Raw genomic sequence first — 268,750 nt, forward strand, 5'->3', positions numbered from 1 at the left:
TAAACTAAATAAGAGGTCTAGCAACCAAATTCGACTGCGTGTAGGAAGGTGATAACATCATGTTTATAATCCCTATTTTTAATCCCTATGTCTTGACAAACATTGACAGCTGTGGACTGTTACCTGTTACTGGAAGGTCTGGTGATGCAACTCCCTTGAATTTTCTCACCGCGGTATGTTGGTGATAGATAAACAGCTGGCTGCTTTGATAAAGTTGCTGCAGTAATCTGACACAGCCAACAGAGCAGAGCCACGTTTCACGAAGAGCAGCCAAGCTGAGATCTTATGCTGGAATATCGCTCCAGCAAAGACCCAAACACATCCCAATGGATCATTTGACCAATGTCACTATCCTGGACCAAAATTGATGTCAAACTGCAATGCAATCATCTACTGGTACATCGATGTATCTGAAAATTAAACTGTTCCATTTCTTACATGTGAAGCAGGCGCTTGTTGGTATATCTTAAATATTAAACTCCCTTGGACAGTTATCCAAGAGCAAATTACTGCAGAGGGTGGAAATCTAAAATAGAAGTAGAAAGTGCTGGAGATGTTCAGCAGGTCAAGTGGCATCTTAGGAGATAGAAACTAACACTGTTTTTCTCCACAGAGATGCTGCTTGACTTGCTGGGTATTTCTAGTAAAGTTTATATTTTCCTTAGATATTGAATTTGTTTCAATAGTCATAACTGGGGCGGATGTTTTCATGTTCTCCTATACCAAGAAATTGATCACCCTTTCTTCCATGTGTCTGCACCAGCTCTCAAACTCTGAAGCATTGCACAACGAGTGACTTCTTCCCTCGTACAGTATGCCACTGACCTCTATCTTGTGTGCATTCTTGTGATATTCCTCAGGACCACTCTGCGTCCTTTCTAGATGGTATTGTTTTATTATTGTCATATGTACTAAGATATAGTGAAAAACTTTGTTTTGCATGCTATCCATTCAAATCGTACTATACATAAGAACAGTAAGCCATGCAGAAGTACAACAGGCAGTGCAAAGAGAATAGCCATAGTGCAGTATATAGTTTTACAGTATTTCACATCTGGAGACAGTGATTAAAAAGTTCAAGGGCCACTGTGTTCTTTGGGAGCTCAAAGTCTCTTATAAGACGTTAGTGAGGTCGCATTTAGAGCATTGTGTTCAGTTCTGGGCACCATGTTATAGGTTTTTGTTTCGTTCGCTTAAAATAACTGATAGTTTATCATGTATTTATTTTATTTGTTGTTGTTGGGTCTAATGTGTCTGTAAAGTTGCACCGTAAAAATGTCATTGTTCCGGTTCTTAGCTGGCGCGATGACAAATAAACACTTGATATCTGTCAATACAGGTATCAATCTGATGAACATTTGCAGCATTTCCACGTGTATCCTTCTTTAGCAGGAAGGCCAGATCTGCACACAATACTCCAGTTGTTTATTGGTATTGGCTGAACCTGTTGGATATTCTTTTGGTGATGTACAAGGATTCCCAAGTCCCTCTGAATACCAACACTGACAACCACTCAACATTAAAACATATTCTGCCCTTCTACTTTTTCACTGCATGTTTCACTGCATACTTTTTTCCATGTATGAAAAGGGGGTCCCAAGAGTGTGTCATAAACTGTAGGTAAGAGAATGTCCCAAACTTGTGTCATTAACTGTAGGAGTCCCACAAGTGGTCAATAATTTGAAAGTATGTGTAGTATTTGTATAATTATTACTGGACCCCAGGAATATCAATATTTGCAAGGGAGAAGGCTTTAAGAAGGTCAACAATCGTAATGGGCTGGAACAAGCCTTCAATAATTAAAGAAAGCCATGTTTTACTACATTATGTACGCTATCTGTTCCCAGCTGGGAGCCAATCTGTCATATTTTATGGATACTTCCTGGAAAGCTCTTGTTCCCTGTGCAGTGAAATTTTGCCTCACTATTGTTCAATGTACACTTTGTGACCTCAGTATTGGCCATTGTGTCTTCTAGTTCATGGGAGAAACAACTGGAGGGTATAAAATTATGGAGGACATTGATAGAAATAGTCAATTTCCCTTAGCAGCGTGGTAAAAAAGCGGGTAGATTTAAAGAAATTAATAGGATTCATGTGGAGAGGCTGAGAAAATATTTCAGCCAGAGGATGTGATCTGGAATTCACTGCCTGAAGTGGTGGAAGAGGCAGACCTATTGCCTACATTTAAACAGTACTTGGATGTGTACTTGAAGAGTGGTGACCTGCAAAGCTATGGGTCTAATGCAGGAAGATGGGATGAGGGTGGGGAGGTCTTCTTTAACGAGAATAGGCATAGTGGGCCAAATGGCCTCCTTTTTCATTCATTTCCCGTGAAGCCTCATCCACTTAGAACCTCTGGCTGAACATGGTTGGCTACTTCAGCTTTGTCGTTAGATGGCCTCTGCTGTCCATGAGGGTGGGGACATTCTTGGAAGTATCCTCCTCCTCAGCTGATTCGCATTCCAAGAACATTCACAACATTTGTGAGCTTTGATACAATCCATTAAACTTATTTTAAAGGTACCGTGTGGAAACCGCCGTTTGGCCCACGCCAACTATTGATCACCCGTTTACACTAGTTCCATGTTATCCCACTTTCTCATCCACTCCTTACCACCCACAGGGCAATTTTCAGAGGCCAATTAACCTACAAACCCGCACATCTTGGAAATGGAAGCATCCAGAGGAAACCCCGCCTTTCATACATATACAGACGGTGCCCACGGTCAGGATCAAACTCAGGTCTTGGCACTGTGAAACTGCTGCTTTGCCAGATGCACCTCTGTACCTCCTGTTCTTACTTCTGCTCAGCAATTATCAACCACTAAACTTCAAATGTTTCTTAAACATCCCTCAGTATCTGTCACACTCCAATGTTGTTGAACTCCAGCAACTTTTCTCATAGAAAATGCAATGGATCATCCCCTAAAACTATGTAGACATGGGAGACAAGGACCCACACCATCCTGGCCACACACTCATCTCCCCGCTACCTTCAGGTAGAAGGTACAGGAGCCTGAAGACTGCAACGTCCAGGTTCAGGAATAGCTGCTTCCCCACAGCCATCAGGCTATTAAACTCAAGTCAAACAAAACTCTGAACATTAATAGCCCATTATCTGTTTATTTATTCATGTGTGTATATATTTATATAATGGTATATGGACACACTGATCTGTTCTGGATTCATGCCTACTATATTGTGTTGTGCTGAAGCAAAGCAAGAATTTCATTGTCCTGTCTGGGACATGACAATAAACTCTCTTGAATCTTGAGATTGACACAAAATGCTGGAGTAACTCAGCAGGCCAGGCAGCATCCCTGGAGTTGAGATCCTTCTTCAGACTGAGAGTCAGGGGAGAGGGGACCTAGAGGTATGAAAAGATACAGAACCTGGGACATGGCTCTTTCTATTGCTAACAGCTGGGTTCACCGTGTATACTTTAGTTTTGGCAAGACCACCAAGGACCTATTAACCAGCATTGTGGTCAAGTCACATTGTACATGGTGTGACATCACAATTTGACTCCTCCATACACTACTGGGGGTGGTGAAAGGGCAGGGAAATGCGGACAAGTTAAGGCGAATTTGAGGAATTGCAAAACAGGATTGAGAAGCACGATGGCCAAACTCCGCACCTGTCAAAGGGATGGGTGCACCACTGCCCTCTGAATTTAGTGGACAACCAGAGGTGGACCTTTTCCCGACGAGAAATGCACCCGCTGCGCTCAGTTTGGCCTTCACGGTCCCCACCGATGTAGCTACTAGTGGAAATAAAGGCGAGCGCGTCAAGCTCAATATCCCTGTGGTCGGCTTTGCGTTGACTGTTACTTTCGGATATGAAACATTGGCTGGAATCCGACCTTGACCAAACCTAGAAGGGAGTCAAGGAAGTTAGAGGAGAATGAGTCATATCCGTGGAAAAGATGCATGCGGGCAAAAAGTAATTAACGCCCTTTTTGGGGGAAAAAAGACGCTGAGAAAGGCAGTGAAAATGTGAGGTGAAGGGTAGTGTATTGGGGAAACGTGAGCAATTTAGGGGAATACCCGGGCATTTTTTCTTATGGGGGAAGATCAAAAGCAAGTTATAGTATCAGTGAAGCCGAATCTCGCTGTTCCATCGCCAGATCACACAACCAGAGCGGAGATACAGTGAAGCAAAGGCGCCCTCACCCCTATATGTCTCGGCCGTCTCCGCTGGAGGAAGGAGAGTTGTGTCCGTAGCGTGAGGGCGGCGCGACTAACGCCGAGCGAACAGCCGCCGAACTTGGTCTTCGCCGCCTCCAGCGAACTTTCTAGGCGGGGGAGAGGGGGGGTCGGGTTTCCATGGCGACCCCCGCGCCCCACGCCGCATCCCCCGGCGCCGCTGATTGGAGCGTCTCCACGGCAGCAGCATGGAAGGAGCGCGCCGATTGGCCGGCGGCGCCCAGCCGGTCGCCAGAAGTCGGGTGGGTGCGTGCGTGCGGCGGACCAATGGCAGAGGCGTTCTCATCCGGCGTCGTGGTGGCGCTGGCAGGAAGCGGAAAAAAAAGTCACGAATGTGCGCGCGGCCGCGTGACGGGGAGCCGGGTGGAGTCGCGCGGCGGCGGCGGCGGCAGCAGAGGAGCGAGCGGACGGCAGGGCATCTCCGGGACAACGCTCCAGCCTTCACTCCAGGTACGCAGCCCACACAGCCTCGCCTCGCAGGGCAAGCGGGTTACCTTGCCGGCCGCCCCTCTACCCCCCATCCCTCCAATGGCCAAGTGACTAATGCAAACTGTTTAGTGTTAGGAAACAGTTTCCATACAAATTAACACGGGCGGAGAATGACTGGAAAAAAACCAACTTTAATTTTGATCCAAATTTGCATTTCATTTTGTATAAATGAAACTGTTTCACAAAGCGGGTAGATGATCGGGTGCTGGATTTTAAGTTTTTTCTTCGGAAAAATCATAATTACAGATTGAGGCGTTATTTGTATTTAAATGTAGTTTGTAAGGTCACAAGGTTCGGGGAGCCCACGGTTGGTCCTGAGATCCAGTCTGGAAGCAAAGAGGTGTGGGGTCCCTAGGGGGAGTTGTTCACCATACGGATTGTTGCTGTCAACTTTGAGTGAAAATTTAGATGTTTTAAAACACACACATTTGCGCACACAGAAGGGAACCCAGTTGGCTACAATGCAGCTAAAAAAACCCCACAAAACGCTTCTTGGTTCATCATAATGTTTTGTGCATTAAAGCCCACATTTCAGATACGGAGTTCCAAAGCCCAACGTATTATTGAAAGGTCGATCTTCAGGAATTGGTTTTTAACCTGAGTTTTTGACTCTTTCAATGTCAGTTGTAGATTGCTCCTTTTTGGAAATGTAGAGGCATGTGGTGTATTTCCAGTGTTTACTATTGGGGTCTCTGATTGCTATTGTTATGCATGGATTATGTACTTGAATTTTGCTTCATGTCATTTGGAAATCCTGTGCTTGGATACAAAGTCAAAATGGTGGGCTTGGAGCAAGGCTTCTGACGATGAACATGCACAAATGAAGTGCTTTGGAACGTTGTTCCAGCTCAGATTTTTTTTTTAAGTCCTTCAGTTATGTTTTATCCCCATTGCTAAAGTACTGTGGAGAAAGAAAGTTGGCAAGTAGTGACACTTTTTTGCATGTTGTATATTTTTGGGATCCCCACCTATTTGTATTCTGTGTAATGAGTAATCTTGGTCATTGTGACATAGGATCATGTGGATAACCATCCCGGAGCAACTGTTGTTCACTAAAGTAATATATTGCAGTGACCTTGACTCCTGTTTCCCACTTCCCTTCATCTCCCAGTGTTGGTTATTGATGGTGAAACCTGACCATTCAAAGATTCACAAGATCACCGCTATTCCAGTTGGAAACTGGAACGTGCTAACATTTTGCAGATGTTTTGACTCCTTGGGCATTTGTAAACTGATAAATCAACGAATTGAAAGTAGTCATGATAAACAAACAGTAAAAGTGGCCAATTGATTTCCCATCCCCTTTCACAGATCCCCTTTGTTGTAAAAGCCATAGTCAATTTAGATCATCTGCTATTCCGGCAGGAACATGTTGCAATATAATACAAATGGAGTCGTAGAGTCAGAACCCTGCCAACCAGTGTACCTCTATGTCTTTCTTATCCAAGTACCTTTCCAAATGCATTTTAAATTTTGTAATTCTATCTGCCACCTTCTGGCAGTACATTCTATATATTCACTACTGTCAGTTTGGAAAAACTCCCCTCAGATCTCCGTCAGCCCTATATGACTATCGTATGCCCCTCATAATATTATAAACCATTATAAATTCACCTCTGAGCCTCTTGCATTCCAGTGCACATTTACAGCCTATCCTATCTCTACTTGTAACAACTGTCCCCCATTCCAAGTACTAAGCGGGTGAATCTCTTCTGCACAATACTGCTACAACATCGTGTAGTGTAGCAACCAGAAATGTACACGATACTCTTAAGTCCAAACTAATCAATGTTTTGTACAAGTGCAACATGACCTCCCAACTCTTATAACCAGTGCCTTGATCTATGACGACATGCATACCAATACCTTTTTTACCATCTCACCTACATGTATCACCACATTCAGGGCGCCATAGACTGCAGCCAAAATTCTGTCCATCAATTTTCTTAAGAACCCTGCCATTTACTCTTGATGTCCTACCAGAATTTGACCTCCCCCAAGAGCTTGCATTGCACCCGTCTGGATTAAATTCTCTCTGCCACTGCTCTGCCCAGTTTAACAACTATTCTATGACCATCTGTATTGTTAGATAGTCGCCTTTGTTATCAATACCTCCATTATTTTTTTGTGTCACCAGCAAACTTGCTAAGATCACCTTCTTTCTCATGGAAGTCATATTTGTACAAAGGTCCTAGCACTGACCCCTGTGGTACATCACTTGTTGCAGACTTCCAGTCAGATGGACAACCATCTACCACAAACCCTTGACCTCCTATTACACAACCAAGTTTGGGTCCAGGCACAAGAGACTGCAGATGTGCTGCAATCTGTAGTTTAAAAGAAAAAAGGTGAGGTGCTGGAGAAACCCAGCAGGTCAGGTGGCATCTGTTCAGGGAAACGAATTGTCGATGTTTTGAATGGAGACCCTTCTTAAGGAAGGATCTTGACCTGAAAAGTCAACTATCCATTTCACTCCTTTCTCTCCCTATCTGACACCCTTTGGTCTCTTTATCACCTCAAACCTTTGCAACTCCACCCATCTGCCAATCACCCCCCCCCCCCCCCCCATCTCCCTGTAACCACCTATCATTTGCGGGGCATTGTCCTGCCCCAACCTCTCATCCAACCCTTCACCTCCCCCATCAATTTGAAGAAGGCCCCCAACCCGAAATATCAACTATTCATTCCCTCCTGTTCATTCCCTTCAGATGCAGCTTGACATGCTCAGTTCCTCCAGTACTTTGTGCCGTTTAAATTCATTGTGTCCATGTTTCAGTAATGACCCAGTGGTGGGTGTCTTTGGAAGCCACATTGAACACCGTTGTCCAAATTATCCCAATGTAATGCAATGATTTATTGGCACTGCTTCCCAACTGCTGCATTTGGGAACTCGTGGTCTTTGCAGTGGAGGAAGCCAATACAGCTTTGAAGAATCTCCATCAAGTCTGCATGGGTGATCCTGAAATTCCAGGACTTATTCCTGTCACTTTCCATCCCACATTAACTCCCCTATTGGGTTCCCTCAGGGTGGGTGAAGAGCGGGAGGGAGAGGAATAAACCCAAAGCAAGCTTGAAGCAGCATCTTATCGTCAGGCTTTGCACATTCCGGCTCTCGTGATTATCAGAATTTGTTAATTTTAATGTTAATCAACCCTGCCTGGCTGTTTGTAACAGCTGACCAGCTCGGAGAAGTCGTTAGCATGAAATTCTAACTCTGTTTGTTTCTCCACAGATATTGTCTGACCTGCTGAGTGTTTCCAGCGTTCTGATTTCCTTTCAGATTTCCAGCATCTGCATAGTTTTTGCTTCTACAATGCGCATCCTACAGTTCCAATGTCATTTTTAACTCTTCTTTCTTCTTTTTTTCCCTCTCTCCTGTTTTCCATCTTCAATGATAATTACAAGTCTTCATGCTCCCTCAGCTGCCAGCTCTTGTGTCAAGTCATTCAATCTCTCTTGTACCCCATCTTTGTGCAGTGCGCAATGACCTGTCCCCATTCTGCTGAAGGATCGTTGATGTGTAATATTAGCTGTTGTGGGTTTGTGCGTTATATGGGTTTTCTCAGGGTGCTCCGGTTTCCTCCCACACTCGTAAGACGTACACGTTCGCTGGTTTATTGGCTTTGGTAAAATTGTAAATTGGCCCTATTGTGAAGTGTACGGGTTGATTGTTGGTTGGCGTGGACTCAATGGGCCGAAGAGCCTGTTTCCACACTATCTCTAAAGTCTAAAGCACTGGACCACGTTAACCAGCAAGGGAGCATTCAAGAACGCTGCTCCCCTTCTCATGGGCTGTTAGGAATGCTGGCCTTGCTTTCCTCTTACTGAAAGAAAACCTCTTGGTCTCAACTCCACTGATGATTTCCAGCACTCTTGATCCCCTGTTGTTCCAAGACCTGTCATATCTTAACTTAAACAATGAAAAATGTTGTCAATGTATAACGTTTCAACATATCATTACAACATCAGTCTGAGTTGGAGGAGAGTCCTCTCTTCGAGGCTGCTGCTTTATCACTGATCCTTTCTCTCAATGTCACGTTCTTGCCCTCTCCTTGTACACCTGATGCCTTTTATGTTGAGAGATCATGAGTCCTCTTTAAATATATTTTACAATTGAGGCTGCACTATCTATTGTGATGGACACTTCCTCAAGAGGGTTCTGGACAGTATAGGGTGAAGTTACTGGTGGCATTGGTTTGCTGTGAACCTGGTACAAAATGCTTGCTCCCACCTGGTGAAGTATCAGCTGTCGGCTCAGCATGCCTGTGTGTGGAGTGGGACCTGGGGCGAGCACTGCGTCACTGAGCTGCCGGGTTCAGGGCTGTACACCGACCGGCACAGTGAGTGCTGTCATTGCTGGGGTTTGGCAGCACCTGCTCCAGGTGAGGCTTGACCACCAGAGTCCTACATTCCCCCTCATCACCGCCTGCTGGATGTGACAGAAGCCACTGTCCGCCTCTCTTTGGCTGCCCAGCCCACAGATTTCTCTGTAGAAATGTGCTCAGGCCATCAGCAGCTTCTCTCAAGTCCAGCAGGAGGCGATGAGAGTGACCACACTGGCTTCCATCAGTAAGGGCAATGAGTATTGAGTTGAGATGTTATGCTGCAGTTGTACAAGACATTGGTGAGCCACACTTTAATAATGTGTTCGATTTTGGTCATCCTGCTGTGGGAAAGATGCCGTTGAACCGGAAAGAGTGCAGAAAAAACATAGATGTTGCCTGGAGTCCAGGGACTGAGTTACAGGGAGAGGTTGGGCAGGCTGGTACTTTATTCCTTGGAGTATATGCGATGGAAGAGTGATCTTATAAGTGTATAAAATGATGAGTGGAATATATAGGGTGTGTGCACGAAGTCTCTAACCCAGATTTATGGGTCAAGAAACAGATGAGAGGTGAGAGGGGGAAAGATTCATTAGCAACTTGAGGACAACTTTTCCCGAGGGTGATGAGTATATGAAGCGAGCTGTCAGAGAAAGTGTGCGTGGGAGGCAAAACAACAACATATTAAGAAGACATTCAGTTAGTGCATGGATATGAATTTTTAAAAATAATATGGGCCAAATGCATGCAAGTGGGACTAGCTTTGATGGGCTTGATGGGCTTGGGCGAGTTAGGCTGAAGGGCTGTTTCCCTGCTATGAATGATTCTATGACCGAAGGGTATGAGAGATCTGTCAACACTTAATGATGTGAGAAGGTACAGTTTCACATCCGGTTCCTGTAGAGCAGTGAGGAGACTGGATCGGGGTTCATGTCAAGTTCCCAGTACTTCCAAGTGCACAGATCTGAAAAACGCCTTTTTAAAAAGGAGGTAGACAAAACTGCTGGAAAAACTCAGCGGGTGAGGCAGCATCTTTGGAGCGAAGGAAATAGGCGAGGTTTTGGGTCGAGACCCTTCTTCAGAAAAGGAGTGTGGGTTATGTTCCTGTGTGTGTTCAGATTGGGGGCATCAAGCGTGCTGTATGGAATCGGCACTCTAGGGTTATCACCAAGTGAAGTGCTAGTGTGTGTGTGGCCATTACCCCTGTGTTCAAGTCTGCTGGCCAGCACAAGACCCAACTGCATTTATTTCCCTTTGCAATCTTGTAGAAGGATCAAAATTGGTGGTGTCATTTTGACAACTCTTTAGAGATACAGCGCGGAAACAGGCCCTTCGGCCACCGAGACCGCCGATAACCGTGTACACTAGCACCAGGGACAATTTACAATTTTACCAAAGCCAATTAACCTACGAACCTGTGTGTTTTGGGGGTGGGAGGAAACTGGAGCATGCGGTCACGTACAAATTTTGTACAGACAGCACCCGTGGTCAGGATCAAACGTGGGTATTGCGCACTGTAAGGCAGCAACTCTACCACTGCACCACCGTGTGTCCTGCACTCTTTCGCTTTCACCTGCCCTGGACAGTTTATTTTTGTGGGAAATTAAATCTCCCATGAACTGTTTGCTGCTTGCCTTGTTATTTGCCTACATGATTTATTCATATAACTTCATTTGAGATGTTTACCATCAACAAGGATAAGGGCAACAGGCTCATGGGAACACACAAGTTCCCCTCCCAAGCTGCACATAAACCTGACCTGGAAATATATATTTGCCTGTCCTTCGCTGTTACTGGGTGTAAATCCTGGTACTCCCTCCCTGCCAGCAATGTGAGCCCCTTCCCCAGAGGGACTGCTGCAGTTCAAGGTGCCTCATTGCTACCTTCTCTTGGGCTGTTAAGTGTGAGCCTTTTTGCCGTGTGCAGGACCTGAAAATTAAATGAGAAATTAACTTCATTCAGTCTTTGTCTTTAAACGCTAGCCTTGTTCATAATTTTGGTTTGGTGCTGCCTGCCTTCTACATGTGAAAGATCCCATAAATCAGAGCTCCTCCTTCCGCAAATTCAGCCCATTGACTCTACCAAAGTTCTTGTTCCAGTGCCAGCTTGCCCACGGTTTGGGTAATGGTCCCAAGAACCTGTTCTTTAATTCTGCTTCCAACATCTCCTAGAAAAGATTACTGACATGGAGCATTACAGCTGGAGCTAGTTGCTCCTTTTCCCGACTTTAAAATTTTCCATACCAACACCTGATAGCAGAGAAAATTATCTGTGCACCTAATTATAGAGGTCATCCAACACCCATCTTCCTGGCTGTACTTCCTCCTTTGGGAAGGTCCCTACTTCACTATGCCGTCCGATTTTCCTTCACTCTGTTTTTCTGCTTGTATTCAAGTATTGAGCATGATGACCCAGTTTTCACTGCCAGGCTTCCCGCTAACTCCTGATTACCCTGCCATGGTTACCACCCGACATACTGCTTTCTGTGTCTAAGCTTTGCATTGATAATGGACCCAAGAATTCCTCCCTCCTTGTGTCAGAGTATTTCCAGCAAAGACCAGGTTAAGGCATAAATACCGCTTGCACACGTGACAATCTGTGGTATTCTTCTTGTCCACCTTTTTTTTGCAATCCCAAAATACTGCCAGCACTTTTATGCCTTAATTAAATGTTTAAGAAATTAATGCATAATAAAATAAGTGGGATTAATCCATTTGGCCCATAACATGTGTCCAACCCGTTGGTGATGGACACATGTTACCTCACTATCTCTTCCTCAACTTTACCTCACTGTCGCTTCTTAAACTAACCTCATTTTGTTTAATTTTCTTGTTCTGCAAGAAAATTGAAAGTAAATGATTAACTTGGCTATCTCGGCAACTTATTTTGGATTTTAATCGGGTAGTAGCTTTTTTTTTTTGTCATTCTAATATTTTCTCTACTAACTTAACTATTCTGTCTTCTAACTCAAGGTTTATGCTAGCCATAATGGCATTAAGGATACCCAGCTGCCTTTTATTGTTGAATTTTCTAATTTCCTTGCTCCTAGGGCAATGACTCGGCTGATGTTGACTGTGGCGAGCTTTGCGGTTTCAGTCATGGCGCGGCTGGGCCTGACTGCTTTGCTTGGATCTCCCTGGACCAGAGATGTAACATTGGCCAGCATGTTCACAGTGTGCTTTGAGTGTGACTAAGAGTCTATTTCTGTCGCACTCGGTGAGGACTTTGTTGTAGAGTAATGACTTCATCCACATCGAGGATAGAGTAATCCAGAGAAACTGAGTCTTTGGACTCTGCCCCGGCACTATGCAGTTATGCCTTCCTTGAGCCTAAGGTGTGTTGGGTCATCTGATAATAGTGTTCTGGAGGAGAAAGAAGCTTTGCATTAGAGAGGCATACTGCAAAATGTGATCGTCATTTCATTCCTGTTTTCTAATTTTGGGATTGCAATGCTAGGTGGTGTCAGCGAGGTTTTTGAGCAGCCTAAGATAGACACAAAATGCTGGAATAACTCAGCAGGACAGGCAACATCTCTGGAGGGAAGGAATGGGTGATGTTTCGGGTTGTGACTCTTCTTCAGACTACTCCAGCGTTTTGTGACTATCTTCGGTTTAAACCAGCATCTGCAGTTCCTTCCTACACATTTTTGGGCAGCCTATTAAAATTTTCAGTGCAATAGTTTGCTCAGCGTCAGTGGAACGTTCCCAGGTGGAGCAGCCATTTTTGTAGTCGTGAAGAAACGAAAGATTAAGGCAGCAGTGCACTGGGTGGATGGGTGTTATCTCCTTTCAGAATTTGCAAGCTGTGGCAGAGCGATCTTCCCTATGTTAATCTTGGCCAGGCCAGTCAACACTGAAGTCATCCTCAATAACAGCTGAGGTTGTGCCAAAATCGGGAGAACTGTCACGTGGGTTGGTTGAGCAACAGACTTTATTGTTCTATATTGTAACATCATCCAACCTCCCAGACTCCTCCATTGGGCCCAGAGGTGTTGGTACTTTGGGCTATGTTCACGGGCAGTGGGCCGTGGACATTGATCCAGACCCTATAATATCTCAGGCATGGGATATGAAATCTGGAGCCCTGCCTCATCTAGTGAGTAAGGGTTTTTGCATGTTGAGCAATACCAGGAGAAAGCTGTAAGAGTAGCAAGGGAACAATGTCCTCTGTTTGAGGGATTTCAGTTCCCACCATTGAGCAACTTGGTAGCACTAGTCCTAGCCAAAACCTTTATGATATCGATTGCAGTCTGTGAGCCAACACAGAAAAATCGTAATTAAAATCTCCTCGCTAATCATGGCACGCTTATTGGGAACAATTATCATTTTCGTTGTGCTCCTCCACACACCAAAGATTCAGAATTAATACTAGTTTCCAGGTCTTGGGGGTCCATGAAGTGTCATAAGCAATATTTCACTAAGAGTTGTAAACCCGCTAAACTGTCAACTGTCAAATGTAAACTGTCATATCCATCGCTCTGCCACCGATCCTAATCTGTGCCGCTGGTGGGGAACCTGAACCCCGATTACAGGTATAAGAGTCAGCAGATGTTCAGTGGCCACAATCAACTGAGCTGTTCACACCTTTTGTGGGACCACAATGGAATGAACAGGTGGAATTCGCTTTATGAACATTCTGATCCTGGGTGGCAAAGCTCGGTATTTTTATTATTCACCTGCGAGATGTGATCACCTCTGACCAAGTTGGTGTTTCTTGCCAATCTTCAATTGCCCTGGCAGCAAGCGACCATGAGCCATAGTCCTCCGTAAAAGGACACACACCAGGCCTTGACTTGAGTTTTTGTACTTGGATCCTGATCTTTGCGTTTTTGGGATGGGATTTTGGGCGATTTGGAGGTTGTGAGATGTCTGTCTGCCTGCTGTCCAGTCCTCTGTGGTGTTACAGATCGTGGCTTGGGAGATGTTGCAGGGGAGTCTGTAGGAGCATGTTGTGAACTCGAGGGCATGAGTCTAACATTAGAGGGCAAAGATAGGAACCTAAGGGGCCTTTTTTTCCCCACTCAGAGGATGGTACGTACATGGAACGAGCTTCTAGGGGAAGTGGTTGATGCAGGTACAATAACATTGAAAATATATCTGGGAAGGTAAATGGTTGGAGGGTTATGGGTCAATAATGGGCAAATGGGACCTGCTTGGATGGGACCTTGGTGGCATGGATTAGATGGGCTGAAGGGCGTGTTTCCTTGTGTGATTATGACTCGATGACCTGGGAGGTTCCGTTGAAGAAGCCTTTTATTCCGGTAGTGCACTTTATAGATGAACACCACAGGCACAAAGCGTTGATTCGGGGAGGAGAATGTGTAATGGATAGTCTCAACTAACCTTGCTGCTAGATCCTGGATATTCCCATTTTTCTTTTGTGGGTGAGGAGGGGTGAAATCAGGCTGACCTGCTGCGTATGTCTTCCTGCTCTGCTTATGGCAACTACTATGTTCTTTTGTATGTGTTCCCGCTCTCTAGCCGTGACCATCCACCCATTGACCGGTTGACCTTGCTTGCTGCACATTCTTCTCCCCTCTCCATCCCCTGTCCAAGAGCCCCACCGTCCTCACAGCTCTGAGGTCCTGTTGTCCCATTCCCACATCTGACCAGGGCTCTTTGACTTGAAATGTGGGTTCTATTTCTCTTCCAACACATGCGGCTGGATCTGCTGCTTGATTCTCTGCCTCCGAGGGCGGTGGAGGCAGGTTCTCTGGATGCTTTCAAGAGAGAGCTAGATAGGGCTCTTAAAAATAGCGGAGTCAGGGGATATGGGGAGAAGGCAGGAACGGGGTACTGATAGGGGATGATCAGCCATGATCACATTGAATGGCGGTGCTGGCTCGAAGGGCCAAATGGCCTACTCCTGCACCTATTGTCTATTGCTGTGTTTTCTCCAGTGTTTTCTGTTTTTATTTCCGTTCGCCATGGAATTATATTGATCTTTACCTTTAAAGATGGAAGAGTCTGACATTCTGATGGCTGCTTTTGATCGGGATTTGCCTGAATCAACCACATACGATAACATATAAATCCGGCATGATCAGACCTTAGTCCAACTGGTAGATTTTCTGAGCCATTTAAAATTCTGGATTTTTGGAGTTTTACTGAATTCTTCAACAGGTCAGAGACCTCCCTGATATCCCCAGAGCCCTTTTTTTTTTGCAGCAGCAGCAGCAAAAGGCCTGGATGGGTTGCAGATGGATTCATCAAGATACGTGGAAAGGTTCCACCATTGGAGGGAAACATCAAAGAAACATTGTCACGTATCTTGATGACTCTGACTGCAACCCATCCAGGCCAGGCAGCCATATCTCCTTGTCTACCATCTTAAACTCCTGCTTCCTCCACTCTGTACAGCCTGCAGAATATAATACAGCAACAGCAGCCCCCAAATCTGTGCTGCTTCATGTGTGGAAGCAGAGGGGATGTGAAAATTCCCCGACCACTTCATCTGTGTTGAAAATGTAACACCACAGTAAAACTTTTTATTGGACTATTTGGAAACCTGATCCAGGTGATGTTTTTTCAGGCTCTTTTAACTAGCTGGGTTCAGAGGCAAATTTTATTGTAAAGCTGCATGCCTTTTTTTTTAGATTGAATTAAAAATATGTTGAATGTTAATCCCCTTTCCTCAATAATCCCCAGGAAAAACTGCCTGTCTGGTGGCATCCAGTAGGCTGAATTATCAACTCGTACTCAGTGCCCCAACCAAAGAAGGCAAGCATATCGCAATGCCTTCTTCACATTCTATCTACTTGTGTTGCCACCTTTGGGGATTTGTGAACTTGGACCCCAAGATCTCACTGTACATCAATGCTGATAAGGATCTTGCCACTAATTACATATTTTCCACTTTCATTTGACCTCCCAAAGTGCAACACCTCGCACTTGCTCGGACTATACTTCATCTGCCATTTCTGTAGCTGATCTATATCCCACATATACTGTGACAGCATTCCTCGCAGTCTGTGACCCCAGCAATCTGGGGGTTACTCCAAACTTGCGAACCAACCCATCTACTTTTACATTCAAGTAATTTAATTACATGACATATACAGACCCCTGGTCACAGAACTGCAGCCTGAACATTATCCCTTCATCTATCTCTTCTATCAGTAAACCAGTTCTGAATCCATGCAGCCATGTCACTGTTAATTCCGTGCATCTTATTCTAGATCATCCAACCATTGGAGACTTTATCAAATGTGTTGCTAAAATCCTCGGAGACAACATCCAATGCTGCATCCTCATCAATCACCTTCATTACCTCCTTTTAAAAATAACTTGATCAAGTTAATAGAACACTAATTAATTTGGATTTGAACATGTTAATTTGGCTCTCTGGAGGCTTTTGTACTATTTGGAGTTAGAAAGCGATGGTGTTTAAAAAAGTGTACATGAAACTAGTTTTTAGGTGTAGCTTGTTTTCCACGTTTCATAAGATCATAAGAGTAGAATTAGGCCATTCGGCCCATCAGGTCTACTCTGCCATTCAAGCATGGCTGATCTATCTCTCCCTCCTAACCCCATTCTCCTGCCTTCTTCCCATAACTTCTGACACCCGTACTAATCAAGAATCTATCTCTTAAATATATCCACTGAATTTGCCTCCACAGCCTCTATGCAATGAATTCCAGATTCACCACTAAAGAAATTCTTCCTCATCTCCTTCCTAAAAGAACGTCCTTTAATTCTGAGAGAATCGGAATTTATCTTTAAGGGTTATCGTTTCATCAGTGCCTGCCTGCGTCTGGTGAAAAGCTCGTTGATCTTAAATGTGAATGAAATTCAAAAAAGGTGCAGATGCTGAAAATCTGATTTTTAAAAACTGAGTGTTGGTAATGTGCAGCAGCATCTGTAGAAAGGGAAATGGTTGACACAAAGTTTTAACCCTGGGTCTCTCCCGCAAATGCTGCCTGACCTGAGTGTTTACAGTATTTTCTATTTTTGGTTTAGACCTGAACTCTCCGCAATTGTTGGCTGACCTGTTGAGTATTTTCTTATAAGGATTCAATTTGTCTGCTTGCAATTGATGCTGAACAGGTTGTCTAAATGTTGTATGCCTACACCTTGCACATTACTGAATTGGAGTAGAGGGGTCGTCCCTGGTCTTGCTGTTGCATGTTGCAAAAGCAAACCTTGAGGACGAGCTCAATACAGATCTGAGTGGCTTTCTCCAAACTGATCATCTTCTTCCCACCTCCATTCCCCAGTTCTGGTCCTTGCCTGATATCTATTGGAGGATTGTATTTGAAGAACCGTCCATTCTACTGCAAGATGGCACTGAAGCACCAGGCTTGGCTCAGTGGGTAGCAGGTATTTGGAACTCGGCCTTGGAAATCTGTGGGTTCAGGTCGCAGTATCTCAAGCAGTGCGGTAATTATCTAGAGATCTGGTAAATTAATTGTTGCTGTTCTGTTAATTGTGTAAATTTACTTCTCAAGATTGGCTGAAACTGGCCAACAGTGGTCGTCATTGACTACTTTGATCCAATGTTTCTCATTGCTAGTTACATTCAAAGTATTGCTGATTGTTGTTATTTCCTAATGACAAAGGGAGCCATTGGCGAAATTTATAGCGGCCAGTTATCCTAGCAACCCACGTGTCTATGGCATGTGGGGAAACCTACGCAATCGCGGGGAGAACATGCAAACTCCATGCAGATGCACCAGGAGTCGGGATCAAACCCAGTCCTCGTAGCTGTGAGGCAGCCCCACCACCTGCAGAACCACTGTGCCGCCCCCTACTCCCCACTCTGTCCTGATGCAGGGTTTTGACCTGAACGTCAAAATTTCCCCACTTTCTCCCACACACCCGCCACAAATGCTGCTCGACCTGCTGACTTCCTCCAGCAGTTTGTTCTTGGTAGAAACTAGGAACTGCAGCTGCTGGTTTACAAAACAAAACAGTGATGCAGGAGCTCAGCGGGTCAGGCAGCATCCCTGGAGAACATGGATAGGTGACGTTTTCAATCCTTTTGTCTCGCACCTGTTTTTTTTTCATCTCTAGCCATTGTTCGGCCACCTGCCTATCATAAATCCCCCTCGCCTGTGCTGACCTATGACTTGCCATGCTTTGTCCTGCCCCTCATCCCAACGGATGACCCCTACACCCAGCCCCATCCTTGCATTCTATCTGAATAAGAGTCTCGACCCGAAATGTCCTCTATCCATGTACTACAGGGATGCTGACTGACATGCTGAGTTGCTCCAACATTTTGTGCCTTAAGTCCTTTTAGTTCTTTTGGAAATTCTAGCCATGTCTGGGTGGGTATACGTGTTTTTTTTGTAAAAGAATGCTTAGCAGAGAATGAGGAAGCATTTTAAGTTATTCTACAGTTTATTTTTATTTTTTATAGGTGTTGCTGTTTTAAATGAGTGCCTAAAACATCTACGAGTTGTAAACCTCAGCCCCCTCTGTTCTGCCTCCCCACATCCTCAAAGTCTGCGCCCAGCTACTGGAGTCATGCTTTCAGCTATTGTAGGCGGAGGTGTGAGCAGAGGGCAGCAGCTGCCCACGTCCGACGCTGCCTCGTTTCTCCTGGCACAAGAACTGTACATAAGACTTCGGAGCAGGAGAGTGACCAGAATGCCTGTCCATAACAGGCCATTGCAGCCACAAGGTATCTCACCGCTCCATGGGCATGTTGAGCGGGATCGGCAGGCATCCCTGTCGGAGGCTGCTTTCCGTCTCCTTCCCCAGGACCTTCAGTGTAAGAGGGTGACCCGGACCTCGGTCCAGTGCAAGCCCCTTGACCCAGCACCCGCACCCCGAACCCACAGCCTCAAGTCCAGCGGGCGGGCGGTCCGCAAACTGAACTACCGCAGGGTAACGAATGTCGGGCTAGTCGGATCACCAGTCAGCGGGAACAGCAGACACAATCTCAAACCCAGGAAGAGCGAGCTGCTGGCCGAGGGCGAAGGAAGACCGGAGTCTCGTGTTAACCGCAGGAAGCAAGCGAGTGCAAAGTTATCCAGGGAATTTGGATTGGAGCAGAGGAAGAGAGCAAGGGCAGTGGGGAAGAACCACTCTCTAGTTCGGCAGAGCAGGCCACAATCAGTTGGGAATCCAGGCAGTAACCAGGTGAGAACCCAATCCGACTGCAGTGAGCAGGAGTAGTTGGAGCTTGGCTGTGTTGGTCTTGTCTTTTGTCTTCTGGGAGGTCTAACTGATCAGTGACTATTGGGCGAACCAGCATGTACACATGATTCTCGAAAATTCCTTTGCACCAAAGATTATCCTGTTGTAACTGGAGGCTTTGGCACCTGCAAAAAGCATGATCTGATCAGGTTGGATGTAGGACGAGACCTGGGCGTTCTTGTACACCGGTCACTGAAAGTTGGCGTGCAGGTACAGCAGGCAGTGAAGAAAGCTAATGGAATGTTGGCCTTCATAACAAGAGGATTTCAGTATAGGAGTAAAAAGGTTCTTCTGCAGTTGTATAGGGCTCTGGTGAGACCACATCTGGAGTATTGTGTACAGTTTTGGTCTCCTAATTTGAGGAAGGACATCCTTGTGATTGAGGCAGTGCAGCGTAGGTTCACGAGATTGATCCCTGGGATGGCGGGACTGTCATATGAGGAAAGATTAAAAAGACTAGGCTTGTATTCACTGGAGTTTAGAAGGATGAGAAAGGATCTTAGAGAAACATATAAAATTATAAAAGGACTGGACAAGATAGATGCAGGAAAAATGTTCCCAATGTTGGGCGAGTCCAGAACCAGGGGCCACAGTCTTAGAAGAAAGGGGAGGTCATTTAAGACTGAGGTGAGAAAAAACTTTTTCACCCAGAGAGCTGTGAATTTATGGAATTCCCTGCCACAGAGGGCAGAGGAGGCCAAATCACTGGATGGATTTAAGAGAGAGTTAGATAGAGCTCTAGGGGCTAGTGGAGTCGAGGGATGTGGGGAGAAGGCAGGCACGGGTTATTGATAGGGGACCATCAGCCATGATCACAATGAATGCTGGCTCGAAGGGCCGAATGGCCTCCTCCTGCGCCTATTTTCTATGTTTACACTTACAGTGGTCTTGTTTCCAACCGCTTCACAGGGCAGTGTGGTGTTAAGTTGCTTGTAGCTTGTTGCAGCCAATTTATCCCATCTGCCCATTCTTATCCCCCGCCCTATATCCATCCGTGCCGATATAAATTTGTATGGGTGGGAATGAAGTTGAATGTAAACAGATGGAAGCCGTGTGGTTGGGCACTTAACCTGCTCTGTATCTGCATGCCCACACCCTATCAATTCTGGGACGACCTGACCAGCATGTGTTGCAAGTCACAAAGAGGAACATGATTCAGTTGATAAATCTGAAAAGCAAGGGTTTGGCTGCATACATATTTGTAAAAGGATATTGTTAGCTGATGTGGAACTATCATAAGCTAATCTTCATTTTCGCCGTTTCAATGAATAAGGAAAATAGAAACTTGTTAAGGGGCATGACGCAACATGGGATGGACAGGACATTCAGGAAATAGACAAGACAATTCAAAATTAACTCACAAAACGCACCAGGTTGGTGATGGAGATCAACATTATTGGGGGTAGGTGCAAAGCCGTGGTCAAAAAAACCTGCCCAAAAGGCAATCCCTCAATTGTGGTTTATAAAGTACAAATCTTTTCATTCTTGGTTGTGTCAAATGAAGTCAAATAATGTGTCCTCGCTATTGAACAAATAAAGATAGGGCCCATACAGATAATCCAGTCCAATAAACTTCAGAAGTGCTCTACCGTTCAAAATAACATTTGGAAAATGCTCCATGATAGCATAAATAACATCTGCTAACATAAATTCATCTTGAGAATGCTCTGTGCAAAGTATATCGAGCAGTTATAAGCTTATTGTCGGAGGAGCATTTATTATTCTTAACTTTAACGTAGAGTAAAATAATTCAATCACCAATCACTTGATTAGTACGGGTGTCAGGGGTTATTCGGAGAAGGCAGGAGAATTGGGGTTGAGAGGGAATGATTGAATGGCGGAGTAGACTTGATGGGCCGAATGGCCTAATTCTCCTCCTATAACGTTAATTCATGGTTTGACCTGCGTCTGCAACCTTTTGGAAGAACAGAGGATCAAATTTGTACAGTCTCTATCTGAAACGTTCATCCTAGTTTTGTTCTTGGCTCTAGTTTGAGAATTATTCCACTTTGCTGCAGATTTCTTCCACCTCAGTTTTTCTATTAATTTGCCATCTAAACCCGAGGGAATGGGTTGTAATCTGTCTAATCTCGTGCATTTGTATCATTCTAGGAATCTGTAGCGCAGACCATTTCTGGCCATTGTAGCTTTGCTGAGGTGCGATGCCTAGAACTGGGTGTACTGCAGAGAATCTGACTGCACAACTTCCACCATTGCACTCCATCTGAGATAAAGCCACCATTCCTCTGTCCTTTCTGAACACTCGTGCTCAGCCTCAGCTTTGCAAAACAAAAACAAAATATGACGAATGGTGGAAGAGTGAAGGAAATTTTTTAAAAAGCTGCAAAAACATGACTGATCAATTAGCATTTTTGAGATAAAAAAAGTTTACATTTCAGAGCAGGGAACTTCCATCAGAACAAGGATTTTCGGCAGTTTTTATGCACATGGGCACACATCCGATAGTTTTGTTTAGAGATACAGCGCAGAAACAGGCCCTTTGGCCCATTGAGTCCACGTCGACTAGTGATCCCTGCACAGGAACAGTATCCTACACCCACTAGGGACAATTTACAATTTTTTATCAAGCCAATTTGCCTACAAACCTCTACGTCTTTGGAGTGTGGGAGGAAATCTGAGCTCCCATGGAAAATCCACGCGGTCACAAGCAGAATGTACAAACTCCGTACAATCAGCACCTGTAGTCAGGATCAAACCTGGACCTCTGGCACTGTATGGCAGCAACTCTACAGCTGTGCCCCCATACCTCCCAGTTAATAATCTCATTATTAATTAGTTAACTACTAAGAAAAAAATAACTAAATGTTTCTTTTATCCTAAGTAGGTGATGGCGTTCTACCCCAACCCCTTCAGTAACCTACTTCTGGCACAGTTTTGTCCAAAGATCCTATGGTTTTATCTGCTTGCTTATACTTCTTACTCTCCTTTACACATACCTTCTGATCTTTTTTGCTCCTGAACTCATTCATATCTGAGTGTGACCTTTCATTTTCACGCATGGATCTTTTGGGATTTATGTTTAATGGTTTAGAAGGAATGTCTTTTCATTGTTAAGCTGATCCTTGCCAGCCCTCTGTTTAGTTACTTGTTTCACGTACTGGGATGTGTTGACTGTCCCTGAGTTTATGTCATAAATCTCCAGAGTTTTGTTTCCCAACGGCTAATTTATTTAACTTGGATTTCGTAACTTGCCCCTGCAGCCACACTAATCCATTTAAAATCTGGTGTACTGGAATCAAAGCAAGAATGTAATATAATTTGATCCCACTTATGTACCCAGAGTGAAAACTTGAAGCCTACAGGCACCTATCTCTTGCCTGTTGTTTTTAACTGATCTGTTTGCATTTTCCTCGCCCCTAAGATTTAGATAAGATAGCTGAGTCAACTGAGAACGCTAGTGTCCCTTTCTTCCCCCTCTTGATTATCTTTCTCCACAGCAAGTTGCTTTAATGGGCAATTTTTTTTTACCCACCTTCCAACCACCTCCCTTCTCCCCACCACCATCTCACCCCCTCCCTTCCACGAGAGGGGAAGACTGAGTGTCTCTGGACATTTTGATGAGTGGGGAGTTTCTGGAGCTTTGCTTCAGTTGTGGACAATCCAGTCTTGCTAAGGGAAATAGATGCTTCCTATTTACTCTCTCCTGGCACCTTCATATAATTTATGTCTACTCTGCCTCTGCTAATCTAAAGAAAGAGATTCCGGCCTAACCGATCTTATCTCATAGCTAAAATCTTCCAGTCCTGGCTCTACCCGTGCAAATCTCCTCCACACCCTCTTCAGCCCAGTCATACCTTTCCTATAATATGGTGACCAGAACTACATGCGGTGCTCAAGCCCTTGTCCAACCCTTGTCCGTTGCGTCTACTTCTAGATTCACAGAGTCACTTGCCCAGAGTAGGGGAGTCGAGGACCAGAGGACATAGATTTAAGGTGAAGGGGAAAAGATTTAATAGAAATCTGAGGGGTAACTTTTTCACACAAAGGGTGGTGAGTGCATGGAACAAGCTGCCAGAGGAGATAGTTGAGGCTGGGACTGTCCCAACGTTTATGAAACAGTTAGACAGGTACATGGATAGAACAGGTTTGGGGGGATATGGACCAAACGTGGGCAGCTTGTGTAGCTGGGACATGTGGGCAAGTTGGGCCGAATGGCCTGTTTCCACACTGTGTCACTTTGACTCTGTGACTATGCCTGGTATAACCTTCCTTCTCTTGGATCCTGTGTCTTAGCTAGTGAAGGGAAATGCCCAGCATTTGGCTTGACCAGTTTATGTGCCTGTTCTTTACGTCCAGGGATCTGTAGACATGCATTCCAAGGTCAATGCTTAAAAAAATAAGCGGGTGCCCATTTAAAACAGATGAAGGGCATTTTTCTTTGCTGAACCATTTAAATGTTATTCTTCAAATGCAGGGGTGTAGAGTCTCTAAGCATTTGTGGCAGATTCTTGATGAGCGAGTGGGTTGGGGTGGACGTTTACCAGTAGATGGGAGTGTAGAGTTGTATTTATAATCTGATATGCCATGGTTTTATTAAAGGGCAAAGCAGGTGAGCGACTGACCAGCTACTTCTTTGAGGTGGAATGTTAATGGACAAACAAATCAAAAATGTCTTGGTCTGGGAAACATTTAGTAACTTTCTTCTTATAATCACTGTTAGTTTTTAAGTTAACTTCATTCCTTCACTGGACTTTGAGATGAATGAAAGTGCAACTTGTAGACTAGCTCCAAGTGCAGCAACTACTGGGTGACAATTTGTTTCTTTGGAGGAGGCCTAGGACTGAATGGTCGGTATGGGTGTGGTTGGGTTGGGCTGACATTGTCCATTTTAGATCCCAACAATAGAAAGGATTAGATGGCCCTGGGAAGGTTGCAGAGGATACCAGATTGAGATGTTGGAATTAATTGATATAGAGCCAACTTCCTGCCCAGATCATAATCATAAATAGAGGAGTAGGTCCCGTGACCTCAAGCTAGCTCTGCCATTCTTTAAGATCGTATCTGGTGTTTCTATTTGTCTTGTTTTCAGTTTCTTATTTTTGCCCTGTGCCTAATACCTCTGGAATTTGCTACCTCAGAGGGGTGTGTCCTTCAGAGCTACACCCCTGAGAAAAAATCCTCATCACTCTGTCTGATTGCTTTACATTTCATCCTGAGTCTCTGCCCCATTTCTGGAGCACCTCCCAAAATGAGGAGTAATAATGTGCTCATGGTATTACCCTATCAAGCCCCATCAGGGCCTCGTGTTTTAAAGAGATCACTTACTGCTGTGTGTAATCCAACCGTCTCGACCCGAAACGTCGCCCATTCCTTCTCTCCAGAGATGCTGCCTCACCCGCTGAGTTACTCCAGCATTTTGTGTCTACCTCCGATTTAAACCAGCATCTGCAGTTTCTTACACAATTACCTGCTGTCCTTGGTCTTGCCCAGTCCCTCTGATACTGGCTATCTTCACTCTCTACTCCCTCTCCAGTGCAGGATCCTGACCCGAAACGTCGACCATTCCTTTCTCCTTCTGATGCTGCTCAACCTGCTAGGTTCGTCCAGCAGTATTTATTTTGTTCTCTTATAACTGGTGTTGGGTGGTGGAACAGTGTTTATTTAACCCCTTGTCGTCCTGCCTGGATCGCAATCCAATTGGAACAATCTGCACATCTGCATTTATTTTCCACATCATCCATATGCCCACTGAACTGTGCGCTAGTTGCAGGGAAAATGTCCTTCAGAATGTCCTGTCGCAAGTCGATAAACATTGGAAGAGAGTACTTCTGAAATTTTATCTACTGTTCCGATGTGGGAAGCTTTGGCAATCCAAACTGCATGTAGGTTGATGCCAGAAGTAGCATTAAGATGACATCCAGAAGTGAATGCGAGCCAATTGCGCCATTTCCACTCCTTTCATGAGTACTTTCTAACATGAACCAGCCCTTGCATGTCTGTAGAAAGACCTGGACAAACATTCAGGCATTGGTGGTTAAATGAAGCATGACATTTGCACCACAATGCCCGCCAATAACCATCTTCAACAAATATCAAGCCACCTCATCTCGCTCAAAGCCTCTGTTTTGTGGAGATAATCACAAACCAGGATTTTGACTGGATTGGGTGCAATAATACTGTATATAAAGACTCCTCACACCCTTGTAATGGACTGTTCGAACTACTTCCCTCCGGCAGACGTTACAAGACCTTCTACGCCCGAACCTCCAGACTCTGAACCGGCCCTGCTGAGTGCCTCCCATCCCCACTGGACTGTCTCCCTCGGATGGTCACGTCGCACAGACACATATGCACTTTAGTCTGTTGAACTGTTTTGACTGTTTCACTCTTCTATTACAATCCATGTTCTCGGGATATCAATATCTAAATCCAAATGTTATTAGTTATTTATGTTATGACATCAGTTGGAAACTCCATACCAAATCTCGTTGTGCTTATGTGCAATGACAATAAAAGATGTTATTATTATTATTATTATTAAAATGTGAGCCAGTAGTAGAAATGGCTCAATTCTTCAGCATTCCAGGTATCATAATTCCTGGGAAAGATGTATTATCTTTGATGGGGAGCTCTCTACACGTGGGGTGGATGCAGTTGTGTGAAGCTGGAGCAGTGTTACGGTTCTCTGACCTTTATTCTATGTCCACAGGCTGAAGGTGAAGTGGGACCTGAGACCTGGTTGTCAGCCATCAGTGAGTGAGTATCAACTTGTTGTGTGCACGTTTCAAACTAATCGCTCAAATTGCCAAGGATTGAGCCTTCCTGTTTAACTGTATGTGACCCTAATTGCCAGATTGACGTATTTAACTATTGTAACTTTACTGGTTTTGACTATAGTTTTGACTATAGTCCACCTAAGCTGGATAAGGCTGTTTAAGCCCTCGAGTTTGTTTAAAATGAATAATAACTTTATTTGTGTAGCACTTTCATACAATTGAATGCAACCAAAAGTGCTTTTCACAAAAACACAGGTCTAAACAAAAATACAATTTAAAACAGTAATGACATAGACAGTTAATAACATAAGAAGCACAGATTTATATAGAAAATATATAAAATAAAATAAACAAATGCGTGTAAAAGTACAAAAAAAAAAAAAACACTGTCCCATATACTATATGAGCACACTAGCCACTGATGGGTGTGCTGAGATAAATACAAGAGAATAAAGGTAATTTTTACAATGTCATCAGAAGAAGTAAAGTCAGTTAAAAGCTTGATTGAAAAGATAAGTTTTTAACTGGCGTTTAAAAATGTCAACTGAGTGAGCGTCTGTCATAGCCCTGGCTAGGGTATTCCACCGCTTGGGTGCGTAATTGAAAAGGCTGCTTCACCAATTGTTTTTAATTGCGGCGGCATTGAGAGGCTAACAGGCCAACATCAGAAGACCTGAACGCTCGAGTAGGGGCATAGGGAAGGAGGGACTCTGTAAAATATGCTGCTCCAAAGCCATTTAGGGCTTTATAGACAAGAAGGTGGACTTTATAGTCTATCCTGGATCTCACCGGGAGCCAATGAAGGGGTGATATGTCACCCTTCCAGCACACCTGGTGTTTAGACCATATTGTTTCTGTCCTTTTTCCAATAGGTCACCTTGCCCTTGTTGATGTGTTGCATGCCATTCTGTCAGCCCAGACCTCTTGAAGTCCATTTCTATGTTTATCACTGTTTGCGTCACCTGAAAACATTGAGTATTTTAATTATCCATACCGACTCCTACCATGTCGGTCAATTATGTTTCTTTTTAACAACAAAGCATTGGTCCTTTCACTGGCTCTGGGAACAACACCATCAATCTCCTTCATGTGTAAAATGCTGCCACTCGTCACAATTCTACCTTTGTCCATTGGCCAATTCCACGTCTGTCGACTGATGACCCTTTTTATTCCATGAATTTTAATTTTCTTGTCTTGCCTTTTTTTGTGGGGCTTAAACAAATATCTTCCGAAAATCCACTTGAGAACTTTGGCACCATTCCCTTCATCAATCTTCTGTTACTTCATCAGAAAGTTAGACACCCATTCTATCTTCTCTCTGTGCCACCTCTCCTCAATAAGGTAGCATTTCTGCTTCTGGGCCCCTCAGCAATACAGATACAAATTGGGTCGGTTTAGATCTAATTTCAGAATTGTGCATCTTGCAGATCCCCCGACTCGAAGCGAGTGTAGTCTGCCATTGTTTAAAAAGCTGAATGAAAAAGCTACCTGTTTCTAAGTGGATATTAACTTGGTGACTATTGCATTACAATTGAGAATTAGTTTATCACAAAAATAAATAATTGTAGCTGTGGTCAAACCATCACCCGCAATTAAAAATTAAATTGAAATAAACTCTGAACAATCTGGTGCACGTGGGAATGTATTGTGGAGAGGGTTTGAGGTGGTCAAAGAATCCTTATTTCTTTACCAAATATTTATTTTTATTTAACTTTTCCTCCCCTGAAGTGTCACGCTGAAGGTGGAGTTTCCGGAAGACCACATCCAGCCCCATGTGCATCCTGCTGGCTTAAGTGGTGAGTATGATTATCTTGTCATGACATTGTTATAATATTCCATTGGTGGACTCTAGCTTGTCCCCAAGTAGACATCGTGCATTAAACTTCTACAATTTTCGGGCAGATAACTGGGATGTTGCCATCATCAGGGATACAACAGAAACTATAAAGGACATGAATATCATGCCCAGCTTGCATATGGTGTGGTCATCTATCATCTCAGATTTATCAATATCAAAGATAAATTCTGCCCTTTTTTTTGTGGACAATTTATGAAGGAGATTTTGCGGGTGTAATCGAACAAATAGGTTTTCATTGAAGCAGCTCTGTTATTAATTGCCATGTGTGATATCCCACTCACCCCTAGAACTACGACAAGATATCGAGTTACCTCACTCCTTTATATTCCACAGCTACGGTACCATAAAAGGTGTCGGCGTTAGATGGCTGAGTCAAAACTTGGTTGTTTAGATTAAGGCTAAAGATCCTAGCGCATCATTTGAAAAGTAGCTCCTCGGTGCCTAGCCTCAGGAAGATGAATTGGCTGTTCAAATCCATATTCTTCATTACGTTGTGTGAATTTGCTTAAGGAACCAAGGCCTGTTTGTGTAAATAAGATCCTGTGGCACCAGTTAAAATGGTGTGCTAGCCAAGAATTTGTTGTCGGCATCTTTAAAATGATTGTTGCCTCCTTCACTTTATCGTGGAACCTTGCACAGATACACTCTGACACTACTCTCTGCGCAAACGTCTGTGAAACACAGTCACAAAATGGCAGATGGTGCTGTGAGGAATAGTCTGGAGCTGCTGCACACATGCAGGTTTTCTCCGTGATTGTGACCAGAACCATGTACAGTGTTTCAAGGGTTGGTTGCAACTGCCTTTATTGACAGTGGTAAAAGATTGCAGTTGGAAATATATATTGCAATCTGCCAGTTTGCCTGAAAATGAGAGCCAAGTAGACTAAATATGTTTTGTCTTTGTCAAAGATCAATACAAAAACTATAAGGTACAGCAAGTGTGCTTGCCCGTCATTGATCAAGAAGTTGTTAACAACCCTCTTTAAATGTTCTGAGAAGCCAAGGCATTGTATTGTCAAACCAATACCAGAATATTTTTCATAGATTTTCTCGGCATGCGTGTGGGGCCCATCGAGGTTTGCGTTTTTTTTTCAAGAACACTCCATCAAGAATCATTCTGTCTTCCCCATTTTCTTATTCTTTTTTGTTGATGCAAGGCCAGTTTTTACTGCAGCCTTGCATCTGCAGTCATGTTTTCTTTATCATTTTTTAATTCTGTCTGCAGTTGTGTTTTTGGGGAAACAAGAGTTATTCTAGCCCTTGAAACTCGTCACTGGAATCTAAATGGTGGCTCCCATTTCAAACTTGAGTCAGGATTCCAAGATGCTGCTGCGTTGAACCGATCTACTTTAGGTCTTCAGGGAACAATCGGAACTGTCCCTTCCCATTCTGACTTTGGTTTATTTTGTACTTCCAGAGGGATAGAAGGCCATTTGGCCCATGGGGTCGATGCTAGTTCTCTCAACAATTCCCTTCCACAAATAAATCCCAGTTCTCCTGTTATCTTGCGCCTATCCTTTTTTCCCCCTCCAGTCACCCACACTAGGGGCAATTCGCAGCCAACTAACCTACCAGCAAGAACGTCTCTGAGATGGGGATGGAAACTAAAGCACTTGGGGCAATCCATGCAGTCACAGGACAAATGTGCAAACTCCACACAGACATCAGTCTGAAGAGATCAGTCTGAACAAGAGTTTTGGCCCGAAACGTTGCCTATTTCCTTCGCTCCATAGATGCTGCTGCACCCGCTCAGTTTCTCCAGCACTTTTGTCTACCTTCCACACAGACAGCACTGGAGCTCAGGATCACACCCATGCTGAAGGAGCTGTGCGGCAGCAGCACTAACTATGCCACCCTGCATATGTTCCTATGTTCTAGGAGCAGATTTAGGCCATTCGGCCCATCAAGTCTATTCTGCCATTCATTCATGGCTTTCCCTCTTAAACCCAATCTCCTGCTTTCTCCCCATCACCCTTGATACCCTTACTAATCAAGAGTCTGTCAATCTCTGCCTTAAAAATATCCACTAACTTGACCTCCACAGCGGTCTGTGGCAATGCATTCCACAGATTCACCACCCTTGAACCATAAAGTACTCTAGAATAAAAGTAGATAGAACTGGATTGTGGAAAAAAATGTCTCCAATTGTTATGTTTCTTTGTGCTTGGTGAACTGGTTTTAATTATACGTCTTGTGGCAGGTGAAGATGACTCGAACTGCAGAACTACCCCATGGATCAGTGAGAGAGCAGAAGATCACAGTGTGATGGATGACTGTGGGGGAGGATTCCCTGTTGCTAACGTTTGTTGTGAAACAAGATACAACTCTCTGCTGTGCAGCCGTGTGCCACAGTCGGCCAGCAGTCAGTATTTGTTCACAGCGTTGGCCACTGAAATGTGCACAGAAAATGGAGCCAATAGCGCTACGTCGGAAGAAAATACCCGACCCAAGGTTCTGCAGTGTGAAGCTCCAGCAATGCATGTCAGGGCAGAGAAGGCCCAAAGGGTAGCTACAGAAGGCAAGAGTACAGGGGAGGCACTTGGCGGGAGTGAACTGATTGTGGTACCTCTCCACAAAGCAGCCTCTGAGATTGATTCCGTTCACCAAGTGCCTTTAAAAGGTATAGTGACCAGTGATGTGCCCGACTGGATTCCTTCAGCTGCCATAGCAACCAACCAGTCGATTATAGGGAATGACGTGCCTGATGAAGTGCTTGCTGGTAGTGGAACTGCCATTCGGACTCTGGAGCAGAATGGTTTGATTCCAAGTAAGTCGACTACTGAAATACCTATGGAGGGCAAGGTGACCAGCGATGTTCATGCTGGTTGGTTGCCCAGCGAGGAGACAGTGGAAGGCAAAGTGATTAATCCGTGTGGGACTTGTGCTGTACAGGGAAAAGACCAGCTGGCTGATCAATCAATAAGTGCCTCAACCAGTGCGGTGGCTGCAGACGATGTGGTGCCCAAAGTAGAGCTGTTGAGAGTCACAATGACCAATGCTACTGCCAATGGTGCGTTGATTGAGGCATCTTCAGATAATACAGAAACCAGGGCGAATGAAGTAATCACAGCCTTTCTTGCTGAAGACGTGATATCCAGGGAGAGACTTGATGGGAATCACTTGGCCTCTGTGGTGCACACAAGAGAAGAAACTACTACAGAATTTCCATCCTTTGAACTCCCAACACAAGATAAGCTGATTAATGTAACCATACGTACTGTGTCCACTTGCTTGACTACTAAAGATATTATCAAACCCATCCACTTGGGACTTGTAACAAGCACATGTGCTGTCCTAGAGAGTGCAATGCCAGAGGTCTCCCCTTATGTATCTGTGGATATGACTGGAGAGAGTGAGCTACCCAGTGAAAAGGCATTGACTAAGATGCTGTTTGAAAAGACTGTGTTGGTTGATATCACTGAAGGTGCCAGTAGAGAACTTTCTGCAGGAGTTAAGCTAACCACGGGAGTGTTGTATGATTTGGCAACCGAGGGGGCACTAATGGAGGATGAGTTGGCTGATATACCTACAGATGTCACTACTGTTGCCATGGACCTTTATACTGGAGGCAATCCAGCTGTGGAAAGATGTGGGGGAGAGGATGAAGCACCTGCGGGCAGTCCGCTGTCTGGGAATGAACTTGATCCTGCATGTGAAAGTGTACTGCCCGACATGCTGTTGGATGGCGAGTTAGTCGATATACCTACAGATGTGGTAAGCAATTATTTGCCTGGCGAGGAGGGAGTGGCCTACAACATGAAGCCTTCAGAAGGTGCAACACCCAACGGGGAGATGGCAGAGAATGGATTGCTTGCACTATATCCAGATACCATCAACAGAATCTGTGGATCAACAAAAGCAGTGCATTCCTCTGCAATGTCAACCAGTTGTGTTGTGTTTTCACCAGGATCTTTGACACGTCCTGCAGACAATAAGGTCTGCATGGTTCCTGCGGAGGGTGTGATGTGTGATAATAGCTTCACTGTGGAGAAGAGGTTGGTGAGGCCACCACATGAGACAAAGGGACTGGTCACAGCAGGGCTGACCGATGATACTGAAAGTGAGCTTACAGCAGCAACAAATCTACCCGGAAATAGGGCTAAAAACGTAGTGGAATGCAAGATGGAATCCTGTAATATTAAGATCTTCCAAATTAAGGAATGTGGAACATTAACCGTCAACAGACCAAATGTGTGTGCCAGCAATGAAAGTGATGCAATGTGTTGTGAAGTTAATGGCCATCGAGCTGTCGAGCCTTGTCACTGTGAGTCCGAGCCTGGTGTGTTGACAGTTACCGAGTACAGTTGGGAGCAGGAGGCAAGCTGTGTGGCAGATGCACGGGATGGCAGGGCTGAGCTTGGATCCGTGTTGGCCAGTGAAGCTGAAGCTGGCTGCTCTGCCAAGAGGAAGGTATCCAGCTGTAAAAACAAGAGGAAGGGTATTGCCAGGTTAAAAAGGAGGAAATTAAACCGCCCAGTGCTCTTCTCAAATTGTACTCCGAATGTGCCCAGACTGGAGCAGTCCTGTCTGAACAGGACTTCAGCATGTGTGGAGTTCTGCAAGAGAGGGAGTAACAGCATCAGTTCAGAGTTGGGCCACACAGTGCAACATGTGGAAGAAATAAAACCAAAGAATCTGTCTCTCCTACCACTTAATGATTTAGCACATCACAAACTCTGCAAAAAGCCCCTGCTATTGGAACAGTTATCGGCCATTGCCAATGGCCTGCGTGTGTTCTCCAACGGTGCAGTAATGCAACAAGAACTCCGTGCGGCACCCAAACACGTGTCAGTGGGCCTGTGTAGAAGGTTTCATCAAACAAAAATAATTAAGGGTCTACGGATTTGCCTCAGTAGTGAACTAGCAAGCTCCTGTGGTGTGTTTTGTCACTTACTGCCCCAGAGGAAAGATCAGACCATCGGTGCTCATGCTTGTAGCAAACTGCAGCCTTTACTTCCCTCCAGAAGCAGGAAGCAGCCGGACCATTTTGGCTCTCCTGTTTTGCCCAATCTCGACCTGATTTTGCTGCTTTCTTTCATCAGTGACGGTGGGAGAGTTGATCAGCACTGTGGGCCTGAAAGGACAAACGTCTCGATTATTCCTCGCCGCTCGCGGTGGCTCTCCCGATGCCAGGCCAACCGTGGCCAGGCCCTTTGCTCGCCTGCTTCGCTGCACACTGTTCTTGCACTTTCATCTCCAGCCTGCTACAGGCTGTGGACACGGCAGCACAATGGTGGGAGGGTGTCAAAGGCCCAGTGGCCACTCTTGACTCTATTTGGAGAGGATTTGAAGAGACTTATTCCCCCTGTCCCATCGGACAGACCTATTTGGCCACCGTCCTGTAAATTGGCCAGAGTGGTGTCACGGTGCAGCCAGCACATCCCATCTTCCTGCACATCAACATCCATTAGCCTTTCGAACAACTGGCGGTGCAATCTATTGGCAGATACTCCCAGGTTAGTGTGACATGTTTTGTATTCAAACGGGTTCCAGAGAGGAAGTGTGATGCAGAGATGGAGGCCTTTCAGAGCATCGTTGTCTTGCCAGATCTTCATATGTTGTAGACAGAACAATATCATTCTTACTTGCTGCAAGCCTCAGTCCTGCAGATCAGATGACTTAATTTCCATTCAGCTGTTATCAAGCCCTTCGGCCCGCTGTGTCCATGCTGACTATTTTTACAGATTTAGAGTATAATTAAAAGTGACTTTCCCAAGTGGGTATTTTGGGGTATTTTATTTCCATTATATTTGTGACCCAAGTACATGTCACCAAACGAAAGACCAAGTTTACACCCCGGACAGGACCAAATGAATCTGAGGAATATTTCCTATTGGATCCCAGCAATAGATTGGGGTATTTTCCCAAAGATGATCTGATGATGAAAGAGGAGGTAGATTAAATAGTCCATGTATTGCTGTTCATCACGCATTCTCACGTAAAGCCATGATATCTAATCTAGTGTCACAATGTGTATGGAGACTACTCTTTCGGCCAATCTAGGCTCGATAGTTCCATCGACGCATTTGGCAGGCATGTAGCGATGCTGTAGCATCAGTAATTCTTGATCTTGTAAGATTTTCTTTCCCTCTTGGCTCGGAGGAAGGAGTCAAATGATAGTTGTGGTTGTTTTTTTCCCCCTGATTGGACGCTTGTGACCAGTGATGTGCTGTAGGGGGATATATATATATATATCTCTCAATGTCAATAATTTGGATGACAATGTAATTAACATTGAGTAAATTTGCAGATGATACAAAAGGACAGTGACCTAGTGGACAGTGAGGAAGAATATCTGTTTCCAACAGGATCTAGATTAGTTGGGAAGGTGGGCCAAGGAATGGCAAATAAGATTGAACTCTGGCAAGTGTGAGGTGTTGCACTTTGGTGTGTCAAACCAGGGCAATACTTGCATAGTAAATGATAAAACCCTGAAGATTGTTGCAGAACACGGATATGGGAGAATAGAGACATGGTTCCCTAATGGTGGCAAATCAGGGGAACAGAGTGGTAAATGTTAAGCACTCTTGCCTTCGTTGGGATGGGTATTGAGTACAAAGGTAGGGGGCATCATGATGCAGCTGTACAAGTCACTGGTGAGACCACACATGGAGTATTGTGTGCAGTTCTGGTCGCCCAGCTACAGTAGGGATGTCATCAAGTTGGAAAGGGTACAGAGGAGATTCATCAGGCTATATCCTGGACATTGGACTTGAGTTTTCGGGAGAGGTTCGAAAGGCCGGGAGCATTTATTTCTGGAATGTAGGAGGCTGAGGAGTGAACCTATTAAGGTGTGCAAGATCATGAAACGCATGGAGAAAGTGAATGCTCAGTCTTTTTCCCACGGTGGGGGCCATGGGCTTAAGGTGAAATGGGAGAGATTTTGGTTTGGGGGAAACTTTCGCACTCTGTATTTATTATGAGACCATGCATAGGAAGCTATAGAAACTCATACAATTATGACTGTTAAAATACATTTGGACAGATAGATGGATCGGAAAGGTTTAGAGAGCTAAAGGCCAAATGCTGGCAAATGGGACTAAACCCACTCGACCAACTTGGTCAGCATGGGCAAGGTGGACTGAAAGACATATTTCTATGCTGTATTCTAGACTGACATTTTGCTTCCTCAGGAGAATGAGTGCTGCTTTTATTACAGCAAACAGCACAATCCAATGCATGTTGCCAGTAGTGTGCCAGTGTTAACACTCTTCACGGCTCTTTGAATCTCTTTTTCTGTACACTGAGCGTTTGTCCTCTCAGCTTTCCCTAAAGTAGCTGCTTTGGTATTGTCATCAGACATTCATCTGATATGTCCTGCCTACCCAATCAGTGATTTTTATTTTTCATTCTTTTGTCCATATAAAGAAATCTCTTGAATCAGTACAAAATATGACTTTAAAGTTTGTCGTTCTTGAGGTGTGAAATACAATAGGGTGGAAGTTTGCTGGTTTCAATTTCTGGATAAACTACATAAGGAATATGGGTCCAGGGTTGGAAGCAGTGCCTCAGGAATTATGTATTCATAGAATCATAGAATGATACAGTGTGGAAACAGGCCCTTCGGCTCAACTTGCCCACACTGGCCAACAATGTCCCAGCTACACTAGTCCCACTTGCCTGTGCTTTGTCCATATCCCTCTAAACCTGTCCTATCCATGTATCTGTCTAACTTTTTTTAAATGACGGGATGGTCCCATCCTCAACTACCTCCTCTGGCAGATTGTTCCATACAACCACCACCCTTTGTGCGAAAAAGTTACCTCTCAGATTCCTATTAAAGCTTTTCCCTTTCACCTTGAACCTATGTCCACTGGTCCTCGATTCCCCTACTCTGGGCAAGAGACTCTGTGCATCTACCCGATCTATTCCTCTCATGATTTGACCATCTTGGATGGTTGGAGTGCAGACCTGCAAGAAAAGGGGTGGCACAATAGCGCAGATTGTGGAGCTGCTGCTTCGCAGTGCCAAGACCCAGGTTCGATCCTGATCTCGGGTGCTGCTTGTGTGGAGATTGCACGTTCTCACTGTGATAGCATAGGTTTCGTCTGGGCGCTTCAGTTTCCTCCCACATCCCAAAGACATGCAAGTTTGTACGTTAATTGGCTGCTGTAAATTGTTCCAAATGTGTAGGGAGTGGATGTGAAAGTGGGTTAATGTAGAACTAGTATGAATGGGTGATTGGTGTGGACGCGGGCCGAAGGGCCTGTTTGCACGCTGTATCACTAAACAAAACAATATTGTAGAAGATAAAAGCATGTTATAAGAGCAGGTTCAGTAGTCAGAATAGAATTCCTTTGAGTATTAATTAATGATGGAAGGATTTGCTTGGGAAGATAAGAGAAAAACTATTTCTGCCTGTACACCCTTGATCACAGGGTCATTCTCTTCAGGTTAGACCTGGGATAGTTTGAGGCGAGGCGTCCATTAAAAAATTTCAGAATGGAAGTTTTGAGTTGGATTGTAAATCAACTGTGACGTAGCTGAATGGTAGAACATGCTTGATTAGACCTTTTCATCCTTGTGTCAGAGGTTCCCAATGCCCCATGAAGAAAATCCACGAACCAGAGGGCACAGCCTCGGAATAAAAGGACATACCTTTAAAATGGAGCCGAGGAGGAATTTCTTTAACCAGAGGGTGGTGAATCTGTGGAATTCACTGCCAAATATAATTGTGGAGGCCAATACACTGGGTATTTTTAAGGCAGTATTGATAGGTTCTTGATTATGGAAAATAGGTGCAGGAGTAGGCCATTTGGCCCTTCGAGCCAGCACCGCCATTCAATGTGATCATGACTGATCATCCCCAATCAGTACCCTGTTCCTGCCTTCTCCCCATATCCCCTGACTCTGCTATTTTTAAGAGCCCTATCTAGCTCTCTCTTGAAAGCATCCAGAGAACCTGCCTCCACCTGAGGCAAAGAATTCCACAGACATTAGTAAGGGCATCATAGGTGGCGGGGAGGGCAGGAGAATGGGGTTGAGAGGGGAAATAGATCAACCGTGATTGAATAGTGGAATAGGCTCGATGGGCTGAATGACATTTCTTCTGTTTTGTGGTCTAAAAGTTAAATCCTTTGTGATTCTGGTGATCCATTTGGAAAAAGCCTTGCCTCTTTGGGATCAATCTGTTTGCCCTCCCTTCAGCATGCATTTATGTTCAATAACCTGTGTTTATTTATTCAGTTACCTTCCGCCCTGTTTTCTCACTGGGAATGGAGCCAGTTTGAATGAAGCCAAGTCACTGCTACTCCAACAGACCAAGAAGAGAAGGCAAGTGTCAGAGCCACCCACGTGGACAATTAAAGAATGATGGCCTTGACTAGAGAAAGCTGACTATAAACGTGGGTGTTGCTGTTTCAGGCTGGGAGCTGTTGTAGATTCCTCCACTTCTCTTCCCACTGGTTAACTATTTACCAGCCAGGCACTGCTTGCTGCAGCAGCTCTACACTGGACAGATAATTCTTTCCACTCAAAAATTGTGCCAATTTTTAACTCTGGCTCATTGAATGTGAAAATGGGCTTCCTTCCCAAGTAACAGATAGGATTCTTACCCTGAATAGCTGTTGGAGAGTAGCTGATCTAGAATTCCCCCAAATCCCCTGGTTCCTGAAATATACGTAGATTGTTTAACGCTGGGATAGCTTCATCGAGTGCCACATCATTCCAGGGAATTGTGGTGTATAAGGAGGACTGTTGTTCGTATCTAGGGCAGTGTGTGTCTGTGACACTGTACAGGAGCTCAGCACGAGGGGAGAGCGGTCGCTGGGAGCTGCAACTCCAGGTGATCGTGACAGAGGCCCCTGGGAGTGCTGATTGTGGCCACATCGTATGAGCTGCACTCTGGACCTGGTTGTCAGGTGGGCTGAACTGTGCCAGGTTGGCCACTGGACAAGAACCAGATGGCCGGTGTTGCCAAATCCTGGCAACCTTCAGGCAGTGCGGATGGAGCAGTGGTTTTGCTGGTATCTGTTACATAAGATATAATGTGTAAGGAGGAACTGCAGATGCTGGTTTAAACCGAAGATAGACACAAAAAGCTGGAGTAACTCAGCGGGGCAGGCAGGCAGTATCTCCGGAGAGAAGGAATGGGTGATGTTTCGGGTCGAGGTCACGTCTGAAAAAGGGTCTCGACCCGAAATGTCACCCATTCCTCCTCTACAGAGATGCTGCCTGTCCCGCTGAGTTACTCCAGCTTTTTGTGTCTATATAAGACATGACCTTTGGGGCATGTTGTTTTTGTGTGTTTGGGTGTTGTGACTGGGCTTGTTCTGAAGGAGTTTAAGCGTTTGGGTGTTGTGACTGGGCTTGTTCTGAAGGAGGGCGGGAAGTAATCATTGTCCTTTTCCCTCAGTAATCTACAGCACCTGAGCTTTGCCTGCATCGTCGAGCCCTTTCTTACTTTGGCGGACCCACCTACCTCAACTGCAGAATGCACTGTTGCTGAGAGCTCGTACCCCTCCGCCTCATCACCCATCCCCAGCATCACCTACGTGAAAACTCAACTACACACCCAGAAAAAAGAGGCAAGTGAGACTCGTCTTGCACCTTCACCGAGCCCGCTGCAGGAGAAGCATCGGGGGGGGGGGGGGGCTAAGAATCCAATTTGGAACGATCTTTTCACGTAAATTATAGCAAAATTCAGGAGCTCTTCCAGCAAAAACCTGAAACATCTGAAGCTTGACCTGAAATAAGCCAATAGGGTTTTAAGCAAAAAGGGAATGCATTCATCCCCGAGGCAGGGCCTGCCATTGAGTTAAGTCTCAAGCGGTCTGTACTCCATTCCGTTTACCAGACCTTTCATCCTTTCCCATGGAGTGGGTGAAAGCAGAGAAGGACAGATGGTTAAAGGGCGTGTTGCCAAGATGGGATAACATTGCTCGAGTTGGAAGGGCAAAACGATGTCCTGATGTATTGAATGTCATTTTCTGTGGTGTCATTTCTTTATTGCGGGTAGTTGTTGAGTTTTTGTAGGGTTTTAATCCACACATGGAACCAGTCTGTACGTGAGTGGACTGACCAGCATCGAGCTCTGGCCAGACTCCAACTGGAATGGAGTTGGGTACATTCTGTGCTGGGAGCCACACCTCAGGATATTGGCAGTGATTCACCAGAGCATACGACTGAGGTTAAGAGTTTAGGTGTTGAGGGGAAAGGGTGATCTATTGGGATAGAGTGAGTAGGTTGAACAACCTCCATGGTGTCGTCACCTGATAATGACCCGTCTTGACTGCTCTCTTCAGGACACTGCGTCCGCTAACAAGCTGGTCGGCAAATCGAATGGATCGTTGAGAAAGGTGTCCCAGATCCGAATCCGAAAAACCATTCCCAAGCAGGACACCAACCTCACGCCCATGGGCCTGCCCAAAGCCAAGCGGTCAGTATAATGCACCTGGCTCCAGCTCATGCTGTTCCACAAAACTCACTGGATGGTTTGATAATTAATCTCTGCCTTTTCTTATTTTTAGATTAAAGAAAAAAGAATTCAGTTTGGAGGAGATATACACTAACCAGAATTACAAGTCACCATCTGCACACAGGTATGTCGTGGCGAAACATGCTTCCCTCTGGGTTTTACTGGGAACTAACATTGTACGTTGGCTGTGAAAGGATCTGAAGAAGGGTCTCGACCCGAAACGTCTCCTATTCCTTCTCTCCAGAGATGCTGTCTGATCCGCTGAGTTACTCCAGCTTTTTGTGTACCTTCATTGTAAGTTGTCTACGCAATATTGATGTGTGCTGTTGCATACATTGCTTGACCCCACTGGTTCAACTTCCTCACAGTCACGCAGCACAGAAGCGGGCCATTCGGCCCACCAGATCCATGCCCACCACCATTATCCTGCACTAATCCTATTTTTTCAATTCTCCTGACAATCTCACAAACCCCCCCCCCCCAGACGCTAGGGACAATTTTAGCTGCACATTAACCAACCAACAACCTGGAGTTTGGGATGTGGAGGGAAACCTCAACGTCTGTGGGGAAACTCATGTGGTTAAAACTCCACACAGATGGTCTGAAGAAGGGTCTCGACCTATTCCTTTTCTCCAGAGATGCTGCTGATCCACTGAGTTACTCCAGCATTTTGTCTACCTTCCTTTGATGCCTATCCACGCAGACAGGATGAACCCCTGGCACTATGCGGCCATATTTTGTATGTGGAGACGGGGGGTGGGGGGAGCCAGTCATCAGTCCTTGCCTTGTGTTTGGCTCCATTCACTTCTCCCAGCTGCTCGCTGCCAAAACCTAACCCATCCTGAAATAAGCCATCTCACTGTCCCTACCAGTAATGTGGCCTTCAGTACTTCTCTTCCACCGCTCCTAACCCGGGTTGCTCCTGGATTGGCACGTAAGGGAGCAATCACGTTCTTTGATAGAAACAAAAAGCTGGAGTAACTCAGCAGGGCAAGCAGCACCTCTGGAGAGAAGGAATGGGTGATGTTTCGGGTCGAGACCCTTCTTCAGACTCTTCAGACTGTTCTTTGGGCAGAGACGGAGACAATCTTTTTCAACCAACTTTTATACCCAGCAGCTGACGTTTCTTGAACAGCCAGGCTTTCATTGAATTTAGTGGCTCTTTGCCAGAAGCCAGTCATTTGCTTCCAGATGGTTCATGTTGTGGTGTAGATGGAGCGTGTGGGGAGTTTTCGCTGAGAGTGGGAGGGTAGAGCATGCTGCCCCCCCCCCCCCCCCCCCCCCCATCTGACGCACTGTTGCATCTGGATTGTCATCGGGTGGGAAGGGCAGGGGAGCAAGATGTGACGGCAACTCCTTCAGAGTGAGAGTACGTGAATATATATTACATTTTATACCCAAGCCAATTAACCTACAGACCTCTACGTCTCTGTGCGAGAAAACTTGAGCTTCCCGGGGAAAACCCACGCAAGTCAACGTATAAACTCCGTATAGACATCACCGTAGTCTGGATGGAACCCGGGTCGCTGGCACTGTAAGGCAGCAACTCTAGGATGGTGAGCAGGACTGCCAGGGTTGAGCAGTGTCTAAATCACGCTACGTCACTTCAAGAATAGCCAGGCTCTGAGGGAGCTCGACCTGCCTCCTTGCGCTCAGGCTGAGAATCATCTCTTCCTTGAGTGGGTAGAGTAAGCGGTGTTTTGTGCTCCCACTCTCCCTGGAGTTGAGATGGGAGCTGCAGTACATCGGTGACCTAGTTGGGCTGACTGTTATTATCTTTAGGGAAGTGATAATCTGGAAGCCGTGCTTGGTCTGGTCTGAGGCTTCCCAAACTCTGAGGGAGGAGCTCTGGATTGGGAAAGTTTGAGGTTGTCATGGGCCTGCAAGCTGCACTTTAGAAAGGTGAATGGTTAGTATGCGTAGGAAGGGACTGTAGGTGCTGGTTTATACCGAAGATAGACACAAAATGCTGGAGTAACTAAGCAGGTCCATCCTGCAACCAACATGCAAACTCCCCACAGACATTGCCCAAAGTCAGGATTGAATCTGGGTCACTGCAGCCATGAGGCAAGGCAGCAGCACCGACCACTATGCTACCTTAAAAAGAATGTGAGCCTGACATTCTGAGATTTACTATTGCTTTCCTATTACTATTGCATGGTGGTGTAGCAGTAGTGTTACTGCCTTACAGTGCTAGAGAACCGGGTTCGATCCAGACTGTGGGTGCTGTCTGTACGGAGTTTGTACGTTCTCCTCGTGACTGTGTGGGGTTTCTCCGAGATCTTCGGTTTCCTCCCATACAGGTTTGTAGGTTAATTGGCTTGTAATAAATGTGCAATTGTCCCTAGTGTGTGTAGGATAGTGTAAGTGTGCGGGGATCGCTGGTCTGTGTGGACTCGGTGGGCCGAAGGGACTGTTTCTGCGATCTATCTCTAAACTAAACTATAGACGAATTGTTTAAGAAGGAACTGCAGATGCTGGAAAATCGAAGGTACACAAAAATGCTGGAGAAACTCAGCGGGTGCAGCAGCATCTATGGAGCGAAGGAAATAGGTAATGTTTCGGGCCGAAACGTTGCCCATCTCCTTCGCTCCATAGATGCTGCTGCACCCGCTGAGTTTCTCCAGCATTTTTGTGTACCTATAGATGAGTTGGCACGTGCTTCTTCGTGCTTCGTGCAAGACACGTGCTTCTTCTAACACACTCGATGCGCTGTTGCCGACTGCCTGAGAGGAATGTCAAGGTGTTTTATAACTAGCGTGACTCCTCGTACTCAGTGTGATTGATTATTCTTTTCTCTCTCTGCAGCAAGTACCTGGAGACTATCTTCGAAGAGCCTGTCCTGAAGAAGGGGTCCTTCGTCTGCACCAGCCTCCAGAAACGCAAGCGCCTGTTGGAGTTCCAGGACTACACGCTTCCACGCAAGAGGCGAGCGCATGCCCACGTGAAGGTTCAGAGCCGGACACGAGGCAGGAAGGCCAGTACACGGGAGGAGAACATAGACTCGCTACTTGTCCAAAAACTGACTGAGTTGGAAGCCTTCCTGGCTGGAGAGGATACAGGCCACTGATATACGTGACTAGGGCTGCGTTGCCAGTCTCTGCACGTCTGGCCCACCTCACGGGGAATTACGCTGTGGGTCCACCCTGCTATCTGTTGTTTGTCTGGGGAAAGGATAGTGTGGAGTTCGTAGGCTGCTGCATGGTTTTTTTTTTGGTTTTTTTAAAGAGACGACACCCAGTGGAGGCGACAAATCCTAAGCAGCCTCTTGTGCAAATGGCACTGACCCACTCTCGTTGGGAGTGAGCAGTGAAGGAAGAATATATAGAATATGTAGAAGGCATTTGTGGAGAATTATTCAGAACTAAGTGGAAGGGGGTGGATGAAATGAAGTTCATCTTGTGCTTGCAATCAAATGAAGCTGCTGCATCCTTCTCCCAACGTTTGATTTGCTGCAAACTAATTTCTTAGGAGGCAACGGCTGAAGCATAACCCAGAGAGCATATTATAATGTTTACAGGACAATGGATCTGAATGTGTCCGATTGAGGCTGGATCTGCTGATTCTCAGAGGGCCCAAACCTTCTAAACGTTTTCTAGTTGAGTTCAGTTTGATCAGGAGGGATGCTGATATTTTTGTAGCTGAATATCTAACCAACTTGAGCCTGAAGTTCTAAAAGTAAATTTTCCAAATTAAGTACTGTGCTTCTGTGTGCCTGCCTGCTTCATCTCCCAGCATCGAGAGTTCAGGGGCTGCTGACGTGCAAAGTGACCAGCAGAGGGCAGAGTTGCTTGAACCTGACAACTAATGGGCTTCCCCGTGTAACAGTGACCCAGGGCTCGGCTTCAGCGAGAGCCCTGACGGTGGGTTGCATACATGGTTTATTTTTGATACTGGCACAATGTTAGTCGGTCCACATCAAATTTTACAATTACTGCAGATTTAATTAGCCTAATGCTGTACTTTGGTAATGTATGCCATACTCGGGTTTTGAACGGAAAGACTGGCCTAACTCCACTCTAACCGCAGTTAGGTGGACGTCCCTGATGCTGTAGATTTGAGTTGGCTTTGTGATCTGAGTGCTGTGATTTGAGTTGACCACAATAAGGCTTTAGTGTGCATGGGGAAATTGAGGAAGTACTGTATAAATATTGCACCTTAACTCCTAATGAATGCCTAAATGCTCACTAAAATATTCATAAAATTGCAGCGTTGTCAGCGGTACTACCTTGTGGTCGGAAAGAGTGAATTAGCAATTTAATACACGGACAAGGAAGGAGACTCGTCGCATTCTAACTCATTCATTCTGGAGCATTTGGCCCGAGCACAGCTGAGTTGTTCAACCGTTGAAGTTGCAGTCATCCGAATAGTGGCCCTTGGGTGGATGTGTAAGATTTCACAGTTGAAGAAAACTGTGCGCCCTAGCCAGTGTTAATACTTCAGCCAACAGGAGATCCAGCTGCTGAATTTGCTGAGTATTTGTGTGCTGTGTATATGCTGAAACTGTGAGAGTTACTGTTCTGGCCAAGTCCTCCCTGTAACTGCACTCACTGGAGATTTAATTTCGCAAAAAATGGTACCTGGTATCCAGGTTCTCTTAGAAACATCTTTATTTTTTAAATACAGGGTACTTGGTTCTTTAAATAGAGTACAATCAGCCATTTACTGCCCTCTCACATAAAAGGTCTAAAATCTTGTGTCTGAATGCAAGACTGTTTCATGGATAGACGTCTACCCGAGATGTAGACAGAGGCTCAATAGTTAATACACATCATCTGCACATCCTGTTCAATGCCAAGTTATTCTTCACAGGGTAGTCATGAGATCATCATCATAATGCCACAATGAAATCAGATAGTCTTGAGAGAGGAGAAACTCTAACCCCCAACTCTTGGACTCGGGGTCATTTAAAAAAATATATGCCCCAACACTGAGGCATTTGGACGCAAGACTCAAATTCAGCGTCCCTCAAACAACGTTTACTCAATGTCTGACCAGTCCAGGGTGTACACGTGAGGGCTTGGCCTGGGTGATACTTGAATTATGCCAGGAAATTGACTAGAGAATGACGATATCCAATTGATTGAAAAGTCTTCCAGCTCGGATATTGACAACTATGCCGTGATAAGACTGGAGGATCCTGAATAAATGAGCTGGAAAAGGAGAAGTTTCCTTTCTCGGCCTCATCCACCCATTGGGGTTTCATGAGACTCTTCCTGCAGTGAGATTATAGTGGAGAGCAGCAGTCACTGTATCACCAGAATGTACGTCTCAACTCTGGATTTTTCTCCCAACTTAAGAATGTGCATTTATTCTTCTGCTTGTGTACCCTCTGGGACTGTCCCAGTTCCTTATAGCTTATTGATGTGTGGTTACTGTCATGTGGATTGTGTAGGCACAGCGTGGTTCCACAAACTGTAAATGAGAGATGACCGATAGTCTGGATCAGTAACGTTGAGACAGTAACTCCACATCAAGTACAATGGGCTGTAACAGGATGAGTGGCTGTAGAAGGTTACAAGTAGGTTAAATCATAAATGTTTAGCCAGAACATCAGGAGAAATCTTTTTTTTTTTTAAATGCCTTTGTCTTTTAATGATACTTGAACTGCAGCTGTGAGTACATCCTTGTTTGGACAGTACCTGAGAGTGTGGCACTCCCTTCCAGACTGCACAGAATGCCTGCTTGACGTGTGTGTTCCAGCCTTTGTTGCCCCCGTTCATGCTGACGGTGTACTTATGCTGTGGGTGCTTCATTCCTCAGACTGGCAGATCTTCCCTTCTCCCATCCCCATGTTCACAGATCAGGAAGTCTCTTCTCCCCCCCCCCCTTCACCTGCTTCAGCTATAAACTCCATCAGCTGCTATCTTTCCCTTGGGGTTGGCTCACTTGGTTTTATGAATTGGGTAGGAGTTGGCATTGACTAAGATGGTGCTGCATCCTGCTGACCATCCTCCTGGATGGCATCTTGGTTTTTTTAGACGTGAGAATGCATGTGGGATGAGAGGGAGTCTTTGTGATGAACCAGTAGGTAGCTGCTCAGATGCGGAACAGATCCCCAGAGAATCCTTTTTACAGACATTGCCATTTGAGTTTAACTAGAAACTTCCCTCTACCACGTTGCATCTGATGCTTAATGGCAGGCAGGGGGTGATCACCAGAGAGGCAAGACTTCCTCTTTTTTTCCATTGGATCTCGAGAGGTCATTGAACTGAAATGTTATTTCCCCCCCCCCCCCCCCCCCCCCCACACAGATGCTGCCTCACTTGCTGAGTGTTACCTGCGCTCTGTTTTATTTATTTCTTCCATGCAGCCCCAGACCCCGAGTTCTCAGCCGTCCAGTTAAAGCAGTGGTCTAGTTCACATCTCTTCTGAACGTTTTCAAATTGTCCGATTAATTTTCAGCGCACCAACGGGAACCTTTTTGCCTTTGTAATAATTTTCATAGAATACACACAAAGTACAGCGTGAACCTAACTTGTGTTTCAGTAGCAAACATTTCCTATTTAATGTGCATGGAATGAAGGTGAAGGCAGCCTTAGCGTTTAACCATGTATAAAGTGCTTCTGTTTACCCCTTAACACTTCTCTGCCTCTTGATGTGCCCGTGCAGGGAATCGGGTGTAATGTCTGCAGTGGGCACTGGGTTTTGACATAACACTCTGGGCCCCCAGACACAACACCTCTGGGAATAGCACTGCATGTAAGTAACACCTTTGTTGTGCTGTTCATCAGGAACAGCTCATCTCTGCCTTCTGACCTTGTGTGCCGTCACCAGTGGTGGAATGCCATGCAATTAATTGTTCAAGCGTTTGATTGCCGACTGTTTTGTCCGTGAGGTTGTGTGTGTGAGCTGGCTGACTTTTGCTCTGCTTGGTCAGCTGGAGGAGATGTGGATCACCTGCTGTGCAGTACCAATCTCTACTCCCAGCCCAGGGAGCATTGGGGCGAGTGTGAAATCTCCAGAGCAGCTTTGGTGAAGACCAGCTAACACCGCAGAGGGTGGGACCAAGGCTTAATTCTAGTCAATGTCGGCCTTTCCCCACTTGTACACATGTATATCTCTGCTAATGGGAGAGGCCAGATTTTTGTGACTCCATCTCCTCTGCCTTTTATTGCTGATATTGGAGGTTCCAAGCTTTGGTTTCACACCAGGGATATTATACCTCGCGGATAGTGCTGGTTACTTAGTTGGATTAGTCTTGTTGATCAGAATGTCGTGCATTTGACCAGCTTCTAATCCATTACACAATGCTTTATTGTAAATGTAATTAACTGGTACCTTTTGAGTACCCGTGTGATTTGTGTGCCCTCTGTGTAGATTTATTAATTGTGTTCTGTTCAAGAGTTGTCCTGTATATTTTCAATGACACTAATAAAAATGTTTTTTTTTAATTTTGTCTTGTTCTGCGGGCAGTCAGGTTGGCGCTCGGTTCTGCACAGTGCATGGATGAACCTTTTGGGGAGAACACGTGAGGCTATTTGGCCCATTGAACCCGCTGCTGATGTGACCTCCACCCCAGTCATGGATCTGCTCAGTGCTTTCACCAGTTTGTGGGGAGCTCTGGATGTTCACTGTCCTCTGTATGGGGATTGTTCTCATTCATATCCTGCCCCTTAGTTTAGTGATATTGCATAGAAATGGGGCACATCAAGCCCATACCAACCGGTTGATCACCCGTTCACACTAGGTTCTATGTTATCCAACTTTCTTATTCCCGACAAACTAGGGGCAATTTAGAGGCCAATTAGCCTGCACGTCTTTGGGATGCAAGAAGAATCCAAAGTTGCTGGAGGAAACCCACACCGTCACAGGAAGCATGTGCAAATTCCACACACACATCACCCGAGGTCAGGATTAGACAATAGGTGCAGGAGTAGGCCATTTGGCCCTTCGAGCCAGCACCGCCATTCAATGTGATCATGGCAATTAAACCAGGTTTCTGGCTGTGCAGCAGCATCTCCACCAACTGCAGCCTTAAAGTAAGGCTCTTAAGTTGTGTTCCCATGGGAAGCAAACGGTGAGAAAGGAGGAAAAAGGATCAGCAGCATTTTAATCTGGTCACAAAACTACCCTGACATTAGAGTAAAATTTGAACTTGGGCAAAAAAAATGTTTTCTTGCATCGAGGCATAATTTGCTTCTGCTTTGGAAGGGAGGGTGCCAGTGCTTTCTTGCACTATTGGCCTTTACCTGAAAACCTGGGTTTTTAAGAGTTAGATTGAGCTCTTTGTGTTAATGGAATTAAGGGATGTGGGGGGAAAAAGCAGGAACGGGGTACTAATTTGGGATGATCATATTGAAGGGCTCGAAGGACCGAATGGCCTACTCCTGCACCTATTTTCTATGTTTCGATGAAATGTTGGGACTGAGTCTGGCGGTGGTGTATTGTTACGCTGCTAAGACGGTATTGTGAATAAAGATACCTGAGGCTGTGAAATACATTCCATTAATGTTAATTATGATGTGTGCATTCACACTCTACGACTTAATGAATGTGTAGGGAAGAACTACAGATGCTGATTTAAATCGAAGACGGATACAAAATGCTGGAGTAACTGAGCGGGGCAGGCACCATCTCTGGAGAGAAGGAATGGGTGACGTTGCTCTGTGAGTGGGTGCAATGTCAAACCCATTCATGTACGGGCCAATTAAACTCGCAACTAGCATGTAGGCAAGTCGTCCTCGATCCAGACTGGCAAAGCTGGACGTTTTAAACTGGTAGTTTGATAAATCAATAAATTGGGTTATTGATCTTTCAATTAGTCATGGTAATGTTCCTAGAGTGTGGTATGAGCCTTACTGCAGACCGATCTGGCCCTTTATGGTTCTATCAGACGGAGAGATACTGCTGCATTCAAATGTTAATTGGAGCCTTCTCTACTCCCTTATGCATGTAATGCAGTCCCTTCCATGGTACTGACTGTATGGGAAATCTCAGGAATCATCCTTGGAGCCACGATCCAAGGCAAATGGGATTATCCCATTAAAACTTTCCTATCCAAACACTCGTTCAAATTCCTTTTATAATTTGTAATGCATTGAATGTACTGGGTCCGTTTTTTTTATTTTTTAATGGATTTAACAAATATTTATGCTGGTTCTCCAAGGAAACTTCGAAGCATTTCATAACGTGCTTTGACCTTTAACACATCAGCCATGACTCAAGTCAAGTCACTTTTATTTATATAGCACATTTAAAAAACAACTCTCGTTGGCCAAAGTGCTTTACATTGGTGGAGGTACTAACGTTATACAACATTGGTTCATAGATGACTGCACTAAATAATGCAGTAGACAGCATCACATTGAGGCTGTCACAAGCGGTGGGATTTGACATCAGAGGATAGATTGGTTACTTTTGCCATAAACTTACTCTATACATGTGCAGCAATGATAGTGACAAAAGATCAAAAAACAAACTGCTGTAGGAATTTAGTAGATTGGGCAACATCTGTGGAGACAAAGGGATGGTCGACGGTTTGGAACAGGAACAGGTGTCAGGACGATATGGTAGAGAGAAAATGGCTGGAAAAGAGATGAGGGGTGAGGCAGAGACTGGCTGGTGGAAACAATGGTCTATTCAGTACAGCACAGGCAGATGTGGGAAGAGAGAGAGTACAGAGGAGCTTCACAAGGATGTTGACTGGATTAAAGGACTACCTATGAGGAAGGAGTGGATAGCTGTGTTCTCACTCTAATGTAGTTGACCAAGCAGTAACCTTATAGAGATTAATAAGATTATGAGGGATTATGAAAAGCAAGATTTTTGTTCCCCAGGACAGGGGAGTCTAGAACTAGAGGGAACAGGTTTAAGGTGAAGGGAAAACGGTGATCTGAAGAGTAAGTCACTCACACCGTGGGGAGTGTTTATTTGGAACTCGGTGCCAAAGGAAGTCATACAGTTCCTAAACACGCCCTTCGGCCCAACTCATCCTAGCCTAACTGAGCTAGTCCCACATTCTTGCACCCAGTCCACATCCACATCCGTGCAAAACTTTGCTATCCATGTATCCATCCAATTACGTTATAGCGAAAGGGGAAACTAAAACAGGGCTGCGTATAAAGAGTTGAATTTATGAGCTCTAAAGATCCCCAGAAAATCATGAGAGGAATAAATGGGGTTGGTGCACAGGGTCTCTTGCCCAGAGTTGGTGAATCGTGGACCAGAGGACATAGGTTTCAGGTGAAGGGGAAAAGATTTAATAGGAATCTAAGGGGTGACTTTTTCACACAAAGGGTGGTGGGTGTATGGAACAAGCTGCTCAGAGGAGGTAGTTGAGGCTGGGACTATCCCAACATTTACGAAACAGACAGGTCGAGACCCTTCTGAAACGTCACCCATTCCTTCTCTCCAGAGATGCTGCCTGTGGCGCTGAGTTACTCCAGCTTTTTGTGTGTATCCTCGATGTAAACCAGCATCTGCAGTTCCTTCTTGCGCGGTAGAACAGCTGGAGTCTTCGTCCACTTTTTCACGAAGACTGCCTCCCTTCGGCCACAGCTGAGAGTCGGTGCTTGGCCTTTGACACGCGTGGGGTTGAGTTCCTGGACGATTTCACGCGGGGTTCACCCAGACTCGGGGCACCAGCGGCGAGGGAGCAGAGAAACGGATGTAAACGCAGACAGCGGGTGGTTACATCGATTCACGCAGACGGCCGATCCGAGTCCCGGGCGGGAGTACTTTAAACAATTATTCTCTACATTCAAGGCACTTTGTCAAAAGCCTTTGCCCGAGTGGGAGGGTGCGCTGGCTCTGGGCGGGGAGCGGAGACCTCAGGGGTCGCTGCAGACGTCCCGGCTGCACAAGCCCAGGATTTCTGTGGAGCAACAGGATGGGAATAAGTTTATTGACCAAGTATTCACATACAAGGGATTTACCTTGGTGTTCCGCGCACAAGTAACAACATGACACAGTGACAATTGCGAATACACTAAACATTAATAATAATAAAACATTAATGATAAAACACCATTGATCAAGCATGTGAACCAACAAAATACCAGAAGAGTGTTTGAAATCTTTCCGAGGGAGGCGAGTACGTAGATGTGAGCCGCGTTTCCTTGTTGTAAAGTGTCGGGAAGCGCTACCTGAATGAGTGCAGCTGAAGACGGAGCGGGCCAGGCTGCTGTAGCGGTGGCCGAGGATGTCCGTGTATTGCTGGTGAACCGCTCGCCTCAAACACCTGGCGGCGTCTTTGAAAAGCAGGTCACTTTCCCCGTACCTGTGGGACTGGAACAGCTGGAATTCGGAGTCGGAGCTGGGCCCGAAATGTTCCTGTTAAAACGAGGAGGAAAGCAGTCAACGATAGAGCGGTGAAGTTGCTGCCTTACAGCGAAAATACAGCGCCAGAGACCCGGGTTCGATCCTGACCGCGGGTGCTGTCTGGACGGAGTTTGTGTACGTTCCCCCCGTGATCTGTGGAGGGGTTTTTTTCCGGGTTGTCCGGGTTCTCCCCCACACTTTAAAGACCTACGGGTTTGTAGGCTAATTGGTTTGGTGACATTGTAAATTGTCCCTAGTGTGTACAGGATAATGTTAATGTGAAGGTACACAAAAATGCTGGAGGAACTCAGCGGGTGCAGCAGCATCTATGGAGTTTCTCCAGCATGTTTGTGTAAACTCCATAGAGGCTGCTGCACCCGCTGAGTTTCTCCAGCATTTTTGTGTACCTTCGATTTTCCCGCATCTGCAGTTTCTTCTTAAGCATAATGTTAATGTGAGTTGATCGGTATAATTTTTTTGTCCTCTTCTTTCCTGCAGCCCAGAGGATGAAATATATGTCAGTAGTGGATGGATACAAACCTGGGATTCCATCAGGAAGTCTTTAATTTTGGTGGCAATGACGGACCTGGTCATGACAATGTTTGGCGGGACGGGTCCCATGTTGCATCTCTGCCACTCTGTGACTGGGGCTCGGGTTCCGTCCACACACAACAACTCAAAGTCATCAGACGTCCAGCCGGTGGCCCAGCCACTTCTGCCCAGTCCTGCACGGGAAGAGAGACTTCCGTTAATGAGCCGCCTGCCAGAATCATTCCTGTCAAAGCCCGAGCGGACTTTCAATAATCCTGCGCAGGACGGAACTGCAGTTATTATTGCACTATTATTGTTTTTTTTGTGTGTACATATGTGTGCGTGTGTGTATATATATGTGTGTGTATATATATGTGTGTGTATATATGTGTGTGTGTGTGTGTATATATATATGTGTGTATGTATATGTGTGTGTGTGTGTGTGTGTGTGTGTGTATATATGTGTGTATGTATATATGTGTGTGTGTGTGTATTTGTGATTATGTGTATATATACACACACACACTGACCATTTTTTCCTCTCTCGTTTATTATATTGTTTACAGTGTACTATGTTTACATATTCTCTTGTGCTGCAGCAAGTAAGAATTTTGAACTGCAGATGCTGGTTATACGCCAAAGACAGACACAAAATGCTGGAGTAACTCAGCGGGACAGGTAGCATCTCTGGACAGGAGGAATGGGTGACGTTTCGTGTCGAGACCCTTATTCAGACTGAGAGTCAGGGGGGAGGGAGACTAGAGATGTGGAAGGGTTAGGTGTGAAAATGACAGATCAAAACAGACAATGATATGTAGAATGGTCCATAGTTGAGAGGGGAAGGTGACAACGAGGCATACGAACAGTAAAATTAAACAGGAGGACAGTGAAACTAGTCGGAATACTAGGGTGGGAGAGGGACCGAGAGGGAGGGAAAACAAGGGTTACTTGAAGTTATCACAAAAAAATGGGCTCTGACTTACCCTCAATGTTTTCCATCAAGTTATGATGCTCCAGGAAAGCGACATCTCCAAAGTTTTTCCTGTTGGAATTCCCAACCAAACACCTGGAGAAACATCACTAATTATACCCACTGTGTTTATTGTAGTCATAGGGTGATACAGTGTGGAAACAGGCCCTTCGGCCCAACTTGCCCACACCGGCCAACATGTGCCAGCTGCACTAGTCCCACCTGCCTGCGTTTGGTCTATATCCCTTCAAACGTGACCTATCCATGTACCTGTCTAACTGTTTCATAAACGTTGGGACAGTCCCAGCCTCAACTACCTCCTCTGGCAGCTTGTTCCATACACCCACCACCCTTTGTGTGAAAAAGGTACCCCTCAGATTCCTATTAAATCTTTTCCCCTTCACCTTGAACCTATGTCCTCTGGTCCTCGACTCCCCTACTCTGGACAAGAGGTTCTGTCCTCTCATGACCTTATACACCTCTATAAGATCGCCCCTTATACACCTCTATAAGATCACCCCAAAAGGCTCCTCCACAAACACTTCATTAACGTGCCCTTCCCAATTTCCCAATACTAGATCCAGTGTTGCCCTCTTACATGTGGAGGCCTCTAGATACTGCTTGAGAAAACTGTCCTGAACACTTTTGAGGAATTGCACCCATTTATGCTTTTCCCAGTCAATATTGGGAAAGTTAAAATCCCCTACTACAACAACCTTATTTGACTTGCAGCTGTCTGCAATCTCCTGGCATATTTATTCTTCTAATTCCCATTGACTATTCATGGGTCTGTATTCCTGGGACCTTCAGGCATCTGAGATATTGCATGTGGGGGTTGGGTTAAAAGGCCCATGGAAATTGAAAAGGACAAATAAAGTAGGACTAAGTTACCTGTGACATTTGAGTCAGCTCCCAGGCACCTAAGACTGCATTTGAACATCCCATTCTAACCTGTTCCAATTGTGATCTTAAAGCTCCAAAGTTCCTCACATAACCACAGTTTTTTCTCAGTCAAAACTGCTTACAGCTTCTCTGTTTCTCCTCGTCACCCTGTGCTGATTGGGAGTGGAATCCAGTTGAGAGGAGATGATCTTTCACATGTGTAAAGTCTTGCTCTTCTCCCCTCTGTGGTACAGAGATCAGGACTAGGGCCTATTGACCATGAAGAATTTATTGACCACTATGAGGTTGCAGCACTTGCTGCCTGTCTCAGTACGTATCCCTGGGAGCAGCCCATGGTTCTGAGTGTCTCGCAGCTGCCCAGGATGGACCTTGACAAGGACCATGGCAGCATTTTCCACAACGATTGATCAACTCGTCCTCATCACAGTCGTCCCAAGGACAGTGCGCATTAGGAGTGAAACTCCAGCCTTGCATGTTTGATCAACAGCCTTTCAGTTGTGAGCCTACACTGAGGCTCAGCAGGCCTTGGGTAGCGGAGGGTGGAACAGCACTCCGCCCATGGCCAACTTACACTAAGGATGGGTTGCAGATGGACAACTCTGTTCACATCTTCACCCTACCTTAGCCTGAGGGACCTCAGAGTACAAGGTGGACCCCAGGAGGTTAGGTTCCTGCCCTTTGTATCTTAGTACTTATCCTGACTACATGGAAAATAAACCAAGCAGAAGATCTGTGTTTTTGCAATTGCCTTGCGAGCTTAGATACCCTGAGCATCCCCCAGCAGATGGATAAAGGGCAGCAGACGCTGTTGACATGGTGTTTACAGGTGTGTTACTTACCGCAGGGCACCCATGTTCCCGTAGTAGAGTTCATCGTGGTTGGCGGCACATCTCAGGTTGGATGGCTTCGAGCCAGCTTGCTCCCATCCAATGCAGACTTTACAAAGCTTGCCCTTAACGCTCGCCCCTGGCATACAGGCCTTACGGAAGTAATCTGCATAGGCTGGAGATCAGTGGGAGAGAGAGGCACTGACAGAACATGCAAGGTTCACGAGTGAGAGCGTTAACTCTAGGAGTGGGGCTGCCTTGCTTTGTGGTGGAAGTCTGTGGTGACCACCAGATTCTCACTGTCCTTAGCACTTGCAGAACGGACTTGGGGAGCTAAAGGGGCAAAACCCGGCCAACTCCTGGTGTTGTCTACCGACTCTCCCTCTCCTGAACATGTCTGCTGCCGCGGTCAGTGTGATGACTTCCACAGTTCAATAGTCTGCCATCATCCATTATATGTACCGGGAGGGACTGGGGCGGGAGCAATACGGGGGGGGGAGGGGGGGCAGCCATGTGAAGATGGCGCCCAACCCAACCCAACCCAACCCAGGCGACTGTTTGTGTGCCAGTCACAGGAGTGGATCTGCAATCATGCAGTACAACGCTCCACTCTGTTAAATCTCACGTCCTTCCCTTCATCATGTATCTGTACACTGCGAATGGCTCAAATGTAATCATGTATTGTCTTTCCGCTGACTGGTAGCACGCAACAAAAGCTTTTGGCTGTACCTAAACTAAACTGAACCAGTGGAGGGTTGGCATTCTCCTGGGGATCCCATGACTGAACCTCCCATCTCCAAAAGCTATGACCGAGTCCAATTCTCTTTCTCCCATCTCCAATAATTTTATGATCAAAAGCTTTCAATGGAATAAAAATAATATGATTGTTCCAGTGATTGTACTCCCTGGGTGTTTGCACTAGGGCAGTGGAGTCCCTCAGATGCCTGGACGATCCAGAGGTTCAGGCGATCACAATGTATCATGAGCAGAGGAGGGGAGGTGGAGTTGGGGACAGACATAGATTGTTTCTGAAGTAACTAAAACCTCATGTCACCTACCAACCGCCATTGCCTGTCTCCAGGGGTGAGGTTTGATTTAGTCCCAGCTCTCCTGAGAAACTAATGCAGTGAGTTCCTTGAACTTGGACACTCACACACACCTGCACACACACAAACCTGCACACGCACACACCTGCACACAGAGAGACACACACACTTGCACGCACACACACACCTGCATGCAGAGACATACACACCTGCGCACACACACACACCTGCATGCAGAAACACACATGCACACAGAGAGCCGCACACACACACTTGCACGGAGGGAGACACAGACACACACACCTACACAGAGACATACACACCTGCAAGCACATACCTGTACGGAGACATACACACACACACACACACCTGCGGGCAGCAGAGGAGTACAATCACAGAGTCTTACAGACATCTGCACACAGAGACACACACTCTCACACGCACCTGTATGCAGAGGCACATGCTGCTCTATTCTGACACACTTTACACACAGAGGCACACAGTCACCTAATCTCACACACAGGCACACACTCACCCTGAGGCAAAGCTGTGAGACGAATGCAGAAACAACAGGATTGAAGCATTTCAGCAGGTCAGAAATCAACGGGGAAAGAAACACAATCAAAATTAAGAGTCACCGAACTTCAGAACTACAAGCAGCTTGCAGCATCTGCAGGTTTTGGGTTACACAAAGTTTGCACACATTCACTCTCCCTCTCACCTGGAAAATACACACATGCACGCACGCTCTCACACACAGACAGACACTCTCCCTTGCTTACTCATTCATACATACAGACACACACACACATACAGGTTCCCAGCATACGTACCTTTATTGATGTTGCAGCTGCCAGTGGCGTTGTTGCTGGTATTGACAGTGTATTCTGTTAACAGGAGCCACCCGGCGGGGCTGTAGATGTGGCCGTGACAGCTTCTCCTGCCGCCAAGGTTAAATATGTTCTCGCTTCGGGAAGTCTTCTTCACCACAGAGAGCGCATAGATGGGAGACGCCGCTGCAACGGGACACAGGGTAGGTGAGAGGCACTGACGTACATGAGAGACCCACACGGAGCCTCTGGTCACTCACTAACCCAGTCATCACCGGCCAGTGACTCAATTGATGCCACGTGAATGGCAGCAAGCAGTGCTGCAGATGGCCCACTAACCACCCATCCCCCCCACTGACCCTCCCCCACTCAGACCCCTACCCTCTGACCCCTCTCACTGACCCCTACCCACTGACCCTCCCCCACTGATCCCCCCACTGACCGCCCACACCCAGACCTCCAACCCTCACACCCCTCACTGACCCTCCCACCTCTCACTGATTTCCCACTGACACCCACCCTCTACTGCCTGACCCACTCACCCCCAACCCCCCATCGATCCTACCCGCCCATGTCTATTTCACCCATTGAACCTCCTATTTCCCCCATTGACAACCCCCCCCCCCCCCAGCTCACTCCTCTACTCACTCTTCTCCCCATCACTTGACCTCCAAGTCCCAACCCAGTCAATGATCCCTCCCCCTTCACACTGACTAACTATACCCCTACACACCACACTGCCTCCTGCCAACACAGGTCTCTCTTTACCCTGGCTCAGTGTGAACAATAACAGGAGATACCAGGAGTCGTGTGACCTCCTGCTGTCACTCCACCCAGCTCCTCAACAACATGAGCGTCAACCTCAGTCATCGCATAATATTGCAAGGAAACAGGCCCTTCGGCCCACAGAGCCCATGCTGGCCATCAAATACATTTATGCCAATCCCATTTTATTTTCCTCACATTCTCATCAATCAACAGTGAGGAAGTGTAGGATGAGGAACGTTGGGAGTTACAATGGCGGAGCAAAGTACTGACATGCGAGAGGCCAGGAACACTGCGTGGCATTGGAAATCATACTTCTGATCACAGCACCTTCATGCACGGGCAGTGTCTATGGCACTCAGCACTACTGGCACCTTCTATTAAGTAAGTAAGTAAGTTTATTGGCCAAGTATTCACATACAAGGAATTTGCCTTGGTGCTCCGCCCATGTAACAACATGACATACGGTGACAGTCACGAATGACTCAGAAAACAATAAACATTAATAATAATAAAACATTAATGATAAAACACCATTGATCATTAAAGTTTAATTATTATTAATGTTTAGTGTTTTCTGAGTCATTGAATATTAATATTCAATATTTCAGGACCTAGGTGAGATTCTGATTCTATTTTCATTGCGAAACCTCAGGAGAAAAGTGCTGAAGAAAGTGATGAAGCTCGAGAGGAAACGGAAGTCACCAAGCAACCACAGGCCAAAAGCCAGCCGGAGAAACTCCACATGAAGCTGGGGAATTCTCAGTGTGGATAGAGGCATGCAGCATACAGACAGCCCTTCAGCCCCCTGGGTGTATGCTGCCCATTTTTGACCCCAAATAGGACATTGTAAATTATCAACAGTCGGAGAGAGAGGCTGTGTCAATGTTATTCAAAGGTTAAAATTCTAGCAGTGGTTTTTATTCTCCGAGTGCTTTACCTTCTGGCCCTCCGTGAGCATCTCTGTCAGTGTCGCTGGCCATTCCACAGCCGCCCCCTGGAAGACACAAACAGCCCTAGTGGTAGCATTGAGGTCACAGAGCTAACGCGTGGGTCAGACGTGTTGGGCTAAGGACACGCTTTGTAAAGTCAGCACTGGAAGAGAGAAACCTGGCTCAAAGCCATCCAAGGATAGACACATAGTGCTGGAGTAAGTCAACGCGTCAAGCAGCATCTCTGGGGCATATTTTGGGTCTGGACCCTTCTTCTGACTTCTTGAGTCTGAAGAAGGGTTTCGACCCAAAACATCACCTATTCTTTTTTTCCCAAAGATGCTGCCTGACCCGCCGAGTTACTCCAGCACTTTGTCTATCTTTGGTATAAACCAGCATCTGCAGATCTCTGTTTCTACATCAAAACCATCCAACCTAAGGTCAGAAGGGTCTCTATGTTATTTACCACATTGCGACACTCTCTGATATCATACAGTGCTCTGTGTGAGAATGTAGCTGTGACACTGCTTTGGTTTTAGTTTATTACTGTCATGTGTACCAGGATACAGTGAAAAAGTGACGTTTTGCGTACGATCCGGACAAATCATTCCATGCACGAGTACAAGTAGGTAGATATCATCCGAAGTTCATCCATCACACAGCCTTTGACAGATAGATGGCAAATCTTAGAAATACTCAGCATGTCAGGCAGCATCTATGCAGATGTGTTCAGTGAATGAACCCGGTAAAAACAAGGAGATTAGTATGCTTTAAGTTATGGTAAAGCTGGGAGAGGAGGAGACAACATTGGGAATGCCTGGGTAGTGCGTGTCAGGAGGAACTGAATGGTGCAAATTATTCTGAACTTAAAAACAGTTACAGCTGGGAATATTCCGATGTTTGATAATGAATCTGACAGCCATTGTCATCTATTGTCATCCCTGTTTCAATGATTCTATAGTTCACAGCTCTATCAATGCGAGAGCTTGTCAAATGGACCACTCACTCACCGTAGTGTTCTGTTACCACGGGAACAAGGCCACACTTCCCAGCAATGTAGGCATGAGTTGCATCCAGAGAGGCAGCATCCGCCTCATCCCTCTGGAAAAGAAAAGGTAATTCTGTCGTGAGTCCTTACTGAGGACTGGACACCCAGTCTGTGCATTCATGAGTGGCACAGGACTTCTTGGTGAATATATAGCTAGAACATAGAACAGTACAGCACAGGAATAGGCCCATCAGCCCACATTATCTGTGCCAAGCATGGTGCCCCCTTAAACACATTCCTTCTGCCTGCATGTGCTCCACACCCCTTCATTCCCTGCCTATCCCTGTGCCTATCCAAAAGCTTCTGAAACACCACTATCGCATCTGCTTCCACCAGCACCCCAGAGAGCGAGTTCCAGCACCCACCACTTCCTCTGTGAAAGACTTGCCCCATGCATCACCTTTAAACTTTCCTTCCCACGTCTTCAAAGCTTTGCCCTTTTCTATCCTGGGATAATGTTCTGATTATCTACCCTTACCTATGCTTCCCATCATTTTATAAACTTCTATCAGGTCTCCCTTTAACTTCCTGAGGCTCCAGGGAAAACAATCCAAGGCTGTCCAACCTCTCTCGATAGTTAATACCCTCTAATCCAGGCAGCATCGCTGGAAAATCTCTTCCTACACCTGCAGCGGCACGCAGTAGATAGGATTGTTCGGTGAACGTTTGTAACTTTGTTGGTGTCAAAACATGGCAACACTTGTGTACTGTCTCGGCAAGGTCCGCTGTATGATTTTACTGGGGTGTATGCAAAACTAAACATTTCACTGCTACATGAGACGATAAGGTATCACTGATCACTGAATCATTAAATGTTTAATATTACATTTTGACTGAAATCGGTACCTTCATCATTTCGATGCAGTGGCTCACCGACGTCGCTCTAATGCAGACCAGTGGCGTGGACTTTGTATTCAATGCCCATTCTTCACATTTGTTTTGTTCTGCTGCACTTATGCAGCACCAGCGCACAATGCTGTTCTCCAGAGAGCTCCCTGACGGAAACCACAGCACAAAATCACCCTCAGAACATGCGCCGCGCAGTCTTCTCTTCAATGATGTGCCATGCAGCCCCGTCCCCACACACATAAACACCCTCCCCTCAATTGTCACTCTCGCTACTTCTGCTTGTGAGAATCTTTTGACCGCTCCCAATAAGTCTCTCCCATGCTCAATAACTGGTAAGGCCATAGGAACAGAGGGATATTGATGTGTAGATCCAAATTCCCCCAAAGGCAACAACATAGGCGGATACAATAAATGAGAAGGCAAAAAATATACTTGCCCTACTGAGTATAAGAGCATTTGGATGAGATTGTAGGTGGCATGATTAGTAAATTTGTCAATTACATCAAAATTGGTGTGGTGGACAATAGAGAAAGTGGTCTAAGATTACAACAGGATCAAGGTCTATTGGGAAATAGGACCAAGGATTGTCAAATGGAATTTAAATTTGATACCATATAACCATATAACCATATAACAATTACAGCACGGAAACAGGTCATCTCGACCCTTCTAGTCCGTGCTGAACACGTATTCTCCCCTAGTCCCATATACCTGTGCTCAGACCATAACCCTCCATTCCTTTCCCGTCCATATAACTATCCAATTTATTTTTAAATGATAAAAACGAACCTACCTCCACCACCTTCCCTGGAAGCTCATTCCACACAGCCACCACTCTCTGAGTAAAGAAGTTCCCCCTCATGTTACCCCTAAACTTCTGTCCCTTAATTCTCAAGTCATGTCCCCTTGTTTGAATCTTCCCTACTCTCAGTGGGAAAAGCTTATCCACGTCAACTCTGTCTATCCCTCTCATCATTTTAAAGACCTCTATCAAGTCCCCTCTTAACCTTCTGCATTCCAAAGAATAAAGCCCTAACTTGTTCAACCTTTCTCTGTAACTTAGTTGCTGAAACCCAGGCAACATTCTAGTAAATCTCCTCTGTACTCTCTCTACGTGTAATGTGAATCATTTTGGGAAGTTAAATTAAGGCAGGACATACACAGTAAATGACAGGGTCCCGAGGAGTGACCGAGGGGTACAAATATAAAGGTCCCTGACATAGACAAAATGTAAAGGTCCCTGACGTAGACAAAATGGTGAAGAATATGTATGGCTCATCTACCTTCATCAGATGGAGCATTGAGTAGAATTGTGACGTCATGTTACATCTGTATAGGACATTGGTGAGACTGCATCTGGAATAGTGTGTGCAGATCTGGTTACTCTACTGTAGGAAGGATTGGTTAAACTAGAGAGGGTGCAGGAAAGATTCAGAAGGATGTCACCTGGACTGGTGGGCTTAAGATATAAGGAGAGACTGGAATTGTTTCCCCTGGAGTGTAGGAGGTTGAGGGATGATCTGGCAGAGGCAAATCAAATCACGGGGTTCATCGATGAAGTGGATGACCCAGATTAGTGATGTCTAAAACTAGAGGGCATAGTTTTATGGTGAGAGGGGAAAGATTTAAAGGGGATCCGAATGCATTTGGAAGTTGTTTTTCACTTAGAAGGTGGTGAGTATACGGAATGAGCCTTCAGAGGAAGTTGTAAACACATTTGAATAGGTTCATTGTGTAAGAAAGGTTTTGAGGGATATGAGCCAAACTCAAGCAAATGGGACCATCTCAGAAGGTACCCTGATCAATATAGATGAGTGGGGCTGGATGGTCTATTTAAGCTGTTTAAATCTGAGGACTATTCAGCAAGAGTTAGAATCCCTGCACCAGACCACAGGATAACATTCCCTTTGAGGAATCGTGTCTCCGAGATGAACCATTCCAGAGGTTAGAACTCTTTCCCAAGGTTTCAATTCCCAGCTGAAGAAGGGGGCTGAAGGATTTTATTAAATAGGGGAGGGAACTATTTGATGAAGGTGAGCGTATCAACCTCCCACTCTCTCTTGGAGCTGGAAAATATCCAGTTTCACTGCGGTGCTCTCCAAATTGGCAACTGGCGTGTCGTCTCCCCTGCTGTACAGTGTTTTTGGGGACTTTGGTACTTAAATGTGTGGAGTTATAAGACAGGGAATTGCAATCTTTGTTGATGAAATGGGAAACATCGAATGGCCATTGTTGATGGAATTACCGTGGTGGCCCAATCCCTTCAGGAGGGCCATGTGGTCCAACCCCAGCACATGGCTGAGGTCGCTGTTATCAGTCAGGATCTGCAGCCTCACAGTGGCATCCCCAAACATCAGGTTCTTCCTGTTGAAAGCAGCCGAGCTGAACAACTGGAAACGGTGCCGATACGATCCGTTCCGTCCAAAGAGGTTCTACAACAGATAGTGCGGGGGGTGAAACAGCAAGCCATCGTCCTGCACTACCCACGATAGGACTAGTGTGTAGGAAGGAACTGCATATGCTGGTTTACACCGAAGTTGGACACAAAATGCTGGAGTAACTCAGCGGGACAGGCAGCATCTCTGGAGAGAAGGAATGGGTGTTGTTTCGGGTCGAGACCCTTCTAGTGTGGTTTCCTGAGTAACCCCTCGCTGACTGAAGATGGTGTGTTTGCCTGCTTTGTAGCAGGGAAGGTTAACGGTAGTAGATTAATGGATTTGTTCGAAGTGATAAGGGTGCATTGCCAGAGTAAGCATGAGAAACTGTTTCCACATTAGAGGGTTTGTAATCAGAGGCAGCAAGTTTAGGACAATTGGCAACAAGGCTGGGGATGATGTGAGGAAACGTTTATTATCAGCTGAAAGGACATCACAGATTCAAGGCAAAAGACTTTGTGGTCGGTGCTGCTTCCTCAGAGCCCCAGCAACCCCGTTCACTCCGGTGCTGGCAGTGTGGAGTTTACACGTTCTCCCTATGGCTGAGTGGGTTTCGGTTCCCTACCTCATCCCAAAGACATGCGTGTTGGTAGGTTAATCGATCACGGTCAATTGGCCCAAGTCCGTAGATGGGGAGAGAAAGTGGGGGAGCTGATGAGTATGTGGGGAGAATAAAGTGGGATAAGTGTTTGGATTTGTGTAAACGAGTGGTTGCTGGCTGGCACGGACGCAGTGGGCCGAAGGGTCTGTTTCCCTGCTCTGTGACTCTATGGCTCTGTGGCCATATGAACCCCCAACATCTCCTCTCCCATTCCGCATTCCTTCCCAGCCCAGAGGAAAGGTCCTTCACCTTGGCACCATTAGGCAACACACTTGCAGCAGAGCAGTAAATGCCAGGGAAAATGTGGTGTAAGGTATTTTTGGAGGGAGGGGGTTCACCTGACTCTGGCCTCAATGGGACCACTATGGTGTAAGTTCAGCTGATGGGGACCAGCCAGCCCTCTCTGATGCATCCCATCCCAATATTATGCCACTTTAACTGACAAAAATGGACCTGGTATCTATTGTTTTTGGAAGCCAGCTCCTTTAGCCACTGCCAGATCGCTGGACAAGGAAAGGAAGTCCAGTCACGTATGAACGGATTAGTGAGGCTGTGAGCAGCCTGTGTCATGTTGCCTAGCAACAGGTTTAAGGGCCTGTCCCACTTTCAGGACCTTTTTTACTCGTGGACATTTTTCATCAGGCTAGAAAAACGCCGCGACCTACTTGATGCCACGAGTACCCACGACTAGCATCACGACCTGCTACGACCTACCTACGACCTCGTGACGACCATGCTGCGAGTATGAGTCAAGGGCAAACTCGGCAGAGGTCTGGAATTAGGTCGTGAAAGTGGGACAGGCCCTTTAGATGGCTGATTAAGCCATCCATTATACAACCCTTCTCAGCAGATTCATGTACCTTATCTAAACAGTCACATAACACCAAGCCAACAGAAATTGTAAAAAATGATGCTGGAAATCTAAAATAGAAACAGAAAATGCTGAAACACTCAACAGGTCAGGCTGCATCTGTGGGAAGAGAAATGGAGCAATCAGTTCAGGTCGTAGATTCAAGCTGACTTTGTTTCGCTTCCCACATATGCAGCCTGACCAGCTGAGTGTTTCCTCTACCTCCTGTTTTATTTTAGGTAGCAGCAAGTTATCAGACCTGAACCATGCCAAGGAATTTCCGGGTGAACTTCCTGTAGTTGTATCTGGCCACAACGGCGTTCCCAGGGCCCCGGCCCAGGTGGCATCTTTCAAAGTCCGCAATATTGGCCTGGGTCCCATCGGCACACAGCAGTTTGTACTGGGCTGCTTCGGATACTGATGGGACAACAATGAGACAACGTCTAGTCAGGGTCTGGAAGGAACTGAACCATGCCCTAGACAAGGCTGTAGCTGCTGGGCCTTATCTCCTGCATAGTAAATATACACTGAGTCTCTGCATTCACCTCAGAGTCAGATGTCTGTGGGTTGACATCCTACTCTCGAGAATTGAGCATGTCATCCAGAACAGAACCGGGATAACGCTGGACCTTCATCTGATCTGCTCCCAGACAAAAAAACATGGGACAATTCAAGGGAGAGTTGAGGAACTCCAGAACGTGACAGGGTGGGTGTTTATCCTGCACCCAAAACTACCGAACCACTTGGTGATTATCACACACAGGGCCTCCCTGCGTGCAAGCTGACCGTGTAACCAGAGGGAGAGCACTTCTCCAGGGGTCAAAGGCCCAGAGTTGGGGAACGGTGCTCAGTAAATGCAAGTTACTTTGGGCGTTGCAGCATCCCCTTATAGTGCTGCTCCAAGAATTCTGAGGAAAAACATATTTCTCCAAGTCAAACTCATCCAGTGACAGTACAGGCAAAAGGCATGTGATTACCAGGCGGGTCTATGCTCCTGTGTCGTCAACTTCTGCTGCCGGTGTCTGGGCTGCTGAATGGGGAACAGCGGAAGAAACAAACTCACCACTCATGTTGGCAAGAGCTGAGTTGTCCAGAAAAGCCACATCGCCAACTCCTTGCTCCAAACACCTGCAACGAAATGTTAGCCTGTTTTAGACTGAAGCTCAATCCCAACCTCTGCTCGTATTCGGAGCCAACATCTTGGTGCTTGGTTGGCAAGGTAACTCTTGGGGATCACTCGCTCCTGGTCTGCGGCTGTGGGGCTTCTGGCGTGATGAACCATCCTCTGAGCCTTTCCAATGCTGTAGACTGAGAAGGGCCTGAGAGGTAGTTTAAGGTACAGCCACATTGCAGACTGCTCAGCGGAGGTGTACCAGCCTGAACTTATTACTGGGTCATCAGAAGGCCACAGAAGGCTGTGGAGGCCAAATCAATGGATATTTGTAAGGCAGAGGTAGATAGATTCTTGATTAGTAAGGGTGTAAGGAGTTATGGGGAGAAGGCAGGAGAATGGGGTTAGGATGGAAAGATAGATCAGCCATAATTGGATGGTAGACTTGATGGGCCGAATGGCCTAAATCTGCTCCTATCAATTATGAACATGAACTATCTGAGAGTTTGTGCCACAGTCAGGGGGCCAGAGCTCCATCCTGACAACTCGGCACTGCTCCCTGATGATCCATCAAAATGGGTTGATTCCGTTCCACTGCTGAGTGTCTGCCTCCTCAGGTGGAAGAGACTGTACTCAATCACATCCCAGTGGAGTTAAACTGAAGTGGTGGTAAGGCCGTCAAAGGTTACTTGGAAAAGGCAGGAAAATGAGGTTGAGATGGAAAACTAGATTAGCCATGTTGGAAGAGAGGAGATAACTCGATGGGCTGAACGACCTAATTGTGCTCCTATGACCTATGGACTGATGTTCCTACATCTGGGATAAGGCGTTCACTAATACTTCACTGAGCGTATGAAACTACTTCACCTGAACATGAGGGACCAAGTGCCCGATTTACATGGGCCTCACCCATTGAGTTACTCCAGCACTTTGTGTCTATCTCTAGGATAAACCAGCATCTGCAGTTCCTTTCCACACAAGGATGTTCCTGCTGTCCTATCCATTCCCCCTGCCACCTTCTGTGCAACAAAATTCCTCTTTCTGGACTACATTGCCCCCTTCTGCCGGAGGGTCATCAACTTCAGATATTCGCCGCTCCTCCCTCCACAGATGCTGCCTGACCTGCTGAGTGTTTCTGGTGTTTCCTGGTGTTAAGGAGCACAGAGCGTTTTGTAACTCCGATGTCTGGCACGTTACGTGAGAGCACCCGCCGGGAGTGACGGGAACAATGTAGCGAGCGTCGGCATACAGTTGCTAATCCACACGGATGGGGCGACCGTGGAGCTGCCGGGGATTGGGGAACGTACCTCAGGGCTCCTCCAGAGCCGTAGAAGGGCTCGTTGTGGCTGGTCTCGCAAAAGTAGTTCCTGTCCTTGTTGTAGGACCTCTGGCCCTGGCAGAGTGCACACAGGGTGGGGAACATAGCACTGGAACCAGGGGCACAGGAGGCACCAAAGAACCGACTGGCAGCTGTGGGAGCAAAGCAAACACCCTTAGTGGATTCACTGGAGGGACAGTGATCGATAGTGTAGCGGTGTATGTACACGTGAACAGGACTGAACTACCTGCTTCACTTTATTAGCAGTGACGTGTGCTTGGGCTGCACTTGAATCTAAATAGGCTCTGAATTAATGCTGGTCGACAAAAAATGCTGGAGAAACTCAGCAGGTGAGACAGCATCTACGGAGAGAAGGAATTGCCTCTGAATTAATGCTGATTTTTCAAAAATAGTGATTAATGATTAATCATCCATGATAAATCATGATTAATCGATTAACATGATTACATTTATGAACTCTCTCTTCTCTAAAGCTAGTACTAGACTAGGATGGTACGATAAATTCCTTGTGTTGTAATTAAATGTTTGGTAATATTTCGGCCAGTTTATCCAGTAAAGCTAAGCAAAAATGTGAACATAAGCAATCGGTTAAATGCGTTCAGAAAATTTCAAACAGCAGAATGTCGAATAACTGGGTTAATTTTCAAGGCAAGAGGTCAGTCGTTTGTCAACTTTCTATTGAACGAAAACTGTAGAAATTTAGTGAAGTGCAAGCATTGAGAAACAATTTTGAAATATCAGCCATCCCCATCCCCATTCAAATATCATCTAGAACACAAATATGCCTTCAAATTTGACTCAGTGTCTTCAAACAAGTCAGGTGGCCGACTATCCTGTACAAGTCTGGGAACAATTCCTTCATCCTTGGACCACACGATTGCAACTTGGTTAAAGCTGACAAAATATTTGATTTCATGCCGACCAATCTTGAGCAGCGTGACATCGGCAGATAACTGTACGAGGCTCTTCGCCGGGCATTTCAGGACTCCTCAGGTACTTGGATGATCCAATGGATTGTGACTCTGCCTGCAACCCCCGCAATTGTGTTCCCACCAACAAGCGATCTTGCCAAAGTTGCGAGAGACATTTACATGCGGTCGTCCTCAAACAAGGACGGCGAATTATTTGAGGGTTGAGCAAGATAATGATCAAGCGGAGCCCACTGTGAAGCAAATTCAATCAGAAGACCTCAAAGCCATTCTCTCCAGAAAGAATGTCAAGAAGCCGAATCCAATCGAGTCAGATTCAAACCCGCAAGTCAGTGGATATTTTTTAAAGTAGAGATAAATAGATTCTTGATTAGTACGGGTGTCAGAGGTTATGGGGAGAAGGCAGGAGACTGGGGATAGGAGGGAGAGATAGATCAGCCATGATTGAATGGCAGAGTAAACTTGATGGGCTGCATTGTCTAATTCTACTATTTCTTATGACCTTAAGACATTTTGAAGATATTGAAGCGAGAAATGGCTGTCCTGAAAAGCGCGTGGAAATGCCCAAGCACACTTGGAAAAGTGTACAGGAGGACTCATGACAATCCATCCTAACCCAGTTGAATCAGAAACATGTTTTAATGCTGCTGGCCTCTTTGTCACGACATTGCGACTGATCATTGAGTGATGAGACCGTTGATACCTTATGTTTTTTGAGATCTCACCGAATGACAGTCTAAAGTAGGTTTACGTTTGTGAAATAAAGGTAAGTTTTACTTTGATAATCACAAACATTTGATTTTTGAAAATTAATCATTTAAATCGGGGCAAAGTGATTAATTAATGATTAATGATTAATCACGTTTTCAAAATTAATCAATCAGTGTAATCAGTAAGCAGCCCTAGTCTGAATGGCCACAGAGTAGGGTGAGACCATTCAGTCCTACAACCTCGACTACTATCCCTTGATACTCTGACCTGATAAGACTCTTTGAAATGAAATGAAGCTTTGAAACGGTTGATTGAGTCCATCACCTTAGTGAAACTTAGTTTTGCAAGAATGACCAAATGATTCACTGTAATTATTTCTCCTGGAGTAGGGAAGTGGAAGAGGGAATTTTAAATCACATCTGTTAAATGGGAAGAACAACGACTATTTCTTCTGCTTGGGGAGTAAATAGTCAATTAGAAATTTTATCTTCTGGGTCGAGGAGAAAGATTTGGTAAAATCTCCAATGCAGACAGTTGTTAAGAAGAGCAATACTTTCTTAAAGGAACATATCTTTGTGTGTTTAAGGGAAACAAAGATTAATATCTTTGTGCGGTGTGGAAGTGTGTGTGATTGTTTGCTATAAAGTGCTGGCACAGGCGCATGCCATGTGGAGTTGGAAAGTAGTTTTGGAACTTAATAGAATAAATTATTGTGTCAGGCCACCACTACTGGATGTTATCCACAAATTAAATCAATAACACATCACCACTGGCTATTGGAAGTCAACAAACAGCAGATGTGAGAAATCTGAAATAAAATGCTGGAAACCATCAGCGGGTCAGGCAGTCACTGTGGAAAAAGAAACAGGGCCTACACTTCCAGTCGATGAATAGTTCTGACGAGAGGTCAGCAGTACATGGGCACAGCTTGCGGTACATTGGCCATCATCAGCCATGGTACTGAGCATAGGGGTCAAGATGTTATGTTACAGTTGTGCAAGATGTTGGTGAGGTCGCATGATGTTCAGTTTTGGTCACCCTGCTAAAGGAAGGATGCTGTTATGCTGGAAAGATTGCAGAGAAGATTTACGAGGATGTTGTCGGGAATTGGGGCCTGAGAAAGAGACTGAAGACCCAGAGCTGTATTGGAGAAGAGGTGAAAATGTCACCAGGTCTTAGACTCCCAGGCTTACAGAATAACAGGGTCAGAGTGCCAAAGAGAGGGTGATAGGTCACAGAATCACAGGGTTATCGTGCATGAAGAGCCTGATTCCTCGCTGTATCTCTAAAGTCTAAAGTCTGGTGCCAGGTTCAGTTGCCTTTTGCCACGGGACACTGCCCACACCTCCCCAGACAGGAATGCAGGGAACGGCTGGGGCAGGGAGGGGCTTGTGTCTGACCTGTACCGGAGGGGGGGGGGGGGGGGGGGGGGATCAGAATGTAGGCGACACACTGCTGCAGTGAGCCAGGATCTCCAGCCAATTCCTCCTCTCGCTGGCTCTGGCACTCGTGCTGGCCCAGGCTCCACGCCATACTCTCATTAAGGCCCCACGTTCATCCAACATACTTTACTGATGAATGTTTGCAATTTCCTAGTGACTGCATTGCCTGTTGTGGTGGGGACCAAGCGAGAACTGTTAAAGAGGAATTGGTTTTCAGGTGAGGGGCCGGTGGAGTCAGCCCTGACCTCCCTTGCTGCCACTTCACTCTTTAATCAGGTTACAAAACTCACCTCAGATGCTGGGAGAATATTTACACTGGTCAAGGTATCTCAAACCACAGACATCATTTCATAATAAAGGTAGAAACAAGGAACTGCAGTGGTTGGTTTACAAAAACAAGACACAAAATGATGGAGTAACTCAACGGGCATTTCGGGTAAGACCCCACTTCAGACTAATTGTGGGGAAGGGGAGGGGGAAGAAGGCGGAGAGAGGAGGGCAGGTCACTTACCAGGTTTTGTCCTGCCCCTCCTCTCTTCCATTTTCTCCAGCCCCCCCCCCCCCCACGATCAGTCTGAAGGAAGGTCCTGACCCAAAACATCACCCATCCACGTTCTCCAGAGATGTGGGCCTGACCTGCAAAGTTACTCCAGCATCTTGTGTCTCGTTTCAGAATAGGTGCGTGTCCATTTAAGAATGAAATGAAGAGGGTTTTCTTCTGCATGGGAGTTGTGAATTATTATTTCGTGCTTGTTATATGTCCTCAGAGCCTCCCTTTTTTACCACCCCATAGAATGAATCAAGCTGCAATTAGATGGTTTTCACAGCTTTACACTGTCCCAGATCTTATTGAATGGCCATGAGACTCCAGTAGCATCATCAAGTCATAGAGCACGGAAACAGACCCTTCGGCCCACCCAGTCTGTGCCAACCATTAACCTCCCATTTACACCAACTGAAACACATCCTATTTTGTTGCAGAACCTGATACGGCCACTGCCGCTCCCTTGAATGTTGTTACGTGCATTTTAACAACTTGATTCTCATTGGCTGGTTGAAGTGGACTCTCAATTCCAATTGTAAGCAACAGGCTGAACGTCTGATGTACGGAGATTGGAAATTGCGTTCTTTGCTTTCAATATTCTCAGGGGTTGAGGGAATCAAAACTAGCAGATGCTGGTAATCTGAAATAAAGATAGGAAATGCTGGAAACACTCAGCAGGTCAGGCAGCATATGTGGAGAGGGAAACAGAGCTAATGACCCAGCAAAAATGGCACCTGGTGTGGCACCATCTAGTGGTTACTTACTGGGCGAAACCTCGGCACTTGGGCTGCCAGGGTCACGTGACTGTGTTTGGCATGAATGAGTGGTTACATGGTTAAGGGGTGTGCCCTGGTATATATTGAAAACCCTCCCCAGTCGCATGTGTGTTGTTCTCTGTATTACCTCAACAAAGATCACTTTGATTTACAACGCATGGCTCGCTATACTGGTGTGTTCGGAAGAAGGGTCTTCAACTTGAACCATTAATTCTGTTTCTTTATTCACGGTAGTTTGTGGCCTGCGAGTGTTTCCCGCAGTTTGTGATTTTATTTCAGATGTTCAGCATCTGCAATTCTCGTTTGATTTTGATTTTGCTACAACAACGAAGGTTGGCATGTTTTTAGGACTGGAGGGGGAGGCAGAAATGGGAAGGGGCGAAACTACAGAGGGATTATGAAACAATGGTGATCACTATAAAGCAGCTCACTGAACAAGGAGAGATGTGGATACAGGCAGCAGAGTTTTGAGTGGGTCTATTTTTCCTCAGGTTGGGTTTATTTCAGATTTCCAGCATCTACTCCATCAGGCCCTGGTCCGGTGAAACAAGCTCACCACGGGAAGGTGGGCACTGGAAACATTGGAATGGCAAGAGTCAGGAGCCAATGTCACCAATGTCAGGGAACCACTCTCCTCCTCTACCCACTTAAAACACCCCACTGCTGAACTAGCAGCTGCTTGCAGAAGCAAACTGTCTCGTATCTCTAAAGATAGATACAAAATGCTGGAGTAACTGTTGGACACATACAGCATCTCTGGAGTGAAGGAATGGGTGACGTTTCAGGTCGAGACCCTTTGACTATAGGAGCAGGGAGGTTCTACTGCAGTTGTACAGGGTCTTGGTGAGACCACACCTGGAGTATTGCGTACAGTTTTGGTCTCCTAATCTGAGGAAGAACATTCTTGCCATAGTCCAGAGAAGGTTCACCAGACTGATTCCTGGGGTGTCAGGACTTTCATATGAAGAAAGACTGGATAGACTCAGTTTGTACTCGCTAGAATTTAGAAGATTGAGGGGGGATCTTATAGAAATTCTTAAGGGGTTGGACAGGCTAGATGCAGGAAGATTGTTCCCGATGTTGGGGAAGTCCAGAACAAGTGATCACAGTTTAAGGATAAAGGGGAAATCTTTTAGGACTGAGATGAGAAAAACATTTTTTACACAGAAAGTGGTGAATCTCTGGAATTCTCTGCCACAGAATGTAGTTGAGGCCAATTCATTGGCTATATTTAAGAGGGAGTTAGATGTGGCCCTTGTGGCTAAAGGGATCAGGGGGTATGGAGAGAAGGCAGGTACAGGATACTGAGTTGGATGATCAGCCATGATCATATTGAATGGCGGTGCAGGCTCGAAGGGCCGAATGGCCTACTTCTGCACCTATTTTCTATGTTTCTATGTTTCAGGCAGAGAGTCAGGGGAGAGGGAAGCTGGAGATATGCAAGTGTACAAAGAGAATATAAGGTGTGAAATGACAGATCAAAGCAGACGAAGATCAAGGAAATGTGGAATGGTTCATTGTTGGCTTAGGGGAAGGTGACAACGAGGCATACAAAGTAAAATTAATCAGGAGCAGAGTAAAACTAGTCGGAAAACCAGGGTGGGAGAGGGATGGAGAGAGAGAGAGAAAGCAAGGGTTATTTGAAATTAGAGAAATCAATATTCATACTGTGGGTTATAAACTGCCCAAGCAAAATATGAGGTGTTATTCCTCCAATAGCTCTCTTTCAATATCCTTATATCTTTCTTTCTTCTAAACTCAGCAGTGACTTATAACTGAGAAATATCAGCCAAGTCTATGGATGCCAATGCTGGCATTATCTAGATGGAGAAATTATTGGAAGATTTATTATACTGTAGTGTAAAATCTAAAAGCCCCAACTCCATGTTAGGCAGCCCAACTGGATTGAGCGTTCCTCATATAAGAAACCCTTAACCCCAGGAATTAACCATCTCCGCACCAAAGATCCTATAGCTCCTCTAGTATCTTTGCTCCGCACTGTCTACAAAGCAACAGCATCATTCCTAAATATCTGCAGGTGTGGTCTCACCAACATCCCGTAAGGTTGCAAGAAAACCTCCCTACTTACACAGGCCGCACCCCTTACTCTCCACCCCGTCCCAATAGGATTGAGGATTCCGCCTGGGGAGGAGGCAGGGGGTATCCAAACGTAGGAGACATCATTTCAGAAAAAGCATTTGTCCATTTCTGAGAAAAATGAAGAGTGTTCTGTTTTCTTTCAGAGAGACACGGATTTTTGGAATCCACTACCTCTGGGAGCGGGATTGTTGAGCGTTATTGTAACTGAGGTTGGATTAGCCATGATCTCACTGAGTGGTGGAGCAGGATCAAGTTGCCTAGCCCTGCTTCCATAGTAAACACAGGGAACGCTGGAAGCTCTGAGCAGGTCAGGCAACATCTGTGGGAAGAGAAACAGAGACCCTTCCTTACATACAGTACTTTGACTGTAAGACATATGGCTGGATGCAGTTGAAAGTATCTTAGCACGAAACATGGCCTGGATGGCATCCATAACTAATGGAACAGATGTTGAAAAGTGAAGCGTTTAAGAGCTTTGTCCCAGGTTATTATACAGCACGCAACGGTGAGCTGAGTCTGAACCAGCATAGTCATTCCACCCTTCTTAATACGTTAACTTTGGATAAGAAAATCACTAAAAGGACAGAATTACAAATAGGAAAAAAATAATTAGGCTTGGAAATGGAGTAAAATTTGAGATCAAAAGGAATTGCAACAGGGCATGATTTCCCAGCTTGAGACTGTCCTTTTCCAATGTGACATCCATTTGCTGCCCTCCTTTCTGGGCCTTTACAGAAAAGAGTCTGCATAGCGTCTTTCATACAAGCAGGTCACAGCTGATTAAGTCTCATCTAACAAAGTCCCATAATCAACGCTGCGATAGTAACTGATTATGGCTGTTTAAATGTTGGTCAGAACATAGACACAGAAAGCTGGAGTAATTCAGCGGGTCAGGCAGCATCTCTGGAGAAAAGAAAAGGAACAGGTGGCATTTTGGGTCGAGACCCTTCTTCAGACCCTGCAGAACTCTCAATGGAGAGAGGAGGAGAAGGGACAGAAGTTTAGGGGTAACATGAGCGGGAATTTCTTTACTCAGAGAGTGGTAGCTGTGTGGAATGAGCTTCCAGTGGAAGTGGTGGAGGCAGGTTCGATTTTATCATTTAAAAATAAATTGGATAGGTATATGAACGGGAAAGGAATGGAGGGTTATGGTCTTGAGTGTAGGTAGATGGGACTAGGGGAGAATAAGTGTTCGGCACGGACTAGAAGGGCCAAGATGGCCTGTTTCCGTGCTGTAATTGTTATATGGTTATATGGAAAACTTCCTCAAAGTTGGCATACATTGAGGAGATTTCACAGTGGAGCAGATAAATGTGTAGGGAGGAACTGCAGATGCTGTTTTACACTGAATATAGACACAAAAAGCTGGAGTAACTCAGCGGGTCAGGCAGCACCTCAAGAGAGAAGGAATGGGTGATGTTTCAGGTCCAGACGTTTTGTCAGACAGGCCAGAACACAGGGAGAACTTCAGAATGTGAGCAATAGGAGCAAGAGCAGGCAATAGGGACAATCTCTTCCCGGCTGTTATCAGGCAACTGAACCATCCTCTCAACAACTGGAGGGCAGCCCTGAGCTACTATCTACCTCATTGGAGACCGTTGGACTATCTTTAATCGGACTTTACTGGACTTTATCTTGCACTAAACGTTATTCCCTTATCATGTATCTGTACATTACGGATGCCTCGATTGTAATCACGTATAGTCTTTCCACTGACTGGTTAGAATGCAACAAAAGTGTGCCTCAGTCCACGTGACAATAAACTAAACTAAACTAAAGAATAGAATTCCACGCCTCTCCACTATTGACTGATCTACTAATTTCCTGCACTAGCCCCATATCCTTTGATTCTGATAATAAACAAAACCTATCAGTTGCTTTCTTGAATATTCTCCGCCACTGAGCCCCCACGTTCCCCTGAGTGAAGCACTTCCCCCCCAGTCTCTGTCCGTGAATGGTTGATGGTGTATTGTAGACTGTGAGCCCTGGATCGAGCCAGGGAAAACATCACCTGTTTCTACTCTTTCAAAGTCTCATAAGAACTTTGTACATTCCACCTCTTGTTCTTCTAAACTGCGGCGAGTGTGGGCCAAGTCACCTTAATCTCGCCTAATGGAACAAAGCTGTGTTCGCAGGGATCAGTCTGATGAACCTTTGCTGCACTCCCTCCAAAGGCATCACACCCTTTCAAGCCCTCTCCACTCATTCAAAACAGCACCTTGCCCACTTTCCACGGAAACTCAGATTATTTCTGGAGGGAGTCATAAAGAAGGTGAGGCTGAATATGTACAGCACCTGTGGCTTCCTCACAACGTGCTTCACTATTGGCTGATTTTGGAGTATTTGCAGTCAAGGATGTTTACCTTAATAAAATATCAGCATAGTGGATGGATAGTCATCAATGCTGGCATTATCTAGATGTTGAAATCATCCTTGTAAACCTGGTTTATGTAATATTTATTACACTGCTGTGTAAAATCTAAAAAATATGAATTGAAAGTGTGTTGGTGTATTAGCAGGAGAAATATCTAATAGTCTGGAAATTCTGCCAGTCCAGTACGTCCAAAGTCCAATCGTGCCAGACTATTGGAGTTTTACTACGAATAAAGTCAAGGTGAATTAAATGTTGCAACTGTATTCATTGAATCATAGAGAATACAGCGCGGTAACAGGCCCTTCAGCCCACCGAGTCCGAGTATACTATCAACCACTCATTCACACACTTTTCCCATTTGACTCTCACCATAATCCCATCAACTTCTCCCAGATTCTACATTCACCTACACACTGGGAGCAATTTACAGCAGCCAATTTACTAGCAATCCTTTGGGATGTGGGAGGAAACGGGATCATGTGGGAGAAACCAACGTGGTCACAGGGAAAACAAACTCCACACGGACTGCACCTGAGGTCAGGATCGAACCCAGGTCACTGGTGCTCCGAATGCAGTGGCTCTAGCAGCTGTGTGACTTGTGCCGTATTGCTGGTGGCTTTACAGGTGACATTCCAGTACAGAACATGCACTCTGATTCCTCTGTCATTGAGTGTAAGTGATTAATTGTCTCTCCACCCTGCAACGAAAGTTCCAGCTCTGTGGATAAGAATCTAATGATAACAACAAAACGCTAAACTTAGAATCATAGCAATCGAGAGAAAAAATGGAAGGCCAATCCACAGCCCTTGAACAAAGATATACAAAAGATAGACACAGAAGGCTGGAGTAACTCAGCGGGATAGGCAGCATCTCTGGAGAAGAGGAATGTGTGATGTTTCAGGTAGCGACCTTTCTTCACAGCCGTCTTGACCCAAAACGCCATCCATTCCTTCTCTCCAGTAATGCTGCCTGTCCCGCTGAGTTACTCCAGCTTTTTGTGTCTCTCTTCAGTTTATACGAGCATCTGCAGTTCCTTCTTAAATATTAAGTCGACTCCGCCATTCAATTATGGCTGATCTGTCTCTCCCACCTAACCCCATTCCCCTGTCTTCTCTAAGGGGAATGGGGTTAGGTGGGAGTTCCTTTAGTTCCTTCCTAAACAAAGATACACAACCCTGACTAACGTCTCTCCGGAATGCATTTGGGAGTATTTCACAAAGGTTTCATCGTTGGTTTGAAAGAGCCCAGGAATAAAGCCCAAGAATATTAACCACATGTGACAGAAACTGACAAGCCTGGAACCGCAAGCAAAAGATAAACCACTGGAAGAACTCAGTGGGTCAGGGAAGGTCGACAGATAATGTTTCATAGGGACACGTCTTCAGACTGCTGGTCTTGTCCAAGTGTGGAGTCACTCTGCTTGTCCCTGGGTGAAGACATTTCTCCTCACCTCAGTCCTGAATGGCCAACCCGTCATTGTGAGGTCGTTACCCTTGTTTCTGGCGCCAGTGTCACCCTTACATCTACCCCAGCAAGTCTCTGGGACTTTGACCCAGTGAGATCGTCTTCAAAGACTGGACAATGGGTTACCTTCAGCCACCGTTTGATTCTTCTGCCACTCGAGGTGTCCATGGGACAGCAGGAATCCCAGTGGGACGTTCCACCCTGCCATACGCCGACCCCCGTCGTGACAGCTCCTCTTCCCCTTCAGCCGCCGAATGTCGAGGCTCTCGTCTCGAGTGACAGCCACGGAGTACAGACACCCACCTGGTGGACAGGAGCCGAGGTCAACTATCTGAGGTCACCCACGTCGGCAGAAAGAGTGGAAAGACAGTGTGTCCAAACTGGTGAGAGGTGAAAGGGGCTGATTCTCAAATGAACCAGGGTGTCCTTTTACATAAACCCCTGAGAGGCAACAGCAAGCTATCAACAAGACAGGTGGTCTGTTGGCCTTTACTGCAATGGGATTTGTGAATGAGAATAAAGATGTCTTACTCAGTTGGACAGGGCCCACACTTGAATATTGCACTCAATATTTCATAGTGCACATGGAATATTGTGCCCACGTTTGTTCTCCGTATCCTGTGCTGGAGAGATTCCAACAAGGTTCATCAGATGAATGACAATTTGAAAAAGCTGCATTCAGTCACTGGAGATCTGAGCTGAAACTGAAAATGCTGGGATCTAGCCATTGGGTGGGATGATAAATTGTGAGGAGGATTCAAAGGGGCTTCAAGACTAAGACAGATTGAGCAAGTGGGCAAACTTTCAGCAAAATTAAAATCCAAAAACTTTCCAGAGAACTTGTTTCAAAGGTAAGAGCAAGAGGAGGAGGTTCCCGTAACAGTGAGCCTTGGTGTGTGGAGAATGGGAAGCTCGGCACATTATGTATTCAGTGAAAGACAACTCACCATCCTGATATATCTCCTTTGCCACGATGGTGAGGCCATAAAATGTTGCAGCTGTGTAGATATCGGCAGCATCCAAAGACATTGCATCCGCCATATTCCCCTGCAGAGGGAACATTTGTTTAGTCATGTGTGTATACCTGGTCGAAAGAACGCAAAGAAATAGCAGCAGCAGTAGGCCATTCTGTCTTTAGAGTTTTAGACTTCAGAGATACAGCACCAAAACAGGTCCTTCAGCCCATCGACCAGCGATCATCCGACATACTAACATTACCCTACACACTAGGGACAATTTACAATTTTACCAAAGCCAATTAACCTACAATCCTGTACGTCTTTGGAGTGTGGGAGGAAACCGAAGCACTCGGAGAAAACCCACCTGGTCACAGGGAGATTGTACAAACTTCATCCAGGCAGCACCCATAGTCAGGATTGAACCCATGTCTCTGGCACAGTAAGGCAGCAGCTCTACCTCTGCACCACTGTGCCACCCTCAAACTGTCCCTCAAACAAAACCCACCATCAGTATGATCGTGGCTGATCTACACTGGTTTCAACTCCTCCGTTCTGCCATTCCCCATAGTCTTCAATTCCTCAATAATTTAAAAATGCATCAACCCCTATTTTAAATATCTCTAAGTACCTCTAAATACCCAGGAAGACGTTGCCAGGACTTGCCTGGGCTATAAGGAGAGGTTGGCAGGCCAGGTCTTTATTCCTTGTCGTGCGTGAGTCTGAGGGGTGATTTTATAGAGGTGTATAAAATCATGAGGGGAATAGACAGGGTGAATGCACCCCGTCTTTTTCCCGGGGTCGGGGAATCAAGAACCAGAGATGTTTAAGGTGTGAAGGGAAAGATTAAATAGGAACACAAGAAGTAACGTTTTCACACAGAGGGCGGTGTGCGTATGGAACGAGATGTCAGAATAAGTAGTTGAGGAAGGTGCACTATCCAGGTACACGGATAGGATAGGTTTAGAGGTATATGGTCCAAATGTGGGCGATTGGGACTAGCTTAGATGGGGCATCTTGGTTGGCATCGACGGGTTGGGCTAAAAGTCCTGTTTCTGTGCTGCATAACTCTATGACTCTAAAGATCAAGCCTCAACAATTCGCTGGGAGTCTCACTAGAGATCTCCAATGATTGACCACCCTCTGAGAGGAGAGAGTCCTCGTTTGAAATAAATGACCTCCTCATTTGAGACTCTCCCACTGTTCATGCATTATTTATTAGCAACAAACTTTGTCAGTCGATGGGACTCTCAGTGTTGTGACAAGATGTTGTGGGATCGAGGAGAGGGCCAGACTGCCTGATCCACCGTCCCCATCCAACTATGGGCACCTCATTTGTTGCCACGAAAACAGCAGCCTGACTTCCTAACCTTGGCCCAATGACCCCAGGCATCAGGGATTGATCTTTGGCAGATCAAATTCTATTCGGACACATAGAGTAAAATAGCAGGGACCTTACGAACATTAGTATACAGAGGGACCTTGGGGTGTAAGACTGTAGCTCCCTGAAAATGGCAACATCAGTAGACAGGGTAGTGAAGAAGCCATATCATATGCCTGCATCACAGGTCAAGGCATTGAGTATAATAGTCAGGACATCATGTTGCTGGCTAGTAGGTAGTATCCTACTAACAGCTACTTGGATGGGAAAGGCATAAAGGGACATGGGACTAATGCAGGTAAATGGGATTTGCATAAATAGGCATCATTGTAGCATGGTTGAGTTGGGTCAAACATCACATTTCTATGCTGTACAACATGATAATTCTATGACATGACTCCGGACAATCTCTGTAACTCTCTCCACTCTCTCCCTCTCTACAACCTCCCCTCCCAATTCCCTAATTGTGCTAAGATCATTCTCGCTAAGATCAATCGTGCTAAATCTGAGCATCTGGTTCAGGGAAGGAAATGCTGGACCATGCGTAACTCCCATCCCACTAATGTGGCTGACTCCTCAATGGACGATTAGGGATGGACAATAAATCCTGGCATTGTCATCGACACCAACATCCTGTGATGAAAAATGACACTTCCCGCTGAGTGCACCTGGATTCAGGGACAGTTTCTTCCCAACTGTTATCAGGCAACTGAACCATCCTATCGCAAACTAGAGAGCAGTCTTGAGCTACTATCTACCTCATTGGAGATCTTTGAACTATATTGGACTTTACTGGATTTTAATTTGCACTAAACATTATTCGCTTTATCCTGTAATCTGTACACGCTAGACGGCTTGATTGTGATCATGTGCAGTATTTCCGCTGAGGTAGATATCCCACAACATAAAGCTTTACCTCAGTACACGTAACAATAAACTAAACTTAACCTAGCTAAACTAAACTAAACTAAACTAAACTAAACTTAATCTAGCTAAACTAAACTCAACTAAACTAAACGAATGAACGAATGAATAAGTTTATTGGCCAAGTATTCACATACAAGGAATTTGCCTTGGTGCTCCACCCACAAGTGATAACATGACATACAGTGACAGTTAGGAATGACACATAAAACATTAAACATTAATAATAAAACATTATTGATTAAACATGTCGATTAAATCAAATACCAGATCAAAGGGAGGCTACAGATTTTTGGCTGTTGAGTAGAGCAACTACTCGTGGAAAGAAAGCTGTTTTTATGTCTGGCTGTGGCAGCTTTGACAGTCCGGAGTCGTCTTCCAGAGGGAAGTGATTCAAAGAGTTTGTGGCCAGGGTCAGAGATGATCTTACCCGTTCACTTCCTGGTCCTTGCAGTGTACTACTCGTGGAAACTAAACTAAACTAAAGTCTCTTTGTTGGGACTCCACCAGTGGCTGATGCATTCACCCTGATACCGTGACTGAGGAATCCGCTTCCCTTGGATAGGGATGGGGTGCGATGTGGTGTCAGATGTAAACGTGTTCCTTTCTCTTAAAGAATGCCTCTGACGTTGCCCTTCGCTTCCTTACCCGTATCTTCTTGATGCAGTCCTCGACATTGTGCCCTCTAATGCAGGACAACTTGATGAACTGCACCTGTGCTCTGGGTGACAGCACAGACTGCAGAGTTTTGGAGAGTTCAGCACACTTCCTCTGCTCCATGTCAGACACGTTGCACCATCTGAGCTTCTTTGCTGCAATTTCAGAAAGAGGATCGTAACAAGAAGAGCTTTGCTTCTGATTTGATTCAAAGTGGACATTTTTTCATATTTTCGTCGGTATAACCAGGCCACTCCACCCATTGAGTCATTGCTGACTCCAAATAATACTGTGACTTCCATTCCGCATATATCCTCTGAACAACCATCATTCTGATGTCTTTATTTAACCAAGACATTGAGCTAGCTATGTATTTGAAACATATTACAACCTGTGCATCATGTCCCCATTACCCAGTAATGAGTATGAGGTAGCTCCCACTGAAAGCTTGTGTGGGAGCCTATGGGCCAAACCCTCCAGATCCCCACCATTCCCTTATGGAGAGCATACACCATGTGTAAAAATATGTCCTCATAGGTATATGTTTTGTTTATCATTATCACGTGCACTGAGATAGCATGAAAAACATTGTTTTGCATGCTATTGAAACATGTACATAAATACATCAAGCCAAACTCAAGTAAAATAGGTGGAGCAAAGGGGAAGATACAGAGTGTAGAATATAGTTCTCGGCATTAGACAATAGACGATAGATAATAGACAATAGGTGCAGGAGTAGGCCATTCAGCCCTTTGAGCCAGCACCGCCATTCAATGTGATCATGGCTGATCATCCACAATCAGTAAGTACCCCGTTCCTGCCTTCTCCCCATCCCGCCACCCCAGCAGCCTTTCAAGGTGAGACAGAGGTTCACATTCACCTCTTCCAACCAAGTCTACTGCATTCGGTCCCTATGCATAGACCTGGCGACTGTTTTGCCAAACACTTGCTGACCATTTTAACCCCCTCCCACTGTCTGTGTCAGGATGTGACTTGGAGGGGAACCCGCGGGTGGTGGTGGTCTCCAGCACCTGTAGCACCTCGTCCTCCTAAATGTCTCCAGGGGCTCAAGCATTTGCGAACATCGCCACTGTTATAACTCTCGACGTAAATGATAAATCACGCTCACCATCCCAGAGCATTGCAGACACACGGGCTCTGACTTACCCAAAGCTGCAGCCAGGATATAGATGAAAACTATTCCTCCCCTCATGGTGGAAGTCATCAGCGTTTTCCTCCACCTCTCAACCCCTCTGTTCCCCTGTATGTAGCAGTTCTCAACAGACTCAGTGAGGGCAGAGAGTGAGAGCTCCGTATGTGGCCACCAGCATCCCAGTGAGCCTCGACCAACGCCTGGGTCCAAGCGAGGAGACACTGTGCCCAACCCCTTCCCGGGGAACGGCGCTTGGTGAAGCTGTTTGTGACTGCATTTGAAATTAACCATCTTCACATGGAAATAATTATCCATCATCTTTTATTGCAACCAGACGGTGTTGAGAGGTTAAAAGGGGTGGAATTTGGCAATTTGTATTCACTTGTCAAAACTTCACAAGTGGTCTGGTTTACAGCCTTTAACTCTCTCAAGCCCATGGATCCAGCCGGATGCAAGGAGAAGGAACCTGTACAAAAAAATTCAAAAGAAGGCCATGTCCTTGGGACTTTTCAACCAATTATAACTAATTCAAACCATAATCACTGCTATAAATGTCATTATATATGTAATTATAGATCATCCAGTGAAGTACACTACTACACACGGACCAAAGGTCCTCAATCCTCAAAGGAATGGGTGACGTTTCGGGTCGAGACCCTTCTTCAGTCTCGACCCGAAACACCATCCATTCCTTCGCTCCTTAGATGCTGCCTCACCCATTGAGTTTCTCCAGCTTTTTATCTACCTTTGATTTTTCCAGCATCTGCAGTTCTTTCTTAAACATTAAGTCGACTCCGCCATTCAATTCCGGCTGATCTATCTCTCCCACCTAACCCCATTCTCCTGTCTTCTCCCCATAACCTCTGACACCTGTACTAATCAAGAATCTATTTATCTCTGCCTTAAATATATCCACTGGCTTTGCCTCCACAGCCTTCTGTGGCAAGGAATTCCACAGATTCACCACCCTGAGTACAGTACTATCAAATCTGGCTGATATATGACAGGAACAAACTTCCCCAAAGCAACTGCAATGAAATACATTAATACAATTCCTCCGCTTCTGAGACCCCACTCCTCCAAAGAGGCAAGATGTAGTCTGAGGGACCAGGTGGTATAAAGCCCATTGGCACATTGGCCTTCATTAGTCAGGGAATTGAGTATAGAAGTTGGGACATTATGTCACAGTTGTACAAGATGTTAGTGAGGCCACACTTGGAGTGTTGCATGCAGTTTAGGTTTTACAGCTGTAAGAAAGATGCCATTAAACTGTAAAGGCTGCACGGAAGATGTTTTTTCGAGATGTTGTGCCAGGGCTGTAGGGCATGAGCTATGTTGGACACACTAGATCTTCACTCCATACAATCAAGGAGCTGAGGGGTGATCTTAGTGGCAGCTGCGGCTCGCCTGCAGTCCGTCTGTTCTTTCATTTTTTGTTGTTTTCTTGTCCTGTTTTAGTTTGTTAATTTGAGTTATTAGGTTGTGTATGTGTGGGGGGGGAGAAACTTGTTTTCGTCTCTTCCTTCAGGGGGGTGCGAGTTTTCTTGTCGCATCCCCCGTCTCCGTCTCCGTCTGCGCTGAGGCCTAATGGCGGAGCTGGCGGCCTCCAACTGGGACCGACCTCGAGGCTCCGGAGGCAGAGCCAGCCAGGACTTACCAACGCGAGGCTGGCCGACTTCGGGGCTGAGGCGGCGTTCCGGCGGCAGCGGCCCGACTTCGGAGGCTCGGCCGCGGGCCCAGTGGACGACATCGTCGAGAGCTCGCAGGTCACAGGTTGGTGACCTGTATTTCCGGAGCTCCCGCGGAAACAGCTTCGTCCGCTGGACTGGAGGGCGGCTGCTTCGGCAGCTTCGACCGCCCCGGGCGGCGGAGTTTGAGCCGGCCCGTTCGCGGAGCACGGTTGAGCCGCGGGACTGACTTACCTACCATCACCCGGTGGGGTCACAACATCGGAGGCCTGGATCGCCTCAGCGCAGTGGGAGAACAAGGAGGGAAGAGACAAAGACTAAGACTTTTGCCTTCCATCACAGTGAGGAGGTGCCTGGTGGACTCACGGTGGTGGATGTTAAATTTGTGTTTATTGTGTGTTTTGTTATTTTATTATATGTATGACTGCAAGGCAACGACATTTCATTCAGGCCGAAAGGTCTGAATGACAATAAAGGATACTTTGACTTGACATTTGAGATCCGGATAAATTCATCAACGGAATAGATTGGGCGAAAGCGCACAGTCTTTTTCCCAGAGTAGGGGCATCAGGAAGTTAAGGGCATAAGTTTATGGTGAGAGAGGAAAGATTTAAAAGAAACTGGAGGGGCAACTTTTTCACATAGAGGATGGTGGGTATATGGAATACGCTGCCAGAGAGTTAAAAAACAACATTTTAAATATATTTAGGCAGGTAGATTGATAGAAACGTTTTAGAGGGATGTGGGCAAACATGGATAAATAAGATTATCTTAGATGGGACATCTTGAACCCTTGGACTACCATTGCCTCTTTGGAGGAGTGGGGTCTAAGAAGGGGAGGAATTATTTTAATGTATTTCATCACAATAAAATGATGTTGTCTATCCGGATTTTAGAAGGCCTTCGATAAGGTGCCGCACATGAGGCTGCTAAAGAAGAGGAGAGCCCATGGTATTAGAAGGAAGATACTAGCATGGATAGAAGGTTGGAAGAATGGCAGATGGCATCTTGCTTGGCATAGATGAGTGGGCTGAAGGAACTGTTTCCATGCTGTAAGGCTCTATGACTCTCAATGTCCTCCTGAAGTGGTCATTCTGACTCTTGTTTTTGTACCTGGAGGATGGACTCTTCAGCACAGCAGTGGTGCTGTCTGGGGAACTTACCCAAGCCTCTGGTGGATTGTGAACACACCATGTTCTCACTGTGAAATGATTAGACATGTTTCCGTTGAGAGAGAGAGAGAGAGAGATAATGGATACAATGAGCCTGACAAAATGAGTAGAATTGATCTACTCTAGAATGAGCAGAAGGTAGTTGAGGCCAGTTCATTGGCTATATTTAAGAGGGAGTTAGATGTGGCCCTTGTGGCTAAAGGGATCAGGGGGTATGGAGAGAAGGCAGGTACAGGATACTGAGTTGGATGATCAGCCATGATCATATTGAATGGCGGTGCAGGCTCGAAGGGCCGAATGGCCTACTCCTGCACCTATTTTCTATGTTTCTATGTTTCTATGATCAGCTGCAGTGAGTTGATGGGGTTGGAACACACATGAACGTGAGAACACAGTAGCGGGAGGAGGCCACTCGGCCCATCAAGCCTGCCCCGCCATACAAACTGATCATGGCTGATTTGTACCCGGTCCCAACTCTTCCCTTGTGCCAGTTCCACAGGGTTCTCACTCCCCCGATCTTTCGAAATGTTGACATCCTCAGGGGCACTGATGTGATGGAAGGGCCAGCCTGCAGTTTATGGGATAGGATTGTCAGTGGAAATCTTAGATCCTTTACTTTACCCACCACACCTTCGGAAGATATAATGACAACACCGCTCACAACTCCTCACATGGAGGAGTCCAACACAAAATCCAATGCGGAATTCAGGAATTCTTTCCCTGGAACGTAATTAGAAATTTGTTCTGTTTATCAAATCGATGCACGATACCAATAGCGTGGCTGTCATTAATCAGAAGCTAAATCAGAAGGACAGGGAGAGATAGTAAAAGGGGAGAGGTGGCGTAGAGTATAAATACAGGAGCAAAAGGCCAGAATCTGTTCTGCGTAGTGTATGGATCCGTCTTGTGCTGAAACTAAATCTGCGGGCTTTACTCAATGATGTCAGATCGTTGCTGAAGGTTTGTTTACCATCGACAAGCCTTCTCCCGGGAACATTGACATCACTTTGGTAGCAGCTGAGACTGAATCATAGAGTTGGCTGAGGTGGTGTGGAATGTCTTTCAGATGTTGGTCGCCAATACAGCCACCTTATCCAGGCCTCACATATGATCTCCTCTGCAGAAACGTCTTCACAAGCCAAGGTGTCTGTACAGCACAGGGAGAGGCCACTCAGTCATTGATCTCATACCCGATCCTAGAACTAGAGGGCTGGGGTAAACAAGTCAGTCCCTCACCCCGTTCCACCACGCAAACCATCCCAACATGTCCCCTTAAGAGACATCCCATGGATCTGATTTGTATTTAATTTTATTGCTGGCTTTAACAGAGGTACAGGTAGGTAAGATTATTCTGTTGCCACCTTCTCTTAGTTCCAGATCATTACCTCCCAAAGTTATTCCTCACACCAGCACCCCCCCCCCCCCCTCGCATAAGTCTTACCGTAAACCTCATTCCTGTACTTCCAACTGGGGGCAACTATTCTGTCTATGCTATCTAAACCTCGCAATCTTCTCCAAACTAACAATTCAGCTAAAGTCTGTCATCACTGGGACCATTCAGGTAACTGCTCTCTCTAGAATCTTCATCTCCTTTCCCTCAACTCGAGTATGGTGATCAGATCTGGACACAACACAATCCACCTATGGACTAACTAGGGTTTAAAAAAAAGACTCCTCAGTATAACTTTTCTGCTTCTGTAACACCTCAGGTGTAAGATCCCACATTCTGCCATCTTCTGTGGTCCATGAACATGAACCCACACTCAACAACTTTGGCATTATAGTCATTCTGCCTCTTCCCATCTCTTCTGCCTAAATGCATAACATATCTATGTACCAAATTCCATCCACCTTGCCTGTCCTTTCCGCCAGCAAGTCACAGTTAATAGCCATCATGCGCGCCATTTACCTTTCCACTGAGGTTGGTACCACTGGCTAATTCTGAATTATTCCAGAACCCAAGTCATTCACCAGAGAAAGCACTGATCCTGCCACTAACCTTGGGAGAACAGCACAGTCTAACACCCCCAGTCTTAAAAAAAACAACTGATTACCACAAATGGCTGTTTTCTGCCTCCCAGTCAATGCTTTATCCATGTCGACACCGACCCTCCTAATGCATGAGACTTGATTTTGTCAACCAACATTTTATATGGTATTCTGTCAAATGCTTCCTTAATGTCCAACAGGCAGATAATGTGTTTCTTTTAATCTTCCCAGTTACTTCAGCAATACATTTAACTAGTTTACCTAAACACGATCTGCCTTTTATAAATCTACCCTGTCTCTCCCTAGTTAACCGAAACAACATTTTCTTAAGATTTGTATGGAATGGATCAACTCAGTAATTTCCATTAGGCGATTGTTGTGTTCGATAGACCGCCCGATTCAGACAACAGAGTTTGAATAACAAGGTATTTTATTCCCTTACCAAATAGAGCGCATAGACTCACGTATCCCAAGTACACGGCAGAGCGAGCTGCCGGATCATATCTTGTTATTGATCACCCGGCACCATTCACGACACGGTCCAAGGCTGGGGCTCTCCCTCCTTTTGGAAGGACGCAGGACACCATCCTTTGTGGCATTTCTTATCTGAGCAGACCGTGCCATACCCCCTCTCGGAGCTAATCATAAGCCCCTTTGTGTGCAGCGTTTCTGCACTGCTAGCTACAGGTGGTCCGCTAACGTATTGTGCTCAGCAAGCCCAGACGTTCCCAGGCATTGTGTGGGCACACTTGCAAAAACATCTCCCGCTAATCTTGGAAACATCTTGTGTTCGAAGGGTTTGGAATATTGAGCTGCTAATTCCATTTTAGCTGAAATTGTTTGTTCAACCCTTACAATACAGCGATTAGTTACTTCTGAAATTATGGTCACAGTAGGTAATATACACGAGATAGACTTTCAGCCAATATTCTAATTCAGAAGATCAGACAGTGCTGGCCCATTACTTACTAATCTAAATTCCCAGGATTGGAGATCAATTCTAATATCGTAAATGTGTTCAAAACAATTTAAAGTTCCAGAGAGCATCTTCCTGTTCACACTACCATGACTGGTGTCTGTGATACTGGAGGATGAATAGTCAAGGTTTGGCTGTGATATCCTCCACGGTTAAGTATACACTCACGTACTTAATAGACACACAAAGAGTGGCCCAAGTTGGTTGGCCTGTGATCGTATTTTGAGTAAATATCATAAGCTAAAGAACACAAAGAAGGAGAGGAAGGAAGTGGGTAGATTTCGAAACCCTTGCTAGAAGCCTGGACATTTGAGAATGTTGCCAGCTTAGTTTAGTTTGGTGTCATATTTTGTTACGTACTTCTGGGGAGAGGGCAGGGACTGGTAACTTGGATAAAAGCCAATGAAGGAAAGGAAGTGGGTTAGATGTCCTTTCCTCTGGAGAAATGTGGGGTTATGTGTTGAGCTTCCATTTTTTAATAAATGTAGAATCCATCATAGATCACAATCTTTATAAAACTTATTTTAAAATATATTAATTTCTACAATTTTGGCATTGCAGGCATTTATTGCCCATCCCTAACTGCCCTTGGACTGAGAGACATGCTGGGCCTCTCACAATGATGGGTCCAGATTGGGTGAGGACAGCAGATTTCTTTCCTTGAAGGACATCTGTGAACCAACTGGCTTTTTAAGACGATCCCATCATTTTGTAGTTATTATTGCTCATTATTTATTTTTTTTAATGCCAAAATATTAACTGAATTTAAATTCCACAGCTGCTATTGCTGGGTTTGAACTCACTTTGCCTGGAATACTAGCCTGGCCACGTAACTCTTGCATCATCAGTATTAAGGCTCATCTTGTCAACAAAGGCAACTGTACCTCATTGTTAGACACAAAAAGCTGAAGTAACTCGACCTGAAACATCATCCATTCCATCTCTCCGGAGTTGCTGTGTGACCCACTGAGCTACTCCAGCTTTTTGTGTCTACCTTCGGTTTAAACCAGCAGCTGCAGTTCCTTCCTACACATGTTACCACTCTTGCCTCTGACATGCAAAACTGTGGGTCATATCTGACTACAGAGACCAGGCCATGATTGGGACCATTACCCGAGGCAAAGTCACACAGAGTGTGAGGAGGAATATGAAATTGGCAGACGGACACATAACACATGTGAAGAACAGAGATAATCCGGTCACTTATTTGATTTGTGTTTATGGAAGTTTGTTGAATGCACTGCATTCCATTCCCCACATCATGCCTCATATGGTGCACAGAGGATAATCATTATGAACAATAGAGAACATCGTAAACAACATCACTGATCATTAACCTGCAGTCACTCCGCAATAACCGGCGTATAACTAGAGGGTGGCACATTCTGCCGGTCTGCCACGACACCCCGGGCAGTGTGCAATGGTCGCCCAGTCTACCCTTTGTCCTTCCAATGTAAAGGAGGCCGCATCAGGAGCACCACATGCATCAGATGAGGTTGGAGGAGGTGCATGAGAACCTTTGTCTTACTTGGAAGGACTGCTGTAGTCGTGGATGCATGTGAGGAAGGAGGAATAGGGGCAGGTGTTACTGAGTTGGATGATCAGCCATGATCATATTGAATGGCGGTGCAGGCTCGTAGGGCCGAATGGCCTACTCCTGCACCTATTTTCTATGTTTCTATCTCCTGAGGAAAGCGCGAGGGGAGGGGGTGGTTTATTGGGAATGGACGAGCAAACCATAAAGTTGTGGCGGGAGCCGCATAACCCCCCCCCCATCTCCTCTGTGTCCCCTAGTTTCGGTTTTAGGTTCAGGTTTATTATTGCCATGTGCATCGAGGTACAGTTGTTTTGCATGTGATACAGACAGTTTAGATATACCATACAATCAAGACAAACTCATGTAAGATAGAGCAAAGGGGAAGACAGAGTGTAGAATATACTCAGCGCATCGGTTCCATAGAATCGCATTGCCCTAGCTTATGGAAGGGCCATTCAGAAGCCTGATAACACAGGGGAAGAAGATGTTCCTGAGTCTAGTAGCGTGAGCTTTCAAGCATCAGCCTGACCAGAGCAAGGAGAATGAATGAACGAATGAGTGAATGAATGAATGAATAAGTGTATTGGCCGAGTATGTACACATACAAGGGATTTGCCTTGGTGCTCCGCTCACAAGTAACAACACGACATACAGTAAACCATTAAGAATAAAACATTAAGAATAAAACATTATAGTTTAATGACTGGGGTGGGACAAGTCTTTGATTATGATGGCTGCTTTACCAAGGCAGTGTGAAGTGTAGATGAAGTCAATAATGGGATGTCTGGTCTGTATGATGGGCTGGGCTACATCTATTACTCTCTGCAATTTCTTGTGGTCTTGGACAGAGATCTTCCCAATACAAGTTGTGATGCAACCTGACAGAATGTGTTTCATGGTGCATCTGTAAAGGTTTGTAGGAGTCGCTGGAGGCATGCTGCCTTTCCTCAGTCTCCTCCGGAAGTAGAGGCGGCGTTGGGTTCCCTTCTTGGCTGTCGCATCGATGTGATTGATCCACAGCAGATCATCAGTGGTATTAACGCAACAACCTGAACTTCTCAACCATTTCCACTTCTGCTCCATTGATGCTGATTGTGGCTTCTCCACCATGCTTCCTGAAGTCGAGAACTAGCTCCTTTGTCTTGCACTCCCTGCTCTTACTCCCCCTCCCTCCGAGGGAACAAGGAGAGAGTACCCTCTGATCCTTACCTTTCACCCCACCTATCTCCGCACCCCTCTTACTGGGACTGTTAGTTCAGTATTCTATTTCCGTATTGCTGTCCGTATTATAAAATCTCAGATAAGGTACTGCTTCCACGTTTAAAATGTGATTGTTTGCTTCCATGTATTCTTTTGTACTTATCATAGCGTTATCCCTTCCTTCGCCCTTCTGCCAGGGCCCTGCTCTTCCTCTCTCCAATGACCAGCACTGGAAACCATGCAGATATCTGATAGTGGGATTTGAACCCATGACCTCTCGGGGAGACACTGCTGCCAGGCCGACCTTCCACAGCAGCAGGAAGCTGGTAATGACTGTGGACTGTCTGGGAGAGATACACACATGACAAACGTGGCCAGATAGACTTCAAACGTACAATTATTTGAGACTATCTGATATTTTGTAAAGAGCCTTGTTGTTATCCAAAACAGTAAAGGTTAGAAAATCTGATGTCATGACTTAGACCACTTCCCGTTGCACATAATTTACTGGGTTGGAGACTTGCCTAGTGTTCATCTAAGAATAAGTCTGATTTATTGCTTGCATGCACCAGACACCAGATGGTGTGTGCGAGTGCGAGGGTAATGGGAGCAGGGGATGAGGCAAGCCTACAGCTCGGTGAGGATGGCATCTTATGGACCCCGGGTTATTCAGTGGGAAATGTGCTGAGTGGAACTAAGTCACGCAAAGCAGAACGTTTTGCAGTGACTTCATCTCAGCAGGCAAGGTTACACTAGTGTGCTACGGCCAGCCAGCCAAGGAGCCATGGACCAGCGAGGGGGAAAATTAACTCTTTTTGTACTGCACTGCTCTGTGGAGATATCACAACCGAATATACACGGCACAACTGTTCTCTACAGGTGTTTAAGAAGCAACTACAGATGCTGGAAAATCGAAGGTACACAAAAATGCTGGAGAAACTCAGCGGGTGCAGCAGCATCTATGGAGCGAAGGAAATAGGCAACGTTTCAGGCCGAAACCCAAGGGTTTCGGCCCGAGACGTTGCCTATTTCCTTGGGTTTCGGCCCGAAACGTTGCCTATTTCCTTCGCTCCATAGATGCTGCTGCACCCGCTGAGTTTCTCCAGCATTTTTGTGTTCTCCACAGGTATTAGCTGAATGTTTACTTCCATCCACCCACTTACTGCCTGTTCACTTTCATTGGCACTATTTCCATCTCTCTGATGCCGCCTGACAGGTTTAGGATCTCCACCGTTTTCTGTTTCCATTTCCATTCCTTTTTCTCTCATCCACTCAGCCAGCCATGAGATCGGTCGGGGTGGCAGAAACTCCCACACCTCGCCGGCAGGCCTGTCTTACCTTACCGTGACAATTTGTCGATTCAGAGAATAAGCTTTTATGTCAGAATTTGATCGAGAACGCCTGTGAAAAAGGCATCGTCACAAGAAGACAATGGGAGCGGGTGTAGACCATTCGGCCACTCAAGACTGCCCCTCCTATTCGATATGATTGTGGCTGATGGATACAAACCGCTGTCAGACAGGAGTAAAGTGAGGGGACCACTCTGCAGTGATGTTCTCCTCACATGGTCACTTTAGGACCATTGTGCCTTCACCTTTTGTGACATAACAGGCCAACGTTCCTTTTGGAGGGTTCACAACTGTGGTTGCCAGTCCCAGGGCAGTGCCTTGTTAAAGTTACTGTGTGAAAAAAAAAAAACGACCCGTGGGAAGGCTAAAGGGGAACACACAAGGTGTATGTGCTGGGTGGAAGTGCCTCCTCTGGACGCGAGTCTCCATGGCATTGCTCAGCGGGTCGGAAAAGAGAGTCGACACATATTGATGACAGGGCACCATGGATGATGGGGTGGTCTTGAAGAAACGGGGCTATACACTGGGCGTCAACCTGGGAGAGGGCTCGTACGCCAAGGTCAAGTCTGCCTACTCGGAACGCCTCAAGGCCAACGTGGCGGTCAAAATCATCGACAGGAAGAAGGCGCCCGCCGACTTTCTGGAGAAGTTCCTGCCCAGGGAGTTGGAGATTCTGGCCATGCTCAACCACCGCTACATCGTCAAGACCTTCGAGATCTTCGAGACGTCCGACGGGAAGGTCTACATCATCATGGAGCTGGGCGTGCAGGGTGACCTGTTGGAGTTCATCAAGACCAGGGGAGCGCTGCCGGAGGAGGTGTCGCGCAAGATGTTCCGGCAGCTGGCACTCGCCGTCAAGCACTGCCACGAACTCGAGGTGGTCCACCGGGATCTCAAGTGCGAGAACCTCCTCCTGGACAAGGACTTCAACGTCAAGCTCTCCGACTTCGGCTTCGCCAAGAGGTGCAGCACGGACGACCAGGGGAGACCCTTGCTCAGCAAAACCTTCTGCGGCTCAGCCGCGTACGCTGCCCCCGAGGTGCTGCAGGGGATCCCGTACCAACCCAAAGTCTACGACATTTGGAGCCTCGGGGTGATCCTCTTCATCATGGTGTGCGGGTCCATGCCGTACGACGACTCCAACATCAAGAGGATGCTGAGGATACAGAAGGAGCACAGGGTGGACTTCCCTCGGTCGAAGGTCGTGCCCGCAGATTGCAAAGAGCTGATCTACCGCATGCTCCACCCGGACACCAGCAAGCGTCTCACCATCGACGAGGTCTTGGAGCACCCCTGGCTCTTCTCCCCCAAGTCGAAAGAGGGCTCCAAAAAAGCCGACACGTCCTCGGAGAAGCACCACAAGAAGGACGACAAGCACGAGGCCAAGATCGAGCAGAAGAAGGAGCAGAAGTACGGCTGGGAGGTCGAGCAGGGGGGACACGAGTGGGTGGACATGAAACACGAGGCCAAGCACGAGTGGATGAACATGAAGCGGGACAGGGCGGACGGCAAACAGGAAGTCCAGGATGACCAGGCCCAGCCCGAGAACAAGGACGGGGAGAAGACGGAAGAGCCGACGTACAAGCCCAAGGGAGGGGCGGCGAAACCCGACAAGGAAGGGAGCAAGCAGCCGCTGCAGCAGAACAAGTCCAAGACGGAGCCCGAAATGAGCGGCAAATTGGGGGAGCCCAGAATGGAGAAGAAAGCCAGCCGGAGGAGGTCGAGAAGCCTGAGGCTGAACAACGACGACCACCCCGACGACAGCGAGGTCTACCCGGACCAGGAGAACTTCTTGGATGCGCAGAGCAAAGCCGAGCTGAAGAAAGTTAGTTCGAAAAGGTCAAAGTCTAATGAAAAGAAGGGCAAACATTCCAGCAAATCCCGTGGCTAGATGCAAGGGCTCGACAATGTCAATGTGTACGGCAACGAAGGACAAATGACAAGGCCACCCGAATCACTGCAATCTGTTTTTTCTGCTTACATAAAAATCTAATAAAGAAACAGGAAGAAAGTGATACGGATGTCAGGGGTTATAGAGTCGTCATAGTGTGGAAACAGGCCCTTCGGCCCAACGTGCCCACACCGGCCAACATGTCCCAGCTACACTAGTCCCACCTGCCTGCGCTTGGTCCATACCCCTCCAAACCTGTCCTATCCATGTACCTGTCTAAATGTTTCTTAAACATTGGGATAGTCCCAGCCTCAACTACCTCCTCTGGCAGCCTGTTCCATACACCCACCACCTTAGGTGGGAGAGATAGATCAGCCAGGATTGAATGGGCAGGATGGGCCAAATGGCCTAATTCTGCCCCTACAACTTATTAATTGAATGATATTTTGAAAAATGGGATTGGGTACAGCAATGTGAGAGTCAGAATGATCTTGTGGGATCTCAAACACTGCACTGTCCTTCGCTCCATAGATGCTGCTGCACCCGCTGAGTTTTTCCAGCATTTTTGTGTACCTTCGATTTTTCAGCATCTGCAGTTCCTTCTTAAACACCGAACTGTCGCTCCAACTCCCACTACACATTGGACTCGGCTTCCCACATAGCTTACATTTTCAAAGGTAGACGTGCTATTCTCTTGCTTTTTAAACCATCTCCTTCTCCTGAGCAGAACTGTCCAAGGCAACACTTGTTCACATTTACCCTGCTTCGCTCCATTCCATTTCTCCCACTTCACTTCCGCTTGCCTATGATCCTCACGGAATAATCTATGGCCTAGTTTTTCTTTTCCTGGACTTGAATCCCAGAGGCAACCAGACCACAAGATGAGGTCACAGCAGGAGGCCATACAGCCTTATTAAGAGCCCTCTCTCCCATTTAATAGGAGCACAGTTGATTTAACATTCCTCAAGTCCACTTTCCTTCCCTTTCTGTCTCCCTCACGATTAAAATCTCTCTATCTCACCCTTAAATGAACACAAGGATTCTGCCTCCAGACAGCTCCCTGTGGCAAGTAGTTACAAAGATTCAATAGCCCTTAGAATTCATCCTGATTTTAGTCTTAAATGTGACTAAGACTAGTTGTTCTAACCCTGTCTAGCCCATAAGAATCTAATATGTTTCAATATGATTTTGTGTCATTATTCTAAATTCCACTGAGTATTGTCATTCCTGTTTAATATTTCTTCTTGGGTCAATTCCTCCCTCAGTTCATAAGTACTAGGAGCAGAATTTGGCCATTCCGCACATCAAGTCTACTCCGCCATTCAATCATGACATTTCCAGTCAACCCCATTCTCCTGCCTTCTCCCCATAACCCCTGACACCCTTACTAATCAAGAATGTTTCGATCTGCACCTTAAAAATACCCATTGACTTGGCCTCCACAGTTGTCTGTGGCAATGAATTCCACTGTGTGGCAGGATCCTCCTACTGAACTTCTGAAACTTGCCTCTAAAGAAATATCTTTCCTTAAATAGGGGGAACCAAAATTGCTCAGTCATCTGGACGTGGTCTCGCTAGTACTTAGTACATTTGCAGTAGACTCCTCTTGAAAAAAAGGCCAACATTCCCTAAACCTTCAAGGTTACCTGCTGCACATATGTTAGCCTCTGTGCCTCACACACAAGAGCCTCCAATCCCTTTGTGCAGCAGCTTTCTAGTTTCCCCCCCCCATTTAAACTTTAGAGATACAGTGCAGAAACAGGCCCATCGGTCCACCAATGTGCCAACCAGCGATCACCCTGTACATTAACAATACCCTACACATTAGGGATAATTTCCAATTTTTTTTACCAAAGCCAATTAACCGATAAACCCAAGATTGACACAAAAGGCTGGGGTAATGCAGCGGGACAGGCAGCATATCTGGAAAGAAGGAATGGGTCAGAGATGATGCCTGTCCCGCTGAGTTACTTCAGTATTTTGTGACTATCTTCGGCATAAACCAGCATCTGCAGTTCCTTCCTACACATAAGCTACCAACCTATACTACTTTCGAATATGGGAGGAAACCAGCGCACCCAGAGAAAACCCACGCAGTCACAGGGAAAACGTACAAACTCCGTACAGACAGCACCGGTAGTCAGGATGAAACTCAGGTCACAGGCACTGTAAGACAGCAACTCTACCGCTGTGCCACTGAACCACACCTATTTAAATAATAGTTCTCTTGTTCTTCCTTCCAAAATAAGCAACTTCATATTTTCTCACATTATATTCCATTTGCCAGCTTTTTGTCTGCTCAAAACCTATAGTCCTCTGTAAACTGTTTGCATCTTCCATACAACTTGTCTTCCTATCGCTCGCTAGATGGTCCATAAATTTGACTACCATATATTAATTTTCTCAAAGTCATTAATGTATCAACATTTGTGGCCCAATGATTAAAGATTGCCACCTGAAAATGGCCTTCTTACCTGAACTCGATGTCTCTTGCCCCTCAGCCAATCCTCTATCCATGTTAAGATGTTAGCTGCAACACTTCACTGCAAGCTCTTAACTTGCCACTGAACAATCTGTGAGGCACTGTGCCAAATGCCTATGGAAGTCTATTTGCAATACATCTACAGTTGCCCACTATTCACTCTGGTCAAATCCGTCAGAAAAAATCCTCAAATTAATTTGTCACACACGATATCCCCTTCGTAAAGCTACATCGACTCTGCCTGAATAGATCGCGATTTTTTTTCAAATGTGTCACTGTCACTTTTTTGATAGTTGATTCTAACATTTTCATAACAGTAGATGTTAGACTAATTATCCTATAGGGTTTACTCCCTTTTGTAATAAAATTATCGCAAGACACTTCGCGTAGCATCCTAGAATGTGTGCCGTCTGGGCCAGGGGATTTGTGAGCCTTTAGTTCACTTATTCTGCCTAATACTATATTTCCTGCGAGGGTAATGCTATTTAATTCCTCCCTGACATTGTTCAGTATTGATAGGAGATTTTGTATTTTCTTCTACTGTATAGAGTGTTACAATATTTTTTATAGATAAAAATATCTATATAACTCCTCTGCCACATCTTCAAAACTTGCTAGGGCAAGGCTGTGTAAATTGATTCAGTACCAGTTGAAGAAATAGTAATGTCCCCCAGAGAAATCTTTATTCAGTCTGGTCTATGCTTGGGTGAACTCTGCACCCCCAGAATATTTAACAATGTACAACATACAAATATAAAAAAATAATACACACCCACTTGGTTTATATTAAAAAGAGGAATGCAAACAAGGGCTTGGGCTCCTGGCCTTTGAGCCTGTGTTCTGCCAATTGTTAGATCATTGACATAATTCCTCATAACGGCATCTTGCCCCACATGCATTATGCATTTGCTTAACAACATTTCTTAATCTGAGTTTAAACAAATGACAGGCCTAGCACGAATTGCAGTTTACAGAATAATCAAGATTTCAGTCCTGCTTTTTGACTGTAGACCTACTTCCGAACTTCACTCTTGCGAGACCCGGCTCCAATACTGAAACTGTGTCCCGCAGATCCTGGCCCCACAATGAGGAGAAACAATTTCTCACAACCGGCCTAGAGATTTCTTTAATACAAATTTGTCCAAACACCTCTTCACCTTAATTCCAGAGAATACATTGTGTAACTTTCCTTGTAATTTTCCGTCATTGAGAAAGAATAAGCAGTGTGATGTGACTTTTAAACCTAAACATTTCTTTACCATTTAGGTCCTATCATACGATTTGTCTGCTGTGACCATTTGTCATGACTGACCTAGAACAACTCGCCACATTGTGTCCCTATCTGTGTGGACCTTTACTTCTTACTTGCTTTCGACATCTTGTCCGGTACTCTCATTTTTTTTCTTTGACTGATGACAGGGCATGAACTGAATACCCCAAATTCCTCTGTGTAGAAAAGAACTGCAGGTGCTGGTTTAAATCGAAGGTAGACACAAAATGCTGGAGTAACTCAGCGGGCCGGGCAGCATCTCTGGAGAGAAGGAATGGGTGACATTTCGGGTCGAGTCTGAAGAAGGGTCTCGACCCGAAACATCACCCATTCCTTCTCTCCAGAGATGCTGCCTGTCCCACGGAGTTACTCCAGCATTTTGTGTCTACCCCAAATCCCTCTTTTAGTAGAAGTACAAATGAAATCATTGTGTGGCAGATGATCAGGACAAGAGAATGCTTACTCAAACAAAGATATCCATATTCATTTTGACCAGTGTGGGGTGCTGGATTGAGGAAGGAACAAGCAGAAGCCATAAATGGCACCTTATGTTGGGACCTTGAACGCAATTTCACAGATAGTGGATGGGAAGACAGGTAAACTTTGGCATTTGGCTGACTCATTAGTAACTACGTCATTACATGTGGGCCTGTGGGTCTATGTACTCAAGGTCACCCATGTACTACTGTTCGAGTGGAGCTGAGAACACCAGGGATCAGGGGTTGGTGGAGATAGGGGATTAATAATAATAAGTAATAATACATTTTATTTATGGGCGCCTTTTAGGATCAGGAGTATCTAGAACTTGGGCTGGCTTTGCAGCCAGTGCCAGGCTGCTTGAACATTTCCATTTGTTTGACAAGCTGCAAGTTACCAAGAAAAAGACACCAAGTGCTGGAGTAATTCAGTGGGTCAGGCAGCATTTTTGGAGAACATGATGTTTCGGGTTGGGACATTTCCTGAGCTCCCTTTAAACTCACCGGGCTGAGCTTCCAAAGCTTCCTTTAAACCTATCAGGGCTCAGCTTCCCGTTCTCTTAAACTCTGAATTTATTGAAAAATGTATTATACAACTTGTAACATATAAAAAGTAATATCCACCAACAAAGTTCCAAAGGTAACAGATTATCGTAGTTCTGCTGCATGTAGATTGTGATGTGAAGCAAAAGGGGAACAGGCAGATTCATGCTTTAAATCTGCTAGTTTAAAGAACTGCTCTATGGCAGCTAAAGAACTAGACGGCTCTGACCTTACACAGATACATGATAGGAAAACCGAGGTGAAGGTGCCTGGACGGAAGAGCTTTAGTTGTGAAGAATGATCGATTCAAATGGTATTACTTCCTTTCGAAGAGAGGAGGTGAAGGTATAATTTAACTGCAATGCATCAAATTAAAGGACAGAGAGGAGAGAGCAACATTTCCCAGGCAAAAAGAAAAGTAAGTGGGGGCATAACGGGAAGTTGAGTCCAATGGGTGGTGAAGGCTATGAACTGCAGCCCATTGTGCTGGGAAAGAGGAATTCGCTGATCTTCCACCCAGCATAACTATGGCACATAACTATGGCACATATGAACTTTCAGCGACATAACATGCCACTATGATTACTCTGACAGGTGTCAGAGGTTAAGGGGGGAAGGCAGGAGAATGGGGTTAGGAGGGAGAGATAGATCAGCCATGATTGAATGGCGAAGTAGACTTGATGGGCCGAATGGCCTAATTCCTATTCCTTCTGACCTTATGATTTAGAGCAGTGGTTTGAGTGGGGACATGATGTCTCTAGGTTACAGATACAACAGTAAATCAGCAGATGCAGGAGCAGGGATAGTGCAGCTAGTTTCAATTTGGAAATATTGCAATGCTCAAAGTCAACACAAAAAACTGGCACATGGTTCTTTTTAACCAGAGGTCATTGCCACAATAAATTTCAGGCAGAAAACCCAACTACAACTATTTGGATTAGCGGAATGTCCACAACTCAAAGGGGGCTTGTGAGAGAATGCACTATTTGAGAAAGGGGTGATGGAGGGAGAGTGAGTGAGAGAGTGAATGTGTTTACGTATCAATAAGAGGGTAGGACATGGTGGAAGGGGCAGCCCAGTGAGGGGATGAGAGAAAAGATACACTGCATGGAGCTACAAAGGGCACCAGTGCACAACAAGGGGGCACTGATGGTATGATGGATGAGGGAGAGTTTAGACAAGCGAGTGAATGAGAACAAGCAGTAGCCACTGAACACTGGGACTAACTGCAGATGGTTGCTTGAGGAACATGAGGAGGAGTGGGTGAAGAGCCCATATTACTGTTCAGTGAGGCCAGGGGTGGACTGTGGGTGGGGGAGAAACTAACTCACATGCTGCTGAAGATCACTAACAGGGGTAAACGTTCCTTTGACATGGGGGCCAGGCCAAACCCCTGAACCAACCACATCTTCACAATAAAACCACCAAACCATGTTGCCGTCTCTGCCACGTTAACAGAGGCGTATCAGGCATATCAGGGGCATATGATACACGAGCACTGAAAAGGTTCATAAATAAAAATAATGTTTCCCAGAGTGCTGGAGGAATGCTGCTGCGGGCTAAACGGAATCAGGCAGCGAGACGTTGAGATGGTCAACCATTGCCCGGTTACTTCACGGGGCTAACGCAGGTAGATCGCAAGGATCAAGAGGTTTAACAGGTAGCTTGTGCCTGAATCTATAACTCCCGTGTCGATTGTGCCATGTCGGATCTGGGAAAGTTGCAAACAAAGAGTACGGTTAAAGTTTCACTCGGCAGTCGACGAATGAGAAATCGTCCTTCATTGTTAAATACTGCTGTATGTTTCCCGTGTCCACACTTTTGGGCAGAAGAGCAAGGAGATGCACAAGTCCAGCACTAGAAGAAGTCTGATGCCTTCTTTCTCTTGGGCAGCTGCAGCAGGTCGTCGGTGATGGAGGTGGGGTCCTGGCTGCCAGGTGACCGAGTAGCAGTGAGCTCGATAGGGGTAACGCCAGCGCTCGGTGTTTTGCACTGCGGGGTCCCCTTGTGTGTCGGGGAGGGCGTGTAACTGGCACGCAGAGCTTTGTCCGTGTATTTGCTGGAGGTCCTGTTGACGAGACGCTGCAGGGCTGGGGACATCACAGGGCTGATACTGTGTGGAGAGAGACTGTGAAGGAGAAACAAATGGGTTCATGGAACAGCGAAAGGATGACCTAACTTCTAAACTCTGGGAGAGGTGTCATGTCAGAGTGCCAGTGATTCCTCCTAACTATTCCACGCCATACATTAATCTCCAGCACAATAGCATCCCCAGACCACCTGCCCTCGCACCAATGGGATAGGCACTGACTCCCCAGACCACATGCACTCCCTGCCACCAGAAGGCTTGCACCTTCCCTTCCTTGAGTAGCTGTCAGCCTCACTTTACCACCCCACATCAGGGACCAGGCTAGTGAAGGGAAGGGATAAAACATCACCAATATTAGTTCCTCATCCAACACTCTTTCCCCATTGAAAGCAAAATAGGACCCTCATTGCAGCTTCTAGCTGACATCGTAATTCCTGGCTACAAGGCCTGGGTTGCAGCCCCAGCCCCAGCCCCGTCTCCAGGGAGGGACAATCCCAAGTGGCTGCACTCACCTGACCAGACTCTCGGTTGCTTTCCTCAAAGCTTCCTGTTTCTTGGTTCTGTTTTTGGCCGCAACCTCAGTGACCATTTTCAGTCCCAATCTTTCCCTCCTGCCCGGTTCCAGAATCTGTTGCAAGATGAAATAAATCAGGTGTGTGGGAAAGTAAGTTTCACAAGCAAGTTTCTTAACTACACAACGGGGTGGGAGATTGCAACCTTCACGTGGTCCACCCTGTTTCGACTAATGCAATCAACCCGACGTGCACAAACAAATAGATCAAACAGAACAAGTTGACCTACAACTTTAGGCTGTGCACGCCATACGCAAGAAGAAGACTACACAACAAAGCACGAGAGCTGCTGGAGGAACTCAGCGGGTCAGGTAGCATCTGCGGAGAAATGGTCAGTCATGGTTTTGGGTCGAGACTCGAAAGAATACAAGGGAAGTAGACGGTATATACTTTGACTGAAAGACTACAAGAAAAGTAGTCAGTATACAGGTGAAATGTTTATTTCCCTTCCTGACCAGCGAGTTCCACCAAATCCACCTTTTATTTTTGCTCCAGACTCCAGCCTTTGCAGTCTCTTGTGCCTCTTTCATAACAACACCGTTGGCCAATCTTAGCACCCCATCAAATGAGGGGGTGCACTTCTGCGGGCAGATCTGTTCTCTGCCATAACCCATTTCAATTGTTATTGTGCATCTAGACTTCCACTGTCCGTCGCAATATGGGGCAAGGAGAGACACGCAGCCTAGGTTATGCTAAACAACATTGGCACATCCTAACAGTTCCCTTGTCACTCACATTATCCAAGATACCACTACAACCGAGCCCCTTCCTGCACTCCCCTTCCTGCAGCATTCCGACACACCTTTGCACTTTTCTCCTCAAACTTCCTGCCATGATTTTAAATGTTACTTCCAGCAGGACTCAAGGTGAAGGGAGCATTTAAAGGCTCACCGCCACCATTGGAGATGGCAGTAAATTGCTGGCCTTCCCAGTGTTTCCACATCCCAGTTTATAAAAAGTCTTGCCTTTCCTTTCCATACAGACCACTCATAAGGTCTCTTGGTGGCGGGAGGGCATTATAAAGATTGGAAGGATGTGGCAGGTTGGCAGTCCTGTTCCCGAAATCGCATCTCTCTACCTTTAAGCTCCTCTCTCTACTCAACTCCTGGTCCTTGCACCTTGTCATGTTAATATGTCAATGACCTCGTGTTTCCTGCGCTACTTGACTTTGCTAATATCCTGGCAGTTTTTCAGGAATAGTCACGATCTCCTTCAAATCTCTTTCGAAGAGCACCCACTCCATCCTTGCAAATTACTACTCTATCTCTAACAACCATTTTCTTCAACGGCCTTGAATGCACAGTGGCTTCCCAAAACCATTGTAATCCTTCAGTGCCCCGACTCCTGTTAATGTTTCAAAACGGTTTTGGTGAAAGCCAAAGGAAATACCCTTTAGGATTACGTTGCAAGTGATCCTTTTGAAATGCAATCTTCATTATAATCCACCTGGGCCAGCACTTAAACAAAACACTTCTTATCCATTCAATGGATAGGGCAGATGCACTGAGGTTTTTACCCAGAGGAGAGGAATCAAGAACCAAAGATCATCTGTTTAAAGTTAGAGGGAAAAGATTTAATAGGAACCTGAGGGGCAACTTTTTTTTTACACAGAGGGTGGCGGGCATAAGGAACGAGCTGCCAGAGGAGGTACAATACAATACAATACAATTTTATTTGTCATTTGAACCTCGTTGAGGTCCAAATGAAATGTTGTTTCTGCAGTCATACATACAAAAAGAAAAAGACCCGAGACACAACACAATTTACACAGACATCCATCACAGCGCATCTCCTCCTCGCTGTGATGGAAGGCAAAAAATGTATCTCTCCCCTGCACTCCCCCCCGATGTCAGAGTCAAAGCCCCCGGCGGGCGATGGTAATTGTCCCGCGGCCATTAAAGCCACGCCGGGTGATGCAAGGCCACGCTCCGGGTCTTGTTGTTAGAGCCCCCGGCGGGCGCTAGAAAAGTCCCGCAGCCATTCTAAGCCGCGCGGGGCGGTGATGTAAGGTCCCGCTCCAGGTAATCTTCAACCCCGAAACTCGGGCGGGAGAAGTCGCCGTTGCGGAAGCCCCGAAAAGCGGTCTCCCAGTAGGGACCCGCGGGCTCCCGGTGTTCCTGTCTGCCAGACCTGCGGTTGGAGCCTCCAAATCTCCGGGGGTCGGGTCACAGCAGCGCGCCACCACCGCTCCACCCGCTCCTGACTCGGCCAGCTTCGTGATGGTACGTAAGTCCGCAGCTCCGCGACTGGAGCCGCAGGTCGTTCCTGCTGGAGGCCGCTCCACGTTGCAGCCCCAACGACAACGGAGACGCGACAAAGAAAAGGTCGGGTCTCCCATGCAGGGGAAAGATTTTAAAGTCCCCCCCCCCCACCCCCACACACATACCCCGTCAAAACAAATAAAATAAAAACTACATTGAAACGAGACAGAAAATAATAAAAAAGATAGACGGACTGCAGAGGCCGCTGCGACGTGAGGCAGGTAGTTGAGGCAAGTGCTATAACAACATTTTAAAATGACATTTGGACAGGCACATGGATAGGAAAGGTTTAGAAGGGCATGGGGCAAATGGAACTAGTGTAGATGGGGCATTCATTTTTCTGAGGAATTGTGAACAGAACATTGTGCAATCATCAGCAAAAATCCCCTTTTCAGACGTTATGATGGAAGAAAGATTATTGAAGCAGTTAAAATGGTCGGGCAAAGAACACTCCCCTGAGAAACACCTCCAATGGTAACCAGGGTGGCAATGATTCATCTCCAATCTTACCACTTTGCATGAGATATGATTCCAACTAGTAGACGGTTTCTTATGATTCCCATTGCACATGCTGTCTTACAGTTGTTAGTGTAAGAACCAGGCGGGTTGAAATCTGAACTTAGTCACTAATGCGATACACATGACTTAAGTCTCTCCCAAATTTCAAAACCAACTGCAATTTGCAGCCATTTTTACTTTGCATTGTCAGCACCAGGTGACCAAGGATAATGCTCTAAGTTACATATTGCCTCCAATTTTTGAATTCTAATTCCAGTTTTCAACTCTCCCCATGGCTTCTCAGTCCCCATTAGTCTCCGTAATTTCTTCTAATTCCACAAATGTGCGAAGCTCATACTCTGGATCCCTGATCATTTCTAAATGTAATCCATCCACTGTTAACATGCATGCCTTTGGTTTCCAATGTCTCAAACTCTGGAGATTCCTCTCTTAAAACTTGTTCCATTCACACTTACCAGTTTGTTCTAAAATCTCCATGTATGTCTTGCAGTTAGTTTTTGCGAAGCACCTTTGGACAGGTAAGGCTACATAAATAGTTGTTCTTGTCACTGGCATTTTAGAGATCCTATAATTCACTCTGCACCCCACAACTCAACATGGAGCAGGATGTACAGGCAACAAGGGGGAGCAGGATCTGAACATGTTGAAATATTGATTGACCACAGAAATGTAAAGAAAGGTTTGCATATGCAAGGACTCCCTTTTTTGCATGCATCATTACTGTACCTTAAATGAAGGTCCCCCTGGCGTCCTATCCACTTGGGGGCTTTCTGTGCCGCTCAAATGTAATGGAGTCCCATCAATCTCACCCCACGTCATCATCGGCGAGTCAGTCACACCTGGGGAGAGGGGGCACAAGCTCCAATCAATGACAGGTTCTGAAACAAGTGCACTACCCTCCCTTCCAGCCCACGCCGACCAGCGATCACCCCGTACACTAACACCATCCTACATACTAGGGACATTTTACAGCAGCCAATTAACCTATAAACACGCACGTCTTTGCGATGAGGGAGGAAACCGGAACAGCCGGAGTATTCCTATGCGGTCACAAGAAGGTACAAACACCATGCAGACAGCGCCTGTAAGCAGGATCGAACCCAGGTCTCTGGCGTTGTAAGGCAGCAAGGCTACTGCTTCCGACAGCACAAACCCAGCCAGCCTAAGTTCCACACGTATTAGAATCGAAGCAGTGGAGATAATCCTCAGTCTAAAGTGCTGAATGCACAACATGACAGCAATTGCATGTTTGTTCTGCTTCCAAAATAGGGCTCAGATTTCAGAAGCTGAGTGGGACACATAATCAGTTTTATTTACATGTTTAGTGCAGCCAACCGAGATGCATCTCCAGCTTAGAGAAGCATGGAAATCTACAGGACATAACAAGCCTATTGAAGCCACTGCTTCTGCACAGGCTGAAATCCAGCAAACCCAATCTCATCCCACATTCCAGTTCTTGATCCATAGATTACAGCGGTTCAGTTTCTTTTGAAACAGAATTTCGTGCCTCGCCCTTCTTTTCAGAATGGGTTCCCTGACCCTTACAGGGAAAGTAATTCTTTAATTTCTCTCTATTCTACTGCAAATCTATGGCAGCTGCCCATTGCAATGAAACCAATTCCCATTTAAATCTCGTGATTATCTACATTCAAAGGTGCCAAATCCCTTAATATTTCCTCTCTAAAATTGACCAAATCCCATATTTCACACTCAGCTACGATGTTAGAAGTACCCGTCCTGCCTTCAATGAGAGGAAAAAAAAGGAACACATTCAAACACATTTGGTCTCTCCAAAAGATCGCTTTGGTCTCCAAAAGGAAAAATATTTATTTCCCCTTATTCTTCATGACTTAAAGCCATTTTTTAACTTTTCTACGATTTTACCCGCAGGGTGTACTGTACTCAGGGGTCGAAGGGCCAGTTTCTGCACTGTATCGCTAAACTAAATGACTGGAAACCTGCTAGAGTATACTTCTGAGTGAGTATACTTCTGAACCTTGGGGATGTATATCCTTAGGATGTTGACACCTACTGCAAAGTTAGAAGGGTGCTGTTTTCCATTACTGATTACAATGGCCCTTTCACGTGAGTAAATCAAAGGACTCAATCACATAGGACATTACCGCGGGTGCATCGACTCTCCAAAAGATTGCTGAGAAACCGAATGTTCTGTAGCGCTGTAGGAGAACCAGGACATTTTCCAGTGTATTGTGTTAATAATAATTTCTCAAATCACACTATAAAACGAGTTAAGTGGTCAATTATTTACTTGCTTTTTGAGTTGTTCGGGCCTGCAATACAATCGGAATCTCTTCCAATCATGCTCTCCTACCTTTCCAGTCATTGTTTCTGAACAGTGACACAAGAATATCTGCACAAGATGATTTAAAACAAACGGAGTCTCTTGCCTGGAGCAGGAGAAGGTGTCTTCACAAAGCCATAGCCATTCACTTTGGGCGTGTCCTGCGGGATCAGCTCCTTCCCATCAGGCCCTACTTTGCCCTGTTTGAACTGAAAAAACACAAAAGACAACATGAGTGCATACAATCATTCTGGATGCAGAATTAGCTTCATGGATGGTGGAGGGTTGTATTTCAGACCGGAGGCCTGTGACTGGTGGTGTGCCTGAGGGATTAGTGCTGGGGCCTTTTAGTGGTTTATATCAACGTTTTGGATGAGAATGCAAAAGGCACGATAAAAAAGTTTGTGGATGACACTAAAGTGGGTGGTATCGTAGATAGCGAAGATGGCTATCAACAATTACTGCAGGCTCTTAATCTGTTGGGCAAAGTGGGCTGGGGAATGGCCAATGGGGTTTAATGCAGATAAATGTGGTGTTGCATTTTGATAACTCAAACCAGAGCAGGACCTTCACGGTGAATTATAGGGCCCTGGAATGTGTTGTAGAGCAGAGGGATCTAAGAACACACGTACATAGTCCCTGAAAGTGGCATCGCAGGTAGATAGGATGGTAAAGGAGGCTTTCAGTACACTGGCCTTCATCAGTCAGAGTACCGAGCATAGAAGTTGGGACGTTATGTTACAATTGTACAAGATGTCAATGAGGTCACACTTGGAGTACAGTGTCCAGTTCTGATCACCCTGCCATAGGATTAAGCTGGAAAAAGTTATGAGGATGTTGCCAGGACTTGAAGGGCTGAGCAATAGGGAGCAAGTGGGTAGGCTAGCACTTTATTCCGTGGAGCGCAGGAGGCAGAGGGGTGATCTTATGTAGATGTACAAAATCATGAAGGAAATAATTAGGGTGAATGAGTCTTTTACCACAGACTGGGGGAATCAAGAACCAAAGGACATAAGTTTAAGATGAGAGGGGAAAGATTTAATAAAGAGTGCCCAGTGATATAACGACCTGTAAGAAATCACTATCTTACCCCTCCTGTGATGAAGCTTGACTAGTTTGTGCGATTGCTCCTCACAAATGTAGACTGTTGTCTGTTTTTGTTGACTTTGCATGATCAATTGGAAAAAGACCAACTTTGCCATGCTTAGGTCAATTTAAGGTGATGCAACCGGTTTTAAACTTTTCCCAGTTATAATACGAGCAAATGGCATGTTGAGTAATTTCAGAATACAGTTGGGAGTCCACCACATTGGTGGTCTGAAGTTGTAAATGGACAAGACCGAGGAAAGACTATGAAAGCCTTTAGAAAACCAACTTATTCAATATTCAAATTAGTTGTTTTATGTAAAAAAAACATAATATTAGTCACAATTCCACAGCTATCATCTAACTCATCTCTGAACTATTAGTGAATTGGGGAAAATTCAGCAAGTCATGAAGTATCTTAAAAGAGAAACAGTAAACAATTCAGGTCAAAAACCCTTTGTGTGGCTCAGGGGTCTGATAACTTGACCACTGTGCCATGAGGTTGTTTGGGAATAGAGAATGCAGGGGTTCTGAGAGATGACAGCAAGGAGGAGCAAGCCTAGACACTGAATGCATGTAACGTGATGGCAAGAAGAACAGAGGGAGCCAAGGGTCTGCCTGAGCCAGCTGTGTAACCCCAGAGAGGAGGTGTGAAGGAGACCCAGATTCACGTACCTGTGCATTGAGAGCTGCCGCTTGCTGCAGTTGTGATTTGCTCAGGGTTCGACTGAAAGGGTCACACTGGAAGCGGGTATTTTTGTGAATCACTTCACGGGGTTTCTTGAAGAGTTCATCATCTTTCACTCCTACAAAAAAAGTTAGAGAACCAGTTGACTGGAGCGAATATAGAAACAGTTCTAGGGGAACCAAAGACTGGAATGATGACTATGGAGTGACTTTTTAAGCAAAGCAGATAGGCAACCGATTGGCAATTGTACACATTTGTTTCTTTGCCCCTTCAGATAGAGATTAAGCCAAGAGGTGTCAAATATTACTTAACACATACCTTTAATAAAGTAATCAGATAAAATATAGAAAGAACAAAACCATTAGAAATGGTGAACAAAAGGAGAGGGGTGGGAGACTGCAAGCTTCACATGGTCCACCCTGTTTCGACGAATGCAATCAACTTGGCGTGCACAAACAGAATAAGTTGTCTTACAACTTTAGGCTGTGCACTCCATACGCAAGAAGACGATCAAAAGGAGGCTGGAGGCAAAAGCAGGTGAAGCACACTGGTGCAGTTGGAAGCCATGCAACTCCACAGCCCGAGCAACTCGGGTGCTCCAGTTTCCAAATCCCAAAGATGCGTTGGTTGGTAGATTAATTACTTACTGTCAATTTTGTCCAGTGTAGGTGGATTGTAGGAAAATCAGGGCAGGGTTGGTGGACATGTTCAGGAATAAAATTGATGGGAATGTTAAGACAGTTTGGAAAAGAATGAATGGAAGTGATGTGACACTAATTAAGGAAAACATTGCAATGGTTGAGAGAAAACTAAGACAAATAGTACTTGGGCTTTATGCCTACGGTACAAAACCAACAAAACGTTTTTTTAAATCTCCATTAAACTGGGATCTGACTAGTAATTTGTCTGTGCTTTCAGGAAAGCACTGTAGAAAACATGTGAATGCATGGGAAAGTGAAGAGTCACTGGACTGGTTCCAGTAACAATGAGCATCAGTCCGTGACAGTATGTGGAGGTGGAGTTAGCTTGGTAAACCTGAGAGGAGATTAGATAAGTGTTCAAAGTAAAAAATTGTTCCAGTTGACAGGAAGTTGGAGAAGGCGAGGGCCAGGGTTAAGTGAATGGTGATAGATCTGAGGGCAAGGAAAAATTTTTTTTTGAAATGTGCCGGTTTTTTTTCCTTTTATTAATATTCATTTATAAAATGTAAAAACATTGGCACAGACAAAATTTACAGCCTATTCCAAATAACCTTTGAATCGAGTGATTCAAAGAGCAGTTAATATTAACTTTATTGTTTTGGGCCTGCAGGGGCATGGAATTAGTACAGATAAGGATGGCAGATTTACTGCACTGAACAATTAGAAGACCGGATTGGTTTTTACTATAACCCAATGATGTCAGTCATTTTTACTAATTAATTCTTATAACACCCGTCTCCACACTTATTCCAGATATTTCAAGGCTTCAAGTTAAATTCCCCAGCATTCATACAGGTGCACAACCTTTAATCCGAAATTCCAAATAACGAAAAGCTCCGAATAGCGGACATTTTTTCAGTCCTTGAAGACGTTCACCGAGGGCGGCCCGCAGAGGTGACAGCGGAACCTCCGGTCGGTCCTCAAAGAAAGGGGAACTAAATTCCCATTCATAAAAGAGAAGGTGAGAGTATATTGCGCGGGAGGGTTAATAATTGACAATCTGCTGCTGCCTGCCCGCTGAGTTAAAAAGTTCCCACGGTAGACTCACGATACACAGTGTATCGTGAGTCTTGCGTGGGAACTTTTTAACTCAGCGGGCAGGCAGCAGCAGATTGTCACTCCCTTCAGTTTCACCCCACCTACATCCCTCTGCTTCCCGGCCATGTGTGTGACCCCTTCCCTCCCCTCTCCAGCTCCCCGCCCATTGAACCGGCGCGGGGGCTGTAGATGACATGTGCATGTACCTTTCATATAGTGACCTCACCACTACTAACCACTCCCCATATCAGAAGTATAATTGCAACCTCCCCACCCATGATCTCTCTCTCTAGTTCCCGTGACAGACCACGTACAGCTAGGGCAGCAACGTTTGTGTATTACCAATAAATAGTAGTAAAGACACAGTGTGTTTATACCACTCTTTACATGGTGTCACAATCGTACCTCAGCGCCTCCTGTTTGTCGGGTTTTATTTACTTTTGACCCAGTTCCCTATCCCTTGTTCCATCTCCCGTGCCATGGCTACCTCTTGCCGCAAGCCCGATGTGCTTGTCTTCGACTCGGACATTGCCCATCGGTGGGGTGTCTTTAGACGCGATTTCCAGCACTACGTGACGATCGCCCATCCTGCTGCCACCGCTGAAATGCGGGCTTCTCTGCTCCTCAACCTGGCTGGCCCCGATGCCCTGGAACGATCTGAGTCGTTTGTCTATGGTGAAGATGAAGATGCTCGAGACCCGGTATGTCTTATGGCTAAGTTTATCTTAGTGCGACATCCCCACTAACTGCATCTTAGAGCGTTTTAAAATGTTCAGCCGGCGTCAGATCCCTGGAGAGTCAATCGACAACTATATCGCCGCGTTGCGACACATGGCCAGGCGTTGTCGCCTGGACGCACTGACCCCCGATCAAGTGACCCGGGACATTCTAGTATATGGCCTTCTAGATGTAAAGCTAAGGGCTGAACTTCTGCGGAAGCCCGACCTGTCTCTGGATGAGGCTCTGCACGCCTCCCGCATGGCTGAGGCTGTCACTTCGGCACTGTCGCCTGCTGATCATGATATTAACTTCGCCAGTGCTGCTGGCCGCCGGCGGTACGCTGGCCCGCCACGGCAACGGGGTTCCCCTGCACCCGGGGGTGACAGCCCACGACGTTGTCCCAACTGCAATTTTGCCTCCCATCAGTTTAATGCGTGCCCTGCCTTGGGCAAAACATGTAATTTTTGCAGGAAGTTAAACCATTTCTCTGCAGTTTGCCGCTCCCGTGGGAAACCAGTTCCCGCTCCACGGAGAATGTTAAACAACCTTGCTCCATCTGATAGCGAGCTTGGTTCCCAGTACCAGCCTGACAAACTCCCTTTGTCTGATACCAGTTCATCCCAGGGGGAGACCAGCATTTTTTCACTCTTGGATGCACATGCACTGATAACGGACCCTTCGGTTCGGGTTACTGTCAATGGTTCGACCTTCTCCGCGAAAATCGACACGGGGGCCGTAACAAATGTAATGTCAACAAGCCTTTTCAAAAAGATAAGAACAAATGAAATAGTGACTGCTGACTACTCCCGTCTGCATGCCTACGGGGGAGGCGTGCTCGTTCCTGTGGGAAAGGCAACCCTGCACTGCAAGGTCCTGAAGGCCTCTCGGCCCCTCACTTTTTACCTACTAGACTCTGACAACGTTACCTTGCTGGGTGCCCAGGCGTGCCAAGACCTCGGCTTGGTCTCCTTTCACCGTGATATCCACCAGGTGCGGACCCTCATGGACCCCCTGCACGAATACCCTGACCGTTTCGACGATAAGCTGGGCAAGCTGCCCAGCTGCTACAGAATTGCTGTCGACCCCAGTGTTGAACCTGTGATCCGCCCGCCGCACCGCGTCTCCTTCGCCATGAAGGACAAGGTGGAATCGACGCTGCGTGACATGGTCACCTTGGGCATCCTCAAAGAGGTGAGCGATCCCACCCGGTGGGTCTCCACCATGGTTGTTGCCGCGAAAAAGGACAAAAGTGAAATTCGCATTTGCATCAACCCCAAGGACCTGAACCTGGCCATCAAACGCCCGCACTACCCCATGCGAACAGTGGAGGACGTCGTTGCACAGGTTGGTCCGGCCACTGTCTTTTCGGTCCTTGATGCCAAGAGCTCTTTCTGGCAGCTACCGCTGGACGAGCGGTCCTCCTACCTGACTACCTTCAGCACGCCTTTCGGAAGGTTCCGATTCCTCCGCATGCCATTCGAGATCAACTCTGCCAGCGAGGTGTTCCAGCGAACGATGGAACAGCTGTTTGCTGGTCTGCCGTGTGCTATCATCGTTGACGACATTCTGGTCTACGGTAAGGACGTAGCTGAGCACGACCTCCACCTCCGTCAAGTCCTGGACCGGGCCCGTGAAATCAACCTCAAGCTCAACCCAAAGAAGTGCCGGTTCCGTGTCCCGGAGGTCACTTACGTGGGCCACGTTTTTACTGCCTCGGGGCTGAAGCCCGACCCGCAAAAAACGGCTGCTGTCTCCGAGATGTCCTCACCCACCGACGTGCCCAGCCTGCAGCGTTTCTTGGGCATGGTCAATTACCTGGGGAAGTTCATCCCCGACCTCAGCGAGCTGAGTGCGCCCCTGAGCGAGCTAATCAAGAAGGACACTGCCTGGGCCTGGTTCCCACATCACCAAAAAGCTTTCGACATCCTGAAGTCTAGACTGGTCAGTACCCCCACTCTTAAGTTCTTCGATCTAAAGCGTCCCACCGTTCTCACCTGCGACGCTTCCAAATTCGGTCTTGGTGCCGCCTGCCTGCAGCTCCACGATGGCCTGCAGCTGCCCGTTTCCTATGCGTCCCGCACCATGACCCCTGCCGAGCAGCGCTACGCTCAGATTGAGAAGGAACTGCTTGCCGTGGTATTTGCTTGCTCCAAGTTCAAGGACTACATTCTGGGCAACAACTTCGAGACCGACCACCAGCCGTTGGTCACCATCCTAAACAAGCCAATCCACGTTGCCTCTTCCCGGTTGCAGCGCATGATGATGCAGCTCCAGCGCTTCACTTTTAAAATTGTGTATCGCAAGGGCAAGGACATGTACGTGGCCGACACGTTGTCCCGCGCGCCACTATCGTCCACTGATCGCCACCCATACGAATCGTCTGACCTGATGGTGCTTAACGTTAACATTGTGCCTTCACAGCAGATGCAGTCCCTGGTCAAGCACACTGCCAAGGACCCTGCCCTGCAGCAGCTTGCAGACGTCATCCGGCAGGGCTGGCCAGACCGTCTTTCATCCTTGCCGGCCGGTGCCGTGCCCTACTTCCTGGTCCGTGACGAGCTCGTACTGCACGACGGCGTGGTGGTGAAGGGACACAAGGTTGTGGTGCCTGCTGCGCTGTGTGACCACTACTTTCAGTCCGCCAACCGCGGTCATCCTGGGGCCGAGGCCACTCTGTCCCATGCCCAGAGTCAGTTCTACTGGCCCGGCATGGCCCTAGACATCCGGGAGAGGGTCTCCGCCTGCTCTACCTGCAACAGCCTCGCTCCCCATCAGCAACGCCAGCCGCTTCTGCAACAGCCTGCCCCTGAACTGCCCTGGATGGCTGTCGCCACTGACCTTTACGAGTGGCGTGGCAAACACTTCCTGGTCCTCGTTGACTCTTATTCCAGCTGGTTCGAGGTCGACCAGCTGCACTCCCTCACCTCTTTGGCCGTCATCGGGAAGCTGCGCCGCCACTTCGCCATTTTCGGCTCCCCGGCGAGCCTCCAATCTGACAACGGCAGCCAGTTCACCAGTGCCGAGTTTCGGGGTTTCGCTGCCAGCTGGAACTTCCGACACTACACCAGCAGTCCAGAGTACCCGCAGAGCAACGGCCTGGCGGAGCGCGCTGTCTGCAGTGCTAAAGACTTGCTGGAGCATTGCAGACTGTCCAACTCCGACTTTTACCTGGCCCTCCTCAATCTTCGAAACATCTCCCGCGACCCTGCCTTGGGCTCGCCAGCTCAGCGACTGATGTCTCGCACCACGAGACCTCCACTCCCTGTGACCCAGCGGTCCCTCGTGCCCTCTGTTCTCCGGCCCGCTGCTGTCCAGGAACACATTGCCCTCAAGCACGATGTGCAAAAGCGCTCCCACGACAGGTCCTGCCGTCCCCTCCCTCGTCTATTCCCCGGTCAAGTCGTGCGGATGCAGTCCCTCTCCGGTCACTCCAAGCTTGCCACCATCGTCGGTAATGCTGGTTCGCCGCGGTCCTACCTGGTCGACCACGACGGTACCATCTACCGCCGGTCCCGCCAACATCTGCGACTTGTCAACGAGCCACCACCACCACCTGCCGACCCTTTCTCCCCCCCCCGTTGTCCGCCACGCTGCCTGCCGCCCCACGCATGCCTCGGACCCTGCCATCTCAGCTCTTCCAGCCCCGCTCTCCACCTGCCAGCCCTCGTTCGCCTGCCCGTCCACCCGCAGCTGCGCCTGCATCCCCTCCTCGGCCTCCGCCTCCTCTTTCTCCTCCAGGGTCCCCGGTTCGGTCGCCCGCTCCCGCTCCGGCCCCTGCTCTTCCTGCAGAGGGGGGAGATGGCGAGCTGCGTACCCGGTCCGGCCGGCTGGTTAAGCCGCCTGTCCGCTATGGTGAATTTGCTTAGCTGCTAGAAAACTGTTAGTTTAACTGTTTGCTTACCTGCTCGTAGCGTACGAGACGTGGTCGCCCCGTCACTACTGTATTGCTCCTTGTCTCCAAGGGGAAGGATGTAGATGACATGTGCATGTACCTTTAATATAGTGACCTCACCACTACTAACCACTCCCCATATCAGAAGTATAATTGCAACCTCCCCACCCATGATCTCTCTCTCTAGTTCCCGTGACAGACCACGTACAGCTAGGGCAGCAACGTTTGTGTATTACCAATAAATAGTAGTAAAGACACAGTGTGTTTATACGCCTCTTTACAGGGGCTTTGCACTGTCTTCACGTCGGCGATGCCAGCAGGTCAATGCCAGTCACCGGAGACGTTAAGACCAACAGGACACCGACCCCCAGGCCCACTGCAAGCACGGAGATCCCAGAGACCCACAGCCAGCAGCAGCCCAGCCCCGTTCCAACTCCAGAGGAACACGCTCCCCGTAGGGACAGAAGCTGATGGTGTGCAAGGTACGTCTTGTTCTTGGGGTTGCGGATGAGGGGGCGCAGCTCGGGCTGTGACGTCTCCGGCCACCCCCCTGTACAGGAGCTGAGACTGGGAACTGTACCGCCCTTGCAGGTGAGCAGGAGAGTGGGGTTGTTTGCAGTTGCAGAGGGAGGGGGCAAGGGCGGTACAGTTCCCAGTCTCAGCTCCTGTCCAGGGGGGTGGCCGGTGACGTCAGGACCAACGGGACACCGACTGCAAGCACGGAGATCCCAGAGACTCACAGCCAGCAGCAACTCTAGCCCAGCCTCGCTCCAACTCCAGAGGAACCCGGGTTGCTGATGAGGTGGCGCAGCTCGGGCTGTGGGCGAACTGCCACTTGTCGCTGTAGCGGACCATCGGGGAGCGGGTTCCTGTTGGTCCTGACGTCTCCGGCCACCCCCCTGGACAGGAGCTAAGAGACGTCAGGATCACCAGAAGCCGCTCCCCGATGGGCCGCTACGGCGACAAGTGGCAGTTCGCCCACAGCCCGAGCTGCGCCCCCTCATCGGGACACCGACCCCCAGGCCCACTGCAAGCACGGAGATCCCAGATCAGCAACTCCAGCCCAGCCCCACTCCAACTCCAGAGGAACACGCTCCCCGTAGGGGCAGAAGCTGATGGTGTGCAAGGTACGTCTTGTTCTTGGGATGGCGCAGCTCGGGCTGTGGGCGAACTGCCACTTGTCGCCATAGCGGCCCATCGGGGAGCGGATTCCTCTGGAGTTGGAGGGACAGGGAGACACAGCGGCTTTTGAGAATGGTGGGCAATCACTTCCAAAGTTCTGCCCACACAGTCAGTACACCTCTCCTACACTTGTCTCCCGCACTAAGATCATCTCGCAGAGGATGATCCCAGCCTAACCCTCCCTATTCTCTCCTATTCTGCAAGAAAAAACTACATTGAAGACTCAAACTCGCGATCGAGTAACTGCCGGGATCGAGGCGCAAACTCGCGACCTTGCGGATATGAGCCGAGCACTCTACCACTGAGCCAGCCGTTAAAATCTACGCTAAAAATCTTCCATTCCGAAAGCCGAAAAATTCCAAATTACGAAAAGTGTCTGGTCCCAAGGCTTTCGGATAAAAGGTTGTGCACCTGTAATGGAATTCTGGCCTGTTTTTAGATCAACGCACACAAGGTGAGGACTTAAACTCCAGGACAGAAGTCCTACTACACACATAACCTACCCAAAACTAGTGGTGTGCCCCAAGACTCGGTGCTGGGACCCTAGTTATTTATAATATATATTAACGATTTAGACGAGGGAAATTAAATGTGACATCTCTAAGTTTGCGGATGACACAAAGCTGGGTGGCAGTGTGAGTTGCGATGAGGATGCTGCAGGGTGACTTGGGTAGGTTGGGTGAGTGGGCAGATGCATGGCAGATGCAGCAAAATGTGGATAAATGTGAGGTTATCCACTTTAGTGGCGAGAACAGGAAGGCAGATTATTATCTGAATGGTGTCAGATTAGGAAAAGGCGAGGTGCAACGAGACCTGGGTGTGCTTGTATATTAGTCACTGAAAGTAAGCATGCAGGTACAGCAGGCAGTGAAGAAAGCTAATGGCATGTTGGCCTTCATTGTGAGAGGATTTGGGTTTAGGAGTAAGGAGGTCCAGTTGCAGTTGTACAGGGCCCTGGTGAGACCGCACCTGGAGTATTGTGTGCAATTTTGGTCTCCTAATTTGAGGAAGGACCTTATTGCTATTGAGGACAGCGTAGGTTCACCAGGTTAATTCCCGAGATGGCGGGACTGACATATGATAAAAGAATGGGTCGACTGGGCTTGTATTCTCTGGAATTTAGAAGGATGAGAGGGTATCTTATAGAAACATAAAATTCTTAAAGGATTGGACAGGCAAGATGCAGGAAAAATGGTCCTGATATTGGGGGAGTCCAGAACCAGGGGTCACTGTTTAAGAATAAGGGGTGGGCCATTTAGGACAGGTGAGGGAAAATGTCTTCACCCAGAGAGTTGTGAATCTGTGGAATTCTCTGCCACAGAAGGCAGTGGAGGCCAATTCACTGGATGTTTTCAAGGGAGTTGGATTTAGCTCTTAGGGCTAAAGGTATCAAGGGATATGGGGAAAAAGCAGGAATGGGGTACTGATTTTAGATGATCAGTCATGATCATATTGAATGGCAGCGCTGGTTCGAACGGTCGAATGGCCTACTCTTGCACCTATTTTTCTATGTTATGTTTCTAAAACTTTGATAGCAGGAGCTGGAACCCACGCCCAGATTTACGCAATTCATTTATGGATAATACCTCGGGTGCTGCAGTGAAATAATTGGAAGCCTGTGAGCTGGAAAACTCAGATTTCTCTCACTTAACAACCCTTTATTGTTTGTAGCACGAGATATATTCCAACTAATTTTGGCCTCCATGTAAAAATGGAAATCTCCCTATTGAGCGACAATCCATTTCCAGAAACAAATTTACTAAAATCATCGGACATAAACTTTCCTTCCATTATTCTGGACTATTTTCAAAATCAGGCAGCATGGTTAAGAAAACCTATTGCCAATACTCCTCATCAATAAATTCTACTCGAAGGCTAAATGCCTAGCTTTCAGTATTGCCATTGTATTTTATAGACATCTAATATTCACATGAAAATATTAGACATCTAATATTCACATGGATAACGAGGTACTGACACGATTCTAGCAGCTGGAAAATTCTTAACCTGGCAATATTAAAAGATCGCGATCATACCAGCAGGAGCAGGTGGTCACCAATCTGGGCGGAACGGTGGCGCAGTGGTAGAGTTGCTGCCTTACAGCATCAGAGACCCGGGGTTTGATCCTGACCATGGGTGCTTGTCTGTACGTTCTCCCTGTGACCTGTGTGGGTTTTCTCTGGTATCTCCAGTTTCTTCACACACTCCAAAGACGTAGAGGTTTGTAGGTTAATTGGCTTGGTATAATTGTAAGTTGTCCCTAGTGTGTGTAGGATAGATTTAGTGTGCGGGGTTTGGTGGTTGGCGCGGACTAAGTGGGCCGAAGGGCCTGTTTCCACGCTGTAACTATCGCCCCATCTCCAACCTCCCATTCATCACTAAACTTCTGGAAAGGACAGTAGCGACACAACTTCAAGTCCACCTTCAAAACAATAACCTCTATGAACCAATTCAGTCCGGTTTTCGCCACAATCACAGCACTGAAACAGCCTTGGTAAAAATTACAAATGATCTCCTTCTCGCAGCTGACACCAGTCACTTATCCATTCTGATCCTCCTCGACCTCACAGCAGCCTTTGACACCATCTCCCACCCAATTCTTCTGGAACGTCTATCTGCCACCGGCATCAACAACAATGCACTACTTTGGTTCAGGTCCTGTCTACATGACAGAAAACAGTTCATCCAGGGAAATAAAGTCACATCCACAACTGCCACAGTCACCCATGGTGTTCCTCAGGGATCGGTGCTGGGGCCACTGCTTTTTATCATCTATATTCAACCTCTTGGCAATATTCTCCGTCATTTTGGAATCAATTTTCACTGCCGATGATACACAACTTTACCTCTCCACAAAACCAAACACCTCCCTTCCCCCAACTGCCCTCACCACCTGTCTTCAAGCTATCAGCAACTGGATGTCACTCAACCTTCTAAAACTCAATGGAAATAAAACAGAAATCATGCTAATTGGCTCAAAGTCCATACTCTCCAAAACCCACCCGTTCACCATTTCAGTTGATGGCTCACCCATACCCACCTCCTCCCATGTCAAAAGTCTCGGCGTCATTCTGGACAGTACACTTTCCTTTGGCCCCCACATCAGCAATATCACACGCTCTGCATACTTTCATCTCCGCAACATCTCCAGACTCCGCCCCTCCCCTCCCTCTCCAAAGACAATACAAAAGTCCTCATCCACGCTCTGGTCACATCCCGCATCGATTACTGCAACGCCCTCCTCACTTGCACCTCCAATAAACTTCTTCATCGCCTCCAATGCATTCAGAACTCTGCAGCCCGGATCATCACCCGCACCACATCACACCCATCCTCACTCAGCTCCACTGGCTCCCTGTGCACCACCGGATTAACTACAAGATTTTACTGCTGACCTTCAAAGCCCTACACCGCCTTGCTCCCCAATACCTCTCTGACCTGCTGCTACCATACACTCCTTCCCGGTCACTTCGTTCCTCCTCAGCTGCAATTTTAACTGTCCCCACATTTAGACTCAGCACCATGGGTGCCAGAGCCTTCAGCTGCTCTGCCCCACGTCTCTGGAACACTCTCCAACCTCCCATCCGTCACCTGGACACTATCGATCAATTCAAATCACAACTCAAAACACACCTGTTTAGATTAGCATACCCGACATAACTTCCACCATGTTCACCCTGATTTTAATGGCTTAAAATGTTTTGTGTATTTTTTGTTTTTTTTGTTTTTAATCAACTTGATTTTAATATTGATAAATGCATTGTGATTTTATGTCCTGTAAGGTGTCCTTGGGTGTCCAGAAAGGCGCCAGCAAATAAAATGCATTATTATTATTATTGTATCTCTCAACTAGACTAAATCTAGGCCCTTCTTTCTGTTTCATTGTAAGCAAGATTAACAGAGACTTTGTAGCCATTTCCAGGCAAACTACAGAAGGACTGACGACATACAAATATTTGGATCAGTGGAGAATGATCGTGTCATTCCATGGCACTCACTCCAAATATGTTCACATTTTTAACAATTCTTCGAAAATCACTTTGAAGACCTATGTGTGACATAACCTCTCCCCTCTTTCTTACCCCAGTGTTGGCAGGAACAGGGCACAGGCTATAGGTGACAGTGAGCATATGATCCAGCTGGTATCAATACCCAAATTATAAAGAGACTGGGCTCAGCTCAGAGAATTTAAATAGGATTATTCATCCACTGCTTACCTTCTGGGTAATACATCAGACTGTTCTTGGCTTTATACCTCCAGGTTTTTACTCCTGCTCTTCTATCCTCAATGGCCAGGTCGTCAGGTGATGGTAGCGCCAACATTTCTTCATGGCCCTGCAATGAGATCCACCATCATCTATGGTTTTGGTGAGAGAGCATCTATGGCATTCCTCAAAGGGCTTCATATCTTCCACATACATTAACGAGAAACAACCTCCCTCACAGGGGAGATTACTGCAATATTTCAGATCTGTTATTACCTTGTATCAAAGGGATTTATTCTCCACAAACCCATCCTGTTCCCATTGAAACAAAGAACTGCAGATGCTGGTTAATACACAAAGTGCTGGAGTAACTCAACAGGTCAGGCAGCATCCCTGGAGAACATAGATAGGTGATGTTTCAGGTCAAGACCCTTCTTCAGACATTGTGGGGGAGACGGGGTTGGGCATGTGAAAGAAGAAAGTTAGAAAAGAGGAGAGGCATGATCTGCATGATTGGTAATCGGTCAACAAAGGCGATCAAGGCAACTTGCCCTCAACTGCCCCTGGCTACTTATTTTGTAACTGAATACAAGGTATCAGTTCATAGAGAGGCAGCGTCCCTGAATATCTCACCTCATTCCCAACCCAATTCTTCAAAGTTATCCAATGATTTAACTCCAAAAGAGGATAAAATATCAAAGTTCACATAACTTTGTTTTGGCCTCATTCTTGGCTGGACTCCTGGAGTCCCCGCTACGAAAGACACTTGTAAATAAACACACTAATTAAACACTATTTGGATGGTGAGGGTCAGGGAGGAGACTGCACCTGGTTTGATAGCTCCTCTGCCTCATAAAGCCAAGCATGTTTAATCCTATTCTTCTCATCAGCAAGATCCATAATTTGATTGAAGGAGGCATTATCTTCGCTGGTACTTTTCCCCAAGTAGGTGTCCAGTGTTGGCAACTCCTCTTCTTTCTTCTCCCCTGCAAAATGAGAAATTCAATAAAGTGAAGCAAGATACGGAGGCAACATCAGAAGACATCGAACAGTTTATACTTATTAAAAATTAAACATATTTCACGTCAAATTTACCTTCATTGCCTGTGGACTTTGCACCTGTTCTGGTTTTATTCTGTGAAGGAGAACACGAGAGACCTTCTGGCGTTTCAAAAGAACCTGGTGTGTGATCTGCAGGACATTGAAATAAGGGCAAGATTCAGAACATTGCACGATTAATGCACAGAACCCCTCACAATCCTCCTGAAAATACACTCTTCACTTCCCTCTGATATATGCCTACCGTCGGCCCCTTTCACAACCACTCAATTCCACAACTACCCAGCACCTTAACTCCCACCCTCAATAAACATACTCCAGACCGCCATCTTTCCTGGATCTCTGAACTTCCAACACTGAAACCCATCCAACCCCTCCCTCCACAAAATGACACCCGCCCTCCTTCCTACCGTAACACCCTGACCCTCCCACACTTTCCCCAACACTCCCCAGCATCATTACTTCCTCCCTCCCAGACCGACATCCTCCTTCTCTAAGTGCCAGACAGATGATCACACAGCTACTTGATTCAGCCCCTCCCAAAGAGTCAGGTGCCACCCCACACTCTCTCGGAGTGAAAATCATCCTGTATGCCTGTTCCAGGGCAGATAGAGCACAACTTCAATCTTAATATAGTCATTCTAATTCCGAGTGAGAAGGAAGATGCTTTTCAGTCTGTGTGGGAGAGCAGGATATGCTCACACACATGACTGTTATACTCCTGCCCTCTCTCTCGGACTGATGCATTCCATCTTCCACTCCTGCGCCGCGCTCAATGAAACGTGTCCACTCACCAACCAAAACCAGACCTACCCCCTCAAATTGACACCTTCCCATCTAATACCCCAAAGTCACACACACTCTCCCTCCGTGAATTAGATGCTGCTCTTCCATCTCTACTACCTGCGTCACTGTATTTTACAAACCTCCGATCATGCCTCCCAGTTTCACATTGGACCCCTGCCTTCCCTCCTTGTGTGGCATACACGTTGAGAAACTAACACCCAACCTCTCGATCATTCAGACTGATATCATTCTCCCAATCCAAGATTATACTTTGTTGCGATCTGAATGGTCAACTTGCTCCTTCGTAAATGAAGATCTCCTACCTTCCTACCCAGACTAGTATTAAAGTCTGACCTCCTCACAATATTGGAATCATGCAGCAATGAAAAGACTGTAGTCTTTCACTACATTTATAGAACAAATAATTTTTGTACATTTTGCATCTTTTCAGCTTTACCTACGTTTTGCCACTCACACCCATGTCCTGGTCTGACTATTGTAAGTAAACATTCAGAGCAAGGTCCATAAAGCCTTTAATCATAAGGACGATCAGCAGAACCCATTCTATTTTCATCCAAGCTGCACTTTGCAAAGCCATGGTTGCCATCCAATATTTCCAACTCAATTTACTAACAGCATCTCCTACCTGCCCTGACCAGTGTCCATACTGAATACTCCTGCTGCCCAAGCCTCTCTTACACTCTGCCTTGCCTTCAGTTGTTAGAAGGGGATGCCTGGACAAGAGCAGATGGGCACAACTTCAATCTTAAAATAGTTATTCCAATTCCAAGGCCACTGACTAAGACTAGCTTTGGTGCAAGTGCAGTAGAGACAGTCTTGAGGCATAGAAAGAGCTTGCACCACCAGAATCAGAGCAGAAGCAGAAGTCAGTCACTTATATAAAGATTTTTTTCATGCAATGAGCAAGAATTAAGAGAAGTACTTACATGGGGCAGGAGTCACCAGACTTGGTTTTCCAAGTGAAGAGCCAAATTTTATGGTTATTTCCCGCATCTTTTCCATGTCGCCACTCTCTTCAGCCTCCAAAAACTCCCTCTGAGCATTTAATTTTATGACATCAGGGAAAAAATCACGCTGGATAATTTTCCCCAAATTCTGTTGAAAGTGTGATAATCAGAGGTGTATAACACAATTACTTTTACATTTATAACCCAGCAAAAAGAGTTCCATTGTACTTTACAGAAGTTTTAACAAGCACAAGGATTGACATTGTACTGTATAAAGGAGATATTTGGACAGCTAACAAAACCCCGTCAAAGGTAATGGATACAAACAGCTACGAAGGAGAGAGAGAAGGTTTCAATAGGGTTTTGAGAGAGAATACCAAAGCATCGGATGTCATAGGTTAAATGACTGAAGTCAGGAATGTGAAATGTTCAGTGATGGAAGAACACGAGTCTGCCATTACCAGTTAATCTGCAGGGGAAGTTTACAGATCGGGGCAATTCTGTGGAGGGATTTTAAATGAAAGCTGAAGATTTGAAAATTGAGGCACTACCCTCTGTATAGATAAGTGAGCACAGGTGAGCAAAGCCTGGCCCAGGTTAGCAAAGAGGCAATAGGGTTTTAAATGACTTCAACTCTACTGAGAGTAGATCAAGCGAAGCCAGCCAGGAAAGAGGTAGATAGTCCAGCAAGGATAAGGATAAGGATTTCAGGAGCAGATGAGCTTATGCAAGGTTGTGTTTGGACGCCATTATGACTATGGAATTTCCCAATGGTATTGTTGAATGTCAGATTATCTTGCAGTGCTATCTTTGAAACAGTATAATTTTTGCAGTGCCATTTTTGAAACAGTATAATTTTAGTAACCAAGGAAATTGTCTGACACCATTTGGGGTTAGCAAAGGTGTTAGACAAGGATTTTGTCCCGTCCTTTTTAATCTTTATATTGATGATCTGTCCAAACAATTCAAAGCTTGTAATACTGTGTGCATGATTGGTAATATTTTAGTGAACCATATTATGTATGCAGATTATCTTGTGGTCTTTAGTGCATCTAGCGCTGGTCTCCAGCAGCTCCTTACTATATGTTCTGTGTATGGTGTGGAACATATACACAGGTTGAGCGAGTGAGCAGATGCGTGGCAGATGCAGTATAATATAGATAAATGTGAGGTTATCCACTTTGGTGGCAAAAACAAGGGGGCAGATTATTATCTCAATTGGGTTAGGTTAGGTAAGGGGGAGGTGCAGCGAGACCTGGGCGTCCATGTACACCGGTCACTGAAAGTTGGCTTACAGGTACAGCAGGCAGTGAAGAAAGCTAATTGAATGTTGGCCTTCATAACAAGAGGATTTCAGTATAGGAGTAAAGAGGTTCTTCTGCAGTTGTATAGGGCTCTGGTGAGACCACATCTGGAGTATTGTGTCCAGTTTTGGTCTCCTAATTTGAGGAAGAACATCCTTGTGATTGAGGCAGTGCAGCATAGGTTCACGAGATTGATCCTTGGGATGGTGGGACTGTCATATGAGGAAAGATTGAAAAGACTAGGCTTTTATTCACTGGAGTTTAGAAGGATGAGGGGGAATCTTATAGAAACATATAAAATTATAAAAGGACTGGACAAGCTAGATGCAGGAAAAATTTTCCCAATGTTGGGCAAGTCCAGAACCAGGGGCCACAGTCTTAGAATAAACGGGAGGTCATTTAAGACTGAGGTGAGAAAAAACTTTTTCACCCAGAAAGTTGTGAATTTATGGAATTTCCTGCCACAGAGGGCAGTGGTGGCCAAATCACTGGATGGATTTAAGAGAGATTTAGATAGAGCTCTAGGGGCTAGTGGAGTTAAGGGATATGGGGAGAAGGCAGGCACGGGTTATTGATAGGGGACGATCAGCCATGATCACAATGAATGGCGGTGCTGGCTCGAAGGGCCGAATGGCCTCCTCCTGCACCTATTTTCTATGTTTCTATGAGACCGACGTTGGGAACTCCAACCCACAGAGCTTCGACCGCCCCGACACGGGTGCTTCGACCGCCAGCTGCGGGATATTCGATCGCCCCCCGAAGGATGGTTTGACTGCCCCGACCGTGGGAGAATAAAGAGGAAGAATTTGGACTTTTTTGCCTTCCATCAGTGAGGAATATGGGGAATCAGCTGTGGTGGATGTTTATGTTAACTTTTATGTAGTTGTGTGTCTTGTTGCTTTTTTTAAATATATGGCTATATGGTAATTTGCATATCACAGCGCCTTAATTGGTGCATGTGACAATAAAAGACATTTGAAACCTTTTGAAAATGCTGAAGTGTTCAGAACTGTTCAGTCAGAAGTGAATGGATCGCCCATCTAAGCTTCTTCCTCAGATCCAACCATCACATAAGCCAGTATTCAGACAGTAAGATTTGATTCCAGAAACACTCAAGGGTTCTGGATATACCAAAACATTACAGGACTAGATAACACCACAATTGGGAGGAGAGGGCAGGGCAGTCAGACGGATGGATAAAGGAGACGGGCGAGGGGGAAAGTGGTGGGAGGCTATTGGTGTTGGGGACAAGGGCGTGAAGGGAGAGAAGGAAGGAAGGAGTAAAGGTGGGGTCCGATGTGGAGGAGTGGCAGCGGGTTATGGTAGAGAATCCCGACCCCAGGGGCGAGGGGTTGGTTCGGCCTGTGACTTTTGTCACCTACCTCGATGTACGATTCCTCGTCCAGGATCCGTTTCTTGCCCCGTCCACAACCCTGCCCCGGGCTGTCTGAGCTGACACTGGCCAGCGCTCGGCTCTCGTTATCGCTGTTGCTGATGTTGCCGCTCTGCGGCGGCGGCTGCTTCTTCTTCTCCTCCGTCCCCATCGCAGCGTCAACGCTCCCCCCCCACGGTCTCCCTCCGCCACACACCGCCAGGAGCCGCTCGCACTGCGGCTGCGCAGCCTCCCGGGAGGAGTCCTCCAGTATCCCAGCGCCCCCCTCGGCCGGGTCAGAGGTCGAAATGACCCCGAGACCAAAGATCCCAGAGGAGCTAATATATTTGGTTGCTAGGGAACGGGCGGAGATTATAATCACAGGGAAGGAGTGGGATTAGCATCATGCACCGGTTACACAGGCAAACCCCGCAGCAAGTAACTCGCCATCCCTGTCTGGAACAAGTTCGGTCTTTATTCTTTGGAGCGCAGAAGGTTAAGGGGGGACTTGATAGAGGTCTTTAAAATGATGAGAGGGATAGACAGAGTTGACGTGGATTAACTTTTCCCACTGAGAGTAGGGAAGATTCAAACAAGAGGACATGACTTGAGAATTAAGGGACAGAAGTTTAGGGGGAACTTCTTTACTCAGAGAGTGGTAGCTGTGTGGAATGAGCTTCCAGTGGAGGCAGGTTCGATTTTATCATTTAAAAATAAATTGGATAGTTATATGGACGGGAAAGGAATGGAGGGTTATGGTCTGAGTGCAGGTAGATGGGACTAGGGGAGAATAAGTGTTCGGCACGGACTAGAAGGCCCGAGATGGCCTGTTTCCGTGCTGTAATTGTTATATGGTTATATAGTGGGGGCTGAAGCTTTGCCCTGCATTGAGAATGCATGAAAATAGGTACTGCTAGTTTAGTGGTAAATAATCGCTGTGAGTTGGAAACGTGATCCTTCCTCGTGTAAAATCTTCATTCTTAAGAAAATATGTGACCCGATTTCGTGACCTGAACTCAAGAAAGGGCTTGTAAGTTAATTAATGTCAGTAAAATCGTACAGTAACGTGTAAAGGGAGGTTGCGAAACTGGGATAAAATGGAGCCAGTGTAACGGGTGATCGATGGCGCAGATCCTGTGGGCTAGCTAAAGGACCCGTTTCAATGTCGTCAAAAATAAAATAAAATGGAGAAGGCCATTTAGGTCCTTTTATCTGGTTTGCCTCAGTTTGTGGACTGTTCTCATTGTCGTTGATTCCTACATAACCAGAAATGTAACAACATACTCATCACAACACAGGGTGGTTATTTGGCCCATCGATTCCATACTATCTCCCAAAAAAACTCCATACCATCTCCCCTCTTTCCCCCCCCCCGATAACTTATTCTCTCTAACATGCTCATCAATTCCATTTGCTTCTTTTTGTCACGTAACAATGCTAAGGAATAGTCTGTATTGCTAATTAGCTTATAGGGTGATTTCACGAAAGGTCACTGGAGCGTAAATCCCCACTCACGTGACCGAAAATTTTAACTGGGGGACAACCGTCACTTCCGGTACATGTTAGTGAATGGGAAAACACGCACTTTCACACCCGTTAAAAACATCGAAAACGGCCAGGTTTTGAGCTGCAATTAACGGAGCCAGTCGGGGTGATCGTGAGGAACAGCTACCTAAATTTACAGTCCAAAAAAAAGGTAGAAACTAAGGTAAATACAAGAGCGAGCTGAAGGTGTAAAAAAGGCGGAAGTGCTAGCGGACTTTTTTCTTGGAGATTTAAAGATCCAAAATATCGGGAATTATCGCGTTTGCTCGCTGCATTTCATCAAAAGTGGCATTATTGACTTTTTATCTTTATTCATTTGTTAGATGAAAAGTATTAAAAGTTAGAAACCCGTTTAACACGCTTCTGAAGCTCCATTTACCATTTAAATAATCGTAAACTCTCAATGCGTTTGGAAATCAATTTTACTGAGATGCAAGCTTACGATTATTTAAATGGTAAATGTAGCTTCAGAAGCGTTTTCATTTTGCATGTTAAAACCCACCCGAGAACCATGGGCGATTTTGCAATTTTACTGACGGGTTTCTAACTTTTAATACTTTTCATCTAACAAATGAATAAAGATAAAAAGTCAATAATGCCACTTTTGATGAAATGCAGCGAGCAAACGCGATAATTCCCGATATTTTGGATCTTTAAAGCTCCAAAAAAAAAGTCCGCTAGCACTTCCGCTGTATTTACACCTTCAGCTCCCTCTTGTATGTACCTTAGTTTCTATCTTTTTTTTGGACTGTAAATTTAGGTAGCTGTTCCTCACGGTCACCCCGACTGGCTCCGTTAATTGCAGCTCAAAATCTGGCCGTTTTCGATGTTTTTAACGGGTGTGAAAGTGCGTGTTTTCCCATTCACTAACATGTACCGGAAGTGACGCTTGTCCCCCAGTTAAAATTTTCGGTCACGTGAGTGGGGATTTACGCTCCAGTGACCTTTCGTGAAATCACCCTATTAGTATGTCTTGCGGGTGCAAGAGCAAATCCATTTGGTCACTGTTGGAACATGCAAACTCCACAAGGACAACACCCAAGATTGGTATTAGTCTGTATCACTGAAGCTATGTTTTGAAACCATTAAATGAATAAACATTCACGGCCCACTTGTGCAAGGAATTGCAAAGATCTGTCACATTCGTCTTTTTTTGTTCCAAAACGGCCTACTCCTCATTTGGGACTATCCCGATGTCTGAACTCTACAGCCAGGAGAAGCATCCACATGGTGAGTATTTTGTGTGTCTCAGTGAGGCCACCTCATTCTGCTAAAATTCAGAGAATAGAAATTTAATCTAACTAATCTCTCCTCGTCTGGCAGGCAAGCCTATCTGCAATGTTCAAAAAATGGTCTAGCATAATTTCAGCTCTTGGTCCACATCCCTGGAGTTCATGGCCCTTGAATTCAAATGCTTTTTAAATGCCATCCTTTCGGGCAGTGTGTCCCTAATTGGCAGTCATTTTTTTTCTTCTTTTCTCACTTAATGTTACCCCACTGCCCCTCCTCAAACTAGGTCTCCTGCAAGAACTCCACCCCCTTTCCTCAGTTTCTCTGACTCATGCCCTTAACATGAAGCTTCCCACTATGATTTCTGTAGTGCCTTCCTCCTTCATGAAATATGAAATCTGCCCTGCCATAGTTGATTGAGCTCACATATCCATTTCCTCCATTTCCCACATGTTTGCTCTCAACCCCCTCCCCAGGCAGAATTGCGATAATTAACCTGGTCCTCACCTTTCACCCCACTACTTTCCTTTGTGTTTCTGCCATCCATATTGGGATCCCACCACCATCCTATCTTCCCCTACCTACATACCTATCCACCAGGGTTTCTTCTCCCTGGGTTCTTTACCTTTTCTACACCTCTGCTAAATGTAACTGAATTATGACTATAAACAACAGAAGGCATGAACTCAGTGAGTCAAGCAGTATCTGCAGAGGTAAAAGCGATAAATCAACATTTTGGGTTGTGGCCTTGCATCAAGACTGAGGCATGAAGAAATATTTCCATATATAGCAGCAATAGGAGTGGGATAGAGACGTAGGTGTTAAGTGGAAGTAGGTCAGGAAGAGATGGGAGAAGTGAGGTGAACAAAGGAACAAACAAACTAGGTGTTAAGAAGGAACTGCAGATGCTGGAAAATCAAAGGTAGACAAAGATGCTGGAGAAACTCAGCGGGTGAGGCAGCATTATGGAGCGCAGGAAATAGGCGACGTTTCGGGTTGAGACCCTTTTTCAGACTGGGTGGATAGGTGAGTGTGTGTGGAAAACACGGGGATGTGGGCTATCTGAAATTGGAAAATTAAATATTTGCATTATTGGGTTGTAAGCTATCTAAGTGGAACGCAAGATGTTCTAACAGTTAGCATTTGGCCTCTATGGCAATGGAGAAGGCCAAGTAGGGACAGGTGTGGGGAGGAGAGTTGAGTTGACATGCAACTGGAAGCTCAAGATGCCATTGCGGGCAGAGCACAGGTACTCCACAAAATGATCACCTTAATTTTTTTTTTAATTCTCCCCATGTTAGAAACATAGAAAATAGGTGCAGGAGTAGGCCATTCGGCCCTTCGAGCCTGCACCGCCATTCAATATGATCATGGCTGATCATCCAACTCAGTATCCTGTACCTGCCTTCTCTCCATACCCCCTGATCCCTTTAGCCACAAGGGCCACATCTAACTCCCTCTTAAATATAGCCAATGAACTGGCCTCAACTACCTTCTGTGGCAGAGAATTCCAGAGATTCACCACTCTCTGTGTGAAAAATATTTTCCTCACCTCGGTCCTAAAAGATTTCCCCCTTATCCTTAAACTGTGACCCGTTGTTCTGGACTTCCCCAACATCGGGAACAATCTTCCTGCATCTAGCCTGTCCAACCCCTTAAGAATTTTGTAAGTTTCTATAAGATCCCCCCTCAATCTTCTAAATTCTAGCGAGTACAAACCAAGTCTATCCAGTCTTTCTTCATATGAAAGTCCTGACATCCCAGGAATCAGTCTGGTGAACCTTCTCTGTACTCCCTCTATGGCAAGAATGTCCTTCCTCAGATTAGGAGACCAAAAATGTTCTCATCAACATTCCCTCAGATTCTCCCAGTCATCCACACATTTGTGGCAACTTAATCTATTAATTAATTAACCGGTCGCACATCTTTGGGATGTAGGAGGAAACCCACACAGTCACATAGAAAATGTACAAATTCTTCACAGACTGCAGCTGCAGTCAGGATTCAATCTGGGGCTCTGGTATTGTGAAACAATATGCTGTTTTAGGGTACATGATAATGCAGCAGATTTCCTCCAAGTCCCATACCATTCTCATTGGGGAATACATTGGCAACTTTTGGTTGAGTGTTCTCATTTGTGTGTTCTCAAACTTCCTCCCTATAACAGCACCTTCATTGGAAGGACTGCAGTACTTAAGAAGGCATTTGGGGATAGTCAATAAATGCTGTGAACAAACTCCAGATTCCCAAATAAACACCCACATTCATTAACCTTCCAGTTTACATGGTGTCGCTGGATGGTAACTTTCTGTATATCATGCAAGAGCAGAGCCAGATCCTCCAGCTCTGTACCATCCTGCAGTTTCTCTCCTTTTATACAACATTTTGTTCCTGTTCTTCCTGCCAAAATGAATACATGACATTTTTCTCCATTTGACAAATCTTTGCCTATTTGCTTCATCAATCCACTAATTTTGCAGGTTCTTTACATTCTCCTCATAACTCATTTACCCAACTATCATCATAGTGTCAGAAAATACAGCTACAATACATTTGGCCTATTACTTATGTCATTAATTTGGATTGTGAAACGTTGTGATCTCTGGACTGATCCTGGGGCACCCTTGAGTATGGAAAAGAACTTATTTATTGGTGCTCTGTTTTCAAATGCAGCTGTCTCATCTTGTGGGGTAACTTATTCCTTTCTGTAAATCCAAACACACATCTACCTGTCTCCTATATCTTATGGGTGACATTTCTGGTCGAGACCATTCTTCAGACTGGAGAAGGGTCTTGACCCAAAACTGCGCCCATTCGTTCTCTCCAGAGATGCTGCCTGTCCCACTGAGTTACTCCAGCATTTTGTGTCTGTCTTTGGTGTAAACCAGCATCTTGCAGTTCCTTCCTACACCTCCTATCTCTTACTGCTGGTTACATGAGTAAGACTAATATATTTGTCAAATATGGTTTCCTTTTTATAAAACCAGATACCCAAATTTAGAACGACCTGATCAAAGCCACATTTTGCATTAAAGGAAGCCATTTTAACCATTGTTGTACTACTCTTTACTCACAAGGAAATGGCTCACAGACCATGTGTCACAAATTGATTAAAAATAAAAGCACAAAATGCTGGGCACTCTCAGGTCAGGAACTTTCAATCTAGAAAGGTAACACTGCTTCTCTTTTTCTCTTTGCACCAATTGATTTGTTTGTTGGAAACTCATTTATATATTGAGAATAAACTTTCCCAGTGATGGAAGATGATGATTAATCCATGCCAAAGGGATGGTGCTTCCTATGAGATTTTAATTGGCTTAATCAAAGCAAGATCTTATATTGAGATAAGGCTTTTTAACAGATATGCCATATTATTTTGTTCAAAGGAAGAAGCTTACAAATGTTCATATCACAAATTGATTTATTTGATGAAAACAACATTGTACATTGAGAGTAAGCTTTGTGGTAGAATTTCTGGCAATGGTTATAAGATGTATTGCATGAAGAGATTTGTGTGCCTTTATCAAAATAACATTTTATATTGAGATAAAATATTTTAGGCAATACAGTATTACTATTCACTTGAAACTAAGTGTGTACTATAAAGCATGTACTTTGTATTACAAGTTGATTCATTTGAAAAAGAACCATACATTCAAAATAAACTTTCTCCGATAGCCAAACAAGCGAGTGCTTCAAACTAGATTTTAAATGATTGGATCAAAGCAAAGTATAAGTGCGTAACCGTACAAACTTAGGATAAAGGCAAAAGTGCAGTCTTCATGTGGCTGAGATCTGTCAAACACACACTCCGAAGAATAACTTTGACTGATTTTCCGGTGCATGCCTGAAAAAGACTGAAGTAATGGGATTAGAGATTACTGTTCTAATCTCCCCCAGCACCACTCATCAATATCAATAATTTGTTTTGGAGTTGTCATCAATTTTACTTAATTAGGATTCACTATACTTTACAGTTTTAATACAGAAAAACTGGACTGGTCAGTGCTTACAAAGGAAGACATCCTAGCCTACTATGCCCATACAGATAAATCCTTAAGAAATATTCATCTACCTAAAGATGCAATAATATGTAGCAATGTTAATTGTAAAGATATGAAGCATAGGAGAGATATCTGCTCCATGTATAATGATATAGTAAGCGCCTTATATGTAGGCAGTAAGCCCTACTGCAAGCATAAAAATAAGACACATAACATCAGACCTGGCTGGAATAAGTATGTAGCTGAGTATCATACTGAAGCCTGTGAAGCCACCAAATCATGGGCTATGGCAAGTAGACCCAGACAGGGGCCTGTGTTTGAGCACAAGAAGCTCACTAATGCAAGGTATAAGTATGCTGTTCGCTTCATCTGTAAAAATGAGCAAGCTATGAGGGCTGATTCCATGGCTAAGAAGCTGCTAAGTAACAATGCTACATATTTTTGGAAGGAAGTGAGAGCTCTTAGCAGTTGCAAAACATCTCTACCATGTACTGTAGATGGAATCTCCGGAACAGCTAATATCGCGGAGTTATGGCGACAACATTATAGCACTTTATTCAACTGTGTCCAAGGTGACTTGTATAGGGTGGAAAATATTGAGAGTAATGACTCGATGGTGATTATGTCACATGAGGTGTATCATGCCATGAACAAGCTGTCCAACAACAAAGCAAGTGGCTTGGATCATATCTCTGCTGAACATCTTAAGTATGCGAGTATGAGGATAGCTCCTCTCCTAGCTATTTGTTTTACTGGCTCTATGATTCATAGCTTGTTACCAGACTCAATGTTGTCTGTCCTGTTAGTGCTGGTCATTAAGGACAAAGCTGGTAAAGTAGGCAGCCTAAATAATTACAGGCCCATAGCTTTAGCCAGCATATTGTCAAAAGTCTTAGAAAGAGTTCTGCTGGATAGAATAAATGAGTTTGTTAACTCCACAGATAACCAGTTTGGCTTTAAAGCTAAACATGGCACTGACTTATGCATATATGCCCTAAAGGAGATTGTAAACAAATATAGAGGCAAAAACTCTTCAATCCTTATGTGCTTTATTGATGCTTCCAAAGCCTTTGACCGTGTTAATCACAGAAAGCTGTTTGGTAAAATGAGTCAAAGAGGGGTGCCTGAATACATTGTTAGAATTCTGGCCTACTGGTATGCCCACCAGACTATGCAAATAAAATGGGGCAATAGGGTCTCAGCCCCATTTGGGGTTAGCAATGGTGTTAGACAAGGGGGAATTTTGTCCCCTGTCCTTTTTAATCTATATATTGATGATCTGTCTAAACAATTGAAAGCCTGTAACACTGGGTGCGTGATTGGTAATATTTTAGTGAACCATATTATGTATGCAGATGATCTTGTGGTCTTTAGTCCATCTAGCGCTGGTCTCCAGCAGCTCCTTACTATATGTTCCGTGTATGGTGTGGAACATGACATTAAATATAATGCTAGTAAGAGTGCTGTTATGGTCTGTAGAACCAAAGAGGATAAATGCCTAAAATATCCTGTTTTTAAATTGTCTGACAACAATCTTAGTGTCTGTAATAAGATAAAATATCTAGGGCATATTATTACAGAACAAATGACAGATAATGAGGATATTTATAGGCAACGACGCATGCTGTATGTACAGGCAAATATCCTCTTGCGTAAATTTGGTGCGTGTGCAGATGTGGTGAAGATGTCGCTATTTAGAGCATACTGCACACCCCTCTACACTGCGCACCTGTGGTCGAACTATTTAAAGACAAGTATGCAGAGACTAAAGGTGGCATATAACGATGCCATGAGAACACTGCTAAGGCAACCTAGATGGTGTAGTGCCAGTAATATGTTTGTGGCTGCAGGAGTCAGTACTTTAGAAGCTATCCTAAGACACCACATGTATAAATTCATTTGCAGGATAAATGACTCTAAAAATGTGCTTATTGTGGCCTTGACAAACATAAGGGTTAGCACTACACGCTACGAATCCCAGTTGTGGAGACACTGGTATCGTTGTCTCGTTGTAGGACATTGATCATCTTTTAATCTGGATTTTTAACTTAAGTATTGTGGGTTTTTGTTAAATATAAATTATGATGTTTTTATGTGATATACCATGATTTTATATATATTTATGATATTTGATATGCAATGCATTTTTAATGTAATGTTGCCCCTTGTCTGGACCTTGAGTCCGTAATAAAGTTTATTATTATTATTATTATTATTATTATTACTACTATCACCACCTATCTCAATTGATGCAAGCATCAACCTGCCCATTTTTGTAGAACAGAGGGAACTGGGAGTACAAGTACATGGTTCCCTGGCAGTGACATCATAGGTAGACAGGGTGGTGAAAATGTATGTTGGCATGCTGACCTACATCGGTCAGTGAGTATAGTAGTTGGGATGTTATGTTGCAGTTGTATAACATGTTGGTGAGGACACACTTGGAATATTGTGTTCAATTTTGGTTACTCTGCTGCAGGAAAGATACCATTATGCTGGAAAGAGTGCAGATATTATGAGGATGTTGCCATGACTCAAGGGACTGAGTCTGGGTAGGCTAGAAATCAAGAACTCGAGGGCATAGGTTTAAGATCAGAGAGGAAAGATTTAATAAGAATGTGAGGGGCAAGTTTTTCACACTGAGGGTAGTATGGAACAAGCTGCCAGAGGAAGTTGTTGAGGCAGGTGCAGTAATAACATTTAAAGGATTATTTGGACAGGTTCATGCATCAAAATATTTAGAGAGACATGTTCCAAATGCAAGCAAATGAAACAAGATTATTATCTTGTCATAATAATTATTACAATTATTTTTAGCATGGAAGAATTGGGCCAAAGACCCTGTTTCTGTGCCGTATGACTTCATCAGGAAATTTGCCCTGATGGGAGTGAATGAGAAAGTGGGAAAACATAAAACTACAGTAGTTTCAATGGGTGATCGAGGGCCAGTGTGGACTCCAATGGGTCAAAGGGCCTGTTTCCATACTATATCTCTAAACTAAACTAAAGACCTTGAGATAGTCTATGGATCCCTGAAATTGGCAATACAGGTAAATAAGATGGTGACAAAGACATATGGGATGCTTACATTCATCTGCTGCAGCACAGGATATGAGGCAGTACGGGAGACATAATCAACATTGTCAAGAGAGCGCTGCACCATCACTAGTAAATGTAGTCGAAGTGCGAGTTATTAATTAGAGTCAACGTCAGTGGGGTGATCCCCACTTCTAGTTCACCGCTGTCCTTTATCCTACCTCGTCCAGTCGAGTTCACATGTAACTGCAGGTAACTCGATCAGTACGGAGAGCAATCAAGAATGGGCAATAGATGAGGATCTTAACAACGAAGATAGACACAAAAAGCTGGAGTGACTCAGCGGGTCAGACAGCATTTCTGGAGAAAAGGAATGGGTGATGATTTGGGTCGAGACGGTGTGAAGAAGAGTTTCGACCCGAAACGTCACCCATTCCTTTTCTCCAGAGATGCTGTCTGACCCGCTGACTTACTCCAGCTTTTTGTGTCTATCTTCGGTTTCGCAGTTCTTTTCTACACATGATCTTAACAACAAAGGTAAACACAAATGCTGGAGAAACTCAGCGGGTGAGGCAGCATCTATGGAGCGAAGGACTATCCATATCTGCCAAGTGCAAAAATGAATCTCTTTCCTCATTCGGGAACTTCCAGGCACAGACTCCGCCCGCTGTCGACTCCGGACCAATCCGCCATCGTTCCGTGGCCACGCCCGGACGGAGGCCCCTCCCCTCATCCGAGCTCATGCCCCCATCACAAGCGAGACCCCGCCCCTGATGAGACCTGTCCCGCCCCGCGAACATGCCCCCATCACAGGCTCCGCCCCCGGTCCGCGCTCATGCCCCCATCACAGGCTCCGCCCCCGGTCCGCGCTCATGCCCCCATCACAGGCTCCGCCCCCGGTCCGCGCTCATGCCCCCATCACAGGCTCCGCCCCCGGTCCGCGCTCATGCCCCCATCACAGGCTCCGCCCCCGGTCCGCGCTCATGCCCCCATCACAGGCTCCGCCCCCGGTCCGCGCTCATGCCCCCATCACAGGCTCCGCCCCCGGTCCGCGCTCATGCCCCCATCACAGGCTCCGCCCCCGGGCCGCGCTCGTGTCCCCGTCACAGGTTCCGCCCCCGGCCCGCGAACATGCCCCCATCACAGGCTCCGCCTCCGGGCCGCGCTCAAGCCCCCATCACAGGCTCCGCCCCCTGAACAACTGCTCCACTCGCTCCCGGGATTCTCGGCGCGGCGTCGTCGCCATCTTATGTGTTTCTCAAAGCCTGAGCGGAGAGCTGGTGCGTGTGGCGGGGCTGGAGCTGCTGCAGCCGGCTGGAGGATGCCTGGCGGATAAATGTGGGCCAAACCTAACATCCCTCTGCTGTTGTTGCTGATCGCGGTGGCGGCGAAGCCAGAGCGGCCAGGTAATGGGGGGCGGGGACGGTAGGCCGGGCGGGTACGGGGTAAGGGGGGAGGGGCGAGGTGGGGCTTGGCCCTTCACTCCGTGGGGGACGCTGAGTGTTTATTCCCCGCCAGAGAGGCCGCATCACTGTCGCTGGAAGTGTTGGTTACATCGGGCCCGTTGCACTGGCATTATTGGTTATACCAAGGGGCGGGGGGGAAGATTATGTATTCACGGCAGCACCGTGGGAACAGTACGGAGCCAAAGATAGTGCGCTACCCCAACAAACCGTTTCGCTCCCTTTAGGAACGGACCAGAGATCGGTACAACCAGACTCCCCGCCGACCCTTTAAAAGATGCAGTGCAGCATGTCGCCAAGGATTGTCCCGTCCCTCACCTCGGCATTAGATTAACAACACTGACTTCAGAAAACCCACCTGACCCTTGAATTCACGCATATATATTTTTCCAGATAAACGGGTGCCTATTCTGCCCTCTGATCTAGTAAATCGTAGTCGATGCCGCAACCATTAGTGCAAATAAAAGTGCACAGAATGTAACATTGACTGGGTTGCAGCGGGCACAGATTAAGGATAAATAGAATGTTTCCCGATTGTCAGGATGTGACAAATGATGGCTGATTGGAATATTTTTTGATACCGTGTCTTCTAAGTGACGAATTAAGGAAAACAGTGTTCTTTATCTCGGATTTCAGATTACACCGAGCAAAGAAGGGCAGGCACAGAGTAATAAAGCATTTGAAACGGGCTCTTCGGCCCAACTTTCCCATACCGGCCAAGATTCCCCATCTGCCCGCGTTTGGCCCATATCCCTTTAAACCTCTTCTATCTATGTAGCTGTCCAAATGACATTCAAATGTTGTTATAGTACCTGCAACAATGACTCCGGAGAGTTTGTTCCATATACCCACCACCTTCTGTGTGGAAAAAGTTGCCCCTTCAGGTTCATATTAAAAATCTTTCCTCTCATAAATCTATTACCGCTGATTCTTGATTTGGAAAGTACTGTCGACATTGCATTCATAAATAAATTTGTAGAAGCAAAGGTATCCGGGATACAGGTAGTATGAGTGGACAAAACCATAGTAGATTGTGTTTAATGTATGGAAAGAGTTGTCATCCATTTTAAATGCAAGAATTATAATTTTCTATAAATAGCAAACAATGTGGAATTGCACTTAATTTCAAAGGCTAATGGAATCTTTATCTCAAGCTGAAGTAAAAAAAAAAGAAGGAACACTGAAATCTGTCTCCACGTTATACTTAAGATAGACACAAAATGCTGGAGTAACTCAGCGAGATAGGCAGCATCTCTGGAGAGAAGGAATGGGTGATGTTTCGGGGCATGACCCCTTTTCAGTTATACTTAGCCAGTCTGCTCCAAACCTTGCACTTTTTCCTTCACTGACGCTATACTAAAATCTTTATGATGCTGAGAAAGGCCAATATCCTAGACATTGCTAAACCAGGACTAGACTTGCACAGTAAATTACAGCACCCTGAGAGTATTGTGGAGCAGAGACCCAAGGGTACAAGTCATAGTGCCTTGAATGTGGCTAAGCTTGAAGGTGGATAAGCTTGTCCTGTTCGGATGGGGCATAGAGAACAAGAGTTGAAACATTATGTTACAGTTCTAGATGATGATGATGAGACTGGATCTGGAATATTGTGTGATGTTTGGATTGTTAAACTATAGGAAGGATATGATTGAAGCTGGAGAGGGTGGAGAAAAGATTCACAGGGATATGACCTGCATTGGGTTTTAGATATTAGGAGAGATAGGATAGGCTAGGACCATTCCTTGGAGCGAAGAATGTTGAAGGGTTACATTAGAGAGGTATATAGAATCATGAGAAGCATAGATAACTTGGATTGTCAGTCCCCCCCCCCTCCCCTCGTCTAAGTGAGTCTAAAATTAGAAGGAATATTTTTAAGTGACAATGGAAACATTTAAAGAGAACCCGAGGGGCATGATTTTCATACGGCGTGATGAGTTTATGTAATGAAATTGTATGAAATTCAATAATTGATACAATTGCTTTTAAGAGATGTGGATGGCTTCATGGATAGGAAAGTTTAGAAGGATATGAGCCAAATGCAGGCATTGGGACCAGCTCATTAAGGCATCTTGGCTGACATGGACGTGTTGGGCCAAACGGCATGTTTCTGAGTTGTATTACAATGACTCTATAACAATGGTAAAAGTGCAGTGGCAAATAGATACAAAATTAGGGAAACATTTTGCAAGACTTAAAGACTCTGAATGCTCAACTCATTGACGAGATAAATTAATTGATGTTATAAATGGAGATGAATGGAAATGTTCTAATAGCCATTAGGCATATGTGATTATATACTGGCCAAAGCTGAAAACAATCATTCAAGCTCCTTTCGAAGGAAAAGCAAGAATTAAGTATCTCTGATAGTGATTTTGGGAGAGTTGGGAGAAATAACCATGGCTCAGAAAATTGAATTAAAATCTGTTTGGAGGGGGATTGGAAGTAAATTATAAATAATATAGAATTTTTGCTATTAATTGAACATTGATTATCAAGTTCAAGTTTAACATGTGCTGATGTTTGAGCAGATCTGGGTGGCCATGCACAAGAAACACAGTTGACACATGTGAGGGATAAGTACAAAAGAGGGGAAAATATTTACTAGATTGATTCCTGGAATTAAAATGTTGACATCTGAAGAAAGATTGAGTAAATTGGGTCTGTGCTGCCTAGAAGTGAGAGTAATCAGATTTTTTAATCAAAATGTATGATTCTTTAAAGCCGTGAAGATGTTTCTCCTGGTGATGGAATCTTGAACAAGAGGGGCATTCTCAAGTTCGGGATTACATTTAAGAAGGGAATGAGGTGAAATTCCCTTTGAGGGCTGCAAAGTGATGCAATTCTCTACGATGAACATGTGGATGGTGTTGAGGCAATGGGTGGGATTGTACTGCTTAATCACTCTTGCCCCCTCCCCAATTCCATGACTGTACAAATCTTTTGCAGCCCCCTTGGTCCAGGTTTCACTCTCACTGATATCTTGCAAAGTTAAAAAAAATCCATCAGTGCAAAGTGATAATTCCTGTCAAAGGCCATTGAACTGTGTTTGTTTTGGAGCAGAAGTTTAAAAACCGAAAAGGTCAAAATATATATATCTTTTAAACTTTTTTAAATATGTTGAAGTGATACAAATTAATTGAACATCAGGTAAACTAAAATGTGAGGAGCTGGATGTGTAGGGAATCCAGCCTCGCTGAAAGCATGATCAAATTCAAATATAGGACAGTGGTGAGGCTGGAGGTAAATTGTAGCAGCATCCACCTTCTGTGCATTACTGACTATCACATTACGACGAGGAGGTAGAAATGTCAATCATGCATTGACTTGCAGTGAGCAGGTCGGTATTGGTTCTCTAACAAGCTGCCAGCAAAAAATGCAGCAGTATTAAAGCAGTATTTCAAAGCTGAGGTACTCCTTTAGGTTACAGATGAATCAAAAGTTAAGAACATGGCCTTGAGGCCAAACCTCAGACCAGTTACTCTCTTATTGAATGCAGAATAAACTCTGGGCAGGATGGCTCTGCAAACAGCAATGTGGGGTCTGCCAGCAGTGTTCTTTTGCAGCACTAAGCTAATTGGCATTTTACCTCAGTAACTGTATATTCACCAACCAAAGTAATTGTCATTTTGAAGTGTAGCATGAATTGTGGGACTGAATCTTGCTGTGTTAGTTGGAAACCCTGCTTGACATCACTTTTTTAAAAATCCAATCTGATATTGATGAATAGAAACTTAACAGGCTTTGTTTATTCTACTAGCTATATGATTTTCAACTTCTCCAAGATCACAGGTTATGCAGAGGATCAAGGATTAGAGCAATTTCTTGGTTTCTATATGTGTCTGTCTGCCGGATGTGATGATTTTCTCACAATGCATTGATTGTCTAAACAGTGAGCAGTGAGGATTCTCTCATTAGTTGAGGTGCCAACAGTCATCTTGTTTTTCTTCATAATGGCGTTCATCTGCCGCCGATCAAGATTTTAAGCCAAATCTAGCATGAAGGATTTGTCTTGGGACTCTTGCTCAGCTGCCTTTTTTACCCTTTGTGCAGAAGTTTAAGTAGCCTGTTTCAAGGATATGCAAATACTCCTTATCCATTAATTTCCTAATTACCCTCATTAATGAATCAAAACAAGCAACTACCCCAGCCCAACCTTATTCCTTAGATAGGCACAAAAAACTGGAGTAACTCATTGGGTCTGGTAATATCTCCAGAGAAAACGAATGGGTGACGTTTTGGTTCGAGACGCTTCTTCAGACTGAGAGTCAGGGGAAGAGGAAACGAGAGATATAGACGACACACAATAAATTAATGAATATATGCAAAAAGCAAATAATGCAATTGTTCTATCTATCTAAAGGTAGAGATAACAGGAGCTTCCTTTCCCTAATCGCAATGTGGTGTGTTTATCATTTTACCCAGAGAATACCATGGGCACAAACATCTGGAACACGACTAAAAAACATCTTCTGAAGCTTGTATATTAAAGAATGCTGTCTCAACATCTATCTGCTATTTGCCTTTATAGCTTTCTTCTCCAACCACTGTAGATTATTAACAATTAATATTTTTATGCAATATACACTTTAATACTTTGACCTTTCAAGCTATACTCCTAACTAATTCATAACTTTCAGTATTTGATTATGTTCGAGCCAAAACTATACATGCCTTGTTTCTATATTCCCTTGGTGATTATGTGGTCCACTATATCTTGGAACAATCATACTCTGGATTGATCTCTAGCCTCATGGTGGCACAGTGCTTCCTGTGTGTCTCATATTCAGCTGAGGAACTTTTCAAATCTTGAGTCCTAATACGGGATTTCAAGATGGTTCTCGCCTGTGCCTGGACCGAGTTGGTAAAGAGTAGTTTGATGTTGTAAAAATGTGGCGCTGTTTTGGGATACCGTCCAACCTGAGACCCTTGGCTTGGCGAATATGTCTGTAACATATGTTTATGGATGTCATTAGCCATTTTTAAACTGCTCATTCTCTCAATTACAGGACCGCGGCTCGGTCTGGCAAGACTTCTGTCAGGTAGGTTTTTTGACATGATGTGAAAAATAAATGGCACGTTTTTATCGGTGATGCAACTTATTTGACACATTTTAATACTATTTATAACTGATGATACAATGAATCAAATACATCTGGCATGTGTGAGCAGTTAGGAAACGCATCTTTCTGGAGGTAATCCCTTTAGTATTGGTAGCCATGTTTCTGACTCAAGTCGCCAGATGGTGGTAGACTTGCAGTGCAGGAGGGAGATAGATAAATTTGTGTTTAGAGCGAATTTTCTGTTCTTTGCAAGTTCATTATACATCTTTAATATATCCACAGCCACCTAAGTAGACCCTGACAACTAGCATTACAGACTGATGGATCATTCCCACTTCCCTGATGGACTTCAGGTGAACGTGTTCCCAGATTGCATTTGTTTGGGATTTTACCTCAAGTATTAAGTTTTTCTTTCTCTCAAATATTGACAGACCCCATTATTTAATGGCAACACATCCACATTTTAATTCTGTTTTGCATGTTATTGTGTCTAGAGAGATATGGGACTTTTCCCTGCTGTTCTTTTCTCTAATTTGACACCCGGTTGTGCAGGCACGTCTCTAGCTGCATATTGTTTTTCAATTGGAAGTATTATAGAAGCAGCATTTGGGTGAGCAGCTGATGTGCTAACATTGGCCTGTGTGTTTTTTTTTTTTTGCAGAGCTGCGCTGTACCACTGGAGAATTTGCTTGCAAGACTGGAACTATTCAGTGTATTCCTCAGAGCTGGTACTGCGATGGATGGCAGACCTGTGAAGATGGCAGTGATGAACTCGATTGTCCAGGTAAGTGACTAGATTATGTAATTTGATTTATGATCTCAAATATGCAATCTTTAATTATATTTAAATCATTAATGTACATGAAAGTAAATGTTAAGGGACCCATGTTCATTAAAAAAAGTGTCTACACTCTAATCCTTTCCCTGGTACAACTTAAAATCAAGATTTTATATAATTGGCTGTAGAAACGTGCGGATTAGTATCTACATGCACTGGTGTGGATTGTCACACTGAGATTGTGACATTGAAAATTCTGTGTTGTGGGGTGGAGGTCAAGGTCAGAGGACCTAAATGAGGTCTTGAATGGAGTTGGGTCATGGTATAGCGTGGACAGAAAAACTGTCTCTTATGTTCTGTCTTCAGAGAGGTTCCTGTCAACTGAAGACATTATTTAGAATTGTGTACATTGCTATTGTGCAAGTTTCTTTGTTTTGTGCCGATGAACAAAAAAGCTATAAATAATGTAAATTAAATCATGGCAGAAAAGGTTCTGTATTTGTACTGTGGAATTTAAAGTTGACTCTATCCTGGGTATGCCAGTCAGCAGAGGATTTTGTATCTTTAGACTCTTCATCTGTAAGTCATTGCACTGGATCTGAATTGTAGCCTCCATGTAAGGGAAAGGGGGAAGTTTCCTCCAGATGTATTCACTCCACGGAATGGAGCAAGTGCAGGGTTGGTATGACTGAGGTTTAGTAGAGAATGAGACTGCTGAGGAATGGCTCTCCACTGAAGGGTATAATGCTGCCCTTGAGTAAACCAGTTTGGAAGATGGTTGTTATGGCATTTTGGAACAAGGGGTTGTCAAGTAGAGAAAGATGGGATGTTGTAGGGATTTGATGCATTTAAATAAAAACTTGTTATTTTTGATTCTTTGCCGTTGAGCAAATTTCTTGATCTTTTCTGTCTATAATCACGATTATAGACAACTAACGGGTCCCTTTGCGACTTCTTCTCCAAGGAGAGCGAATGTAATTAAAATCTCAATCTTAGAATTAAAAAAAAATTATTTTGCCCCTCTGAAGCATTTACATTTCTTCTTTAGCAGCAGGAGAACTAGGTGCTGCCATCTATTTTTGGCAGTCACTGCTATATTAATGTTCATTCTCTGCCTCTGCTTATAAAGCCCAGGATCTCTCATCAGTCTGAAGAAGGGTCTCGACCCGAAACGTCGCATATTCCTTTGCTCCATAGATGCTCCCTCACCCACTGAGTTTCTCCAGCATTTTTGTCTACCTTCGATTTTTCTAGCATCTGCAGTTCATTCTTAATGATCTCGATGTTCAATCAGAATGGTGTGCTTCTGACTGGAAGAGAACCTGCAGCTGACCTGTTATCCCCTTCTTTCTTCGGGTCTGCAGAAGACATTAAAGTCTTGCCGATAGATGTGAGTCACACAGTAGTCATGGCGCACAGGGGCTAAGCTAATAAAGCAAATAGCTTTGATTTGGGTAGCATCGAGCTGCTTGACTAGTATCACGATTCCCACATTGACACACATGAGGGGTTTTCCATTATTCTCCTGTCTTGTGAATGGGGGTAGTCAGGAAATTTAATTTTCTCATGAGAATACCCTGCTTCTGAATTGCTCTTGTTAGCCATAGCATTTGTATGGCTGTTCTGGTTATATTTGTGGTCAATGATGACCTCTAAATTGTTCATTGATCAGATGACGGCAATGTCACTGAATGACAGGGAGTTGTATTTAACAATTTTGCTTGCTGGAGGTGGTCATTGACTATTGCTTGAACGGCTGCCTCTGCCCAACTATCCCACAACACTGTAATCTGGTCATTAACAAATGAATATTTCTGGTAGTTTGCTGAAGTAAAAAATAGTTGCTGCCATTCCTATATGGAATCAACAATTTAGTTTAGTGTAAATTACAGTGGGGAAAAATGTACAAAAACCTTTGAGGCTGCCAGAGACTATGAGAAATACGGCATAGATATTGCGTGATCCTTGCAATTCAGACATCGTGTGAACGCATGCCGTGCTCTCTCAGGATAATATATACTTCCAAAGGTAGTTGATATCTGTAACTGAACACAGTATTCCATATTTAGGTCTCATGTGATTATTTTGATTTTTTTTTGATTTTGATTATACCTTTAATAATCCTTTACAGGAAATTACAGTGCCACGACAGCTTCAAGACAGACATAACACCACACATTTCCTCAAATGGCTTCCATACTTAACAAGTTAAAATACAAGTTAAAATACAAGTTAAAAATACAATTAATTTAAAAAAAAAGTGCAGTTATTTATGCGCATTATATAACCTTATAGCAGCTGGTAAACAGGACTTCCTATGTCTCTCAGTTTTGCACATTGGTGCAATCAGCCTCTGACTGAAGATGCTGCTCTTGATCACCTTCAGGGCATGGAGTGGGTGAGTGGGGTTGGTCATTATAGAACCTAGTTTGTTCAGAGTTCTGGCCTCTGCCACCTGCTGGACCGTTCGTTGCTCAGCCCCGACCACTGAGCCGGCCTTCCTGATTAGCTTGTCCAGTCTGTTTTTATCCGCTATACGGGCGCCATCTCCCCAACAGGCCACAGCAAAAAACAGAGCACTGGCCACCACTGAATGGTAGACACTGCACAGTAGGGGTTGGCAGATGTTAAATGACCTCAGCCTCCTTAAAAAATACAGTCGGCTTTGTCCCTTCCTGTACACCGCCTCCATATGACACTTCCAGTTCAGCTCACTGTCAAGCTGCACCCCAAGGTACCTGTGATTAGCGACCACCTCCACCTCAGTGCCCTTAATGGTGATTGGTGTTGCTTGAGTCCTCCTCCTCCCCCTCCTGAAGTCCACAACTATCTCCTTTGTTTTTTTGGTGTTAAGATGGAGGTTATTGTGTGCACTCCACTCCACAAAGTTACTTATTATGTCTCTATACTCCTCCTCATTGCCCCCTTTAATGAGGCCGACAACAGCTGTATCATCCGAAAACTTCTGCAAAAAGCAGCTGTTGGTGTTACATTGGAGATCCGCTGTGTAGATGGTAAACAGGAACGGAGCCAGCACAGTTCCTTGTGGAGCCCCTGTGCTGCTCAAGATGGTGCCCGAGACACTGTTCTGTAGGCGCACGTACTGTGGTCTGAGGGAAAGGTAATCCAAACACCACAGTACCAGTGATGGATCCACTTTCATCTTCTCCATCTTCTCCCCTAGCAGTCGGGGCTGAATTGTGTTGAAGGCACTTGAGAAGTCAAAAAAAGTAATCCTTACAGATGCATCAGTAGTGTCCAAATGTGTGTACACCCTCTGCAGCATGTAAATGAGGGCATCATCGACACTGATGTTAGGCTGATATGCAAACTGTAAAGGATCCATTTGATTTGACACACTAGTCCTGATGTAGGAAAGGACAAGTCTCTCAAATGTCTTCATTATATGTGAAGTGAGCGCTACTGGTCTGTAGTCATTGTGGAGAGTGGGATGGGTCTTCTTTGGGACAGGTACCAGGCAAGATGTTTTCCACAGCCTTGGAACCCTCTGTAGACGCAAGCTCAGGTTGAACAGGTGTGTTAGAATACCACACAGCTCTGAAGAGCAAGTCTTCAGTAGCCTTGGGCTGGTGTCATCAGGCCCCACTGCTTTCCCTGGCTTCAGTCTGTCCAGCATCACCTTGACCTGAGCAGTATGAAGAGTCATGGGTGGGGCTGCCGGTGGAGTGGGAGGTGGAAAGAGGGGACTCCGTACAGGTGACATCTCAGGAGTGATGGAGAGAGGGATGGGAGGTGGAGAGGAAGCAGCAATGGTCAGCAGACCAGGTGGGGGAGGCTGGGGTGGTGTGGAGCCGTCAAATCTGTTGAAGAATCTGTTCAGATCATCAGCCAGACTCTGTTCACCATCAGGCAGTGTACCACCATTCTGCTTCATGCCCGTGATCTTTCGCATTCCAGCCCATACCTGCATTCCAGCCCATACCTGATTAGTAAACCTTTGCATTATCGTTCTCTAGATATTAAGGCACAGATTCATTAGCCTTTTTGACTATTTTCTACAGCATTCATGACATTTTAATAGCCCATGCACACCGGCTCCTTTCCAATCCTTTCATAAACATATTTCTCGTCTTTTTGTTTCTGAAGTAAACAAGCTCACAATTGCCTGCGTTGAAATTCGTTTGACATAGTTTTGCCAATTCACGTAACCCTCCAATCACTGTTTCTATATGCAGTGATACAAAAGGAGGGTGGAAATAATTGTAAACAATGTCAAACCAAGATGCATCGTTTTCTGTTCCACCATCCAAGATTTATAATATGCTGTATGTGTTGGAAGGAACTGCAGATGCTGGTTTAAACCGAAGATAGACACAAAAAGCTGGAGTAACTCAGCGGGACAGGCAGCATCTCTGGGGAGAAGGAATGGGTGACGTTTCGGATCGAGACCTTTCTTCAGTTGTTCTACCAACAGTTTTTTAATGGGAACTTTTCATCACCACCTGCCAGTTTGCGTATCTGTCCCCTTTACTCCTGTCTCTTGCCAGTGCAGTTCATTCCATTTGTTCTGAATGGTATCAGTAATGTTCGGAGTTGAAGCAATGGAGACAGTTTTTAATCTGATTTATCTGTTTTACATCAGACATAGCTGTTATGTTTTGGTGTGACCTAGTCATTTGAATAGGGTTTCTGCCATGTAACTTTTTAATTAAATAAATGTTAAATGCACCTTAAGTAAATTTGTTTCCTCCATTAATTGTTATTCATTGACATTTTTTCCTGTTGGTCCTTCTGTCAGAAGGCCATCAGAGCACTCATAATAAGGCTTTACTTTCCGCTGCCTGGCCACTATTTGCCATCTGCAGACTGGATCAACTTGTGTAACAACCAAGGTGACAGTGCCAGCAGTATCCAAAGAGCAGGTGGCTGCAGAGGATTAGCACAATCTCAAACAGAGGCCTGGTCGGTCACTCCAGCTCAGTGTTTTCAGTTACCATCACAAACTCATCCCCAACCAGCAATTCCAGTCCCCTTCCTCTCAGCTGCTTGAAGCTGAAAGACCAATCATAAGTTAAGTTTGTGCAAGAAGGAACTGCAGATGCTGGTTTAAACCGAAGATAGACACAAAAAACTCGAAACTGATATTAAAGACTATAGACACTGTACAAGTTATTGAAAAGAGATGGAGAATTCTTGTATATTATTGTTTCAAAATATTGAAGAGTTCTTTAATGGACTTCCTTTGCCATAAAATTATAATCTGGTCTTTAAATGCCACACAAAATAAATCAAAATAACTTGGGTTTGTAATCATCCTTTTGACCCGGTCAGGTATTGCAGTTGACCCTGTTAAAAAAGACGACGCTTAATATTTCCACAGTTTTGTTGTACTGGATTTTACGATTATTGAAAGTTCATAGTAATTCCCAGCAAACTACTTTCCCCCTCTTATTTCCCTGTATCCATGCAACTTATACTCTTTTCCCCATCAATGGGGAAATTGACAAGCAAGGGAAAGAGATCAAGTTGCATGGTTGCACAATTTCCATCTTTCATTCCCAGTAAAAGCAACTGGTAAATCTCAGGAACCTATCAATGCAATGTTTAATCTTTACCAGTGTGGAAGTATGCCTTTCGCATTCAATTCCCATCAATACCCCGCTTTCATTCTACCTGGGCAATTAAAGGGCCTGTCCCACGAGCATGCGACTGCATGCGGCAAGCGCGACCTAACGTGGTCGCTTGAGCCGTACGGCCTCGCGGGGCCGGTCCCACTTCGATCGCCAGAGCCATATGGAGTTGTGCGGAGCTGTTCCCGACATCGCACGGGGCTCCGAAAAACTGACACTGTTCAAAAATTCCGCGCGGCAACGGCCTGCCGGCCCGCAGCCGCATTGAGCCCGTACGCGCTGCCTCGCCTAGCACGAACTTCCCGCGGACTTCGAAAAGCGAGCTGGCGCTGGAAAACTTTCAAAACTACCATCCAGGAAATATATATTGGTAGTTTGGTTGGGAGTGGGGGGGAGACATTGGGGTAATCAATAACATGCAGTATTCATTATTTTAAAGCATATGTTTAACTAACGATAAGAGTTGCATGTATTGGAGAGAGCTGGCAAGATGATGTTGATATGGTGTGACTTTTAGAAGATGATTGATAAAGTACAACATGATAGTGAAACTAAAGGGTGCTGGCAGGGTCAACGGTGTACTGGCTAAAGAGATGGTGGGCACCTGAATGACAGTAAAACCAAGAATGCTCTTGTATTCCACAAATAACCCACAGCAAACCATGTGGAGGAAATGAAAGAAACATTAAAGAAGCTATTCCCAAAGACAAACTCAGACAGGTGGGAAGGAAAATAGTGTGGCCTTCATTTAAGATGCAAGTGGTCCGTTGGCTATTTTGCTGGGTGACTAGAACATTTGTGGCATGAAAATAATCATCCAGCTTTTCAAATCCTCCCATGGCCTTTTCCCTTTATCATCTCCTTGATTTCTGTACTCCTACATTTCTGGTCTTTTGCACATTTCTCTTTTAGGTTGGTATATTTCGCGCACATATCTTCAAGGTATGAAACCCTTTCACATGGACCTCCATTTGTAAATCTTCAATTTTTAACTGACTTTATTCATTATTACATTAAATTCTATCTTCTGATCCTATCTGTTTCAAACACCTGTTTTAAAAAAAAAAAAATATTGGGGCATTTTTACTACATTCCAAATATTGCATGAATGAAATGCTGTTTGGTTATGTAGCTGCAGGGAGTGAGTGCAGCTTGTCATACTCTTACCTACTGTCTACCTACTAGGAGTGATTGGTGATCACCGCGGGCACCACACAAAGGAAACTACTGACCTGAAACAGGTGCGTGGCAGAACTGCCGAGGACACTCGCTTCTACCCGATCAATGTGGCCCAGCCCTTCCAGTTCACCCGTAAGTTGCAGTTCCACTATCTTGATGTTTGAACAAGCTCTTCAAAAGTCAGATTGCAGCAGCTTTTTACCAGTTTTGTTGTTAAGAGATTCTACCAAGCAAAGGTTTGTGTTAAGGGGTTGGCGAAGTATGACAGCGTTGTCGAGTTAACTTACAATTCTTAGTTCCTAAGTTTTACTGCAAAAGTATATCTTGATGTATCATTCCTCTATGTTGACAATAATTATACCACCAGTAGAATTCGTGAAGATGCTGCTGGACACTGGGGGGCAGATAATGAGAGGGCCAACTCTCTCATATATGTTCCAAAAACCTTGCAGGCTTACAGAAAAAGTTCTCTGACTCAGTTCCTGATCTGGCCAACTGGTAGACCGAGTTCTGCCCCCGGTTGAGTCAATTCTGATCAAGAATAACATGTCTGTTCATTGTTATTTCTTGTTATTTGTATTATATTGTTTCCACCAGTATTAGGCACTTACATTTTGCAAAGCTGCTTTATAGGTGTTAATTTCATAGAAAAACTCTCTTGTATTCTTTGCCAGTGTTATGCAATAGTATATCTGCTTTGCCTTATGTAAGGTTATGTGGTGATTTTTCTCATCATTGGATTAAGTAAGGTTTACTCAATTTACTCAAAGCATCAATAATCTGGAACGTAGAATTGTGCTGATTGGCTGTAGAGTGAGAAGTAACAAATGCGAACATGCTTCATTCAGCAGATGGTCTTGAGTTGCTTGACGGGGAGTTAGGTTAAATACATGAATCCAACACGAGGTGTGAGGAAAGAGCAGTGTCGTGTGACTCTCGGGATACTCTTCTGAAAAGCCAATGCAGGGTTATAGACAAATTTTGTTTCACTTGTTCATTTCCAGGATGTGACAATTGCTGGCAAGGCTGTCATTTACTACCTCCCTCTCATTAACAAAGTGATTATCCTGCCAACCCCTCTGAAGTGCCATCACAATGTTGGTCTGGAGTCTTCTAGGCGAGGGGAAATAACAGATTTTCTTCCTCCATTGATTTTTTTGTTAACAATCCAATTAGGTTTATATTCTGGGTTCTCTCTTGCAAAATAACATAAGATGTACCTTTTACATTTAGTTGCCTGCATTTAGTCATACTGCAGAATTCATGCTGACAATTGGTCTTGTTGGCAGGTAAGTGTCCAACAGGCTGGCATCACTATGAGGGGACAGCGAGCTGTTACCGAGTGTATTTGAATAGTGAGGACTACTGGAATGCTGTCCAAACATGTCAACGAGTGAATGGATCGTTGGCTACATTCACTACTGATCAAGAGCTGCGCTTCATACTAGCTGAAGAATGGGACCTAGAGGAACGGCCATTGAGTCGCAAGGACCAACGCAGGTAAGAATGTGGGAGTGATTTTATTTATTTATTTAACCTTTATTTAACCAGGAGAAGTCTCATTGAGATTAAAAATCTCTTTTACAAGAGAGTCCTGGCCAAGACAGGCAGCAGCACAGTTCCACAGTTACAGACAATAATTTAAAAACAACAGAGAACATATAAATAGAGTCACAGTCAGAACATCATCAAACAAAGCATGTGCAGACAGAAGAGCCCGCTTCAACATCATTAAGAAGGGATTTAAATCTGTTTATAGAAACCAGCTCCTTACGTTTCAGTTCATTCTGCAGCTGGTTCCATGCGAAGGGAGCAGCATAACTAAATGCCCTTTTCCCCAGTTCAGTACGGACTTTAGGTACAGTTAGTAAGAACAAGATCTCAGAGCGGAGCTGATAAGTTCCTGTGCTTTTTCGAATTACATACTTCTGCAGGTATGAAGGAAGAACACCAAGGATAGTCTTATAAATAAGGATATGCCAATGATGGAGTCTGCGGGTGGACAGGGCAAACCATCCAACTTGAGCATACAAAGAGCAGTGGTGCGTGAGGGTTTTAAAATTAGTAACAAATCTCAGTGCTCCGTGGTAGACCGTGTCCAAAGACTAGGCATTTTGAAGATGCATTCATATATAAAACATCACCATAGTCCAACACAGACGTAAACGTTGCAGCAACAAGTCTTTTTTTGGCTTCAAAAGAAAAACAAGATTTGTTTCTAAAGTAAAAACCTGATTTTATCTTTAGTTTTTTCACAAGTTGCTGGATATGAGGTTTAAAAGAGAGAGAATCGTCAATTATAATTCCCAGATATTTATATTGAGACACAGATTCAATCACAGAGCCCTGCAAAGTGGTGATAGGAGGGAGGTCCGAGGGCTTTGATTTAGCTTTAGTGAACAGCATGAGCTTTGTCTTGTCAGCATTTAAAACAAGTTTTAAATCACACAGGTTACGTTGCATAGTGTAAAAAGCAGTTTGGAGCTGACGGAGAGCCTGATTTGGGGTAGACGCAGAGCAATATATCACTGTCGTCAGCATAAAAGTGAAAATTTGCGTTCGGAGCTTTATGATCTAGACTATTAATATAAATAGTAAATAATAAAGGTCCTAGAACCGATCCCGGTGGCACACCCTTGGATACATTAAGAGAGCTAGAAGTAATACCTTCTGCTCGCACACACTGGGATCTGCCTGATAGTTTTTAAACCAACAAACAGCTTGATCAGACAAACCGATGCTGCATAGTCTTTGTAACAATAAGGCATGATGGGTGGCATGGTGGCAGAGGGAAGGAATGAGGAAACCCAGGAAGTGATCATGAGTGTGTGGAGGCAATGAGAGAAGAATAGTTGGGGCAAAAGAGAAATTGACAGAGTAAAAGCAGTGAGGAAAAAGTATAGATACAATGGAGATGAGAGACATGGGGAGTAGGAGATACGAGTGGGAATAGTGGTCAGGGAACAGTGCTGTTAGAAAAAGAAGTGGAGGGGCATTGAGGGCCGGTGTTGGAGTTGGCTCTGAGGTTATTTGGGTGGAGGCAGCGAGAGGTAGTGGAAGAGGGTTATGACAGAACAGTGGGAGCATGTGTGTGGAAGAGCAGAGAAGATTTTGTGTGAGCTTGCTTTTTGATGTCAATGTTTGGTACAGCTATGTTATTGGCAACTACATATTTATTCTCCACCTGAAAAATTGTTTCTTCACAGGTTCTGGGTTGGCTATCAGTACACGATAACAAACAGAAGCCACACCTCGCTAGAGGGACAGTGGGAAGTAGCTTATAAGAGCAGTAAGTATGCTGAAAGAGAAGTTATTAATGTAAGTACCAGTAATGGTGACTCAGAGCACCAGCCTCCTAACCAGCTTGCTCTTGCTCCTCTCAGCAATGTGCAATTGTGCTGAACTTTTAACGTAGAAAAACATTCCAATGCAACTTCACTGATGCATTATCAATAATGTTTATCATTGAGAATCTTAAGGCTTCATTCAGACAAATGACCAAAACCATGTTTAAGGGCCAAGGAGAGGCAAGGATGGAACAGTAACAATGGTGTCTACAGGGGGGATAGATAAGTACTTGTATGCTTAATATGAATTTGTAATGGAACCAGGCAAGCGACAACCGAGGGATCAAATCAAAGGATTTGAACCCTCGGATTGACGATTGAGTTTTTGACATGGACTGGAAAAACTGGCTTTTATCTTTTTAATATTTATTTGAAGAAAACTCGACTCATCCAGGCCTAAACTTTGGACAGAATTGAACAAATTAGCGACAGAGCATGAGAGGGTGGTAGTCAAGATAGATGATGGCAAACTGTCCTGAACAAATGTGTGCAACAGATACCTGATTTTCAGCTAATATTGCAAGGTATGGCATATAAACAAGTAATGGGAAGGGAGGCCAGAGGTAATGGTGAGGATGGCAAAGCTCTGGAAGTCTGGGTCTAATTTTATCGATAAGGAGAAAAGCCAATACAATGTAATCAAGTTAGATGAGAGGGACAGTTTTCGAGGGGAGCAGTATCCAGCTTAGTGCTACCCTGCAGAGTGCTGATTATTATAGTGCTCTTGGCCAAACACTTAGACATGTATTCTGCCATAAGTTAAAACGGACATCTGAGCAGGCTGGTGCAGTGGAGGGAACCTGCTGCAATTCCCTGCCCTCCACTGGCACTCCCCACAGCAATGAAACTGCGATCTCATCACTGTGCAGTTGCTTGTTGTGCCAGCTGGCATTAGGCAGACTAGGATGAGCAGGATGCCCTCTCAGAACTAAGATATGAGGCTCAAGACTGCACCCTGACTGACACAGTGAGTGGGGTTCATTGCTGGCAACCAGCAGCAGCAGCTCCATGTCTGAGCAGACCGCTGGGGTCCTGCAGTCTGTCTCATCATCCTGATGTGACGGAGCTGATGCCTCTCCCTCTATTTTCTTGGCTCTCCCCAACAAGGCTAAATCTCTATGTAACAAATTTCAATCATGGTCACACCATACTTGACTGATGCAACCCTCAACCTGTGTCGCAAGAGTGAATGGCCATGCTGCTGTTTCGCAAGAGTGAATGGCCATGCTGCTCACCCTAATCCTCAGGCAGCCTCTGTACATTCCTGGTGGTTCTCTCTATACCGAACCAGGTGGTGATAAGATAACTAGCTGTTTCATTGGTGCAGGAGCACTGCTGGTGGGCTGAAACCTCCACAAGGTGCTGGCATAGTAGCACAGTGGTAATACATCTCTATATCATGCAGATAAAATACTGTATTGACCCATCTTGGCAGTGATTTTGTAAGATCTGTTCTTGGGAACATGTGCTGAACATGCCACCAGTATAGTCAACTGAAGCACAATTTGCATTCATGCCAAGGAGGATGTCATACCGTTGTCACATTGGCATATCATTAATTCCTTTGATCAGAGCTGTTTCATGCTGTGATATGAACCTTTAGAATAAATCAAACTGGGAGTTTTAGGAAAATGAGCACAGAGGCCATTTGACTGGGGAAGAAAGGAAGGTTGACAAGTAAGGGATGAGCTACTTAAAAGCTGTTTAGTATCATGAGAAGCTTGATGATATATTTAAGAGGCACCATGAGAAAGAACGCAAAATAAAACAAATCAAGAGAACCAGTTTAATGGAAATGAACTAAAAATGCAGATCATGGACAAAATGAGACGTGCATGAAAGGGCATCAGTGAGAAATGCACGCTAGTCTCAAAGACGCTTGCAGCTTGTCCATCCAGTGCAGGGAAAACCTTGTGCAAATGGGATTTGATAAGTACAGATTGTATCAACAATAAGATCATGACATTGGTTGGTAGTGGTAATAATGGATCTGCAGAAAAACCATGTATGGCAAGGGACTTATTAGCAATCTTGCTGAATTAATGGAGAGAACTTCCTCCCCTTCCTTTGAATTGCCTATGCAGAAAGAAAGAAAGATAAAATAAAGGCTCAGTTGCAGTTCTGAAAGATGGAAAATAGTTTGGCGGTACTAAGTAGAAAGAGTGATGGAAGATTTGGCATGGATTCACTGGGCCTGCTGTTTTGCAGAGATGGCTTTATTTTCATGCACATTCAGCTGCATTGTACATGCTTAATAGTGTTTCTCCTCTCCAGGTTCCACAGAGGTGTTCCTTCCACCAGAACAGGTGCCAACGTTTGGAATGACCATCTCGGAGCAAGAAAATGTGCTGTGTGCTCAGCTGCAATGCTCCCACTTCCCCAGCCTGCGGCACCACGGATTACACAGCTGGTATGCTGAGAACTGCAATGAGAAGTCGGCGTTTCTCTGCAAAAGAAGTGAGTGGTGATTCTCCTGCCAATTGGAAACTGTCAACCCACGAGATTGTCACTGTTATGTTCCAGTTACAGCCAATATTAAACACAAGAAAGGTCACAGAGGTTCCAACCTAATGCAGGTTCAATCTATCAAATTCTGCCCACAGTTCACACCTGCATGCAGGAATGGGAGGAATGTTAGGCCAGATTTTTGTGGCTCACTTCCTCACAGGGGGTTTGTGGATAATTGAATCTATGGCTTGAAAATGGTGGTTTGGAGGGAAGTTACTCCATTTATTTGCATTTACTTTGGTTCTGTGGTTTAGTTGTCTACAGAGGAATTGCTTTTTAGGTCTGTGCCTTGTATCTTTGCTCGAGTGTTTATTGGTCTGGTTGGGGTACGGTTCATTTAGTGTGATACTCGTGTATTAGGTCAGTATCAGTGAAGTCAAAAGATGCTGGAAATCTGAAATAAAGTAGGAAATGCTGGAAGTACTTTGTATACTGCCACTTTTTTAGAACCCTAAGATACAAACTATCAGGTATTGGCTATTTGGTGTTTAGCACCCTTAATTTCTATATGTATTCCCCTTATTAATGTTACTTCAAGTTTCTCTGTTACTTACTTCAGAGGAAATTGGCTTGATTTTCCACTGGACTTGGTATGTTTACTGTATTTTTTATTATATATTTGTTTAATGCCTTAGTCATATTCTTTCATAATTTCTAACGGAATACAAACTTTTGATGGTATGATTACTCTCCCCCAGAGGATCTCTCTCAATAAGATTATTAATTTTGTCTCATTACACTTGATGAGATGCTGAATATCTTGATACCTTGATGCTCAATATCTTGATTGGATGCATTGCTCCATGAAATTGCTGCATGTATTCCTGAACACGGTCTTTGAATCAGTTTTGTTAATTTTATTTGTTAGCGTATGTGACAGCTATTTATGTAAAAATGATTTTCCACTCCGTGGACCAGGAGTTGGACCTGTGATGCAGGCTGTGGGATGCCTTGACGATTCCACTCCAAATTGATCTTGGGCAGAACTCTGAGATCTTTTCTTTGATACTCTATCCTGAGTTCTTTTTACTTTATCCTTCACCATCCTCTTGTCCTTTCTCTCCCAGTCTTCCTTCCACTACTTAAGGCTTATTGATTTGCTATTGGCTATATTTTAGTCTAAGTTCAAGCTACATGTGCAGAGTCCACTGTTCTAATAAAGGGTCTTCAACTCAAAAGATGAACTGTTTCTCTTTCAACAGAGGCTGCCTAATCTGCATTTTTCATTTTTATTCCATTGTTGTTTCACTGAATCGGTTTAACCTTTGTTTTTAACTCTTTTTAAACTTAAATTGCCCATATTTGCCGTTCCAACTTCTAAGTTTTAGGCATTAGGATTTCCAAACGCTATTTTCAGTTTTAGAGCTCTGTGGCAAATATTTTGCAGTATCCCCTTTCCTCCATCACACGTTTTAAGTGAGAGTGGCTAGGCCCACGGTTTTGGGTTTCAAATTCTGACTTCTGAACCTTGAGACGATGCACTGGCCGACACTGGAATACACCCAGCCCCAGCTGCTGTGTCTTTCATCGTAACTGAGCTGATGATTGATCAGCCTGCAGGTGCCCCTGACAACTATTTCAACTGATCCTTCAACTCAGTGAATGTTTGTTTCTGACTTCTTTCTCATTTCTGAGCTGCAGTGTATTATTCTGGCCGTCTCCATTTTTTTTTGTGTTAACCTCTCCAACCGACATCGTTTCTTTCCATCTGCCGTGCAACTGTTTCTAACTCTTGGACGTTAAACCTCAGAATCTTCAGAATATTCTATATCTTGATGCAGGATCTCGACCCATAATGTTAGCCAACCCTTTTACTTCCACAGATGCTGCTGAGTTCCTTCAGCAGTTTGGTTTTTGCTTCTAACTCCAACTATTTTTTGTTTTCTTTTCAAACCACTTTGTTCACCACCATACCAAAGCCCAAAGATTTAAGTGCACAACATACAAGAGAACTATAAAGCTTTGAGGAAGTAAATTGCAGGATAGACAGTCAGTGGATGTTGTATACTTGGATGTTCAGAAGGCCTTTAAGGTGCCGCACGTGAGGCCGCTAAACAAGATGAGAGCCCATGGTATTAGAGGGAAGATACTAGCATGCATTGAAGACAGGCTGAATGGCAGAAGGCAAAGATGATACCAAGATAGGTGGAAGGGCAGGTAGTGTAGAGGAAGCAGAAGCACTTGGACAGATTGGGAAAGTGGGCAAAGAAATGGCCTCCAATGTCAGTGAGGCTAAACGCAAATTGGAGGAACAGCAACTCCTATTTTGCTAGGGCAGCTTACAACCCAGGCGTATGAATATTGATTTCTCGAACTTCAAGTAAACCCATGCTTTCGCTCTCTCTCCATCCCTTCCCCCACCCGTCACACCAGCTTTTTGTTCTCACCGAGCAAACAACCAACAATGCCCTGTTTCTTTTATCATCATTACTACTTTTTTTGCATATCTTTCTACATCATCATCTATATCTCTCATTTCCCTTTCCCGTGACTTTCAGTCTGAAGCAGTGGCTCGACCCGAAACGTCACCCATTCCTTCTCCAGGGATGCTGTCTGTCCCACTAGGTTACTCCAGCATTTTGTGTCTATGTGCAAGCTACTGAAAATTACTTTGGGTCCCAACAGTTGTTATTTCTTCAAAAAAACTTTTTTTTTATCCTGCCAACGAATTGGATAATTGTCCACTTTTCCTATTATACTCCCGTCTGCCTACTTGTCTACTCACTTAACATGTCGAACCTTGTGCTTATGTTCCAGGTCAAACCTGTGTGGATATAAAAGATAACGTGGTAGACGAGGGCAAGTACTTTACTCCAAAGGGCAATGATCCATGCTTGAGCTGCACCTGCCACAACGGCGAGCCAGAAATGTGTGTAGCAGCTTTGTGTGAGCGGCCACAAGGGTGTCAACACTTTGAAAAGGATCCAAAGGAATGCTGCAAATTCACATGTCTTGACCCAGGTAAAGCAACTCCCACCCAGCCTGTGATGTGGTTTAAAGAGTGGCTGCAGCAGGGAATCACTGGCTAGTATCTCTTGAGCACTAGTGTGGATCATTACAAGTGCGCCTAATGCCAGAATCTATTTGCAGATTGGAAGCAGCAAGTCCATGAAAGATCAGACTTGAGTTTATTGTATCTGTGGAGGAAAGTTGATGCTGGAAATTCAGATATGGTTCGGTACGTGCTGCTTCTTGTGGGCAGTACGAGTGAGACAAACTTTTCTCGCCGTTCCCCATTTGTTCTTGAACTGTTGCATCCTCCTGGTGAAGGAGCCGAAGCAGGAAAACATGGATTCAAGTTTGAGATCCAGAATATTTTCTGTCACTGCATGCTCTAGGTAATCTGAGTTGTTAAACCAAAAACGAGTGGGTTGTTCCACTTTGAATTCTCCCTCAACAAGCAACACAACAGCAGATTATCTGATTGTTATCACATTGCTGTTTCTGGAAGCTTGTACAGCAATTCCAACAGTTGAAATAGCTTCAAAGTAATTAACATTAAAGCAGGGTTGGGGAAAAGCGGTAAATGCAGTTATTTCCTTTATTTCAAAAACTTACCCCAATTGAATACCATTTTCCATGCTCAAGTCTATTTGACTAGGTGATGCCCCTCACCCCTCATCACTTCCCCCTCAATGATGCTAGCAACCACCACATCAGGGCCAACGAGAAAGTTAATGCTTTTGACTTCAGTTTCAACCTTGTGTCAAGTGAATACTCTGTTGGGGGAGGAAACCAAAACATTCTCCCAACCCAATCTTCACATATTGGAGGATAGACACAATGTTGGAATAACTCAGCGGGACAGGCAGCATCTCTGGAGAGAAGGAATGGGTGACGTTTCGGGTCGAGACTGAAGAAGGGTCTCGACCCGAAACATCAACCATTCCTTCTCCAGCATTTTGTGTCTATCTTCGATTTAAACCATCATCTGCAGTTCTTTCCTTCACATATTCGACTCGCTCTAGCAAGAAATATTTAAGATCACAAAGGCTTTGGTTTCAGATAACATTGTGCATTTGGTTTGAGGTCTGGCACTTCAAAACCTACTGTGTCTCGAAGCAAACTGTTCCAGAGGAGTTGCAATTTGAGTAGCTAAGAAAATCTTAGGCAGCTGGAGTGCTGAATGTAACTGCCCTGTGTTTCCCAATGCCCACAGATGGCAGCGGCATTTTTGATTCTATGGCGAGTGGAATGCGTCTGATCGTAAGCTGCATTTCCTCCTTCCTCATTCTGTCACTGCTCCTCTTCATGGTCCACCGGTTACGGCAACGACGGAGAGAACGAATCGAGTCTCTTATTGGGGGGAACTGTAAGTTTTCTTTTACAGAGCAACTGTACACAGTACTGTTAATCATAAAATCTCAAAGCTCCAGTTATTGTTGATGACATCCAGCTCTGTCTTGTATCATGTTCCTCTGTACCAGCACGTTTCCCTGAGGACATTTTTATGGGTTCGTACTGTGTGCTCCGTCTTTACCTCCAAACATTTGTTTGAAGCTAATCTTGTAGCTTCGGTATACAACTCTTTGATTGAACTTATAACCCCATTACAACCCATTCCCTTTCTATCAAGAACACTGCAACTCGACATCTGATACCATTTGACTTTGCTTCAGTTTACCTATTTACCAGAACCCCTCTCCGTTATGCATTCCATCATGCCCCTAAATTTGAGTATTTTGATCCCTAGAGTTCCCTTGCTGGAACTGGAATGCTGACACTATGCTAATGTCTTCACTAATAGTCCTCATTCTATCATTGCTCCTCTTCATGGTCCATCGTACAGTACAGAAACAGGCGCTTCGACCCATTGAGCCTTCATCAACCTTATTCTACCCATTTACATGACTCCTATATTAATCCCATTTTATTCTCCCCACATTTCCATCACCCCTCCCCTCCTCTACCACATTCTACACTCACCACAATTTACAGCAGACAATTAATCTCCCATGGGAGGTGGGAGGTAACACATGATGTCACAGGTAGAATGCACAAACTCCTCATGGACAGTATCTGAAGTCGGGATTGAGCCTGGGTCCCTGACGCTGGGAGGCAGCAGCTTTACCAGCTGTGTCCCCGTATTGCATGTTGGCATTATCCTGATATCATAGTGGTTACAGCATAGAAGGGAGCTGTTTGGCCCATTGAGTCTGTGAACATATTGTAGAACAATATGTTCAGTCCCATTTCCCTGTATCACTGCCTGCTATCTTCATTCAAGTGTCTATCCAAGTCATGTTGCCACCACCCATTCATACAGTAAGTTTTATATAACCACTCTATCATTGTCATTTGCTCATTGTTTTGGAGCGGTGTCCCCTAATCCTTGAATCATCTGTCAGTAGAAACGGCTCTCTTATTTATTCTATTTAATCCTCCCATGATCTTGGTGATCTTTGTAACATTTTGAACCCATGTTCAAATTATTGTACGATGCCACACAGAAACACTTCCTTTGGTCCACCGTGTCTGAGCCAACCATCAACCACCCATTTACCAGAGTAAATCCTACATTAATTCTACTATTTTATTCTCCCCTCACTCCTATCCATTTTCCCCAAGATTCGATGACTCGACTGCACACCAGGGGATAGTTACAGCAGCTGATTAACGTACTAACACGCACATTTTTGAATGTGGGAAGAAACTGGCACACCTGGGGGAAATCCACACAGCCATAAAGAAAACATGCAAACTCCACACAACAGCATCCAAAGTCAGAATTGGACCTGGGTCTGTGGTGCTGGGTTCACTCCATAGATGCTGCCGCACCCGCTGAGTTTCTCCAGCAATTTTGTCTACGCTCTACTAGCTCAACTGCTGTGCTGTCTATAATTCAGGAAAAAAATCTGAGTGCCAGCACTGACCCAATGGGGAATATCACTTTAGCCTCTGCTGTCTGAAGAACAACTGTTTACTGGTTCTTTTCCTGAGCCAGTTTTGTCAGTGGTCTTTTTAAACAGAGGCCCATGGGATAATCGGCGTTTTTGTAAGGCTTTAACAAGTAGCTTCTGAAAATCTGTATTGCCTTCCCATCATTACCCTTTATCTGTTACCTCATCAAAGTGTGTTGCATTTGACCTTTCAAATGGCCTTCAATGAACTGCCATGAAGAAGCCTTTTGAGCAAAATTAGCATTGAGGGTAAAATGCTGGAATGGATTGAGGACTGATAAAAGACAGAAACCAAGAGAAAGTTTAAATGGATTGTTTTTGGGTTGGAAGGCCATAACCAGTGGGGTGGTGTTGGGATTGAGGCTAGGCCGCAGCTTTTCACAATCTATATCAAATGATTTGTGCACAGGTATTAAATAATAATATATCTTCGTTTGCTGACAATGCAAAGCTAGGTGACGGGCATGAGAGGGATATGGAGAGATGAAGTGAATGGGGAAAGACATAGCAGACACCTGGAGGCTGCAGCGAATCGTCCGATCAGGGAAGGTTATTGGCTGCAACCTTCCCTCCATTGATGAACTGTACACTGCAAGGGCCAGGAAGCGAGCGGGCAAGATCATCGCTGACCCCTCTCACCCTTGGCCACAAACTCTTTGAATCACTTCCCTCTGGAAGGCGACTCCCGACTGTCAAAGCTGCCACAGCCAGACATAAAACAGTTTTTATCCATGAGTAGTTGGTCTACTCAACAGCCAAAAATCTGTAGCCTCCCTTTGATCTGGTATTTGGTTGGTTCACATGCTTGATCAATGGTGTTTTATCATTAATGTCTTATTATTATTATTGTTTAGTGTTTTCTGAGTCATTCGTAACTGTCACTGTATGTCATGTTGTTGTTTGTGGGTGGAGCACCAAGGCAAATTCCTTGTATGTGAATACTTGGCCGATAAACTTACTTAGATGTGAGAAAGTGTGGGAAACGTGAGGTCATCCACTTTGATAGAGAAAAGGCAGAATATTGGTTTTAAGTATTCGAGGTTGAAAGTTGTTGGTGTTCACAGGGACCTGGGTGTTCTTGTACACTCTATCACTGAAAGATAATGCACATAATTAGGAAGCTAAACTTGACTTGACTTGACTTGAATATATTGGCCTTAATGTTTAGAGGATTTATTTTCAAGGGTGGAAGTTTTCTTCCAGCTGTGTCAGATCCTAGTGAGATCACATGTGGAATATTTTGTGTAGGTCTGGTCTCATTACTTAAGGAAAGATAACAACATTAGCAAAGATTCACCAAATTGATTCCTGGAAGGCAGATTTGTCATTAAAGGTGAGATTGAGAAGTCTGGCTCTACTCCCTGGAGTTTCGAAGAGTGAGAGGTGATCTCAAGCATTTTTATGAAGCTTGCCGGGTAGATGCAGTAATGCTGTTTCCCCTGGCTCAGTGTCAGTCTCGGAGTACAGGGTCAGCCATTCGGGATAGAAATGAGGAGAAATTCTTTCACCTGGAAAGTATAGGATCTTTAAAATTCACTCCTCAGGGGAAGAGGAAACGTAGTTGCTGAGTATTCAAGATGGGAATGGTTGATTTTTGAATATTAAGAGATTTGAGGGATGTGGAGTTACTGCAGGAAAGTGGTGGTGAGGTAGCTGGGATGTTACTGAATGACAGAGCAGGTTCAAGAGGACCAGTAGTCCATTGCTCGTTCACTCTGGGACTCTATTCCTGAACCATTTGTTGTATATATCTACTAAGCTCTACTTTTCCATTGGGATTGTTCCCATATTTTGTTGGAGGCTTCTTGAGATTTGTTCTGATTTAAAACTGCAGGATTTTTATTTGCTGAGCCAGTTTGGCTCCTGACTTTGCTACGCCTCTTCATTGTGGTTTTCTTGGCTTCAATGATCCAAAGTCCTTGGCCTGTTCCCTGTATTTTATTTTAGGATGCATCTTGAAATTTATCATTAGACCAGTCTATTGATCACCACGGCCTTGGATCCTCAATATGTAGTCATTGTCAAATATTCTTTGCTAAATTTCCTGAAGGTTTGGGACAGATTTGTGTTAAAGTTTCATTGTAAATACAATTTTTCTGTGAGACAACTTCCTCTTGTCCAACAAGGTTATTTGAGTCAGACCTCTGAAATCTGTACCTGTTATAACTTGATCTGGGTGAGAGGGGTGGTGAAGGGGACCTGGGATAGTGGGAAGGGGACCTGGGATCGTGAAGGGGACGGGCAGTGGAACCATGGACAGTGGAGTTGGTGGAGGAATGAGGAGTTAAGCTGGGAACATTGGAAATGGGGGAATGGGGGGCTATTTTCACATAAAGCAGCATGAAAGGGAAAGGTTGGGGTTTGTTAGCTGTTCTATGTGGAGTTGGTAGCCATTTGCTGGCACTGAATCAGGTCTAGTATTTGCAGCTGATTTTTCTGATTTTCTTTCACAGTGCATCATTTTAACCTCGCCCGAAGCAGAATGCCAGGCTTTGATTATGGTCCAGATAGCCTTGGATCAGGCCTAACTCCTCTGCATCTCTCTGACGATGGTGAGGGAGGAGCATTCCACTTCCACGATCCCCCACCTCCATACACGGCTTATAAATACCCAGACATTCAGCATCCTGATGATCCACCCCCTCCGTATGAGGCATTCATCAATTCAAACAGCATGCTTTGTGTAAGCCCAGGTGGGTCCGACTTACGCCATCTCTCTGTAGCATGATATTATAGCCATGATGATTGTGAGTAGGCTGGTACATGGTTCTTATCCATCTATCATAGCATCATTATCTGTAAAAGGTAGCTAAAGAGATTAGGCAAGCATGGTTCAGAGCGTGAGTCAAATCGTGGAATTAGAGTGGGGGAATTCTGTGGTGACAATAATTTTGAAGATCTGGTGGTCCACTCTCCTGGACTATGGTATGCTAGAAAGATATGGCACATTTCTTCAATACTGGATCTATTTAATCATGTAGTTCCTGCTGGCAAAGTATACTCCCCTGCTCCAGTACAATAACTCTGAAGAGGGGGCCCAACCCGAAATGTCATCTGTCCATTCTCTCCACAGATGTTGCCTAACCCACTGAGTTAATCAAGCACTATGTTTTGCTCAGGATTCCATCATCTGCAATTCCTTGCACCTACAGTTTATCCCTAGTTGCCCTTGGGAAGGTGGTTATGAGCCTTTCCCGTGAAACGCTGCAGAATTTGAAGGTATTCACACATTCCTGTTAAGTGGCAAGTTTCAGGATACTCTGCAACCAAGAGGGAGACCTGCAGGTAATGGTCTTCCCTTCCCTTTCTCTACTACGTTGTAAGATTATGAGTTTGGAAGATGGTTTTGGATGGGATACCCAACCTCTGTTGCTCCATATGTGCAAGTTCAAGTTTGTGTTTATTGTCACTTAACCAACTAAGGTACAGTAAAATTTGAGTTACCATACAGCCATACTAAGTGAAAAGAACACAATACACACATAAAATAAATTTAACATAAACATCCACCACAGTGGAAACAACATTCCTCACTGTGATGAAAGGCAATAAAGTTCAGTCATCTTCCTCCTTTGTTCATCCATGGTGGTCGGGGCCTTGAACCCTCCTCAGTTCGCTGCCGACGGTCCAATGTCCAAGCCCTCTCGTCGGGGTGATTGAAACTACAATGTCAGGACAGATTGGAACACTCCGCGGCATGGAGCTCCCGAGTCGGCCTCTTCTTACCGGAAACCGCGGGCTTCACGGTGTTAAAGTCCACAGGCCCCGCGGTCGGAGCTCTTCTGGCGATCCTCAGCAAAGGATCCCCGGCTCCGCAATGGTAAGTCTGCGCCGCACCCGCGGCTTGAAGCTCCGGGCCGGTCTCCAGGAAAGGCCGCACCACTCCATGTTGTTAGACCGCAGGGGGTGGGGGAGACGGAGATGTGACATGGAGAAAATCACATCTCCGTCGAGGCAAGTGACTGAAAAAAAGTTTCCCCCTATTTCCCCTCTCACCCCCCATATAAACTAACCAAGAAACATTGAAACAAACTTTTAGAACAAACGTAAAATAATAAAAAACAGTAGAAAGGACTGTTGGCGAGGCTGCCATGATGGTGGTGCCACCCGGTGGTAAGGTTGGTACAGTTACAGTTACATGTCTGATCAGTATTAACCCAGCATAATTCTAGCCTGTGGAAACAAGGAACTGCTGATGCTTGTTTACACAAAACAGACAAAGTACTGAGTAACTCAGTGTGTCCGGCAGCCTCTCTGGAGAATGTTGATAGGTAATGTTTCGGATCAGAACCCTTCAGGGTAAATGTGGCCTGGATGGAATGGCAACATCCAACAAGCTTGCCACCCTCCACAACAAGGCAGAATGTATGATCGGTTCCCACCGGGTTAGATACTGTGTTTGAGACTTGAGCGTGGGAAGTTGTATTCCATTGGGGAGAGTTTTAGAAATAAAGGAAAGAACTGCGTTTACTGCTTTTCCCCAACTGTGATTTTACTGCATGGAAGAGCTGACACCAGGCCAAGTCAACAATTGCTATCTCTAAGAATGTTAAGACTGTTTACAGCATTGTTGTGTTTACTCTGACCGCACCTTCAGAAGCTGTGGCCTTTGCTATGAACACCAAGAAGGGTGCACATCCTACAGATTCCTGTCCTAATTTGGAAATATTTTGCCATTCTCCCTGCCCAAACTTCCCCCATGGCTTGGTCTAAATAGTGAATGTCCCACGCCAACGGTGTGGAAGTGAGTATGTCACCAGAAAGTTTTAAGGAGACAGTTCACCTTCGAAGTAAGTAGGGATGGGCAATGCCCTCAACCTGAAAAATGGGAGCTCAATCTAGCTGCTCCAGAGACCACCAGAAGCCCTGCAAAAGTCTCTCCCCGGCCAGTATTTTGTTGTGCGATACCATTAATGAAATGTCTTTTGTTTTCAGATGGTGGTCCTGGGCAGGTGGTGGAACAGAGCAGCCAGCGCGCTGTAGCCGAGACCGTCATTGGAGAGCCGACTGATGTGAGCAGCTTCACTCTGGAGGTCGCCACAGAGGAACTGGAAGTCTCGGCTGGCAGCAGTACCTTACTGGTGCCACACCCCATCCACCCAGAGAGTGCGCTGAATCGCAGCAGTCACTCTTCAGTAAATACAGTGGTATAAATTGGAAGGGAGGGCGATTAATCATTGTTTTATTGAATTTGGGCAAATGTTTGCACAGTGCTATATTGACAATACCAGTCAGATGACTTAACAAGACTTTGGTTCTGGTCTCCAGCAGATTACCCTGTTTTGATGAATGAGTTGATCATTTGTGTATATATTGATGATGGAATGCAGCACGTTTCCCAGTTCGCGGGTATCGTAGGACATTAGAACCCTAAACGGCAGCTGTTTTTTTTTTGTGTTATTTTTAAATAGACTTTGCATACAAATACAGGGCTTAGAATCAAGAGGCTGGAAGAGACGTGAGGGATAGGTGGTTCTGTGTGCATCGCCAACCTGTGGGATAAGCAAGGCTCTCGGACTGGGAGTGGACCAGGCCCAGTCCTTGGCAAGTGCCGAGCGACGTCTCCACACAAACAGAAGTATAACTGATGAAGCCGGCTGGTACTGTTGCTCGGAGCAGCCTATGTAATACGAGGGTGAAAGGTAGGTGGGTGTACGCGTCACTGGGAGGGGGAGCAGAGTCACAGGCCATTTGGGGAGGGCAGGTGGTGTCATTCTGGGGCTAGGGTAGAGTCCTGGGAGGGGTTGTAACGCAGTCCTATGTGCACTTTGGTGGAGGGTGGTATACAGGGAGGTGGGTGGGGGTGAGCGAAGCCCTAGGATGGGGTACAGGGTCTGCAGCGCTTCATGAAGGGGTTGATGGTTTACAAGTTCTGTCGCAGAGGGAAGGGTTACGACTTCGGTCAGTGGGGTGGCTGCACGTCCTTTCACTCCAGGAGGGTGAGGAGAGGTCTCCACTCCCATTGACGCTTGCGGTGAGTGATCAATTCTGTGACGCATGGCAGGGGCGTTACAGCCTCCTGTGTAGGTGGATTGGGTTAAGGGCCTGAATCAGAGGGAGTGCACCACAGTGGGAGGTCTGGCTCAGTTGTATTTTTTAGCAGTACTGTATCAGTACTAATGTTTAATAAGCTGAGAATGGAGGGCTGCTGACTGGCCCAGAGTGGCAGGAGGTCCTATGTATTACACAGTGCACTCGCAAGCACTTCTCTATTCTCTGCTCCCTGCCCCTGCTCCCTCCCCTGGAGCTTTTCACTGCTGATGATATTGATCATTGCTATGGTGCAGTTAATAATGAAATGTCAACAATGTTGACGTGGTCTAATGATCACCTACATTGATGTGATTGATATGAATCAATGCTGTTAGTGCTGTATATTGATGTGGTGGCTGATAATCATGTTGATGTGATCTGATGATACCTATCAATGATTTTAATGTTGGTTGATGTGATTGCTGGGCTTTCTGTTGATCTGGTTGCGGTAGCCAATTTGTTGGAATAAAGTCCATTCAAATGGGGTTTTGGGAATTCTGCACTGTCTTTGTATCGGCTGGTCACGGTCCCTCCCTTCATTCCTCAATTGTCAAATAAACACAGACGTGCACATGCGCTCACAACCTATTCGAACACCGCAGTTAACAGACATTTGTAGTTTGTGATTGGAACTTTCTGTGGCAGTGGAAAGATTTTGATACTCGGTGAATAATAAGTAGACTAAATTTGATACCATTATTAGGTCTGTGTGTTTGTTCAGAATTTTCCATTTTTCACTTGTTCTTTCACTGCATCATGTAAGGACTGATTCAATGTCTTGTACTCCTGTTAACAAAATGAAATGCCAAATAAATTCTGAAGTGGAGATGGCTTTGTCATGATATCTTGCTGTCACTTCCCGTCAACATGTATCCCACGTTCATGAATACAACTGTTGGAATCTCCGCCCGTCTCCCTGGACTGAGCCCAGTTGATGGTTCTACACACTGCTGTCATATCGAGGCTCGCAGTTGGTTTACTTATGCAACCGTTGGCAGTTACTAACTAGAGCATAAGCTCTGGGCTTGCTGGTTTTAATTGAGAATAACACAACGTTACACATTGGACCTTAACCCAGAGATTCTGCTGCAATGGACTGTAACTGAGGGGCTTTGAGTAGATGGAGGTGGGGATTTACGTGTAGATTAACTAAAATTCAAAGTGAGTTATGAGTGAGACTGTGCCTCGTGGAACAGACTACGGAGGCACCTGTGGATCCAGCATTGAACCATGGTAGGGTTCATCATATTGACGGATGGATTAAAGTTGGATTGAGTTTTTGCATATTCCTGTGAATGGGGTGCACATTGGAATCTAATGTGAGGATTTGGATGATATTCACTGCACATATCTTATCCTTCACAAGCCTCTCCAGTAACTCCAGCTCACTGGTCTATAGTTTCCTGGTTTTTCCTTGCAGACCTTCATAAATGGAAACAGTCCAGTCACCCAGCTTCTAATGATTCATATATCTCAGAGAGGGTTCCTGCAATTTTTTTTCTCTAGCTTCCCATAGGCTGGATAAATCTTATCAGACCCATAAGATTTATCTACCTTCATACGCCTTAGGATGTCTAGCACCTCCTCGGTGGTAATACGGACTGTCCTCTCGACATCTACATTAACTCTCTCAAGTTCCCCAGTTTTCATGTTTTTCTCCAGTTAAAGTAAAGGCGTACTCATTGAGGACCTTGGCCATCACCTGAGGATCCAGACATAGTTGACCGCTTTGGTTTGTGCGAGATCCTATTCTCTCTTTAGGTACCCTTTTTTCCTTAATATACATACAATCTCTTTGGATTCTCCTTAATTTTATCTGTGAGGTTGTCTATTTTACCCTCCTGGTTTCTTTATTAAGTATGCTCCTCGGTCCCCTAAACTCCTCCAGATATGCACCTTGATCCCAGCTGTCTATACCTTTCCATGCCCCCTTTTTTCCCGACCAGTCTCAAAACGTCTCAGTCTTTGGACATCTCTTTACCCATGAAGATTCTACCTTTTAGCAAGTAGGTCTGAAGAAGAGTCCTGACCTGAAATGTTACCTATCCATGTTCTCCAGGATAAGTTACTCTAGCATTTTGTGTCATACTGACATCTACAGATACTTATTTCTACTTCAGCAAGTTCCTGTCAAATATCATCAATATTTAATAAATATAATTTAATATCTAGAATGACAGGTGTTGGGGATGGGGAGGGGTGTTAGGGAAATTAATGTATTGGGAGTTTACGTTAGAGAATAATTATATCTCGGGAATGATTTACATGGTGTAATTTATCCTGGGCTTTTGGGACAGCATAGTGTGCTGAAGAAGACTTGGAAAGGTTGCCTGACAATGAATTACAGGGTTAATTCCAAATTAGAAGTGTGTAAATAACAATAACAGGAAACTGGGCGTGGAATCCAATTGACTTGCTTATATATTAATTATTCACCACCTGCAAATGTGTCCTGGATAAGAAACCATTCTAGATGGTGGGGCATGTGGTGAGAACACATTGCAAAATGGAAACCTAATCCTGGGGTTGCATGGTTTTAACACAGTGAGAGGAAACGGGCATAGTATTTATTATAACACTTTGCGCCTCAAGGGGTGCAGATGACTGTCTCTGAGGAACATTCGGGTCTCCTTGCCTGCTAAACCATTCGTGGATTCATAGGCAAATTTGGACACTGGGAGTAGTAGCGGCCTGTGGGCCACGGTTCTTCGGCACCGACCAGGTCTTTTTCAAGTGCGCCTCTCCGATTAGTTGCGGGCAAAGATCCACTATAGGATCTTTGGTTGCGGGGCTGGATTTGGGTCTGGGTGCGGGTCACCGGGCTTGACATTAAAAATCAAAGTACTGGACGAACTGAGCGGGCCATATCCCTCTACAGACACTGCCCGGCCCGCTGAGTTCCCCCGGCCCTTTGTTATTGAATGCACGGCCCCACCTTGTGTCTCCGCACAGCTCGGCGCGGCCGCTCCCATTGGTTGCTGGGCGCAATGTCCCAGCTGTGATTGGTTGCTGGGCGCAATGTCCCAGCTGTGATTGGTTGCTGGGCGCAGACTTCCGAATTGATTTGTTGCTGGGCGCAGAGTCCGCGCTCCCATTGGTTGCTGGGCGCAGAGTCCGCGCTCCCATTGGTTGCTGGGCGCAGAGTCCGCGCTCCCATTGGTTGCTGGGCGCAGAGTCCGCGCTCCCATTGGTTGCTGGGCGCAGAGTCCCGGCCGTGATTAGTAGCGTGGATTGGCTGCTGGGCGGAGATTGGACGGAGTGAGATGTTGATGCAGGAGCGAGGTTGTTTACAAGTTGCAATGGATCCCAGCGGCGGCTCCCGGGGGATGAGGGACCGCGGCACCAGCACCAGCACCAGCAGCGCCCGGGGGAACGGGGACCGCGGCGGCGGCGTCGCCCTCCAGGGCCTCAAGCTGGCAGCGCTGCTCCTACACTTGTTGTCCGTGGTTGGAGCTGCCCCGCGACCAGGTGAAAAGCCGTGAGGGCCCCGTAGGGGGAGGGGAGAGAGAAGGAGAGGAGGGGAGGGGGAGAGGAGAGAGAGGGGAGGAGGAGAGAGGGGAGAGGGGGAGGGAGGGGGAGAGGGGGGGGGGGAGAGGGGGGGGGGGGAGGGGGGGGGGGCAGGGGGGGGGAGGGAGGGGGGGGGGGAAGAGAGGGGAGGGGGGGAGAGAGAGGGGGGGGGGGGGGGGAGGGAGGGGGGGGGGGAGAGGGGAGGGTGGGGGGAAGAAAGAGGGGAGGTGGGAGGAGAGGGGTTGGGGGATGCGAGAGGGGGGGGTAGGTGGGGATCGGAGGGGCAAGCTGGAGGGGAAGGGGGCAGGTGGTGTTGGAGGGAAGGTGGGGAGGGGAGGGAGCAAGGGGAAGGGAGCAACGTTATTGTAGTGTATATAATGGTAACTAACTTTAAGTGTTGAGTACTAGAATGGGCTGATTTGTGTCATGTGATATATTCAATATCGTATCAGTCTCGTGAATATGTGTGAGTATGTGCAGTGTACTTTTGTGAAATAAAGACCCACACTGGCATCAGCGTTTACTGACAACCTGTGCTTGCTTCTATCTACGTGCTGAAGTTGTAATATCTTACAGTTATGGTGCAGGTGAGGTTGAGATGAGGGGAGACAGAGCAATCCATCCAATCTCCACTGTCCAATACACACCACGTACTTTCCCCTGCTCCCATTCATCAATTGTTCCTACCTACTAATCACAACTCTCTCCTTCCCCACCAACAAATCAAACTCTCCCTAACATCCAAAACCTCTCCATCAGACCCTTCCTCATCATTGATGCCTCCCATCCGACCTCACCACGCACTCCTACTTTGCCGCATCCCATGCTCCCATTCCTATCCCATCTTCATCCTAACCCCCTATCAACCCCCTCAGGCCTTTGCTTCGACTTTCCATCCTGTCTCTTCTTCTCCCACACATTTCCACCCTCTCCTTCCCAAGGTCTGTGCCTCTCCGCCCTTCCCCCCCCCCCTCCCCCCCATGCTGTAATTGCTCATCATTTTCTGTGTTAATTTGTTGCAGAATGTGTACCTTCCAATGGAACAGATTTAAGAGCTGAGCAGCGTATTACATCAGGAGTAAATTGTACGAACTTGATGGAAAGCAAAAAGGATTTCAACTTGACTCTGTCCCAAAACAGCACAGGTATTGGGTGTCTGTGTGTGTGTGTGTGTGTGCTCGTCTGCGTCTGCCTGCCTGCTCCAAATCGCTAGGCGGTAGTGGTAACCTTTTTACATATTCTGACTCGCATTTTCCCCTCCACGCAGTAATCAGGTTCACTTATATTACTAAAACTCTGTTTGTTTGTATGCGTGTGCTTGACATCCCAAAACCCTGCCAAAACGGTACACTATAGCGCTACAATTTTTGGCCCATCTTACTCACCATTGTCCTGTGATGCAAATGAAACAAGTTTCGTTCAGATTGATGGTATATTTTACAAGTTATTGACATTTTAAACTTTATAAAAATCACTTTTCAAACCACTTTTCCACTTGCCGCGTTCGACATCACAATGGGATCCTGAATCTCATTTACATTTAAAAAATCGCGATTTTCAAAGAAACTTTTAATCAATTTCTTTGGTTTTCATTAACAGATAACACTATGTTTGGATATTTGGGTTATATTAAAGAAAAAACGTGATTTTCATTGAGATTTTTTTAATTTTTAAACAACACGATTTTCATTGTGGGGGATGGTGGGAAAGGGGGGAGGTGGGGGAGCAAGGGGATAGAGGGAGAGGAGGGGGGTAGTGTAGGGAGGTGAGAGGGAGGGGAAAGGGGGTAGGTGAGAGTGGGGGAGGAGAGAGAGAAACACACACAGAGACACACACACACACACACACACACACACACACACACACACACACAGACAGACACAGTTCTGTGCAGAGATGGTATGAAGTTGTATGCACATTGCCACTGATGGAGATAGACATTTTCTGCCGGGTCAGAGATTGCATAAATGGGGGCATTTCATTTTATGAAGGGTGATGTAAAGGGATGTGTTTTTTGGGAGTGGTAGGTGGTGCGCAGATTTGCGGATGTAGCCAAGAGTAGAATCATGGAGTCATACAACTGGTGCAGGTCGAAGAAGAGGTCCCACCTAAGTTAGTCCCGTTTACCATCACCTGGTGCACATCCATGTACGTCCAAAAGTCTTAACTGTTGTTTTGCAGCTGCCTCAACTATTTCCCCCCCCCCCCACTCTTTAACTATGCTCTCTAGTTTATCATTCGTATAGTATACAATTAGTATACAAACTTAAAGCACACAACATTGGGGGTTCAGTATTGATGTGGATAGAGAACTGGCTGGCAAACAGGAAGCAAAGAGTAGGAGTAAACGGGTCCTTTTCACAATGGCGGGCAGTGACTAGTGGGGTACCGCAAGGCTCAGTGCTGGGACCCCAGCTATTTACAATATATATTAATGATCTGGATGAGGGAATTGAAGGCAATTTCTCCAAGTTTGCGGATGACACTAAGCTGGGGGGCAGTGTTAGCTGTGGGGAGGATGCTAGGAGATTGCAAGGTGACTTGGATAGGCTGGGTGAGTGGGCAAATGTTTGGCAGATGCAGTATAATGTGGATAAATGTGAGGTTATCCATTTTGGTGGCAAAAACAGGAAAGCAGACTATTATCTAAATGGTGGCCGATTAGGAAAAGGGGAGATGCAGCGAGACCTGGGTGTCATGGTACACCAGTCATTGAAAGTAGGCATGCAGGTGCAGCAGGCAGTGAAGAAAGCGAATGGTATGTTAGCTTTCATAGCAAAAGGATTTGAGTATAGGAGCAGGGAGGTTCTACTGCAGTTGTACAGGGTCTTGGTGAGACCACACCTGGAGTATTGCGTACAGTTTTGGTCTCCAAATCTGAGGAAGGACATTATTGCCATAGAGGGAGTGCAGAGAAGGTTCACCAGACTGATTCCTGGGATGTCAGGACTGTCTTATGAAGAAAGACTGGATAGACTTGGTTTATACTCTCTAGAATTTAGGAGATTGAGAGGGGATCTTATAGAAACTTACAAAATTCTTAAGGGGTTGGACAGGCTAGATGCAGGAAGATTGTTCGCGATGTTGGGGAAGTCCAGGACAAGGGGTCACAGCTTAAGGATAAGGGGGAAATCCTTTAAAACCGAGATGAGAAAAACCTTTTTCACACAGAGAGTGGTGAATCTCTGGAACTCTCTGCCACAGAGGGTAGTTGAGGCCAGTTCATTGGCTATATTTAAGAGAGAGTTAGATGTGGCCCTTGTGGCTAAGGGGATCAGAGGGTATGGAGAGAAGGCAGGTACGGGGTACTGAGTTGGATGATCAGCCATGATCATATTGAATGGCGGTGCAGGCTCGAAGGGCCGAATGGCCTACTCCTGCACCTAATTTCAACGTTTCTATGTTTCTATTCCCCTACCCTGGGGAAAAAGGACTGCGTGCATTCACCCTCTCTATTCCCCTCATGATTTTATATAGCTCTATAAGATCACTTCTCAGCCCCCTGCATTCCAAGGAATTAAGTCCCAGCATTCCCAACCTCCCTATAGCTCAGGCCCTTAGGTTTTGGCAAAATCCTCATAAATCTTCTCTGCACTCTCTCCAGCTTAATGGCATCTTTCCTATAGCAGGGTGACCAAAACTGAACACAATATTCCACGTGTGGCCTCAAGTCTTGTACAACTGTAACATAAGATCTAAACCTGTATACTCAATTCTTCGACTGACGAAGGCCAGCATTTCAAAAGCCTTCTTCACCACCCCATCTACCTGCGATGCCACTTTCAGGGAATTTAATGCTAGTACCCCCACATCCGTCTGTTCTACAACACTCCCCAGGGGCCTACCCTTTACTGTGAAGATCCTGTCCAGGTATGTTATCCAAAATGTAACTCCTCATATTTATCTGAATTTGCCATTTCTCAGTCCACCTGCCTAGCTAATCAAGATCCCACTGTGATTATTGATAACCATCTGTCTGTGGTATCACCTATTTTGGTGTCATCTGCAAAATTACTAATCATACCTTGAATACTCCCATTCAAATCATTAATACAGATGACAAACAGCAATGGGCCCTGTACCGATCCTTGAGACATGTCACTAGACCCAGGCCTCCAATTCAAAAAACCTTCTACCATCACCTTTTCACATTTTGTGTCTCGTTAGCTAGCTCTTCCTGGATCCCATGTATTCTAACCATTAGAGCAGCCTATCATGTACGTTCTCCCTGTGACCACATGGGTTTGCACCTAGAGCTCCGGTTTCCTCCCATACTCCAAAGACGTACTTTTGGCTTTTGGCTTTGGTAAAAATTGTCAATTGTCCCTAGTGTGTAGGATAGTGCTAGTGTGCGGGGTGATTTACTGGTCGGTGCCGATTCCATGGGCCAAAGGGCCTGTTTCTGCACTGTATCTCTAAAGTGTTAGCCTAAAGTGTCGCAGACTGGGACCACAAACGCTAGGGTTGGGCTTTAGGAAGCACTGACTGGAAGTGAGCTAGAGTTTCTGTTGGGCATCTCTTAGCGTTCACTGTACCGGCAAGGTAACGTCAGAGTGTAGAGAAGAGACTAGTGGACACACGGACAGGAATCGGATGTCAGAGGTGAAAATAATGGGTATTGGAAAGAAGATGATAGGGATTGGAGACTTAATAGGGTTGGACAGTCCTGGTGGTAGTCCATATATAGGACACACAGAAAGGTATTTGACTATCATTTAAATGATGGGAAGCCTAGAACTGTGGAATAATGGAAACGCTGAGAGGTCTGTGAACAGAAATCATGTACAGTTTTTATTAATAAATAGAAGCATGGAATTGAAACCAGACATGGTTTAGTTATGTTTAAGAAGGAACTGCAGATGCTGGAAAATCGAAGGTACACAAAAAAGCTGGAGAAACTCAGCGGGTGCAGCAGCATCTATGGAGCGAAGGAAAAAGGCAACGTTTCGGGCCGAAACGTTGCCTTTTTCCTTCGCTCCATAGATGCTGCTGCACCTGCTGAGTTTCTCCAGCTTTTTTGTGTACCTATGGTTTAGTTATGTTTCAGTTTTATAAACATCTGCTTGGATTCAGTTTGGATAGTGTTGAGGTCTGGCTATTGTCGTGATAAAGAGGGTAGCATTGGATCAAGCACTGTGGATTCACCAGACTTGTACTTCAGCTAAAAGGCTATATTCCCATGATAGGATGCAGGGAATGATCTTGTAGAATGGAGATTACATAGTTATATAATTGAAGCGTTAGGTTAGGAAATTCAAGCCGAGATGTATTCAATGCCTGCTCACCCACTCCTCTGGCTTGCATTTGCGTCAGGGGCATCATTGAACGAAGACCACAATGAGACGACCAGGTTGCCAGAAACGGTGGAGCCTGGAGTGAGTGTGGCTCAGATCGACGAGCAGGTGAAGCCGCCCTCTGGCCGTGAGCCCGGCGTCCAGCGACCAGTCACTGGCGGTACCTTGCCCGTGAGGCAGTCTGCCAAACAGAAACAGGACCTCGGAGTTCTAGGTACAGTCTCTGCACTCTAATACTAGCATGGTTACAGGAGGGGGCCATTCGGCCAGTCGAGTCTGTGCCAGCTCTTTAACAGCAACACTGCTTGTTCTGCTCCCCTACACATTCATTCTGCTACTTGTCCTGCATCCTTTTAAACACTGAATCTGCCCTCGCATTCTGATCCCCCAATCGCATGCCCTGTATAATTTACTTTCCCTGATGTTATTTTTGATTCGAGGCTGGTCAACATCATTTGATGACTTCTCACTCTAGAACCCTCTATCTATATACCCTTCATAATTTTAACAAGTACCCCTTTCAGATTTCACCCCTCCCCCCCCCTTGCTCTGTTCCAGCAAGAACAGCCCAGCGTCTCCAGCCTGTACGCATCACTAAAGCCATTTGGCAAATCTTGTCAGCGCCCACTCTGGAGTTTAGTTTAGTTTAGTTCAGAGATACAGCACTGAAACAGGCCCTTCGGCCCACCGGGTCCGCGCCGACCAGTGATCCCCGCACGTTAACACTATCCTACACACACTAGGGACAATTGTTACATTTCCCAAGCCAATTTACCTACATACCTGAACGTCTTTGGAGTGTGGGAGGAAACCGATGATCTTGGAGAAAGCCCATGAAGGTCACGGGGAGAACATACAGACTACAGGAGCAGTCACATCTTTTCTGCAGTGTGGTGACCAGAACTGCACACCATACTCCATCGTGGCCTAATCGAGGCTTTATGAAGTTGGACCCAGACCATCTTGCATTTGTACTCAGTACCCTGGTTAATGTAGTCATGCATCCAATGTGCCACTTTCACCACCCCACCTACCAGTGCTGCCACATTCGGGGGGTCTTTTAGACTTTAACATTGCTTTGTTCCTCAATACCCCCTAGAGCCCTGCCCATTCATGGTGTATAATCTATGCTGATAGACCTCCCAAAATGAGCATCTCATTAGGCTTGTCAGTATGAAATGCCATCTGCCATTGCCTCGTATTGATATAATTCTACAATCTAAGACTACCCTCTTCTGCATCAGTATCGACTGTCGTTCAAAATGTTCATATGCAAGTTGTTAAATGTATTTAACAAACAGCAAGGTTACCACCACAGACCCAAGAGACACCACTGGCCGCAGGCTTCCCTTCAATGACAACCCTCCACCCTCTGCCTCCTATTACCACACTTGTTTTTTTAATCCAGTTTGGCAACATGCTCTGAATTCCACAGGCTCCAACCCTTTGCAGTAATGTTCCCTGAGGAGCCAAATCAAAGGTCTTACTAAAGTCCATGTAAACCACATTAACCACACTGCCCTCATCAACATAGTTACTGCTTCAAAAAAATTCAAATACATTTAGTCAGACATGATCTCCCACCACCTACCATGAAACTATTCATCCTCAATCCATGGCTTTCCACATAGAATCTTACCCCTCAGAATTAATTCCATTATCGTCACTACTGCTGACGTTAGACTAACTAGTCTGTGACTACCTGGATTATTCCTGCTGCCCTTCTTGAATAAAGGTGCACGTTTGCTGCCTTCCTTTCATCTGGTGCTTCGCTTGTCGCCAGAGGATATTGAAATATCTTGTCACGGCCTCGGCAATCTCCTCCCTTGCCTTCTCTAGCATCCATGCGATCATCTCATCCGGCTCTAGGAGTTTATCCAACTTTATGCCTATGAAGACATCTAATACTTGGTCTTATTTAATAGCTAGAATTTCATTACTCCAACAGAAATCTCTATCCACAATGTCTCCTCAGTGAATACAGGTTGGGTGACACAGTGGTAGGGTTGCTGCCTTACAGCGGCAGAGACTAGGGTTTGATCCTGACTACAGGTGCTGTTTCTATGGAGTTTGCATGTTCTCCCTGTGACCGCGTGGGTTTTCTCCGGGTGCTCCCCTTTCCTCCCACATTCCAAAGACCTGCAGGTTTGTAGGTTAATTGGCTTCTGTAAATTGTTCCTAGAGTTTAGAATAGAACACGTATACAGGATGATTATTGGGCGGCACAGACTCAATTATCGATTAACCAAACACACAATCTTCAATGCTCATGTTCATCTGCCTTGCCAATCTGGCTGCTTATGTTAAAATAGATTCCATTTTGCCTTCCAGTCCTAGTGTGTCCTGTTTCATGCCCATGTCTGTGGACTACACTTTACAACTTTGTCTTATACGTTTGTTTGAACCTCGCTCTTGCTGTTTTTCTACTCATTGTCCATTCCTCCTGCTAGTTTAGTTAAAAATGTCCTCAACAGCATGAGCAAATATATTGGACCCATTCACGTACAAGTTCCACCTTCCCCTGAAATGTTCTGGAGAAGGGTCTCGACCAGAAACGTCACCCATTCCACTCTCCAGAGATGCTGACTGTCCCGCTGAGTTACTCCAGCTTTTTGTCTACCTTCTATTTAAACCAACATCTGCAGTTCTTTCCTACACGTGCTGACCAGATGTTCATCTAAGCTAGTCCCATTTGCCTGTGTTTGACTCGTATCCATCTAAACATTCCATATCCATCTGCCTGTCCAAAAGTCTTTAAAGGTTTGTTGAACCTGCCTCAACTACTACCTCTGGCAGCATGTTCCATACGCCCACCACAAGCTGTGTGAAGGAGTTGCCTCTTGGGTTGCTATTAGAGCTTTCCCCTCTCATTTTAAACCTCTGCCCTGATGACCTTAATTCCCCAATCCTGGGAAAACGTGTGTGCATTCTATTCCCTTCATGATTTTGTACACCTCTGTGAGATCACCCCTCACACTCTTGCGATTCAAGGAATAAAGTCCTAGACTGCCCAATTTTTCCCTATAACTGCGTCTCTCTCGAGTCCTAGTGATAAGCATTAGAGGTCTGCCAGCTTATGTTTGACCCAGACCCAGCTACGTGTTTGCTTACAAGTATTGACTCGACACTGGGTATGGTCACCAAGTAGCATTGTTCAACACAAGATCGCATTCAGAGGTATTGAACCTGTAGAGCTCATTATTGTGAAACTCTTTACCCCCAGGCTCTGAAAAGTCTGCCTGTGACCACACAACTTTTCCCCTTTTCCACATTGGTTTATTTTTCAATCCTAGGTCGGGCTATGGCGATTGGAATGATTATCATCATCATATGTTTGGGTTCCGGCATCACAGTGGGATACATCTACAAACGGTAAGGACAAGCCTCCTGGAGTGACTGGAAGGTGTGTCATCTGGTAGTGGGATGCAGTATTGAGCTGAGAGACCAGGGTTGATTCCTGTTGAAGTCTAGGCATGGGTTCCAGGTCCAACTGTTGGTTCATGTCTCACCACTGGCTCCCGGCCTGAGCGCCGGCTCGTGTCCAGCCATGTTGGCTGAGTATCGGCTGGGCTTTATTCCAGTGGGCCACATCAGGGCTTCTGGTTCGAAAGTATCAGAGGGCTGGTCAAGAAGTAATGGAGGTGTAGAGTGGGATGTGACATTAAGGCAGAGGGTCAGCTGTGACAGTATTGAACGGTGGTGCAGCAAGCCTGCTCCACGCACGTTGGTGCTCAGCTGCCTGGCCTTTGGCCCCAGGCTGGCCACAATCAACCCACTTCACTTTGACTCCACCTTCATTGCCTTTGCGCCGTTAAAGCTGCTGCTGCTGCTGCTGCTGCTGTTGGCATCTGCTGGGCAGCATCTCTTCCTTGTATCCTAAATCCCAAGGGACGCCGGCTTGAACAGATCTGGTGGGCAACAGTCGGGCTGGGCTGAGGCATATCCACCGGAGCAGCTGGCAGAGCAGCAATTCCGGACTGCAGTCTCTGGGAACCTCTCCCTGTCCTCTCCACATTAGGGGTGGCACGGCGGTGCAGCGGTAGAGTTGCTGCTTTACAGTGCCAGTGACCGTGGTTAGATCCTGACTAAGGGTGCTGTCTGGATGGAGTTTGTATGTTCTCCACGTGACTGCATGGGTTTTCTCTGGGTGCTCTGGCTTCCTCCAACAGTCCAAAGACATACAGGGTTGTAGGCTAATTGGCTTGGTATAGTTGTAAATTGTCCTTAGTATGTATAGGATAACATTAGTGTGTGGGGATCCATGGTCGGTGTAGACTCGCTAGGCCCAAGAGCCTGTTTCCGGGCTGGCTCTCTAAATTAAAGTAAACTAAAAATGTCTCCAGTAGCAAACAGACAGATCATGGATCACTATGTCACAGCTACTGGATGTATCCACTGTCTGCCTTCCTTTGGGCTAACTCAATTCCTATGGGAATGTAATGTCTCTACCATCACTGATGGTCCCTTCAGCCTCTAATCCCTGGGCTCTGGAATGTTTCCCCTTGTAGTCTACCACTGACCAAGCTTTGGCTCCCGTCCCTCAAGTTCGGCCCGGAGTGAAATGTTGCCTGATAGCAAAGCTCTGCATTAAAGTTACTCGATAAACGGATGTGGCTGAGAAATTTATGGGACTTGGTACCATTTTTATTGTAGAGGACGAGCTATAAAGAAGGAACAGGAGCAGCGGGCACGTGAACAAGAGATCCAGCGAATCATGTTGCCGTTGTCGGCCTTCACCAACCCCAGCTGTGAGCTGGAGGACGAAGTGACGGTGATGATGGTGAACCCGCAGGCACTGACCGGGGAAGACAGTGAGGCGGGCAGTTCTCGTGCAACCGTCACTGGCACTCCTGGGGCTTGAGTTACGGCGCAAACCAGTGGAAAGGTTCTCTGGCTGTGGACTCTGACGATGGAGCGAGCTTGCGTGAAACTTTATAACATGTCTCCGGACACACAACTCATTCTGACAACTGGCGCACTGTGGAGTTTCTCCTTCCTGGAAGGATCAGGCCATTTCTGGGTGTTGATAATCAATGCATGAAGAGCGTTTAGCAGTATCCAGCAGTGAATCATGTGATGGTTCTGTTTTATATTTTAGGCTGCATTTTAAGCATAACCTGGGTTTGGACAGCTTGTGTTTCAAACTTTAATATAGATGTTTCTAGAGGTGGGGGTTGGAATTACTGTGTGAAGTATTATGCGCCACAAGTGGAGAGAGCAACGTAACCGGGTTTAAAGATGGGAGGGTAGGGCATGCAGGGTGTCTCCGTTCAGTAGGATGGTGATTGATCAACTCCTTGTCCTGTCCTTCCACACATTCCCCTCAGTGCCTTGTACTCTGTCGATAAACTCTAAATGCCCTGTGGCAACTTTGATTGAGGCTCTGATCCCTGTCCAACGGCCTAGTTCTGTCACTCTGTCCTTATTGTAGACACTCCAGTGGGGGGCAGAGCCCGAGCTTCCACGAGGCTGAGCTCCACAGCCACTTGCTCAATCTGTGTGACTGAACATATAACCCCTGCTCTTGGGATGAACCCTCCACATCCCAGGGATCAGTTGAGTGTTTATCAGTGTGTCCCTGCTTTCAGCACAAGAATATCACTCCTCAGGAAAGGATACTGAAACTGAACAAAATACTCCAGCTGCAGCCTCACCAAAGCCTTAGCAAGTGCACGAGCAGCATTCTCTGTCCTCTTTAAGCAAAGACCTCCAGTATTGGAATCGCTGATCACCTGCTGTTAACTCTCAGGGATTTGCCTGACTCAGGCCAAATTTTTGCTTTTCCATTTTTCACATTTGACCCCCCCCCACCCTCACACTCAGTCAGCCCCTCCCTATCCAATCGCAACCACACTATGTTCCTCCCCACCCCATTTCCACATACAGCCCCTCTCCCCACCCCATGGAATGCCCCACTCAGCGCCCCCATAAACCAGCCTACCCTTTAATCATTCATGGAATTAACAATGGCGAGGAGCGCACCAAGCAACCTCAGAGCTGTGGAACTAACTGAGGAAGCTGGTCTGGTGAGATTATACTGCAGGATTGCATGTGTCAACATTGTGGACCTACCCCAGAAACACAAAGGCAGTGGGATGGGAACTGAGCTCCTCAAATCTGCTACCTCTTACCTAGAATGATGGTGAACATTTAAACAGTCAACATGATAGTGGCAGGGTCTGGCACTTGATATAAAAGATGACTGTGAAATATTCACAGCCTGGAGTTGTTGAGTACCCGATCCCCCTCTAACTCCCTTCACAAGGAATCACTATGAGCTCAGATGGAGCATCCCTTATTGGTGCTGAGTATATGCTACAGAACCAGCCATCTCTTAACTCAATCCAGGGGTTCACTACAGCTCTTCATCAGGACAATGCTCTGGGCCCACCGGCCCACTCAATATTACCCCTCCCTCTCAAATTACTGCTCTTCCCTAATCTGTTTCACGTCCCACTCTCTTAATGGTGGATATCCTGGTCTGATCCAACCCTCCCACCACAGTCTAAGGGCTCTGACCTTCACATTGCACATCGTAAAATTAGACCTGTTCCAGCAGTTTATGACTTGTATAACAATATTGTGCTTCTCAAACTGGCACCATAAGTTGTAAGTGGCTTTATTATAAACTAGAACTTCCATAACACAATAGCATGATTAACTAAGCTTTAAAATGGGGACACATTTTATGAAGTTGCTGCCGATGCTGAGGAACAAAGAGAATGTGTGTGGGAACACTCCCGATCCGAGACCTTTGCCAGCCCCACCTCTCATACCATCTAACTTGGTAAAATGATGAATCACTGCCTTTATCAAAGTAGTAGTCGTTAAATGGAGGGGAGGGGGGATGATATTGCATTTCAAAGTAGAGAGGACAGCAGGTCCGTGTTTGAAGTTGGGAGGGGAAGGTAAGCAGGACAGCTCCATTCAGCAGGATCAAGGTTGGGGCTCCTTTTGCCATGCCCTATAATCTGGATAAACTAAGGATTCCGTTCCATCACTGCCAGTGTTGTCTGTTGCTTTGCCTCCTGTTTGAGGCACTCCACGGGGAAGGGGAAAATGCCTCAACATCCACTCAACCAAGCTCCGTGACCACTTCCCAGATTTCCGTGTACGTGAACCCTGCCAGATCACGGGAATAATGGATGGCAACGAGCAGCTCATCTCCAGAGCAACCCCCCCCCCATACACATTCTCTCCACCAACACACTCACCCCCCCCACCCTAAAGTCAGTGTCAAGGAGCACCTGAGACACGATGTCGAGGAAACCCAGGTCCTGACCGACAGTTATTAAATGTGCTAGAAAATCAATTTCAGGTATAACCTGTGGGCTTTCTGCTTGGGCACCTTCTCCATAATTGGAGCTCTTAAGTATTCAAGAATGTTCCTAATTTATCCAGGAATATGTCATGGAATATTTTTTTATTACAATGTAATGAAAATTTTGTTTTTAAAGAAACTGTGTTGTGGTGCTTTCTGAGAGGACGTGAAGTGCATGCGGTGGAGTGAGCAAGCTGGTGGGTTTGGGACGAAAGCCGAGTCTATGGGAGAAGGATATAATGAAAGGGTGAAAATGAGTGAGCAGGTGGAAGGGGATGAGAGCGGTGGTAAGGAAAGGGCTGCACTGGAATGACTGAGGTGGTGTGCGGGCGTAAGAGGAATAGACATGGTGTGCCTGGAGGTAGGGAGTGAGGAAGAGTGAAACGAGTGGGGTCTATGTGAAATAGAGGGGGAGTGGGTAAGATGCTGCAGGGGTAATTAGTGGGCTTGAGAGGATGGAGAATGATGGCAAGGAGAGCTGCGGGTGTGCAAGAGTAGGGAGAGGTTTTAGTATCAGATACGGGAAGGAAACAGGCCCTTCGGCCCACCAAGTCCTTGCTGACCTGCGATCCTCGTACACTAGCATTATCCTATACAGTGGGCATAAAGGGGGATAACTCCCCAAGATGTCTAGAGATTTATCTCAGGATGCTGTGGGAGGCAGAGGAGATGATAGCTGGAACCCTAACAAAGATATTTAATTCTTAGCTGGTTACAGGTGAGGTACCAGAAGACAGCAAATGTGTGCCTTTACACTAAAAAACAGATAGCAGGGTTAATCCAGATAATCACTGGCCAGTTAGTCAGGGGTAGGGAACTTAATGGAAAATACTCCATGTGATTGTAGTAATCTACACTTAGAAAGACAGGGATAGATCAGGGATAGCCAGCATGGATTTGTAGGTGGGAGATCCTTTCTGACTAATTGCACAAGGAGATGGAAATGTGCCTAGTGCAATCATCAACACCCATCCTCTCTTCTGACCTTATGCAGACCAGCTCCTTGTATTCAGGGGGAAAATAAAGTGCTGGAGAGGACAAGGACACGTTCGGGGGAAACCCTCCTGGTCACAGGCAACGTGCAAACTCTACAGACAGCACCCGATCCCAGGACTGAACCTAGTTCTCTGGAACTGCAAGTTGGCAGTCTTACCTGCTGTGCCACACTGCTGCCCGAGTTGTGTGATAAAGTCTGGAGTGGGGTTAAATGTAATAGGTTCTGCCTCAGAGGCAACCACCAGGTGATTCAAGCGCCTTAAGCATAATTCCAGAACTTTGCCAAGCTCCACCCTTTATTGCCAATGAAGGTTTTCAGTGAATAAAATGTTTTGATTTTTCCATTCATCAGGATAAAGAAATGACAATAGGTCATCAGTTGATCAATGTTCAATATTTATTTGACATCTGATACAAAGCCAGAAACAGGATATTAAATTAAAAATACTTTTTGATACTTTAATTGCCACCCATATTCAGTTCACGCTGATACTCTCCATGCATTGTCAACCCATCAGGGCATGGGCAATCCCAATCACTTCCAGGAGCTCCACTAATTCACCGAACTGAAGGACAGAACCACCTCCCCACACAACGGAGGCAGTTCCGCCCTCACCCATCTGGAACTCATTTTTTCCACACCATCACCATGGGTGAATCAGGTTCCAAGGATGGCCACATCTGCTATGGCCAACATCATTCTGCAGCTTGGTATATCTGGTTTCAGCTCCAGTGGGGATTCCGATCAAACACGGTCGCCTGGACTGAACCTACCCCTTTAAACAACTGCAAGATCCCAGTTGGGGTTGCAGCCTTGCTCCGCGTGCTCAGGCTTAGATTTCGGGGTAAGGCCAAATAAGCGTGCTATTTTTACCCAGTCCAGTCTACTTGCAATTATAGACACACCAACGTGATCGAGACTTAACTGCTCTCCGAAACGGCCACTACATGTTCAAAGGGCAGTCAGGGATGGACAATAATTGCCATCAGGGTCCAGGTCCCCTGAACAATTAATACAAATAAATCCATTGATGCAGCCACCTGAGTAGGTAATCTGCCACTGAGAAACCCATTCAATGTTAGCATGAGCAGGGATGGGGAGAACAGGATACCTGGCTGACAAGCAACTTTGCAGATGAAAGACTACAAATCCCCTTTGCCAGTGATTAACAGGGTGAAATTGGAACTATGCAAATAGGGAATTTCAATTATTACCACCCTTAATTTATATCAAAGATTTTCACAAAAATGTATTTGAAGTGTGGTCAATAATATGTAGGGAAACATGGCAGTCAATTCATGTACAGTGAGTTTCCCATAAGCAATGATCAATACATATCAATGTTTTTCACCGAGTCCCCAGTCCTTCTTTAAATTGTATTGTAGGAATTTCTTTATTCATTGAGCAGGCAGATAGGCTGTCAACATTGGGTTTCACTGCGTATTCAAGTCCTTGAGTGGTGTTTATTCATTTGCCTTCATCAAATGGTTATATCAACCAAACACACTGATACGTGCTGCTACCGACACGTATTAAATCTCTGAGCGGTTTCATTTCAAGGGCCAGTCCTTCTGCTAAGAAACAAGTACTTTGGCCCTTTTCAAAATGACAGTGTAGCAGTGATTGAATTAAGATACAGACCTCCAGAAACCTTCAGTGAGGTGAGCAGGCACCACCCATCCATACTGAAATGGACACTGCCACAGAATTACAGCCCAAGAAAAAGGAGCCTTTTAATCACATTCACAGTCCATCAAAGCATATCCCTTTAGAAGCTGATTTTAGTTACTTATTAGATCTGATTTTTGTACCTAATAGGTATCCAAAGGTAGAAAAACACAGAGACCTGGGATAGTTCATTGCCACATTTCAGACAGGTTAAGGATCGCTGCCAGTTTGTCCTTAGGCAATGAGGAGCCAAAACATAATTACAAGAGCCACGAAAAGGAAAAGGCGAGACAGGAATTGTTCATCCACAAACTGCGGCGTTCCAGGGACTGCTGCGGGACAAGAGAGGAGAAACACACTGAGAATCCACCAGCTGGAGATCATTAAATACAGATAGACTGTAAATGCAGATGGCACCTTTCATTGGGTACTTTACAGGCAATTAATCAGTCTTAAGTATGGTCACTGCGTTCACATGGCTTGTTTCGTCTTTTAGAGATACAGCGTGGAAACAGGCCCTTCGGCCCACCGAGTCAGCGCCGACTAGCAATCACCCCGTACACTAGCATTATCCTTCACATTAGGGACAAACATGGAAGCATGCACACAGCGAGTCCAAGATGGAGCAGACAGTAACACAAAGGTTGGCTCAGATAAAACGGAAGCAAAAAGCTGAAGATAAAGGTTAATCCTCAGGGGTGGCGAGTATTCATGATTCTTTGTGTGCTTGCAGTTCAAGATAATAAAGCTTATTGCCTTTGGAGTTCTCAAAGGAGCAAACACAATGGAGACAATCCAAAGGGCAAAATAATGCAGACTAAATGTCTGTCCTGATGAAAAGTTGCAAAACTATACCAAAAGATTTTTGAGGCGAGGGGCATGTAGACAAAGGATTTGCATAAAGACCACGACCGCGAAACGCTGAGTAAGGTCTCTGACATTCTTAGCACTAATACAAGCGGGTTCTCTGACGTTATAATCTGTCTAAGCTTACAAACCGTGCGAAGAAATGGTAAGTTTAAACACCGAGCCAGACGGTGAGATGAACTGAATGCAAAGAACGCAACTAAGGGCATCAGATAAATGTGGGATAAACAGAAACGTGAGAAAAATAATGACAGAATTATGTGGCTGCACAAGGTTTACACTTACAAGAAAATAATGGGTTAATGTGTTACATATTAATATAAAATAACAAGAGCATATTGATGTATCAGCACAACAGCAGGTCCTCATAACTAAAAATAGTCTAACTCAAGAGCTCACAAAAGCTAATCACCTTAAACTGATCAAAGCCAAACTTGACAGATCCTCTCTGGAATAACTGTCTGTAGCAGTAAGCATGTTCACTCTACATGACAGGCACAATATTTAAACAAAGAGCATTAAATAAATGGCTTGTTCTATTTTCAGTCTATTTAAGAAAACCTGCCTCCCCCCCCCCCCTAGTTGTCCTCCTGGCTCCACTGTTCACATCCTTATATTCCGTATTCCTCTCGTTAGCATATCTTCCCAAGCCACCAATGGGCCATTGTGGGCTCCACCCTTCCTGAGGTCATCTGTTGCCGGCCCTGTTTGCCCTGTTTTGTTCTGGCTTTCTCTACCTTTCAGTCCCAAATCGTCACTTATTCCCTTTCTTCTGACCCGCTGAGTTACTCCAGCATTTTGTGTCAATTAAAGAAACCTTGATGAGGATCATCTTATGCAAATATGCTGAATCATGCTGTTGACCAGCTGGTGGTTCTGAAGACATGCTGTGTGTAGATCAGCTTGCCCCTGGCTTCCACACATGCATCTGCAATGTAAAGACCAAGACCGAGTTTGAGGTCAGATGACGAGTCTTGGTTGGTCCTCTGCTTTTTTCTTTGCAGTGTAGGAGGCCCAGGAGTGACATTATTGAGGTGTACAAGACTAACACTAGATGGCATAAGCTTAATGAGAGAGGAGAGAGAATTAAGAAGGACCTCAGGGGCAACTATTTCACTCGTCTATGGGCCAAATGCAGGAAAAGGGAGCTAGTCCAGTAATCCCAACTTGGTTGGCTTGTCAAGGTGGGTTTCTGTGCTGTACAGCTCTATGACAAAGTAGTTGACATTAGTTATTCAGTGGAGGATGGGAATGCCACCACAATGCTGGATTAGGACTTCCCTCAGAACGCTGCCATTACACTGCTCTAAATCTTGCTTTGAGAGCTGCAAACTGAATATGCTGCCTGCCCATCTCCCAGCTTCAATCATTTCCAGAACATCTACCACTGCTAGCGAGCGGTATGCTGTAATGTGCAGAGGCAAATGTGAACAGAGACCAAACCATACAACTCTAACAGAGAGCTGACCATTTGCATACTAAGCAGTAAGCATGTAGGAGGGGTGGAGAAGGGTCATTTTAAATCATGTACCTGGAGGCGGACGGCCATCATTAATGTTGAATGCTGTTGCAAAAATCCCAAATGGAAACGCACCAATCCCAAAAGACATCTGGAATCCTCCATCTCCAAAGCCAAAACCTTGGAAACCCTGAAATGGGATTATGACAGTAATTCAACACAAAACCAATACAAGCACAAACATGGTCCAGACCAGCTCTTTGTGACGAAACAAAAACCCACAGCACTTCCAAAAATGAAGGAACCAAAGGCAATGTGGACAGGAAGGTGGTTAATAGGTCACTAACAGTGAACTTGGATATGAAGGATAAACTCCCAACGGCAGCAACTAATACTGGCTCTCTGTAAGTGCAGCTATCAATGACAAATTAAACAATTGAGACAGAGCTACATAACTTGTATATGTTTACTATACTGAGCTAGTCATAGTAAATAATGTAAACAGAGAGCCATCAGCCATGTCTCAGTCACAAGGGTTACAGGACGAATCCCACTCTAAAGATGCATGCAGAAAAATCTAGGGCTGTTGTGAGAAATTATGCTTCAGATGATTTGTTAATTAATATTGTTCTCCAAGGTGGATGCTAAAGAGCACACATTACTTTGAAAAGCTGTAGAGTTAGCATACCCGGAGTCCTAATCAGTAGTGATCCCGACATCACCAAAGCAGATGATCCTATCACCAGTTCTCTTTGTGAAAACCTGCTGTGTGAACTGCCCCAGGGTTTCCTGTATCCTAAAGGACAATGAGTGCAGAGGCGTTGGATAATCTTAAGACAGCGGAAGATGGATACTTGATATGTAAGAGGGTGAAAGGTGGAAGATATTACGGCGTTGGTCGAAACTCACATGCACTTTGAGATGCCATTCCATGGCCAAGGCTGTTTTGCATGCCAAATCAAAGGTAAGGGCTGGTGTGTTCAGTAATTTTGATTGGATTCCCTCTTCCAGCAATCCACATACAAATCTATCACACTAAACTCGATTCAGAAATGTCCCAAAATTGCAGTGTAGAGACATCTTCTTCAATGTACTCACTCACAGACTCATCAGACTTCTGTTTTTTTTTGTGTGAAATTTGTATCTTTCTGCAATCTCTATGGGTTTAGGGTTGAAGTGAGCATCAACACAGTCTCAAATGAAATATTCTTTGCTTTCTCTGGGACTAGGATTTTGGTGCGAGATACATAAACCTCAGAACCAATTTCAGTTAATAGAATGGCCTTTTTGCGTTCCGATTGCCTTGTTTTGTGCTCTTACATGCACTTGATCACAACCCTCTGTTTCTTCAGCTTCAATAATATTAATTGCACTAAAAAACATTTCCATTCGCTCACAGTACGAGCTAAAGGTTTCACGGTTCTTGTCAAAAATCCCTAGTTGGCCAATGTATCTTATGGATGCCATTTTGTCACATAGACATAACACAAAGAGAGCCTGACAATCTCTAGATGAATAGTGCCGCTGCCGTTTTACCCTACGCTACATAGAAGGATCTGCAGTCTATTGTGTCCAGTTCAGAAACACTTGCGACACAGCTCCGTATTTGCCGTGTAAAATGTTCAACTCTACTGCATATCGTTAAAACAGTCCTGCGCAGAATTTAAAGGCTGAGTTCACAAATTCAATCGGATCCTTGTCGCCATGTGCAAGATATTACAGTAGTAGCAAGTAGACAGAAACAAAGACAGGTTTCAGTCAAGCATTTTCCAGTGTCGGTCTTCTTTATTTTACAAAAGTACACTGCGCACTCACACACATATTCTTGAGACTGATAAGATATGAATATATCACGATTCAAATAACACCGCCTGGTTCTCAGTTCTTAATGATACAGTTACCATTATATACAGTACATGGCAGTGTAACCAACGACATGGTGGCTACCATGGTAGACAGGTGTAAGGTTACAAGGAAATCAGCCATGACCTTATATGACAGTGGTCTTACTGGGTTGAACCCTGTCCCTAATCCATACTCCGTTACCTGTAAAGTACTTAGGACAGATACTATATACAAAGTCAAGTCTGCCTTTGTTTCCTTTCAAAGGGACTTTGATAGATGAAGACTATTGCATGATAAGTTCCAGAATGTAGACCCAGCAACACCTGTCCAAGTCCAGAGAGGATGGAAGGGACCTCCAAATGCGGTGTTCTCATGTGCATGTTGCCCATGTCCTGGTTTGGGAGACGTTCTTGGGAGTACCCCAAGAGAGTGATTCAAGTGCATTTGTAGATAATATACACTGTAGACAGTAGTGGAGGCAACAAATAATGAAGCTGCCACATGCAGAGCCAACCAAACAGGCTGCTTAATCGTAGCTGGTGCTGGTGCTGGCTTGTTTGGTGGTACATTCATCCAGGTAACTGGGGACTATGCCAGGCACTTCTGATTTGTGGGTGGAGAGGAGCCAAGGAGTCAGGAGAAAGAGATATTTATCCTCCATATCTCCTCCAATCCTGTCTACATGGGAGAAAGCAAGTGGAACATGAACACAACACGCAGTAGTTGGATCAAAAGGTATTTAACATGTCCAGATTAGAAGGAGTATTCTGTATAGGCCTGTTTCTCCTCCATTCTTTAAATCGGTACGGGCGCAAGGAATAAAACAGTTGAGAAATCAAGGCAGTTAGATGGAGGTCCGACCACTTATGATCTAATTCACTGGTAAATGATCTGATTAATTGAATAAATTGGACAGATTGGAAAAGCTGGGTGGTTCTTACAGCAAAGAAGATCAGGAAGAGATATGATAAAGGTTCATGTAAGGGGACATTTGAAGCTATTGAAAAGGACAACTTTATAGTGCTGTGTAGCAAGAGGGGTAACGTTAATCAGAGTGAGACAGAGAGGGGCAAAACGTACAAACTGAAGCGTGAAATGCAAATAGAGAAGGCAGAAGGCAATAAAATAAAAAGCCCAGTAATGTGCAAAACAACTGAGCCAAATAAATTGATGACACTCTGACATGACACTGACTGTCATTACCAAAAGCGGTTGCAAGGTGAGCAAGGCTAGGAACTGAATATGCCTGGGCACCTAATATTTTGGAAGGTGGTGGATCTCAGTGAGAGAAGATCTTTATTCAGATGTTCATGACGTAGATTCAATTTTGACAGAGAAGAAATAAATGGAAGTCGTCAAAAGGGACAAGTTAGTAGACATGTGATAGTAATTGCCTTGATCAAGTTGCATTTAGGGGGCTCATAAGGAAGAAGGTACTATAATAATCTTGGGCAACAAAAGTATTCAATAAGATTGGATAAATCAGAGGATGAGTGCATAGGACAGATACAGGCAATGTGTTTGGATCCTAGTAGCTTCCCTGCTGCTCTTCCACCAAACAATGGGTTATTTCACATGTGGGCATGTGCAATGAGAGGATAAATGAATGATCTCACGCTAAAGGATCCTCTGGATAAGATTGTAGAGTATTAGCACATTTAATTTGAGATTGAAAAACTTCGATCAAATAGTGTCTTAAAGATAAGAGGATAGAGGTGGTTAAAGCAGACTGGATATTTCAGCGAGGCACTTTGAGGCCAAATATAAGAGAAAGTATGAGAGGAAGAGTTAATGGCAGGACCCTTGACAGCATTGATGTACAGAGGGATCTCGGGATACAAGTCCATAACTCCTGGAAAGTAGAAACAAAAGTAGACAAAGTGGTAAAGAAGGCAAAGTGTTCAAGAAGGAACTGCAGATGCTGGAAGATCGAAGGTACACAAAAATGCTGGAGAAACTCAGCGGGTGCAGCAGCATCTATGGAGCGAAGGAAATAGGCGACGTTTCGGGCCGAAACCCTTCTTCAGACTGATGGGGGGTGGGAGGGGATAAGGAAGGAAAAAGGGAGGAGGAGGAGCCCGAGGGCAGGGGGATGGGAGGAGACAGCTCGAGGGTTAAGGAAGGGGAGAAGACAGCAAGGGCTAGCAAAATTGGGAGAATTCAATGTTCATTCCACCCGGACGCAAGCAGCCCAGGCGGAATATGAGGTGCTGTTCCTCCAATTTCCGGTGTTGCTCACTCTGGCAATGGAGGAGACCCAGGACAGAGAGGTCGGATTGGGAATGGGAGGGGGAGTTGAAGTGCTGAGCCACCGGGAGTTCAGGTAGGTTATTGCGGACTGAGCGGAGGTGTTCGGCGAAACGATCGCCCAACCTCCGCTTAGTCTCACCGATGTAAATCAGCTGACATCTAGAGCAGCGGATGCAGTAGATGAGGTTGGAGGAGATACAGGTGAACCTTTGTCGCACCTGGAACAACTGCTTGGGTCCTTGAATGGAGTCGAGGGCGGAGGTGAAGGGACAGGTGTTGCATTTCTTGCGGTTGCAACAGAAAGTGCCCGGGGAGGGGGTGGTACGGGAGGGAAGGGAAGGATTGACAAGGGAGTTGCGGAGGGAGCGGTCTTTGCGGAAGGCAGACATGGGGGGAGATGGGAAGATGTGGCGAGTGGTGGGGTCACGTTGGAGGTGGCGGAAATGGCGGAGGATTATTTGTTGAAGGCATATTGATATGCTTGCCTGCATCAGATGGGGCATGATGTACAAATGTAAGGAAGTCATGGTGCTGCATTGCAAAGCTTTGGTTTGGTCGCATTTGGAATATTGTATGCTGTTCTGGCTCCCATTTCAGGAAGGGTATGGAAGCTTTGGAGAGGATAAAGTTTACACTGCCTGGATTAGAGGGTATTAGCTATAAAGACGTTAGGCACATTTAAATTGTTTTCTCAGCTTTGATGACTGAAGGGAAACCTGATCAACGTTTATAAAATTATGAGAAGTATAGATAGGGTCGATAGTCAAAAATTCTTTCCTCAGAATGAAAATGTCAAAGACTGGAGACCATAACTTCAAGGTGAGAAGGACAAAGTGATATGCAGGACAAGTTTTTCTTAAAACACAGAGTGGTGGGTGCCTGGCATGTGCTGCCAGGAGTGTGGTGGAAGCAGATACGACAGTGGCGTTTACGAGGCTTTTAGATAGGCTCATGGAAACGCAAAGAATGGATTGTTATCCGCTGACTGGATAGGACACAATAAAAAAGCTTATCACTGTACGTCAGTACACGTGACAATAAACTAAACTAAACTAAGGATCACGTGCAGACAGAGGGATTAGTTGAATTTGTTACCACGTTCGGCACAGATATCATGGACCGAAGGACCGTTCCTGTGCTGTACAGTTTGTTCTGTGTTCATACAATAAAGGTAGATTCCATTGGGAAATAAAAAACTCCATGAGGAAGATGGTTTGTGCGGCCGATTAAGGAATTGAAGAATGGTGTTAACAGATAAAGGCATGCAATTTTGTGACGGTTAGTGGTTAGCCAGATGACTGAGAAAATAGATAAGGATAACTAAGAAAAATAAAGTAGAAAATAGTTTATGATCAAAAGCTAGCAAAAATAGACAGCAAGAGTTTCTATAAGTATACAAATAGACAAAGTAAACATTAAGTCCTGCAGATCAGTGGATCCACATTTTTTTTAATGAAAGCCCCATCTAATAAAGTGTGCAAAACCCCAACCCCTTTTTAAATACCAAATGATATCACATACGCGGTGCCTTTTTAGGCACAGAGATGTGCACAGACTGCAGCAGTTCTCTACTGGGGCATCAAATGGCCAAGTATAATTTATTTGAACTATTTATAATCTATGTTAATGGTTTCAGTGAAGAGAATGAGTGCATTGCAGTCAGATTTGCAGAGAAGACAATGTTAGGCAGGAGAGCCAGTCATGAAGATGACATACAGCTTGTTAGCTAGGTTAAGTGAGCTGCCAAAATTTGACAGATGGAGAAGTATGCAGGGAAACATGAGGTCATCCACTTGGCACAAATAAAAAAATATTGTACAAAGTGGCAGACTATGACATACTATTTTACATAGGGAGTTGGCTGTGCACATCAAACACTAAAAGATAGCAAACAGTACAGGTGCTAATTCAGAAGACAATTAAAATGTTGCCTTTTAAAGCAAGAGATAAAGTACCTTATGGAGGCTTGTTAAACCTGTGCACAACTGCAGACCACACTGAGAATAATGAAGATAGTTTTGGCCTCTCTGTTTAAGGGACATACTTGTATTGGAGGCACTTCATAAAAGGTTCACTTTTCCTGGGATTGTTTCTGAACCAAAACAGTTTGGACCTTAGCTCACTGGAAATTTGAAGAATAAGACATGACTTTATTGAAACATGTACAATTCCAAGGGGGCTTGGCAGGATAGATGTCAAACAAATTTCCTGTGTTGAGGGAATTCGGAACTGGTAGAAAGATTTATAAAGAGGTTACCTATTTGTGACCACGATAAGAAATTTTATCTCAGAGGATTGTGAATCACTGAAGGTTGAGGCAAGCAAGTTTGTCTATAGGGGAATAAATGGGCATGAGGAGATGCAGTGTTCGATGAGCCATGATCTGATTAAATAGGGCAGCATGTTCTATTGCTGTGCAGAGCAATTCTTTTCAATAACTTTAGCAAGAGCAGCCATAATCTTGTAATCCTTAGCAAATATCTTTATTACATAAGATGCAGCATCTTCCTCTGTATAAACGTCAGTACTAATTAATTGGTCCGCGCCACCCTCACAGGCCCCATGTGGTCTATTTATGTTAGCTGCTTTAACTGATGAAGTTAATTATGCAGAGAGAGAAAAGTCTTCAAGTAGATAAAAGTTCAATATGAAAAATGGCAAACTAAATGATAAATGGTAGATATAGTGTACAGTAAACTTCAAAAATCACTGGAAAGAACCATTTCCTGAGATATAGGAAAAGAGTGCAGATGGGACATATTGATCGGTGTGGGAAAGTTGGGTCGAAGGGCCTGTTTCCACACTGTATGACTCTATGACTATAAGAGTAGGGTGAATGGACTCGACAGGATTCCTTTTTGGAACAGTTAGTGTGAACTCAACTGCTTCTTTCTTTGTCTTGCTATATTTCTGCAAATGTATTGACTGAACTCCCTCATTCTTATCTTCCTGTCTTTTTTTGTCCAGAACATAAGGTGAAGAACTCCAACCACTAACCTACTGCTGCCTCAAATCATTTGCATAATCCTATAATTTCCCCACATCATTCTTCACAGCTTCATTTATTTTGCACAGCCCTGAAAACAAAGGAAGTGCATCACTCACCCCTCTGCTCTCTGGCTCAGGCCTCTGTCCCTGTGGTCTTGGAGGAGTTTTCTCTCTGAAATGAAATGGTTGGCCATTACATTAAACTAGAGTACAACAAATTGCTTTGTAATCCAGGTCATATAGCTCAGTGGTAACCGTTAGATTTACCACTTACTCCCTTTATTAAACAATACCATATTTACCTTTGACAATTTTATAGCAGCCTGGAAAGAATATTAAGAAAGGGAGGTATAGTGCTCCAAAACAACATTCTTAAAGGAAAACAATCCATGCTTATGCACTTTAATTATTTAATCATTGAAGTTCAGCTAAGATTTTGATAGACCTCTGCTGCACCCACTCTTGGACCAATATATTCTCCCCATGGCCAGAGATGCTCTCAGTGTTCCCACAATGGCTTTGCACAGCTATAAGGTAACCGATCCAACTGTATTACAAACCCCAGCATCCCGCTGGTCAGCTGTGTCACTGTTCATGACATTGTAATGATGCACATCACAATAGAGTGATGTTCACACAAGTTTAAACATCTTAAATCTAAAGAATCGTTTTTGAATAAAGAACATTTTGGTTAAAGCTAGGGGAGCACAATAATATCATCCTTTAATGCCTGGGAATAAAAAGCATCAGATTGTAGGGATGTCACACTTTTGTAACATTATCTTCTTTCCTGCTGTATCACATTAACTACTGAATCCCTCACATTGATTCAATTTTAGTGCTTCATGACACCCGGCAGTAGTTTACACTGCAGTAAATACTTATTAAGTAATGCTTCAACATTCTCCATTATTTTATTTTCATTTATAAAAGTGTCTACAGATTCCACATTGACCAACCTCTCTCCAAACACAACTTACACATTTCATCTCATGACATGGACATGGATATCCACTGCAAATATCTTTTCATTCTCTTTTTGTAGCTCTGACTTGATCTTCCTTGCCAGCAGGTCCTGCACCAGTTCTTATCTTTTACATGTTTAAGAAGGAACTGCAGATGCTGGAAAATCGAAGGTACACAAAAAAGCTGGAGAAACTCAGCGGGTGCAGCAGCATCTATGGAGCGAAGGAAATAGGCAACGTTTTGGGCCGAAACGTTGCCTATTTCCTTCGCTCCATAGTTGCTGCTGCACCCGCTGAGTTTCTCCAGCTTTTTTGTGTACCTTATCTTTTACATGCTGCTCCTGTATTTTTGTACTTTAGCACACCACCATTTTTTTTGAGGGACAGCACCGGGGAGAGGGGGATATATATAAATTGGTTCTAGCTCAAATTATTATTGACCGACTAGTCAATAATTTTTCAATTTTGCATTTTCCCCAAGTTTACCTCTTTTACTGTCTCATTACATGGAATTCCATCCTAGCCAAATCTAGAATCATCTTTCCCATTTCATATTTCTCCTTTACCAGCATTAATAAATATGATCATCGGTCATATTATCATGAGTACAGGAGCCATTCAGCCCATCAAATAGATTCCAGCTCTGAGTCAGTTGTACAGTACAGAAACAACCCGCTTGGCCCATCATGGCCTCGCCAACCTCTTTGCCCATCTACACTGGCCTGTATTGCAGCAAGCAAGTTAGTCTCTTACAGGAGCAGGAGGGGATCACCTACCCCTTCAAACGCTTGGATTTGTTATGGGTAGATCCTGTCTGATTAATTCAACTAAATTTTAAGGACGTAACAAAGAGGGTCAATGAGGGCAACAAGCGTGATATATTCTAATTGCATTTTGAATTGAGTTAGGTGGAACTTTTAAAGATAGTGGAGTCAAGGGATATGAGGAGAAGGCAGGAACGGGGTACTGATTGTGGATGATCAGCCATGATCACATTGAATGGCGGTGCTGGCTCGAAGGGCCAAATGGTCTACTCCTGCACCTATTGTCCTGCATCGGTCTGTGGAATTCTCTGCCTCAGGGCGGTGGAGGCAGGTTCTCTGGATGCTTTCAAGAGAGAGCTAGAAAGGGCTTTTAAAAATAGCTGAGTCAGGGGATATGGGGGGAAGGCAGGAACAGGGTACTGATTGGGGATGATCAGCCATGATCACATTGAATGGCAAAATACTCCTGCACCTATTGTCTATTGCCTATAGAAAAGACCCCACGTGGCAGGCTGGATAAAAACGCCCATGAGATCCTAAAGAAGTGACAGATTCAATCCTAAACTGGCTCACTGTTGATGAGGTTTGAAGTAGCACGTAATGATTTTTACCAAGGTGTTTGGAAAGTTCCACATGGCAGATTGAAGAAGCAAGTACGAGCTCACAGGATCTAAGGGAAAATAGCAAGTTGGATTTTGTTCAGGGGAACAAAATCTTAGATACAAATTGAAACATAATAACTGAAGCATAATCATTGAAGCTTAGTGGGAGAATGCACAAGCAATGGACAATTCTATTGTCTGTGAAGGGCTCTGTCATCATCTATGATGCAGATAATCACAGAATGTTGAATTTATTTGTAACTCCTCAGAAAATAAAGCACAAATGCCTCCACAAAGCAACAGTAGGAAAATATTCAAGCTTGGGTTGACCTTACATGAATATTACTCGTCTCAAGTACAATCAAAAGTCACTTCTAAAAACCATGTCTAATCACCTACTCTGAGCAACCTACTCTTACTCACATCCCAAAGACACACTGATCAATACATTGACTACTCTAAAATTATTTAATATAAATCAATAAGTTTTCTGACCAAATCTGGCAGAGACATTGCAAGTTCTAGGTGACAAAAAGATATCCAATGGCTGTTTATTTGGGTACAAAAGTGGCAAAGGCTTTTCAATCTGCAGAAGTACAAGTACAGTCTATCCTCGTAATTAGGGACCTCTTTGTAACGGATTTTGTGTTTGGTGGACAAAGTCTGTTGTAATCAAGGTGTCCGCTCATATCAGTCAGCTCAGGCCTGGCGTGGGCATTGGGCTGTGCAATTTTTGCAATCTCTTTCAGAAAACATTTCATTTTATACAGTTACAAATTCTCCAAGATTGAAAGTAATTAAACAACCACATAAAATGAGATTTACTGTGTGTCTAATGATTAACCTCCATCAGCTAAATATCAGAAATCCGGTCAGGAGGAGTGAAGAGGTGCGGCAGACCAAGACCCTGGACTAGTGAATGTGTGGGTACCCGGGGAGGGGGTGGGGGTGAATAATGTGGGCTGTAAGGATTCCGTCCTCAATAGAGCCTTAGAGATCTTTCGCCCGAACATCCCGTTCACGTTTGCAAACAACTAATATTCTGAATGTTTAAGAAAGAACTGCAGATGCTGGTAAAATCGAAGTTAGACACAAAATGCTGGAGAAACTCAGCGGGTGAGGCCACATCTATGGAGAGAAAGAATTGTTGACGTTTTTCGGGTTCAGACCCTCCTTCAGACTTCTTGAGTCTCTTCTTCAGACTTCTTGAGTTTGAAGAAGGGTCTAGAACCGATACGTCGCCAATTCCTTCTCCCCACAGATGCGGCCTCACCCGCTGAGTTTCTCCAATTAATATTTCGGGCTTGCTTCCAGTTTGATGAACTCGAGTTGGTTAATCATCTTTTAATGTTAAAGTGGGTGGATAGCCACTCTCCCCCGGAGTAGGGGGTGACAGGGAAACGCTGTTCATTCTTGGATCTGGGGGGCTTGAGGAGTCAGGAGATTCGTCCATCTGTGGGGCAGCACAGCGAAGCAGCTATTGGAGCCGCTGCCTCCCAGCACCCCCTCCCCCTCCAAATTACATCCCAACTTTGGATGCCGTGACTGTTGCAGTTTCCTCCCACATCACAAAGACACGCAGGTTTTAATGGCCTCCGTGTGACGGGACTGCACGCAAAAGTTGCATTACGTGGTAGTGCAAACGGGTGATCAATGGTCGGTGTGAACTCGATGGGCTTAAGGGTCTATTTCCGTGCTGTCTCTCTAAACTAAGCTAAATCTAAGAACACTACCTTTGAAGAGGTTGGATAAACACTTAGTTTAATATTTAAATGATACAGCTCGACAATTAGGCAGTGGGGATGATGGGTCTTGGCTGTTCCGTAGACACGTCGCAGAAGAGTGTGGTGTCAGCGGGCCAGAATCACACATCCTCCAACAGCTGGCCTGAGATGGTGGTGCGGTAGGCGAGCAAATCTTCATCCTCTCGCTGGGCGGCCGCCACAGCCGTGAAGACGACCCTTGGGGCCAGAGCGTTGATGGCAGTGTGAGACAACGCATCTGCGACCTGGTTGTTCTTGCCTGCGATGTGCTGGACACAAGTCGTGTATTCTGAGATGTAGATTAGTGTCGCTGCTGTCGGGCTGACCAAGGATCAGACATTTTGGTAATGGCAAATGTGAGTGGCTTGTGGTCGGTGAAAGCTAAGAAATCCCTGCCATAAAAAAGCAGCGGAAATGCCGGATGGCCAGGTAGAGAGCGAGGAGTTCCCGATCGAAAGCGCTGTATTTCTGCTTTGGGGGGGGGGGGGGTTCTCGGGTGACGACTGAAAAAGGCGAAGGGTTGCCAGCCTTTGATCAGTTGTTCCAGCACTCCGCGCTGACCGTTAGAGCTGTTCGTGCATTGACCCGTGGATGTACGAGCATCGTTGTCTTTGCCAGCGCCTCCTTGGCGTAGTCGAACGCAGTCGTGGCCGCATCGTCCCAAACAAGCTCTTTCAGCTTGTTGTCCAGGGCCTTGAACAGCAGTTTCATGATTCTGGCGGCTGCTGGCATGAGGTGGTGGTAAAAGTTGACCATGCCACCAAACTCTTGGAATCCCTTCACAGTAGAGAGTTTGGCAAACTTGCGAATGGCCTGGCCTTGGTCGGGAGCGGGATCGCTCCGTGCTGGTTGATGTGGTGGCTGAGGAAGTTGCTGGGGGTGAGGCCAAACTGACACTTGGCAAGATTGATGGCCAGGCCATGCTCGTTGAGCCTCTGGCAGAGCTGCCGGAGCTATGTGCGGTGTTCCTGGCGAGAGCGGCTAGCGACGAGGATGTCGTCGAGGTAGATGAACACGAAGTCCAGCCCACAGCTGTGTCCATGAGGCATTGGAAAGCTTGGGCAGCATTCTTGAGGCCGAAAGGCTGCGCAGGAACTCAAAGAGCCCGAACGGGGATGTCGGAAATCTGAAGGTAGCCGCATACCAGGTCAATCTTGGAAAATACCTTGTCACAGTCCAGGTTTGCTCTGAAGTCCTGGATGTGAGGGACCTGGATGTGTTGTGACCTCGTTGAGACGGCGGTAGTGCCCACAGGGTTTCCAGCCCCCAGATGCTTTTGGGACCACGCGTGAAGCGGGGATGCCCACGGGCTGTTAGAGCGGCGCACTATGCCCATTTCCTCCATCTTGCGGAACTCGTCTTTGGCCAGTTAGAGCTTGTCGGGGGGCAGTCTGCGTGCATGTGCATGGAGTGAGGGTCCGGTGGTGGGGATATGGTGCTTCACACCATGCTTGGGGCTGGCCGTTGTGAACTGGGGAGTTATGATGTCAGGGAAATCGGCCAAGAAGGTAATCGATGTGGTGCCCGGCGGTTTCCTGGTCCAGCGCAGACCACATAGTAGAACTTGGTGACATCAGCAGTTATCTGGCGGATGTAGAATTGGGCTTCGGCTTGTTCAAACCACACTTGGGGCTGTGATGTCCAGAAGGTGGGCAGTTTGAGTGAAACTGCGTTCTGCTGATCTGGGTTGTCTCTTCCAGGCATGATAAAATCCAAAAGAGGCCGTTTTGGATTGTCGGGGTCACCACTGAAGAGGTTGTATAAACACTCAGTTTAATATTTAAATTATACAGATCAACAATAAGTACAAAAGAGCAAGGCGTGTGTGTTAATGTGTTGACTGTGAAGTGAAGACTAGCTCCGTCGTCCGCAGCACCCCGCCAGCTGACCACCTAGGTCTGCGTTGATTGGTCGGCCCAGATCACGCCAGGGCTCGAGCTCGACAAACGACGGTTAGAGACCAAAGTGGCTCGGCCCACCACACCTTATCGAATGGAGCTTCTCCTGTTTCTGCCGTGAGCGTCGGTTTTGAGGATCTTCCACAACCTTCCAAAACCACCCCAGAGATTACTCAGTTATGGTGGACGATTGTCAATGATGGACCCCCCTCCCCAATGGTCCGTTATAATGAGGGTTATTTGTAAATGCTTTTTGGGAAGAGCAAATCAGATATAGAAATGCACAATAATTGCTTGAATACAAAGTACTGTGGAACAGATGTATCGACAAATTCCTGAAGCGGGACAAGTGGATAACATGGTTATGATGTCAGACAAAATACTTGCTTCACTTGGTCAAGGCACAGAATACAAGAGCAGGGTCATGCTAGAAGCGTATGTACTATTAGTTAGGTCACAGTATGTACAGTTCTAGTCATCGTACCGAGGAAGGATGTGATAGCACTAGCGTGTATGCACAGAACATTCACAAGGAGACTGACAAGGCTGGAGAACTATAGTTGGGGGAGACTATCGTGACAATTTGCTTTAGAACAAAGCTGAAGGGAGATGTAATTGAGTTGTGTAGAAATGTGACATGCACGGAAAGGACAAACAGGAAAGGCCAATTTTCATTAAAAATATCAGCAACCAGGAGATTGGTTCGAGTTAATCTATTGAAGAATTGGAAGTGAGTTGAGACAAGCACCAACACAGAGATGGAGGAAGTGAAGTGTCGGGCTGATCATCCAAGGTGTGATCAAATTGCAAGTGTTGTCTGCAGCAAGTCATAGAAGTAAAAAACATTACCACATTTAAAAATATCCATGTTGAGCAACTGAAATGCCAAGCTGGGGAAGTGGAATTAACCGCTGATATTTGGTGAGCGGTGGCAATCAGACCCTCCTGGCTACACCCACCCATGCCACAACACCACGCCTACACCAACACTGAGATTGTTATGACCGGCAGTTAGGTGAACCCACAGCTGGAGGCAGAAAGACCTGGTGGGCTACGGCCTGCCTGTAGGGAGGGGGGGGGGGGGGGAGGGCGGGGAGAGAATCTGCCAAGCGGGGCCCCTGCTCGTCCCCCAAAGACTGGAAAACCAAAGAGGTGGCTGGCGACAACAGTCGCGAGGAGCAAAGCCGGCACGGAAGTGAACCAGGGCCGTACCTTCCGTTCCCTTAGGGTCGGCTGCGGGGGGCACCCCCAAGGCAGAAAGGTGGCTGGGTGAAGAGAGTGACATTGTTTCTTTGAATGATCCAGACGAACGCAACGGCTGGAGGCCCTGCAGAAGCCGGGGGGTTGACCGAATGAGGCACCACTCCTGACCTAGTGCACGGACCAGACTTTGAAAATGGCGCCAAATCCAGTGACTCAAAAATAATTTGATTGTGTTTTGCATATCTGGCAATAAAGCACCATTTAACCATTGAAATCAACAACGTCTGTGCAAATAGAAGCATCTTTTGACCAGTTTTTCTAACATTCTTGCATGGTTTTATTTTAGATGTCCAACATCTGCAATAATCTTTTTTTGTTATTTTTGTTCAATTAAGAGAAGTCACTCAGAAAGAAAGTGGTGAAGGGACCTCAATAATTATTTTGTTGTTGTATTCTACAGCCTACCCAAGTATAAGAAATGTAAGGAGCGTGGAACAGGATGAAATGGTCAAAGCAGAAGGATAAATTAAGGCTTGATTTAAAGAGCCATACCACCACTGCAGATGGTCAAGGGTGGGAGATGGATGGTCCAGCAACCTCCCAAGTTATGAAGTATTTTGCTTCAGCCACAATCAAATTATACGTATTGCACAGCCCGCTTTTCAAGTAACAATTACAGTATTTTCTAATGACTCGGAAACACAGGTTAACTTTACTCAACTTAAAATCCAAGTTAAATATCATAACTAATCATCCACTCATTACCAGTTTTCCCTGTGATCTGATTTCTACACAAAGATCATTGTGAAGTGCAGGGAATGCTGCAGCCACTAGTGCAGTACCTCAACTGGAGGCAAGTTGCAATGGCTTTGCTTTGCTCACCTGGGATCCTGCTGACAAGTGCTTCCTCTTCCATAAAGGGGAATGACTTTGTCTCGGCTGATGCCTGCTTTGCAGACAGGGCAAACCTGTCGATTAGGTCTGGTCTCCAACCACTGTCAGAACACAAACATCACATGCTTTCTGTTAATGATAATTTCAAGGCAAATTAAATAACCATAAATAATATAATTAATAAAATAATAATATAAATAATATACTCAATGCTGTTAAAGCGAGAGAGCAGCTGTATAGCCAAAATACCATGGTTCCAATTGAAAGTCAGTTGTTATGCATCCTACAGCAAATGACTCACTCCTAACTCCCCAAAGCCTTTCCTCACGGAGAACCAAAGGACAATGCAACTTCAGATAAAATGCTTTTTCAATTAAAAATGCAATAAATTGTCCTTTGCAATATTAAAATTAATGTACCATTTATCTTTCAAATTACATGCTTACATAGAAACATAGAAATTAGGTGCAGGAGTAGGCCATTCGGCCCTTCGAGCCTGCACCGCCATTCAATATGATCATGGCTGATCATCCAACTCAGTATCCCGTACCTGCCTTCTCTCCATACCCTCTGATCCCCTTAGCCACAAGGGCCACATCTAACTCCCTCTTAAATATAGCCAATGAACTGGCCTCGACTACCCTCTGTGGCAGAGAGTTCCAGAGATTCACCACTCTCTGTGTGAAAAAAGTTCTTCTCATCTCGGTTTTAAAGGATTTCCCCCTTATCCTTAAGCTGTGACCCCTTGTCCTGGACTTCCCCAACATCGGGAGCAATCTTCCTGCATCTAGCCTGTCCAACCCCTTAAGAATTTGATAAGTTTCTATAAGATCCCCTCTCAATCTCCTAAATTCTAGAGAGTATAAACCAAGTCTATCCAGTCTTTCTTCATAAGACAGTCCTGACATCCCAGGAATCAGTCTGGTGAACCTTCTCTGCACTCCCTCTAGGGCAATAATGTCCTTCCTCAGATGCTACACCTGAACACCAAGTTTCTGCATTTTACTTGCAAGGGCAACAAGAGAGACTTGCATTGTTGTTGCATCATTAATGCAATCAAACATCAAATGATGTCTCTCTGGAACATCATCAAACATAACCTGACTCCAAGCCATATAAGGAGCTGTTAATGAGAGTTGAAGAAAAGCCTGACCACAGAAATAAATTTTAAGGAGCACCTTAAAATGAGAGGCAAGATGCAGTGTTTTAGGAGAAAAAATCCATAGGGAGTTGAAAGTCAAGGGATTGGTGTCATCATTAAAATTGAAGATGTGCCACAGAAATGAATTGATCAGAGTCCTCAGAAATTTTGAAGAGATTACACAAAAAGTCTAATAAATGATAAGAGATTTGAAAGCAAACATTTGATGCATTTCTCACTTTTGCAAAAGTTGATTGTTTAGCAAAGTGGATAGTTGCAAATTTGTTATTCACTATCAGGGCTCGAAATTAGCGGTTGCCCGGGTGCCACTGACCACTCAAAGCGCCGCCGAGCAACCTAAACACCGAGTCATTTTGCCCGGCTTGGCAACCAGATATTGGTTTGTAGCGAAGATAGACACAAAAAACTGGAGTAATTCCGCCGGTCAGGCAGCATCAATGGAGAAAAGGAACGCAACGTTTTGTGTCGGCGGTGACGGCTGTATTGCGTGGGAAAGATACTAGGTGCGGGGTGAGGAAGGGTCGGAACGAATGACGGGCCCCCGAACAGCGCCATGCAGTGGCCGCGATAGCGGCTCCATCTCCTTCTCCTCCCGCACCCCGCCCGCCATGATAGCAGCTGCTGCTTGCAAATCCGCTAACGACACTTTCAAAACAAACCCTCCCGCACGCCGAGGCCGGGAGGAGGGAGGGAGGGGGAGATGGAGCCGCTATCGCGGCTGTTCCCCCCATTCATCCTGCGCTGACCTCCCCCCCCCCACCCCCCCACATCCATCCTGTTCAGATCCTCCCATTCAAGAATGGGGGGGAACAGTCTGAAGAAGGGCCTCGACCCGAAACGTTGCCTATATCCTTCGCACCATAGATGCTGCCTCACCCGCTGAGTTTCTCCAGCACTTTTGTCTACCCCCATCCATCCCGTACTGAACCCCCCCATTAAACACCACTGGCATTACACATTACAGAATTCATTTTAACGGCAAATCAATGCTCTTAATATGGAGTATCAGTACTGTAGTTATTTAATGAGCAACATTCACAACTATACGTACGCATATATGTTACCATGGTCCAGGATTTATTGACACAGGTTGATAATACGCTGAATAATCCAACCACATTTTAGTTTGGAAGTGGAAAGAACTAATAGAAATTACATTAATTGCAATGTGCAGAAAGAGTTGAGATACTGTATTATAATTTTGCTGCATGTCATTGTGGGATATATCATGTCTTGATTGGTAAATATGTTTAGTTTGTGACTTTATTTGAAGCAGAAATAATATGTGAATGCTTCATTGAGTATAATTCCGACTGGTAACTACGCACTTCGTCTGACACATTATCACACGCGTCATGCAAGCCATCTTAAATGGCCACCTAAACTGTCATTTGGCAACCTAAAAAGCTGCCAAGGTTGCCCAGCTGGCAACAGGGAAAAAAAGTTAAGCGAGAGCCCTGACTATCTGTGATTGCCGATAATAGACGTACAGGTTTGTAGGTTAATTGGCTTGGTAAATTGAAAAATTGTCCCTGGTGGGTGTAGGATAGTGTTAATGTGCGGGGATCGCTGGTTGGCGCGGACCCAGTGCGCCGAAAGGCCTGTTTCCGCGCTGTATCTCTAAACTAAAACAGCAGAATGTTAAGTTCCATTTATAAATGTTCAGAAAATAAAACACTCTTTGCCTACATGTGACAAGACCTAGGAGAACTTTCAGGCAAGGACTGGCTTGCAGCATCAATGTTTCTTGCCATTAAGTACAATCAATGACTAGAGTCTAATGACCTACTCTCAACAATTTACCCTTTTACTTAACCCAAAGATATGATAGGTTAATTATCCATACTGTAAATGACCTCTACTGGAGGTAAGTGTGATGAGGAAGAGAACGCAGTTGACACAAACATCCAACTAGTCCAGGTACATAAACACTGTGGCTACAAGGTAATGTTACTTCCACTATAAAGAATGTATTTGATGCTTATATTGTAGTCTACTCTACATTGGAAAACTCAACTAAAATTGAATGACCGCATTGCTGGACAGTTTCATAATAATTTCAGATAACCTTTCTTTCCTGTTAGTGTAAAAATTGGCAAGTTCTGCAAGATCTTGTAACATTAATGTTTTTTTCCCCTCTCTGAACAGATGTTACTTGACCCACTGAGCATTTCCACCAACTGCTGTTCTGCATTTCAGGTTTCCAGTAATGTTTGTTTGTTTTCTTTCTATCCTCAATCAGCTTCCCCTATTTACATATTCTCGAGAGATCAATTATGATTAACACCCAGCCTCTGCGTGATCTCATTAACAACATGTACTGTTTAGCTTCTTTGGGTCACCACACCATCACAGATGCTCATTTTTGTTCTCTCCACGCCACTGTGACTTAAACCAATGTTTCCCCTCATTTTCCCAGTTCTGCATTTCACAGCTGTGTCTTTTATTCTTTGAGATCAGGTATTGTTGCAAAAGCTAGCATTTATTACCCATTAAGTGCTCCAGAAGTTGGCCTAAACACCTCAAATCAATGTAGTCCTTAGATGAAGGTAATCCACAGTTTTGCTGGGGAGTTGCAGGATTTAGAACTTATGACTACATGGTTTCACTGCCCAGTCCATCATCGGCTCTGACCTTCCTTCCATCGAGGGGATTTATCGCAGTCGCTGTCTCAAAAAGGCTGGCAGTATCATCAAAGACCCACACCATCATGGCCACACACTCATCTCCCTGCTACGTTCAGGTAGACGGTACAGGAGCCTGAAGACTGCAACAATCAGGTTCAGGAATAGCTACTTCCCCACAGCCATCAGGCTATTAAACATGGCTCGGACAAAACTCTGATTATTAATAATCCATTATCTGTTATTTGCACGTTATCAGTTTATTTATTCATGTGTGTATATATTTATATTATGGTATATGGACACACTTATCTGTTTTGTAGTAAATACCTACTATGTTCTGTGTGCTGAAGCAAAGCAAGAATGTCATTGTCCTCTCAGGGACACATGACAATAAACTCACTTGAACTTGAACTCACTGATATATTTCTTGATTAGGATGATTTGCAACTTTGAAGGGAACCTGCAAATGGGGAAGCTCCTTGCACCCAAAACCTTTCTTCTTCTTCTTGGTAGTTCTCAGGTTTGGGAAATGTTGTCGGAATAGCCTGAGTGAATAACTCCAGTTCATTTCTAGGTGATACCCACGTGCACCGTGGCTGCGGAGTTAAGTGGAAATATCTGTGTGTGGATGGGTGCTTTGCACTGAATGGTACTGAAATTCCTGACTGTAGCTGGAGCTGCAGACAAATGGAGAATATCCCACCTTGTTCATGACTTGTGCCTTGTAGACAACGGGCCATCTACTGAAGGGAACTAACAAGATTGTCCTGATCTTCTCTAATAGATAACACCTATGCCACCCATTCCCTTCATTACTACCACTGAGGCTCAGTTCGACAGCCAGTGGGTGAATTTTAACATATGCATTCACTGGAACCAACAAGCAATTTAACGGCTAATCCACCCCAGCCTTCTCAATCCTTACAATTAGAGCGAAGAAAATGTAACAGAAATGTACCTGATGTAAACAAGGCCAGCTGTAGATATCCGTGGGTTTCAGCAAAAACAAAAATGAATTACAGGTTAGCATTTTAGAAACAGTAAATGTCCCACCAGCACCTCCCACAACCACCCTATGCCACCGCATCCAATCTACTCTGTTCTCCACCATCCATTACCCATTTTGTATTTGTACTATTATTGTTTGTTTTGTGTGTGTATATAAAATATATATGATAAACAAAAAAATATATATAAACTTATTTGTTTATTATATTGTTTATAGTTTACATGTCCTGTTGTGCGGCTGCAAGTAAGAATTTCATTGTTCCGTTTGGGACATGACAATAACACTCCTGAGATCTCTCATGTCCACTCTCCCACAAACATTGTTTCCGCTGAGTTACTCCAGCATTTTGCGTCTGCCATTGTTCCCCTGATCAACTTTTCACCCCATTCTCTTCCTTCACACTTACTCCTTCAGCACAGCTTAGCCTCCACCTTCCTTTCTCCTGCGTCAATCCTTCTCCTCACTTGCCACGCTCTCCTGCTCCTCAAAATCCCCACCTCTACACTTCAACCATCCACCCTCACCTCCAGCTCCTCCCTCATCTCCTACTCCTCACTCACCCACCTTCCCTCATCTCCTGTACCCCACCAACCCATTCCCTCGTCTCCTGTTCCTCACCTATCCACGCTCCGCAATCATCCACCCACACTCATCTCACGATCCTCGCCAGAAAAAAACACAAAGCAAATGTTGGAGTAACTCGGGTTAGGCAATATCTCCAGAGAACCTTCCCCGCAGATGTTACCGGACCCGCTGCGTTACTCCAACACTTTGTATTGCTCAATATTCCAGCATATCTGTAATTCCCTGTATCTACTCCTCACCAGAAAAGGTGACCGCAGAGGCTGATCACCGCGTCCTTGGCCGTGTCCAAGCAGATGTTGCACTCGAACGTGCTGTCCTGGCTCGCGTTCTCCCCGGAGGTGCGGCCTGAGCCTGAGCCGGGGCCGGGTCCGGGTCCGGGGCCTCTGTCCGCACCGGGCGCCGCCGACCCCGAGCTCGCCATTTCCCCACCAGTAACACGCACACATCCGGCCCGTCACCGGAACGGACCGCGCCTTAGCAACCGCTCCGGGTGGCGACCGAGTCCGCTCCCCGGACGAACAGGAGGCGAGGGAACGTTCCAGGACGGGACCAAAGATCTTATATAGGATCTGTGGACGGGACCGCCCAGATTAACGTCTAATCTTTTCCGTTCAATTTTCAGCGATTCGTGCATGGCCACCGTGTTTTGTTAATGCAAATGCAAGCAGATCACTGTTTCCACTGGCGATCTGCGAGTTAGCAACACAATGCGCATTGCAAGTTCCCATAAAGATCAAATTGCACATGAAAAGACATTCCCTTTGTGCTATTAAGGAGAAATATAGACAAGGATACTGGGTTAACGACGTATTTCTCCTACATAGTATTACTGAGGCTCCTGTGCGCCCACCTAAGTTGTTCACACCCCACCAAATGAGTAGGCTCTCCACGCCATATCATAGCAGTTGGTTATATATCTCTTCTTACTTAACTCTCATTTATTTATTCTAATACTAAGAATACATTAGATAAATTATTCCATTAGATACAAATGTTACATGCTGCAGATAGTGTGTACAATATGCAGGTAGGCTCGAGTGATTTGGGATGTTGACGACTTTTAGTGTTAGACTAGTTAGACTATTGGGTCATTGGGCTATGAAAAGACAAGTTATTAATTATAGTTATTCAAAAATAAAATATCCACAGAACCAGGAAATGAGTAGCTGTAATTAAAATCAAATTTGGTTGGGATGTCAACAGAAGAGAATGCTTTATGCAGGTAATGTGCTTAGAATATATCACCTTGTTTTACAGACAATCTGTAGCTACCCTTCCAGTCAATAAACGGTCGATGGAAAGGGATCCAGTGATCAAAGCACATTAATTAGAAATATGGTGCATAGCATGCAACATCAATGAGCAATGAGATATTTGCAACTCCCCCATGACCTAGGTTCGTACTTAACGAGAACAAATTAACAGCAACTTCAACTACATTTCAATTATATCTTGCACTGGAATGTTGGTACTCTGGATGGCTTCTCAGTTTTCATGTATAGTCTTTCCTCTGACTGGACAGCACACAAAAAAAAAGCCTTTTACTGCACTTGTACATGTGCCAATAATAAACAAAACTAACAAAGGCAGTTCTTTTTTAGGAGGGCATTCCTGGGGTGAGTGCTTCCCTGTTGAGTATAGGAGCAGGGAGGTTCTACTGCAGTTGTACAGGGTCTTGGTGAGACCACACCTGGAGTATTGCGTACAGTTTTGGTCTCCTAATCTGAGGAAAGACATTCTTGCCATAGAGGGAGTACAGAGAAGGTTCACCAGACTGATTCCTGGGATGTCAGGACTTTCATATGAAGAAAGACTGGATAGACTCGGTTTGTACTCGCTAGAATTTAGAAGATTGAGGGGGGATCTTATAGAAACGTACAAAATTCTTAAGGGGTTGGACAGGCTAGATGCAGGAAGATTGTTCCCGATGTTGGGGAAGTCCAGAACAAGGGGTCAGTTTAAGGATAAAGGGGAAATCTTTTAGGACCGAGATGAGGAAAACTTTTTTCACACAGAGAGTGGTGAATCTGTGGAATTCTCTCCCGCAGAAGGTAGTTGAGGCCAGTTCATTGGCTATATTTAAGAGGGAGTTAGATGTGGCCCTTGTGGCTAAAGGGATCAGGGGGTATGGAGAGAAGGCAGGTACAGGATACCGAGTTGGATGATCAGCCATGATCATATTGAATGGTGGTGCAGGCTCGAAGGGCCGAATGGCCTACTCCTGCACCTATTTTCTGTGTTTCTATGTTTCTAACCCTGGCATTGCTTTGATAGCAAGTTAAGCCACTCCTCCAGAAATGCTTTGAGAGCTGGTTCAACCATACTCTGGTTCACACACCCCGAGAACGTTGATTGAATCTAACACTTAGAGACTTGGTTAAACTGCTCCCCCAGGCTGTCTTCTTCTTCTCATATGCAAGAAGAAGGTATGTACAGCCTAAAATTGTAGGACAACTTGTTCTATTTGATCTTATTTCATTGACCCCAGGCTGTCAAAACTATCAAAGAGCTTGAAAGGACACAAAATACTGGAATACCACAGGCAGACAGCATCTCTGGATAACATGGATAGGCGACATTTCGAGTCGGGACCCTTCTTCTGATAATTTCAAATCACCGATCCATGTTCTCCAGAGATGCTGCCTGACCCGCTGAGTTATTCCAGCACTTTGTGTCTTTTTTCCACATTAGATCTGTTGGAAATTCATGCTTTGCCAATGGATTCCAACACTGGGGCACAGTTGGAATGAAACAAGTACTTTTCAGAATGTTTAGCACCTTCTGTTTCTGACTAAATGTTCAGCATAAACAACCTGGTTTGTCAATTCGGCCCATTTTTCATTGTTGATAAAAAAGATATGCACCACTGAATTAGTTAATTGGGTTGTTCAGTGATTTCTCAGTTCATTTTGAGATTGCTGCAGCTAATTCAGGAAAGAAGCTAATTCAGGAAAAAGTGCTCTCTCTCAATTTGTAATTTAAAGAACACACTGGATGAAATATGTACCAACTGCAGAGACTCCTGAAAAAGCCAGTGAATTTTAAATTGTTATCAGAATTTTCTGAATGTATGGCAAACATCAATAGGGTTCATACTGGTTTGCAATTCGATAATATGCATATTTTGGATTTACACAGATTATCACAAGTGCTATTGTGTTATCTTTTGTAGTTGTATCAAGCCAACGGATCCAACAATAGCCTGGTCTAAAGATACTCATACCAACTTCTCAAGGGCAGTTAATCATGGATAATGATAGCTTGTCTTAACAGCAATACTCAAATCTGAAAGAATAAAAGACACAGAAGCAAAACAAGTACATTGAAGAGTCAAAAGACACCAGAAAGGAGAGAGAGAAAATAATAATGCTGGACAGAGTAAAGTGAGAAATACACTTCAAATCCACAAATAGTGCAATTGCATAATAATTGTAAAATCATCCAAATAACACCACCCAATAGACAGGCAAGAGACAATTAAAAAAAAAAGAGATTGAATTACATAGTTGGACAAAATTCCAACTGAAGTGGTGGAACCACCGCACAGAAAGAATGGTCTCCTTTTGTGCTGAAATTTTCACTGTAATATCACACATCTTGGAACAAAAACCTACTTTTGGTCTCTCCTGTACATTTTGGAATAAACAGAACAATATTGTGCAAACAAGATTTATTAAGTAAATATCAAAAGGAAAAATTGGACTCCTGTACAACTAGAAATAGTGGAAGATTTGTAAAATCAGCCAATAAGTTCTGTTTTCTTTCACACAACTGATATGGTTCTTCATAAGCCACTCCTGACTCACTGCTGCTTTGTAGCCATCACCTTCAGCCAGGCCACTGGAGAACAAGAAATCTTCAACACGCATACTCATATTCAGATTTGGACAATGGTGATACTTGTTCATGTTGGCTTCTGAACAGAATGTATTGGCCAAACATTATTTGAAGTAATTATCTTTTTCTTTACCTCCTAATCCCATTCCCATTCTAACAGGAAACAAAACACAAATAATACATCTTAGCCTGTTATTACAGCTTTCCTCCAGACTGCAAAAATAGTGTTCAACAAACTTGCATGCTTACTCAAAACAATAGTTGTGTGCAACGTTTCTCTGGTGACAAAATTACAGTCTAAAATTTAAAACAGTTCCGTCAATGGTCAATTACGCAATTCATCTTGCATTTGATGGCCATTTCTCAATCAAACTTCCTGGGCAGGGTTTAATGGTGAATTAAGTTAAATATAATTTATTTGTCCCACCACAGAACTTGGACCAAAATTCTGTTCAAAGAAGCCAACAGGGACACATCACTGAATATGGTCAGGTAAAAGTGGTGATACAGTTGGTGCGTGTAACCTGATAGACTGGCTGCCATCCACAGTATACATCAATTCTTCAAGTTCAATACAATTTGTCAGGTGGTCTCTCAGATTCCTTTCTTCCATTCTTCTGACAATGCAGATAGACGATTTATTCAGGTTGCCCTTCCTCTTTGGGGGGTTCGAACTGTGCAAGCTGAGGAAAACAATTTGAAACACTTTAGAGCTTTAGTTCATATTCCACAGCCGATTTCTGCATCAGGACCATGTACTCAAATTAGCTGGTGAAAAACCTGGAAACAGCGCAATGCTCTTGGTATAACAGATTTCTAATCAATGTCTCATTAAAGACATGGATTGCATCATTTGTAAATGGAAATTAACATTATAAACACAAATTTCACAGTAACTAACTTGACGCTTGCAAACTTTTCCACTGGGTGGCACCAGTAAGTGGCTGCCTCGTCAACAGTCCGTCTGTCCTTTCTTCGTTTTTTGTTACGTGTTAAAGAGTATGTTTTAGTATTCCTTGGTTTGTTTTATGTGGGGGTTTGGGGGCCTGGGGGAAACTTTTTTTCAATCTCTTACCTCGATGGAGATCCGATTTTTTTCCGTATCGTATTTCCGTCACACCTGCGGCCTAACATCGTGGAGTTGTGCGGCCTTTCCTGGAGACCGACCCGGCTTTTCAACCGCGACTTACCATCGTGGAGCTTGCGATCCCTTTGCTAGGGATCGACTGTGGACCGCTCCAACCGCAGGCCTGTGGACTCTAACATCGTGGAAACCGCAGTCCCTGGTTAGAGACCGATTAGAGTGCGGAGAGTTTCAACCGTCCCGAAGAGGGAGTTTCGATCATCCCGACGCGAGGGCTTCGTATCGCCGACTGCGGGAGCTTTGATGGCCCCGACTGCAGATGGTTTGACAGCCTCGACCGCAGGAGAATAAAGAGGGAGAAGATTGGACTTTATTACCTTCCTTCACAGTGAGGAATGTGGGGAGCCGCTGAGGTGGATGTTTATGTTAAATTTTATTTTATGTGGCTGTGTGTCTTGTTGCTTTTCACTTAGTATGGCTGTATGGTAACTCAAATTTCATTGGTACATGTGACAATAAACTGATCTTGGACCTTGAACTTTGAATAAAATTATTTCAAATATTTTTGCTTGAAGAAAAGTTACTGAGGCTGGAAAGGACACAGTTAGGAAGGAATTTCGATCTCAATTTAAAATAGTATTTGTGTTCATGGTATTTGTCAACATGGATTGCAGCAGTTTAAAGTGGCAGTTCACCACTATCTCAATGGGATTCACAGATGGTATTGCCATTGACCTTACCAGCAACAGTACATACCCAGAGATAATTAAAATCATAATTGTATTGTGGTCACTGCTTGCATTGTTGTTTAGACATTGAATTCATTTTTCAGGAATCATTGGTACGAATGCTTAGGAAATAGGGGGTTAAATTTGAAAGTATTGGGCAATAAACTCCAGATCACAGTCTGAACTATTTGGATTTTAGACAGATTGCAAGACAAAAGATGTGGCTCACTGATTGGTATGGGAAGAGGTCCTTCTTATGAGCCACTAGTACCAGTCTAACAAGGAAAGAAACAGTTGGACTTTGTCCAAGAATTGAAGTAAGGCAAGTGAACATATCCTACAGTCTCATCACATTGAATAATTTCAAAGGACTTCAGATAAAACCTGAAATCTATTACCTTAGCTTTTAATTCCTTATTTTCCTCGAGCAGGGCCTCGTATTTCTGCCTCAGTTCTGTCACTTCAAGTCGTAGTGTCTCCACATCTGCAGTCTCGGGACCTGTGGTTCCTAAATGCCGTTTCAAGAAACTAATAAGTTAAGGAAAAGTACAAAACACCTCTTAATACAATGAAAGTGTCACATCACCCCAGCTACATGATTTATGGAAGTGAAAAAATGATGTATGTAATAACCTTCCGTGGTAGACTCAGTAACTTGATGATTGAGCTAGGGCATTGTAAATGGAATAAGAATATAGCATTATTTGAAAATACCTCGATATCACTATCCGTATGTTCACATTAATTAAGGGAAAAGGGAACAACAAGATAAAAACATCAAAAAGCACAGTAGAGCAGATGAAATATAAAATAATGGTACATGAAGGAAATAATTTCTGCAGTCACAATCCTGAGGAAATAACCCCTTTGTGTGTGATGGACATTGAGGACACTGCTCCTTTTTAAAAGGCAATGGACAGCCAGCCAGCCAGTCACTTCCTGCATGGAGCAGATGGAGGAAGATACAGATAGTCTCGACAGATGGGAGAAACAGCCTCTATCTGCAGACAGGAAACTTTCAACCAACCGATCGTAGAATTGCAGCTCCTCGTTGCTGATGGAAGATTGGGGAAACTATCTTTTATGCAAACATAGAAACTTTCAGCATACAGAGATTGCAATTAAGGTTCACTCCAGGTTCCTGGTAAACCATTTAACACAAACTGGAAATTATTACCAATTTTCAAGAAAGTTATACACAGGTTCATTAATGCCTTTCATGCAAGGAAATCTGTTGCCCATGTTCTAACTGGTCGATATTTACATAATTCCCACATTATTTTATACCCTCCATTATCTTTTGAGAAACATCCTGCTACATCAAAAATGCTTCAACAAAGCAGGCCATCACTTCCTCCCAAGGATAACCAGAGATGGACAATTAACTTTAGTCTTGCAATGTAATCTACATCCAGAGAAAGAATCAAAGCTCTCCACAGTTGCTTGGGGCACTACTTAATGTCATCCAAAAAGAAATAATCTATCTGTATAATAAAGGATACTCCATTGCATTGTTGGGCTTCTCTGGCTCCTCATAGAGTGCAACCAGCACTGGAAAATAAAACAAATTTCATTTTGAAAATTACAGTCAAAGACTAAAATAACACCATCAAGAATCAATTTTTAAATAACCTGGTCAAGAGAGTCAGTGTACTATGTTTACATATTCTGTTGTGCTGCAGCAAGTAACAATTTAATTGTTCTATATGGGACATATGACAATAAAACACTCTTGAATCTCTTGACCAGGTCCAGAAGTGATTCCACAAGGAAGCCCCTCGATTGCCACAATCCCCCATCACCGCTACCAGCAACATTCCTGCAGCTCCACAAAGATCAGGAGCAAGGTTTGCCATGCAGCCAAGATTCAACAGGCAACCCATTCAAATGCAATTTCTCACATGTTTTGTTTAGTTTAGAGATAGTGTGGAAACAGGCCCTTCAGCCCACCGAGTTTGCACCAACCCGTGATTCCCGCACACTAACACTATCCTACACATATTAGGGACAATTTTCAACAATTTTACTAAGCCAATTAACCTACAAACCTCTATGTCTTTGGAGTTTGGGAGGAAACCGGGGCACCCGGGGGAAACCCACACAAGTCACAGGGAGAAGGTACTAACTCCGTACAGACAGCACCCAAAATCAGGATTAAACTTAAATCTCTGGTGCTGTAAGGCAACATTCTACTGCTGCGCCACAGTGCCGCCCTGTAATATGTCATGTAAATATGGAACATGGCTTCTTATGGGCTTCAGACGTTAAAGGCACCTGGGAGTTTGTTAACGTAATTTAATGTTATCAGAGGGTGTTGCTGTGCAACATTCTCCACCCTAGATCACCAATGAGAAAGGGAGAACTCCATTGCTGATAACTCTCCATGGAGCCCCTTCCCAACCAGATATTAAAAGAGATTGCCTCAAAGTGCCTGACTGACAGACATGGGTGAGGAAGTTGGCTCTCCAATATTTCTGTTATATGCAAAGCAACCCTTTCCTCCAACCGTTCTCTGTCTGATATTCACATTTTTGTTAATCATTTCAGAAAGACATAGAACTAATTTTATATTTCTCGTAAATTTATTCCCAGAATTCCCAACCTCAATTTTTTATTATTCAGTGGCACCTCCAAAACACTTTGGATCCTTGGGATTACTGTTGTTTTTTACAGCACATGGCTAATTCAATCCTTTAACTTTTTTTTAAAACCTGGGCATAGTTGCATCTTTCCGAGCAACAATTCTATTTCTAAAGGAATGTACATTTGTTGAGAATCATGACAAACTTAAACTTAATTTGCAACTATACGAACAGTGAAAAAAGTTTTTTTTACCTTTGGTAAGTGCATCCAACACACCACCTTTTTCTAAATATCTTCGAAATTGTTCCCTTCGGGAATCCCCGGCCTAGTGATTACGACAGGATTGATACATATGACAAACACGTGCCAGTTACACAGTCACATCACTCCCTTTCTCTCCAACCCCCTTCCTCCACCACCCACCAACTCTTGACTCTGCCCTCACCTGCACATATCAGTCTTTACTATGGTACCCGTCTCCTTTCAACTCCTCCTTTAATATCCTGCACCCTACCTGCTATTTATAACTCCACCACTTCTCTCAATTCCCTCTCCTCTTCCCCCACCCCACTTATCCATCCCTCAATCCTCGACTCCCCTCTACCACATGTGCCCTTCATATAAGCACCCCATATCTCACTCATCCAATTATCACTTTACCCCTCCACCCCGTCACCCACCACACAATTTACTCTCCCCTTCCTACTACCCCTCCTCCCTTCCCGTGTCCTTCAACCCCTCCGTCCATTCTCTATGATTGTCCCTCTCCCATTGCTTTCTCATCCCACTACCCCCCCTGTCCCTGTCCCCCTCCCCCATCCCTCTACCCATCCTTCCCGTTCCTTTACCCACCCCTCTCACTACCCCTCTTCTCCCCCCCGCCGGTCCTTCTCCCCCCCCCCCCCATGTCCCTCTACACCTCTTCTCCCCCGTCCTTCTACGCCTCTTCTCTCCCCCACTCCTCCCCTCTACTACTACTACTACCACCACCCACATCCCTCTACCCCCCTCTACCCCCACCCCTCGCTCCTCCGTCAGACTACACCCTCCCCGTGTACCCGTTACACCCCCCACTCCAAACCATTCAGCCGCTTCACCCCCGACCCTAATCCCTCTCCGTCTCGGTCTCCGCCTTGCCCTGTGTCTCCCTCCGCTGGCGGCCCGGTGTCCACAGACGGCGACCGCCGCCTCCCCTCACCCGGTAATGCGCCATCTTCCTCCTCTGCCGGTAACGTCACCGCGCAACGACACGCACGCGCAGCCCCGCGAGTCAACGTTTCCATGGCGACCGGCGCCGCGACGCGGGTGGTGCGCATGCGTAGACTCAGTGGCCCAACAATAGTGTCTTTGCCCAACACGGTCCCAGTGCCCCAACACAGTCCCAGTGCCCCAACACTGCCCCAACACAGTCCCAGTGCCCCAACACAGTCCCAGTGCCCCCAACACTGCCCCAACACAGACGCAGTGCCCCAACACAGACCCAGTGCCCCAACACAGACCCAGTGCCCCAACACAGTCCCAACACAGACCCAGTGCCCCAACACTGTCGCAGTGCCCCAACACAGACCCAGTGCCCCAACACTGTCGCAGTGCCCCAACACTGTCGCAGTGCCCCAACACAGACCCAGTGCCCCAACACTGTCCCAGTGCCCCAACACAGTCCCAGTGCCCCAACACAGACCCAGTGCCCCAACACTGTCGCAGTGCCCCAACACAGACCCAGTGCCCCAACACTGTCGCAGTGCCCCAACACTGTCGCAGTGCCCCAACACAGACCCAGTGCCCCAACACTGTCGCAGTGCCCCAACACAGACCCAGTGCCCCAACACTGTCGCAGTGCCCCAACACAGACCCAGTGTCCCAACACTGTCGCAGTGCCCCAACACAGACCCAGTGTCCCAACACTGTCCCAGAGACCAACACAGACCCAGTGCCCCAACACAGACCCAGTGCCCCAACACAGACCCAGTGCCCCAACACAGACCCAGTGCCCCAACACAGACCCAGTGCCCCAACACTGTCGCAGTGCCCCAACACAGACCCAGTGCCCCAACACTGTCGCAGTGCCCCAACACAGACCCAGTGCCCCAACACAATGCCTCGACTATGTGGTAAAATCATGACTGACTGTTCACAACAGAGGCATTTTCTCCACTTTGAATATACATACTGCAGCATCTGAGCCTCTTTGAGAGAGAATTCCAAAGATTCCTCCTCTCTTTTAACTTAGTTTAAATGGCTGACTGCTTATTTTGGGACTCTGCCTCTTGACACCCCAGCCAGGTGATCATCATTCCTGCAAAAACCATGTCAAACCCACTTCATACATTTCATGAGATCATCTTTCTTCTGCAATTTAGAGAGTACAGGCCAGCCCATTTAATATTGTTTAATAATACACATCCCCTATTGTATATGCACCAGGAATGGAACAATAAAGTTCTTACTCGCTGCATCTTTACAGACATATTAACACATTACACAACAAACAAATGTACAATATTCAATAATACAATAAATTCCAGAATGCAAAGTAATCAGGCCATAGTGGTGCAAACTGAAGTACAAAGTTCAATCTAAACAAAGTCCAGTAGATCATTACCGTAGATCATTACTGAGGTAGGGTTCTACAATGTAGATGGTTGATGGGAAGAAGCTGTTCTTGAACCTGGAGGTCACAGCTCCCAGGCTCCTATAACTTCTTCCCGATGTTAGCAGCGAGATGAGAGCGCGGCCAGGGTGGTGTGGGTCCTTGATTTTATTAGCTGCCTTTTTGAAGCTGTGCTTCCAGTAGCTCCTTTTGACTGTGTGGAGGTCAATAGCCATGATGGACCGAAATATGTCCAACACCTTCTGCAGCCTCCTTCGTTCTTGGGCATTGAAATGATCAAACCAGGCCGTGATGCAACCAGTCAGTATGATCTCTACTGTACACTTGTGGAAGATCGATAGAATATTTGGCGACTTGCCAAGTACTCTTTTACTCAAATACTATTGAAGTAAAAGCCTAATTGTTTGCTGAAACTGTACGTTAAATTCCAGTGATTCACGTACAGTGCACCCAGACCTCCCTGAACACCCACAGTTTTCAGTGTTATACAATTTAAAAACTAATCAGCTTTTTCCACCAAAGTGTTGACATGACATTTTCTACTTGATATGGCATCTGCCTTGTCCTCAGGCATTCACTGAAACCTCACTATGTCCTTCTAACATCCCGGTTCTATATAATCAGCTAATACCTGTACACATAGATACAACTTGGTCCCTCATCCAGATCAATAATGGATTGGGTGAACATTTGGGACCTCAGCCACAATCCCTGTGCCATCTCACTAGTTATAGACTGTTAATCCAAAAAAGACCTGGCTATTTCTCTGGGGGTTTTTCTTTTTGACAATCCACAATCCACACTGGTATATTACCCTAGTCCCATATACTTGAATATTGTTCAATAACTTTCGCTGTGGTATCTTTCTGAACATCATCTCAAAGTCCACTGATTTCTCCTTGTCTATCCTGCCAGTTACAACCTCAATAAATCTCTAACAGAATTTCCAAACATGCTTTTACTTTCATAGATCCATGGTGACTATGTTCCGCCCTTTGGGGACATAATCCACAGAGTAAAGTCGCATCTGGAAGCTGACACCTCCAGCAGCCCTCGCTCAGTACTGTCCTCGAGGGTCAGATTGGATTTTGTGGTCACTTCTTAGAGAGGGGATTGCTCGAACCCAAGAATATTGGATGGGTGGCCCTGTAGCATCAATTAAAAAGATAACTAGATGTGGGATAGCCTGGAAGAGTCCAACAAGCTGAAGTATGTAAGTTTGTTTACAAGTTCCTACTAGTTTGGGGGAGTGCTTCTCTTGCCGAGCATAATCCCCATCGCTGAATGGGGAGTCAGATTACAGTCCCCCACTAGGAGTTCTGATTACACCTCAGCACACAATAGCTCATGTAACTTGCACATTTGTTGAACCGCTGCACGCAGTGCGCAAAGTTGCTGGAGCCATTTGTAGACCTTGACCAAGGACAAACGCCACCCTCCTTGACCAGGATGTTTGTCACCGTTAAGCATGGGGGTAGGTGCTGGTGTCTGGCTTTTCCAAAGCCATGTTAGTTGGTGTGTTTTGTCATGCAGTGAACATAGATGCTATTGAACATGCATCATTTTTATTTTTGTTGAGAAACCAGGTAAATGCTTGAGGCTCACCTGTGCAGAGGAGGGAAGTGTTTACAGAAGGAGGATCTGGCTGCGATGCCTCCACAGATTAATGGAGTTGATGAGGAAGGGAAAGCAATGCTGTGTGTTTGAGGGATCCAACAATACAGGAAGCAACTTTAAAACAAAAGGGACTGAAAGCTGTAGTGGGTGAGGTTCAACACTCACTGCCATTCCCAGATTATTGTTATGCCATCCTAACAGAACAAGATGAGTCGAGGTTAAGGCCAGCAGCCAGCATTTAATTAACGGCTCAGCAGCCTCAGTGGAATTAATGACCTGCTCCTTTCCAGATTATCCAGGAAAACAGATAAAACACAAAAGATAGACCCAAAACACAGCGGGTCAGCATTGTGTGTCCATCTTTGGTGTAAACCAGCAATTGCAGTTCCTTCCTATAGATATTACGCAGAACCAGGATTGGGGAAGTTTGGATAGTCCTTGAAAAAAATTGGGCATAAGACATTGTCGAGTTGAATGCTCTGAGCATGAATGTTCCAGTTAAATGTATATTCAGATTAGTTGAGCAGATTATTGCAAGACTGCTGTTAGTGGATATGTGATTTCATTATGTGATTGTATTTATTTTTTAATCAAAATATGTTTAAAGCCCTGTACTGTATATGCTTGCACCTTCTATAGAGAATGAAACTGCATTGTAACCATGTTCCGTGTCCTGAAATTTGGCCCTCGTGATAAGAAAACAGTGAAATTTGTCTCAATCAACAACGTTTGGGAGTCTTCTGACCCACGTTCAAAAGGACCCATGCGGTTCCTGATCGGGGCCCTGATAAATTCAATATTGTTGCTGGTATGTTCAATATTTAGCGAATGGTATTAGCCCTTAAAGGCACAATCCCCTCTCGCTGGTTCTCCCACAGGTTTCCGTGCCATCAGTGCACAGAGGAGAGGTAGGCTGCTGGGGAGAGGGGAGTTTCACAGATTCACGAAGGGAAACATCCAAATCCTGCCGATTGAAAGGAGATCCGGTCTGTCGGGGGCCCAGTAGACCCACCTGAACGTTCATTAGAAGAAGTTGCAGAGGCGACGACAATTGATTCCTCCAGAAGCGAGAATCTCTGCATCAATGTCACTCGAAGTTTCCATGACTTCAGCTGTACATTACCCAGAGTGTTGAACTCGACCCAGACACACATCACAATGTTAATCACAACAACTGCCCCCATTCACCCTCCTACAGATCCCACCTTCGCCAACACCACTCCACTCTTTTCCCACCACTGGAAAATCAACCCCTCCAATCTTCCAACACAGAGGACATGTCTCCAAAGGTGCCTTTTGTTTCTTCTCAAATGTTGCCTGACTTGTTGAGTATTTACAGAATTATCTGTTCTAATTCCAATGTCCAGCCTTTCCAGTATTTCTGTTCACTTTACCTAGTCAGGCTATGTTTCATCCCAATGCTGTCCTGCTAACCTTTGTGCTAAAGAGGAACCCTGCTACAGTATATGTCCTGAGGTTTACCCGGATGGCAAAAGTTTTTTATATGTAGCTGCACCTGATAGGAGCCCAATAATTAATATTGAGAATCGGAACTTTTTATGGTTATTTCCCATACTCAAAAGAATGGGGCTGCTGCAAAGTCTAAGAGACTGCCTTTATAGGGTATTTACAATTGTTTGTCTTTTAAATCACAGCAGGTCAGACAGAGATTTTCAATCACCATTGTCGAATTGTGAACTTCATGGACTACATCAAACAGAGATGTGGCCTTGGGGCAGAAGGTAAATGCGAAGGTGCAAAATGTAACACTGGACCAGTTAACTGAGCACGAAGGTCTAAACCATACGCAGTGTCCTCTCTATATTTCCGTTCTGTAATGCATGTGAACATGACAGAGGATAGACACAAAAAGCTGGAGTAACTCAGCGGGACAGGCAGTATCTAAAGACCCATGGTCTTGACCCTGAAATGTCACCCATTCCTTCTCCCCAGACAAGCTGCTTGTCCTGCTGAGTTACTCTAGCTTTTAGCGTCTATCTTCGGTTTAAACCAGCATCTGCAGTTCCTTCCTGAACATGACACAGTTTCTAATCCAACCGCCCTGACTGATGGGAACTAACTCAACTAACAGAGAGGTTGATCTACCAGTGTATCTGATCACACCACATGTCACACATAGTCTTTGCTCACCCCATCCAACAAAATGTGAAACCTTCCAAATGTGGGCCTTCACTGCACAAAGGGCAGAGGACGGAGAAGGAATTGAAATACCCTGTACCACTCTGAAGAGGGAATACAGTTTAAACTGTTGAATTACAGGCTAGGATTTATGTAATAATAAGATTTATTGTTAATAAACTTTGGATATCCCAAAGGCTATGTCTCTGTCATAAAGGTGTGGTCTCTGTCATAATGCATGGAAGATCAATTTGTGCACTAAAAGTACAGATGACATGAAAATTGGTGGTGATGTCGAAAGCGGAGACGATTGTCTAAGGCTACAGCAGGTTATATGTCAGATGAAAAGTCTGGCAGATCATGCAAATATGGGATTTAATCCCAACAAGTGCAAGGTGTTGCATTTTGGGATATCAAATAGTAAAAGATATATGCAGTAAATAGGATGATAACTGATGTCGGTGAACAGAGGGACATAAGTTCATAAATTCATGTTCTAGGAACGGAGCTAAGCCATTTGGCCCATCTACTCCGCCATTCTATCATGGCGGATCTATCTTTCCCTCTCAACCCCATTCTCCTGCCTTCTCCCCATTACCCCTTCCACTTGTACTAATCAAGGATCTATCAATCATCACATTAAAAATATCCACTGACAGCTTCTACAGCTTTCCGTAGCAATTAATTCCACAGATTCACCACAACTGACTAAAGAAATTATTCCTCATCTCCTTTCTAAAGGTACGTCATTTTATTCTGAGGCTATGGACTCTCCCACTAGTGGAAACATCATCTTCACGTCACACTATCCCAGCCTTTCACTGTTTAGTAAGTTTCAATGTGATACCCTCTCATCCTTTTAAACTCCAGCGAGTAATAGCCCACTGCCATCAAACGCTCATCGTGTGTTAACCCAATCATCCCTGTGATCAATCTTGTAAACTTCCACTGGACCCTCTCCAACGCCAGCGCATTCTTCTACAGATTATGGGGCCCATAACTGCTCACAATACTCCAAAGGTGGTCTGACCGTATAAAGCCACAGCATTACATCCCAGTGGGGAACTTTGGGTTTCAAGTCCATAGTTCCCTTAAAGTGACAACAGAGCTGGATAAGGTGGTGAAAGAGGCACATGGCATGCTTACCCTCATAGATCAAAGCATCGAAAATAAAATATAAAAGTTGGGACGTAACATTGCACCTTTACAAAACACTGCACTTGGAATGTTGTGTGCAGTTCTGATCACCCCTCTGTCGGAAGCATGTGCTTGTGAGCATGCAGACATGATTCACCAGGATGTTGCCTGAATATTAGTTATGGCAAGAAATTGGATAGGCTGGCCTTGTTTACACTCAAGTGAAGGAGGAGTAGCCTGTTAGATGTGTATGAGATTATGAGAGGCATAGATAGGATAGACAGGGGAACTTTTGATAATGGTAGGGGAATCAAAGACAAGGGGCATAGTTGTAAGGCAAGGGAAAGAAGGTTTAAAGGGGACTTGGGAGGGAAGAATTTTACCGGAGAGTGGTTGATATCTGAACTTGCTGACAGAAGAGGTGGCGGAATCAGATACAATCCCTACTTTTAAGAGATTTTTAGACACATAAATGGATAAAGCACAACATGATAGTGAACGAAGGCAGATAAATGTGATTAGTGTAGATAGGCAAGCATGGACATCGACTCATTCATAGATTCATAATTATGCAGCACCGAAACAGGCCTTCGGCCCAACTTGTCGAGGATGCCTATCAATACTAATCCTATACAATCCTGCCTGCTTTTGTCTCATATCCCTCGAGACAATTACAATCCATATATCTGCCCAGATATATTTTAAACCTTATAATTATACGCTCACTTATCACTTCCTCTGCAGCCCGTTCCATATACTCGTAACCTTCAGCATGTAAAAAGGCAAGAACCCCTTTAAATAGTTCTCCTCTCACCTTAAACCTATGCTCTCTATCCTATCACCGCTATCTATGCCTCCCATTATTTTATAAACCGCGATAACGTCACCCCTCAGTCACCTTTGCTTCAGGGAAAACGGTCCCAACCTATCTAATCCCTGTTTATAATTCAAGCCCTCCAGTCCAGGCAACATTACTGTAAACCATTTCAGCACTCTCTCCAGCTTAATCAGATCCTTGCTGTTGCTGGATGACCAGAACAGCACACAATACTCCATGCAGCCGAGCAACAAGTTGTACAATGTAACAGGACACCTTAGTCCTATATTCAAAGACTCAGCCAATGAATGCAAGCATGCTGTATGCCTCATTCACCACTCAGTCTACGTGATGCCACTTTCATGAATCTATGTACTTGTACCCTAATGCCCCTGTCCCACTTAGGAAACCTGAACGGAAACCTCTGGAGACTTTGCGCCCACCCAAGGTTTCCATGCGGTTCCCGGAGGTTTTTGTCAGTCTCCCTACCTGCTTCCACTACCTGCAACCTCCGGCAACCACCTGCAACCTCCGGGAACCGCACGGAAACCTTGGGTGGGGCGCAAACTCTCCAGAGGTTTCCGTTCAGGTTTCCTAAGTGGGACAGGGGCATAAGCTCTCACTGTTATACAACAATCCCCAGGGCCCTGTCATTCACGGTGTGATCCTTGGTCCAATTTAACCTCACAAACATTCAGTCACATTCCATTAGCCGTTCCTTTGCCTAGTTTTCCAATTTACCTAGATCTTGCTGTAACCTTCGATAACTATTTTCACTGTCTACTATATCACCTGTTTTGCTGTTCATGCCAATCTATAATTTCTATCACAATCTATAACACTAATCATGCCACCTATAATTTCTTCCAAATCATTGCGATATACATAATGAATAAAGAACCCAGCACAGATCCCTATGCAGCACACCATAATTATAGGTCTCCAATCTGAAAAGCAACCCTCCACTACCACCCTCTGCCTCCAACCACTGAGCCAATTTTTGCATCCAATTTTGCTATCTCTGGATCCCGTGATTAGTTTAGTTTAGTTTAGAGATACAACATGGAAACAGGTTCTTCGCCCCAGCGAGTCCATGTCGACTATCAATCACCTGCTCACACACTTCTATGTTATCACACTTTCCTGACCACTTCCTATGCATCAGGGGCAATTTTCAGAGGCCAATTAACCTACAAACCTGCATGTCTTTGGGATGTGGGAGGAATCCGGAGCGCTGGGAGGAAACTCATGTGGTCACAAGGAGAATGTGCAAACAAGTCCATCACACAGATCCGTCTCCATTGTCTCCATCTATACTTCACACTGCATCGGGAAGGCATCCAATATAATCAAGGACGTGTTTCACCCCTGGTCATTCCCTCTACTCCCTCTCTTGCTGGGCAGAAGATACAAAAACTTGAAAGCGGGTGCCACCAGATTCAGGAACAGCGTCTTCCCCTCTGTTAACGAATGAGTGAACGGTTCTCCCATAAACCAGGGTGCAGTCCCAATCCTCCAACCTTCCTCCTTGCGGACATTGGATTTTGTTTTCTGGAACTGTTACGCCACAATGCAGTAAACTATATTCTGCATCTGGTATTATTTTCTTTGCTCCACCTGTATATGGTGTTATTGTATTTGTGTATAATGTTATCTGAATTAATTGGATAGCACACAAATCAAAACTTTACACTGCATCTCGGTACACTCTACATTAATAAACCAATGCCGATACCAAAAACCATAAGTTTCTAACGGTGAGGTGACTGAAAAAAAAATCTCAATTTTCACCAATTTCTCTTTCCCTGGAGAGTGCATCGATCTGGTAGATGAGGCCGGCCACCTGATGAATCTAAGTGTGCAGCAAAACTCCCTCGAGCAAGCCAGCAGCATCCTGATGCCGCGACGGAGATATATCCTCATCAGAGTGTTGAGTGAGTAAACCGGAGATTCTTCAATGTTCAAATGATGCAGCTGAGGATTCCTGCACACAAGCTATCACAACAGCAATCATTTGGGAAGGATGCAGCCATAATCATGAAGTATGCGTGGTGACACGAACTGTAGTCATTGTGCAGCGACTTTGGCTCCCTGACAGAGCAGTCACCAAGTGGAAGGTAGACAAAAATGCTGGAGAAACTCAGCGAGTGAGGCAGCATCTATGGAGTGAAGGAATAGGTGACGTTTCGGGTCGAGATCCTTCTTCAGACTGATGTGGGGATGTGGGGGGCGGGATGAAGAAAGGAAGAGGTGGAGATGGTAGGTTGTGGGAGAGCTGAGAAGGGGAGGGGAAGGAGGGAGAAAGCAAGGGCTACCTGAAATTAGAGAAGTCAATGTTCATACCGCTGGGCTGTAAACTACCCAAGCGAAATATGAGGTGCTGCTCCTCCAGTTTGCGGTGGGACTCACTTTGGCCATGGAGGAGGCCCAGGACAGAAAGGTCAGATTCGGAATGGGAGGGGGAGTTGAAGTGCTGAGCCACCAGGAGATCAGGTTGGTTGATGCGAACTGAGCGGAGGTGTTGGGCGAAGCGATCGCTAAGCCGAGGCTTGGTCGCACCGATGTTGAGCAGCTGACACCTAGAACAGCGGATGCAATGAATGAGGTTGGAGGAGGTGCAAGTGAACCTCTGCCTCACCTGGAAAGATTGCTTGGGTCCTTGGATGAAGTCGAGGGGGGAGGTAAAGCGACAAGTGTAGCATTTCCTGCGGTTGCAAGGGAAAGTACCAGGGGTGGTTTGGATGGGAAGGGACAAATTGACCAGGGAGTTACGGAGGGAGCGGTCTCTGCGGAAAGCCGAAAGGGGAGGAGAAGGGAAGATGTGGCCAGTGGTGGGATCCCGTTGGAGGTGACGAAAATGCCGGAGGATTATCTGTTGTATGTGACGGCTGGTAGGGTGGAAGGTGAGGACCAGGGGGACTCTGTCCTTGTTACGAGTGGGGGGATGGGAGTGAGAGCGGAGCTACGGGATATAGAGAAGACCCTGGTGAGAGCCTCATCTATAGTCGAAGAGGGGAACCCCTGTTCCTTAAAGTATGAGGACGTCTCCTATGCCCTGGTTTGGAACACCTCATCCTGAGTGCAGATGCAGCGTAGATGGAGGAATTGGGAGTAGGGGATAGAGTCCTTACAGGAAACAGGGTGGGAAGAAGTGTAGTCCAGATAGCCATGGGAGTCAGTGGGTTTATAGTAGATGTCGGTCAGTAGTCTGTTAATCCAGTCACCGAGTGGAAATGGATGTGTCAGGATCAAACAACAGGGAGTCCGAGTCTAAAGGAAGCTCAGCGGAGACACCAGGTCTTGCTGTCCCAGAGATAGAACACTGAGTGTGTTGCACTATCCCAGAGTAAGAACCCTTAACGTGTCACTGTCCCAGAGTGTGACACTGAGTGCGTCGCACTGTCCCAAGGAGGGAACACTGAGTCCCGCTGTCCCTTAGTGAACCCCTTAATGTGGTACCTACTCCTCTGATGGGATTTAACGAGTGTTTGGCCCTCAATATCATAATGCTGAAATGACACATCTCACAATGTATTGTAGTGATTTAGCACCATGTTTGGATCCACCTCAATGTGTTTCAACACCGTGTCAGGGTGTATTTTCAAGAAGGTGAAGCATCATATCACTGCCTCTTGAACTGAAGCTTTGCGACTGGATAGTTTTGGACTCCCATGTGTATTTGCTCTTGATAGGTGGATTGATTGTGTGGGTCTAAACTGTACCTTTTGGCTCCTCTATTGCCACATGGATGCGCTCTGCACGTTTATCGTTGACATTATTTTGTGCATCTCACAGATATGTTTAAAGACTAGACATTACTTCTCCGTGGGTGATATATCACATTTCTATTTGTGGGGTGCATTTCACTTTCTTTGTGTTCCAGAGCAAGATGACCCTGAGACTGTCAAATACGAGCCTATGCTGGACAATATTGAGCGTCTTCATCCCGTGGTGGCAGGTCAGGTTGATGCAGCGAACAAAGTGGTTCACGAGGAGGGTGACATGTTAAGGGGGAGGTGGAAATTATGGTCTTAGGCTTGAGAGTCCATGTCTTTAAGTGGAAAATGAATGTATCAGAGTAAGGAGTATTAAATTAACATAGAGACTGACTTCATTGGATAGGTTTGTTCACTTGAACGAGAAGGTTCCATAGGAAGATTAATGTATTAAAGGAATGGCTATAATGGTTGGGTCATGCATTGAAAGTATTAATGTCCCGGTGACAACAAGAGGAATGTACGAGGTGAGAGGAATAACACACGGGGGGAGGATTACTGAGCATGACATGATGCAGTTGGAAATGGGTGAGGGACAGTGTGTCAGAAAGCTTTCTGGTAGTAAGGACATTAACGTGCAGCATATGCGATAGTTCTGATAAGATTAATATTCCAGAATTAGGGCTTTCAATAGAGGAATTAATTTTCTAGTATTTGAGTGTTAATAGCAGACTGGGCCTTGAGCAGCTGAGACACTATTAAAAGAAGTTGAAGTGAGAACTTTAACGCATCAATGGGAGAGGCAGAGACAGGGGAGTTGGGGCAATGGACACATTGTTGCTTCATTGGGTGTACTGTAGGTGGATGAGTTAAAATATTAGATAATGTGGCAGAAGCAGTTCGCCAGTGCTCTGAGGTTTGGGTTGGTCTAAGGTAACACAGACATCGTCCACCTTGTTAGTTGGATGTCAGTATTGTAACCCATTTGGAACAGATTGGGTAGAGCAATACTGCCTCCACAGTGCAAGAACCTCAGCAGGCTACGGACTCACTGTCTTCTTCTAGTGTATGGCGTGCACAGACTAAAGTTGTAGGACAACTTATTCTACTTGATCTTATTTGATTGTGCACGCCAGGTTGATTGCACTCGTTGAAACAGGGCGGACCACGTGAAGGTTGCAATCTCCCACCCCGGACTCACTGTGGTATCCATGGAGTAAATCAGCATAGACATGATGGGCCAAATGGTCTCCTTCTCTGTCGTGAGGATATATAATTAAAAAAAAATGGTTGCTGATTGGCTTCTGTGATCCTTGTTATTTTGGAAGATGAGGGAAATGAGTCTGCAACCAGTGTGAATGTAGTTACAAATGCAACAACCATATCTTTGGGACTGATAGGCTGGCCCTGACATCATGAAGGATGGGAATGTACTTGGAATCTCCTCCTCCTGTTAGCGGTGTAATCAATCGTTCATCAAAAGTCGCATCTAGGTTGTCAGGAATGTAAGGTTTATATTCATCTATTGATCTGCTATGAATCCATCCACTTTAGCACAATGGTACTACCCTACAACACAATGGGAGGGAAGGTATCATTGAAAAGATAGAACTTTGTCTCCATAAGTACTATCATGGGCAAAGGAATATCCCACAGGTAGATTGTTGGGGTGAATTCATATTCCAGGAAGAATGGCTTTCAAAGAGGTTAATTGTTGATGTACTTCTCCAATGCAAGGATGAATGTATATGAGCGATAAGCTTTGTTGGTAAGGTTGCACCTTTGAGGTTCTGATGTTGGGTTAACCCTCCAGGGAGGTGGTTTTGTTGAGGGGGGGGGGTCTCAGTGCAGGATCAATCTGCTGAAGAGGAGGTGGGTAATTGAGGATTAAGGAACTAGGTCTTTAAGGGAAAGGTTACCAGAGAGTAGCTGTAGTTTCTCACAGGCCCTCACTGCTTGTCCTGAACCTGTTGTATCTCTGCTTATTAGATCACCTTCGGAAACTGTCCAATCCCAAGACCAAGGAGAAGGAGGCAACCGTGAAGAAACTCAGAGCCACCAAGGAGGTTATTCTGTCTCCATCACCCAAAAGCAAATCAGCCTTCAGAGCTAAAAATACCACGAATACACAACGAAGGTTTTGAGTGTAATAGAAATTTTGGTGAATAAATCACACAATCAAGCATTGGGGCTGCAATTGTTACAATACAGATAAATCTCATGGAGGCACAAGGAACTGCAGATGCTGGAATCTTGACTAAAACACAAAGTGCTGGAAACTCAGGGGATCAGGCAGCATCTGTGGAGGGAATGAATAGACAACGATTCAGGTCGGGACAGTCCTGACCCAAAACGTCACCTGTTAATTCCCTCCACATATGATGCCTGATCCGCTGTGTTAAACATCTGCTATAAAGGACACCCCAGTGTTATTTACTATGGTGAAGGGAAGGATGCATTAGAAAGACAAAAGGGCCTGGGATTGCAAGTTGAGTCAGTAAAAAGGAAGCCAACTGCAACATTAGCATTCATTCCAAGAGGATTATAATACAAAAGCAAGGATGTAATGTTGAGGCTTTATACAGCACTGATGAGGCAACATTTGGAATATTGTGAGCTGTTTTGGGCCCCATATCTGAGGATGTGGTGGTGGTGTTGGAGGGAGTCCAGAGGAGACATGAGAATGATTCTGGGGATGATTGGGTTAATGTATGAAGAGCGATTTGATGGCTCTGGACCTGTACTCTCTGGGGTTTAGAATGATGAAGGGGAATCACATCGAAAACTATCGAATAATGAAAGGCCTGGATAAAGTGGATGTGGAGATGATGTTTCCAGGAGGAGAGTCTAGGACCAGAGGACATAAACTCAAAATAAAGGACGTACCTTTAGAATGGAGATGAGGAGAAATTTCCTTTGCCACAGGATGGTGAATCTGTGCTATTCAATGACATAGATAGTGGTGGAGGCCATCATTGGGTATTTTTAAAGCAGAGATGGATTGGTTCTTGATTATTAAGCACATCAGAGTTTACAGGGCGAAGGCAGAAGAATGGGGCTGAGAGGGAAAAATAGATTAGCCAAGATCAAATGGTGGAGCAGACTCACTGGGCCAAAGCCTATTCAAGCTTGGACTCCCGAGTCTGCCCAGGAACTCCCTGGTACTAAATGTCTAAAATAAACAATGGGTTCCAAATAGTCCTAAAAGTGAACAATTGCTTCCTTTAATCTGTCTGAAAGAAAAATAATAATGTTCTACCATTATGTAAAAAGTTGGCTCTGCAAATTGCTGTCTTGCATTAAAAGACAATTAAAACGACTCCATTCTGCTGCTTTTTGGTATGGGGCTGCCTGGTTTGGGGGAGAAGATGGAGAGGCCACCACTAGATGCCATTGCATACAGAGCAAGGCCTAATTTTAAATTTTATTTATTCATTTTTCAAAATGTTAATATCATAAGCGAGGCCTACTGGATCTCCCGGTTGCTGACCACTTTAACTCCCATTCCCATTCCTTTACTGATCTTCCTCTCCTGGGCCTCCTGCATTGCCAGAGTGAGGCCACACGCATATTGGAGGCACAGCACCTCATTTTTCGCTTGGGTCGAGTACAACCCAGCGATATGAACGTTGAATCCTTCAGCTTTAGGTAACTTCTACAAACATGCCCCCCCCTTCCACTGAAGGTCCATTAACCAGTTCTGCTATTAACCCCTCTTAGGCTCACACCTGTATCCAGCAAACCATCTGCCTGTTAGGGAACCTTAATGCCTAACAATCTGTTGTTGGCTCCAATTAGTTTTGTTTTTTTTCCTTACTTCCAGCTTCTTCCCCTCCCTCCCAATACAATCAGTCTGAAGAAGAGAGAGCGCATGAGAGCGAGAGAGAGATTATAGAGGGATATGTATGTGTGTATATATATTTATATAATATATGGTCATATAATGTGTGTAAGTATGTATATGTGTGTGTACACGTACTATATGACTTCATAAATATATATAAAAATAATATAATATAAATATATATACACACATACATATACCCCTCTATATATCTCATATATATATATCATCGATCTATATACATCTATCTCTCTTCCTCAACAATCATTTCCTATGAGCAAGCCAGTCCTGAAACCAAATGAACACGTTTCTGTGGGGCCCATGCATCTCAATTTTTTTGACCCACCTATCATGAGGGACTTTATCAAATGTCATACAAAAATCCATGTAGACATCTCATCGATCACCGTTGTCACCACATAAAAAACCAGCCTGCCGCTATCAAAGCCACACTGACTCCCTCATTAACCCATTCTCTTTCAAATGCAAATAAATACTATCCCGAAGATTGCTCTCCAATAGCCCATCAACTATTGATGTGAAGTTCACCAGCCTATAACTTACTGTCCCATCTCATTTTCCTTCAAACAAAACATTGGCAACTCTCCACTCCTCTGGAACCTTGACTGGAATACACTAGTCGTAAATTCTGATCAGCTGACCTTTAAATGACTCCAGCATCCGATGTGGACTTACCCAATGACAACTGCTCCCATTTACCCTCCCTCTCTTGCATAATGCTATAATTTGTTTTACTCCAATTTAGAACCATGTCCAAAGTTCCAAACAAATCTCTATTCATAACTATCTTAAAACGTAAGTTGCAATCACTATTCCCAAAATGCTCTCCACTTAAATACCAGTCTCCGCTCCAGGCTTGTTTCAGAGTACAAGATCCAGTATGGTCCAACCTCAAGCTGATTTACCCACATACTTAGTCAGGAAATCCTCAGATACATCTAATAAATTCTTCCCTGGCTAAGTCTCTAGCACCGAGTAAGTTCCATTAATATCGGGGAAGTTAAAGTTGCCCACTATGACAACCCTGTTGCTTGTGCATCTTTTCATAATCTGTCTACATATCTGTCCCTCTACCTCTTCCTGGCTATTGGGAGGCCATAGTAGAATCCCATTAGATTGCTTCTGTTTTATATTCCAGTTCAGCCGATATCTCCTCAGTTGATGAACCCAAGAATATTTTCTCTCTGATTAGTAAAACCCTGGAACAATGAGTTGTCCAGTGAGCAACCAAGATTCTGCAGTGGAAATGATCTAATATTTAGGTCCAGGCTCCAGCTTCTTTACACATGATACTCCGTGCATTGAAAGAAACACACTTCAGTCTATTAGTTTCATCATACTCCTTAATTTCTCTGCCTGTCCTAAGTACAAGAACTCTTAGTTTCCTCAGGTTAGCTCTGGTTCTTTTGCAGGTCACCTTAAATTTGTATCCTTCCGCTGATAGCTCTGTCACTAAAAAGTTAATAACGAAACCATCCATGATTTGAACATCTACCATATCCTTCCTAAACAAGAAGCAACCCCAGTCTTGAAGCACTTTACGTAATTACAAATTTGTTCATTTTTTTCCTGTTCTATTCAGTTCTAAAACCAAGGCATATGGACCCAATAAAATATCAGCTAAATGTCTTGTGAATTGCATGCATACCAATTCACTATCAGCTTACAAAAGAGGCGAAAATTAATCATTACAAGACATTTTATTCACATCTAATGACAATACATTAGTCACAATTGTGACCCCGTCACTGAAAATGTGTGGGGCATAACAGGAATCTTCATAATCTCTTCTCTTCACGCTGCAGTCTTTCAACAGGTAACTTCTACTTTAGTTAATACCTGGCAAAAAGGTAAATGAGCATTTAGAAAACCATGATACCATGAGGCAGAGTCAACATGATTTTATGAAAAAAAGTTTCATTAATTCCAGTGCGTGCGCAGATAAGAGTGTAAATTTCAAGACTGTGGAAATCCAGGAATGTAGTCCTTTTTTTTTTTTACAGTTAAACAGGTAATCAGCTTGACATTGATAATATTAGCATGGAAACAATTGGCCCAAAAGGAAAATAAAATCAGGAAGATAATAATTTTCAGGTTGGCAGAGTAGAAACCATCCTCTGTCCAGTGCAAATACTTCTTTCCTGATATGTGGCGACCAGAAATGTATCCAAGCGGTGGCCAATCTAGTGTGGTACTGTTCTCTTAAACCTCACCATTTTATGTTATATACACCTCAGTTAAAATAGCTTTGCTGAACTGTCTCACCAACTACAGCTCAGAGATCTATCTATGTTACACCACACCCATGAAACCTTCTATTGATTACCCATTGATTACTGCACCTTCCCAAATGCATGACTTTCTACATCTCCAGATTAAATTCCCTTTGCTACATTCCTGTCCATCTATAACCAGAGGAATATAATGATAAGGAACAGCAGATGCTGGTTTACCAAAAGACACAACATGCTGCAGTAACTCAGTAGGTCAGGTTGCATCTCCGGAGCACATGGACAGGTCATATGATAGATACAACCAGAGGAAAATATAAAGTCTATACTTTGAGATGAATACCCCAAAATAGGAACTTTTTATAAGTGGGGAAACAGTAAATTCAGGCCCAGGCATGTGGTACAGAGAGCAGGAGGTCATTTAAGGCAGGTGGAAAGTTGGGTGTAAATAATTGAATGGGGCAGTAGGTAGCTGGACTTCAGCAGACTTATTCTCCGTTTGGAGAATGGACGGATTTGGGCTTTGTACCAATTAGGCGACTAGTTTCATTAAAACCTATCTTAATTAAAAAATTTTACCTACCATATGCAGACCTGCATTGCTTCAGCACCTCATTGAAACCGTCGCACAGTGTTAGATCGTGCTGGTTCTGGGCACACTCCAGAAACTGTCTCATTTCAAACAGGCAGGGTCTGTTCTCTGGGGCTTGAGCTTGAGTCAGAGGCGTTGCCTGCTGGGGTTCCTGCAGGGAAAGACAGAAATTCTTACAAACATTCTTATGACTTTAGGTGCATCAAGGATTACATGGTGACCATGAGCTGGGTATATCTGTCACCTTTATTTGAGCCGTAATCTTACGGAATAGTGCTGCAGCTTCAGGAAGACATAAAGCCAACCACTGCTTGTGTCCTTATCAAATGCCTGGAACTCAAAGAGGCAACTTCAAATGCCATTTAATGAGCTGCAAGATTAGGTATCTGCAAAATCCAAAATTGACTGCACTATACATTACATATTCACAAAACTATATTTGTCCAAATATTGAGATATATCCTGCACTTTGTGTCATGCCTCAACTGACTGAATAAAAGATTCTACCTTTTCCTTTAATAATGTTGCAACATTGAACTTTCCTTTCCACGTTGAAGACAACAAGCAGTTACATCTTGTTAGCACTAGCATTTCATAAACCATTTATTGAAATATCTTTAAACTATTTTTAAGTCAAGGAATCTAGTTCATAACATCAGTGATTGGAGACAGTACAAAAACAGGTACCTCCCACCAACCAATCCACATGTCCTTGGGAGGTGGGCGGAAACCAGAGCACTTAGGGAATCCACAAGGTCACAGTGAGAACATGTTAACTCCACAGATACAGCACCGGAGATCAGGATTGAATCCATGACACCTGAGCTGCGAGGCAGCAGTTTTACTACCTGTGCAAACCTTGTCTCCCTGTAAGTGATCCACATTTAGCCTTTCAGCAAGCCTGATATTCCTCGATTTCCCCCAAGTACACAGAGAGGACATACTCAACCTGCTCCTACACTTTACCTGGTAGGTGACATCTGCCCTGGCCGGCTCCGAGCCACTGCCACCGCTGAAGGCTCCGGTTAAGGCGCTCCCCATCACATGGCCCACAGCCGAGCCCACCGCCACTCCGGCCGCTGTAGTGGCCATCTGGGCCATCATGCCGGGTTGCCGGGGCTGGGCCACGGTTGGTGCAACAGCAGTTGGAGGGAGGCGAGCAGGGAGAGGGGCTCGGGCAGGAGCAGGCCGGCTACAAGACAAACAACAAACCGTTAGGGAGCAGGCCGAGCGAGGGGACAGGATGGACGGCATGAGTGTGGAAGGGCCGTCACAACAACACAACATTGGAGGGGTGGGGGGGGCAGTGGACCCTGGAGTGGAGGAAACAGCAGGGAGGATAATGGGGAGATGGTGGTCTCACATTGATTGGGGGGGGAAGAGGGACATAGAAAATAGGTGCAGGAGGAGGCCATTCGGCCCTTCGAGCCAGCACCGCCATTCATTGCGATCATGGCTGATCGTCTCCAATCAATAACCCATGCCTGCCTTCTCCCCATATCCCTTGAATCCACTAGCCCCTAGAGCTCTATCTAACTCACATGAGTGATCCCAGGGTGTGTGTGGTGTGGGGTGGCCCCAGTAGGAGTGGGGGGGAGGCAGAATGGGTGGGGTGGGCGAAGGCAGAATGGGTGGGGTGGGCGAAGGCAGGGGTGGCCCTATGGAGGATGGGGGAAGAGGGTGGCCACAGGATAGGGGGGCCCCAGGGTGAGGGATGCGTTCACTCCCGGGCCGGGATGGTGGCACCGGCAAAGTGAGGGAGGGGGGTTGGGGAAGGGATGCCTTCTACAAAAGGCAGCAGGGGGGGGTGGTGGGGTTGAAGGTCGATCATCATGGCCCGGCGACCAGCGAGGAGGACACGGTGCCCGCGGCGGGACCGGGCCCGTGACCTCGGCGCGTCCTTCAGGGGAGCGGCGGCGGGGAGTGAGAGGGCCGAGCGACGGGACGGAACCACGACCGCCCGCTGCCACTTCCCCCGCGCTCTCCGCCCCCCCCCCCCCGCCGGGCAACCCTGGCGCCGGCTCCTCACCTCAGTCGGCTGCGGCTTCCGCGGGGCATGGCGTCGCCGGTCTGGTCTGGAGCTCAATCAGGGACGCGCGGGCAGCGGCTGCGCAACGAGTCACGTGGTGGTGGTGGTGGGCACACTGACGTCAGGACGTCGCCGGCCGACGCCAGGATGTGGACCAATCACGCGTCCTGTCGTAGACCCGCCCCTGTCCCGTGGCCACGCCCACCGCCCCGGACTCCTCCCCCTCCTACACCCAGAAAGTGCGAGAAACAATGTTTGGGAAGGAACTGCAGGTGCTGCTTTACACCGGAGTTGGACACAAAATGCTGGAGTAACTCAGTGGGTCAGGCAGCATCTCTGGAGAGAAGGAATGGCTGATGTTTCGGGTTCGAGACCCTTCTTCAGACTGGTCAGGGGCGAGGGAGACATAGAGATAAGGAAGTGTGAGGTGTGAAAACAGGACAAAGGGAATGGAGATCTAGGAGAATGTAGATCATTGTTAGCTGGGAGAAGGTAACAACAAAGCAAACAGATAAACTGTAGTCGCAGAGAGTAAGACTGGTTGGAGAACTGAGAAACTGCACACAACACCTCTAAGGTCCTGTATATCTGTAGACAGGCTTCCTTCCATCTGTACTCAAATATTTTTCCAACGAAGGCCAACCTTTAACTTGCCTTCCCAACTCTTTTGCTTTTAATGACTGCTGTGGAAGGTTTATGCTTCATAAACCAATGTTCAGCTGGTGAGGTTATCAGAATTGAACAGCTGCCATGAAATGCTCTTAGCTGTGACAGCAAATCTTGCATCATTGTCTGGCCTTATTAATTTTAAGGTAGTGCACTGATTGTGCAGCTTGTTGCTGGGGATAACAAGGTTGTTATGAATTAAGGAGTGGGAGAGGCTTGTGATCCAGTTATCAGGATGACTCAACGCCCTTTGACTGCTGAAGCGAGTGCTAAACTTCCTCCTTGTTCTCATAGTAATGCTCCTGCCATTTACTTATATACCTTACCACTGCCACTGGAACATATGTCTGGATGGTCTGTGGCCCTGATCCTTTACCTGTTGCCTCCTTCACAGCTCTCTGCACAAGGCATCATCAGGATTGCTGGCAATGCATTTTAATCCAATCACATTTTAACCCTTTGCTTGCCATTTAAGCCCAGAATCTCCTTCAGAATTACACTGACCTAGATGCTAAACCTTGTTAAATGATCCTGGCAAATGCCTCACAGCAGAAGCTCCTGAGCATCTTGTTGATGTGTAGTGGCACGGAAAAATAATTTACGAGTGCAGACTTTACAATGTAGTGGTGAGTTTCTTGTTCCAACAGTTAACAGAGAAGGCCTAGGTTTAATCTGCCAGATGGTGTCTAACTCCAGCAAGAGAGAGTCTAACCATCTCCCGTTAAAGTTACCACTGCTGATATTCCCATCGTCAACATTTTAGAGCTCACAATTCACAAGAAACTCAATTGAACAGCCTCATTGATATGGTGGCTACAGGGGGCTTATTGTTCTGCTGCAGCTGACTCCAAATGTGTTCTGCACATTACGAGGCATATCGGGAGTGCAATGGGGCAACTTCCACTCACCTGGCCAACTGCAGCTCCAAGTCAAGAAGCTCCATGCCATCAAGGGTCAAAGCAATCCACATGATTGGCACCTCATCAACCACCCTACACACTCACTCCCTCCACCACTGACACCCCGTGGTTACAGTGTGTACCAACCTCCACAGTGCACTGCAAACACTTGTCCTGGCTTCTTCGCCAGGCCTTCCCAAAACCACCAAGAAGAACAAGGGCGGCATTGCATGGGAACACCACCTCCCGCAGGTTCCCCACCATCCTGATTCAAAATCCTGGAACTCTCCAATACCTCTGTGGGAGCACTTTCACCGGAAGGACTGCAGCCGTACAAGAGTGTGTCTCAGAACCTAACAAGGGTTGATAATGAGGCTTAATAGGGAAGCCCACATAATGTAATTGAAAAAGGAAAGGTACAAAAGGGCAGCACTGGTACAGCTGGCCAAAGATCCGGCTTCAATCCAGACCTTTGATACTGTCTATGTGGAGTTTGCACATTTCCCCTACGGCTGCCTGTGTTTCCTCCAGGAGCTGTGGAGTCCTTCCACAACCCAAAAGATGTGTGGTTTTGTAGATTTATTTGTTTTGGTAAAATTCTTCCTAATGTGTATGGAGTGGATGTTAAAGTGGGATAACATAGAACGAGTGTGAAAAGGTGAACAACATGGACTCAGTGCGCCAAAGAGGATGTTTCCATTTTATATATCTCTAAAATAAATGGTTAACAGAGAACACTTCCCAGTCTGGTGTTATGGAAAAATAAAACCTAAGTGGAATTAATTGAGAAAGACAAGAGTAAATAGGAGAAAATAAAAGCCCATAGGGACATATGGAGAAAATGCATTTGGATCAGTTTCACAGAGAAAATACAGACACTGGGGAATGTGGTAAATCACACCCAACAAAGTGAACACTTAAAACAAGTATTCATGAAGGATATCCAGTTGATATTATGACGGTCAACTCGTTCAGCCTGTATCAGCAGTAGTGAAACATCATAAGTGTTAGGAGTAGAATTAGGCCATTCAGCCCATAGAATAGAATAGAATAGAATAGAATAGAATAGAATAGAATTACCTTTATTGTCATTCAGACCTTACGGTCTGAACGAAATTCATCAAGTCTACTCCGCCATTGGCCGATCTATCTCTCCCTCCAAACCACATTCTCCTGCCTGCTCCCCATAACCTCTGACCCGTACTAATCAAGAATCTATCTATCGCTGCCTTAAATATATCCACTGACTTTGGCTCCACAGCCTTCTGTGGCAAAGAATTCCACAGATTCACCACCGTCCTCCTCATCTCCTTCTTAAAAGAACGCCCTTTAATTCTATGATCTCTCGTCCTAGATTCTCCCACTAGTGGAAACATGCTCTCCACATCCATAACAAGGATAAAAAGTGAAAATATAATCAATGGGGATTTCATGTTCAGAAATCATAGCAGACATATCTTTCCTCCTCAACCCTGATTTTTTTACAGGAAGTAGGCATGAAGAGTTAATTCAGAAAACATAGTCAACAGGTACAACTCACCACACAGCAGAAAGATTGGAAAGTGCACTCTTCCCCAATTAAGGGAAAGAGGCTTAAGGAATAAACAAATTCAACAAGGGTTGATGGAGAAAACAAACCAAAGAGGGCTGATCAGTAATACGGATCCGACAGCCCGTATTACAGGGTTTGAAGACAAACCTACATCCAACAAAGGTTAATGAAAACGTACTCACAGGGACATTCAAGAACATTTAATGGGAGAAATCCTGCAGCCAAGGTCAATGAAAAAGACCTTTAGTGTTATAAAATTCCTGTAGATACCTGGAGTGGGCTTGATGGGGCAGGGTGGTGACATGCTGGAGCTGCAATGTGGATGGGGATGGTGGCTGAGCAGGACGATCCCAGCTACAACACCTGCAGAGGGTGTCCACAGCTCAAGGGTCTTGGAGGCCACATTGCTGAGCCCGAGTAAGAGCCGGGGAGTACTGTGGTAAACTAATTAAACTAGATTGTCGTGGGGAAGTATTTTGGTGGCTGGAACCATTTGTAAGTTAATAAGAAAGGACAAAATGATGCTGCAGTGCGGTGATGAAGGTGAGCAGAGTGTGACGGGATGGACATGGTGTGGAATGGGAGGAGGTACTTTTGGACATACATAGATATGAGCTATTGGGATTAACTCAGATAGACATCTTGGCTGGCATGGATGAGTTGGGCTGAAGACGTGTTTCCGTGCTCTTTAACGCTGTGACTCATGGGTGGTCTAGTTAAAATATACCGGTTTTGGGAGGTTTGGCAGGGAAGATGTTTCCCCTGGCTGAGGGAAGTAATTAGCTGTGATCTATCTGGTAACACAGATGCTGCTAAACCACTTGAGGGCAGCACAGTGGTGCAGCTGGTACTGGGCCAGAGACCAAGATTGGATCCTGACCTCAGATGTTGTCTATTCGCACATGGAGTTTGGACGTTCTCCCCGTGACTACGTGGTTTCCCTTCAAGTGCTCTGGTTTTCTCCCACATCCCAAAGAATTGTGGCTTTGTAGGTCAATTGGCTTCTGGAAATTGCCCTTAGTTTGTAGGGAATGGATGCAAACTAATTATCCCCGATGGCATCCCCGGGCGTGTGCTCAGGGCATGTGCTGGACAACTATCCCCGGTCCTCACTGACATTTTCAATCTGTCACTGGCCCAGGGTGTCATCCCCACTTGCCTCAAGACCTCAACCATTGTGCCAGTTCCCAAACAATCAGCTTCAGGGAGTCTCAACGACTTCCACCCAGTGGCACTCACCCCCGTCATCGCAAAGTGCTTTGAGCGGCTGATCTTGGCTCACCTCAAAGCCAGCCTCCCCCCCACACTGGACCCCCATCAGTTTGCCTACCGGACCAACAGGTCTACAGAGGACGCCATATCGGCGGCCCTACACTCAGCCCTGACCCACCTGGACAGCAATAACACCTACATCAGGTTGCTGTTCATTGATTTCAGCTCTGCCTTTAACACTGTCATCCCCGCTAGCTTGATCACCAAACTCAGCAGACTTGGCATCTTCACCTCCCTCTGCAACTGGACACTGGATTTCCTCACCAACAGACCACAGTCTGTTAGGGTCAACAACCTCACCTCCTCCACTATAACACTGAACACCGGCGTGCCACAGGGCTGTGTGCTCAGCCCTCTCCTCTACTCCCTCTTCACCCATGACTGCATCCCTAAGTATGGCTCCAACGCCATCATTAAATTTGCCGACGACACCACGGTGGTAGGACTGATCAGTGACAACGACGAGTCAGCCTACAGGGAGGAGGTCCAGCACCTGGCAGCCTGGTGTGCCAACAATAACCTCGTCCTCAACTCCAAGAAGACGAAGGAAATTATTGTTGACTTCAGGAAGAACAGAGGGGGCAGACATACCCCCATCCATATAAACGGGACTGAGGTGGAGCGCGTCTCCAACTACAAATTCCTCGGGGTACACATCTCGGAGGATCTGTCCTGGTCCCTCAATACCACCAAACTGATCAAAAAGGCGCAGCAGCGCCTTTACTTCCTGAGGAGGCTCAAGAAAGCCCACCTGTCCCCCCAGATCCTGACCAACTTTTACCGCTGTACCATCAAAAGCATCCTGACCACCCGCTTCACGGTATGGTACAGCAGTTGCACTGCAGCGGATAGGAAGGCACTACAACGGGTGGTGAAAACCGCTCAGCACATCATCGGTGCCCCGCTCCCTGCCATGGATGCCGAAAACGGTGTCTGAGACGGGCCAGGAAGATCATCAAGGACCCCTATCACCCTAACCATGGACTGTTTGCCCTCCTCCCATCAGGGAGGCGGTACAGGAGCCTCAGGTCTCGAACTAGCAGGATGAGGATCAGCTTTTTCAACAACACACTTACATTGCTGAACTCGGAGTCCCGTCGCTAGATATCTTTGGTCTCTCCATCCACATTGTTAACCAGTACTCTTCTTACTCTAATGTATGCTTGTTCTGTATTTTTTTTTATTCCTATCTTGCACTATGACTATGACCAGACGCTAAACTGCATTTCGTTGTACCTATACTTGTATCTGTGCAATGACAATAAAGTTGAATTGAATTGAATTGAATAGTGTGAATGGGTTATTGGTGGTTGGTGTGGACTAGATGGGCCGTAGGGCCTGTTTCAAAGCTGTATCTCTAACACAACCTGTTCCATCTCTTCAGAAATGATCCTCTCTGGGACCTCGCATGTGTGGATCTTGTGAATGTCTAAGATTTGCATTTTAATCTCACCGAGTGACTGGTTTTCTGGCTCCGTACATGTCCTGGCTGCGTCCCTCATGTTGCCTGATGTTTCAGCTGCCAGTCAATGTCTCGCTGAAGGTGATGGAATACTCCACGAGCTCGTGAGGAAAGTGGTGCTGGGAGAGGGGGGGTGAAGTCCGGGGAAGGCAGGCTTGCTGATCACCCCTGGAAAATGACAAATTGTTCATTAGAGCCAGACTGTAACAAAGAATGGAGACAGAATGACAAAAGCAAACCCTCCCATGAAGCAGCAAACTTGTCACCGAGAAATCAACAAGATTAATAATTATTTCACAATCACTTTGAATTGAGAACACGAATAAAATAAATATTTAATTCATGTTAATTTAAACATTTACAATTAGATTAGTGCTCATTTCACATTAAATATGATCAAATTAAAATGTATTTACTGTTTGCTTCCTACAATATTCAATCAAATTAACAATTTAATGTGATTAACTCAAAACATATTTACTGCAAGATTAATACTTCCTAATAAATCTAATCAAATTCAGAAGTTTAATTTGATCGAATTAAAACTGCAGTAAACTGCATGTTTACTGCCTGATAAATCAAGTCGTCAAGAGTGTTTTAATGTTTGTCCCAGAGAGAACAATGAAGTTCTTACTCGCAGCAGCACAGTCCTGCTATATTCAATCAAATTAAGACTTTTATTTACAATACAAAACTAAGTGTGAGTTGGCACTGTAGTGAAGACCATATTGGGAATGTCAGTGCGAATGTATTGGGTTCGATCAGCAGCAGATCCTTTTTTTAAATCATTTTATTTATTTATTTATTTATTTATTTATTTTTATTAGGTTAATACAGTACAAAACAATACAGTGGCACCTAATTTTAGGTGCCAACTATGTCATACCGTAATCCATTCTATGTACAACCTCTAGTTTTATGTTATGAGAAGGAAGTAAGCAAGACAAGAAAAAGAAAACAATAGAAAGGGGAAAAAGTGGAAAAATAGATAGTAGAGAGTAGAAAAACGTGAAGTGTGTATATAAAAAATAAAAAAATAAAATAAAAAAGATAAAGTGGAAAGTAGAAATAGATGAGAAGGCCCCTTAAAAGAGAATTTTTCAAATCTATATTCGGAGATGTAGATCTATCCACGTCATGAACTGAAATCAGCAATCCTTATGGTACCGCTGCATCACATGATTCCAAAAAGTCGATGAAAGGAGACCAACTCCTTAAGAATTGGTCATATTTATCTATTAGTCGGAGTCTCATTTCTTCAAGGCGTGCTATGTCCATCATATTCCTAATCCACCAGCAGCAGATCCTTAAACAGCAGATTTTGTTTATCCAGTACCCGGGGATCGGATCAATAAGGGACTTCTGATAGAAAGGTGGAATTATCTTGGGTGTGTGAGTGAGTGTGAGATGGTATGAGAGTGTGTGTGATTGGGTGGGAGAATGTGTGTAGGTTTGAGTGTGTGCGATTGGGTGTGAGAGTGAGTAGGTAAGTGTGAACATGTGAGAATGTGTGTGTAAGGGAGAGCATGAGTGGGCGTGTATGAGCGTGACCGGGTAGGAGAGTGGGCGTGTGACTGAGTGGGTGTGAGAATGTGTGTGAGAGTAGTTGTGAGAATGAGTGTGAGTATGTGTGAGTGGATATGTGAGAATGTGTGTGGAGTGATCGAGTGGGTATGTGTGTGAATGTATATGTCTGTGTGTGAGAGTGAATATATGAGTGTGAGGGAACGTGTGTGTGGGTGTGTGTCCCATTCCTTTACCGAATCTCATGAATCCCGCCTCCTCCACATCTCCAGGGGCCCTGGGAGTATGCATCACTTCCACAACTTGTCCACTTCTCTGAGATACTCATGCATGATGTATTAATTTGTTTCCTTAGTTTTGACTAATCTTCAAATATTCCAACAAGACCAAGGTTCGTGGCTTCATCACGGAGTCTCCTAGCTCTGGCTCCAGCTAATCAATTCCCTGCCGCAGACTCTTGAGTTGCAGATTGCTCTCTGCAATGTTGTAACTAGGAGCTGCCTGGTGCCCTGCAAACCACTTCCAACTCTCCAGCTCCAGTACACCTCCTCCACCCAAAACGCCACCCATTCCTTCTCTCCAGAGATGCCGCCTGTCCCGCTGAGTTACTCCAGCGTTTTGTGTCTATCTTTGGTGTAAACCAGCATCTGCAGTTCCTTCCTACACACCTCGTCCACCCTGCTCTGTCAACCTCACGCCAGGCAGTTACGTGGTTTGAGATTGTTGAAGTCTTACTCAATTTAATATCAATGTTTTCAGTTATTACAGTTAAACGCTTCTTGATTTTTCTACCGTATTTTCTCTCCAACTCGGGAGAAATATTCCATCTAATTCACCGGCCCATAACCCCCCCCCCCCTTTAATTCATAACCCTATCACCGCTTTCCCTATCTCTCTCAGTCTCGGATCATTGTCTGACTGTTTTAACTTAAATGCTCAGTTGTTCTCTCACCGTGCAGCTGTCGTGACCAGCATCCCACCCCATCTCCAGCTCTCCACTCTTCCTGCAGACCCTGCCGGGCCGGGACCAAACTCATTCTCTGGTTTGCCGGCATTGCAACGTTCCCCCTGAGTTATTGTTATCATTCCCCAGTGCAGCATAAAAACATAGAAAAATAGGTGCAGGCCTTCGAGCCAGCACCGCCATTCAATAGGATCATGGCTGATCATCCAAAATCAGTACCCCGTTCCTGCTTTTTCCCCATATCCCTTGATTCCGTTAGCCCTAAGAGCCAAATCTTAAGTGCTGGCTCGAAGGGCCGAATGGCCTCCTCCTGCACCTATTTTCTATGTTTAAATCCAACTCTCTCTTGAAAACATCCAGTGAATTGGCCACCACTGCCTTCTGTGGCTGAGAATTCCACAGATTCACGACTCTCTGGGTGAAAAAACTTTTCCTCAATTCTAAATGTCCTACCCCTTATTCTGTGACCCCGGGTTCTGGACTCCCCCAACATCGGAAGCATTGACCCTGCATCACCCCACAGCTGCTCTGCTTCCTCTCTGCCACTCGTTCCCCAACCCAGTCTTTGTACGACCTGCTGCATTGGTGCCTGACCGAGTGTGCTGTCCCCCACTCTCTCACTCCAGCTTTGCGTGGAGAAAACTCGGGTGATGAGGTTACAATCCAATGGTTCGCTCAGCCACACATTTCTTAACTTTGTTTTTGGTCTAAAAACACCCTCTCCAGTCCGCATGGTGGTGTCAACATTTGTCTAAAGTACAATGATACTCAGTTTCAGAGCCACAGTCATACAGCACAGCAACGGCCATCTGGCCTACCGAGTCCACACCGACCATTAACCACTCTTTTACACCAATCTCACAATAATCCAATTTTATTCTCCTCACATTCCCATCAACTCATCCCCAGATTCTACCTTTCCCTGCACCCTAGGGACAATTTATGGTCAATTAACCCACAACCTCATTTCACTGTACATCTTGTATGTGTATGTGACAAATAAACTTGACTTGACTTGATGTTTGGAATGTGTGAGGAAACTTTGGGCATCCGGGGTTAACCATAACGGTCACAGTGAGAACACGCAAACTCCACACAGGCAACACCTAAGGTCAGCATTGCACCTGGTTCACTGGAGCTCTGAGGCAGCAGTAACCACTGGATGAGGGCCAGGTTTTACATTGAGGAGACAGGGAACACATTAAGAAGCAGCCTCAGAAGCCACCAGTGCCTTTACAACAGACAACTAGTCACGACAATGACTGCACTGCCATTACTGTCTGATCCACTCGTTTTGAATACTTGCTTATGTCTGCCCATTGTTCTCTTAATTAAATCTGTTTCAGGTCCATTAGCAACCAGATCTGTAGTTTTGGATCCAATATCTTCCTACCCCTTTTATATCTGTTTAAAGAATCTCAGGGATTGCCTCGATCGTTGTCCTTGTGTGGGAGTCCCCGGCACAGTTAACATTTCACTCAACCACCTGCAAAGGTACATGGATAGGGAAGGTTGAGAGGGATATGGGCCAAATGCGGGCGGGACTAACTTAGATGGGACACTTTGGTCAGCACGGACAAGTTGGGCTGAAGGGCCTGTTTACATGCTGATGGACTCAATGATTCTACCTGCCGCTGTATGACTCTATGACTCTACTCGCCCCTGTTTACATGTACTAAGTTCAGCCTGTGCTAAGTACCACCATCTCCTGGGCATCCCAGGTTACTACATGTCTGTGCAAGATATTTTTTTAAACGTTTCTTGGAATAACGAATCCTGTCTTCTTGCTTTCTTCTGATGGTGTAGCCGGGTTAATCACTGAATATTGACTTTATTTTTCAGAGTATAAGATGGACAGGTGTGGAAGGAGAGGCATTTTCAGGGTCCTGACACTCATCCTTGGTCAGGGCATGCATTGAAGTTTCACTGGGAACTGGTTTAATGGCTGCCTGACCGACTATGTTCAGTTATATGATAATCCATCATATTCAACATAATATGAATTATATTCCTTTCAGGCAATTTGGTGGCAGGTTGCAATCTTTCACCCCAGTTTGTCTCTGCACTTTGTCCAGCATCTGCAGTTCCTTCCTACACCTGTTCCATTGTGTTGATCAGACAACATGCTATCACTCATAGATAATCCTTTGGTTTATCAGGGGGGTCGCCGAGAACAAACAGGGACTATCGGGACTGTATTGAATACTTTTGTAACTTTAATCGGCGCCCTGTATGTGGCTGTTTGCACACTTGTGTATTGTATGCAAAATAAATAATTTCACTGTACCAAGTACATGTGAAATAGTTCCAATCAATCAATTAAGTCCACTTTCTCATAACTGTGGTGTGTGTTATTTTTCGGATGTATGACTGTTTACAGGTGCCATGTTGCCTGTTACTCACATTATGTGTTGGCTGCGGTTTACTCTGGGGCTAAAGATTCCTTCAGGTTTGTTTAAAGGTTGATGTTATGATGCGTTGAGAAAGTGTGTTTGCATGCCTTTAAAGTTCATCACCAGTGGTGCAGTGGCTGAGAGAGGCACTGCTTCACCGTCTCTCCAACTCTGCAGGAAATCTGACTCAGTAGGTCAAGGCCTTTTTGTGTAACCTCTCTGTTACGACTGCACTGCCCTCTGCCACTTAGTCCATGAATAATTCAATCAAATCAGTCAGACACGTTCACCCTTAACAAAGCCAAGTTGACAATCCCCCAGTTCAGTCCCTGCCTGAGTGCAGTAGTTGAGGGAATGGAATGTGGAGCAGGATACAGTCAGAACACTCTTTCCAGCGTGGAAATGTTAAAAACGAAAGGGCATAGCTTTAGGCCGAGAGGGTCAAAGTTTAAAAGAGATGCACAGGATAAGTAATTTGATGCACACAATGGATGGGTGAATGATGAACTTTGAGAAATACCCAGGTCAGCCACCAGGTGGTAGTGTTGCCCAGAACACCAGCCTCTCACCTTCAATCAAGGAAATCAGACACAGGCCCATAGACTGCACAGACGCACAGCCTCCCATGTTTGCACCCTATCTTACACTCATTCCATGCTTACACCCACCCTACACTCATTCCCTTATTCCATTTTATTCTCCCTATATTCCCACTAATTCCCCACAGATTCGACAACACATCTATACACTCGGTCAAATTCACAGTGGCCTATCGACCAGCAGCGATCCCCGCACACTAGCTCTATGCTACACACTAGGGGCAATTTACAGAAGCCAATTAAACTACAAGCCTGCACGTCTCTAGAATGTGGGAGGAAATTGGAGAAAACCCACGTGGAGAGCGTACAAACCCAGTAGAGGCAGCACCCGTAGTCAGAATCAAAGGTAGACACAAATGCTGGAGAAACTCAGCGGGCGAGGCAGCACCTATGGAGCGAAGGAAATAGGCAAAGTTTTGGGTCGAAACCATTTTTTAAATCCATTTTGGTGGCAAAAACAGGAAAGCAGACTATTATCTAAATGGTGGCCGACTAGGAAAAGGGGAGATGCAGCGAGACCTGGGTGTCATGGTACACCAGTCATTGAAAGTAGGCATGCAGGTGCAGCAGGCAGTGAAGAAAGCGAATGGTATGTTAGCTTTCATAGCAAAAGGATTTGAGTATAGGAGCAGGGAGGTTCTACTGCAGTTGTACAGGGTCTTGGTGAGACCACACCTGGAGTATTGCGTACAGTTTTGGTCTCCAAATCTGAGGAAGGACATTATTGCCCTAGAGGGAGTGCAGAGAAGGTTCACCAGACTGATTCCTGGGATGTCAGGACTGTCTTATGAAGAAAGACTGGATAGACTTGGTTTATACTCTCTAGAATTTAGGAGATTGAGAGGGGATCTTATAGAAACTTATAAAATTCTTAAGGGGTTGGACAGGCTAGATGCAGGAAGATTGCTCCCGATGTTGGGGAAGTCCAGGACAAGGGGTCACAGCTTAAGGATAAGGGGGAAATCCTTTAAAACCGAGATGAGAAGAACTTTTTTCACACAGAGAGTGGTGAATCTCTGGAACTCTCTGCCACAGAGGGTAGTCGAGGCCAGTTCATTGGCTATATTTAAGAGGGAGTTAGATGTGGCCCTTGTGGCTAAGGGGATCAGAGGGTATGGAGAGAAGGCAGGTACAGGATACTGAGTTGGATGATCAGCCATGATCATATTGAATGGCGGTGCAGGCTCGAAGGGCCGAATGGCCTACTCCTGCACCTATTTTCTATGTTTCTAACCCTTCTTCAGACTGATGTGAGGGTGGGGGCAGTAAGAAGAAAGGAAGAGGAGGAACCAGTGGGCTGAGGAAGAGCTGAGAACGGGAGGAGAAAGTGAGAACTATTTGAAATTAGAGAAGTCAATGTTTATACCGCTGGGGTGCAAACTGCCCAAGCGAAATATGAGGTGCTGCTCCTCCAATTTATGGTGGTCCTCACTCTGGCCATGGAGGAGGCCCAGGACAGAAAGGTCGGATTCGGAATGGGAGGGGGAGTTGAAGTGCTGAGCCACCGGGAGACCAGGTTGATTATTGCGAACCAAGCGGAGGTGTTCGGCGAAGCGATTGCCAAGCCTACGCTTGGTCTCACCGATGTAGAGCAGCTGACATCTAGAGCAGCGGATGCAATAGATGAGGTTGGAGGAGGTGCAGGTGAACCTCTGTCGCACCTGGAACGACTGCTTGGGTCCTTGAATGGAGTCAAGGGGGGAGGTAAAGCTATAAGTGTAGCATTTCCTGCGGTTGCAAGGGAAAGTGCCCGGAGAGGGGGTGGTTCGGGTGGGAAGGGATGAATTGACCAGGGAGTTACGGAGGGAGCGGTCTCTGAAGAAAGCAGACAGGGTAGGAGCTGGGAAGACGTGGCAAGTGGTGGGATCACGTTGGAGGAGGCGAAAATATCGTAGGATTATTTGTTGTACGTGATGGCTGGTGGGGTGGAAGGTGAGGACAAGGGGGACTCTGCCCTTGTTACAAGTGGGGGGATGGGGAGTGAGAGCAGAGTCCCAGGGTATAGAAGAGACCCTGGTGAGAGCCTCATCTATAGTAGAAGAGGGGAACCCCCGTTCCCTGAAGAATGAGGACATCTCCGATGCTCTGGTGTGGAACGCCTCATCCTGGGCGCAGATGCGGCGTAGACGGAGGAATTGGGAGTAGGGGATGCCGTCCTTACAGGAAGCAGGGTGGGAAGAAGTGTAGTCCAGATAGCCATGGGAGTCAGTGGGTTTATAGTAGATGTCGGTCAGTAGTCCATCACCTGCGATGGAGATAGTGAGGTCAAGAAATGGTCTGGAAATGTCGGAAATGGTCCAGGTGTATTTGAGTGCCGGATGGAAGTTAGTGGTGAAATGGATGAAGTCAGTGAGTAGTGTGTGGGTGCAGGAGGTAGCACCAATGCAGTCATCGATGAACTCTACCTCCGCTACACCACTAACTCACACTGACTCCCAGAGGTGCAGAGAGGAGTTTATTTCCCACTCGACAGAGTTGGACGCAGAAACCCTCGTCCCAGTTGGGAGTTCTTTGATGGAGAACAAGATACTGCGTTAAGGTTACAAACCGAGAATTGGGATGTGTGGTCAGGCTTGACACGATGGGCCCAATGGCCTCCTCCTGTGCTCCCGGACCTATGGGTGCTGAAGCCAATCAGTGCCCCCTCACCACCCTCCCATCTGACTCCACTGTGTGGCCGTCCACTTTGTCCGGTCCCATCCCAGCCCGGAGCAACCACGGACTGGGGACACCGGGCTCACACTCAGGTTGGGCACCCCACTCAGACCTGCCTGCAAACACCACAGACTGTGGATTAACCCACGAGTCCTACTGTGAGCAATCCTGGAGAAACCCACACAGAATCATCATTACACTGACCTCCAATAACTCTATAAAGTATGTTCCACCATTGGTCAAGGTTAATCCACAGTTCTGATGAGAGGTTACCTGAAACGTGATCAGTTTCCCTCCCCACAGACGCTGCCTGACCCGCTGAATGATTCCTGCATTTTCTGCTTTTAATCAACATAAATGCAATTGGGCCAAAAACAGTCTGTGCCCTTCACAGCTGGAGCGGGAGGGTGGATGGATGTGGTGCTGCTTCATGTGGTAGAATCTCCAGGAATATTCTGGCTGGAGTTGGGAGTCCTTATCTTAACTGGCGGAGTGCAGCTGGATTTTCCAGCTTTTCCTGAATCTGTCCGGTGTTTCTCAGTGCCCCTTCATTCAAAAGGCAGCAGGTAGCTGACTGGCCCGGGCAGGAGGAGAAGTTGGGAATTCTTTGTCACAGAAGGCTGATGAGGCCAAGTCAGTGGATATTTTTAAGGCAGAGATAGATATATATTTGATTAATACGGGTGTCAGAGGTTGTGGGGAGAAGGCAGGAGAATGTGGTTAGGAGGGAGAGATAGATCAGCCATGATTGAATGGCGGAGTAGACTAGATGGGCTGAATGGCCTAATTCTACTCCTAACACCTATGACCTTATAACAGCCAGCAGACCCCTCCTGCTGGATGCTGATCAGTCTCCCATTTAACTATAAGCCCAGTCTTGACGAACACAGCACTGACTGGGCCAACATTTCTTCAACGTGGGGCTGGTCTCCATGGCAACAGATGAGGAAGAGACATTGCAAGTACCTGCAGTTATCATGAATCATTTTGCCTCTCTCTGCGGGTCCCGTCAGTCTCGGTGACGCAGCGCTATATGTACAGAGGACGTAGGGAAAGGTTTGGCTGATTCAGGTTAGGTGCAAGAACGTCCCTCCTTAAATGAGACTGAACCTATATGCAGACCACCAGGTGTGGGCCCACACATCTCTAGCCAAACCTCCCACCTATTTCCACCAACTAGGGCGGCATAGTGGTGTAGCTGGTAGAGCTGCTGCTTCACAGCGCCAGAGACCTTTGGGTCGATGATGACTTTGGGTGCTGTGTGTGTGTGTGTAGTTCTCCCTTTGACTGCATGGATTTCCTGGTTTATTCCCACATCCCGAAGACGTGCAGGTTTTGCGGTTAATTGGCCTCTGTAAACTGCCCTGAATGTTTACGGGAGCAGATGAGAAAGTGGGATGACATGGAACGAGTGTGAATGGGTGATCGATGGACGGTGCGGACTTGGTGGGCTGTTTCTGTGTTGCATCTTTCAATCAATTAATCCAAAATAAGTTTATATTCCATCCCTTTTGCAATGATAACATTCCATTGGCCTTCCCCATGACTTGTAGCTGTCAACTAGACTAGTGCCCAATCTACAAGGACCCTTTATTCATCACCATCCCACGGGGCATCCCCATTTAATCACTGTTTTTCATTCTTTCTAATTGCATATTTTCCACATTATCCTCCATCTACCATCATTGCCCATTCACTTAATCATCCTTTCTTCCTTTGCAGACTGATTCCCCCACACAATTGCTTTTTATTATGAGCTACTTTGTCTCCAAACACTTGGAGACAGTCACATGGCATGGAAACAGGCCCTTCTGCCCAACATGCCAACCAAGATGCCCCATATTCAACTGTTACTAATGCAGATGAACATAGTTGAGGCCGTGCAAACTGACGTGCAAACCTTGTCACCCAGGAAATGACTCATTTATCCTGACCCTGTTTCCACCGTGCTGATTATTACTGCTATCAGCTCGAACCTCATGTAGTCACCTCATGTGTCACTTTAATGCAGTCATGGGGAGATACAACATGGAAACAGGCCCTTTAGCTCATTACACTAATCCTACATTAATTCTATGTTTTATTCTTCCCACATTCTCTTAAACTTCCCCCCCAGTTTCTCCCACTCACCTTCACCTACACCCACAAGGACAATTTGTAGCGGCCAAATAACCTATCAACCTGCACATTCTTGGGATGAAGGGGGAAGCCAGAACACCTGATGGAAACCCAAGCAGTCACAGGGAGAACGTGCAAACTCCACACTGACAGCACTCAAGGTGAGGATCGAACTGGAATCTCTGGCACTGTGAGGCAGTGGCTCGACCAGCTGTGCCACCTACAGAACCCTTTGCCTGAATAGCCAAAGTACCTGTCGATAACTTTGTAAGCGCTCTCTATGTGGCGACTATTTACATACCTTGGGTAGGCAAACAACAAGTTTCACTGTGACTTGTCACATGTGACAATAAAGTATTTATTCCTTCAAGCCTATTAAATATAGTGATTATATCTGATTCTACCACCTCCTCTGATAGCGAATTCACATATCAACCAATACTCTGAATTTCTCTAACTACAGGTAGCCCCGGCATTCCCTCCCTCCCCTACGCAAGTCACACTAGCTTCTTGTTTTGGCCCAACACGCAGCTAACTATGGCCTGTTTCCTTTATCATCGTTACCTTTTTGCATGTCATTCATTTATTGTTCTTTATTTCTCTACATCATCGTTTATATTTCTCATTTCCCTTATCCCTAACCAGTCCGAAGAAGAGTCTCGACTCGAAACGTCAGCCAGAATGCTGCTGTTATTCCAGCTTTTTATGTATATCTCCGGTTTAAACCAGCTCTATCGTGACTTGTATTTTAATATTTTTATGCAGTTGTTAAGTGCAGTAAACCTTTCATTCATACAGAAGTAATGAGCCACAGTTTGCATTGGGTATTCCAGTTTTTTTAAACCAACATCTGCAGTTCCTTCCTACACACTGTATAATATCTTCCCCCTCTGATTCCCCTTTAAAACTCTTTCCTCTCACCTTGTCTCCAACACCCTCTATATTCCTCGAGTTATTTTTTTTTAGGGTTCAGCACCAAGTTGTTCCACTTTGATTACAAGTTCCCATTTCTGGCTCCAGAATTCCTGCCTGACACTGCAGTGCGATGGTCTGAGTGGGGAACCAAGGCTGCAGCCTGGACTCAGCACCGGGCCTGCAGTTTCCACGCTGCAGATTCCCACTCCCCCAGGTTTGACTGCACTGGGTCCTAGTGCTAGTCCCCCTAACCCTGGTAACCTCAGTGGCTGTTCCACTGGGTCTTCCCCATCCCCCTCAAACTATGTGACCCCTGCTCTTCCCCACCCACACCACAGTCTTCATGCCCTCCCTCCCTGACCACCCACCACCCCCCCACCAGACATCCCCTCGGCCTCAGTCCACTCACCTGCCTTCCTCCAGCCCCAACTCCCATCCCTGCCATGTGTTCACCATCCCGCCTGACCTCCCCCTCTCCGACACCGAACGGTCGGTCCTCAGCAGAGGTCTTACCTTTGTACCCTTCCATCCCCACCTCAATGAGTTCCGTGCCCACCACGACTTGGACCTCTTCTACCGTCGCCTCGGCCTCACAGCGTTCCTCCATGGGAAGGAGTCCACGCCCCCTATTGATGATCTCTTTTCCCGTCTCCAATGAACCCCCTCCTCGTGGACCCCCCCTCGTGGCCCTCCGGCTTTAGACCTTTTTATCCAAAACTGCCGGCGGGACATCAACCCGCAAAGACCACTCCCTCCGTAACTCCCTGGTCAATTCTTCCCTTCCCTCCCGCACCACCCTCTCCCCGGGCACTTTCCCTTGTCACCGCAAGAGATGCTACACTTGTAGCTTTACCTCCCCCCTCAACTCCATTCAAGGACCCAAGCAGTCGTTCCAGGTGCGACAGAGATTCACCTGCATCTCCTCCAACCTCATCTATTGCATCCGCTGCTCTAGATGTCAGCTGATCTACATCGGTGAGCCAAGCGTAGGCTTGGCGATCGTTTCGCCGAACACCTCCGCTCCGTCCGTATTAACCAACCTGATCTCCCTGTGGCTCAGCACTTCAACTGCCCATTCCGAATCCAACCTCTCTATCCTGGGCCACCTCCATGGCCAGAGTGAGGACCACCGGAAATTGGAGGAGCAGCACCTCATATTCCACTTGGGCAGTCTGCATCCTAGCGGCATAAACATTGAATTCTCCAATTTCCGGTAGCCCTTGCTGTCTCCTCCCCTTCTCAGCTCTCCCTCAGCCCTCTTCCTTTTTCCTTTCTTCCCCCCTCCCTACATCAGTCTGAAGAAGGGTTTTGGGCCGAAATGTTGCCTATTTCTTTCGCTCCATAGATGCTGCTGCACCCGCTGAGTTTCTCCAGCACTTTTGTCTACCTTCGATTTTCCAGCATCTGCAGTTCCTTCTTAAACACCAAGAGTGAGATGTTCCATTTACTGATACTTGACTACTTACAAACTCACCGTAGCTAAAAGCTGCAGCCGCCTCTCCTGATAACCATCCAGTCCACTCCGGAATATTCCAGGAAATCTTCAAACTTCCTGGATCTAGACATTGTAAATTTTAATAAAATGCCCAATTGGACGATGCTAGTAAACAGAAGATGAAATGTGGAACGTTACAAACAGAATGACTGTGTTTCCACCATCGATCCCAGTCACATCGTAAAGAAGTAGAAACAATCCTGAAAAACACTCAGCTCTCTCCCAGGGGAAATTTACACCAGAAAAGGCACTTACGCTCAAATAAAGCTCCTACCCACTGCGGTTCCCATGGGGCTGGAGTTTCCTCCTTCAACCTGGTGCTGATCATGCGGAAGGCAGACAAACAGCAGGCTGCACCTGTAGGTGGCACATTGGCACAGCTGGTGGAGCTGCTATCTCACGATGCCTGAGACACAGGTTCGATCCTCACCTTGGGCTCTGTCTGTGTGGGGTTTGCAAGTCTCCCTGTGAATGTTTGGATTTCCTCCGGGTGCTCCGGTTTCCTCCCACATCTCAAAGATGTGTGGGTTTTGTAGGTTAATTGGGTCAAAGTGCCTCTATTGTGTAGGTGGGGAAATGTTGATGCGAGAATGGGATAAGATAGAACTAATGTGAATGGGTGATCGATGGTCAGCGTCAGACAATATTCTGTTGTGCTGCAGCAAGTAAGACTTTCATTGTCCCGTCCGGGACATATGACAATAAAACACTCTTGACTCTTAAGGGCAGCACAGTGGCGCAGCTGGTAGAACCACTACCTCACAGCGGCAGAGACCCGGGTTTGATCCTGACCTCGGTTGTTGTCCATGTGGCGTTTGCATGTTCTCCCTGTGACTGTGTGGGTTCCCTCTTGGTTTCTTGGTCCTCCAAAATATTCCAAATGAAATTTAAACTGGAGGTGGTGGAGGAAGGGCTTAAGCCAGAAAGGGTTATTGGGAAGAAAGAGCTACTTTAAATTTAGTTGCATCTGGTTGGGTAACTATAGTTGGTTGGAGATTATTCCATGCTTTAATTGTAAGAACGAATTGCTGTACACATCTGTCTTTGTAACTGAGTCTGACCATTCCAACGCAGATCATTCTGCAATTTGATGCCAAGATACTTGGTTTGTTTGGATTCTTCAAGGGTGGTACCAAGTATATTGTAAGATGTTTCGCCTGGATTCCTCTTTCTGGTGACACGCATAGTTTCACATTTGGAAGGGTTGAACTGCATGCCCCATTGTTGTGACCACTCAACCATAGTATCGAGATCCTTTTGGAGAACATCTTCATCATCAGCTGACTTAATTGGACGGTACAGCAAACAATCATCAGCGAAAAGTCTGGGTGCTCCTGTTCCCTCCCACACCCCAAAGACATGCAGGTTGTAGATTGATTGTAAATTATCCCTCGTGTGCAAGGAATGGATGTAAAAGTGGGATAACATAGAACCAGTGTGAAGTACGATGGCCAACATGGACTCAGCGGGCTGAAGGGCTGTCTCCATCCTGTATCTCTAAACTAAACTAAACTAAACTAAACTAAACTAAACTAAATTAAAGATGGGAGGAGAGCAGGGAGCATCAGTTTCTCAAAAAGTGCAATCCCTGACTAGCTCTTTCCCCACCTGCTGTAATCCTCGACCACCCAGAGCCAGGGTAGTGATTATTCCACCGTCAACTCTCTGTGCATCGAAGCAATGAAGGGGTTACACACAACTTTAGACATTGAAACATCCATCCGTGGGTGCCTGGATAACCAGGAACATTAATTATGCACCACTCTGGAGGCAGCTTCGGAAAGGAATTCCTAATGTCATTAATATCAATGCAACACTTTTGACAGCCTTCAGATTGGAGATACTGCACAGTCATTGTGATCTATTGCACTTGTTTATTGCCTTTCAATGCTTACAGTAAACATAGATCACCATCATAATAGTCATGCATGATTTTGTGAGTTTGAAAAATTATCCCGTGAACCAGAAAAACCAACAGAGACCTGAAATTCTGCTCGAGCAGTTTTCAAACTTGTTTTATTATAAAGGCTGAAGGCAAGAGTGGTGAAGAGGTAGGGCTGCTGCCTCACAGCGGCAGAGTAGCCGGTTCGATCCTGACCTCGGGTGCTGTCTAAGCAGAGTTTGTATGTTCTGTCTATTACTGCATGGGTTCCACTATGGTATCTCCAGTTTCCTCCCACATTCCAAAGACGTGCACATTTGTCGGTTCATTGCCCGCTGTAAATTTATGAAATTTGTCAACGTAAAGTGTAAATTGCCCCTAGTGTGTAGGATGTGAAAGTGAGATAGTATGGAACTAGAGTACGGGTGACTGATTGTCGCCATGGACTCAGTGGGCCAAAGGGCCTGTTTCCATGCAACATCATTAACATAAACTAGGGAAAATTGTTTTCCTTTTTAACTCCAATACATGTAGAATTAGACAAGATGCGAGCTGCACCAATGGGCAGCATAGTTTTGTAGCTGGAAGAGCTGCTGCCTCACAGCGCCAGAGACCAGGCTTCAAATCCTGAGCTCAGAGGCTGTTTGTGTGGAGTTTGCACGTTTTCCCTATAATCGTGAGGGTATCCTCCAGGTGCTCCGGTTGACTTCCTGACACAGAGGATACCAGGAAGTTCAAGTCCCTGTTGCACATCGGCCTCAATAGTCAACTCAGCACCCAGAGAAACTGGAGAAACATGTCACACCCGATCCCGAGACACTGCCCGAGAAGATGCTAAAGAAGACGGAAGTATTTTGGTTCATTATCGAACTAAAGACTGCAGATTTGCACTTTAGTCTGTTTGAACAGTTTTGACTATTTTACTGTTCTTTTTACAATCCATGATCTAAATCTAAATTTTATTAGTTATTTATGTTATGACATCGGATGGAAGCTGCAAACCAAATCTCGTTGCGTTTATGTGCAATGACAATAAAATATATTATTATTATATTATATTATTATTATTATGTGGAAAATCTGAAACAAAATCAGAAAATGCTGGAATCCCAAGGATGTCCGTTAATCGCCCTTAATGTGTAGGGAGTGGATGGGAAACTGGGATAACATAGAATATAGATTTGTGGCAGTTTTTAATTTTGGGCTTTATTTTGTCCATGGATTTTGTTGAATGATCAATATAAAATCCAGAATATTCCACAGGTACAGTGAAAAGCTTTTGTTGCGTGCTACACAGCCAGCGGGAACACAATACGTGATTACAATCGAGCGGTTGAAACAGTTCCCAACTTGTTCCCACGCAGGAGCCAAACACAGTTCACGACCGGCACAGACTCACCTTAATAACGGCACAGCGTGAAGGGGCAGCTCACCCATACACACCAGGTCAACACCAATACCTGCACGGCAGAGATAACAGCTGTGAGCAAAAAGGATCAGCTGTCAAAAGGGTAAATACCAAATATTCTTCATTACTCAACTCCCTGAAACAGTCTGCTGCCTAACCCACTGAGTTCCTCAGCAGTTTGTTTCTCAATCTTGCTTCTAGATTCCGCCTGAGGAAGCAGTGCCTGAGAATCCTGTGCGTCTCAGTGAGATTCTCTCCCACGCTTCTAAACTTCAGAACAGGCCAGTCACCCTCAGCTCCTCCTCAAAGGTTTAGCGATCAATCCAGTCCTTGGATTATGAGGATTTGACCTCTGACTGTGCGGCACAAGTACAACGGGATCTGGGGGTCCTTGGTCATCAGTCAATGAAAGTAAACATGGGACCACTGACTTGACCCCCAGATCCCGTTGTACTCCCCCTTTTCGCAACTGGACACCATTTAGATAGTAATCTGCCTTCCTGTTTTTGCTACCAAAGTGGATAACCTCACATTTATCCACATTAAACTGCATCTGCCATGCATCTGCCCACTCACCCAACCTGTCCAAGTCACCCTGCATTCTCATAGCATGCCACCCTTGAAGAATCCAAACAAACCAAGTATCTTGGCATCAAATTGCAGAATGATCTGCGTTGGAATGGTCAGACTCATCATGCAACAGTGAAAGCAACAGGTGTCCTAAACTTTCTGATGCTCAACTTTCATCATTGTTCAACTTCTGTCAAGGAGAAGCTATACTTCACCCTCGTTAGACCTCATTTGGACTACGCAGTTGCAGCATGGGACCCATACACAAATAAAAACATTTCTTCCATTGAACGTGTCCAAAGACAGGCAGCTCGATTTGTTATTAACACCTATGAGAGAGAAGCGAGTGTCACCAAACTTCTGAATTCTCTGGGGTGGAACCCTCTCCAAGACAGACGTGAAGCTCACCGTTTGACCTGTTTTTACAAAATGTTAAATGATCAGCTCGACATAGACTACAAGACCTACACCAAACCCAAACCAATTAGGAGCAGACGAGGGCATTCGATCCAATTTGTGATCCCAGCTACAAAGACAGATGTGTACAGCAATTCGTTCTTCCCCCGCACAATTAAAGCATGGAATAATCTCCACCCAACTATAGTTACCCAACCAGATGCAACTAAATTTAAAGTAGCTCTTTCTTCCCAATAACCCTTTCTGGCTTAAGCCCTCCCTCCACCACCTCCAGTTTAAATTCCATTTGGAATATTTTGGAGGACCAAGAAACCAAGAACCAAGCATCCACCTCACAGTTCACACTGCCACCCAGCTTTGTGTCATCTGCAAATTTGCTAATGTTACTTTGAATCCCTCCATATAAATCTGCACAGAAATAGGCCCTTCGGTCCACCAAGTCCGTGCTGCCCATTAGGCACCCATATACGGCAACTTTACGCTAACCCCATCTTATTCTCCTCACATTCCCACCAACCTCCAACACACTCTGTCACTCACCCACGCATTAAGAATATTTCACAGCAGCCAATTAACCACCAACTTTGGGATGTTGGAGGAAACCAGAGCACCCGGAGGAAACCCACGCAGTTAGCACCGGATAGCATCGGAAGGCGGGATCAAACGTAAGTTGCTGGTGCTGTGAGGCAGCGGCAATACAAGTTGCACCATTGGGCCACCCTCGTATAACAAACCTTTACTCCCTAATAAAGAAAAAACCATTAAAGGTAGTGAAAAAAAATGTGAAGCCACAGACTTTTCCTGAAGAAAGATCCTTTAACTGACCCATAATTAGAGCAACATTGATTATAGATTCAGGCTTTACACTGGACCAGTAATTTTATAGAACTAAGAGCAATTTAACTTTGCGCTTGAGTCAGTGATGGATTTTTCTGTAGCTTATGTCCAAAACGGCAATAAATTATAAGCAGCAGACAATTAGTGTGGGCTCCTGGGCTAAACAAGTCGAACAGAGTCCATTAGGAAGAGTATGCTCATTTGGAAAAGGACAGAGTTAAAATAGGAGTTGATTAGTTTAGTTTGGTTTAGAGATGCAGTGCGGAGACAGGCCCTTCGGCCCACCGGGTCCGCGCCGACCAGCGATTCCCGCATATTAACACTATCCCACACACACACTAGGGACAATTTTTACATTTACCAAACCAATTAACCTACAAACCTGTACATCTTTGGAGTGTGGGAGAAAACCGAAGATCTCGGAGAAAACCCACGCAGATTCACGGGGAGAACGTACAAACTCCGTACAGACAGCAACCGTAGTCGGGATCGAACCCGGATCTCCGGCGATGCATTCGCTGTGGTAGTAACTCTACCGCTGCGCCACCGTGACTCCAAACGGTGTTCTAAACTGGGGTAAGGCCAATTTCACTGGACGGTGGAAAGGTTCACCAGCAGTGGACCAGAGCCGCTCCTCGATGGTGAACCAGTCTCAGAGCAACAGGGGACATTCAGGAAGCTTTGGGGTAAGATGTCCACAAAGGAAGGAAAAGAGAGGGATTGCCAATGTTCATGTTCATAACCTCAAGGACCAGAATTAGCCTATTTGGCCCATCAAGTGTACTCCGCCATTCAATCATGGCTGATCTATCTTTCCCTCTCAACACCATTCTCTTACCCTCGCCCCATAACCCCTGACACCAGTACTGATCACGATTCTCCTCCGCCTTAAAAATACCCAATGACAGTCTCCACACGCTGTCTGTGGTAATGAAGTCCACAGATTATCCACCCTCTGACTATAGAAATTCCTCCTCATCTCCTTTCTAAGGTGCATCCTTTTATTCTGAAGCTTTGGGCTCTGGTCCTAGACTCCCCCACTAGTGGAAACATCCTCTCCACATTCACTCTATCCAGGCCCCCATTATATACATATAATGTATAGCCCCCGGCTGACAAGGTGGAGAGAGAGAGAAAGATCAAGCTAGAAGGGAAAGATTTGTATGAGATACTGAGATGTCAGACACACAGCGGCAAGCAGATGTGAGGATGAAAGTGGAGGGGAAGGTAGGAGAAGCAGAGGGTGTTCGATTGCATAATGAGCAAGGGGATAACTGAAGAAAATTAGGCACCAGAGAGGTCCCTGTGGAGGCTGAGAATGTGAGTGATTATTTTGGAGTTGTCTTCATAAACGTGCTAATGACATAGAGAAACCGTTTCAGAGATACAATAAGAGAGTTTTGCAGTCGAGCAAGCTAGCCACTTGCACCAGCAGTGCAACACAGCAGCTCCCTCCCACATTAGTTAGAGGCAAGCAAGCCCATCCTGCACTGCCATTAAATGCCCCAGTCCCAGGGATGATTTGTGAGGTTTAGTTTAGAGATACAGCGCGGAAAACATACCCTTCGGCCCGGGTACAGGTTTGTAGGTTAGTTGGCTTGGTATAAATGTAAATTGTCTCTAGTGTGTGTGGGATAACGTTAGTGTGCGGGGATCGCTGGTCGGCGTGGACTCGGTGTTTCCGACCTGTATCTCTAAACTAAACTAAACAAAACAAATAAAGTGAAAAATGCTAAGAATGAATAGGTAATAAAACTGGTAGGGATTACGGTCAAATGTGCCCTGGGGACCAATTGTGAGTATCAAGGTATTTGACAGTGAAATGAAAAGCAATGAGATGGGATAAAGCAAAGCCAGTGCTGGTTCCCCCAGTATGGGTTAGCACTGATGCAGTTAATTGCTTAAAATGAATCAGTTTATAATAAAAAGGCCCAGCACCATGCATGGTTCAGTCTGATAGATACTGTGAAACCATCCGTGAGATGGGACAAAGCATTGTTAGCTCTGGACTGATAGGGTTAATGGGTTGGATTCCGGGCACTCATCTCTCAATTCCAGTAACTTCCCAGTGCTTGGCTTTGTGCACAGATGTGAACACTGGGCGTGCTGGTGATTTAAACCATGAGACGGGGTAGCTGCAATGGAATGCGTTCAGTCGAGAGGGCAGGCATACCTGTGTCAGGTGCTGAGGGTGCCCCACTGGTGTAAACTGCAGGAGGTCTTCCAAAACAGAGGTGGAGTTGCTGCCTCACAGCGCCAGAGTCGCATTTCATAATTTTTTTTTTTTTTACTAAGAATGAAGCTGGTGAATGCATATCTACTTTCCCTGCCTGTAACTTTGTAGGAAGTAATGAAAGAGCCATCGGTGCAGACGCCAACTGTGGGTCCTGAGTGTGATCAGCTGTTTTTCTCCTCAGTGCCGTGCATCTGAATCACCAGAATGTGACCCGAGTCTCATTGTCAGCACAGATGGCTTCGTAGGCAGTGTGAGGTTTATTTATGGAGGGGGAACCGATTTAGTGCAGGAACAGACCGTCTGGGATGTGCGTGAGAGAGTGGCAGATCAACCTACTAATAATTATGTCAGGAAATGCTGGGGACACTCAGCAGGCCAGGCAGCATCTGAGAGAGAAACACAGTTAACATTTCACATCAATAATCATCAGCCTGACATAGCTGTTACCCAGTGGTATGAATATTGATTTCTCTAACTTTGTAACCCTTGCTTTCCCTCTTTCTCCGTCCCTCCCCATCCTAGTTTCACTGTCCTCCTGATTAGTTTTGCTCTTTGTATGCCACGTTGTCACCTTCTCCTCAGTCAACAATGAACCACTCTATATTTCCTTGAACATCATCTGCTTTGATCAGCCATATTCACACCTTACCCTTCCATATCTCTAGTTTCCCTCTCCCCTGACTCTCAGTATGAAGAATGATCTAGAACCCAAAATGTCACCCATTCCTTCTCTCCAGACATGCTGCCTGGCCTTTTTATTTTTTATTTATTTTTTTATTTAACCTTTAATTAACCAGGAGAAGTCTCATTGAGATTAAAAATCTCTTTTACAAGAGAGTCCTGGCCAAGACAGGCAGCAGCACAGTTCCACAGTTACAGACAATAATTTAAAAACAACAGAGAACATATAAATAGAGTCACAGTCAGAACATCATCAAACAAAGCATGTACAGACAGAAGAGCTCGCTTCAACATCATTAAGAAGGGTTTTAAATCTGTTTATAGAAACCAGCTCCTTAAGTTTCAGTTCATTCTGCAGCTGGTTCCATGCGAAGGGTGCAGCATAACTAAATGCCCTTTTCCCCAGTTCAGTACGGACTTTAGGTACAGTTAGTAAGAACAAGTCCTCAGAGCGGAGCTGATAAGTTCCTGTGCTTTTTCGAATTACATACTTCTGCAGGTATGAAGGAAGAACACCGAGGATAGTCTTATAAATAAGGATATGCCAATGATGGAGTCTGCGGGTGGACAGGGCAAACCATCCAACTTGAGCATACAAAGAGCAGTGGTGCGTAAGGGTTTTAAAATTAGTAACAAATCTCAGTGCTCCGTGGTAGACCGTGTCCAAAGACTGTAGGCATTTTGAAGATGCATTCATATATAAAACATCACCATAGTCCAACACAGACGTAAACGTTGCAGCAACAAGTCTTTTTTTGGCTTCAAAAGAAAAACAAGATTTGTTTCTAAAGTAAAAACCTAATTTTATCTTTAGTTTTTTCACAAGTTGCTGGATATGAGGTTTAAAAGAGAGAGAATTGTCAATTATAATTCCCAGATATTTATTTTGAGACACAGATTCAATCACAGAGCCCTGCAAAGTGGTGATAGGAGGGAGGTCCGAGGGCTTTGATTTAGCTTTAGTGAACAGCATGAGCTTTGTCTTGTCAGCATTTAAAACAAGTTTTAAATCACACAGGTTACGTTGCACAGTGTAAAAGCAGTTTGGAGCTGACAGAGAGCCTGAGTCCTGCTGAGTTAATCCAGCATTTTGTGTCTATCTTCGTTGTAAACCAGTTTCTTCCAACACAAGCTTTTTAACAAGCAGTTTGACAAGTACACAACCACTTTAAGTTCACTTGCATGGTATTTACACATGGGTCTGCCTCTGCTTCACTAACTGTTAGAGGTTCCGTTTATTTAGGATAGGACTGACCGCAGTTTCATTTGATGTATTCTGGTCCACTCTCTCTGTAATGTCTTCACTATCAGAGAGAAAGAGCAGACCTCTAAATTCATGTATAAAACCATGAGAGGAAGAGGTCGGGTAGATGATCAGAGTCTCTTGGTCAGAGCAGGTGAATCAAGGGCCAGAGGGCATAGGTTTAAGGTGAAGGGGAAACGATTTAATAGGAATCTGAGGAGTAACTTTTTCACACAGGGTGGTGGGTGTATGGAACAAGCTGCCAGAGGAGATAGTTGAGGCAGGGACTACCCCGACGTTTAAGAAACAGTTAGACAGGTACATGGATAGGACAGATATGGACCAAATGCGGGCAGGTGGGGCTAATGTTGGCCGATATGGGCAAGTTGGGCCGAACGGCCTGTTTCCACACTGTATCACTCTATGACTGGCAAGAAATAGGTGGATCCAGCTGAGGAGGGGTTGATTAGCACCCCGAGCTAAAACATCAATTTCATTCATAATTATATTCATTTAACTTCATCCAAAACCATAGGGAGAACATGTTTCATGTGGGAATGTCGGGACAGTGGCTACAGTCTAGGAAGGTGATGTCTACTAGGCCCGGTGGCTCTGCTACCTGCATGAGTATCATTGTCACCAGCAGGGAGCTGATTAATGTTTAGTGCAGGCGGGATGTATAATGTTATTTTTTGCAAACAGGTGATGATATTGACCCCTTGCTCAGTCAGGTCAGGCACTTAATAAAAGAGGAAACCACTGATGGAACAAAATGATCCCTCGAGCGTCTACAACTGCTTTCTACCCGGCTCCAACTGCCCCTTGCTGGCTCGATGCGCTGAATGTGTCAATATGTTGTATATTATTACATTAATCATATTGATTTCTATGAATTCATTTATAATCACATATATCAGTATATGATACAATATCAACTCAATGTGTTGAGCCAAAGGGCCTGATTCTATGCTGTATTATTCAATGATTGTATTTTCATTAACTGTCCATTTCCCTCCACAGATGGTGCCCGACCCGCTGAGTTTCTCCAGCAATTCTTTTGCTCACAGTTCTAGCATCCGCATTCTTGTGTCAGTTCGACCCTGACCTCAGGTGCTGTCCATGTGGAGTTTGCACGTTCTCCCTGTGACCATATCTGTTTCCTGCAGGTGCTCTGGTTTCCTTCCACATCCCAAAGACGTGCGGGTTGGCCATTAATTGCCCCTGATGTGTGGGTGAGTGGAAGAATCTGGGGAGAGTTGATGAGAATGTTGGGAGAATAAAATGGCATTGGTGAATGATCGGTTGGCATGGACCAAGGCTGTTTGATTTCCATGACTCAAAGACCCAGCTTTGGACCAGCATAAAACGAGGTTCGTGCCATCTTCAGGCGAAGATGATTTAGTTTAGTTTAGCTCAGAGATACAGCACGGAAACAAGCCCTTCAGCCCACCGAGCCCGCACTTACCAGCAATCCCCGCACATTAACACTATCCTACATACTACGATACACACACACAATTTACAATTGTACCAAGCCAATTAACCTACAGACATGAGGTAAAATATAAGCCTTGGTCTTACTGAGCGGTGGAGCAGATGTGAGGGACAGATGGTCAACCCTGCTTATGTTCTTGTGTATCTCTGCTTATATCTGGACAATATCTGGACAAGCCTGTGCCGTTAATGTGAATGGAGTTTTTCTGAGAGTAAGTATGGGTTACGTTAGTGTTTGGTGAAGAGGCCGATCAGCATGGAAATGGTGGAGATTGGAAGTGGTTCCTCTTGACGCTTGAATTGGTTGTTGTGGAACGGTTCAGTGATGGGAGAATGAACAGAGGAGGGGACTAATTGGAAAGCTCCAGCAAAGGTATAAACAGAGATGAAGGGCCGAACAGCCTTCCCCCAGCCTGCATCAGTTGATGATTCTCTGAAAGATGTAATGTTACACCCGTAATAAATTAAAGACAAGCTTGAAGAAGCTTAAGGGAGAGCTTAACCAACATGGCAGTCAGCCAAGCAATTATAGCAACCACTGTGTGGATTATGTACCAATGAAAATATGCTGGTTTTGTTGATCTTGGGCTTGGCTGACAGCTGAAATGATTACAGAGCGCTCACAGTTGGTTAAATGAACGGTACGTGGAGCTTACACGTCAAGCGGAGTTTGCGATTTCAGGGCGAGCGTTGGAAATTTCTATCAGTGTGCATGGCCATGGTTATTTTATTGACCGCACCTCTTGTGAAGCTACATAGACCACGGGCTGACTGAACGCAGCTGGTGTGAGTTCCCGTAAAATCAAAAGATGAATAATCTGCCTGGTAAATCCACAAATCTCACAATTTATTACGGTCCAGGGATGAGAGTAATTCCTCAGGAAGGACTAAAATATGACAATTTTGTAAAAATTGTAGATTCCGTTCTATTAGTTTATTCCCGCTGTGTTTTGTCCTGGGCCACTCATGCTCACTCTCACAGTATTCCCATCTCTGGTCCCTTCATCTGTCACTCTCTCCCTCTCCCACACACACACACACGCGCACATTCATACACACACACGTACACGCGCACACACAAACAAACACACACACCAGACTAACTCTTTTCTGGCTAGCCAGCTCTAAAAAGAGAGACTGTGTAGATGGAGATTCTGCAGAAACATTAGAGGCAGTTTGAGGAGGGAATGCATGGAGCATTCAGTTTTGTTTAAGGTACAACCTGGAGACAGGCCCTTCAGCCCATCGATTATATGTCCAGCATCGATCATCTGTTCACACACGTTCTATGTTTTTCCACTTTGAATCCACGCCCTGCACACTCGGGACAATTTGGAGCAGCCAATTAACCTTTGCACTCACCTGCCTTTGGGATGTGGGGGGGGGAATACCAGAGCACCTGGAGGAAAGCTGTGCAGTCACTGGGAGAACATGCAAACTCCACATGGACAGCAACCCGAGGTCAGAATGGAACACGGGTACCTGCGGTGTGAGGCAGTAGCTCGACCAGCTGTGCCACTGTGCTGCCCAGATATTGTGATGTGGGGGCAAGGGGCAGAGAGTGGGGGAAGCCAAGGTGTAGGCCTCATTGGCGGAGGTGAGAGGGGTGAAGCAGCCCCCTGCCACTGCCTGCTGAGCAGTGGGCTGCTAAGCCCCTGCTCCTTGTTGAAGAACGTTGGCCAGGGGAGGGGCAGTGGAGTGGCAGGGGTGGGGTGGGGGAGGTGGACCGTGGTGCGGCGGGGTGGTGGGGGCAGTGGAGGTGTGGCGGCTGGTTCCTGGCAGCAGCGGCAAAATGTTCATGAAAATACGAAGACAACCCACCTGGTGGTAGCTGCAGGAACTTCCAGGAACAAACATGCCCACTGACTTTCACAAACCACTGCTCCTTCTACTATTATAACGTCCACAATTTTTCCACGTTGACAAAGTTTATTCTGCATTTCGTCTCAGGCTTCTCCTTCGGATTCATTCACGGCTCCCTGGATGGGATGCTGAGGTACCTAGACCCCAATAACTAAATATCAGAAACTCAGGCAGGACTATTGCCATGAAAGGGTGATAAACAGATTGAATTGGTAAATGGTCAAATGTGGGAAAATATGAAAAACTAACAGGAGAATAAACGAGTTACACAACTCCCCCCCCCCCCCCTCTCTTCCCAATGCCTCACCCAGATGAGCACCCATTTCTCCCACTATTCTTTTCCCCTTTCCCCGTCTCCTTCCACCTGCATCCCTTCCTCTGGCTTCATATTTCACTCCTCTTCTCTCCTTGGTTTACAGCTTTTTCTCTTCTTTTCATCTCTGGCCGTTGTCCACCCATCAGCAAATCCAAACTCCCCCACACCCTCATCCTCTCGCCAGGCTTTCTTCTCTTTTCCAGCCTTCTGCCCCCTACTACAGTTGGTCTGAAGAAGGGTCCCAACCCGAAAGGTTGCCTATCCATTTCTTCCAGAGAAGCTGAGTTATTCCAGCACTCTGTGTTATTTTTTAGACCAGCACCTGCAGTTTCTTGTGTATAAAAAATAGGATTATTAGGTTTAGAAATGCAGCAACAGGTGGGATGAACAAGGAAACTCAGCCTGAAAAATTAAATAGTGTAACGAGCAATGGAATATGGAATTAGACTAATCTAGGGGAAGAAAGGGAGAGCAAATGCCCTGATTTAGAGCCATAGTCATACAGAGTGGAAACAGGCACTTCGGCCCAACTTGCCCACATCTACCAACATGTCCCATCTACACGGGTCCCACCTGCCTGCATTTGGACCTTATCCCTCCAAACCTGTCCTATCCAAGTACCTGCATAAATGTTCCTTAAACGTTGCAAGTCAACCCCCTCCTCGTGCACGTGTTCCATACACCCACCACACTTTGTTACCCCTCGGATTCCCCCTTCACCTTAAACTGGTGTGACTTGAAATGTTCTAATAATCTAAATGGTGC

At 45.4% G+C, this 268,750-nt stretch overlaps 9 protein-coding genes across 12 annotated transcripts; 4 read left to right on the plus strand and 5 right to left on the minus strand.

The window, feature by feature from the left end:
- Positions 1-4,325: 4,325 nt before the first annotated feature.
- On the plus strand, positions 4,326-46,563 carry prr14l (proline rich 14 like). The gene is made up of 11 exons (XM_033043031.1): positions 4,326-4,655; positions 17,232-17,394; positions 18,377-19,101; positions 25,829-25,875; positions 27,624-27,691; positions 29,954-33,209; positions 36,940-37,026; positions 38,108-38,279; positions 38,997-39,130; positions 39,222-39,293; positions 41,978-46,563. Exons 1-11 carry the CDS (start codon positions 4,326-4,328, stop codon positions 42,237-42,239), a joined length of 5,316 nt encoding a protein of 1,771 aa, XP_032898922.1. The 3' UTR covers positions 42,240-46,563.
- A 2,929-nt stretch (positions 46,564-49,492) lies between these two features.
- LOC116987446 (melanotransferrin-like) lies at positions 49,493-81,161 on the minus strand. Its single transcript, XM_033043502.1, has 17 exons — positions 80,894-81,161; positions 79,718-79,881; positions 76,756-76,855; positions 75,935-76,111; positions 65,437-65,599; positions 64,082-64,146; positions 63,278-63,435; positions 61,378-61,564; positions 59,130-59,278; positions 58,246-58,336; positions 57,244-57,300; positions 55,542-55,724; positions 53,675-53,837; positions 51,946-52,028; positions 50,972-51,156; positions 50,257-50,443; positions 49,493-49,985 (listed from the first exon to the last, which is right to left on the minus strand). Exons 1-17 carry the CDS (start codon positions 80,949-80,951, stop codon positions 49,942-49,944), a joined length of 2,214 nt encoding a protein of 737 aa, XP_032899393.1. The 5' UTR covers positions 80,952-81,161; the 3' UTR covers positions 49,493-49,941.
- On the minus strand, positions 80,878-124,435 carry ess2 (ess-2 splicing factor homolog). 2 transcript variants are annotated; one of them, XR_004415714.1, is made up of 11 exons: positions 124,207-124,435; positions 121,500-121,668; positions 119,803-119,898; positions 119,536-119,693; positions 118,720-118,837; positions 106,957-107,087; positions 105,302-105,404; positions 103,620-103,732; positions 100,054-100,169; positions 97,888-99,580; positions 80,878-80,888 (listed from the first exon to the last, which is right to left on the minus strand). XR_004415714.1 is itself a non-coding variant. In XM_033043503.1 (10 exons), the coding sequence occupies exons 1-10, from the start codon at positions 124,366-124,368 to the stop codon at positions 99,310-99,312; spliced, it is 1,437 nt and encodes a 478-aa protein (XP_032899394.1). In that variant the 5' UTR covers positions 124,369-124,435; the 3' UTR covers positions 97,465-99,309. The 2 variants fall into 2 exon arrangements, 1 of the variants encoding a protein (XP_032899394.1); XM_033043503.1 differs by lacking the exon at positions 80,878-80,888 and having other exon boundaries at positions 97,465-99,580.
- tssk2 (testis specific serine kinase 2) lies at positions 91,275-92,681 on the plus strand. Its single transcript, XM_033043032.1, has one exon. The coding sequence runs from the start codon at positions 91,275-91,277 to the stop codon at positions 92,679-92,681; it is 1,407 nt and encodes a 468-aa protein (XP_032898923.1).
- A 10,759-nt stretch (positions 124,436-135,194) lies between the features above and the next one.
- Positions 135,195-166,696, plus strand: dgcr2 (DiGeorge syndrome critical region gene 2). 3 transcript variants are annotated; one of them, XR_004415715.1, is made up of 12 exons: positions 135,196-135,417; positions 140,481-140,513; positions 141,196-141,318; positions 148,089-148,214; positions 149,372-149,582; positions 151,289-151,371; positions 153,704-153,886; positions 156,695-156,898; positions 158,097-158,249; positions 162,291-162,530; positions 164,773-165,608; positions 165,726-166,696. XR_004415715.1 is itself a non-coding variant. In XM_033043504.1 (11 exons), exons 1-11 carry the CDS (start codon positions 135,348-135,350, stop codon positions 164,988-164,990), a joined length of 1,644 nt encoding a protein of 547 aa, XP_032899395.1. In that variant the 5' UTR covers positions 135,196-135,347; the 3' UTR covers positions 164,991-166,696. The 3 variants fall into 3 exon arrangements, 2 of the variants coding, with proteins under 2 accessions (XP_032899396.1, XP_032899395.1); XM_033043504.1 differs by having other exon boundaries at positions 164,773-166,696; XM_033043505.1 differs by lacking the exon at positions 148,089-148,214 and having other exon boundaries at positions 135,195-135,417; positions 164,773-166,696.
- Positions 166,697-169,107: 2,411 nt separating this feature from the next.
- On the plus strand, positions 169,108-180,643 carry pik3ip1 (phosphoinositide-3-kinase interacting protein 1). Its single transcript, XM_033043506.1, has 5 exons — positions 169,108-169,338; positions 170,400-170,522; positions 174,691-174,885; positions 177,965-178,043; positions 179,325-180,643. The coding sequence occupies exons 1-5, from the start codon at positions 169,134-169,136 to the stop codon at positions 179,530-179,532; spliced, it is 810 nt and encodes a 269-aa protein (XP_032899397.1). The 5' UTR covers positions 169,108-169,133; the 3' UTR covers positions 179,533-180,643.
- A 2,720-nt stretch (positions 180,644-183,363) lies between these two features.
- rnf185 (ring finger protein 185) lies at positions 183,364-208,010 on the minus strand. Its single transcript, XM_033043507.1, has 6 exons — positions 207,778-208,010; positions 206,903-206,921; positions 202,144-202,256; positions 194,184-194,238; positions 187,056-187,173; positions 183,364-184,989 (listed from the first exon to the last, which is right to left on the minus strand). The coding sequence occupies exons 1-6, from the start codon at positions 207,957-207,959 to the stop codon at positions 184,892-184,894; spliced, it is 585 nt and encodes a 194-aa protein (XP_032899398.1). The 5' UTR covers positions 207,960-208,010; the 3' UTR covers positions 183,364-184,891.
- A 3,183-nt stretch (positions 208,011-211,193) lies between these two features.
- LOC116987452 (MYC binding protein) lies at positions 211,194-217,058 on the minus strand. The gene is made up of 5 exons (XM_033043509.1): positions 216,969-217,058; positions 216,023-216,095; positions 214,690-214,738; positions 213,586-213,715; positions 211,194-212,058 (listed from the first exon to the last, which is right to left on the minus strand). The coding sequence occupies exons 1-5, from the start codon at positions 216,981-216,983 to the stop codon at positions 212,014-212,016; spliced, it is 312 nt and encodes a 103-aa protein (XP_032899400.1). The 5' UTR covers positions 216,984-217,058; the 3' UTR covers positions 211,194-212,013.
- Positions 217,059-233,353: 16,295 nt separating this feature from the next.
- Positions 233,354-236,670, minus strand: LOC116987453 (coiled-coil-helix-coiled-coil-helix domain-containing protein 2-like). Its single transcript, XM_033043510.1, has 4 exons — positions 236,525-236,670; positions 235,462-235,687; positions 234,487-234,646; positions 233,354-233,511 (listed from the first exon to the last, which is right to left on the minus strand). Exons 1-4 carry the CDS (start codon positions 236,551-236,553, stop codon positions 233,501-233,503), a joined length of 426 nt encoding a protein of 141 aa, XP_032899401.1. The 5' UTR covers positions 236,554-236,670; the 3' UTR covers positions 233,354-233,500.
- Positions 236,671-268,750: the final 32,080 nt, after the last annotated feature.

The sequence above is a fragment of the Amblyraja radiata genome, chromosome 25 (genome assembly GCF_010909765.2).
Source record: "Amblyraja radiata isolate CabotCenter1 chromosome 25, sAmbRad1.1.pri, whole genome shotgun sequence".
NCBI classification, from domain to species: Eukaryota; Metazoa; Chordata; class Chondrichthyes; order Rajiformes; family Rajidae; genus Amblyraja; species Amblyraja radiata.

Excerpts from the sequence above, each read along its gene's own strand:
- prr14l (XM_033043031.1), top strand. The coding sequence starts at position 4,326 with ATGGCGACCCCCGCGCCCCACGCCGCATCCCCCGGCGCCGCTGATTGG. Across the intron at positions 33,210-36,939 it reads CTATTGGCAGATACTCCCAG|TTACCTTCCGCCCTGTTTTC; the intron begins GTTAGTGTGACA and ends TTATTTATTCAG. Across the intron at positions 39,294-41,977 it reads AAGTCACCATCTGCACACAG|CAAGTACCTGGAGACTATCT; the intron begins GTATGTCGTGGC and ends CTCTCTCTGCAG.
- LOC116987446 (XM_033043502.1), bottom strand. The coding sequence starts at position 80,951 with ATGACTTCCACCATGAGGGGAGGAATAGTTTTCATCTATATCCTGGCT. Across the intron at positions 76,856-79,717 it reads ACTGCATCAAGAAGATACGG|GGGAATATGGCGGATGCAAT; the intron begins GTAAGGAAGCGA and ends TTCCCTCTGCAG. Across the intron at positions 65,600-75,934 it reads GAATCAAACGGTGGCTGAAG|CTGCCAGTCGGTTCTTTGGT; the intron begins GTAACCCATTGT and ends TTGCTCCCACAG.
- tssk2 (XM_033043032.1), top strand. The coding sequence starts at position 91,275 with ATGGATGATGGGGTGGTCTTGAAGAAACGGGGCTATACACTGGGCGTC.
- ess2 (XM_033043503.1), bottom strand. The coding sequence starts at position 124,368 with ATGGGGACGGAGGAGAAGAAGAAGCAGCCGCCGCCGCAGAGCGGCAAC. Across the intron at positions 118,838-119,535 it reads CAGAGGAGCTATCAAACCAG|GGCCATGAAGAAATGTTGGC; the intron begins GTGCAGTCTCCT and ends ATCTCATTGCAG. Across the intron at positions 99,581-100,053 it reads GCAACCGAGAGTCTGGTCAG|TCTCTCTCCACACAGTATCA; the intron begins GTGAGTGCAGCC and ends TCTCCTTCACAG.
- dgcr2 (XM_033043504.1), top strand. The coding sequence starts at position 135,348 with ATGTGGGCCAAACCTAACATCCCTCTGCTGTTGTTGCTGATCGCGGTG. Across the intron at positions 135,418-140,480 it reads GGCGAAGCCAGAGCGGCCAG|GACCGCGGCTCGGTCTGGCA; the intron begins GTAATGGGGGGC and ends TCTCAATTACAG. Across the intron at positions 149,583-151,288 it reads AGTCGCAAGGACCAACGCAG|GTTCTGGGTTGGCTATCAGT; the intron begins GTAAGAATGTGG and ends GTTTCTTCACAG.
- pik3ip1 (XM_033043506.1), top strand. The coding sequence starts at position 169,134 with ATGTTGATGCAGGAGCGAGGTTGTTTACAAGTTGCAATGGATCCCAGC. Across the intron at positions 169,339-170,399 it reads TGGAGCTGCCCCGCGACCAG|AATGTGTACCTTCCAATGGA; the intron begins GTGAAAAGCCGT and ends AATTTGTTGCAG. Across the intron at positions 170,523-174,690 it reads TCTGTCCCAAAACAGCACAG|GGGCATCATTGAACGAAGAC; the intron begins GTATTGGGTGTC and ends CATTTGCGTCAG.
- rnf185 (XM_033043507.1), bottom strand. The coding sequence starts at position 207,959 with ATGGCGAGCTCGGGGTCGGCGGCGCCCGGTGCGGACAGAGGCCCCGGA. Across the intron at positions 194,239-202,143 it reads ACTTGTCAGCAGGATCCCAG|AGAGAAAACTCCTCCAAGAC; the intron begins GTGAGCAAAGCA and ends ATTTCATTTCAG. Across the intron at positions 187,174-194,183 it reads CTGAGCCAGAGAGCAGAGGG|GGTTTCCAAGGTTTTGGCTT; the intron begins GTGAGTGATGCA and ends ATCCCATTTCAG.
- LOC116987452 (XM_033043509.1), bottom strand. Across the intron at positions 214,739-216,022 it reads GTTGGATGCACTTACCAAAG|TGCTGGTTGCACTCTATGAG; the intron begins GTAAAAAAAACT and ends TTTATTTTCCAG. Across the intron at positions 213,716-214,689 it reads AAGCCCAACAATGCAATGGA|TTTCTTGAAACGGCATTTAG; the intron begins GTATCCTTTATT and ends TTAACTTATTAG.
- LOC116987453 (XM_033043510.1), bottom strand. The coding sequence starts at position 236,553 with ATGCCCCGCGGAAGCCGCAGCCGACTGAG. Across the intron at positions 235,688-236,524 it reads GGAAGCCGCAGCCGACTGAG|CCGGCCTGCTCCTGCCCGAG; the intron begins GTGAGGAGCCGG and ends TTTGTCTTGTAG. Across the intron at positions 234,647-235,461 it reads GGGCAGATGTCACCTACCAG|GAACCCCAGCAGGCAACGCC; the intron begins GTAAAGTGTAGG and ends CTTTCCCTGCAG.